The following is a 288,358-nucleotide window of genomic DNA, read 5'->3' as shown; positions in this document are numbered from 1 at the left end:
CAGAGAAGCATCTGGGCCTGTGTCATATTTCTCATTCTCAGGTTCAGAAATAGACGCTTTTATTTTGTTTTGTTTTTTCATTGATGCTTTCTGATAAAGCTCCGAATGCCACTCCAATTCTCAGAATTGTTAGCAGCTTTTACAGGCAAAGCTGAGTGTCCATCACTTTGAATTTTCATTGTTGCATCTGTTTCGCCATTTTAACTGCAGCAGGTTGTATTACAATGAGGCCATTAATAGGGAAATGGATACAAACATTTTTATTTCAAATAGCAGCTCTTGGAAAAGATCTGGAAAACAGAATCAAGCCATATGATTGTTAAAGAAAGGGGGGTAGTAGCTCAGTGCCAGCAGGCAGTGTGCCACTATTTGTGAACATCTTTTAAATACAAATACCTTATTAAGACAGGCATTGGGGAGAGAGGCAGGGGAACATGTACAGGCTCATTTTATGCCCTTTTCCATTTTCCCCCTCCTTTATTTATCTTTCTAAATAATTAATACGCCTTTTAGAAAGTTTGACATAAATGTCAAGCTGAAATAAAAAATATATCAATAAATATAATCATCTATCTTTAGACTGAACAAAAACCAAATACCGAGTTTTCATTCAGGAAAAATAACCAGCATGTAGCAACAGTAATGCTTATTAAGGCTTTCAGTTAATTCTTGTTCCATTCCATACGGTGCAATGGCCACAGACAGAATACATCAGTAATTATATTTACCTACACAACATCCTTTTAGCTTCTCAATTTCCTAGAGATGGAGAAGCAACAAAAGAATATGGGTAATGCACCATATGCTGGAAACCAAGAGAAAGCCTGAGTGCAATTTAAACACAAACAAACAAACAGTGTTCTGCATAGCCAATTCGGAAATGGACTTTGCAAAGAAATGCTTTTCTAAATGTTATCTTTAAAAAAAAATAAGATTTAACTTTAAGATTTAATTTTGTTTTAAAAAAGAATTAAACTATTGTACAGAACACAACTAAAAGAATTTGGACTGTTTTTATTTTAAAGACGGATAGCTTTTAAATTAGATTGTAACATACGTGTTTTCCTCTATGTAAAGCTAACTCGGTCAATTCTTATATGACGATTTTGATAATTAGGTTAATCAAAGCATTTCAAAACTTCCTTCCAATTAAAGTGGCAATCAATTTAAGATATTTAGTTTCTAATACCTAGAAAAATAGCAGGTGGCAAATGCCATTTTAAAAGGAGATATTATACATTCAGTTGCATACAGGTGAACAGCCTTTTACAAATTGATACTAGCTATAGTAGATGCAGGTATAGTCTTAAATAAGAAAAAAAGACTAAAATGCCTTTTGTTTCAGAAATACTTGGCACACTTGTAAATATATGCCAATTTAATCAGTTAATAAATTAAAACATATTTATAAGACTCCTTTAAACCAGTGATCATCATATTTAGATGTAATGAAACTGAACTCTTGTAATTCATAGAAACAAATCTGTTTTAAAATTCATGCTATTTGAATCATTTTGAAGGGTGGAATTATGAATTATTCCCAGAAGTATACATATTAAAATATTTTACTTTAACACATATTTCATACAATTCTTCCAAACTGAACTTCAAATAATACACTGTTATTTTGCTTCTAAATTGTTTGATGGCTTTGTAAAACAATCTTGCAGCTATATCCCAGAGCTATCTTTCCTAAAAGTGTTCCAAAGTACCCTGAAATTCAGGAAATGGAGTATTGATATTTAATTCCTTCAGATTTAAAAATAAAAACAGCAGGCACAAAAACAGAAATATTCCCTGGAAAACTGAACCATTTATTTTGTAAAGACTGCAAGTTGAAGGCTTTCTATGAACTGCTTCAGTGTGTTATCACGAGTCTTCCATGTAACAAATTGCACACTGGTTGTGCAATTTGCACACAAATTGTACATAATTTTTATACCACATTATCTGCAAGCATAAATCGCATTGATTTTTTTTAATCAATGCGATTGATTAAATGAAAAGATTTAAAAGTGGCATGAGAATCAAAGAAAAAAAACAGGAGGGAAGGAAGGAGGCAAACCTCACCTAGTTATTATTCGCTTGGGATCTCAGTTTTTAACTTTTCTTACCTTAACAGAAAACAATAAAAGCTTTTTATAAATTTACTGATCTTATGATTAATCCTAAATGCTATTAATTTATGTATTTGCATTGCAACTCTTTTATTGATTTTGTTTGGGAAAGTATTTTTGTTTTATGCATAGTTTTACTGGCACAGATTATAGCAATTTGAATATAATATTTAAGTGTGAAACTTTTAGAATTATACCTAGAGAATTACAGCCATAAGCTTTTATTAAATGTTACATTCCATGTGTTCTTGTCCTACTTATAGCTGTAGACTTCTTGCATCTTTTAGAACTAAGTGTTCCTACCTTCTTCTAGAAGGGGAGAGAAGGAAAAACAATTCCATTTGCAAATATCATTTATAATGTAGATTTATAATCTAGTACGACACTCAGATCAGAGAGCTGAGAATCAGCATATAGCAATCTGAAATTAGTCATCAGATTGTTTAGTTACCAATTTAGATATGAACGTGACCATGATACATCCATTTTAAATGTTGACCATGGTTAAATCTATGGATAAGATTTGATTTTTGCTTTGTTTGTTTAGTAATACTTCCAAAGAATAAATAAAATATTCCTAAATCAGGGTGATTGCAACATGTTCACTTACTTAAAAGTATTCCATATACAGTATGACAATATACAGTATTACAATATCCAATCTCCCTATAATTTTTGTTACCGATACCCCTAATAGTTATGAAGCTATTTTAGTTCTTTTAAATCTTTTCATAAAATTTTTTCAATATTATCAATATACAGGCCAACAAGGTTTGCTGAATATATTTGAAATTTCTCTCGAGGCAGAAAAGAGTTCTCCTTAATCAGAATTCACAACATGGCAAAATACAAACATGTTGGTTCATTATTAATCCCTCCCCCTTTTTAAAAATTCTGTTATGGCTATATTACATAACTTACAATTATTATTGGCATACAGGTGTTTTTGCATTTCCATTTAAAATATTACTAAAAAAAAGTTTTACAGTGGGGTTTTTTCCCTTTGTGTCAGAAAGTAGTTAAAAATGCTATCCAAGATGCTTTTTCATATTCTTGCCAAGAATCTTGATTCAACTGATTTCTCACACAGTGCATTTAAGCATGGTACCATTTACAAGAAAGAGAATCTTATTTTCCTGAAAAAGATCCTGAAATTCAATTTGCACTGAAATATATTAATTTTTATCCATTTATCCATCCAAAATAATCCAATTTTCATCCATGTATCCATAGTTATCAAACTATTTGTCAATATTGTTCTTAATTAGCTGGCAATTACAGTGTGATCTGTTAAAAGAGCCCCAAAATATAAATCTAAGACTCACTTAAGCATTCAGGAGGCTGCACTACTAAAGATTATGTATCTTGCTACACAATTTGCTGCATATTCTCACCTGATAGAAGGGTATCTGCTCAAGTTTCCTGCAGCCAACCATACCTCTTTCAGCAGTCCATTTCAGGATTTTCCTTCCTTCCCCCCCTAAGGTCTCCATTTTTCTTTTCCAAATTGTATTCAACATGCTGTAGTTACTGAGCACGCTCTGCTGTCCTCATAGCTTTCTTGGAAAAGGGAGTTTCCCTTATAATTTGGGTGGAGGGGTTAAGTTATTTTTCCCCCTCCAAAGTATCTTGGACCTTATTTCATTTCTCAGTTGTCCCATTAAGGATCTATTACATTACCTTAAAGAGTCTGATCACAACAAAACAATAGTATGCTGAAGAAGTTTTGGCTTTAGAAAAAACCTGCCCTATGTTGTTGTTTTTTTAAAATGAAGGAGCTGAAGACCAATTTTCTCCTTCTCCGCCTCCATCTTTCAGCTTTAGTACGTTCTTCAACTCAGGAAAACAACTTGGCAGGAGATTTCAAACTCTGTTCTGTCTCTTTGAAAGATCCCTACAATAGCTGGGTTGGATAGAGACCAATTGTTGGTGCATTACCATTTGCAAATGCTCAGAGAATCTACGTTGTGGGTTTTTTTGGTGGTTTTTTTTTTGGCAGCATCTCAGGTTGAAAAACGACAGTGACAAGGGTAAGGATGGGGAGAAAGTGGCCCTTATTTAACCATTAGCAATATGTCAGGTGTAGGCATACAGACAAAAATTGGATATAAACAGAACCCGCAAAACCTTTGACTTTCTATCATCTCATGCAGTCTTCATTCAAAATTAGATGCTTTGCAGATGAGGTTTCCATTCTACTGATCTGATGCCAAAATCACCACTTTCTTAAGAAACATTTGAATGACCTCCTTATGCCTCCCCTAAATAAACAAGAAGATCCTCTTTCCCCCCCCCCTTCTTTCTGCCAATTGAATGAGATCTTTCCATACTAGATTTGCAAATGGGCTTGCCAGAGCTTTTAAAATAAGAAAAGCTGTAAGTAAAACCTTGCTTTTCCTACCGATAAGGCAAGAACTTATACCTGAAAAAACTAAGTTCGTATTAAGAACCCAGCTTGGATTTATCTCCTGAAAAACTGATACACTGAGAGAATGCATTCATGAATATCCCTTTCTTTCCCCTGTCATTATTATTCCATTATTCTATGGAAACTGGTGACCTTTCATTGTCTCATCTCTTCCAACCATCTCTACCAGGGCTTGGTGTACTGGAAGAGCTGAAGCACGAATGCTAACATCTCGCTAGATGCAGCTGCTAGTACAATAGGATTAATTTGCCATCGACCAACTCTAATGCCCCTTCTGTTTCATCATCATTCCCCCACCAGGGGCAGTGGTGGAAGCATCTGTTCCGCTGCTATTTTACTGGTGCCATTCGTATGCCACAACAGTGAAGGTCTGTCAGCATTTCCATGACATGCAAGGCACCCATCTGCATTGCCAAACAGGAGGCATTGCTTTCTCAGTCTGTGAGGGAAAGAAAATCAAAAACTTGTGCTGAAATATGATGCACAAGTTGTATTGTATGGGCTGATATCAGCACTCTTTATACCTGTTGTTAGTCTTATTTGTTCGGAGTTGTATGTGTATGTGTGAGTTTGAAGTTGGGAAGATGTATATTGGGGATTGATGTTCAGTTTCTACCCCTTCTCCCAATTTCTTCTCTTTACAGTGCTGTTACCGTTGTTTATTTTTTAAATGTAATAGTTGTATGCAATGGTAAACAGTCATTTAGGTTTAAAGTTGCATCCATAATTAAAAAAAGAAAATGAAGCTGGCGCCAAAGCACAAGATTCAAGCCTGCCCCCTCCAAATAAAGCAGAATTAAGCTTCACTTAAAAAAATTAGTGACTTGCTATTACATTCAAGCCATGAACTATGCTTTACAATTATCATTTGCTAAGTCATTCAGAACTGGTTACATATTTTTTAAAAAACTAATTTTGATATTAAGCCTTTCAACAGTTCCCAAAAAGTTGCACACCCTTTTGCATTATTCAGGTGACCCTGAGGACTCGCATAAACCTCCAAGTGGCCTCAATGACTCTCAGAAAAAGCGCTAATGATTAGATCAGGGCTCTCCAGTCTTGGTGACTTTAAGCCTGGCGGACTTCAACTCCCAGAATTCTAAGAGTTGAAGTCCGCCAGGCTTAAAGTTGCCAAGGTTGGAAACTCCTGGACTAGATAACTGCAAGGATTATAAATCTTTCCATCCTTCATCATTCAGTCAGAACTGAAGAAGCTCCTTGGATGAGAAGCGAAATGTCTTCAAGGAAAAATATAGTTCAGTTGCCTTTTGAAAAAGAACCTTTGCAAGTAACCTGAAATCAGAAATCTGCTAAAACAGATTTTAACTGAATTTATTTTTTCCTTTATCACAGAAAAGGAAGGAAGGGCAGGGTAGGGAATATATTAACTCTATAGTATGGTTTTTTGTTATGAACCAACATGATCTGATAATACAACTTCAGATGTGTCAGTTATATTCAATAGACTACCGTAATAACCCCCAAGTGACTCCTTTTAATGGCCACTTGATTATTAAAAATAATACTTTCCTCTATAAACATAATGCCCATTTCTGGAATCAGTAAAATGCAGTGCTAGAACTGAAGCTACAAACAGGTGGTCCAAATCCTTTTTAAGTAATAATTTTAACAAAGGTGACAATTTAAAGATTAAAAAATAATACAAGCTAAAAAGAAAAGAGCAAAAAGAAAAATTACAAAGTGCAGAAAGAAGAATTACAGTGCAGAAAAAAAAGTATAGAAAAAAAATTGAAAAGAAATAAAAAGAAAAATAAATAACTTTCCCCTTTATTAACACAAGTACAATTTTAATAATTTATCATCTTTTCTTAATATACAACCAATAATCTCTTCTTCCCATATTTTACCTCTTACTATAAACAAAATCTTAAAAACTCATCATTCATTCCTGATCAGCAAAAGTTCATTAAGGATTGCCAGAGATAACTACATATCTATTTTAATCTTGATCAAATAAACCTACTTTATATTCATCCCCTGTAAATTTAACAATCTTGGTTTTTTATCCTTTCGAATAATCTCCCAGAAATTTATTTCTTTTCAAAATAAATTTGTCCCTTCTCAGGAAATCCTTCAAAATTTTAAGAGGTCTCTTTTGTAAATCTACTATAGAAAAGATATCCACTCTTCTTTGTCCCTTTTAATTATTAAATATCAACCAGCCTCATTTGCAGTATATCATCTCTTTCCATAACCTTCTTATAGTTTATCATGTTTAAACCCACATTCAAATCAATTTCAGTCTTGTCCAGAAGAGGTTGTCTTCTTCTGAATATCATTGCCACACCATTTATCTATGATGACATTTTTAAATTAACTTCATTCTTCATAAATATTCTTTGGCAAATCAAATGTTAAAGTATTTTGCTCCATTCGGTATTAAAAACTCAACTTTAAGTGTCCTGGTATTTTAGTTGTATCTTTAATTTCTTCTAGTTCCTTCTAGTGAAGAGGTCTCCAACCTTGGCAACTTTAAGACTTGTGGACTTCAACTCAAAGCTAACTGAGGAATTCTGGGAGCTGAAGTCCACAAGTCTTAAAATTGCCAAGGTTGGAAACTCCTGGACTAGATAACTGCAAGGATTATAAATCTTTCCATCCTTCATCATTCAGTCAGAACTGAAGAAGCTCCTTGGATGAGAAGCGAAATGTCTTCAAGGAAAAATATAGTTCAGTTGCCTTTTGAAAAAGAACCTTTGCAAGTAACCTGAAATCAGAAATCTGCTAAAACAGATTTTAACTGAAGTTTATTTTTTCCTTTATCACAGAAAAGGAAGGAAGGGCAGGGTAGGGAATATATTAACTCTATAGTATGGTTTTTTGTTATGAACCAACATGATCTGATAATACAGCTTCAGATGTGTCAGTTATATTCAATAGACTACTGTAATAACCCCCAAGTGACTCCTTTTAATGGCCACTTGATTATTAAAAATAATACTTTCCTCTATAAACATAATGCCCATTTCTGGAATCAGTAAAATGCAGTGCTAGAACTGAAGCAACAAACAGGTGGCCCAAATCCTTTTTAAGTAATAATTTTAACAAAGGTGACAATTTAAAGATTAAAAAATAATACAAGCTAAAAAGAAAAGAGCAAAAAGAAAAATTACAAAGTGCAGAAAGAAGAATTACAGTTCAGAAAAAAAAGTATAGAAAAAAAATTGAAAAGAAATAAAAAGAAAAATAAATAACTTTCCCCTTTATTAACACAAGTACAATTTTAATAATTTATCATCTTTTCTTAATATACAACCAATAATCTCTTCTTCCCATATCTTACCTCTTACTATAAACAAAATCTTAAAAACTCATCATTCATTCCTGATCAGCAAAAGTTCATTAAGGATTGCCAGAGATAACTACATATCTATTTTAATCTTGATCAAATAAACCTACTTTATATTCATCCCCTGTAAATTTAACAATCTTGGTTTTTTATCCTTTCGAATAATCTCCCAGAAATTTATTTCTTTTCAAAATAAATTTGTCCCTTCTCAGGAAATCCTTCAAAATTTTAAGAGGTCTCTTTTGTAAATCTACTATAGAAAAGATATCCACTCTTCTTTGTCCCTTTTAATTATTAAATATCAACCAGCCTCATTTGCAGTATATCATCTCTTTCCATAACCTTCTTATAGTTTATCATGTTTAAACCCACATTCAAATCAATTTCAGTCTTGTCCAGAAGAGGTTGTCTTCTTCTGAATATCATTGCCACACCATTTATCTATGATGACATTTTTAAATTAACTTCATTCTTCATAAATATTCTTTGGCAAATCAAATGTTAAAGTATTTTGCTCCATTCGGTATTAAAAACTCAACTTTAAGTGTCCTGGTATTTTAGTTGTATCTTTAATTTCTTCTAGTTCCTTCTAGTGAAGAGGTCTCCAACCTTGGCAACTTTAAGACTTGTGGACTTCAACTCAAAGCTAACTGAGGAATTCTGGGAGTTGAAGTCCACAAGTCTTAAAATTGCCAAGGTTGGAGACCCCTGATCTAGTATCCAATGTTCAATGTCCCATCCTATCATTTTGCCCTCTAAGGATTCCAAACAGCAGTATATTCCCAGGGAAGGATTCTTATCATTAAGTGTAAAGTCTTTTTTCAAAACCCTGTGGCTCTTAGTCTTTTTCTGACTTTCCAAAAACACTCTAAACACCCTTTTGCTCTTTATTCAAGAGTAAAAAAAAAGTTTAAATCCTTAAACATAAACTTAAAACTACTTTTGCTAAGGAGGAGGAGACTCACCCAGTGATGGCAATTTAAAAAATGCCATTCCAAAAGTTTTCAATATTTGAAAAGCAATAAAAAAAAAAGTAATGCACAATACAGGATCTAGACATTGATCTCCACTTTGGAGATAATTCCAGAAAATAAGAAACAAAAATAAAGTTTTCGTGAATGAGTTGATCTATAAAATGCTTACAGTTTACAGTTACATCTGGCGGCCGTCACCAGGAGGGCCTTTTACCAAGTTCGCTTGGTTCGCTAGTTGCGTCCCTTCCTTGACCGGGAGGCCTTATGCACAGTCACTCACGCTCTGGTTACGTCTCGGCTGGATTACTGCAATGCTCTCTACATGGGGCTGCCCTTGAGGTGCACCCGGAGGCTGCAGTTAGTCCAGAATGCAGCTGCGCGAGTGGTAATGGGAGCCGCTCGTGGCTCCCATGTAACACCACTGCTCCGTAGTCTGCACTGGCTTCCTGTAGTCTTTCGGGTGCGCTTCAAGATCCTGGTTACCACCTTTAAAGCGCTCCATGGCTTAGGACCCGGGTACTTACGAGACCGCCTGCTGTTACCTTATGCCTCCCATCGACCCGTATGCTCTCACAGAGAGGGCCTTCTCAGGGTGCCGTCCACCAAACAATGTCGGCTGGGCGCCCCCAGGAGTAGGGCCTTCTCTGTTGCCTGATCTTGGACCTTTCGTCAGCTAAAAACATATTTATTCATTCAAGCAGGACTGGCATAAATAGTTGATTTTAAATTGGGGTTTTAGTAATATTTTAAATTTTTAAATCTTTTAAATTACCAGCCGTTTAGTAATAGTTTATTTTAATTTTTTTTAATTGTATATATTTTGTATTTTATTCCGGCTGTACACCGCCCTGAGTCCTTCGGGAGAAGGGCGGTATAAAAATTTAATAAAATAAATAAATAAATAAATAAACAGTTTTACTGATACTCTTTTATAAAAAAATTAAGTATTCACAAGGTAAATATATTGTTCAGAAGCCATTCAAGGGATACAAAGCTTGCATGGCACTTTAGACCTGATATTACACATGCAAAAATTTAAAAAGTGCAGACAAAATTTGGCACAAACTCCAGTTGAAACTTACAGATGCAAAATTTTAATGTAATTTCAGAAATATAGATCATATATATTCTTTGGCAAATCAAATGTTAAAGTATTTTGCTCCATTCGGTATTAAAAACTCAACTTTAAGTGTCCTGGTATTTTAGTTGTATCTTTAATTTCTTCTAGTTCCTTCTAGTGAAGAGGTCTCCAACCTTGGCAACTTTAAGACTTGTGGACTTCAACTCAAAGCTAACTGAGGAATTCTGGGAGCTGAAGTCCACAAGTCTTAAAATTGCCAAGGTTGGAGACCCCTGATCTAGTATCCAATGTTCAATGTCCCATCCTATCATTTTGCCCTCTAAGGATTCCAAACAGCAGTATATTCCCAGGGAAGGATTCTTATCATTAAGTGTAAAGTCTTTTTTCAAAACCCTGTGGATCTTAGTCTTTTTCTGACTTTCCAAAAACACTCTAAACACCCTTTTGCTCTTTATTCAAGAGTAAAAAAAAAAGTTTAAATCCTTAAACATAAACTTAAAACTACTTTTGCTAAGGAGGAGGAGACTCACCCAGTGATGGCAATTTAAAAAATGCCATTCCAAAAGTTTTCAATATTTGAAAAGCAATAAAAAAAAAAGTAATGCACAATACAGGATCTAGACATTGATCTCCACTTTGGAGATAATTCCAGAAAATAAGAAACAAAAATAAAGTTTTCGTGAATGAGTTGCTCTATAAAATGCTTACAGTTTACAGTTACATCTGGCGGCCGTCACCAGGAGGGCCTTTTACCAAGTTCGCTTGGTTCGCTAGTTGCGTCCCTTCCTTGACCGGGAGGCCTTATGCACAGTCACTCACGCTCTGGATTATTGCAATGCTCTCTACATGGGGCTGCCCTTGAGGTGCACCGGAGGCTGCAGTTAGTCAGAATGCAGCTGCAGTGGTAATGGGAGCCGCCCGTGGCTCCCATGTAACACCACTGCTCCGTAGTCTGCACTGGCTTCCTGTAGTCTTTCGGGTGCGCTTCAAGATCCTGGTTACCACCTTTAAAGCGCTCCATGGCTTAGGACCCGGGTACTTACGAGACCGCCTGCTGTTACCTTATGCCTCCCATCGACCCGTATGCTCTCACAGAGAGGGCCTTCTCAGGGTGCCGTCCACCAAACAATGTCGGCTGGCGGCCCCCAGGAGTAGGGCCTTCTCTGTGGGAGCACCGACGCTCTGGAACGAACTCCCCCCTGGCTTACGTCAAGTGCCTGATCTTCGGACCTTTCGTCGTCAGCTAAAAACATATTTATTCATTCAAGCAGGACTGGCATAAATAGTTGATTTTAAATTGGGGTTTTAGTAATATTTTAAATTTTTAAATCTTTTAAATTACCAGCCGTTTAGTAATAGTTTATTTTAATTTTTTTTAATTGTATATATTTTGTATTTTATTCCGGCTGTACACCGCCCTGAGTCCTTCGGGAGAAGGGCGGTATAAAAATTTAATAAAATAAATAAATAAATAAATAAACAGTTTTACTGATACTCTTTTATAAAAAAATTAAGTATTCACAAGGTAAATATATTGTTCAGAAGCCATTCAAGGGATACAAAGCTTGCATGGCACTTTAGACCTGATATTACACATGCAAAAATTTAAAAAGTGCAGACAAAATTTGGCACAAACTCCAGTTGAAACTTACAGATGCAAATTTTAATGTAATTTCAGAAATATAGATCATATATACTTTTTACCGCTAAATGAAATTGTATGTAATATATCAGATGGTGCTAAATGTCTGATGGATGACCTAGGTTACACCTATTTTATAGGAAGCATTTGCACAAATTATGTTTAGGCCTTCTTTCAACTCCACCTCCACACACACCCGCCTAACTTTAATAAATGACTTTAGATGGCATACAAAAAAATTTAAAAATAGAAAAGAATAATAATACATACTCATAATGCAAACTAAAACAATTAAGTAATAGAATTAAAATATATTACAACTCACCAATTGAGAACTGTATTCATTTTGATCCAAGTGTCTGGCATAGAATCGGATTTTAACTGTCCCTCTACATGCTTGCACAGTCAGGACAACTTCCATGTTCATTTCAGCCATTGATGACCCTTCTTATTTTACAGAAACCCTGATGATGATTATTTAAAAAAAGGTTTTCTGAAGCAAGTCAGTCCTCATCATTAGTTCAGTACTCGTTGCACACTTAACAAAGTTGTAGGAATTCCTCACTATTTTTTCAAATCTGATCTAAATGTCAAACTAGACCAAAGCATGAAACAAAAACATTTCAGTTTGATTTCAAGTAACTTCAAATTAATTCATTTTCACATCATTGGCATACTAGATATATTTTAGTGAAAACAGTAAGAAAATGGCTATGTTAATCCAGAAGTTAGGAAAAGGGTGTTTTATTCACTTGAGATTTCCTAACCGAACTGTTTTGTGTGGTGGAAGGGATGAAATTATTAAGCATTACACTGGAAATTAATAATATTAATCTTAATTATATCTAAACATAAACTTAAACACACTTTCATCCTGGCCCCATCTCTTGTTTTTAGCATCCCTAGCATGCCTCACAAGAATGGGCCTTACCAGAACCTCGAGGTCTATATTCTTATTCCAAATAGTTTGGAATAAAACAAAATAGAATAGAATAGAATTTTTATTGGCCAAGTGTGATTGGACACACAAGGAATTTGTCTTGGTGCATATGCTCTCAGGCATCATATCAGGCAGGAGATAATTGGGGCTAAAAATTAAGAAATATTAACTTCTGAGTGGGGTGGGGTAGAAGGCTAAAACAAAAGTAACTTTCCCAAGAACCAAAATAAAGTGCAGAAGTAGGAATTTTGGTTTTATTTTTTTTTAATCTCCCTTTAATGGAAAAGCAAGTTTTGGAATTGACCAAGTGTTATTTTGATCACAATGGAATCAACTTCCTAATAAAGTGCTTGGAGTAATCAACCCTATTATCAACCCTGTTATTCAGGGGGAATTCTGCATGGTATAATCAATCAAATCCTAGAATCAATTTGGTTGGACAGAAACTACACTACTGTCTGTGGAAGGCAGCCCTAACAAAATTATCCATCCTGGGTGAGACTCCTGGGTGAGACTTCTCTCTCGTTTTATATGTCATGAGTGTGTGTATGGTGTTTATATATAAAATGTGGCATCATGAAATAATATATTGCGGTGTGAGTGTGTGTTTTTTCTGATTCTGTGTCAGATGTGGGTGTGATGGATGTAATATTAATGTGGAACACATGAGCTTAAATAGATATGTGTTGGGAAGAGATCTTTGGATGTAATAATTCAATATTAATTGCAGTTCAAACAAGGTGGTCTTATCCCACTAGGTTAGAGCACATATCCACACAGGTTGAATTAGACAAGGAAACAAAAGAATAGAAAATGTCTCCTAAAACACAACATTCATGAGGTAAATGAATTATTTAACAGACAGCTGAATAAGAAAAAACTCCACGGCAACTAAAATCCACAGCCAACCACCAAACCCAGGGTGGACTCTTTCCCCAAAGCTGCAGACAATGAAATAAATTTTGTATCTCTGATTCACTTGCCAGCAGACAAAGCAAGCTTATTGTTGCCCCCATCCCGAAACACAGCTCTCCCCCTTAAATAAAAAGAAAAAGCAAACGCCTGATGGGTATCGTTGCCCATTATCTCCCAAACCTTTGCCACCAGCATGCAGAGAGAAGCAGGGGGAAAAAAGAAAAGCAAGAAGTAAAGTGTGTATATTGTAAGCGTTGGTTAAACAATCCCACAGTAATTCTTATTTGCTGGAGGTTTTCGAGAGCAGATGTAGGATTGGCAGGGGCTAGGAGCTGGCTATATTGCACTTGTTCATTTGGAGCCAACATGGAAATAGCACAAAAAAGCCACTGTTTTTTTTTGTTGATGTTATTGTGCGCGTGTGTATATTTGCTGTTTTGTCATCCACTAGTCTAAGGTTTCTTGGATTCATATTGACCCATCCGAGGGAGGGAGGAAGGGGGAGGAAACATATTGGGACACAATCCAAAAGAAATATGACTTATATCAGCTGCTGCCTGAGACCGACTTTGCAAAGCTGAAGCTGCTTTTGCAGTAGCAAATGGCCGCATGATGCATTGCTTTGGGTGGCTTCAGTTTCTCAAACAAGAACAGGCAAATAGAGAGAGATCTCTGCCAGCCACAGCATCAAAGAAGTATCTTCAGCTGCCAAGCAATAACTTAGATAGTCATAGCTGCCGTCACCTAGTTCACACATGCTTTTTAAATATGTTTTGGCAGCACGCGTTGTGGCTGCACAAAAGGAAAGTTGGCACATCAGAGCACACTTTGTTTGATACGACAGTACCAGAGGTATTACCCAGCTGATATCTTCATCAGGGTGTCTGTCTTGGTTTTAAGGAGCAATTCGAGACACCGGAACAATAAAGTGACCCACATGCATCCCCCACAAGCATGAGAATACAAGTGCACATAAACACTAATTTCACCTGCATATGCAATTGTTCAATTGGAATATTGGAATCAAAGAGATGAATAGGGGATAATGTGTGTGAACTGTTATGTTTCTCAAAGTGGGGGTGCATCACCCAGGATTTGGTCCTCGATAATAGAGAAAACCAAATGGTCCTTAGATAATGTACCAAACATATCTCTGGCCAAAATGCTGCATTTCAGCCACATTCTCTCCAGTGCTCTGGTCAAAGGAGAAAAACGAAAGCTTTCAGGCAAAGGGCCGGCAATCAGGCAGCCTCCAAATCTTACTCTCTGCCTCTGCAAAAGCCCATTTTGTGTATATGTAAAAGAGCACAAAATAGACCAAAATCATGGATACACAAAATGCAAGAATAGTGCAGGTCACCTTGTTTCAGGAGACTGCTTGCTGTTTGTTTAATCACACAGCCATTCATTTTCATCTTGAATATGGGTAAATGGTTGAAAAATGTTATTAGAAACATAATTAATAATGCTTCAAATATTGCCCATCTTAATACAAGAGAGACTAAGCAGATAAAGACTTTGTAGGGTTTGCAAATATGTTGAAGAGTTTGTGAAGTTTGGCATCATAAATGCAGGTAAAGATCATCACTTCTGATGAGGTGTAATCTTTCACACAGAATGATCTGGTGAGTACATCAAAACCAAAAGGCTATTTGGAATGCAAATATCCAGAATGTGCTAACAAGTCCATCAATTTGTTTTCACAAATAAGGAAAAAGAACTGTCTTCTTAAAAAGAAGGAAAAGTGAAACTTTCATATGTGATTCCAGTGAAAGTGATTGGCTTCATATGGACTTTTCCAAACTGGCTGAGTAAGCTGATCTGCGTACCCTTGGCAAAAAAAATTAATACTTCCTGCCGTATTAATTCAATTATGCTTCTTTCATAAACTTTCCTCCCAGAAAACATTTTGCCAAGGAAACATTTTGAATTCACTGTTTTTATCAAAAATCCAATAAAGCACAGAATGAAGACATGGGGAGGGGGGGGAAGATTTTTAAAAAACCTCTCATATGAGTAGATGGAAACATTGATATAGAAGATTCATATAGTTAGTTAAGATGAGAAAGAGTCCATTCAAGACAAGGATGTCCACTAGCTAATTAAGTCAAGAAGGTGGCCATGACCCTAAGTTTAAAGCCCTGCCCTCTTTACATTGGCTATGCAATGCATGTAAAAAGGGGGTGGGGCTTTGATTGACCACCATCTTCACTTATCTTAAACACACACACCCTTGTGGAGTCTCCTGAATCAAGAAGAGTTTTTGTTTAATACATCGCTTCCAGGGACAGTCTTTCCTTCAATTGATGCCAATGTATTTAGACTAAGAATCCATTCACTGTGAACAATAAAAGCGAAGAAATATTAGTTTAAAGCAGGGGTGAAATCCAGCAGGTTCTGACAGGTTCTGGAGAACCGGTTGTGGAAATTTTGAGCAGTTTGGAGAACTGGCAAATACCACCTCTGGCTGGCCCCAGAGTGGGGTGGGAATGGAGATTTTGCAGTATCCTTCCCCTGCCAAACCCACCAAGCCACACCCATAGAACCGGTAGTAAAAAAAAATGGATTTCACCACTGGTTTACAGTGCATCCAAAGTGTGTTCATTAATTGCATTTGCTTGTGATCCAGCTTTTAAAAAATTTTAAGATTTTGATAAATTCTCCTTGATAGATTTTTCATTTAATTGTAGAAATGAATACTGACATTGATCTTGAAAAGCAGTGACATTCCTAATCCCTTTTTTCTTAACATATAAAAAGTGAAACTTTTCTTTCAGTATTAGTTTTACATAATGAACATTTGGCTACCGCAGAAATAGGAAGCAAGCCTATGTATATATGTCAGCCCTGAGATTTAATGCCAAATACTTTATTTATTTATGTTGCGTCGCCTGCAAGGTTATGGAATCCATCATCAACCAATCCATTACCTTACACTTAGAAATGCACAACCTTCTCTCAAATAAACAATTTGGCTTCAGGAAAAAATTATCATGCAATCTACAACTTCTCTACTGTAAAAACCTATGGACTACTAATCTTGATCTAGGTAAATCAATAGATGCAATATACATAGACTTCTGCAAAGCTTTTGACTCAGTAGTACATGATAAACTTCTCCTAAAATTAAAATCCTATGGCATTTCAGGACCCTTACACCACTGGATATCTGCTTTTTTGTCAAACAGACAACAAATAGTTAAAATTGGTAATGCTCTTTCAAATCCTGTTCCTGTCAAGAGTGGTGTTCCTCAAGGCAGCGTTCTTGGACCTACTCTCTTTATAATATATATAAATGATCTTTGTATTGATATTTCAAGTAACTGTGTTCTCTTTGCTGATGATGTCAAACTTTTCAACACCACTGACAATGCATCCACAATTCAAAAGGACCTTGATCATCTATCTGCCTGGTCTAAAATTTGGCAACTACAAATTTCAACCAGTAAATGCTCAGTCTTGCACATTGGAAGAAAGAACCCAATCACAAAGTACATGCTTGATGGACATTGCCTCGCAGATGACCCCACCCTGTCAAAGACCTTGGAGTTTTTACATCTAACGATTTAAGTTCCAAAGCCCACTGCAACTACATAGCTAAGAAGGCTCTAAGAGTTGTCAACTTAATTTTACGTAGCTTCTTTTCAAAAAACACCATGCTACTGACCAGAGCATATAAAACATTTGTTAGGCCAATTCTTGATTACTGCTCTCCTGTCTGGAACCCTTACCATATATCTGACATCAACACAGTTGAGCGTGTCCAAAGGTATTTTACGAGAAGAATTCTCCATTCCTCTGAAACTAATAAAATACCTTATTCCACCAGACTTGATATCTTGGGTCTAGAAAACTTGGAACTTCGTCGCCTTCGACTGGATCTGGGTTTAGCATATAAAATCATCCGTTGTAATGTCCTTCCTGTCAATGACTTTTTTAGTTTCAATAACAATATCACAAGAGCTACAAACAGATTCAAACTCAATGTCAACCGTTCCAGTTTAGATTGCAGAAAACACGATTTCTGTAACAGAATTGTATATACTTGGAATGCATTACCTGACTCTGTGGTTTCTTCTCATAACCCCAAAGGTTTCACTCAAAAACTGTCCACGGTTGACCTCACCACTTTCCTAAGAGGACTCTAAAGGGGCGTGCATAAGAGCACAAACGTGCCTACCGTTCCTGTCCTACTGTTTCTTTCCCTATGTATATACACGTTTTTAGTACCTCATTTCTCCTCATATATACGTTCATATATTTATAACCTTTTATGTAACGCTTGTATATATTGTTATGACAAATAAATAAATAAATAAATAAATAAATAAAATAAACTTTTCTTTTCTCCCTTTTGGCCATTCTCTTCCGAGTCTTGAAGATTCAAGACATCGATTTCATGCTTACAAAATACTTCTGTCCGGAGTTATCACTAAAACACCCATTTCTCCAGTTACTACCCTTACATCAGCTGTCCATCATGAAACTCTGAGCCTATATAGGACTTTGTGAGGAAACAAAGATATCCACAGCTGAAGTTTTCTAGGATAAATACTCTCCATGACACCTTGGTTGTAGCCTTTCTGAGGAGACATGCAAACAATTGAACTCTCCCAATGCCTTTCTGCCAGAAAGAACTTTATGCTTGCCATGCACTTTGTACGTTTTGTTTTTGTTTCAATAACCAAGATAAAAAAGAGCAGACCCTGTCAAATAATAGGTTCTAATAGGTTCTCAGAGCAAGGCATTGAGAATTAGCTGCAATGGTGGCCACCTGAGGATCCTGGGGACTGCCCCGTGCAAGGAACATGTTAGAGAAGTGGTGCTAATAAGCAGCTAGACTGGCAGGATTAGGAAAAGCCATGAAGGCAGGACAAAGAGAATAGTCCCTGAAAGGATGCGACATCGCAAGAATAGGCCTCTTCTCACAATCAATGCAACATTTCAAATTCCTCCTTAAAAAATCTCAATCTTCTCTGTAAGAAATTGCTATGCTCAGTAGGGAAGAAGCTCATTGAAAAGTGTTTCCACCTTGCTATAGGGTCTCCATGACTATGCTACTCCTAGGGGAAGGAATAAATTAACACAGTAAGGGGATAATGGAACAATCTAAGAGAGAGCTCCCTACAAAATTCCTTTTCCTGATATTTATTCCAAAAACATTTTTTTTAAAGAATGAAAGAATTGAACTGAGCTATGGACAATCCTACATGGCTGTTTTAGAAGAACATGAAGACTTGGCTCTTTCCCAAAGCTTAGGGGCCAGTCTGTTAGAGTTCCAGTGAGGAAGTACAGTGTTAGTACTTTGTATTTTTAAAGAGACAGTCTCAGCTTGTTTGTGTTTGTGTGTTTAATATTGTTGATGTTTCATATGGACTGTTGGCTACCCAGAATTTTGTCAGATAAGCAGACATCCTTAAGAAGGATTAAGAAAAAGAAAAAAGAAAGCTATTTATCACTATCTTAGAATCAGCATCTAAGAAAAGGGATTAATATAAAATTACCTTTTGTAGCTACTTAGGTTTAACATTTGTTTTACTCGTAGCTCCTCTAGTCAAGTACAGGAAGTTATTTAAGTGTGAGCCAAACAATACGTCTATGACTGCCCTTTGCACTCATTGTTAAAATTAAGCTCATTTTCAATTACTTTTTAAAAATCTATACAGTCATCCTATCTTCATCCAGCTGAAACTGCTAATATAACTTCCCCTTGTCTTACATGACAAATGGTCATCCTTCCAAAGTGGAAGTATGTTAGCCTCTTCTAATTCTAACTTCCTGCATGAGAAGCCTCCAGTTTCCCATAAACAAGAATTAGTCATTGCTCATACACAGAATAAAGCTGTTTCCTTCTTTCCAATAAAAGCCTACAGTTTTAACAAGTTCTTGTCTTAGAAAAGCATAAGAGGGTAGCAGGAAATTAAATAAATATGTATATTTTTGTTGAATGGACCAGTTCTTCAGTTTTCTTCTATCACCATCTCTTTCACAGCAGCTTCATGTGCAGATATTTCTTATTAATGATTTTGCCTAGTTCTTTCTGAATATTTGTGAAATGTTAAAGACATGAAATGGTTGGCATAGGTCAGGGGTGTCAAACTCAAGACCTAGGGGCCAGATCTGGCCCGGGGAGTTCTTAGATCTGGACTGCGGGACTACCCTGGAAACAGCAAAGGTGTTGCTTTGCTGAAACAGCAAAGCAACACCAAACACCCATGGTGCCTCTGCCAGCAAAAATGGAGCTCAGTTTTCGCTGGTTGAGGGTTGCAGGAAGTCATGGCAGATGAAAATGGAGCTAGGACTCCCATTTTCTCTGGCAGAGTGCTTGGGCCACCACAGACGCTCCCAACACAAGTAACATTGATCTGGCCATGCCCACCCTGGCCTCCTGAGGTCAAATATAACCCTGATGTGGCCGTCAATGAAATCGAGTTTGACACCCCTGGCGTAGGTGATCTGATGCATAACAGCAGTTGGTATGGAGCTGGTCACAGAACATCCACTAACCAGAAGGCAAATTATTAAGATTCATTTCTGCTACTTATAATTACATAATTTCATCTCCTCATCACCTGACAGTTCCAGTGAAAGACAATAGAGTTCTTAAAAATATGCTATGAAAATTAGAAGTAAGTCACATTTTTTAAAAAAATTGATGGGGAAAAATATTTATACCAGACATAATTTTGGCATTTAAAAGATATCTGCATTTCAAATGTACATCTTAAACAAGCGTTTTCATGAAGCCTCTAACAGCCAACAAGAGTCTACATATTGTTCATGCCATAATTATGGTATCTTAATATTTTCCTGTTTTCTCATGTCCTGATTCATTTATATTCTGGTTTTTTAAAAAAATATTTCTAACTCACTTTTCTTGTGACAAAAATAATGCCCAAACTTGTGGTATTTCAACTGCCCAGAATCAGATTGTTTTTAAGACTGCTTTCTAAAACCAAGTGTGTTTTACATTTTAATATTTTGTATGTCAAGTGATTTTATTGTTTATTGCTTTTATAATTCTTTAATGCATAGTTCTAAAATTCTGGAGGCTAAACCATATAAAGAATGGTTGCTGGAATTGGGCATGACTAGTTTAATGAAAAGAAGCACTAGAGATGACATGATAGCAGTGCTCCAATATCTAAGGGGCCACCACAAAGAAGAGCGGGGTTAATCTATTTGCCAGGGTTTCAAGTAACACACCCAACAAAAGAAGATTCTGAGGCCAGAAGTTCCTCAAAGTTCCATTTTATTAGAGATGTCATATTGGCATATCTGGGAAAACCCAGATCTGAAAGCTTCCAGGTTTTCCCCACCCAAAAGAAAGTCCAAGTCCCTTCCCCTGTAGCCACATGTCCATCACATGGTCCAATCAATGCACCATCCCAACTGGAGATGCCTCCCAGTCACGCCATTCCAGGTGCAGGCTGGATGTTCTTGACTCTCAGAGAAAAGGATGTTATTATAGCTAGATTTCCCTGGTACTCCATGCAGTCCCCCCTCCCAGTTTCCCACAGCATTAAATGTGGCAGCCCTGAAGATTCAAAGAAAAAGATGGCCTCCAGGGCTGACACTATTCTCCAAAGCACCTGAAGGCAGGACAAGAAGCAATGGATGGAAACTAATCAAGGAGAGACTCAACCTAGCACTAAGGAGACATTTCCTGACAGTTAGAACAATGAATCAGTGAAAGGAATTGCTTCCAGAAGTTGTGGATGCTGGAAGTTTTTAAGAAGAGATTGGACAGCCATTTGTCTGCAACATTATAGGGTTTCCTGGCTGAACAGGGAGTTGAACTGGATGATCTCCAAGATCCCTTCCAACTCTGCTATTCTGTATCCTTCAAGAAAGCAGAACAATCTAATAATAAAATGGTCACATGTTAAAAGACAATCTCAGTAAAAAATAAATTCAATTTTATTTGACTGAGTGCTTTGGGTATAATCACTGGGGCTTATTGCAAACCTCTGTGGACCCGTATTGTTAGTTGTCCTCATTTATGGGAGTTTTGCATAACAAGCAAGAGAAAAAAACCAGAACATCATTATTATAAAGCCACAATTTTTGGCAAGAGGACTCAGACAACTACAGAAACTGCATCAAATATAATCCTATCAGAAGTAGGGTTCTTCCATACTACTTCCAGTGGCATCCACAAGGAAAAGTTGGAACAGGGAAAGCAGTGGCCACAAAGCTGCAGTCCAAATTTACTCCTTCATACAAATAGTTCTTGATTTATGACCCTTTGTTTAAAAATGGTTCGGAATTATCACAGTAGTGAAAAAAGTTATTTATGACCCACCCTCAAAGGTAAAACTGTCATATTACCCCATGGTCATGTGATAATCATTTGGATTATAACCAGCTTGCATTTATAATGGTTGCAGCAGCCTACGGCCACATGATCACAATTTGCAACCTTCCCATCCAGTTTCCCACGAGACAAAACCAATGGGAAAAGGCAGATTCACTTAATGACCACATGATTTGTTTAACAACCATGGTGATTTGCTTAACAATCAAAGTAAAAGTGGTTGTAAAGTCAGGTCATTTGGTAACTTGCTAACTGCATAGCTTAACAATCAAAATTCCAGTCTCAATTGTGGTTCTAAATTGAGGACAAGCTACATGCATGTGGAGCGTTTGCACATGCATTACAGAAGTGGGGCTTATATTACAATGCCATGTCCATCATCTTGTCTGCAGATGCCACTGTCTACTTTCTTCTTTATATCAAACCTATGTGATAAATAGGAGAAATTGCTTTCCACTATGGAACAACAAAAGATTAAATTAAGTTCCTTCTCCTGTGCTCTGTCACGCCCTTCTTAAAAGTAAAACCAGCAAAACATAACCAAAAAAATCCCCCAAAATGTGTTTAGATTTCCTCCAAAAAACCACTAAAGAGTGAGAAGCATTCTGCTGAAGTACAATCTCATCACTTTGCAAAATTTATCTAATGTAAGTTAATCAAGAGATACCAATTTACCTTTGAAAAGAAAAGGCAGTTTTGCAAAAGACTCTTCTTAGATAGAAGGTGTCAAAACAAAATTGAAAGTCATCCAAACAAACAGAATAAACACATTTTTTGCTTGAACTGGACCTGAACCAAAACCATTAGCTGTTAACCTGAACTGGATTACCTGTTCGGGATAAGTGTTCAACTAAACCGCAAAACGTGGTTGATTAATCAGGATTAGAATTAAAGCAAACATATATACTATAATCAATAACTGGAAATATTCATACATTTTGTTTCTGTGCAGGCATCCATTAATAATGTTGGTCCAGTTAGCACCAGTGTTGGAATAGAAGTGAGATTCTCTTGTAAAACAATCCTTAGTTGGTTAATAAACATACAGTAGGTCTGCATAAAGTTCTTTTCTTTCTTTCCTTGCTTCTCCACCAATTGCATCTGTTTCTTTTTTACAATTAAATTAAACCTGACAAATAAAACAAGTATTTATTTGTTAAGTATGTAGAAATTATATTTTCCTTTCAATTATTTGTAATAATAATTACTGTCAATTGCAAGTTGTAGACGTGTTAGTTCATTCCCCTCCTTTCTTTGTTGAAATGATCATTAAAAATAGCAGTTTAACCACAATCACCCCTTACGAATATACAAGAAATGCAGTACATTTAATGAACAATGAATCAGCCTCATATAAAGTATTCAAGGTACAATCTATGAAGACATGCCATGCAGCAACGAAATAAAATTATGAAATATAGATAATCCCAGAAAAATGATCTTTCCTTCCTGATAGGGAAAATTAAGAAAATTAATTAAGAAAAGTTGGATCATTACAATATAAAAAGAAATGGTAGCAATCATCCTATTCTCCATTGGAAAAAGCAGCAGCCTGAATTTGGAACTGCCAAAAGCTTTATTGTGTGCATTTCTTTTAAAACTGTCAGAGAATATGCATAATTCTTGGTTGAGTTCTACCTGGCAAACCACCCGGGCCATTCCATACAATCACTGTCCAAGAAATCTGTCTGTAGACCTTTGAATGCATCACCAGCCAAAAAACGACCACAAAAACAGTATTAGAGATAATTCCTTTTCACTTGGCATCTTTTTCCTTGGCAGGTAATTTAGGACAAACCATTCTTTTTCATACTTTCTTGGCATTCATCTTTGATATGAAGACATACTGTAATGTATAGTTAACATTTTAGAGAGATACAATCAACTAGAATTTTTTCAGGTACCAGGAAGTGAGAAAATCTAACCTGCTTCATAGAAATTAAGGAAAGCTATAGATTACTCTTTTTTTTCCAGTGTTTGTAATACATTGCTACCTACAAAATAACTGGATCTGAAAAATATATTATGGAACTGTCACAAACTGTGTTGGATTTTCAGATGTATCAAAGCTAGAATTTATATCATTAAAGATTTCACAGTTCTGAAGGAAAATTCAGTACATCTATTCATACTAATGAAAAGCAGGACACGGTTTCTGTAAAACATAGAACGCTTATTTTCATCTGAATGTTGTTTACAGGTTTTATTTATTTATTACATTTAGCCTCTCAGCAGCGCTGGCCTTGAAGCTGATGCAGAACCCATAAACTGGCTGGACTGATTTCTGAAAGGGCAATGTTGCTGTCCTTGCCCAGCTAGATCTCAGTAACACTTGCCATATCCTCCTGCTCGTCTATCATTAGGTTATGAATAGATGCAATCTTGTTACAGAGAACTAGTTGGTTAAGGCATCAGGGTAAAAAATCAGGAGGCTATAGATTCTTGTTCCACCTTATGCATGGAAAAAGCTGGGATATCTTGGGCCAGGAAGGAGCCCTTCTTCAGAATTATCTCCTCATTCTTCTACATAAACAAACCTGGTGTTTAACATTAGCCTCTTAAGGCCAGGTGAATCAACATCCAATCACCAGGTCCCCTCAATAGGGCTGGTAAATCAGAAGAGGAGATTACCACTACGTTGGAGACCCCCTTCCTAAAACAGCCTAACACACACACACACACACACAATCTCTGTTGTGTCCTCGCACCTACGACCGGTTGCAGCCAGGATGACTCACGACCAATCAGAGTGTTTGAAGCGCCGGCAACCGAAAGAGCGGGAAACCGAGGGAGTTCCTATTGGCTGGCGTTTTGACAGCTAGCTAGCCAGGGTGCTGAAGTCTGTCAGCGGTTATTCAGTTCAGTTCAGTTCTGTGTATTATAGCTCCGTTAGAGCCGTGTATTTTTCCCTTCCTGTTGTTCGTGAATAAAGGAGAGGTCTGTTTGAACTGGCGGTCTGTAAGTCCTCTTAATATTTAATACTGGCGGCGAGGTTTGGGAGCCAACCCGAGTTTTTGCCACTCGAAATTGGTTTATTGTGCCATTCACGTTAGGATCTGTCACCTCACAGCTTCCTCATGGCGAACAATTTGCCGATTTTTCGCCATTCGTCCCGTCAGCTGAATTGTGGGGCGTGTATGTTGAACGTTTGGATGTTTTCTCCTTGCTAACAATTTATCTGACCTTCCCCGGCCAGGAAGCTTGGATATTTTTGAGTTCTTGCGGCAGCGACGTTTTCTCAACGGCACGCACTTGCTTTTCCACAACTGGTATCCGATCTCTCCTGGGACACTTTAATAGAGAAACTGCGGGCACATTACGCCCAGCGCGTGCCAAATTGCCCAGCGACATGCCTTTCGTCGCTGCGTGCAAACGGAGGGACAGACTGTCACCAACTTTGTCGCCGCTGCGAGCTGCCGCTCTCCACTGCGGTTTTGAGGCCCTCGAGAACATGTTACTGGATCAATTTGTATACGGCCTCAAGGACTTAAAGCTCCAGCGCCGTTTACTGGCGAAGGATTTAACCCTCAAGTCTGCTGTAGAAGAGGCAGAAGCAGCTGAGATGGCAGAGAGGTCTTCCGCTGAGCTCCAGCGTGCCCAAATGAGACCGGCAAGCAGTGGACAGCCACTGTTTGTGAATTATGGGGACTCCGTTCCAGACGGGTTCCCAGAGGATGACGAGGGCGTCCGTCGCCTTAACATGACACCTAGACGGCAGAGCGGCCCCATGACTTATTACCCGACCTCCCAATGCCTAGGTTGCGCGGCGACCATGCCAGGGATGACTGTAGGTTCAGGACGGCCGTTTGCCGTCGCTGCGGAGACGCGGTCACCTGGCCAGGGTCTGCAGGGCCACCATGCCAACCCAAGGACCTGCCCGCCAACCGCCAAGCCGCGGGAGGATTCCGCCACAAACTCCACGCCGAGGAATTCTTCCGCTGTGGCCCATTGTGAGGAGGAAGTCTTCGTTAACTACGCTTTTCCGTAGGTCCAGCTAATAAATTGTACATCTCCGTTCGTCTAGAGGAGCACCGTGCACCATGGAAGTGGATACAGGGTCATCCCGTTCGCTTATCTCCTGGACCACATTGAAACGCATTTTGCCAAATGTCTCCAAGACCGGGTTGCAACCCTGCTCTGTCATCTTACGTGACTATCAAGGGGGGGCAATTCCAACGATGGGAGTTGGTACCTTCAGGGTATCATATCGTAACTTTGATGGCCGACTGCCCCTTATTGTTGTTAAGAGTGACCTACCCTGCCTTTTGGGGTTAGATTGGTTTGCTGCCCTAGATCTGAATGTTACCGGGATCCACTACACCAGCCGGGAGGGGTCTTCCCAATTGGCTATAGAGTTCGCTGATGTTTTTGACGAACATCTGGGTAAATACAAAGGATCTCCTATTTCCCTAAGTTTAGACCCACAGGTTACACCCATTCGCCTCAAACCGAGGCGAGTTCCTTTGGCCTTGAGGCCCAAGGTGGATGAACAGCTGGATAAATTGATAGAGCAAGGGGTATTGGTTCCAATAGACCACTCAAAATGGGAAACACCTATCGTAATTCCCCTTAAGCCCGACGGATCCGTGAGGATCTGTGCGGACTATAAGGGAACGATCAACAAAGCTCTTCAGCATAATCCTTATCCACTGCCGGTGGTCCAACACCTCTTACACTCCCTGGGGCGGGGCCGTGTGTTTGCCAAATTAGATATGGCCCAAGCGTATCAACAGCTTCCGGTGGATGATGAGACTGCATTAGCGCAGACTATCGTCACGCACCGGGGTGCTTTCAAATGCACACGACTCCAATTCGGAGTTAGTGTCGCCCCAGGAATCTTCCAGAGTCTCATGGAACGCTTGCTCCAGGGGATTCCAGGGGTCGTCCCTTACTTTGATGACGTATTGATTTCGGCTATTGACATGCCCGAATTGGTCACCAAAGTAAGGGAAGTATTAGTCCGTTTCCGAAGAGCCGGATTAAAACTAAAAAAGGGCAAGTGCAAAATAGGAGTACCCCAAGTAGAATTCCTGGGGTTTTTAGTGGATGCTCAGGGCATCCACCCCACGGCCACCAAAATAGCAGCAATCCAGAATGCCCCTACGCCATCTAATAAGGCAGAACTCCAATCATTCTTGGGGCTTCTAAATTTCTACGCGATATTTTTGCCCCATAAGGCCACCATCGCAGAGCCACTCCACCGCCTGTTAGACGCTGAGGCACCTTGGGTCTGGGACCGAAATGCAGCAGCATCTTTTGCCGCTGTCAAACAGCTCCTCACTTCATCCGCCGTGTTAGTACAGTACGATGAGCGCCTACCTTTGTCGTTAACCTGTGACGCCTCGCCCTGCGGCGTCGGGGCTGTCCTTAGTCATATTCTTCCAAACGGAAGAGAAGCTCCTTTGGCATTTTACTCACGCACCCTTTCCTCAGCTGAACGCAACTACAGTCAGCTGGATAGAGAGGCGCTTGCAATAGTAGCGGGTATCAAGCGTTTCCATGATTACCTGTATGGTCGTTTTTTTTTGCTGATCACAGACCATAAGCCCCTTTTGGGGTTGCTGGCCGGTGACAGGCCATCTCCCCAAATTTTGTCCCCAGATGTCACGCTGGATTGAGTTCCTGGCAGCCTATTCGTATCGGCTATTACATAGACCAGGAAGGATATTAGCCATGCTGACGCACTGAGTCGTTGTCCCTTGCCCATCTCAATTTCTGACCCGGCCCGTCCTGGCCCGTTCTCCTGATAGAAGAGTCCGCTGCCCGCTCTCTGCACGAGATATCTGCAGGGAGTCGAGGAAGGACTCCGTGGTGGCGCAAGTCTTGGATTGGGTTCGCAGGGGTTGGCCGGATCGAGAGGTGCAACCAGAATACCTACCATACAGTCGCAGGCGGAACGAGCTGTCTACCCAAGCCGGTTGTTTATTATGGGGTAGCCGGGTCGTAGTTCCAGTGTCCCTAAGGCCACAAATACTAACGTGCCTACATGCAGCTCACCCGGGGATAGGACGCATGAAGGCCCTGGGACGAAGCTACGTGTGGTGGCCAAAATTAGACCGGGAAATAGAGACATGGGTAGGTCGATGTCACACTTGTCAGTTGTCCCGGGCGGCGCCCCCTGGGGCACCGGTCCAAGACTGGGAGACACCCAGAGGGCCATGGGCAAGGATCCACGTAGATCTCGCTGGCCCCTTCCAAGGACGGACGTTTATCATTATAGTGGATGCTTACTCTAAGTGGGTGGAGTTGTTCCTAATGACCTCCACCACGGCTGAGTCCGTTATTAGAATATTAGACAAACTGTTCACTACCCATGGGCTGCCAGATGTTATGGTAACGGATAATGGGCCCCAATTTTCTGCGGCAGCATTTCAAGTGTATTTAGCGAGTTTGGGCATCAGACATGCTCCCGTGGCGCCGTTCCACCCGGCCGGAAACGGCCTTGCAGAACGAGCCGTACGGTCAGCAAAGGAAGCGTTGGGACGATTGGGCACTTCTGATTGGCAGCAGAAAGTCAATCAGTATTTGCTGGCCCAACACACTACCCCATGCCAACTGACAAACCAGACTCCCGCAGAATTGCTGATGGGCCGCCGTCTTAGAACCATACTGGATAGGCTACACCCCTCTTATACGCCTGAACGGGTTCCAGGACTGGGGGGCCAGACTAGGCAGTTTACCCTGGGGGATCCAGTATATGCACAGTGTTTTGGGGGAACGGAGAAGTGGCTACCTGGGAACGTGGTTCACTTATCTGGGCCGTATTCTTATAGGGTCCAACTGGCAGACGGCCGCATCTGGAGACGCCACATTAATCAACTAAGGCGTCGCCTGGCCACCGATGGGAAAACCAATCAACAGTGAGGCCTCAACAAGACGTTTTTCCCCGGCCGACAGAGTTTTTGAGACAGACACCTGCAGACCTCGCAACTGACCCTTTTGTTCCCAGGGGTATCCCAGCCAATAGTGATGACCCGACGCCCAATTTGGCACCACAAGCAGAATATGCATCTCAAAGCACTTCACCGGAGCTCCCAGCAATCCAGAAAGACACAATATCGGAAGTCCTACCTGACGATACTTCCGGGCCGGCTGCAAATGGGCGCTGTCCATTGGCGGAGACGTCCGTTCAAGACAAGGACAGTCAAGTGCCTTCCTCTCCTCCGCCGCAGGTTGTACTCAGACGTTCCAATCGTAGCCGTCGTCAGCCAGCTTACTTAGCTGACTATGACTGCGCGATCCGAGGTGAGGGTGTTGTGTCCTCGCACCTACGACCGGTTGCAGCCAGGATGACTCACGACCAATCAGAGTGTTTGAAGCGCCGGCAACCGAAAGAGCGGGAAACCGAGGGAGTTCCTATTGGCTGGCGTTTTGACAGCTAGCTAGCCAGGGTGCTGAAGTCTGTCAGCGGTTATTCAGTTCAGTTCAGTTCTGTGTATTATAGCTCCGTTAGAGCCGTGTATTTTTCCCTTCCTGTTGTTCGTGAATAAAGGAGAGGTCTGTTTGAACTGGCGGTCTGTAAGTCCTCTTAATATTTAATAATCTCTGTCTGCCCATTGATATGCCACAACAAGCTGCACCCCCTATCTTCCAAGCTCTATGGTCCTTGAACATGTGGTTTTTTTGCTTTTTTTTTTAAGCATATGACTTATGCTTCGGTCATACCGCCTTCGGTATGACCAAAGCATAGCTCATAAAATCATCTGCTACAATGTCCTATCTGTCAATGACTACTTCAGCTTCAACCACAACAATACACGAGCACACAATAGATACAAACTTAAAGTAAACCGCAGCAAACTCAGTTGCAGAAAATATGACTTCAGCAACAGAGTGGTCAATGCCTGGAATGCACTACCTGCTGTTACCTTATGCCTCCCCCGACCTGTATGCTCACACAGAGAGGGTCTTCTCAGGGTGCCGTCCGCCAAGCAATGTCGGCTGGCGACCCCCAGGGGAAGGGCCTTCTCTGTAGGAGCTCCTACTCTTTGGAACGAACTTCCCCCTGGTTTGCGCCAATTACCCGACCTTCGGACCTTCCGCCGTGAGCTGAAAACGCATTTGTTTATTCAAGCGGGACTGGCTTAAATTTTTAATCCTAAATAATTTTAATCGGGGTTATTATTTATGAATTTTAAGGGTTTTAAATTTGATCGTTTTAAATTTCGGCCATTTATTGATTATGCTTGTTTTAAGTTTTTGTTTTAATTGTACATTGTGTTGTTTTTATAATTTGGCTGTACACCGCCCTGAGTCCTTCGGGAGAAGGGCGGTATAAAAATCTAAATAAATAAATAAATAAATACCTGACTCTGTGGTTTCATCCCCAAACCCCCAAAAGTTTAACCTTAGACTGGCTACTGTTGACCTCACCCCATTCCTAAGAGGTCTATAAGGGGCGTGCATAAGAGCACCAGCGTGCCTACCGTTCCTGTCCTAATGTTCCCTTTAATTGTATTCATTTTATATATTCAATTCATGCTTATAGTTATATATATTATCTAATATGTACTCGACAAATAAATAAATAAATAAAATTTATTTGATTGATGTCTATCCCACCTTTACTTTGTACAATAAGGGTAGTGTCCTGGGTGCTGAGAAAGGTCCACTGGCCCAATGTCAACCAGCCAGCTTCCATTTCTACAAGAGGACTACAGTTCAGGGTTTCCCAGTATCTAGTCTAGCTCCTAAAATTTTGGAGACACCACGGGAAGTGAACACTCCAAAAAATAAGTGTTCTTTTCAATTCAATTCACAATTCACTCTGTGAATTAAGCCACCATAATGAAAATGAGAAAAAAGTGAAACTCTCTTCCAATTCTGCTCAAAATCAGTATTTTTAAAGTTATATACAAAATATATTTTCCAATATAAAAATCATAAAGTGAAAGATCAACAAAAAATTAAATCAATGCATCTGTTTCAGTCAGCTACTTTATTAGAGCGGTCAGTGGAAAAACAACAAGCACCTATCTTACTTCAGTTAAAAACCAACTGTTAACAATGATATTTTAAGAGTCTGCCTAAAAGACACCAGAAGGGTGCGAATTATATCTTCCAAAGAGGATTTCCAAGGGTTCCACTTTGCCACCAAGAAGTTCCTGTCTTTCATCTCTGCCAGCTACCAGTGGGCACTTCATCAGGCCTCGACCCTTTATCTCTCAAAAATTCATATGCGCATATTTCAGCAGCTTGGTCCCATACCATATTGCACTTGAAGGATCATGATGTGTAATAAATGTTAAATGGCTCAAACATTTAATTATTTCTAAGCAATTAACATTGCTTTCAAAGGCAACTCCTAATCTGGTTGAAAATAAGGGTAAACTATGTGTTGTATCAATTCAGACTCATGTCTTAATGAGTAAAGATATCTGAGGAACCATGTCTTCACTTACACTGGCAGGATCTTCCAAACTATAAATTCAGTTTGAACTTATAATTCAGCTAGAGTACAAACCAAGGTATTCAGGGTTTGTGTGTCAAAAATCAGGCACCTTAAATTGTTCACCACAGATGCACAGACAGACCATGAAAATGCTAGAACATTCCTGAAATCAGCCACTAATCCATACCATCTGTTTTATCTGAAACAAGATACAAAATTTGAAGAAAGAAACCAGCATCAGAGCAATAGGTAAATATTTTCTAATATACTATATGCTTATGATATGAGAATATGTTCATTTCAGACAAGCAATTGGTAAAGTCATGGACTGAATCCAACACACGACTCTTCCATTCCCAGTATGGCCCTTGGTCTGAGTTCCAAGAAAAATTGTACAAAATCCCCTCAACTTCTTGGATAGTCTAGAACAGGGGTGTCCAAACTTGGTCCCTTTAAGACTTGTGGACTTCAACTCCCAGAGTTCCTCAGCCAGCTTTGCTGGCTGAGGGACTCTGGGAGTTGAAGTCCACAAGTCTTAAAGGGACCAAGTTTGGACACCCCTGGTCTAGAACATATTGGACACCCCTTAAAAACTGCAATAAAAACAATACTAACAACAATGATATGCTTTAGAAACCTAAATTCACAATTTGTTCTACAATCTAAATAACAAATAATCAAGATACCTCTATGTGCAGAGTTCAAGGATGTTAATATTTCAGGTGGCAACTCAATCCCCCATCTCCTTCCTACATAGCTTTATGGCAATTGTTCCATCAAATCATAAAAGGCCCAAGTTAGTCTTCTTTCAACTTGCTGACTAAACCTGATTTACTGTATTGTAAAAGCTACCGCAGAACATACAAGCACTACTGAATAATTTTATTGGCTGTCTATGTGCCTTTGCTCTTCTGCTTTCTTTATAACAACCCTGAACACTGTTAAGTATTGCCTATATATCATCATGAAGGGCACAACTATAATTTTTAAACATACCCAACCCTAGTTAAATCAAAAGCAACTTCCATTGAACTTAATGGAGTTATATCAATGTAAAATAGACAAGCACCTTGTGTCCTAGAAGCCCCAGCAATCTGGTATACACTTGGTAAATAGGCTGATATGGTGGAGTCTTTCTAACTGAGGTTGTTGGGTTTTTTTCTTTTTTTTAATGTATCAATTTGGAATTAGTTTCTCCCAACTTCGTGCCTCCATTCTATCTGGTCTTCAGTCCTTATATGTCCCAAATATACCTAATCAAGGAATATCCTCTAGAACCATTATACTATCATTTTAAAAGGGAGGAAAAGGTAAGTATAATTGTTTTAGGATTAAGAAGCGAAACTAAATGTATTCATTTTGTTTTAAGTTACTTAAAATATGAATATTTATTTATAGAGCTGGGACTTCAGGAAATTAAAGTTCTGCAATATAGATCTGGTCTTCTTTGCTTTGTGATTAGGTCACAGCATATCTCAATAGTTATTCATTATAATAATCTTATGCAATTTTCAAGATATGAGATATTGTATCTTGGAATGTCAACTGCTGGAGAAGAAAATAAGATGATGTTTGTTTGTTTGTTTGTTTGTTTATTTATTTATTTATTTTATTTGTCACAATAGTATATGTAAGCGTAAGCATGAAATAACTATACGATATATAAGCATATATATAAGCATAAGTATAAAAAAAGAAAAACTATATGAATTGGATATTATCAAAGGGAACATTAGGACAGGAACGGTAGGCACGTTTGTGCTCTTATGCACGCCCCTTACAGACCTCTTAGGAATGGGGTGAGGTCAATAGTAGATAGTTTTTGGTTAAAGTTTTGGGGATTTAGGGAAGAGACCACAGAGTCAGGTAGTGAATTCCAAGCATTAACAACTCTATTACTGAAGTCATATTTTCTGCAGTCAAGATTGGAGCGGTTCACATTAAGTTTAAATCTATTGTGTGCTCGTGTAATGTTGCGATTGAAGCTGAAGTAGTCTTCAACAGGAAGGATATTGTAACAGATTATTCTGAGTTAAACTCAGGTCATATCAAAGGCGGCGGAGTTCTAAATTTTCTAAATCCAGTATTTTTAGTCTGGTGTTATAAGGTATTTTACTGTATTCAGAGGAGTGGAGAACTCTTCTTGTAAAATATTTTTGGACTCGCTCAATTGTATTAATGTCCGAAATGAGGTATGGGTTTCAGACAGGCAAGCTGTATTCAAGAATTGGTCTAGCAAATGTTTTATATGCTTTGGTTAGTAGTGTAATGTTTCTGGAAAAGAAGCTACACAAGATTAAGTTTACAACTCTTAAAGCTTTTTTTGCGATGGAGTTGCAGTGGGCTTTGGCACTTAGATCATTTGATATGAAAACTGCAAGGTCTTTAACGGGTGGGGGTCATCTACAAGGTAATGTCCATCGAGTTTGTATTTAGTGTTCTGATTCTTTTTTTCCAATGTGTAAGACAGAGCATTTGCTGGTTGAGATTTGGAGTTGCCAAATTTTTGACCATTCCGACACAAAGTCAAGGTCTTTTTGGAGGGTAGCCATATTGTGGGTAATGTTAAATAGTTTAATATCATCAGTGAAGAGAACACAATTACTTATAATATGGTCACAGAGGTCATTAATGTATAATATGAAGAGTGTAGGTCCCAGAACACTACCTTGGGGGACGCCGCTATTGACAGGAGTGGGATTTGATAGGGCACTGCCTATTTTGACAACTTGTTGTCTGTTTGACAGGAACGTTGTTATCCAGTTATGGAGGGGTACAGAGATGCCGTAGGATTTTAATTTTAGGAGAAGTTTGTCATGTACCACTGAGTCAAAAGCTTTACAGAAGTCTATATAAATAGCCTCTATAGCTTTGCCTTGATCAAGATTTGTAGTCCATATGTTTTAGCAGTGTAGAAGTTGTAAATTACAGTATAAGTTTTTTCTGAAACCAGATTGTTTATTAGAGAGTAGGTTGTTTGTTTCTAGGTGGAGGGTAATGGATTGGTTGATGATTGATTCCATTACTTTGCAGGTGATGCAGCATAAAGAAATTGGTCTGTAATTTTCAACTAGGCTGGGGTCTCCTTTTTTGAAGACAGGGATGACCCTGGCTTGTGACCATAGTTTGGGAAGGGAGCTGGTCCTGAAAGATTTTTCAAAGATTATGCTTAGGGGTTCTGCTATATGAGTGGAAAGTTTTTTTAAGAAGTATGCACATAGACCATCAGGTCCAATAGATAGAGATGGTTTCAGTTTGCGAAGGGCCTTATTGTTATTGTACTCAGAGGCCTTTTCTGTGCTTACTAGAATTAGTTGACTACTAAGTAAAGCAAGAGGTTGGATCAGACTAGCTCTAAACAAGATGAAAGCTTTTAGGATTAATTATTATTAATTTTATTGCTTTTATTTTAACTTCTCTGTGAAGCCAGTCTACCCCTTCTTCAGATAAATATATTTATTCCGAGCAGGAAGGTGTTCACACTACAGGTGTTTTGAGTATCTTAGAGAAAAAAAGAAAATAAGAATAAAGTTCATTGTTTCCCTAACAATATGCAAGAATATTTGAAGCAGAAATTGAAGTTTTTGTCATATGCATGGCAAGGGGGAGACGGGGAAAGAGGAAGTATTGTTAGGTTTTGTAATGTAAAAACATAAGTATGCTGTTATTTATGTAATTAGTTATTGCTTTCATTATGGGTGCAGTCTTAATGGTTATAGTATTTATGTATAATTACCTTAATATTCACTGAAATTTCCAAGTAGCTCCCTAATTAACTGTCTCAAATATATAATTACATTGCATCTTTACGCAAGACTTGCCTAATTAATGTCGTTACACCACTTCTTTTGTGAATGTGCATTATTAAATGCTCTTTGCATCATTCTTTTGACTTCTTGTAATTCATGCTTTATAAAAAATTAAGGCCCTGAATTAGAAACCTTCCTGAGTAACCATCTCCAACCACAAGCACTGGATGACATCTTGCTTTGAACAAAGCAACAAACTTGGTGGGCCTCATTATCACTCTTGGGCACAAAATGTTCTCTCAGGGAAATAACAGGCATCCCAGGTGGCATTATCTTTCAACAAGAGATGGAAAACACAGGTACGGAGTGAGAAAGAGCTAGCTGATAACAGTGACATCAAACTTTCTCAGACTAAAACTCACATACCAAAAAAAAACTCACTTAGGGAATAATAAGATGGCTCCATTCTAGTCATAGACTGAGTTGGCCAGTCAACTACCCAGAAAAAGAACATTTGAAAATTCTTCACATGTGCCTCATTCAAGCAAGTGGATGCTAAAAAGTTTCCTACCTATTATGGCTTCTTCAGCTTATTACAGTTAAATAACCTGGCTTAGCACAATGTATTTATTCAGCCACTGAGTCACTGTCTGATCAAGCCCAATATAATCAACAATGACTAGCAACAGTTCTAGATTATACCTAATAGTAGTAATCAAAACCAAATCCTACAAGGCACAACATCAGGGTGTATCTTCTTCTAATCTAATTGTCTGTTTCCTTTCCACTATCATAAAATAGGGATAGGAAAACTACCATCCATTTATTTATTTACATATTTATTTGTTTATTAAATTTATAGGCCACCCATCTCACAGTTCAAGGCAACTCTGGGTGGCTATGCATATGTACTCTTTTAGATCCTCCTAAGTCCCTTGAAATCCCACCACTAACAGTCAGCAGCAAGCCATCAAAAGTAAGGTGATATTTCCCACTAATGTTCAGGCCTTGCCCTCCCCTCCCCCCACAAAAAAATAGATGTGTAAGCTATTGGAAGGGGGATTCAAAACTCTTATAAAACCATAAAGTGGGCGGGAGCCCAGCCCTATCCACTTGCATGTCAGGTGTGACTGCCCTTTCAAAAGTATTTTGTGTGGTCTCCAACTGACAGTCAATTGTTTTGCAATAAAGAGTAGCTTAGATTGAATGGATGTTGCTGGACTGAGAACTGAGGAAAAAGAGGCACTGGACGACTGTAGAAGCAAATGATGTGCTTTCTGTGGTCTATGGTTTTAAAAGACTTCTGCCATGGAACGTGAGGAAGGCAAGATCTTATTTTTTCAAATTTTGTGTAAGGTTTCTATCTTACTGTATATACTAACTTTGGATGTAGCTCTGAAAACCCTGATGCTCCTCTTTTTAACCTACTAGCTTCCCTAAACTCTTGCACAGCTGCACAGAATATGGGACAACATATCCCACAAAATATTCTTTCTTCTCTAGTTGTTATTGTTGTTGTTTTTTTGCATAATTCTAAGAAAAGAATGGGGAGCAAAACAAAAAGTGTGAAGAGAAATATTTAAAAATAAACTGAAACTACATCTTTCTGGAAACCATTTTTGTTCTTAGTCTGTGAAGTTTTCTTCCCATCACCTGTTTCTTCCTCTTTCCAATCATTTTATTTGCTCTCAGAACTTCATTAAATGTGAATAATTGTACATCACTACAACATTCTGGTGATGATATCATTTTTTATTGGATAGCAATAGCAATAGCACTTAAACTTATATACTGCTTCATAGTGCTTTTACAGCCCCCTCTTACAGAGTCAGCCTATTGCCCCCAACAATCTGGGTCCTCTTTTTACCCACCTTGGAAGGATGGAAGGCTGAGTCAACCTTGAGCCTGGTGAGATTTGAAGTGCTGAACTGCAGCTAGCAATCAGCTGAAGTAGCCTGCAGTACTGCACTCTAACCACTGTGCCGGATGTATATTTCTGGAGGAAATAGTAGCAGTAACTTGGGAGGAGGGCAAGAATGGAAAACCATTAATCCAAGAAAAACAAAACCATGAGACAGAGGGTTTTTTAGAAGACATTCACACAGTATTATGACAAATGGCTACACCAGCACCATTTAGCATTGTTTCTAACTTTAAAATAAAAATGGACTATGCCACACAGTGTCAAAAATATTCTCAAGGATCCCAAACAGTTCAATTCTCATATGCATGTGTTGGCAATCAGATAGGTCTCCCCAGTGGTGGGATTCAAGTAATTTAACAACCGGTTCTCTGCCCTAATGATTTCTTCCAACTACCAGTTTACCAAACTGCTCAGAAAGTTAACAACCGGTTCTCCCAAAGTGGTGCGAACTGGCTGAATCCCACCACTGGGTCTCCCTCAAACAATAAACTTGGGGGCATCTCTTCCCTAAGTACAAAATGTTATAGCACTTAAAACAAAACGTATCAACATAAACCAAATACGATTTATTGAGTCAAGTGCCATTTTCATAACTCTTTATAATTTTTTTTACTATGAATGCACCTGGGACTAATAATAACAACAGCAACAACTATTTCAAGTGCCAGTTCACAAGGCCTGGATAGTGGTTCTGTTTGGCTGGTAGGTTGCAAGTTGTATAGGTTTGGCCTAGAATAATAATGTCTATGATATCTTTAAGCACTTGTTTCATAAAATAACAACACACTGCCACCACTTTGACTAGATTGTACTGACAATCAGAGAAGTGGTGGAAACATCCATTTTATCATGATGACACTATCAGCAGCACCAGCGATTAATAAAGGGAGGTTTCCTAGAATTTGATAGGTGTGTCATGGAATATGTTTCATCCGAGGACTCCAAAACTATATTTTTATGATCGGATAAGCAATGCATCAAAATACAGCCTTTGGGCCTTCCCATGTTATTGCACTGGAAATCAATTGTTGATCAGTTCTGGTAGAAGGTTAGATAAATGGTGGAGGGCAATGAAATTCAGTAAAGGTAACATTGTTGTAATGATATCAAAGATCAGTTGAAATGTAATTTCAAAGTTCTTTTCATACTGGGAACTCTAACATGGTAGCCTGCCAAAAATAGCTGGAATGAAAACAGACAGGCCACCAAGGACCCTAGAAACAAAATGATTAGTGGGGTGATTCTTCCTGCATAATTATTTTATATCAAGAGAGTCTCTGCTCCTTATTTTCATGCTCCTGCTCCTTTATTTTAACAATCAAATATACATCATGAAAACTCTGTGGGTACTTAATACCTGACTCCAAGTGATGGCATAATAAAGACTAGCTCCCTCCATTGAATTTAATGGGGCTCCTTCCTTAGTAAAAATTAAATTTATTTTTTTTTAGAAAAAATCACAGTACTAATTCAAAACAAGATTCTATTCATTTCAAGCGTAAGGGGAAATCATATACTTGCCTTTAAACTCTTGGATTCACTTGACAAGCTGTATTCAAAGATAAGATATTATTAATCAGCCTAGCTGATGCATCAGTTCATTCAATAAACAGCAATCTATTTCATAATAATTGAGATAAAATAGATGAATTGTGGAACAAATATTCTTTGGCTGCATGTACACTAAGAGTTACCAAAATAGTCAACTGCTGGACATCTGGAAGATAAAACTTCGGCAGGAAAATACAGCCGAAGAGAAGATTCATGATAACAGGAAGCATTAACTATGTCAAAACAAAAGAGGTAATAGAACCAGCCGCAGTGAATAAATTCACCCAACAACATAAGTTCCTGAGGAATCTTCTGAGACTAGTGAGACAACGTCTACCGTCCACAACTAGCAGCATCCATATATAGGTTTTTAAAAAACCTTTTTAACTCTTTTCTTGTTACCTCATCATCATCATGTTTCCCATAATATAACTCTTCACTGATTTAACAGTGCGAAGAGAATTCGGGAACTCATTTTATGCTGGTAAGTTGGAAACCAGTTTGAAAATATGCAGTCCAATTTTAAAGAACTACATAATTGAGCCATATTCTGTGACCCTGAAAAACATAAACCTTCAGTATAATATATCAAAATGGTTCAGATTTGCTTGGTTTCTGAATACTCAAGCATAAATTTTACATTATTCATACGGCAACTTTACAATATTATTCCTTATGTGAACTTATTTACTATGTATTGGAATATCTTGTATTACATCTTCTATTCCAGTTTGGTCTTCTCTGACTAGCAGTTGACTTCCAGAGGTCTTTCTTATCACACGTTTGACAATCCTTTAAGTCAGGGGTCTGCAAACTTGGCTCTTTTAAGACTTGTGGACTTCAACTCCCAGCTGGCTGAGGAACTCTGGGAGTTTGAAGTCCACAAGTCTTAAAAGAGCCAAGTTTGCAGACCCCTGCTTTAAGCGAAGATCTCAACAAATACTGTATGGCCTTCAGCATGCAAAGTATTGTACCTCCTGTATGACTGAGCTAACATCCTTCTACTTGTTTTCATTCATATCTGTCACACAGTAGCTAAGGACTTGGAATATTACCACTGAATTCATATCTGGTTACATACCAACAACTTTCTTATTAAACGTGGGGACCCTAAACACTTAATGAACACTGGAGTCAGAGCCACATAACATTTTCAGCATGATGATAAAAGTAAAACTGCCTTGTGTTAAAGCCCACCTGCTATTCTTCAGCCTGGCAATCCCATCTGTGCCATTATACAAGTGTGAAAGGCGGGGAACATGGATATTCTCTTCTTGCAATGCAGTCACGCTCTTTGGTAGGAAAAACCCCAGGGACCAATCAACAGCCACTCAAACTTTTCCTGCCTAGATCCCTTGTAGATCATACAAAGAGACTCCTATATGACTCCAGGAAACACTGATAAAAACGTTTAGCCAATTAATACATTTAGAGTCAGCTGCAAGGTTTATTGACTGGAATAGAAAACTTTTTTTATTAAAAATATATAAATATATTTGGGCCAGTAGATCCATGGGGGACTGAATCTGTCCAGGATATTTTCCCTCAAAACTGAAGCATGTTCCTAAAAGGTAAAACAGAATACAAACATATTCCAGCTTTGAAAAACACCTCTGAAAGAAGACACAGTAAGTCTTTTTTAAAATGGTAGGATCATGGAAATGTACTATTAAATGGTTGTGATCCTTCTAAGCAACAAGATAAATTTCTATTATATATATATATATATATATATATATATATATATATATATATATATATATATATATATATATATATATATATATATATATATATATATATATATATATATATATATATATATATATATATAGGTCTTTGGTTGTTCGGGTTTTCTCCCGTGTAAAATTGGAAGTGTCTTGGCGACGTTTCGACGAAGTCTCATTGAAACCCAAGCACTAGAAAAATCTGATCACAAACCCAAACTCTGGCTCAGATACGTAGACGACACCTTCATAATCTGGCCACACGGGAAAGAAAAACTTGAAAACTTCCTCACACACCTCAATAGCCTACACCCCAAAATACAGTTCACCATGGAAACAGAAGTTAACAACCAACTTCCCTTCCTAGATGTCTTAGTCTACAAGAAACCCAATGGCTCCCTAGGACACACCATCTACCAGAAGAAAACACACACAAACCGCTATCTGCATGCACTCTCACACCACCACCCAGCACAGATCAACTCCGTAGCCAAGACACTCATCTCTAGAACAAAATGCTTAGCTGACGAACAACACCTAAAAACCGAACTACACACTCTCACAAACGTACTAACATCCAATGGATTCCAGAGAAATAAGATTACCAAACTAATCCAAAAGAACCCCCACTAAAACCCAAGACAGAGAGCAAGAAAATGGCACAGCCCTCCTCCCATATATAAAAGGCACCACAGACAGAATCAGCAAGATCCTCCACAAACATAACATCAAGACAGCATTCTGCACAAACCAAAAATATCCACCATCCTAAGAAACCCCAAAGACAAAATTGAGTTAGAAAATCAAGGAGTATATGAAATCCCATGCACCGCCTGCCCCACCACATACATTGGACAAACCAACAGAAGAATAAGTGCACGCATTGAAGAACACAAGAACTCATTCAAAAAAGAGGAACCAACTTCTTCCCTGGTCCAACACTTTAAAGTCACAGGACACGATATTGACTTTAAAACGACCAGAACTATCGCCAAAACTGAACACTTTAACAACAGAATAATCAGAGCAGCCATCGAGATAAACGCCCACACAGCATGAACAAACGAGATGATACCTCCGCCTACCAGCCATTTGGAAGGCTGCCCTTAGTGACAAGCGTGTCCCTAACACGAGGAATGACACCAGACCCACACTCACGAGGTCCACACAGGATGTCACCACCACACATCCACCCAGAAAGCACACCCAAACCCACACTGATCAGGAAGCACGACCAAGGACCAGAAGCCAGACCGCAGCTGCAACATTAGCCACTTCAAACCCCTCCAATCCATACATGCAGCAGACTGACACCCACTACGAAGATGTAGCACGACCACGAACACGAAGCCAAACAGCAGCAGTGCAGCTCACCAGCTCAAATCCCCCTGCAGCACAGATTAGACTGAGCACAACCAAGCCCCCACCAACACAGGACACACCCCCAGCCAATCAGAGCACAGAAAAACCCCCATCCAATCAGAGCACAGCCAAGCTCCCACCCAATCAGTTCAAACCCCCACTAGCAGTTAAAAGGAAGAAACAGCTGCGATCACACATTGCTCCCAGAAGCACGAAGCTGAAGCCTGAAGATGACGAATGAGACTTCGTCGAAACGTCGCCAAGACACTTCCAATTTTACATGGGAGAAAACCCGAACAACCAAAGACCTATATACAAACACCCGTGAAAACCTCAGAAAACAAATATATATATATATATATATAGGTCTTTGGTTGTTGTTTTCTCCGTGTAAATTGAGTGTCTTCGGACGATCATCTGGGAGCATTGCTCCCAGAAGCACTAAGCTGAAGCCTGAGGATGACGAATGAGACTTCGTCGAAACGTCGCCAAGACACTTCCAATTTTACATGGGAGAAAACCCGAACAACCAAAGATATATAGATATAGATATAGATATAGATAGATAGATAGATAGATAGATAGATAGATAGATAGATAGATAGATAGATAGATAGATAGATAGATAGATAGATAGATAGATAATATATATATATATACATATATACATATATATAAAATATATATCTATCTATCTATCTATATAGCCTGAGAACCAGTAGTTATTTTTTTAAAAAAAATCAAGCATTAATGTCCTGAGGAACTCTGGGATATGAAGTTTATACTTTCATAATAGAGAACATATTCCAGTACTGGATTAGAGCAGACTGTTTTTCTGATTGTAAGGAGAGAGCCAGAAGTTGGCATCACTGAGTACCAGCTGAGACCCATACTTCAGCAGGCTTCTCTGATGACTACCAGAAGGACTTAGCCATGTGGCTGCTTCTCTTGCCATTTTGCCATTTTTACCTTCTCATCTCTTCTGTCCCTCTATCCCAGTTGGGAAAGGAGTAGGCAGGCATTTGTTTTCCTTTTATCTCTAGTCATCAATGGAGATCTGTCCTATATGAAGAACAGGAGGGAAATTGGGGGGATTAATGGAGAGGCCTATGCATGACACTTTGCTCTAGAGCTCCCCAAATATTCCTCAAAAGGAATGTTTATTTTTGTCACAGAAGCTTCTAATTATAGCTTCAAATAAGTATATATAAGTTTGCCAATTTCAGGGTTCTTCTTACTATTTTAAATGTAATTGCATCAGTAAAGAGAGGGGAAACTACAGTTTTTCCTGCCATCAAATCCTAACCTTGGTCACATTGCTACATTCTACAATAACAATCAAAAGCAAATGTTCTTTTCAGATTTGTAGTAAAAGGTCAATTTTCTGTTGTTAAGAAATTGAAGTTTGTTGTTTTGTCTGTGATAATTGACAAAGTGAGGATTTCTGCTATTATACTTAATATTGGGTATCTTTTTTTAGTGAAGTCCTAGAAAATCTTTAAAAAAAAATAAAGAATGCTAAGAAATTGTATTTATAAATGAACTATAAAACTTGATTATTTCTAGTGGTAATTTCAAAGAGCAATATGCATTTGTACACACATATGTGTTAAAAAGATCTCAAGACCACCCACAGGGATCACACATGGCTTAGAACCTGAAAAGAATATTGGAGAAAGATCTTGTTAGAGGAAACCTGATTCTCAGAGGTGGATACAATTATTAATTTTCATAGGAGTCCTAGAAAATCTTTAAAAAAAAACAAAGAATGCTAAGAAATTGTATTTATAAATGAACTATAAAACTTGATTATTTCTAGTGGTAATTTCAAAGAGCAATATGCATTTGTACACACATATGTGTTAAAAAGATCTCAAGACCACCCACAGGGATCACACATGGCTTAGAACCTGAAAAGAATATTGGAGAAAGATCTTGTTAGAGGAAACCTGATTCTCAGAGGTGGATACAATTATTAATTTTCATAGGAGTCCTAGAAAATCTTTAAAAAAAAATAAAGAATGCTAAGAAATTGTATTTATAAATGAACTATAAAACTTGATTATTTCTAGTGGTAATTTCAAAGAGCAATATGCATTTGTACACACATATGTGTTAAAAAGATCTCAAGACCACCCACAGGGATCACACATGGCTTAGAACCTGAAAAGAATATTGGAGAAAGATCTTGTTAGAGGAAACCTGATTCTCAGAGGTGGATACAATTATTAATTTTCATAGGAGTCCTAGAAACATTTGTTGAATTTGTTTGGAGGAAGAAGAAAAGAAAGAGGAAGAGGAAGAAGTATACAAAAACATATGGGAAACTGTCTGCATGCATGGGCTGTGATAGTCACATTTTCCATCATTTTCTTTCTACTGCCATTCAGGAAGAAGACAACTAGGGCTTTGTTCAACTTGATCATCTCATCAAAAAACAAAAAGAGAGACAGATAAAGAATGAAAGTTGGGAGGCAGGAGTAAATGGGTATGATCTGAATGCATATTTGTGTTACATCTAATACAACCAGCTTCATAGACGAGCAAGATCAAATAAATGGTAAAACCTGACAAAGGGAAGAATAGATGGTATGTGGAGCCATCTGTTTTGGAGGACACCCAAGTCTGTCTGAATCTGCCGGGCCAAACTACCAGCTATTCTAAGATCCTCCATTCCAAGAGTAGTCTCATACACATCCATACAATCAGCTTCTCTCACCAACACTTTGGCTGCAACTTTTTTGTGCAATTAAGTAATTTATTCCTTTCTTCTTCCTCCTGATTCTAATGAATCCAAGCCACAAACAAGCCCCAGTTGCTCCTATTCAAGGAGTCTGATTGCATCTGGCAGTAATTGCTGAAAATCCTGAAGAGGAAACAGGGAAGGAAAGCATATTGTTTGTGGGGGTAATAGGTGAAGACCTGCCTCTCTTGACCTATAATACATTAGTGTCAGTGAACATTTGGCAGCCTTCAGATGATTAGCAATGAAGATGAATCAAGCAAAAAAAAAAAAAGAGGTAGAAATCTGCCTCATCTGAATCACCAGAACTGCATACATTTGCATGTTGATGAGCCGTTCCTTTGTCTGTGTTTCTAATTATTATGACACGTTATGTCTTCATCACACAAGATTCTGATCTGTCTTGTTCAAAATGCATGTAAAAAAATCCTGTTTATTGATTCAACATGTAACTTTAATTTTTATGTTTGCTTTAATTAAATACATATTTGCTTGCCTTTGACATGTCTCCAAAGGGTTTGTTTTTTCTTCTTGTACTATTCTTTATTTCATCCTGTTGACAAACAAACAGGTAACCTTTATTATGTTCCAATCGCTTACTAAGGAAAATCTGTTTCCTTTCCTGTAGCATTAGAATATAATTAGCCAAATACAGATAAAATACAGACACTTCCTACAATAACTAAAATATAACAGAACTCAAGCAGTTCTCATGACAAAAATTGATGTCTCTTTTAGGTTATATCAGGGACTTAAAATTCTCCTAATCCCAACCGTCAGGGTTTTTAAAGCTAATTTCATGAATGTCAGTAATCTAGATATCCTTCATTTTATAAATAAGGTATAGAAGCCAGCTGTGACACCCACTATATGGGGCTGTTTTTGAAGATGGCTCAGCAGCTTCAGTTGGTCCAGATATAAAAGCTGTGTGGTGCAGTGGTTAGAGTGCAGTACTGCAGACTACTTCTGCTGACTGGCTGCCTGCAATTTGGCAGTTCAAATCTCACCAGGCTCAAGGTTGGCTCAGCCTTTCATCCTTCTGAGGTGGGTAAAATGAGGACCCAAATTGTTGGGGGCAGTATGCTGACCATGTAAACCGTTTAGAGAGGGCTGTAAAGCACTGTAAAGCGGTATATAAGTCTAAGTGCTATTGCTATTGCTATACAGCTAAGTGGGAGTAGCATATTTAGTAGGGCCAAACCTCTGCTACAATCACTGCATTACCAGTTTGTGTCCAATTCAAAGTGCTGTTTATTACTTTAAAGTTCTGTTTACCTTACCACCTAGGTAACTACAGGACACTTTCTCACCCAGATCTCTGTGAGAAAGTTTGCTGAAATACCCATCTTTTGGAAATAAACTGGCTGGGCAATCAACAATATGATCTCTTGGTGGCTACGGTTGCTTTTGGGAATACCTGCTTCCTAATTTAAGGAATAGTCCCATCTTTCCAATACACCTTGAACATCTATGGGACATATGATGATACTAAGGACTGCCTTAGTTAAATTAGATTTTATGAAAATATTGCTCTTCTTGGCTTTGTTATTTTCTAATTATAAATTTCCTCAAGTCCTCCATGGAAATGGATAGTTTAAATTATTGCATGAATACATAAAATTTCCTAGGGATCTGCCTTACCGTAATGGATCAATCTATAGTTATTATTGTCCGCTTCTGTTAAATAGCTAATATTCAAGTGCAATTTCTCCTTACCATATTTAAATATTTTAAACCTAAAATATTTAAGGTGCCTTTCCACTAAGAGACTCAGTTTTGACTACAGCAAGCTCCACAGACATAGATTATTCAGTACCGTGATTTCTGTCAGTGTTGTCTTTGAAACAGACCTCCATGCTAAATCCTAGCAACCCTGGTACAGATAGAACCAGGAGACCATTATATCCAGAGGTGGGTTTCAGCAGGTTCTGACCAGTTCTGGAGAACCAATAGCAGAAATTTTGAGTAGTTCGGAGAACCAGTAGTAAAAATTCTGACTGGTCCCACCCCTATCTATTCTCTGCCTCCCAAGTCCCAGCTGATCGGGAGGAAATGGGGATTTTGCAGTAATCTTCCCCTGGATTGGAAAGGGAATGGAGATTTCACATTATCCTTCCCCTGCCACGCTCACCAAGCCACGGCCACCAAGCCATGCCATGCCCACCAAGCCACGCCCACAGAACCGTTAGTAAAAAAAATTGAAATCCACCACTGGTTATATCCCTAAGTGAACACAGATACGGTCCTTCAATTTGCCCTGGCCTGGAACTGGATACTTACATTGGCTACTTTCCCTCTACTAAATCCTATGGCACCCATTAAGTCACTGAGCCAACCTCCCATTTCATTCCACTACACATGGAGCTCACATGCTGAGGAAGGAGTGGATCTACTGTAAAACAATATTCATGGTTTCCTATCACAAAAAAATTTCCTAGGTAAAGTTTATATTCTTTTATTTCATGTAAGCACTGAGTCTTCAACCTTCCTTCTAGAAATATACTATAATCTTCTAATTATATTTTTTCTCTCTTCATTTTGCAATTAGGTAAAGCTACTACTTGTTAACATCACTCGCTGTAGCTTCTAAATTACCTTTAAAAGCAGCCCTGTTGTAATCATCAATATAAAAAGCTTACCAACAATAACCAAACTACTATAGTTTGTTCAGAAACAAGTTGTTCAATCTGAGCAATTACGGTCACTTTAACTTCCAAGACTATTTCCAATAGACCACCTAAAGAGGGTACAATTTTCTTTAGGATAGATTGTCCACCCAGTTCTCAGATCTGTGAAAAACTAAGCCACAGAAATCTCCACATTCATTTTACTGACAGTATCCAAATAGCAGTTCAGCAAATGCAGTATGATAAGGAAGAAATAGAGCTGAATATTATCAATTCCAAATTCCTTAATTATCTCATTCAGTGCAGTGGTGGCTTTCAAAAAATGTTACTACCGGTTCTGTGGGCGTGGCTTGGTGGGCATGGCATGGCTTGGTGGGCATGGCAAGAGAAGGATACTGTAAAATCTCTATTCCCTCCCCAATCCAGGGGAAGGTTACTGCAAAATCCACATTTCCTCTGATCAGCTGGGACTTGGGAGGCAGAGAATAGATGGGGGCGGGGCCAGTCACAATTTTTACTACCAGTTCTCTGAACTACTCAAAATTTCCGCTACCGGTTCTCCAGAACTAGTCAGAACCTGCTGAAACCCACCTCTGATTCAGTGGCTTTGTAGAAATAAATAGGGACAGATTGAAACCCCACAGAAGTCCATAACTCAATAACTGTAGGGTAAAACAGAATATTTTCAGTGGAGTCCTTGAATGAGAATTCTGGAACTAGTATAACATCATTATTCCAACTCGAATTCAGCGAAGCTAGACCAGTAAGATAATATACAATAATGAATGGTATCAAAGCAATTGTATGGATATTTTGATACAGGAATTCTGTCCAGGAAAAACTGCTTGGCTGCCTCTTTCCTGATATCAGTAATCGTTGCTTGACATAAAGAAGTATTTACCACTCTTATAATCTTACCAATTAAGTCTACTTCCCACTAAAAATACTTAACATGTTTTTGCTGGGTTAATAATAATAAACACCTGTCTTCATGGGCACACACATATCGTATTATCACACACATATTATTAGTAATTGTATTTTACATGCCAAGTTGCAGAAGTGCATATAACATCTGATACACGTGGGTTTTGATTCAAATGTCTGTGGTGGGTGCAGGAGGTAAAGTTAGCACTGCAATGTGCTCTCCCCTACACAGTGTTCTGTTGTTGCCTGTGTAGTCCATGCTTAAGTACCATGAAAAATATCACCAAAAAACCCGTATCACATAATAATATTAAAAGTGTCAGGGTTTCAAGTAATGCCCCCAACGAGAGAAGACTCTGGGACTTGAAGTTCCTCAGTTCCATTTTATTAAAGATGTCATATTGGCACATCTGGGAAAACCCGAATCAGAAAGCTTCCAGGTTTTCCCCACCCAAAAGAAAGTCCATTTCCCTGCCCAACACCCACATGCCTATCACATCTGGAGATGCCTCCCAGTCACCCTTTAAGGTACAGGGCAAGATGTCCTTGACTCTCTGAGAAAGAAATGCTATTATGATTACATATCACCCATGCTCCATACAATCCCTCCTCCCAGTTTCCCACAGCAGTAAATGTGGCAGGCCTGAAGTCCCAAGGCAAAAGATGGCTTCCAGGCTTGACAAAAAGTTTACAGTCATGGGGCCGCATTACTAGCTGTCCAAGGCCACATGCAGGTAGGGTTGGACATGCCCATTGTAGACTATGATACCAGAAGGTAAAAGGCCTGTAGGCCTTTATCAGAGAAGTATTTAAGCAAGTGAAGGTAGGAATCATCCTAGCCAACACTGAAATTAGACCTGAAATTAATACTAGCAGAATCTCATGACACAAAAGCATTCTTTGCGCCTTATTCAACACTGCTTGTATAGAGATGTCATTTCTACCTTCTTTTATACACAGTCAGTAATTAATTTTTTTTTCTTGTTATCCAAGTTATTTTAAGTGAAAATTATGGGCCCTGTAATGTCCAATAAAAGTACTGTGAGGAGAAATTAATTTGGTTCACATTATATGTCATGCATCCTGTAATTTTCAGTTTCAAACCAAACCATGGTCGAATTTTGACACATTGACTTCTCCAGTGCCATGCACTATTATGAGAAATGCTATATACTAATTTATTTCAAGTTATTAAACCTAATATATAAAAGCATGTTATAATAGAGGAAATATCCTGTTGAAAAAAATTATCCAATAATCTGAGTAGTGCCTCTGAAGAGTGCTAGATTGGGGGAAAACTGCAAATACGTTGCTATAGCACTTTTGAGATCAGTTTGCAAGATGAATATGAGATTGAATTCCACAGCAACCAGAGTTTGTCTGCTTTGCCCTCATTTTTGGACCTGGAATAAGGTTGTTAGCAATGAATAAAATGCAGGACAATATTTTTCCATAAAGTCTAGTCCAGATTTTTCCAGGTGATGCTCTTTGTTATGTATTCATGTTTGTACCTTTAAATATTTGAGCGGGAAATCAGCACGTTGCTGATTGGACGAAGCCTCCAGCAGAACTGTATAAAAGGAGAGGTTTTTCCCCAGCCTGTTGCTGGGTTCACCCTATATTAAAGAGCTGTTGTCACTACCCTGGTCTCCAGCCTCGTTACTTCCAGAACTTAACATTGGCGACGAGGGTGGGATCTCGAGGCTAAGGAGAACCAGAACCGAGCTGAAGCACGATAGACCTGAACCCAGCAAATCCAGGGCAGAAAAGCGGAGATGGCCAGTTACACTCCGCCCGCACCGTTCGACCCGGCTAAGGAGAAATGGGAGCGTATATGACCCGTTTGAAAGCTTTCTAAAGCCAACGAACTGCAAGGAGTTCCAGATAACCGAAAAGGGCTTATTTCTTAAGCCACTGCGGTCGGAGGTCATCGACATCGCGGAAGCCCTGGCAGAGCCAACGCCGTTGCAGTCGGTGTCGTGGCCAACTTTACAGACTTTACTAAGAAACCGCCGCACGCCGTCCAAATCGTGCGGCGGTTTGAATTCGGAGGCGAAGGCAGATGGAGGCGAATCCATCGGTGACTACATGGCCGCCCTAAGAAGGCGTCCAAGGACTGCGGATACCGTGACCTGGGCGAGGTGCTCCTCGAGCAACTCATCCGAGGTCAAAGACATCCGTTTGCGGCGGCGGCTGCTAGCAAAACAACCTAACGCTGGCCAGCGCTCTGGGCGAAGCCAGAGCACATGAAATGTCCTCCCAAGCGGCAGAGACACTGCAGAAGCCGGTCCCACAAAAGGCGGCGAAGGCAACTCCGGTGCACCAGGAGGAGGTTCAGACCGAATCCGGCGGTGAAGATGAGGAAGGGTCTGCCGCACCGAGAAACGCGACAAAGGGACCGAGATGAATGCGGAAGCTGCGGGGTCAACACCAGCGCCAACGCTGCAAGTTTAAAGACGCGACATGTCGGCGGTGTGGGAAGAAAGGGCACCTAGCTCAAGTTTGTCGGCGGCCCAACCTTCCGCCGAAAATTCAAATCGGCCAATCAGGCGGAATCGGCAAGGCGACCCGCGATTGGCTCAAACAAAAAGCGCAGTTCAACCAAACAACTGTGGTCATAGGCGCGCCTCGACCAAAGTGGAGAAGAAGATCTTCACCAAGCCAAAAATAGAGGAGTACGGTGCCGGCTTGAAGTAGACACGGGATCAGCGATCACCATCATGTCCTGGGACACTTTGGCGAAGTCGCTGCCGTCCGTCGCGAGCGCCACCTGCAAGCACAACGGCTACGAGTCCACGACTACCAGGGAATCGCATCCCTGTTCGAGGACCACCTCCGTCCGAGTCGAGTACGGTCCACACAAGAAGACCCTGCCCATCACGATCGTCGAAGGAACTCTGCCCAGTCTGTTGGGACTAGACTGGTTTCGTGCCCTGGGCATGGGGTGACTGGCATCTACAGAAGTGACTGCAACCTGAAAGACATTCTCTTTAACGAGTTCGAAGATGTCTTCAAGGACTGCCTGGGCAAGTACAAGGGACCCCTATTTCCTTCAACTTAGACCCCAGGTAGCCCCCATTAGGCTTAAGGCGAGGAGAGTCCTTTGCCCTAAAACCAAAAATCGATAAGGAGCTGGACAAGCTCATAAATCAGGGATTTTGGTGCCAGTCGATCACGCAAAGTGGGAGGCATGTCGTCACCCAATAAAGTCGGACGGGTCAATTAGAATTTGCGCTGACTACAAGGCGGCGCTTAACAAAGCCTTACAGAAAAGCGCTTACCGGTTCCGTGGTGCAACACTTATTGCACTCTTTGGGGCAAGGGCAAGTCTTTGCAAAGTTAGACTTGGCCCAAGCCTACCAACAACTGCCAGTGAGCGCCCGCTGGCGAAGCCCAAACGATTGTAACGCACAGGGGGCCTTCAAGTGCACCGATTGCAATTTGGGGTCAGTGTGGCACCAGGGCTGTTCAAAACCTAATGGAACGACTACTGCAGGGGCTCCCAGGGTAGTTCCCTACTTGATGATGTCCTAATTTCAGGGAAAACATGGAGGAATTGGGGAGGCGTTTAAGAAAGGTTTTGGGCATTTTCCGGACAGCGGATTAAAAGTCAAGGCAAACAAATGCCAGATAGGGGTGAATCCGTCGATTTCTTGGGCTACGGATAGACAAGAAAGGAATTCACCCTACTGAGAGCAAGGTCAAGGCAATTAGGAAGGCTCCAGCGCCCAAAAACAAAGCAGAGCTGCAGGCATTCCTGGGTTGGTGAATTTTACGCGGTCTTTTAAAGAACAAAGCAACCGTTGGAACCGCTGCATAGGCTCTTAGGAAAAAATACTGTTTGGTCTTGGGGAAAGATAGAAAATAGGGCTTTCGAAGCAGTAAAGAACCTGCTCTCAAGTGATAGCCTGCTCATCCAATATCACAACTCACTACCCCTAGTGTTGGTTTGCGATGCCTCCCCTTATGGGGTGGGGGCTGTGCTCAGCCATAGACTTCCAAACGGCACAGAAGCCCCTATAGCTTTTTATTCTAGAACGATGTCCTCCCCAGAGAGAAACTACAGCCAATTAGACAAAGAAGCACTAGCCATTGTGTCAGGGGTTAAAAAATTCCACGAGTATGTCTTTGGGCGGAATTTTGAAATCGTGACTGACCACAGACCGCTACTAGGGATACTGGCTGGCGACCGCCCAACGCCTGTGGCACTTTCGCCACGCTTGACCCGATGGACCATATTCTTAACCGCTTACTCGTACAAGCTGCAGCATCGACCAGGAAAAGAAGTGGGGCATGCAGACGCGTTAAGCCGATGCCCACTACCAGGGGCGACCGAAGACCCCACTCCGGGGACGCCCATCCTACTTATTGACTCTTTGGACTCTGGCCCAGTCACATCTAAGGAAGTGGCTCGGGCATCATACCGGGACATTGTGTTAAGGACTGTACTCGGTTGGGTACAGAGAGGGTGGCCAGCCGGGGCGACAGTTCAAAGAATTTGTAAAAAAGGGAGATGAGCTCTCGGCTCAGGGGGGGGGCCTGTTATGGGGTGATCGTGTAATAATTCCTGATAAATTAAGGGGAAAGGTATTGGACCTCCTCCACGAGGGTCACCCAGGGATCGTAAGGATGAAGGGGTTAGCTAGAAGCTATGTGTGGTGGCCACTCATGGGCGCAGAGATTGCTGAGAGGGTAGGGAAATGCCAGGCTTGCCAAGAGTCCAGACCTCTACCCCAACGGCCCCAGTCAGAGAATGGGAAAAGCCCCAAGGGCCCTGGTCAAGAATCCACATTGATTTTGCTGGCCCTTTCCACGGCCAAACGTTCCTAGTGGTGGTTGATGCATTCTCTAAATGGTTGGAGATCATACTCATGAAATCCACTACGGCGAAGCAGTAATCGCAACCCTCGCCACCTATTCGCAACTCACGGGTTGCGGACACTCTGGTGTCCGACAATGAGCCTCAATTCACGGCAGCCCAGTTTGAAGAATACCTGGCAGAGGAGGGCATCCGACATGCCCTCTCTGCGCCTTTCCACCCTCGTCGAATGGCCTTGCAGGCGTTCCGTCCGGGCGCTAAGGAGGCATTGTCCAGGCTCAAGCCAGGTGACTGGCAAACAAAGATAGACTTTTTCCTAGCCGTCCAGCACAGAACCCCAAGCACGGCCACCGGGAAAAGCCCAGCCGAATTACTAATGGGACGGAAACTCCGGTGCCCACTTGACCGTTTGAATCCCCATTACACGCCAGAGGGTTACAAGGGGGAACTAGAAAAGACAAGGGAAATGAGCATAGGCGACCGGGTGTGGGCCCGTAACTATGGGGACGGCCCTAGCTGGTTCGCAGGCCAAATAATAAAGATAACCGGGCCAAAATCGTACGTGGTAGAGCTACCAGACAACCGAGTGTGGAGGCGCCACATAGATCAGTTAAGGAAACGAATAACTGATCAAACCGAACCAAATGAAACAAATCATGACCAACACCAATTTGAATTCACAGCTGACAATGACCCGGGGGAGGCGCAAGACTTAACTGAGGTCCCAGAGTTCCAGCGACGCCATCAGGTTCCCGAGGGAAACAGCTGGGAAAGTTTCAGAAGTAATCCAAGGCCGGATGGCCAAGAAAAAGAGTCAGCCCATAATCCAGAGCCCGTTGGCTCAGAGAAAGAGCTGGGAGGAGAAAACAGCCCCTCCGACCAGCTCAAAACACCACCCAGAACTGAACCGCGCAGGTCAGAAAGAACTAGGAGACGCCCAGGTTATTTGCGTGACTACGTCGAAAAATAACATGTAAATAAATATGTAAATAGAGGCAAAGTGTTTTCTGGGAGAGGAGGTGTTATGTATTCATGTTTGTACCTTTAAATATTTGAGCGGAAATCAGCACGTTGCTGATTGGAAACCTCAACAGAACTGTATAAAAGGAGAGGTTTTTCCCCAGCCTGTTGCTGGGTTCACCCTATATTAAAGAGCTGTTGTCACTACCCTGGTCTCCAGCCTCGTTACTTCCAGAACTTAACATTCTTGTTCATTGAGAATTCTGGAAATTCTGGCTAAGATGCTGAGCTTGTCGATAGAAAGGTCGGCAGTTCAAATCCCTAGTGCCACCTGACGGAGTGTGCTCCCGTTACTTGTCCCAGCTTCTGCCAACCTAGCAGTTTGAAAGCACATAAAATATGCAAGTAGAAAAATAGGGACCACCTTTGGTGGGAAGGTAACAGTGTTCCATGCACCTTTGGCATTTAGTCATGCCGGCCACATGACCACAGAAACATCTTCAGACAGCACTGGCTCTTCAGCTTTGAAATGGAGATGGGCACTGCCTGCTAGAGTTGGGAATGACTAGCACATATGTGCAAGGGGAACCTTTACCTTTACCTTTATATCTAGAAACCCAAGAACCGTGTGATGAGGTGAGTTCCCAATCTTGTCTCAGACAGTGCTGGCTTTCTCGGTTAGAAAACAGAGATGAGCACTGACCCCTAGAATCAGACATGACTGGACATGAGAAACCTTTATTTTTATATATATCTAGAGGACACCAGATTGCAGACAGCTGGGGTAAATTAATTGCTGCCTGTAAATTAAGCACCCTACCTCTATCTTCCCCAGACTAGGGACTCTCAAGATTGTTGGTTATGGAAGTCTAGTCCTTACAATATGTTTACTTCTGCCCTGCAAGGAGAGCATCAGTTATTTGCAGAATAGTTGCATCTGTTTCTTTTCCACTGGACCTCTTAAAGGTCTTAGAGAATGTTTTTCATGTCTGCAGAGCAGCATAATAACTCTGCCCTTTAGTGACACTCTTATTTTCCCCCCTTCCTGAGATATATTTAAATGTTCTTTCAAAATCTTGTGATAATATAATAACAAGTTGCTGCCACCAGACATACCATACCACATGCAATTCCTGGATGATATACCAGCACATATTGGGGAGTAACAGGGGTCACACAAAAGAGACTAGAAAATAATTATATTTTACCAGAATTATCCGACAGTCTTCTCTGCTACCCACACGATGCATTTATTTACACTGCAATTGACTGTCCTACACTGACTTTTGAAGTAGCTAATCGTAATAGCTGCCTTTAAAAAAACACTCAAGAATGCATAATGGAATGTCTAAACTTACAACAAATTTAATACTGCTTAAGATAGAAGCAATAGATCTGTAATTCAAACACATCAAGCAACTTATGGATATGTAATTCCTTATTTCTCTCCAGCTTGCCACTATCTGGGTTTTTTCAGCATTCTTATGGGACTCTCAAAAAACCACAAGGTTCCTCTGGACAAACAAAGATTTTGCTTCCTGAACACTTTTGTATCTTATAGATCTTTGGCTTTTGTATCTTATAGATTTTTGGCTGTAAATCACAAAAATAATCTATAGGTTTATCACATACCATTTTATAGAACTCTTCTGTTTTTACATAATGGTAAAGCACATCTTTCAGTACCTGTTGACTATGCTTCAGACATAAAAGAAACATATGAAAACATGGAATAGTTGTTGAAGGACATCCAGCATATCAAGTACCAAGATCTAAAAGTAATGGCTCTGCTGCTTGGAATGTAGCCTGGTTATACCAAGTACTTTTAATACATATGAAAATGGGATAGCCATGCAAGAGAGTCACATTAATTAAAAAGAAATGGCCAAAAGAATTTGGTTCCAGGATAGAAAAACACAGCATATGAACCACTTGTTAACCCAACAAAAATATTTTTGCCTCCATGTCACATAAAACTCAGATAAAGAAAATTGTGAAAATTATGAACAAGGAAGGTGAAGTTTTTGTTATTTGAGACAGATGTTTCCAAGAATAACTGCTGCCAAGATTTAGGGATTCATGTTTGATGGTCCACAGATCAGATATTCCATCAATGACAAATAATTTGAAGATCTGTTAGTAAAGCCAGAGAAAATAGACTGGAAAGCATTCAAGGATGTTATTGAATAGAATAGAATAGAATTTTATTGGCCAAGTGTGATTGGACACACAAGGAATTTGTCTTGGTGCATATGCTCTTAGTGTACATAAAAGAAAAGATACGTTCATCAAGGTACAACATTTACAACACAATTGATGGTCAATATATCAATATAAATCATAAGGATTGCCAGCAACAAGTTATAGTCATACAGTCATAAGTGGAAAGAGATTGGTGATGGGAACTATGAAACAATTAATAGTAGTGCAGATTCAGTAAATAGTCTGACAGTGTTGAGGGAATTATTTGTTTAGCAGAGTGATGGCCTTCGGGAAAAAACTGTTCTTGTGTCTAGTTGTTCTGGTGTGCAGTGCTCTATAGCGTCATTTTGAGGGTAGGAATTGAAACAGTTTATGTCCAGGATGCGAGGGATCTGCAAATATTTTCACGGCCCTCTTCTTGATTCGTGCAGTATACAGGTCCTCAATGGAAGGCAGGTTGGTAGCAATTATTTTTTCTGCAGTTCTAATTATCCTCTGAAGTCTGTGTTTTTCTGGTTGGGTTGCAGAACTGAACCAGACAGTTATAGAGGTGCAAATGACAGACTCAATAATTCCTCTGTAGAACTGGATCAGCAGCTCCTTGGGCAGTTTGAGCTTACTGAGTTGGCGCAGAAAGAACATTCTTTGTTGTCCTTTTTTAATGATGTTTTTGATGTTAGCTGTCCATTTGAGATCTTGCGATATGATAGAACCCAGAAATTTGAAGGTTTCTACTGTTGATACTGTGTTGTCAAGTATTGTGAGAGGTGGAAGTATGGAAGGGTTTCTCCTAAAGTCTACCACCATTTCTACGGTTTTGAGTGTGTTCAGTTCCAGATTGTTTTGGTTGCACCACAAGGCTAGTCGTTCGACCTCTTGTCTATATGCGGATTCGTCATTGTCTCGAATGAGACCAATCACTGTTGTGTCATCTGCGAACTTCAGTAGCTTAACAGATGGATCATTGGAGATGCAGTCATTGGTATACAGAGAGAAGAGAAGTGGGGAGAGCACACAGGGGGCACCTGTGCTAATTGTACAGGTATTTGATGTGATCTTGCTTAGCTTCACCTGCTGCTTCCTGTTTGTTAGGAAGCTTGTGATCCACTTACAAGTCTGTTCCGGTACCTGTAGCTGGTTTAGCTTAGTTAGAAGAATGTCTGGAATGATGGTATTGAATGCTGAACTAAAGTCTACAAAAAGGACCCTTGCATAGGTCTTTGGAGACTCAAGATGTTGTAGGATGTAGTGCAGAGCCATATTAACAGCATCATCTGTTGATCTCTATGATACCTTGAAGCATAGTGGTCCCACCTAATTTCATTCCCACAATGACAATCCTATGAGGTATAGGTTAGGTTGAGAGAGAGTGATTGGCCCAAAGTCATCCAGCCAATTTTCATGCCTAATGGAGGCCTTGAACTTACTGTCTCCTGATTCTTTCGGACCTGCGGTTCAGTCCTGGGTGGTGTTTGAGCTGGTCGGAGGGCTGTTTCTCCTCCCAGCTCTTTCTCTAGGCCATCCGGCCTTGGATTACTGCAGACTCTTTTCTTGGCCATCCGGCCCTGGATTACTTGCAGACCCTTTTTCTTGGCCATCCGGCCTTGGATTACTTTCAGAGTTTTCCCTGCTGTTTCCATCGGGAACCTGATGGCGTCGCTGGACCTCCGGGACCTCAGCTAAGTCTTGCGCCTCCCCCGGGTTATGGTCAGCTGTGGGTTCAAATAATGAGTGGTCATGATCTGTCTCATTTAGCTCGGGTTGTTCAGCTATTCGTTTCCTTATCTGATCTATGTGGCGCCTCCATACTCGGTTGTCTTTTAACTCGACTAAGTATGATTTTGGACCGGTTGCTTTTATGATTTGCCCTGCTAGCCAACTTGGGCCGTCCCCATAGTTGCGGGCCCACACTCGGTCGCCTATGCCCATTTCTCTCATTTTTTCCAGTTCCCCTTGTAACCCTCTGGTGTGTAATGGGGATTCAAGCAGTCAAGTGGGCACGGGCTTCCGTCCCATCAATAATTCGGCTGGGCTTCTGCCTGTAGCAGTGCTGGGGTTCTGTGCTGAGCGGCCAGAAAGAAATCTATCTTTGTTTGCCAGTCGCCTGGCTTGAGCCTGGACAATGCCTCCTTAGCGCTCCGGACGGAGCGCTCTGCAAGGCCATTCGGCGCGGGGTGGAAAGGCGCAGAGGGCATGTCGGATGCCCTCCTCTGCCAAGTATTCCTCAAACTGGGCTGCCGTGGAATTGCGGGCCGTTGGGGTAGAGGTCTGGACTCTTGGCAAGCCTGGCATTTCCTACCCTCTCAGCAATTTCTGAGTCCATGAGTGGCCACCACACATAGCTTCTTGCTAGCCCCTTCATCCTTGATCCCTGGGTGACCCTCGTGGAGGTCCAATACCTTTCCTCAATTTCTCCGGGATCACCACTCGATCGCCTATGCCCATTTCTCTAGTTTTTCCAGTTCCCCTTGTAACCCTCTGGTGTGTAATGGGGATTCAAGCGGTCAAGTGGGCACGGGCTTCCGTCCCATCAATAATTCGGCTGGGCTTCTGCCTGTAGCAGTGCTGGGGTTCTGTGCTGAGCGGCCAGAAAGAAATCTATCTTTGTTTGCCAGTCACCTGGCTTGAGTCTGGACAATGCCTCCTTAGCGCTCCGGACGGAGCGCTCTGCAAGGCCATTCGGCGCAGGGTGGAAAGGCGCAGAGGGCATGTCGGATGCCCTCCTCTGCCAAGTATTCCTCAAACTGGGCTGCCGTGGAATTGCGGGCCCACACTCGATCGCCTATGCCCATTTCTCTAGTTTTTCCAGTTCCCCTTGTAACCCTCTGGTGTGTAATGGGGATTCAAGCAGTCAAGTGGGCACCGGAGCTTCCGTCCCATCAATAATTCGGCTGGGCTTCTGCCTGTAGCAGTGCTTGGGGTTCTGTGCTGAGCGGCCAGAAAGAAATCTATCTTTGTTTGCCAGTCACCTGGCTTGAGCCTGGACAATGCCTCCTTAGCGCTCCGGACGGGCGCTCTGCAAGGCCATTCGGCGCGGGGTGGAAAGGCGCAGAGAGGGCATGTCGGATGCCCTCCTCTGCCAAGTATTCCTCAAACTGGGCTGCCGTGAATTGCGGGCGTTGTCGGACACCAGCGTGTCAGGCAACCCGTGGGTTGCGAATAGGTGGCGCAGGGCTGCGATTACTGCCTCGGCTGTCATGGATTTCATGAGAATGATCTCCAACCATTTAGAGAAGCGTCGACAACCACTAGGAAGGTTTGGCCGTGGAAAGGGCCAGCAAAATCAATGTGGATTCTTGACCAGGGCCCTTGGGGTTTTCCCATTCCTGACTGGGGCCGTTGGGGTAGAGGTCTGGACTCTTGGCAAGCCTGGCATTTCCTACCCTCTCAGCAATCTCTGAGTCCATGAGTGGCCACCAAACATAGCTTCTGCTAGCCCCTTCATCCTTGATCCCTGGGTGACCCTCGTGGAGGAGGTCCAATACCTTTCCTCAATTTCTCCGGGATCACCACTCGATCACCCCATAGCAGGCACCCCTTGAGCCGAGAGTTCCCACGTTTTTACAAATTCCTTAAACGTTCGCCCGGCGCAGCGGCCACCCTCTTGTACCCAACCGGTACAGTCCTTAACATAATGTCGGTATGATGCCGAGCCACTTCCTTAGATGTGACTGGGCCAGAGTCAAGAGTCAATAAGCAGGATGGGCGTCCCGGGTGGGGTCTTGATCGCCCTGGTAGTGGGCATCTGCTTAGCGTCCGCATGCCCCACTTCTTTTCCTGGTCGATGCTGCAGCTTGTAGGAATAGCGGCTAAGAAGATAGTCCATCGGGTCAATCGTGGCGAAAGTGCCACAGGCGTTGGTGATCGCCAGCCAGTATCCTAACAGCGGTCTGTGGTCAGTCACAATTTCAAAGTCTCTACCAAAACATATTCGTGAAACTTTTTACCCTGACACAATTGCTAGCGCTTCCTTATCTAACTGGCTATAGTTCCTCTCTGGAGGACATCGTTCTGGAGTAGAAGGCTATAGGGGCTTCTGTGCCGTTTGGAAGTCTGTGGCTGAGCACAGCCCCACCCGTAAGGAGGCATAAACCAGCACTAATGGCAATGAGCTATGATACTGGATGAGCAGGCTATCGCTCGAGAGCAGGTTTTTTACTGCTTCGAAAGCCCTACTTTCCGACTTTCCCCAAGACCAAACAGTATTTTTCCCTAGAAGCTTATGCAGCGGTTCAGCAACGGTCGCTTTGTTTTTTAAAAAGACCGCGTAAAAATTCACTAGCCCCAGGAATGCCTGTAGCTCTGTTTTGTTTTGGGCGCTGGAGCCTTTCTGATTGCCTTGACCTTGCTCTCAGTGGGGTGAATTCCTTTCTTGTCTATTCGGTAGCCCAAGAATTCGTGATTCTACCCCTATCTGGCATTTGTTCACTTTAACCTTTAGTCCGGCTGACGGAAAATGCCCAGAACTTTTCTCAACGCTCCCCAATTCCTCTAAATTTTGCTGATATCAATACATCATCAGTAGGGAACTACCCTGGGAGCCCTTGCAGAAGTCGTTCCATTAAATTTTGGAACAGCCCTGGTGCCACACTCACCCCAAATTGTAATCGGGTACACTTGAAAGCACCCTGTGAGTTACAATCGTTTGGGCTTGGCTGTGTTGGCGTCTACGGGCAGTTGTTGATAGGCTTGAGCCAAGTCTAACTTTGCAAAGACTTGCCCTTGCCCCAGAGTGCAGCAAGTGTTGCACCACGGGAACCGGGTGGCGCTTTTCTGTAAGGCTTTGTTTAAGCGTCGCCTTGTAGTCAGCGCAGATTCTAATTGACCCATCTGGTTTTACTGGGGTGACGATTGGCGTCTCCCACTTTGCGTGATCGACTGGCACCAGAATCCCTGATTTATGAGCTTATCTAGCTCCTTGTCAATCTTAGGTTTAAGGGCAAAGGACTCTCCTTGCCTTTAACCTAATGGGGCTACCTGGGGTCTAAGTTGAAGGAAATAGGGGTCCCCTTGTTCTTGCCCAGGCAGTCCTTGAAGACATCTTCGAACTCGTTCATGAGTGTGTCTTTTAGGTTACAGTCACTTCTGTAGATGCCCGTCACTCCCATGCCCAGTGCACGAAACCAGTCTAGTCCCAACAAACTAGGCAGGGTCCCTTCGACGATCGTGATGGGCAGGGTCTTCTTGTGTGGTCCGTACTCGACCCGGACAGAGGTGGTCCCTCGAGCAGGGATGCGATTCCCTTGGTAGTCGTGGACTCGTAGCCGTTGTGTTTGCAGGTGGCGCTTTGCGACTGATGGCAGTGACTTGCCAAAGTGTCCCAGGACATGATGGTGATCGCTGACCGGTGTCCACTTCTAGTCGGCACGGCACTCCTTCTATTTTGGGCTTGGTGAAGATTTTCTTCTCCACCGGGTTGTGGCGCGACCTATGATCACAGTCGTTTGATTGAATCGCGCCTTTTTGTTTGAGCCAATCACGGGTCGCCTTGCCGATCCAGCGCTCTGCTTGGCCGATTTGAATTTTCGGCGGGAAGGTTGGGGAGCTCGACAGACTTGAGCTAGGTGCCCCTTCTTCTCGCACCGCCGACATGTAGCGTCCTTGAACTTGCAGTGTTGGCGCTGGTGTTGACCTCCGCAACTTCCGCATTCGTCCGGTCTTCTTTGCGCGTTTCTCGGTTCGACAAACCCTTCCTCATCCTCACCGTCGGATTCGGTCTGGATCTCTTCTTGGTGCACGGGGTTGACTTTGTGCTCGCCTTCGGTGTGAGTGGCTTTTGCAGGGTCTCCGCCGCTTGGGTGGACATTTCATGCGCTCTGGCTTCGTCCAGGGCGTTTGCCAGCGTTAGATTGCTTTTGATAGCAGCCGCCTCCATAAGCGCATGTCTCTGACCCCCGGATGAGTTGCTCCAGCAGCACCTCGTCCAGGTCTCGGTACCCACAGTCTTTGGAGGCTTTCCAGGCGGCCATGTAGTCGCCGATGGATTCGCCCTCTGCTGTCTCGCTCTCCAAATTCAAAGCGCCCGCGTATTTGGGCGGCGTTGGCGAAATGGTTTTAGCAGGGTTTGCAGAGTTTGCCACGATACCGATTGTACGGCGTTGGCTCTGCCAGGGCTTCGCGATGTCGATGACCTCGGGACCGCAGTGGCTCAAAAAGTATGCCCTTTTGCGGTTGTCTGGAACTCCTTGCAGTTCGTTTGCTTCTAGAAAGCTTTCGAAACGGGTCATGTACGTTCCCCATTTCTCTCTAGCTGGGTCAAACGGCGCGGGCGGAGTGTAACTGGCCATCTCCGCGTTTCTGCCCTGTGTTTGCTGGGTTCGGTTCTTCCGTGCTTCAGCTCGGTTCTGGTGCTCCTTAGCCTCGAGATCCCACCTTCGTCGCCAGTGTTAAGTTCGGGAAGTAACGAGGCTGGAGACCAGGGTAGTGACAACAGCTCTTTAATATAGGGTGAACCCAGCAACCTGGCTGGGGAAAAACCTCTCCTTATATACTGTTTAACCGGCGGCTTCAACCAATCAGCAACGTGCTTGTTTCCCGCCAAAATATTTAAAGATACATAACACTTTTCTTCCAACAAAAAGTTTTTACCTGTGAGCATGCAGCCAGAGGATCTCTGCCAGCAGAGAGAGGAAATTCCACATTTAACACCTAGTCCAATCCCTTTTGTTTTCAGCTGTAATCTCTGCAGTTATTTTGGCTGGTAAACAAACAGAGGGAAAGATGCGATGAAGTGTAAGGAGAGATTTGCACAGGGCAGACAAGTGAACATTTAATTTATTTACCGCTCCTAACAGATACCTGGGGTGACATTTATTAATAAACGACATTATCAGATGTCTGATATGTCGCTCACAGAAATTAATTACCCAGCTCGTGGTAAAACCATAACAAGCCTGCAGTGCTATAACATTTATGCTAATTGAAAATGAGATAAGTGCTGTGGGTGCAATTTGCATTCAATGCAGTGTATTAATTATCTTCCGTTCTCTTCATGATAAATACACCTGACTGAATCACTCTGCTAATTTGCCAGGTAATAGAGTTATAAGTGGATTCCCTCAGGTGAAAGCATCAGCCCTATTGGAACATCAAGGCATCGGTTTCAGCAAGGGATTCAGTGGGTTAGCAAAAACAAAAGAAAAAACACTCAACCTTTCTCGCTTTTCCATGTGTATTGAGTTCAAAAGCACAGCAGCAAAACCTTTTCATTGCCCCTTTTTGTAGAATTTTTGAAATACAGTTTAAGCACTTTTAAATAAGAGAGGGGGGAGTCATTTCATTTAATGGATTGGGCACTGGGTTCATACCTCAGAAATCTGAGTTTGATGTTCTTGAAATCAGCATGGCCTTTCTCTTAATTTACAATATTGCATTTGAATAAACCCCCTCCTGTGGTGAGATCTAGTATTTAGCAATGATGAACTTTTGCTTTCAGTGAATTTCCCTTCTAAAAAAGATTTCATAGGAAGATGAACATGGCAGAAAGTCATACCTAGCCAGTCTTTCTGTATCATTAGATTCTCAGTATCTGGGACCAAGGCACTTATTCAGTCTTGTTTATGTTATTATTTATAACATTCAGAATGGTGGGTATTATTTCTCCCATCCTCATTTCACCATAAAAGAAATGTTCTAAGGCAAATAAGACTTCAGTGTGTTTTTTTCAAACTTGGCAACTTTAAGATATATGGACTTCAACTCCTAGAATTCCCCAGCCAGAATGGACTTCAACTCTCAGAATTTGGGAAGTTGAAGTCCACCCATCTTAAAGTTGCCAAGTTTGAAAAATACTACTTTAAAATAAAATTTTAAAAAAATCTGGGAGTTCCTGTCTTAATACTGCATACACTTACTAAAAGTAAGAGAGACAGTTTTAATACCACCTTTTACAACGTTTAGACTGTGGTCTTTCATTCTTAAACATGAACCCTTTAAAGTTCAACCCAATGTAGTACTGTTTTTAATTTATTTTTGTCTTTTATTTTTTATTTTTTGTCTTGTCCTCATAATAATTCTGTGAGGCAGGTTAGACCGTAATGATTCTATACATTTCTACAACGATCACTTTATTCGCAACATAGCAAAAAAATGGTATGTAAGGATAAATGGATAATATAAAATATGAACCAGGAATAATAGATTCTGTGAGTATCCAAGCCTTCAAGTATTTATTCTAATAAAAAATGGACAAAAGAATAGTCATTTGTACAAGCAATTTTAAAGCACTTTTCCCAGAATAAAAAATATGTAGGAAAAAAAGGAAATGCTTATTGCTACCTGCAAATTTCCCTTTTCCTAATAAAATTGTAAAACATAGGTTTATGTATGGTTGCCATCCTCATATCAGAAACATCTTCTGTTGTGATAAATGTGGATTTAATTTTTAAAAAGTGATCAGTAAAATTCAGGAATACAGAAATATTGACTAGGCACAATTTTTTTCCTCTTCACAAAAACATTTGTTTAGAAAGCAATATCCACATAAATCACACAGTTAAATACTAAATAACAAACGATTGATGATGATATCTCCAATCAGATCTATAGTAAAGTACATTCTGGTATTTATTAAGCTCAACTAAACACTGCAATTTACTGATGTATGTATACCTCAGTTTGCCATATAGTACTGCTTTTATCAAGCAATTCAAACAGTCAAAGGAATTTAACAAGTTTTTTTAGTTACATACCTTATGAGTAAAGTAAGCCAATGGTATTATTATTGCTATTAAACATATAGCAATATCAATAGCACTTAAACTTATATACCATTTCACAGTGTTTTACTGCCCTCTCTAAGCAGTTGACAGAATCAGCATCTGGGTCCTCATTTTACCGACCTCGGAAGAATGGAAGGCTGAGTCAACCTCGAGCCAGTGAGATTCAAACTGCTGGCAGCCAGCAGTCAGCAGAAGTAGCCTACAGTACTGCAGCTACCACTGCACCACCATGGCTCATTACAGTACTGTACTGTACTGTACTGTACTGTACTGTGCTGTGCTGTGCTATGCTATGCTATGCTATGCTATGCTATGCTATGCTATGCTATGCTATGCTATGCTATACTATACTATACTATACTATACTATACTATACTATACTATACTATACATAAATATGTGTTATTTGTGTATACTGGAATATGAACAATTTATTTATTGTTTATTGTTAGAGTATGCTTGCATTGGCCCCAGGCTGCTTCGATGGCCAATTCCATTACTCCAGAAGCTTGACTGTTTTTGCATCCCATCTAAACTTGCTCAGATTTTAAAATGGATTGGAATGGTTCCTCATCAAAGGCTTCTCATAAGTTTAACCGTGGTATAAAAGAGCAAGTTCTCTTGTGGGTAAGCAACTGATTAAATAATAGAAAACAAAGAGTGTGAATCATAAATGGATATTTTCAGCAACGGTGGAATGTAAGTAGTTGAGTTCCATAGGGTTCTTTCTGAGATCTGTTGCTTTTTAACATATGTATAAATGATCTGGAATTGGATGTGACTAGTGGAAGAGCCAATTTCCGGGTTACTTACGGGACCGCCTGCTGCTACCGAATACCTCTCACCGACCCGTGCGCTCTCACAGAGAGGGACTCCTCAGGGTGCCGTTGGCGCGACAGTGTCGTCTGGCGACACCCAGGGGAAGGGCCTTCTCTGTGGGGGCTCCCGCCCTCTGGAACGAACTCCCCCCAGGTCTTCGTCAACTTCCGGACCTCCGAACCTTTCGCCGCGAGCTTAAAACCCACTTATTCATCTGCGCTGGACTGGGTTAGTGTTTTAAGTTTATGGGTTTTAATGGGTTTTAGTCCTAAATTTTAATTGTGGCCAATTTAATAAGTTTTTTAACTGTATTTTAATTGTATCTATAGTGTATTGTGTATTTTTACTTGGCTGTGAACCGCCCTGAGTCCTTCGGGAGAAGGGCGGTATACAAATTTAAATAATAAATAAATAAATAAATAAAAATTTTGCTGATGACATTAAATTGTTCAGAGCAGTAAAAAATATTGATGGATTGAGAAGAGTTCAAATGGATCTCTGCATATTACGGGAGTGGACATCAAAATTGTAGATGTCATTCAATATGAACAACTATAAAATGGTGCACATTAGTGCCAAACAAAATCCTAACTACCCATACAAAATAATGGGATCAGAATTTAGCAAAGTCTAATGAGAAAAGAGATCTTGGAATAACGATAAACAGTTCAGTGACAATATTGACATAATGTATATCTGCTGTAAGAAAAAAAGCCAACAGAATGTTTATTTATTTGTATTATTTTACTTTAGTTATTTATATCCCACCTTTATTATTATTATAAATAATTCAAGGAAGCAAAAGCATTTTTTAGGGATAATAAAGGTAAAAGTTTTCCCTGTTCAGTCACGTCCAACTCTTGGAGGCGGTGCTCATCTCCGTTTCTTAGCCAAGGGAGCCAGCATTCTACAAAGATAGTTCCTTGGTCATGTAGCCAGCATGACTATACACCAAGGCATGGAACACTGGTACTTTCCCACCAAAGTGGTACTTATTTGTCTACTTACATTTGCATGGTTTTGAACTGCTAAGTGGCCAGGAGCTGAGGCAAGTAACGGGAGCTCACCCCATTGTGCAGCACTCGGATCTCAAACCTGGGTTATCAGCTTTCCAGCTGACAAGCTCAGCATCTTTGAGGGCTGAGCCATCATGCCCCCCCAATTAGGGATAATAAGAAATTACATTGAAAACAGACATGCCGATATCATAATGCCTTTATATACATCAATGATTTCATCACATCTGACCTATTAATTATGTGTGATTCTGCTAAAAAAAACCTCAAAAAGTATATAGTGGTGCTAGAGAGGCAGCAACTAACATGATGAAGAGGCTGGAAAGCTGTGGTATTTGGGGCCATTTAATTTAGAAAGGAAGCAAATGAGAGGAAACATGATTGAAATGGACAGAATTATACATGGTGTGGATACAGTGAACAAGGAGAAGCTGTTTTCCTCTTCCCCAAAAACAAAAACCAGATGTGACTCCTGAAATTGAATCCTGGAATAATCAGGAAAAACAAAAGTATTTTTTTGAACACAGTGCCTTTTTCATTTGCAACAAGAAGATGCGATGCTGGTTTGAACCAATTCATGAAAATCATGAAGATCAATGGCTATCAACTTTGATGGCCATGTGACTGGCTTTGAATGCCATCTGCTAGGAAACTAGGTAGTGGACAATTGGAAGAGGATTTTTGTTGTTCTGAAGTTTCTTTTAGTAACTTTGGAATTTTAAGCTGGCTGTGATGTTTAAATCAACTGCTATTTTGGGAGTACCCCAAATGGTTCCTACAAGTATTAATCAGTGGTGGGTTGCTACTGGTTCTCCCCGGTTCAGGAGAGCCAGTATATGGAAATCTTGATATGAGAGAGAACCGGTTCGCTCCTGACATCAGCTAAGCCCTCCCACCCACCCAGCACTATAACTATTCCTTTATTTTTAGCTCAGCTGTAAGGCGCGGCAGAGCGGATTGCCATGCCTCAGCTGCTTTTTTACTCAATGTGTAAATAATTGCGGAGCACGTGTGCAATGCAAACCGGTGGTAAAACTGGTTAGAACCCACCACTGATATTAACGTATCCATAGAAATCTTCTTTGGAATTCCTCAGGCTTTTTGTTTAAGCTTTAAAAACTTTAGGTTTTTTTCTTTTTCTTTTTCTTTTCTTTTCTTTTTTTTTAATGTAAAGCTGTTACTCAGCAAAACAGAGCCAGCTTCTAACATTTTGGAACTGGTAAATACTACTGCCCTGAGTTAGGAGTTCTGTGAATGGATAAACCTTTCATGGCAAATATTTGCTGCTGGTAAAATACTCTCTAAATTCTAGTTTGCACACTAGTGACCTGTATACTCTGCTGTCTCTGCTCTCTGGGCTTTCAATTACTTAACTACTGTTTTGTTGTTCCTTAATAGCTTATGCTGGTAAATCCAAATATGGGATATAAATTATTGGAATCAATCAATGTAATCAGTTACTAATCATGTCGACTAAGGTGTGCATGATCACCAGTATTACACTACCAGATGTGATTACAATTAGTATGAATGTTGTATCAAAAAGGATTAAATGTGTTAATAGAGGATAAGTTTAATAAAACTGCACATCCTACTAACTATAAGGAAACTCAGTGGTGGGATATACCTGCTAGAGACTGATTAAAGGATGACCACTTACATCATTGCCAAAGAATATTAAACTATCAAAAGAGAGGATAAAGAGGTACATGACCATTGCATATGAAGTAATGCAAATTTAAGAATATAGGAATAGTTACTGTAATTTAAATTAAATATATAATGCTGCTCACATTAAAAAGGCTTTAATGAAGTAACCTGTGTGCCTGCTCATGCTGACGCTAAATGTAAGAAATGCCAAGGGCCTTTGGCTCTTTCTTCTTATATTTTGTCATTGCTTAATCAGATGAAGTTGGACAGTTTTCAAATAGAAAATGCCTTCAAATGGACCATTTGCCCTTTGGATGGACAACTGTAAAGTAGAATTAATGGCCATTCTGTATTCTACTTCTGTTGTAGATCTTCCAAGAAGCACCTGGGAAGGACAGCAAACCATATAGATTTGGGGAGTAATCTAACAATAGTCATATTTTTATGGCCATGTCATTAGTGAGGATAAGTTGAATTCAGTATCTAGTAGGAGATGCCTCATTTCTTAGTGCAGTTTAAGTAAACCAGTTTTGCCATTTAGGATGAAACTCACATGAGCATCTAACATGTACGTTCAGTTTCTCCCATTTTAAATAAAATATCTTTTCTCCTGCTTAATAATGCAGTTTCAAATAATAATCAAATGCCCTTTGGGTGGGCATGCAATTTTGTCCAAAAAGAAACAAATAAGAAAAAAAAAACCATATCTCAATCTGTAAACTTTGCTTTTTGAAAGAAAAACCTAGCCATTGTAAAACAACGTGGTAAGGTGATAGGGCAGGGGCAGAGAGTTGTTAACAAAATTCTTAACTTTGACTCTGAAACACATTTGTTCAATAGGCATCCTAATGACATTATTGCAGCTAAAAACAGAGACTTGAAAATGCTGTATACATTATGACTCTCATTATCCACCAACTGCAAGAATGCCACACTAAAACTAACTCAAAACACCTCAGGGAAGGTAATTGCTACTAATGGATCTGAAGTGTGTAAAATTGGGCATTATTACCCAGTCATCATATCCTTGAATCGCCAGAGCTGTGGGATATTGTAGTTACTAGGCTTGTCATCTCTCAATCACAGGAGAAATTTGAGAAAAGTGGCCAACTCTCCTTCATTTTGCATTAGAAGGAAAATTCAACAACAGCTAAATATTACGACAGCCTGTTTGTGCCTAAGAGGGTGTCAAAGGGTCAGTGTTTTGCTTTTCTAAACCACTATTTCCCTGTTTTGAGAAAAACCTGCAGCTGCTGCCCCAGTCTAGAATAGTTCTCCAGTGGAATATCTTATTCTGAATGCCTACACATAATGTTTTGCACATTCACCTGCATCAGTTTTTGTAACCTCGGCTTTCTACCCCAGATATGTGGAACTGGAACTGTCATAGCTTTTAGTTGGTGGAGTGTCTGAAAAAGAAATTCATTTATTTCCCACACTATTGGTTTTTGTTCTACAATTTTTTTCAAGGTCTGGATATGGTCTGACTGACTGCCATCATGATTGTACCGTACTTCACTGACAATAACATGTGGTGAATACAGTGAAATCTATCTTTTGTGCTTAATAAGTGTACTATTTTCTTCAAGTAAAGCAAGTGTTAAAATTGTTTTGGGGGATATAAGTATGGAACTATCCACTGGTTCTTCGGTGTGATATAATTACAGAGCAGCAGTAATGGTCTATTCAAAACCACACTGAGCCAATATAAAGCAAATTTAAGGAAGCTGAAAATACAGTTGCAAAGAGGCCTGGCTCAATAAAAAGAGAAGAATGATGCAGACTCAAAAATAATAATTTCAAATTTAAGAAGGGTAGAAAATACGAGTGGATGAGGGGCAAAATAAAAATGCCAAGCATATTGTCAATGTGGCCATTTGGGGTATCAAGGAATGCTGCAATAGATCTGGCACTTCTTGATCTTCAGAACACAAATTTGAATACGAAATAAAAAATAAGGACAATCTAGATCAATGCCATCTTTATATTTCAGAAGTATTTTTAAGGAGCTCTTACAGAATTTCTAAAAACAAAAACTATACATGGAATCACATGCACTAATATGGGTGAATTCTGGTAAGAGATATACCAGCAGATCTCTCTATTGCATATATTGCAATGGAATTTTTTTGGTGTGGTTTGTGAAATCAGGTATTGATGGCATACATTCAAACATAATCTGTACAGAAAATAGAATAACAGGCTGAGCTCTAAGCAAATTCTGCATCCAGATTCTTGCTACTGCAAGAAGTATGCAGTATGCTAGGCAGTATGCAGTATGCTAGGCAAAGGGCTGTAATCCAAGGTTTTGGGTCAAAAAGAGTTCCTGTGACATTAAAGTTACCTTGCTCACAGAAAATTTTCATACACACCTTCAGTCCTTGTCCTGAATGGTGTCAGTCTAGGATAATGACAAGATGTAAAACTGGGAGAAGACAAACAAGGTAGCCCCAGGCAGGCCAAGGTGACCGTTGACTTAACATATTCCATTATTAATGCAGACTTCAGTCGTATGTAATAGACACTGACATATTTTGGTGAACAAGAGCAGTTGTGAATCAAGGTATGGATATTGATTTATACATGGTTACTTCTCTTAGCCAAGCACTTTGCAGAATTGCACAATGAATGCACAGATTTATGTCCATCAGAATAGAAAAAGCAAATCCCTCCATATAGGCTGCCGGTGAGATATAGTGATGAGTCTAACATTGACGGAAACACAATCCAACCTTCTAGGAAGCAATTGTGATAGGAAACGAAAGAGAAATAAATAAATAAATGAAATACTGACTGTAGAGGTCATAGTGTCAACTGATAAACTAAAGACCACAGAAAGCTAAGGACTACTTCCTGCATGAAAAATATTCCTACTTCCAGGATGCCTCTTATATGAAGGCATCCTTGGAAAAAAGATCAGAGAAGGATTCATATTACATCAGACTTGATGGTAGAGAAAAATGAACCACCAAGTCACATGGGCAAAGTACTCAAGCAGCTACATTCAGTCTTCAAAGAGACCTGTGGTGCAATAATCTATCTGCATGGTAAGGCTAATACTGTTTTCTTTACATAGAATCAAGTGTATCAACCCAAGATGTTAAAAAAGTCTAGGATGCAGATGATGGAGATATTTATTCTTGTGAACCTTAATATTACCTGGTCTATATCTCTCAGACCAAGAGAGAGAGTGAAATAAATATATCTAACCATTTCTAGAAGTTGTAATATACTTTCTGGCTTAAAAAAATAAATCAGAATGTATTTTAAACATTGTGTTTCAAAATGTGTCTTTTATATCTATAACATATAAAGGCCTAAACTAAAATAGTACCATAGATAAAGATAATAGTACCGGCATATGATACCAGCATGGTTGTATAAAGAGCAATCTGACCAACTGAGGGAGAAGAAGTAATAGTATAAAAAATGGAAACAGGCATATATAACTACCAGCAAATAGCCAGAATCTGCAGGGATGGAGTCAGGATGGCTAAAACTAAGAATGAACTAATACTTGCAACAACTAACGAAGATAATAATAATAATAAATCTTTCAATATGTAAGGAACAAGAAAAAAGTCAACAAAAAGGGCAAAGAACCTGAGCTTTAACAAAGTCTGACATAGCTTTTTGCAAACCAGTTATGGTAGTTCTAGGTAGCAAGTTCTCATTCTGATCATTTTACATAAATTCAATTTAAGGTAACCCAGTAGAAATCAGATACCCTGCTGCATGGATTTAGAGTTACCTGATCTCTCTCTCCCTTGCTGCAAAAGACTTCCAAATAAAGTAGATGATGATGATGATGGTGGTGGTGGTGGTGATGGTGGTGGTGGTGGTGGTGGTGATGATGATGATAATAATAATAATAATAATAATAATAATAATAATAATAATAATAATAATAATAATAATAATAATTCGCCGATACATCACACAGTCCTAAATGCTTGGGAAGTGTTTGACTAATGATCTGTGATACGAAATCCAGCATAGTTATCTCGTTTGCTGTGTATACTGCCATTTTGTGTAAATAAAATAATAATAACGACAACAACAACAACAACAACGAGTTGGAAGGGATCTTGGAGGTCTTCTAGTCCAACCCCCTGCCCAGGCAGTAAACCCTACACCACTTCAGACAAACACTTCATCCAACATCTTCTTAAAAATTTCCAGTGTTGGAGCATTCACAACTTCTGCAGGCAAGTTGTTCCACTGATTAATTGTTCTAACTGTCAGAAAATTTATCCTTAGTTCTAAATTGCTTCTCTCCTTGATTAGTTTCCACCCATTGCTTCTTGTTCTACCCTCAGGTGCTTGAGGGTAGAACAAGTTTGACTCCCTCTTCTTTGTGGCAACCCCTGAGATATTGGAACACTGCTATCATGTCTCCCCTAGTCCTTCTTTTCATTAAACTAGACATACCTAGTTCCTGCCACCGTTCTTCATATGTTTTAGCCTCCAGTCCCCTAATCAACTTTGCTGCTCTTCTCTTCACTCTTTCTAGAGTCTCAACATCTTTTTTACATCGTGGCGACCAAAACTGAATGCAATATTCTAAGTGTGGCCTTACCAAGGCATTATAAAGTGGTATTAACATTTCATGTGATCTTGATTCTATCCCTCTGTTTATGCAGCCCAGAACTGTGTTGGCTTTTTTGGCAGCTGCTGCACATTGCTGGCTCACATCTGAATGGTTGTCCACTAGGACTCCAAGATCCCTCTCACAGTTACTACGGTACCTGTGAATTTTGGGGTTTTTTGCCTAAATGTAGAAACTTATTTTTTTCACTGTTGAATTTCATTTTGTTAGATAGCACCCAATGTTCAAGTCTGTCAAAATCCTCTCTTCAGCTTATCTTCTGGAGTGTTGGCTATTTCTTCCAGCTTGGTGTCATCTGCAAATTTGATGAGTTCCCCATCTATCCCTTTGTCCAAGTCATTGATGAAGATGTTGAAGAGTACTGGGCCTAAAACAGAGCCTTGGGGTACTCCACTGCATACTTCCTTCCATGTAGATGCAGTTCCATTGAGGACTACACATTGAGTGCGGTTAGTCAGCCAATTATGAATCCATCTGGTGGTGATGCTGTCTAACGCACATTTTCTTACTTTATCTAGTAGTAGGTTATGGTCTACTTTATCAAATGCTTTACTGAAGTCCAAGTAAGTTATATCGACAGCATTCCTCTGGCCCACTAACTTCGACACTTTGTCAAAGAATGCAATAAGATTAGTCTGGCATGATCTGTTTTTGATAAACCCATGTTGGCTTTTGGTTATTACTTTGTTTGCTTCTAAGGGTTCGGTGATTTGTTTCTTGATTATCTTTTCCAGAATCTTCCCTGGTATTGAATTCAGGCTGATAGGTCTGTAGTTTCCTGGATCTGTTTTTTTTTGTTGTTGTTTTGGTTTGTTTTTTTGAAAATGGGAACTACATCAGCTCTTTTCCAGTCCTCTGGCAGCTCCCCTGTGCTCCAGGATCTTTGAAAGATATAGTTCAGTGGTTCTGAGATCTCGTCTGCCAGTTCCTTCAGAACTTTGGGATGTAATCCATCCGGTCCTGGTGATTTGAACTCATCTAGGGTAGACAGGGGTTCACTTATCATTTTCTTCCCTATTTTAACTTGTGTTCCTAATCTGTTTTTTGTGGTGCTGTTTTTGATAGGTTGGATTGTTTTTTCCTTTTGTGTAAAGACAGATGATGTCGTAAGATAAGATGTTGAACTAGCATTAAGGAGAGTCAATTGAAGTCCTTCCTCAGTCCTTCCTGAATGACAGTTGATCATTTTAAGTCAGCCATGCTCTCTCAGCCAAGCTTTCCTCATAGGCTATTTTGCTTTTGGAAGAAAGCAGGGGTGAAATGTAAAATTTGTTACTACCAGTTCTGTAGGTGTGATTTGGTGGGGGAGGTGGGTAATGTGACTGGGTGGGCATGGCCAACTTTTTTTTTTTACTTTTAAAAACATTTCTTCTACAACCTCTTTGGCCGAAGAGGTTGTAAAAAATGCTTTTAAGAGCCTGCAATGATCAGGCAACTCAGCTGGGATCGCCAGAGGAAAAAATGCTTTTAAAGGGTTCTGACGATCCCAGCTGAGCCGCGCAATCATCAGAGACTTTATTTTTACTTTTAAAAGCATTTTTTCAGCCAAAGAGAAAAAAATTTTTAAAAGTAAAAAAAAAACACCTCTGATGATGGCGCGGCTCAGCTGGGGGGGTGGGGCAGGGATTTTTGCTACTGGTTCTCGGCCATTGCTACTGGATTGCACGATCCAGTCTGAACCTGGAGCATTTCACCCCTGGAAGAAAGGAAAGTTATAATGCTAAAGATTTTATTAATATTATGCATATGCATCTGAAAGGAAACAATCTGGAATTTAAGACCCAATCCCTCAAAAGGACAATAGATAAAAAATGGTGACAGGGAGAGAAAACAAGAGAGGCAATTACAATTAAAAATTGTAAAAAAAAAATTAAAATTCTTCAAAGGCATCCATAGAAATGTCTTTAGGCCTTTGCACTTCAACAGTGTCTTTTCTTGTCATCCAACTGAGTACAGAAATGAATGAGCATCTGAACACATGACAATACAAATGAAATAACTAATTAGCTTAATGGAATCTCTGTCTAGCCCAACAATACATGAACCTAAGCTTTTGAATATAAGCTTATTGAGCAGGTAACATAAATCATCATAAAATTCCTAGTGAATATTTTTATGTCCAATTGATTGCATACCACTAAGTATTTTAATTTAAACATAATGTTCATTTGTTTATTTAGTCAATTTATAGCTTACTTCTCTTGTATTATGGAGCTGAAGACTTTACAATAGACTAAAGCTTTTTAATTTCAACAAATGTTATCACATCGTGTGCCCTCAGTTCAGTGATAGGCAAGAATTTGGGGTAGTGGGCACATATGGAACCATCAGTTCGTTATTGGGGGACTCTAACTGGGACAACTTAAGGAAAGCATTTGATGAATTCCCCAATGAGATTTCCTGTCTCACCATATGTTACCAGTCGGAAAGGCGCACATCCTTTGATCTTCTGGAGTTATCTGGGACTTCAATAGTTTCAATAGACTGGTAGATAGTCTTCTGTGAAACACAGTATCTAAATAGTTGATCTGTGGAATGAATTAGGTTTGTTGGGAAAGCAGGAGACCTCCTGGCCATTTTGGAGATTCTCTTGCCAACCCACCTAACAGAGTTACGGGGGGTGGGCAGGAGAAGTGGAAACTTAACCACTGACAGGTGCTGTCAGGGTGGCATAGTAAAGAACATGAAAGATCCTGCTCACACACAGCCCTTCCAGATCCGATCAGATATTTTCAAGTGTTTTCTAAACGTAGATTTACTGCTGTTTCTGAAGACCACTAAACATGTATCTAAAATAATTTTTAAAATAAGAGAAAAAACATGGAAATGAGGTATAGTGGGAGAGCTCCTTCCTACTTCATCTCAGTATTGATGACACCACTACACCTATCAGCTCTTTTTAACGTAAACTAGTCTGCTACTCCTGTCTTTTTGCCAATGTTGAATCAATATTGAACTACTGATCCAGTTTTGTTCTAGATCAGAAATGGACAATTCGGAGCTCTAGGAAACCTTGCCCATTTTTCTCATGAGCCACTGCAATGCTGCAAAATAGGTTGCTGTTTCCCACTGCCATTAGAAACCAGCTATTTGGTCCAGACAGACAATGATCAAGCTAATATTACTGATTTTATTGTCTTGCGAGTAATGTACCCTTGTAGCCCTGATCTCCAGTTTGGCAACTTCTCAAACCAAAGGGCGCAAATGGTGCATACTCAGAGGACCCATATGGAAAACCAAAGCAAAAAAATCATTTAAATTAACATACATTTAATAGAAAGAGCATCAGAATCTCAAGGCTTTTCCCAGCTTGTGCAAATGTAGCTAAATGACTTTGTGAACAATCCCAGGGCAAATCTGCTCTATGCTTGAGCAACCTGGAAAAGCCTACAAAGTAGCCATGGCAAGTTCATGCCCATATTCTTTGCAAAGTACAACCTAACACCCTTTGCATCTTATTGGATTCATTAAAAATAAATTACATGTTTATTCAGTGGAAGGGTTCAAATATTATGTTAAGCTGTGTCTTACTAGGTTTTGGGTTAGGCATTATGTGAACCCAGCTATTGGGCTAGTTGATCATGGTTTATTCTGGGGTTAATTCTGGGGTGTAGCTTACTCCATACATGGTGGTTAACGTAACTATGACTTACTGCCACAAATAAAGTCATGTCTTATGAGTGTAAAAGTTTCCCCATCTATCAAATTAACCATTATCTTTTGTCAGCAATGTCTTGACAGGGGCTCATCAAAGTTCATCTTCATCTTCTGGGGAGCCATTTCCTCTTCACCTCAATTTCTGTTTCCCAGAGTTGTCTAGGACAGGGGTCTCCAACCTTGGCAACTTTAAGCCTGGTGGACTTCAACTCCCAGAATCCCCCAGCCAGCAAAGCTGGCTGGGGAATTCTGGGAGTTGAAGTCCACCAGGCTTAAAGTTGCCAAGGTTGGAGACCCATGGTCTAGGAACGCTTTACATCAGTGGCTTAACGTTGTTAGCTTCTGATTCCTGGTGCCGTAATTCAAACGTGCAACCATTTTATGCTTTGAAATTTGGAGGTCTCCTTTCCAAAGCATGATGTGGCAGGTGTTACCTATACAGAGGCCGCATGTGATCCAGTAATGTTTCGCATAGCATTGGCAAAATGCTCCATGCTAACCTCCCAAATGGCATTTGATCCTAACCAAGTTGGGATGCGTTTTCTGCTTCTGCAGTTTTTCTTGAAGTGGCCCAATCTGGGAGGGAGGGGAGGCAGTTTTCAATGTTTGTCATTATTATAGGTTATATATACAGAAAGAAAAGTTAATTAAGCTTTAAAAAAATCCATCACACATCAATGGCTGCATTTTAATGAGTACAAAAAGTTGAGGTGTTTACTGCCAATTAAAGTGGCTTTTTAAAATAAGCATTAATTAACACTGAAATTCAGAAGAAAGTTATGCCTTGTCAAAGAAAGGCCACTGTGCTGGCAGTGCCCACTTCTGCACCCATTCATATTCAGATAGTAATTACTGCCAACCCTATATTTTCCATAATAATGAGGACAGGCTGTCATGTCTGTCAAACAAGGGGAAAAAAGTGGTGGGTTCAAAACACCTCAACCTGAAGCAAACTTGGAAAAAAAGAAAGAAAGAAAGGAATCTCAGGGGAGGGAACCCCTCTCACCTAATTGGAACTTAGGAAGCAGATTACAAGGCACCGATGAAACCACAGGGATCAGCAATTGCTTCCCCTGCTTGATCTTGGCTACTCAAACTCGGGGTCAAGTGAGGGTTTCTTCCACAGGAGCCACTTCTATCAATGCTACTTCCAAACTTCTTAAAGTAGAGTTTCCAGGGGTTGAAACAACCATGCTTCACATCGCCAAGCCGCAGTTATATTCCTTAGACTAGCATGGAATAAAGATAAAATAAATAATGACAGTCCATTAGACAGTCACTAATCACTTACACCCTAATCTCCTTGCAGGTTGACTCCTGCAACACAGTCTATATGGGGTTGTCCCTGAAGATCCTCCAGAAGCTTCAACTGATTAAGAATGCAGGGAGGTTTTGGAGCCCATGTGGCTCCCCAGCCTTGTGAACAGCCTTGTACCTGTTGTCAGTTTGCTTCCAGGTAAGATTCAAGGTGCTCATTGTGACCTATAAAACTCTGCCTGGCTCTACCTGGCCTTGAGGGACTGCCTGTCTCCTTCCCTCCTTTTAATAGCTGCCCAGCCAATCAGATCTAGCAGGGTTGGCATGCTCCAGAACAGGGGTGAAATGCTACCGGTTCAGACCGGTTCGGCTGAACTGATAGCGATGGCAGTGGGTGGTTCAGAGAACCGGTAGCGATGGCAGCACGAGGCTCCACCCACCCGCCCAGTCATCATTACTTCCTGGATTGAACCAGGAAGTAACCTTTTTTTACCCTCTGGCACTTCCGAACCGGTAGGAAAAGTAAGTAGATTTCACCCCTACTCCAGAATCCTTCAATTAAATACTGCCATCTATTCAAAAGCAGAAAACTCTGCTTTTTCCTCATTTTTTACCCTCTGAAATGAGGTTGCCCTCATGATGTGAGTGATTCCCACCCTGCTGGTTTTTTAGAGGGTTTTGAAGGCTTGGTTTGTTTTTTTTTCCAATCAAACCTTTGGCAAGGACAACTGAATCCCACCTCCTTTCTGGATAGTGTAGACCTATTTTTCATTGTTGGTGGTGTCTGTCATCTTTTTCCTTGTGTTTACTATTGCATTATTTTACTCTCTCTTTTTTTTTCTGTGGGGCTTGTTTGCTTGTTTTGCTTATAAACTGTCCAGGATCTCTGAGAATTAGGCAGTGCACAAATTCAATAAATAAATAAAGCCACAAAAAAGGCCACCATTATTCTTAGGGGTGGTGATGGGGAAGATAATCAGGTATTTTTCCTACCAATCAGCCAATCAGCATGATTTGCTGGCCCTCTGGAAATAGACTGCTGATTGTTATCATTGCGACTGGGAGACAGTGATCTCGTCATACTGGTCAGCTGATCAGGTTGAGCAAGTTGATAGGTGAGGAAAGGACCCTGATATTTTTCTTGACTGGATCACTAACATTCTGCTGCTAACAGCAATGATAATTCAACTGTCTATGCTGGATTACTGGGAGAATGGTAGACACTTCGTTATTTTGTTGTTGTTTTCTGCATTGCTTCAAGTCAATTTTTTTTTTTTTTTTTTGTTTACATTTATACCCCGCCCTTCTCCGAAGACTCAGGGCGGCTTACAATGTATAGGGCAATAGTCTCATTCTATTTGTATATATTTACAAAGTCAACTTATTGCCCCCCCAACAATCTGGGTCCTCATTTTACCTACCTTATAAAGGATGGAAGGCTGAGTCAACCTTGGGCCGGGCTCGAACCTGCAGTAATTGCAGGCTTTGTGTTCTTAATAACAGGCCTTACCAGGCAGAGCTAAACCGGCCCTAATGACTCCTTCATAACAGAAAACCTGTAAACTTTAGAGACATCAGAAGGAAAGCAAAAGCATTTATCACCCAGCAGGAAGGGAAGGAAAGGAAAGGAAAGGAAAGGAAAGGAAAGGAAAGGAAAGGAAAGGAAAGGAAAGGAAAGGGGAGAGGGGTACCCAATTTAACATTCAGCCTGGGAACATATGAGTGCCCAGATAATTCATGGTAATTGGGCCCTTTTAATTTTAGAAAATAAAGATGGTGTCAGCAGTCCAGTCATGCCTGGGATTGAATACACCTGCCTAGAAAAGGGGCAAAGACAACCCGGGATAAACTGGAACATCCTCCAGAAGAAGGAGAGGCTCATATTTACCATATTTTTCAGGTATAAGACGCACTGGACTATAAGACGCACCTACCTTTTTTGGTGAGGAAAACAAGAAAAAGAAATCTGCCTCTGGCTCTGGCTCCCAGCAATTTTGCCTCATTGCAGCAAACAGCAAACAGCTTGCTTTACTTTCATTTTCAGCATAGCTTGATTAGCACAAGAAAAACAAATCTGTTCCCAGCAATTTATCTCCTTGAGGCAAGCAGCAGAGGCTCGCACAGCAATAGGCAATGGCAATCCTTGCAGCCTGAAACAGCTGCAAATCGGGGACAATGGACTTGTGCTAATTAGGTTGTGCTGAAGCTGAAATGGGCTGTTTCTTCTTGCTGCTTGCTGCAAGGAGGTAAATTGCTGGGAGGCAGAGGCCAAAAGGTGGGGGCCAGAGGGTGGGAAGAGATATTTATTTATTTTTATTTTTATTTATTTATTTGATTTTTATACCGCCCTTCTCCCGAAGGACTCAGGGCGGTGTACAGGCAAATACATTTGGTGTATAAGATGCACCCAAATTTTCACCCCCTTTTAGGTGGGAAAAAGGTGCGTCTTATACTCTGAAAAATACAGAATAGAAGAGTTCAACTTTAAAGATAGGAGACAAAACATTCTATTAGAAAGTGTAAGTTGGATCTGAAATAATTATTTTATGTTAATTATTTTGTAATGATTATTTTAAGGATTTCTCTTGACTTAATTCACAAAGTTGGCAATATTGTTCACTGAAGCAAGACCATGTGCTTTAACTGCCTCAGAGAAACCTGAGATGCTTTTTCTTCTGATGGTGCACATTTCTGAAGCCAAAACAATTTATATCAACATTTAAAACATTTTTAAAGTTACACTTACTTATTTTTATGATCCATGGATTGAAGAACTGGAATGTCTAACAGTGAGATGACAACGGTTGCAAGGCTTAAAAAATGTTAAACTGATTTTATCAGACTTATGATTGAAACTGTTTCATCAAAAGATTCTATTTCAAGTTTCTTAGATAATCCAAATAATGCAAATTGAAAGTTGGATATCAGATTTTCTCTGTTAGCAATGTAACAAAATGTAAGGGCTCATTGACAGGTTTGCTTTTGTGAATGATTGGCAGTCTTTTGGAACAATGTTTTAATGTATATAAATAGATTTAAGGGGAAAACATATTGTTAAATATTATGCTGAATTACATTTTAAAAATGCAGAATTTGATCGTTTTGGAGGAACTCTAGATATATTGGATGTGGTCAATTTTTAGGAATTATTTTGGTAGTCCTCAATTTACAACCACAAGTGAGCCCAAAATTTCTGTTGCTAAATGAGGCATTTGTTAAGTGAGTTTTGCCCCATTTTACAACCTTACTGTTTTGACCTGGGCTTCCTGATACAGTAAAAGCACACAATGAGTCCCAAAAACCCTCTTTTTATTTCAACGGCTGTGAATTCTGCTCATTCAGAGCCTGTTCTTTCTCAATCTGTTCATTCACAGATGATTCCTAAATAGTTGTAAAGAGTCCAACAGAAGTCTGCCACAGTTCTTCATAATAGAGCTGATAAACACCCACCTTTATCTCCCTTGACACACTGCCAAGACCTAATTGGCAATTAACTTTGCAAGGCCACATGGAACACACCATCAACATGGAGCTGCAATCTTGAAACCGGCCAGCACGAACAACAGTTGCTTCCTGCAAAGGCCCACGTGCCTTTTCTCCTCCTTTATGTCTCATGGGAGGGGCCAATCATCTCCAAGCCCTACTCCCAAGTCTTCCCTTTTGTTTTAACTGTTCTTGCCTTCTGGCAGCTCTGCGCATGCCGCACTGGGAACAGGCTTCCCCTGTTCCTCTGCCTCGCTGATGTCTGACTCTGGAGGGTCCAGAGTCCACACATAACTCCCAGATGGCCCTTGCCATCTCTGCCTCTGACGCAGAACCCTCGTCCGAGCGTTCCCCAGACTCCAGGATTGGCCCATGTTCCTCCCCAGCCTCCTCACTGTCCAACTCTGCTGCCAGCTCCACAGGCCACCGGCAGACCACAGCACTTTCTTGCTACAGTTGTTAAGTGAATCAATGTGGTTGCTAAATTACTAACACAGTTGTTAAGTGAATCTGGTTTCCTCATTAACTTTACTTGTCTCAAGGTTACAAAATGTGATATTGCATCCATCATAAATATCAGTCAGTTGCCAAGCATCTAAATTTTTATGATTGGGAAGATCGCAAGTATGAAAAACGGTCACAAATCTCTTTTTTCAGTGCTGTTCTAAATTTCAATGGTCAGTAAATGAACTGTTGTAAATCAAGGACTATTTGTAATTGGAAAAATATTGTTCTGGCTTTTAAGGATTGAATTCAAATCACATGCTTATCCACTTATGAAAAGGTAATCTTTTTTACTAATCTAATCTTAATCCTATTAAAATTAATCTAATTTACTAATCATAAATGATGTCGTGGCTCCCATGTGACACCTCTCCTGCGCAGACTGCACTGGCTACCTGTGGTCTTCCGGGTGCGCTTCAAGGTTTTGGTGACTATCATCAAAGCGCTCCATGGCATAGGGCCGGGATATTTACGGGACCGCCTGTAAATTTACGGGACCGCCTGCTGCTACCGGATACCTCTCACCGACCCGTGCGCTCTCACAGAGAGGGACTCCTCAGGGTGCCGTCGGCCAAACAGTGCCGGCTGGCGACACCCAGGGGAAGGGCCTTCTCTGTGGGGGCTCCCACCCTCTGGAACGAGCTTCCCCCAGGACTTCGCCAACTTCCTGACCTCCGAACCTTTCGCCGCGAGCTTAAGACACATCTATTTATTTGCGCAGGACTGGACTAGATTTTAAATTCGAATTGGTTTTAATGGGGATTTTATTATTTTTATTATCATCATTTTAATTATTCAGCCAATTATAATAAGTTTTTTAATGGATGTTTTTATTTGTATTTATATGTATATTTTTATCTGGTTGTTAACCGCCCTGAGTCCCTAGGGAGATAGGGCGGTATAAAAATACAAAAAATAAATAAATAAAATAAATAAATAAATGTCATAAATTTTTGCACAGATTTCATGATTATAGCTTATAGATTATAGCTTTTTATTATAGCTTTTCTAAACACTTTTTGATCAGAGGCAATAGCAGAACAGAGTTGTCTACTTGGACTAGCAAAGTATCTCAGCACTATGACTATCCTTAACCAGGTTCATTAGCACCAAAATGACAACAATGATTTCAATCACAGTCTCATGATGCATTTATCAGTAGTTCCATGCTTGCTCCCCCAATCCCTACCCTTCCTCCAAAGATGCCCATGCTGAGATCAAAGTTGTTCTTGAGCCTTGGGACAGAACTAAATACTTTCGGCATGCAACTTAAGCTTCTGGCTTCATGTGATGCATGACCTAATTATTAACTTAAAAAGAATCCCACAACATTTCCGGCTTTGGGGACTGGTGTGGAGAAGACGGATGGTTCCATGCAAGTGGCCGGCAAGTGCACACGCAGCTCCATTTGCACGTGCTCGGCCGCTGCTTGCATAAGTGAGGATGTGCATCACCAGCCGTTTCCATGGCCCAGTTCTGTGGCAAACCCTTCAAGGCCTACAGGTTGGGGACCCCTGACATAAAAGTCATTGTGGGGGTCTTTGTGTTTATTTCAAATTCAGGTAAAATCTCTGTTGTGGTCCGCCAGCAGCCTGCGGAGCTGGCAATGGAGTCAGACAGTGATGAGGCTGAGGAAGAGCATGGGTAGTCCTGGAGGCTGGGGAAGGCCCGGATGAGGGCTCTGTGTTGGAGTCTGAGGTGGGGCCAGGGCCATCAGGGAGTGGGGTGCGGACTCCGGAGCCTCCAGAGACTAACAGCGGTGGGGCAAAGGAACAGGAGGAGCCTGTTTCTAATGCACGCATGAGAAAAGCTGCCAGAAGGCAAGAGCAGATCAAGCAAAGAGGACTACTCAGGAGTAGGGCCAAGAGATGATTGGCCCCTCCCATAACACTTAAAATGAAGTAATTCTCAGCTGTTCGAATAAAGTTTATTTGTTTTTTCACTGACTGAGTTTCCTACTACCTACCTGGGCCTGGGTCACAACAATCTCAGTTTAACAAATCATTTGTTGGAAAATGTGTCCATTATTCCTGAAAATCCATTAAATCCTAAAATCTACCCACCACACAAATTTGCACACACACAAACCCACTTCTTTCTTTCCTTTCTTGGAGGTCAGCTACCGAGAAAATACTCCTCCTTTCTTTGAGGAAAACAGGCACTCACAAAGTCAGCCTCCTAAGGCTTCAGGATTGCTCTTCTTTCTTTACCTGCTCTGACTGTCAGTCAGAATGTGCTAGGAATCTGGATGGGAGAAAGGATCACCATTGCTATCACTAACCCAGCCTATTTCCTGCAACCCACCTACCAACCTTGTTGGCTCAATCAACTTATCTTCCCAGAACTTTCCTTTTCCCTTTCCCCAACCTTAAATTCAAATATGAAGTACGCACGCATCGCTTTTTGGGGGGGAATGGACAGGTCTATTATTTCAGGATGCCATCTAAATGTAAATGTTTTCATTATATCTGAAGGCCATTACTCTGAGATCCACTGAGGCAAGAATTTACTGTAACTTGATCTAGATCACCTACAGTAGCTGCCTTGAAGGCATCAGACTGATAGAAAGTTGCATTGTCCTTTCTTTTTTTAAAAAAAAAATCAAATTCTAACACAAAATGTTATGGACTTTGTTTCCAATACAGATGCTATGATACACATTGGCCTTATTTCAAAAACGTTGATCTGGCACTTGTAACTACAATATCCAAACCCTCTCCACTGCTGCTCCGTTCCTGGAAAGTTACAGTATTCCTCAGTAACTGGAACCCAGCCAGCAGCAGTGAATGAGAGGCAGGAATTTCCTGTTTCATCTTGCCTGAGACCCACCCACACCACCTTCATCTTACTGGAGCAAAGATAACAATAAATTCTAAATGAAATGCGTAGTAAATGGTTGTGCAGTGTATTTTATGACCATAAGCTTCCCTTTTGAATCTGATTGACATAAATATGTTTGTGTTTCTAAAACAGAAAAAAAAATCACAAGCAAAAAAGATTGGATAAAGTATAATGTAATTTTGGATTTGGGAGAATGAGACCCATGAAAAGCTGATGTCCACTTCAGCACTATGTCTTGCAGAATATTAGGGTCATCTTTCCATTATCTCTCTCATGGCAATCAGATCATTATATACCAGGACTACCATATTGGGTCAGCAAAATACAAATGTGCACTAGATGGCAGCATGTAGCACAGATGACTCACTCTTTACTGCTATTTAGTGGTATTTGGAATTTTTGCAACCTTCTCTGGTAACCTAACCTTGACTTTTAATATTTTAAAATTGAATGCATAATATTAATATTCTGCCTTTCCACTATTCCACAACTAGGACAGTAATCTGCCCTTCCACTAGCAATCAAGCCAATTTACATAATATTTAAAAAAAGAAACAGAGGTGACATGATAAACTCTGCTAGAATCATTGAAAGAAGAATTATTCCAGCAAGGTAAGCAAGAAAGTTTCAATTTCCCAACACTGTTTCATATCTGTTTTATTTAGCATCTTTCTATCAATCACACCTGTTGAAAACAAGTATAAATGCATATATTTGATTGGCACAATACGCAAAAATAGTATTTCAGAACTAAAAAGCTGCTAAAGGGACAGCTAAAATGATCAGGACATTGTGAGCAATTTCCATGCAAGTAAGAGTCATTTAATTTTTTTAAAAAACAAGCAAAACTAGGAAGACAATGGAGGTTTATAATACTGGGCCTGCTATGACTTACACTTAGAATAACTTTATTGTCACTTTAAATGTACACTAATTGGCATACATTAAAATGAAATTTCATTGCATATAGCTCTCAAAAGGTCACCATCTCCAAAACATGGACATTTTTCTTCTCCTCACTTATAGAAGATCTCTACATTAACAATTTAAAACATCACCCAGACATCACTGAGTTGATCTATCACTGATGTAGACATATTTAGGGTATGAATTTTTATGGGGCTACTGTTTTGACCTGTCCAGCAAGGCTTTCTTGTCTTTCATTTCTTCTCTCATGCTGAACTATCTCAGAAAACCACATTAAGGATGAGTTTCTTCTGTGTTGCCCTGGACTTGGAAGAAAATCAAGATCAGTAAATACTTGATCGATAAATAGCTGGTTTCAAGATTTTAGAACCTTAACTTGCATTCTGAAAAAGACTACCATGTAAGACCACCAGTACTGCCTGCTCCAAATTGTATTTTTCCTAATTGCTCTGATCTGAGCCAAGTCTTTCCTCATCACCACCCTCTCTTCATTTAAGTGAGAAAGGTCAGTTTGATTTTTCCAAACCGGATACAAATCTTTAATTTTAGATACTACATTTCCAAGGACTGAGCCAACAATGTGACAGAGGGGGAGAGGGGGTCTGCTTGCATTGCAGCTAATGCTGCTCTGAAATGGTAGGGAAGGTCACCAAGCCAGTCCTGGAATTATGGCCACGAGACAGTCCAGAGATTCCATGCACTGTGCCAAAAAAACCCTAAACCAAAACAGACAAAAGGCTCACGTGGACCCCTCCACTGTAGTGGGTGAAGCTCCTGAAAGGGTCATTTGCTACTCTGGCAAGCTTATCTCACATGGGCAGCACAGAACCTGCCAAGTGTTAAAGTTGATTTGTGTTTTGAAAACTCCAAAGAAAGTTTGCTAATGTTCAATCTCTTTCTCTTTTACACAGAGCCTATACACACAGAGACACATACACAAGCATAAACAATTAAGTACTGAGGTTAAATACCATAAGAACTTTGCATAATTAGGTGAATCCTTTCCCATTATTTCCCAATATCAATGAGCTAAATTATGTTCAGCAGAGGCATTGATTCATCTAGTCCAGTGTCTCCTGCAGAATATTTTTCTGCCCTTTCTCCCACAAATCCTTGTAACATCAGTTCCATATTACTACCTCAGATAAATTAACACTTAATTCCCACAGCACTGTCTCATTTCTCATCTTTTCTCATTGTCTATCGAGATTCTCGGTCATCCAGGACATGGTTGTCTCAAAGGTATTTTTTCAAGTGGATCAGCTGGACTTTTTGGTTTTTCTTTGAAAACATTTCACTTCTCATGGATGAGAGCTTCTCATCCAAGAAGCTCTGAAGAAGCTTCTTGGATGAGAGCAAAATGTCTTCAAAGAAAAAGAAACTTCTTGGATGAGAAGCAAAACATCTTCAAAGAAAAACAAGAAAGTCCAGTTGCCTCTTTGGGACATCTTTTCTCATCTTTCCTACTATCTTCTCTTATTGATTTCTTATGATTTATCAATTATTGTTTGTAACTTATGATTAATGATTGTCACTATAATTATGACCTATGATCTATTACTTGCTGTTTATATGCACACTGTGAGCTTATGCACCAGAGACAAATTTCTTGTGTGTCCGATCACACTTGGCCAGTAAAGAATATCTATTCTATTCTATTCTATTCTGTTCTATTCTATTCTATTCTATTCATACCATACATAAATAAATACATAAAACCATTGTCCAAGGATTTATTTGGAGATTAATTTATGCCAACTAATTTTCATATGGTCTCTGAACAATTAAGTTTAATGTATTTTGTATAACATAGACAAGAGGTGCACCTCAAAATTTGTGCTTGTTGCTTTTTTGCTTTTATAACGTTTAAATCCAATTTCCTTGCTTTCTCATGCCAAACTTTGAAAGCCACTAGCCAGAGATCCTAATCCAACTTTCTTAACTTTATGCTCTGCAGAAATGTCGGCACCACTACAGCTCTTAGTGAGGTTGATTGTGGATTCCGCACTATATTAAAATGGGAGGAAGTGATTGATATGGCAGACAAGAATATTATTTTAACATAAAAGAACAGATTCAGAAAATCTTTACTATCATTCAACTAAAATTAAGCCAGGTGCACTCTTGTGATTTCATTTATAGTGACATTATCCACTCAGTAATATGATATTGTGGGGCAACTTAACCAGGCAGCCCCCGTTCTACTTCTGAAGAATTTTGTGTGTGTGTGGATTAATAATGGTAGAATATGTCTGAAAAAAGTGCACTGATTTTTTTAATCTATTTATTGATACCGCACTACTTAATATAATCCGGAGTAGCTGTAATCTTCAGGAATAAAGAGTAAAAATGTTTTTATTCTGTGAACTAATATCCAACACTTGGTAGTAATAGAGTAAGATCTCCCTCTCCCTCTCAAAAATCTGTTAAATAAATTCATTTTCTCTTTTCAAATAACCTTAAAAGTGTCCCTCAGTAGTCCTTGCTATGTTATTGTTCAGAGCAGCTCTTTAAGCAGCCAAGACTTGAACAAAGCAAAGGAAAAGTACCCCCCCTTCCATCAGAAAGCCCCTAAAGCTATGGCATTTCTGATTTGTGCCATAAAACCCCGTCCCCAATTTTCATAAGTACCTTCTTTGGATCCAGCTGGGTCATAGAAATTTAAATGCCACTGTTTCAAGGGAAAAGTGTATGTCATCCAACAAAAGATTTATCTCTGTTACTACAGTCTCATCCCTCTCTGAATATATGAACAAGCTGCTTTTAAGTCTGTATCATCATCATCATTATTATCATCATCATCTTGTTGCTGCTGCTGCTATTGTTCTTCAATGGATTTTTCTCATTCCTAAAGCAACTTGGTAGAAGCCACACACACACATATATATATATATATGTCCCCTAAGGAAATAATTCTATTCCTGACTTTTAAAACATCTGTATTTTTCTTTCAAGGAGTTCCATCCCTTAAGGCGCCCGAAAACTGTAATTGCACAATAAGAGAAGGTTGCAAAAGAAACATCCAGATGAAACATCCAGAAGAGCAAATACAGGTAAAGCATTCGACAACAATCACCTGAGTTTGTAACTTGCATCTTTAATACATGCATTCCCTCCCCCGCTTCCTTCCTTTCTTTGTTCCCTCAGTCAGGGACCACAGTCTCAGAGAATCAGTGTGCCTAACAGCAAAATAAACCACATGACAGGCTCAAAAGCAGCCAGCACAACTGTCTGTGATGCCTGCCAATGAACCAGATGCCGCCACATATTGGCATCTGGGATCTGGAATATCAAGCCTGTTCTCCCTGGTTTGGCCGAGTATTCTGATCCAGACTGCTGAAGGAGACAAAAGACAAAAGAAAGAAAATAGAAAGGGTGAGAAGGAGAAATCACCTAAAGATTTCTTGGGACTGACTTATATGTGCTCCTGTTTCTTCTTTATTCATCTATAACAACTAACAGTGTTCGTGAAAAATAAACAGAGGGCCAAATTGGCAACTCTTCAGAAATCAGAAGAATTCGTTTACCACAGTTGATCTTCATAAACTGCATGTCTTCAAAGTTGAGGCCATGTTAATTCTCTTCTAGTATTGATCTGTCAAGAAGAGAGGACCAGGCATCAGGGCCTGTTATGTGAACTTGATGAAAACCTAAACATACAGTGAAGGATGTAAACACTGTGGAGTTTGGGGAACATATAGCACATCTAAATAAATATAACTGCCTGTTTCAAGGAAAAAGTATTACTTTCTAATGGCCATCACATTTGTACTTCCTGGCAATGGATAACAATTCCCTTAGCGTTGGCTTCTAAAGTAAAGTTGATTATGTGGCTTTTCTCTGTTATTTTTAACTAGGCCAGATATGGTGACCTCAGCCCAGTGTTTGTCGAATGTCAACCATTTTGCATGATAGAGGAGTGACATTAGTGCTCCTCCAGTCCCTAATATGGCTAAAATAGGAAAATATAAGTGCTCCAGGCAGAGTCTTGTATAACCATCAATGCAGCTTTTAAAAAAAATAACACAAACCTTATTTATTTATCCAAGTTTTTTTTTAAATGAACCCAGATGACCGTAGGCCAATTACCTTTTAGCCTCAATTCCCTTGCCAGGTCATTTTGAGGATAAAATAGAAAGGGGGATAATTATTGTCTTCACAAATTAAAATAGGCCTCTGCTGATTAAAAATCTGAAATGAATAACTCAGTTCTTCAGTTTAGCCCATGGAGAGCCACTTTTTGTAAGCATTCAGAAATCTCATTGGTCTCTTATTTTACTATTTCAGAGATAGCATGGAATATAAAATGACTTCCTCTGAGCAGATAGAAGTTCTAGGGGTGAAGTATTTCCCTGTATTTGGCCAATAATGGAAATATTTGCATTTATAGATAGGTTAAGCAGAAGTCAATTGTCCCCTGTCTGACTCCTAGGGAAGTGGCCACACACTTATGATCCTAGGGAACCAATTTCTGCATAAGTTCCTGCCCCAATACTTTAAACCTCAAGCATTCTGATAGTTCCATGTACAGAAGTAGAAAAATGAAAAATTCATCTATCTTAGCACCTTCCTTCTAAGTGATGTTTTAGTGGGGGGGAGTGTGTTTGTTGCTTACATGAGCATCAACCCAATTATTGTGGCTTGTTCAACTACCATGGTTAAGCTAACCACAGTAATACAGTATAAAATCCAATCTGTTAGCATTATGGCTTCATTCTGGGCTGGAATAAAAGGACAACTGATCCAGTGCCACATCTTATAAAGAGAACACATGGCAATCAAAACGCAGAGGAAATAGGCAAATAAATCTCAATCCTTTTTTCTTATCATTGACTGTAATTTGGGGGCTCTGCAGAAAGTTTCATGATGATGTCTTTTCCTCCCAAGAGAGACAGCAATATTTTTTACAGATTTGTAATATAATATGAAGTCATAATATGTCATAATATGATCAGGAATGTACTGGTAAGAAGTATAAAGTGATGGATAAAATAATTCACAAGTGCAATATAAATGAGAAACAGAAATAGCTGATGTTCAGAAGGGCAGCTTTTTGCCCTTACTCTGTGAAACCTTGCTGGACAAAATGATGAGCTAAACAGTTTCCTGCATATTAGCGCCTATAATTCAATTAATTTGCTTTTCCATCATATTTGGGGAAGAAAATTGCTCAGAATTTTGCATAGTGCCAAGGCAAGACTATTCAGAAATACGCCGCTTATTAACCCCCAGTCAAATTAGAAAGAGGTTTTGCATTGCCGGTTTTTTGAAAGAGCCTCTGACCATCACGACATCTGTTGTTTTCTTGGCCAGCCCTCCCCTAATTCAGTTTTCAGCTTCCCTAGCCAGATCATTTGCCAGCTGGCCAATGTGGTTTATTTCCCCCAGAAGGGCTTTTCCCAGATCAGCCAAACCCAGGATCTGGGGTTTACAGCTGCAAAAGAATCAGGGTGATTGTCCCTCCTCTGCATCTTTCAATTGATGCCCAATATAAGGCTATATCATCTCACGAGCAGAAACGCTTTAATTCTCACTGGGCATTATGCTTGCCAAGAAGACAGAGGTACAGCTGTCATTGGAGAATTTTTGCCTGTGGTCCCCAACAGCTGGAGCATTGCCTTAAGTGTCACCCGGTAGCAGAACCTGGTCCTCTAAAACAAGTTTCTGTCTCTTCTGTTTTGCATCAGCACTTGCTTGTCCAGCAGCAAGGACACAGGGGCACAATTCGTCTTGCACTGCACAAAATAACGCAACGCTTCTCGACCTCACTTTAACCTCCTGCCTTTCAGAGAAGCGTCTCTGGTTATATTTGTCTTGTATCAAAACTTATTCCTGTTTTTGTGAGTTCTCACCCACAGCTACCCTGAGAGCTGTGGTTGCAGGTGCTTATCTTTTTACCAAAATGTTTGTCAGAGAGCTGGCTTTGGCCTCTTTCCCAATTCCGGCACTCTTGGGTATATTGGGGTACAAAAGAAAAGGCTCCCTCAAAATGAGTTTAGTTTAGTTTAGTTTAGTTTTATTAAATTTTTATACCGCCCTTCTCCCGAAGGACTCAGGGCGGTGTACAGCCAAAATAAAATACAGAGTATAAACAATTAAAAGAAATTAAAAGAAACTATTAATAAATGGCCGATAATTTAAAAATTTTAAAAATTTACAAATGTTTAAAATCTCTAAAACCCCAATTTAAAATCACTATTTATGCCAGTCCTGCTTGAATAAATAAGTATGTTTTTAGCTCACGACGGAAGGTCCGAAGATCAGGAACTTGACGTAAGCCAGGGGGGAGTTCGTTCCAGAGCGTCGGTGCTCCCACAGAGAAGGCCCTACCCCTGGGAGCCGCCAGCCGACATTGTTTGGCGGACGGCACCCTGAGAAGGCCCTCTCTGTGAGAGCGTACGGGTCGATGGGAGGCATATGGTAACAGCAGGCGGTCTCGTAAGTACCCGGGTCCTAAGCCATGGAGCGCTTTAAAGGTGGTAACCAGGATCTTGAAGCGCACCCGAAAGACCACAGGAAGCCAGTGCAAGCTACGGAGCAGAGGTGTTACGTGGGAGCCTCGAGCGGCTCCCATTACCACTCGCGCAGCTGCATTCTGGACTAACTGCAGCCTCCGGGTGCACCTCAAGGGCAGCCCCATGTAGAGAGCATTGCAATAATCCAGCCGAGACGTAACCAGAGCGTGAGTGACCGTGCATAAGGCATCCCGGTCAAGGAAGGGACGCAACTGGCGAACCAAGCGAACTTGGTAAAAAGCCCTCCTGGTGACAGCTGCCAGATGTTCCTCAAAGGACAGCCGGCCATCCAGGAGGACGCCCAAGTTGCGAACCACCTCCTTTGGGGCCACTAACTCGCCCCCAACAGTCAGCTACCAGTGGCCATATGGATGGTTTGTTCATAACAATGGTGCAGAAATGGTTTGTCATTGCCTTTCTCTGAAATGTATTATTGAATTCTCGGTCTAGCTTATAGTTCTTAAAGTCTTAGGAGTGCCTACTGGTCTCCCATTCAAATGTTAACCAGAAATTAGATAAGATTAACTAGGGACTGTCCATGAAGGGCTAACTGTTCCCATAATTTCCAAGCAGTGTGGCCATTGCCTGGCATGGATATTTAAAAGATGGAACTATGGGGAAAGATACTATTCTGTTTTTCTCTGCAAATGTACATATACTCAGCACTGAGGTTTGGCTAAGCTTTTAGCCTAGTTACATTTGCTTTAGTGCATCCAGTTGAGTCTATGTACCAAGTTGATATAAAGTGTCATCAAGAAAGATTTCACTAAAATTAAAAGATCATGTGTCCTGATTGCTTATTTGTATCCTAGGACTACCATTAAGTGTTGTGCCTTATGATTCTTGATGAACGTATTTTTTCTTTTATGTACACTGAGAGCATATGCACCAAGGCAAATTCCTTGTGTGTCCAATCACACTTGGCCAATAAAAAAATTCTATTCTATTCTATTCTATTCTATTCTATTCTATTCTATTTTGAACTTCTCCCACCGTTTCTATCTGTTGCCAAGCAGCAAAGAAGGTGGTTATCTTGGGCATTTGTAGGAAGTGGAAGAAAAGCTGCTTTTCTGGGAAGCAGAGTTGTTTTTTTCTTTACAACCCCCCCCCCATCATAGGATTTAGGGTGTTAAGTATTAGTGTACTTCAGACTCTGAGGCTGATAGGTTGTATTGGATTTTTTGTTGCTTCCTTTCTCCTCTTGGAAATGTACATATTTCAGAATTGTGAGAAAATGAACCTAAAATGTTTCTCACTTAGATTACAAGCATTTCCTGATTAAATATTCTCCACCACCTCCATCTAAACAGCAGGATTCAACTGATATTTGAACTTCTTCTCACAAGGCATTGAGGGCTTTGAAAGCAAATAAGTGCTCATTTTATTACTTAAATCACTATCATAAATCTTATCAAAGAGGAAGTTGCTGTTTCTTCAGCTTCCCCTTCAGTGTCCTTGAGAAAACAAATGACACGACAATTACAAGAATTTGTAATTGGTAATACTTCCCATGCCTTTGGCTCTTGTTTAGTCTGCATCACTTCTTTGCACATGAATTTGATGGTCAGGTCCACTTTGTTACAGTAGTTGCCCTCCAGATTTTCTTTGCCCGGGATTCTGAAATGCTTTATCATGTGTTTGGAGAATTATTTGCAAATATGCCTTGCCTAGTTCTAATTCCATTCACTTAGGCAGAGGATCCTGGAGCACACGCCGCCCTTCTTGGGAAAATCACATAGTCAAATGAGGGCCTCGAGTTTTTCAGCCTGATCCAAGGGTTGGGACACCAGAGGCTCAGTTGTGAGCACAGACTCACAGGATTTTAACTTTCTATAATTGACAATATTGTTTTCTTAGTATAAAATCAGCCACAGGTTACATTTGATTTAGATTCAAAGTGGAGTCTTGGGAAGGAAGGAGCTGCCTCACCTTAGAATTGCCAGGTGGGAGATATCTATTGATTGCCTACAGACTGCTATTATGCTCTATTTGTATCATATGCTGGATCGAAATCCCTTCTTTAATGGGGGTGGGATTTTAATCCAGCATGATGCAAATAGAAAAGATTAGAATCCCCTTCCAGTAAATAATTAACTATACCTACAATGATAGAACTGGCTGGCTTCCTTCTTTCCTCTTTTCTTTCAACAGTGGGTGGGAATAAATATTATTTGCTGACATCAAAAACAACAGCCCTTAATTGATTAAAATTTATTTTTCTTCCTGATTGGAGTATTCACTAGATTAAATCTTCACTTCTAGTAGGATTACTCTATAGAGCAGGGGTCTCCAATCTTGGCCACTTTAAGCCTGGCAGACTTCAAGTCCTTTGCTGGCTGGAGAATTCTGGGAGTTGAAGTCCGCCAGGCTTAAAGTGGCCAAGGTTGGAGACCCCTGCTATAGAGATTGCAAAACAGTGCACACTGGATAGCAGTTACAACAGATAGAAAACATCTTTGCTGCCATGTATGAGTTGTCTGGATTTTTGTAGCCCAAATATTTTAACCCTTGTTTTAAAGAACTATTTTCAGTTCCTTTTTCACTATATAATAATGGGATGAGGTATGATAAAAAGATAAATATATCTACTATCAGATGGTGAAACAGTGATTCAGAATATTTGTTCTTATGAAAAGTTGAAGTTCACCTTGACACGTTGGGGCATTGCATAAGTCTTTCAGGTTCCTTTTTCCTCTCTCAGAATTCTCATTTTCTTCAGGCTTCCCAACAAGTCTTCCACTGCCACCAGCCCTTCTCCCCTTGCACCCTACCTTCTTGGGAGAGGAAATTATAAAGAAGATGTAAGTTGGGAGTGCATAACATTCGGTGCTAGTATTCAAAGATCCTATCCAAGCCCCTTTTTGTAAGATACTGTACCCTTCTGTCTTCCTCACACCATGCATTTTTCCATTCCCTCCTTCCAAATGCTAATGGCAGATTCCTACTCAATCTTGTCTTTTACTTGATTGTGTCCTTAGGTTTCCTTCCAAAAGATTTTGAGTAGTTATGCAAGAAAGTAAGCCACCCAGAGGCATTGACTGAGCTGGGTGGCTACAGCAATTGAATGAATGAATGAGTGAATGAATGAATGAATGAATGAATGAATGAATGAATGAATGAATGAATAAATAAATAAATAAATAAATAAATAAATAAATAAATAAATAAATAAATAAATAAATAAATAAGGTTAGGGATGGGGGCATCTCTCAACTGAGTCCTGAAACTCAAATGTGCATTTTTTTAGATCATTGAAATTTTATTTTGACCAATATGAGTGATCTTACTTAATTATTTGGTGTTATGCTTAGCTCTTACCGAAAATCATTGGGAAAGATTCCTCTACTATAGGGGTTCTGCGAACCTATGGCTCTCTCCCTGTTGCGCATGATTTCTGCTTTATTTTCACTTGTTTTCATTTTCATTTATTTAATTTAAATCATTTATTTATTTATATCATTTATTTATTTATAAGTTTTCATTTATTTTCACTTGTGAAAATAAGTGCACTGTTAACATTGTCCTTTTGATATATATGGGAGATAAGTTGGATCATCACAATATTCCTACTTCAGTGAAATAAATATGAAAATTAGTTTTTTTTTCACAGTGAAAGAAAGGAATGATGCAGTGTCATTTTGAGTGGAGGAGTATAAATCTCTGTTTTTGTGCATTTCCAGTCTACTTTTTCACACAGAAAGAAGGCTTCAATATAGACATTCTATGAAAGAAGAATGAGACTACCCCTGTTCCACTGCCAATACCAAAGTAGAAAAGTCATGGAAGATTTCTTGCTTCCTTCTGAAGACAAGGAAAGTTGAGGAGGCTATAAAGGGAGAATGCTGGTCTTTTAGAATGCCCTTCTTTGATCTACACTCTATAGTAGATTGGCTGCATGAACTCCAAAGGCCTACATTTCCCCATCCTTGTAAGCCACTTTAGTAAATTGCTTCTGACAAAGATTTTTAAGATTTTATTCCAAACCAAATTGAAGCTACCAATTCCAGATGATTGTGGAATAAACTTTATGGGCCCATTTCACATTAACACTTCCTCAGATTGGACATTGGTCCTACCTGAATGTCCGTTCTCAGTTGGCGGGACCAGCAGCCAGGCATGGGAGTGACTCGGTCTGTATCCAATGGGATCGAGTCTGCTAGTTGAAAAGCACCTCCTCCTCCTGGTGCCTTCCAGCTTTCGGACGAGGATGATGCGGCAGACCGACGCACTGAGCTGTAAAACAAGAAACTGCAAGAGACATATTATGTCCCCCCCCCCGGCAGATGACCATGAGTGTCCCTGTGTCCCTCTAGAAAACAGGAACCGGGCGGCCAGGGTGGGGCTGGCTGCTGGTCCCGCCAACTGAGAAAGGACATTCAGGTAGGACCAATGTCCATTCTCCAGCAGGGCGGGACCAGCAGCCAGGCATGGGACATACCAAAGCTAAGTCCTATCGGGAGGGATCCGCCCGGTCTGGGTTTGAACCCCCCTCCAGGACCCTCTGGAGAACCCTGCGACCGAACGCCGCATCCGCAGACGCATAGGAGTCGAGCTTGTAATGGCGTATGAAGGGATTCGGGGATGACCATGTGGCTGCTCTGCAGATTTCCTCTAATGGAGCCTGAGTGGCCCAAGCGGCTGAGGTAGCCGCACTTCTTGTTGAATGAGCAGTAATGCGACTTGGAATAGGAATTCCCTGAATCTGGTATGCCCTGGCAATGCACGCCTTAAGCCATCTACCGATGGTAGATGAAGACACCTTGAGACCGATGGTGGCTGGTTGAAAGGACATGAAGAGAGCCTCCGTCCTCCTGAGAGAGGCGGTTCGTTTAATATAAATTCGGAGGGCTCTCCGGACATCTAGGGTATGCCAGGACCGTTCCAGCTGGTGTACCGGATCTGGAGAAAAGTTGGGAAGAATTAGCTCTTGTGATCTATGGAACAGTGAGTTAACCTTTGGCAGGAAGGTGGGATCTAGCCGTAGGACCACCCTATCTGAGTGGAACACGCAAAGATCCGCCCTGGTGGAAAGGGCAGCAAGCTCAGATATTCTGCGAGCAGAAGTGATGGCAACTAGAAAGGCCACTTTGTACGATAAATGTTGTAAGCCACACTCCCTCAAAGGTTCGAAGGGGCTCTTGGTGAGGGAGGTCAGAACCCTCGTGAGGTCCCAAGATGGGTACCTGTGGACTACTGGAGGGCAAAGGTTGGTTGCTCCCCTCAGAAATTGGCGAATGAGGGGCCGGTGGGCTAGGGAGCGTTTTGCACCGCAAGTCAAAATAGAAGAGAGAGCAGCTACCTGTCGTCGAAGCGTGTTCACTGCCAGTCCTTGCTCCAATCCGTGTTGAAGGAATATCAGGATAGTGACCATAGAGGTGGTTGTAGGGTCTATGTTCTTGGCTGAACACCAGGTGCAGAAGGTGCGCCAGGTCGATCCGTAGATGCAAATGGTGGAACTACGACGGGACGCCTGGATGTGTTGACGACGTTGGCAGGTAGGTGTCTTTTCCTCAGGAGGCTCCGCTCAAGCGCCAAGCGGTCAGCTTGAACCACTGAGGGTCTGGATGGGCCAGATGTCCTTGGTTGAGTGACAACCTGATCTGAGGAAGTTTCCAGGGGGGAGCCACTGAGAGAGCCACCAAGTCCGCAAACCACGGGCGCCATGGCCAGTGTGGAGCCAGCAAGTTGAGTTCCGCCTGTTGCCTCAGCCTCTTCCCGATAACCTTGGGTATTATCGGAATGGGAGGGAAGGCATAAAGAAGGCCGGGGGGGCCAAGGGCTGTGCAGAGCGTCTATGCCCTCCGCCCCCGGGACTGGGTACCTGGAGAAGAACCGATCCAGTTGACGATTGTCTCGAGTGGCAAAGAGATCTACCAACGGGCTCCCGAAGCGGCGTGTGATTTGGAGGAACAGGTCCGGATTCAGCTGCCACTCCCCGTGGTCAACTGAGATTCTGCTGAGCCAGTCGGCTTGTGTATTCGCCACCCCTGATATATGAGAGGCCCGTATGAACCTCAGGTGAGCCTCCGCCCAGAGGCCCAGTTGTACTGCCTCCTGCAACAGAGGCTGAGAGTGGGTTCCCCCTAGGCGGTTCACATGAGCCTTTGCGGCCACATTGTCCGTTAAGATTAGAATGTCCTGATTGAGAACAATGTCCCAGAATGATAGTAGAGCCAGATGAATGGCCCTTAGTTCTTCCCAGTTTATGTTGTGGGTCAGGTCCTTTGGGGACCACTGACCCTGAGCCATGTTCGATCCCAGATGGGCGCCCCAGCCGTGAAGACTGGCGTCTGTTGTCAAGACTAGGCGTTGGGGTTCCCTGCACTCTCTGCCTTTTGACAGGGCTGGGGAGATCCACCATAGAAGGGAATGTCTGACCTGTTCTGGAAGTTGGACAAGTATTGGTGATGTAGCCGTGTGTGCTTTTTGATACGGGAGTAGAAACCACTGCAATATCCTGCAGTGGAGACGTGCCCAAGGTACAATGCCAATGCAGGAGACCAGTTTCCCCAAGAGTTGGGAAAGGATCTTTAAGGGAATTAGACGTCTTTTGATCACCCCCATGACTAGATTCTGTAAGTTGGAGTGACGCTCCTGTGACAGATAAACTCCTTACTTGCTTTCTGTAGAAACTGAAAGGGAAGCAGCTCAGAAAAGTGCGTCTGTCCCAGTCAGATCAAGTCTGAAAGCTGGAAGGCACCAGGAGGAGGAGGTGCTTTTCAACTAGCAGACTCGATTCCATTGGATACAGACCGAGTCACTCCCATGCCTGGCTGCTGGTCCCGCCCTGCTGGAGAATATCCCACTAAAATTATCACACTACAAGTATTTTACATTGTAATTAAAATTTACCAAAATTTTACCCTCTCCATCAACTTTTCCCAACAAATCATTCTCTTCATTTTTAGTTTCTAGAAATTTTGTTGGCTAGCAGAGAGGCGTTTTTTTAAGTCCCACCAAAGCAGAGAAACCTTATTTTTCCTTGGAAGACATGTATATGTTTACAGACACTTTGTAAGGTGCAGTAAGGTTTGACAATGTAGTTAGATCACTTGTAAATCCTACTGGTGAATTACCAGTTGAGACGACTATGAAGGCAGACATTGGCTAATATCTGAGGCTAAGAAATGGGGCTCTGACTATGCAATGAAGCTTCTATGCCTTCCCACCCTGCTACATTCCTCTCCGTTTGTTCCAGGGGTAGCCCATCTTCTAGAGCAGGTTTCAAGAGTGAGCAAAGAGGCATCAATTTCTCCAGCACATAGCACATCTTTGGATATGGTGCTATTCTCCCCTCTGCTGTCTTGGTCATTTGTTTTCATTCATTTATTCTTTTTTTTTACAGGGAGGAAAATATGGTTAATTATCTGCTTCAGAACTGACACATAAAGTAATCTTAAAAATCTCTGCTAGAAGGACATATACACCAATAGCCTACTCCTTCTACTTGCTTTGGGACTGCAATTCCTGCTGGAGAGAAGACTGTCCTAGAAAGACTCAGAAACCCAAACAATAAAGAATGGTTAAAGGTTCATGGTCACAACTGGAAGTTTTCTTCTCTTCCAAAACCATCACACGGCCACTGCTGGAAGGAAGCTCTGCATTTCTCTGAGCTTCAGAAATTTCCTCACCTCTCAGCACAGGAAGTTGTTGTCGCAGCTCACCTGAGGGAGTTCCTGTTATGTAGCAGTGGAAGAGTTTTGTTCAAATGAAGTTTTGGAGAATGATGTAATATCAGATAGCCCTCCATAATAGTAATTCTTTTGGTGACCTGGTTACAGCCTACAGTGTTGTTACAGTCCCGTGGTTTGTGTTTTTATCACAAGGGGTGGAGGGTGGGGGAAAACAGGAGCAGGATAATTTCAAAAGGAACAAAACAGAGCTTCCAGATTTCCTTTGGATCAATGAAGTCTTTTCCTTTTTCCACTTTATAGTAGCACCAGTTCTAGCTTCCAACAGATGTAGCCTGTCAGATGCACATAGGGAATGGCCTGTAAAAATCTTAGCTTCCAGCATGAACTAGGAAGAATAGCAGGAACTACTAAAAAAAAAAAACCTAAATATTTCTTTACCGAAGAAATTTACCCTTTGGTCTCCAGATAAAACTAAGGGAAACAAACAGGCCAGAGACTGTACTACACAATAGTGTATAGGCACCCTATAACTGACCAGATTATGTACATTTGCACAGATAAAAGAATACTGCTGTTTATAACTTTCAGATCATCTGATTCTTTTTGCTATATGTCCCATTAGGAAATTGCCAACTTAATCAATATTCCTGGAAATGGCTTAACTCTTCTTAAACTTTGGGGACTTTGCCTTCATTTTAAATAAAAAGTTCTTCATTTCTACAGTTGCAGATAAAAATTTTACTCCTTCTCCTGTAATGAAACAGCAGTCCTCCTTAAATTTCTTGGGAGATAACCCATGTTAAGCTCCCTGGGAAGTATTTCAGAGCCATGTTGACTGTTCACAAGCGATAACAAGTGGGAAAGGCAGTGTCAGGTGCAAATAGAGGGAAGAGCTGCCAGTGTTAGGATGAATTTAAGGAAGTAACAAGGCACATGTTTGTATGGTATTTTAATATATGCTTTTAGAGCATAATATCTTAATGAGTCATCCTAAAATAGTTATTACAGAAGATTTTTACATGTACTAACACAATGATCTTTTAAAAGAGCAAGCCTTTATTTTAAGTACATATTAACTTTAGGCTGTCTTATTCTCAATTTTTGGAGTCTGTGTTTCCATTTGACAAAATTATCAACAGATTAAGGACCAACATCCAAATCACCATTATTCCAACTGTATCAGAAGTCAGCAGTCTTCTGAAACAGCTTCTTGGCAAATATATATTAAGAAAACAATATTCATGAAAAGCACAAGCAATCCATTGTAGACATCTCATCCATCCCTTTTCAGTTGGGCCTGTTCATGGCACGTACAATGGAATTCCATTTGTGAAGCACCATTGCTTGTGAAAGGTTTCCAAATATCCTTTCTGATAGAGCACTTTAATATAAAACTCCCAAATTTTCTCAGAACAGTTGTTTGAAGACTCTCCTCCTTAGGAGGGATTCACAATGATAAAACACATAAAATAATGTTTCTAAACAAAGAAACAAATGTAACAAAATTGAGAATCTAAAACATTTTCAGAATTCACATGGGCAAATAAAAATACATGTACATGTAAGTGGAATTCTGCAAACTTGACCATTTTCCACGTAAGCAAAAACTAAAACAAAAACCTGCCTATCATAAAAATATTAGAGTTATATATGAAAGCTTGATTTTCCATACAATAAATGCTAGCTTTGCATATATCCATATACTCATACATCCATACATTTTTCTGCATTTTATTTTCTTGATCCATTTCAATTACTAATCATTAGTAATTGATTATCTGGATGAGAGATATTTGATCTTGTAGTGATTTAAAACTTGAGGTTAAAATTAGTGCTTTAAAACAAACATTGCATTGCAACCAATAAGCGCAAAATAGCAATAGCTAGATTACATTTTTCCATCCTTTAAGAAATGACACTTAACCATTTTGGAATTACATTGCTTAATACTAGCTTTCATTCTCCTGCCATCCCCCATCTCCAAATTAGACATATTAAATGTCAAGTTTTGCAGAAGCACCTTAATATTTTATTTAGCATATGTTATTGATAAGTTATTTTTCTTTCTGTTCTCCAGTCTACTTAAATTCAACTGTGACAAGGTTTCCGAAGTATTAAAAAAGGAGCTCTATTCAACTGGCATAGACAATAGACATTGGAATGTACAACAGAAATTCCACATCATCAATTAAAATAAAACAAAATCCATTCTTATTTGCATAATTCCCACCAACACCAGAGCAAGATGTGACTTCAGTCACAGGGCTACTGCCAAAAATGATGCCAAATCTTTTTCATCCAGATTCCCATGATTTAAAATGGGGGGTAAGGAAATACATGTCATGCAATGGCAACCGCTTGTAATACCCTGCAATTAGCGCTGCACATGATTCCAACACAAAAGAAGAATTGAAGTCAATCGCTAGCAGTATGAACCACACCTTTCTTTTGTCCAATCGAGCTTAAGCACTTCATATGGTGTTTGGATTCCAATTTCCAATTTATTCATCCTAGTCTGGAAACATCTAAAATCTTCAAAATGACAGCAAGCCAAGAGTATTGTCTGTTGGAAGTCTGCAGCCTAAGCATAGACAACTTGTACAGTTTTTCACTTAGCTAATTCGGTCCAATCAATGGTGGCAAAAAAAGGGTGTGCTTTGATGTCTTCAACTCCAGCGATTCCAGCGCCAAGACGTTCCACACAATTGAACTGCAAAAGCTGAAAAGAAAAGAACACACCAATCAACCCAAGCTTTTCTGGTTATAGCTCATTGGCATAGAGGATTGCATCCTCTGAAGGTAATGCCTACATTTCAATAATATTTATAATAAACTCAACTTTTTTTTCCATATGGCTATTAAAAAACACCAGCACATTAACAAATGGGAAAAATTCAGAATAGTGGCCTCTTATAGTTACAGCCCTCGTTTTATCATATAGTTGGCCATCCTCTTTTCTCTAAGAAATTTATCATTACTACATTATTATTGCAATATAACAGCCTGTTTGTTGGAACCTGTTTTTACATATAAGTTACTTTGGAAATGTGGATTAGGGGGATGATTTTGGTATATTTTAGAACATGTTCTCTTCCATCTTCCACAGCAATTCTACAATTATTAATCCTGGAGTTAATTACATCACCTGACATTATGTGGAGAACATGTAGACTGAACACAGCAGCATCTGATCAACCATATTGAAATGGTTTCCATGCTACTGGTCAACTTAAATATCTATGTTAAATATCTGAAACTGAAAGACAGAAACACAAAGAAATGTTGAATTGCTAACTTCTATTTCTTCAAAACTGGTTCTCTTTAGAGCTTTTATAAATAAGTATCAAATGTAGCCTGATATTATAATTGATTTCCTTTGCTTACGTGAGGGTAAGCAATGCCTATGCTATAGGAGAGTGTAAATTATCGGAATTGTACAACAAACATGAATAACAGTCTTTGAAACATCTGGCAGAGGTCAAGACAGTAAACTGAAACAACTGACTCTATTATTGAAATGTAATTGGGTTTATTTATTTCACTCTCTGAGCAATCTTCTCCTAAAGAACTCAACAAAGCCTAGGTATTGCTTTGTATTACAAATGCCCTCACCTAGGAAACATAGTTTAAGGCAATTACCTCCCTGATAGCTACTATATATAGGAACTAATGAAGATGTCTGCATAAATTTTATAGGAAGGTAAATGCTCTTTTCTGTAGAGAAATCCACACAAATTCTATTCTCTTCTTCTATCACAGGTTATTATTCCCTTTATATTAAAAAAAATCCGTAATGCTTTAAAATATCACTATCCAATCACCAATTTTCTTTTGTCAATATCATATTCATCCAAAACACCATCAGTTATTCTATTCTGTCAGGGTTACTTTTTACTGAACCCTTTCCTAACCTGTCAAGATGGATATGTTGATGTAAGAAAGTTCCAGATTCATAAAGCATATCTTCTGAAGAATCATCTACCCTAAGTATAATCTGATCAGCCTCAATCTTCAAATTCATAAAGTCTGAACCTCAGCCTGCAACAAGAATTAGCTGATGAGAACAACCCTAAATCAGCAGATTAAGAATATAGTCGAAGTCCCAAGCCCAGCAACATGTTGCAAATTAACAGAGGCAGTCAAGTGTTCTGCTTGAGAGAAAGAAACATTGACTATTAGTCAAACTGAGAGAAAGTTTCTAGAGATGGCTATTTGAGGCAAACTTATCTCCTACCTGTGACTCTGTCTGTATGTTGTTGTTGGATTAATCATTATTTTAAACCAGAAAAAGACTATACTTGAATCTTCCTGAACTTCAGATATCTCTCTGGACTCTTTTGTAAACTCTTGTGAATATTTTCTACACAGAAACCTCTGAGTTTACAATATGCTTCATGTTACTTTGGTGAAAGATTTACAATTGCAACTTATCTTGAATTTGTTATCTGAAGCTGGGTGTATGTTTAATTGGCAATAAAGAATATTCCATAGACTTCTCTAAACAGTACAACAAATCTGCAAGATGATTTGACAAGAAAGGACTGGCCATATCCTTGCTATTTTTCATGTTCCCTAAGCAACTGCCAAGGTTGCAAATTGTGATCATGTGACTGGAGGATGCTGTAACCAATCATAATTGTGAGCCAATTGCCAAGCACCCAAATTGTGATGACTATGGAGCTGGCGCAATCACCATAAGTAGAAGTACAGGTCAAAAGTCCTTTTCCCCAAGGCCATCATAATTTTGTCATTAAACCAATGGTTATAAATCAAGGACTACCTAAACTGACTGACATTAATTTTACAATATCTGTATGTTATCCCGATCTCTAAACATAATTATATTTAGTCACCTATTATACAGTATATTTAAGTAGACCTGTAAGTAACTTTATTCTTGTGGCTTTCCTGTCGTATTTAGATTTGTTTAGACTAAACCTGATTACATGTGAAACTTAAGCTGTACTGGATCTTTGCACTTTGCTTGTAAGGCCTAGACTACTGAAATATAATGTTTTTAAGTTAATGGAGAATACACGAGTTTTTAATTAGAACCCTAGAAATTTATCTGAGTAAATATGTAATAAAAATGAAATATGAAAACTTTACTTGTCACAGCTCATTAAAGCAGGCAGAATTAAAGTATTTCAGATAAAATATTGGCTGTTATGTAAATGTAGTGAGGAAGGCAGAGCATGGCTTCTGGAATTCTTTTCTTTATCAAAAATAGACATAGGGGGCATCTGTATTTAATTTTATAAGTAACATGTTGCATCTATTTAAGTGTAGGTTTATCCTCTTCTTCGTGTTCCATCTCTGCGTATGTGCAGAGTGAACTGCATAGGTTCTGCTCTGAATCAAGTGATGAAGGAGGAGGAAGGTGGAGTGAGAAAAGCAGGATTTCAAGCTGTTGTCCATGACCTCTCCCATATGGATATATATCCGAGAGTTTCTTCTGCTTTTTTTTCCCTTCTACTGCTTCTCAGATGAATCTAGCCTGTTTCAAACTTGGTCTTCTTTTGCCAGCTTCTCCCATAACACTAAATTTTATCCTATTCTGTTCTGTTTCCAGAGGATTATCTTGCTGATAGAGGAACACCTTTTCAGAATTGTCCAATATGGGGGTGGGGGGAGCTAGGGAAGACAAAACCAGTGCTTGAGTATATATGTATATTTGTCTGAATGGTTATCTGCAACAAGAACCTGTTACATTATATGTGAGACTTATTAATGGAAGTTAACTGCCAGTAATTTTGTTTCAAGCTATCAAATATCGGCTCCTTTAAACCTTAGTTGTTTCAGAAATAACCTGAACATTCCATTTATTGGTTCATAACTACAGATTAAGAGGAAGAAAAAGAGTACATCAGTAATACCTGTTGTATTTTAGAGCATTATCTTTTATACTGCCCCTTATATTTATCAGCCTACAAGAAATACAAGGAGAAAAGATGGACTGTCTCCACTTAATTTGGATGAAAACTCAATTTCCTTTTACCTGATTTTAATGAAGGTGTGTGAGACATCCATGCTTTAAGACATCAGGCTAGAAACCAGGTAAGTTTTAGGCTCAAAGCCATCTAGGTGTCCTTGGGCCAGTCATTCTCTCTCAGCCCTAGGAAGGAGGCAATGGCAAAGCACTTCTGAAATCTTGCCAAGACAATTGAGGGACTCAGTCCAGGCAGTTGCTAGGAGTCTCAAAGATACACAGATGCACAATGAAGGTATGTCACAGAATGTATCCCTATTTGCACTACATGCAAAAAGTATTTGTTTAAATCATATGGAAAAAAATAAAAATACTGCTTGATGGGTAACCCCAGCACGGGGTTTCAGTGGAAACCAATGTGATCAGATCAGACAGAGTTAACTAAGAGGAACTGATGCTTTTCAGACAATTAAAATATTTATCTAAAAAAGTCTTCAAAGAGGCCCAAGGAGCTTTGGCAGCTAAAGACTCACAAATGAAATGTAAAGAAATGGTACGATTGGTTGCTAGTACTAATAATACTAAGTAGTTTTTAAAAAAAAAAATCCACAATAAAGTCAAAAGGGAAATGAATATATACATAGAAAGTGAAGGGAACTCTTCTTATCTGCAACTTCTGATGGAAAATGTTTGAAAGGAAGTAACCAGCAAAGCATAAAAATATTTACAAAGGATAAAGGAACTGAAGTTTACATTTCTTCCTTCTTATGAGTCTGTCACATTTTAAATAAGCAGTTCAAAAGAATAATTTCATTTCTAAGTTTCCTTTAAAGGGAACTATAGCATAATGCAGTTGTCTTTGGTATTATTTGGGGCGCATGCCTTCATATGCATACATCTAATAATCAAAGTGAGAAATTTACCCATAAAATGTATTCATTTGCACATCTTAAGTTGGCTCTGCCACTTAAAACTGCTCTAACCTCACTTAGTAAAATAACTCAGATAACAAAACAAGCCTTCTTTTTGAATATACATGAGTTAGTAGATAAGCAGTCAGAAAACAGCCACTCGGCCGTCTTCTGGAAAATATAACAGCTGATACCAGGTGGAAAAGTTAAGTACAAAGACATTTATGTTCTGAAGGCTTTCCCTGTTACAAGGAAAAAAAACTTTTAATATGAGAAAGGAAATGCAAAATAAACTGCATTAAAGCCACATCGTTCAAAAAGAGACTGGTTATTATGCTAACTGGGACAGCTTTCGAGAAATCTGATGTCAATTAAGAGAGCCTTAAGAATTTCATCTGCATCTTCAGGTAATCAAAATAAGGAATAATGCCTCTGAAGTACGTAGCTTCTAGCTGGCTAGATCGGGGTGGGGTGTTATTTTTTCAGTGAGGTCACGGATTTTGAAATCCATGTCATGGGACACATTTGGCATGTATCTGCACACTGTTCCTCTCCTAGACATTCTGTGATGGGCTGACCCAAGCAACCTGTGAGGGGGGGTGGAAGAGGAAAATCATAATGACAAATGACTAGCTATGCCAAGAGTCCCTTTTTCCTTTTCCTGACAAAGCTTCCTCAAAAATGAATGGTAGTTTCCTTAGAAAGACACACAAAAGAAAGTTGATTTACTAGCCAATGGAGCAGACTCTTCAACTGTAAAGTCAGCCACATGCAGCCCAGAGATGAAACACTTCCTTTTGGACAAGGGTAACCTTGAACATGGGGGAGGAGGGAAAATAACAAAGGGTCTGGCATAAAGTGCTAGATGTTGCTATGTATTGCTTTAATAAACTCCCAAAGATGCCAGTGTAAAATTCCATTCATTTTCAGTCTCCTTTCTGGGGTGGAGTATAAAATATCCTCTATTCTATGAGTCTAAAAACTAGATTAAGTCATTGATCTTAATAGCACATGTATACTTTTATTCTTATTTACTTATTTTAGGAGACTTTTCTACTACTCCCGCCGAATACTGACTATAAAGGCTTATAATCCTGTCCTACATAAGTAGATTAAAACAATTAAAATAACCACCATTTTAACAATGTTAAGAACTAAATCTGATAGAAACATAAGAACCATAACATTCATATAACAGGACAGATCTAAATCAGCTTGGCTCCATCGTCAAAGTTTTAACCAAGTTTTAACATGTTTCTAATTCCTTAGATTGTGCTCACTTTAATATTAAAAATATACCTTTACTCCCAAAACAACTATGTCAGGAGAAATAATTAAAGATAAATCAATGGTTTTTTGCAGCAATTTTGTGCCCAAGCTGTATTTGGTGACAATCGGTAAATAGGTCTTTTATACTTCTCTATGATTCCTTTCCTCCTTTCCAAAATGAAATAATTAAGATCAGTGTTCATTCATGTTTTCCTGACAAAAATGGCTATTTTTTAGAATGGTATAACTGTATGACTTTTCTAGCCTGCACATTAATAGTTTAGTTTCTTTATAGTACACAGAATTTTACTGCTAAGAAGATGTAGCTACTGGGGACACTAAGATAAACCACAATCCTATTAGTACATTTTCAGACGTTGAATTAAACATTACTCCCAAATCTTTTATAAAAGCTTCTAAAGATAAATAGGAAAGATAGGAAACGCTTTACAACATCAAGTATGAAAAGAACAAAGCTAATTTTATTAACACTGTAAGGTGATAAGAGGCTGTCATTTCCACTGTGTGAAAAAAAAATCCATTTATTACATTTTGGTAATATAATAAACGGAACATTTTTGATATGTTCAGTAAAATAAATGGCATACTTTAGTTTGATTTTAACCGTAGCAAGGAGTACAACATTTATACACATTCATCAAGAATTTACCTGTTGAAGGAGTGATCTGGCTTCTTCTGAAATGTGATCTGGCAAGTTTAAACAGGTATGAGTATTTATTCCTGCTGGATGGCACTCCAAGAGAGTCTATGGCAAACCAACAATAAATGCATCATATTAAAGTTCATGTTATGATAAAGAATGGCAATGCATGTTATTATATTCACAAACTTAAAGTAATCTTCCTCAATTTATGCTAATATTTCCATAATTCTAAACCAGAAAGTGATTGATATTCTGACTGGAAATGAAGGAACTTGTAGTTCAACTAGTTGAGCTAGTTAATCAGGTGTAATAGAACTGATTATCAGCAGAACAGAACAGTGCAGGCTTGCATTGTTTTGGGAGCTTCGCTTTTTGAATATTCATTATGCATGCCTAAAATCTCATTGCTGTAGTGAGATGGGGGGAAATGGAGGTACAAGCTAAGGTATATGGATTCAGACAGGTAATTATGACCTCTGTGAAAAAGCCTAACAATAATGGAACAAAAAAAATCTCATTAAAACACAAAGCAATTACAGTGGGTATCTCCTCACCAAAAATTGTAAGTAGAGTTATTTTGCATTGTGCATACACATACTATCCATTTCCACTGCAAAAAAATCTGGAAAACAAGCTGATAGGTTGTTCCTAAAGGTGTTCTGAAAATGTGAAGGGGGGGGGCATGAGGATCAAGGAGGTACGAACCTCCGCTCCATTTCTCAGGCAGGTTACCCAGCCTAATTATAACATAACATAACATAACATCAGAGTTGGAAGGGACCTTGGAGGCCTTCTAGTCCAACCCCCTGCCCAGGCAGGAAACCCTACACCATCTCAGTCAGATGGTTATCCAACATTTTCTTAAAAATTTCCAGTGTTGGAGCATTCACAACTTCTGAAAGCAAGTCGTTCCACTTATTAATTGTTCTAACTGTCAGGAAATTTCTCCTTAGTTCTAAGTTGCTTCTTTCTTTGACCAGTTTCCACCCATTGCTTCTTGTTCTACCCTCAGGTGCTTTGGTGAACAGCCTGACTCCCTCTTCTTTGTGGCAGCCCCTAAGATATTGGAACACAGCTATCATGTCTCCCTAGTCCTTCTTTTGTTAAACTAGACATACCCAGTTCCTGCAACCGTTCTTCATATGTTTTATCCTCCAGTCCCTAATCATCTTTGTTGCTCTTCTCTGCACTCTTTCTAGAGTCTCAACATCTTTTTACATCGTGGCACCAAAACTGGATGCAATATTCCAAGTGTGGCCTTACCAAGGCATTATAAAGTGGTACTAACACTTCACGTGATCTTGATTCTATCCTCTGTTTATGCAGCCCAGAACTGTGTTGGCTTTTTAACAGCTGCTGCACACTGCTGGCTCATATCTAAATGGTTATCCACTAGGACTCCAAGATCCCTCTCACAGGTACTACTATTGAGCAAGGTACCACATATACGGTACTGGTGCATTTTGTTTTTGGCCTAAATGTAGAACCTTACTTTTTCACTGTTGAATTTCATTTTGTTAGATAGCGCCCAATGTTCAAGTCTGTCAAGATCTTTCTGTAACTTGAGCCTATCTTCTGGAGTGTTGGCTATTCCTGCCAGCTTGGTGTCATCTGCAAATTTGATGAGTTCCCCATCTATCCCTCGTCCAAGTCATTGATGAAGATGTTGAAGAGTACTGGGCCTAAAACAGAGCCTTGGGGTACTCCACTGCATACTTCCTCCATGTGGATGTAGTTCCGTTGAGGACTACACGTTGAGTGCGGTTGGTCAGCCAGTTACGAATCCATCTGGTGGTGGTGCTGTCTAACCCACATTTTCTACTTTATCTAGTAGTAGGTTATGGTCTACTTTATCAAATGCTTTACTGAAGTCCAAGTAAATTATATCAACAGCATTCCTCTGGTCTACTAATTTTGTCATTTTGTCAAAGAATGCGATAAGATTAGTCTGGCATGATCTGTTTTGACAAACCCATGTTGGCTTTTGGTTATTACTTTGTTTGCTTCTAGGTGTTCGGTGATTCGTTGCTTGATTATCTTTTCCAGAATCTTCCCGGTATTGAGGTCAGACTGATAGGTCTGTAGTTTCCTGGATCTGTTTTTCCTTTTTGAAGATGGGAACTACATCAGCTCTTTTCCAGTCCTCTGGCAGCTCCCCTGTGCTCCAGGATCTTTGAAAGATATAGTTCAGTGGTTCTGAGATCACGTCTGCCAGTTCCTTCAGAACCTTGGGGTGTAATCCATCCGGTCCTGGTGATTTGAACTCGTCTAGGGTAGACAGGTGTTCACTTACCATTTTCTTCCCTATTTTAACTTGTGTTTCTAATCTGTTTTTTGTAGTGCTGTTTTTGATAGGTTGGATTGTTTTTTCCTTTTGTGTAAAGACAGATGCAAAATATGAGTTAAGTAGATCTGCTTTCTCCCTGTTGCTTGTCATCTTCATGCCACTTTCTCCCAGCAATGGGCCAATTGTTTCCTTGACTTTTTTCTTGTTTTTAACATGTTGGAAGAAGCTTTTTTTGTTATTTTTTACTTTTGTCGCTAGCCTTTGTTCATTGTGAGCCTTAGCTTTTAATTATGCTCTTTTATACAGCATAACCCACCCTAATTCTCATCAACTTCAGGGATAGTGGAAATTGTATTTCAACATTCACCAAGGCTAGCAATAGGAAATAATTCAGAAACACGTTAGGACAGGGGTATCCAACCTTGGCACCTTTAAGATTTGTGGACTTCAACTCCCATGGCCGGCTGGGGAATTCTGGGAGTTGAAGAATTCAACCTAGGACCACATTTTTTTGTTCAACAAATCAATCTTTCTCCCCAATTTCACCTCCCTTCCTCCAGCCAGGTGAAAGGGTTAAATTATGTAGGAAAAAGGCATGTCTTTTTGTTGGAAGGAGGGGCTTATTGGCTTCTTCCTCTTTGCTTCTTCTGATAGAAAATGATGTTCTCTAAAGCAGGGTTCCCCAACCTCTGGGCCGTAGCATACTAGTGGTAGGCTAATTAATTGTTGTTAAAAAAAATTCCCTTTGCATCTTAGTTTATCTTCCTGAAGAGCTATAAAGATGGGCCAAATACAAAACGTTAAATATCTGTTCTATTCAAATAAGGAACAGTGAAATAAGATACATCTTTTTCATAAATTCATTTCCACAGGGTACCCCAGCAACTTGCATTCGTTGTTAATTACTTCTTGTTCCTCAATGTTACATTTCAAAGGGAATACTTCTTTAACATCTATTATTGTTACACATTATGTACTCTAAATCCCAACAGCATGCCCTATTGATAGCTTTAGTTTTTTTCCTTGTAAGAAAAATACATATTCAGTGTCTGGGTTAATCACCATGCTAAGTCATAAGATGTTCAGTTTCAGTTTGAAACACTGAGTGGGAACTAGTAATGTAGTATAGGCTATTGTTTATGGCTTAGCATATTGTAAGTACCTGGCCATCTGTGGTTTATTCAACAAATGATGTATGCTGTTGAGTGCCAGTTTGGTCTAGTAGTTAAGGCACCAAAACGTGGGAGACCATGAATTCAAGTCCCGTCTTAGCCATGAAAGCTAGCTGGGTAACTTTGGGTCAATCGCTCTCTCTCAGCCCAACTCACCTCATAGAATTGCTATTGTGAGCCAAATAGGAGGAGAAAGGTGTTTTATGAATAACTCATTATCTTTAGTTATTTGTAAAAATAATAAAGGTGGGCAATAAATACACAAATAAAAAGTAGTATCTTCAATTGTTCTGAAGTTTTTTCTTACAATATGAAAGTTTCTATCTTATATTTTTGTTACTCTATAGTATGACATTACTAAGCTCTCTAGGCTGCAAAACTCCTGATGTCTACTAGATGGGAGCAAAATTACTTTTTCTGTATCTCTTAGCTGCCTTTGGCTATTTACAATTTAGAACCAATTCCCTAACTTTCTGTAGGATTCAGGACATGGCATATTTTTTTCTTTAGAGGTACACCCTACCGTTCCAGTAAGGAGTTCAAAGAGAAGGGCACCCAAACTCCACCAGTCGCAGGCCTCCGTTTCTTCAAAAACAACACCAACTTCTGAATGAAAGGTGAACGCAGTTAAAATTTAAACATCAAATACCCTTTCAAACTTACATTTGCGAGAAGGCTCAGACCATAACAGAACATCTTTCCCCAATTATCTAGACATCACTAGGCAATCAGGACTGTCAAATGTTTATCCTCTATCTAAACACAATACAACTGCTGAGTTCACCCATCATGCTAAACTATAAATAGTTTGAGCTTAACATTTGCATGAATCAACCATTGTGGTTTCTAAAACCTGTAGCCAATGATTGTGGCTTTTTCAACAAATTGTTGATAAAAAAGCCATAGCTAAGTATGCATGCTTCCAGTCACTATCACCACCCTCACTTGGCTGAAGGAGCAATCTAATTGGCTAAATTAAAACAATTCCTAATAATCCCAAAGAAAAATAAAACACGCTAACAACAGCATACAAAATGACAAAACTTAAAACAAGTCACAATGGTGACAATGGAAACACCGTTAACAGGCACAGCAATTTCAGTCAAAGCACACAGGTTGGTATTTCTCATTCACTTTGGTGTATTCAGGGAAGGAATTCCAGAGTCAGGACCTGCCATTTTCCTTCTTAAAGGAGATAGGTCTCCTTTTCATGTAGGAAACAGGAATCTGCTTCTAGAGCAATTGTCCCCAAACTGGTGCCCTCCAGGGCAAGGAATTATGCAAGCTGTTTTTCTGGGCATTTATATCTGGAGGTCTGGAGATCAAAAAAGGTAGCCATACCTCCTATTTTAGTGAAAGGACAGGATTATAGAATTCACTGAGTAGCCTTGAGAAAGTAATTATCTCTCAGCAATGTAGCATGTAGTGCATCTAGTACTATAATGAGAGCCTTTTATCTTTAAGTGCTGTTGTTTTTAGGGTGGGGTAGACTATAAATTAAAAGAAAAAACATGGCTATTGTAATGGATTTCTGGCAAATTTTGCCTGAAGTGGAATCAGAAAGAGATGAGGAATGGAATTTCTTTGAGCATTGAACCTTTGGGTGCTGATACAGCACAGGGGCTGAACTGTAGAAGCTTCCATGATGAGATTGAGCTTTCTCTATGATGCACCTATGATTCAAGGAAGCAGGATAGGCTTTGCAAGCAACACTATATTCGTAATGTTGCAAAGCTTTAAAGGATTTGGCAGCTCATGGTCATGCCAAAGTATATAACAATGGTATATAAAGGTGTATAAAGATGATATAACTTCTACACTCCCAAGACCCAATGGTAACAAATATACAATATTCCTTCTCTGATATTAGTCCTCAAACCAACAAATGTAGCACTTGTTTTATCGCTAGAACTTTTTATACATTTAGATCTTATTAACAAGGCCTGTCCAGAATCAAAGTAGGGGGAGGCTGGACTAGAGTAGGGGGTTGAACTAGAAGATCTCCAAGGTCCCTTCCAACTCTGTTATTCTATTACTCTGTTAAAGTAACGTATTGATTTAATAAAAAGCATTATAAAATATTGAGGTTCAAAGAGAACCTCAAACCCACTTTTTTGCTCAATACCTTGTTGAAGGCATATCTGTCCATGGCAAGTACTTATAGTTTATTGCATGAGTTGGATAAACCACTAGATTGTACCCACAGAATTAATTAAAATGCAAAGCAATTTAACATTTGTTAATTTTGTCAAAATTTCAGCCACTTGATTAAAATTTAAGTAAGTTGTAAATAAAATTTAAAGAAGTGATTTTTTATAAAATTGAATGAAATTCAATTTTCAGTATAGGAATAGGAAGTATTCCAGTATAGGAAGCCAGTAATAAGAATACCTCTTGTCAACCATGCAGAACACCTTCAAAGACAAGGAAGCTGCTAAAAATGTTTCCACCATCCCCACCAAGATGACAGGTGTCATATAACTTTGATTACTAGGCACAAATTGCAAATCCATTTTAAACCATGATTTTTTTTTATTATTTTTTTTTGTTTACATTTATACCCCGCCCTTCTCCGAAGACTCAGGACGGCTTACAATGTATAAGGCAATAGTCTCATTCTATTTGTATATTTTTTTACAAAGTCAACTTATTGTCCCCCCAACAATCTGGGTCCTCATTTTACCTACCTTATAAAGGGTGGAAGGCTGAGTCAACCTTGGGCCGGGCTCGAACCTGCAGTAATTGCAGGCTCTGTGTTTTTAATAACAGGCTTCTCTATTGCCTGAGCTATCCCGGCATCTCTTCACCATACTTTGTGATGAATGTTAATATTAGGTGGGTCTAGGCAGCCTAAGATTTTACTGCATAGTTATGAGGAACACCTCTGAACTTGCAGTGATCATTCATCCAGATACATTCCATTATTTAAAAAGCTGTTTTAAAAATTAGGAAGTTCTTGTTTACCTAAGTTGCATGTGTTTGTAACCCTAAAGGCTAATGTCCAAACACCTAATTAGATAGCATTTTGCTTTTTTAAAAAAAAAGAATAAGATCTTTTAAACAGCCACTTTGGTGTAGTGGTTAAAGGGGCTAGGCTAGAAGCCAGGAGACCATGAATTCTAATATTGCCTTAGTGCTGAACTCGGATGAATACTTTGTACCAGTTACTCTCTCTCAATCCTAGGAAAGATGCAAGGCAAACCACTTTTGAAATCTTTTCAAGAAAACTGGAAGGACTTCTCCAGATATCTCCATGAGTCAACACTGGCTTGAAGGCACTCTCCCGCCTAAGATATTCTAGAATTCTGTTTTATCAAAATTCCTGACTATATATTACAAAAGCAGATGTATTCAAATAAAAGGAAGCATTTAAATCTGTGCTACTTGTGTTGTAATGTATGTGTCAACTCGCAAAGCACCCCTTGCCTGCTCTTGAGTTGCCATAGGCAAGGGGGATGGGAAAACAAACTCTGCAGCTGCGGCGAGGCAGCACATCAGTCAAATCAAAAGCACATTCCAGCCATATCTCTGTCAAGACCATCTCCACAGTTACCCACAATGGCCGGAGGGGAGTGATTTCTACAACCCGTGAAATTGCTTCGTTGGAGAATGTGACTGATGACAGACCTTGGGGGGAGGGAGAAAACCAGGTCAGAGCTGGAACGTAAATTATGTGGGATCAGAGTTGGCTTCACTTGGAATGTGCCAAGATGAAGCTCCTAATAAATAATTAGATTTCTTTTGAAGCTTGGCTCAAGGCTCATGGTTTAATTAGGGCATCGGCCGGAACCCTGACAGCATGCAGGGAAAACATATTTAAACATAAGTGTCCTTATACTATTTACATTACTACTGTACATACTTTATTGGGTTTTATTAAAGTCTAATCACAATAAATTACAAGCCATTCAAACTTATACCACTTATACCATAGCAGACTAATCCTTTAAGTTAAGGATAATGTTGAAAGTTAGTGTCAGGCCTGGAAACCATACTAGACTTTAGGTTTTCTTTATGCAGAAGAGGTTTTTCTGGAACCTTGACAGTTAGTTGATTATTCCCTTAGACAATTGTTGTTTTGATGTTTTGTTTTGTTTTTGTTGGCTTTTAATAAAATGTGAATCCATACAATATCATTGTGAAGTTGGCTAGTCTAGAGAACTGATAAATTCGCTCATACACAACCACATTCTACCTATCTATCAAGAGTAAGTAATGTGTAATGATTAAAGGATTAGTATAGGATCTAGATAGAACTACTTTTGAATCATGAACTGACTGAGGTGCAGCCTTTCTCTCAGAGAGACAAACATGTAAAAAGTTAAGGATACTCTGGTAACAATATGAACATATCCATAAATTTTTTTGGCTATAACCTTTTTCCACGATTTTTAATTTTAAAAAACTTTATAGGGCATAGCACTAGAATTCTCTGGTGGTGTGGGCCCCATTCTAGTTTCCAAACCCAGCAAGGTTGAGCAGATGCTGCCACTGGCTGAGGACTAAGAATGCCACCTTAAATTCCTGGAGGAAAGAAAAGCCAGAACCAAACAAATAAGTTCAGTTAGAGTAAAATACAGAACCAATTTAGCTAAAGTACACACAATGTCTTTATGCTACTTGAAAAGAAACTCAAAATGTTCAGTTACTTTTCCTTTGTTTTTACAATAAGGAAACATATTTTCTTTAATCAAGAATAGTTGCTAAATTTAGTATGAAGGTCCTTTTCCAAAAATGATGTCAGTTTCTGTGAGAGATAATTGCCCCCTTGCCCAGCTTTGGAATGGCAAATCGTAAAGCAAAATAGCATTTGATAAGATAGGAATTCAGAAAGGCACAATTAGTCCCCATAAATTGCAAATATTGATGCCATCCATCATTGCCTCCCATTTTTTTAACAATGCTGGATGGATTATCTCCATTGTATAAACAAGATCTTAATGAAATGTCCAGCACACCAATATCTATGGTAATCGAGCCAGGGCACTATAATATTGGGATATGCAAGAGCTAGCTATGGGGGTGGGATCCTATTGGAGGGTTAATTTTTACTGTGAACTATTTCTACAGGCCACTTATGTGAACACTACCACCCTCACCTCCAGCCAAAGGATGCTTCACCTCAGATAGAAGAGCTACATTGCCTTACAAAGTGTAGGATATAACTAGGGGGAGCCCGAAGGCAGGGTCAAATGCATCATTAGTTTAGAATCTTTATGTTCAGAGACTTAAATCCAGTGAACTGAAGTTCTTTTGCCAATTTGACTTGACAGTGAGTAGATCAAATTCTTGGGTATAGGTAGCATATAATTTTTATATATTTTAATTTATAGCTTATGTTCCAGTTCTTCAGCCAAAATTGACTTCTGGTGGTCGTGGAAGCTGGCAAACCCTTGGCTGAGAATGGACACTATTCAGACTATCATTAATCACAAAAGTGACATGTTGGCTACTTTGTCCCCATCTATTTGAATTCTCTGTGCTGTGGAAGCATGAGATGAGATACCTGTTTGGTGGAAAGGATTGACAAAGACTGAAGTATCCAGGAAGCCCTTTGTGACTAGAAAAATATCACTTTGCCTGCTCTGCATTTGGGGATTTCCATTTTGTACTCCTTTGGATGTTTGGGAGTATTGACTGATCCTGTGTCTACTATGGGTTCCAATGCCAATGTTACCATGGCATCTTCAATTGTGAACAGGTCTAGGAATTCCTGAGGAAAAGTACAGTAAGCAGTAAACCCACCAGTTTGCTTCCAGTCATACTGGGGCTCTGATGTTGCCTCCAGGTCTCTTTAGATGGAGGTTTTATGAATACAGAGTGTCACTGCCATCAGAGAATCAACAGCTATGGGTGATTCTGGATCTGGTATGGTTGACTTTCCTAAATAATTGTGGAAATTCTACTTTTTAAATGGTCTGGTAGATTTGAAGTTTGGATGGTGGTCCTCTCCCTCACCCAGGAACAATTTTTCCTCTTCCTTTTGTGGCTAGTCTGAAAGAAGGCATCTGAGTCCAATGTGCACAAAGTTAGTTTGCTGGCCATTGGTACTGCTGAGGTGAATGGCTGAAGAAAAACAAACAGCCATCGCAATGTTTTTAGTAGTGAGTGGGATGGAGATACCCACTTCAGAATACCATGGCACCACTTATTGGGAAAAGCTTCAGATAAATTTTTCCTCTGCACTCTCCTTCGCTTGCATTTTCTCTGCAACATATTGATATAATAACCTTTGTATATCACATCAATAAAGCAACCTTTACTCTCAGTAATACATCACAGAGAGAAAAATAAGAAAAAGATAGATTGCAAAATACATTTAAAGCCCAACTAGCTAATGTAATTCTACATAGCGAAAAAGCTCTTCCCGTTCCAACCATCAAAAAGTTTTAATATTGCAATAAATCTTACCCAAATGCCAATTCTCAATAATGAAGCCATTTCACTCATATCAGCTAAGACATTTATATAATAAAAAGTGGTAGCCTATAAATGTAAGAAACCATTTTCTTTGCTATTAGAACTGTATTTCTAACAGTTCTCTGCTTTACTTATGTAGGGATCATTCAGAAGAGAATTTTATTTATATATATATATATATATATATATATATATATATATATATATATATATATATATATATATATATATATATATATATATATATATATATATATGAGTCTTTGGTTATTCGGGTTTTCTCGCGTAAAATTGGAAGTGTCTTGGCGGCGTTTGGGCGAAGTCTCATTCGTCATCTTCAGGCTTCAACCGTGCTTCTGGGAGCAATGTATGATTGCAGCTGTTTCTTCCTTTTTAACTGCTAGTTAAAAAGGAAGCAGTTTTTAACTAGCAGTTAAAAAGGAAGAAACAGCTGCAATCACACATTGCTCCCAGAAGCACGAAGCTGAAGCCTGAAGATGACGAATGAGACTTCGTCCAAACGTCGCCAAGACACTTCCAATTTTACGCGGGAGAAAACCCGAATAACCAAAGACCTACATACAAACACTCGCGAAAACCTCAGAAAACAAATATATATATAGGAAACCCCAAAGACAAAATTGAGTTAGAAAATCAAGGAGTATATGAAATCCCATGCACCGCCTGCCCCACCACATACATTGGACAAACCAACAGAAGAATAAGTGCACGCATTGAAGAACACAAGAACTCAGTCAAAAAAGAGGAACCAACTTCTTCCCTGGTCCAACACCTTAAAGCCACAGGACACGATATTGACTTTAAAAAGACCAGAACTATCGCCAAAACTGAACACTTTAACAACAGAATAATCAGAGAAGCCATCGAGATAGAAAAACGCCCACACAGCATGAACAAACGAGATGATACCTCCCGCCTACCAGCCATTTGGAAACCTGCCCTTATTGACAAATGTGTCCCTAACACGAGGAATGACACCAGACCCACACTCACGAGGTCCACACAGGATGTCACCACCACACATCCACCCAGAAAGCAGACCCAAACCCACACTGATCATGAAGCACGATTAAGGACCAGAAGCCAGACCACAGCTGCAACATTGGCCATTTCAAACCCCTCCAATCCATACATGCAGCAGACTGACACCCACTGTGAAGATGTGGCACGACCGCGAACACGAAGCCGGACAACAGCTGTGCAGCTCACCAGCTCAAATCCCCCTGCAGCTCAGACTAATCTGAGCACAACCAAGCCCCCACCCAAAGAGGACACACCCCCATCCAATCAGAGCACAGCCAAGCTCCCACCCAATCAGTTCAAACCCCCACTAGCAGTTAAAAAGGAAGAAACAGCTGCAGTCACACATTGCTCCCAGAAGCACGAAGCTGAAGCCTGAAGATGAAGCTTGCTGGGTGACTTTGGGTCCGCCATTTAATTTTACCCAACCCTCTTCACAGAGATGTTGTTATAAGGAAAATAGGAAGGAGTATTATATATACTCATCATCCTGAGTTACGTATAAAGTAATAAAGGTGGGATAAAAATCTAATAAATAAATAAAATATCAAGTCAGAAGAATAGACTGTCCTGCTCAATATTGTCCACTAACTGACAGTGTCAACTTTGGAAACCATATTACGCCAGAAGCTTCCATGCTTCTCATGTAAGCTTCTCATGTATGGGAAAGTAGGAGAGGGGATGTAATAGAGGGATTGTTTTAAGACATAATAGCTTTCTTCTTGTCGGTCAAGGTCAGGCCGATCCTGCATCTGGAGAAGGAGTAGTCAGAGTGCTGTCTTGGGATGGGACGGATGGTGATCGGAGCATGTGATCGACTGAGGAGTGAGGGGATGGTTTGGGGGGTTTTGATTTACTGAGGGAAAACCAAGACCTCTCAGATTCGAGTTTTCCCAGATGTGCCAATTTACCTATTCTAGTAAATAAAACTTTGAAAAATGCTTGCTTCAGTACTTTTACTTGGAGTTGGGGTTTTTTCTGGAATTCTGACAAGCAGTACATCTTAAGTATTCCAAGCAGGAATTTTTCCCAGCCGTTCTAGAAATATCAGAAGCTCAACTCCCAGAATATGCATTTAGCCACTGAGCAATAATTCTTTCTTAACTAATTCTCAATCTTCTCTTTATGAAAGAATCCTATTTATACAATATATCAGTTCATATACTCTGATGATATATTTATGGCATAATCAATTTACCCTTTACAAGAGAGTTTCACTGAGAAAAGGCTACATGCAAATGTGTAGCTGCACAAATCTATACAAAATATGTACCAACTCAAACAAATCTTTCATCACATCTAGAACAATCTCCCTGTTAATTTACATCTTCCAGGATTTACATCTTCCCTAACTTTTTTGTCAGAAAAGATGGACACTTATGCATTAATATAAATGTTAAAACTAAGGAAAGGCATTCTTCTTCAGAATTCCTGCTAACAAAAAATGGTTTCTGCCTGTCAATCTAATCTCTTTATTAAAATGATATTTCTATTCTAATATTTTTGTGGAGAAGCATGTATATGTGCACGAATCCTAATTCAAACAACATCTAAGTTTGTGTACTTCCAACTTTCTCCTCTTTTCGTCAAAACCAAAGTTATAATAACAGAGGCAACACTTTTCATGCTATTGTGAAATCTTCATTGTCACAAAACTATCTGCAGTTTGAGATATCAGAAAGCTGTTCTGGCTCTTTAAAAAAAGCCTTGAGAATGAAACTGGATAGTAAGATAAATTAGCACAAACTTTTATGGATCCCATTATTAGGATTTCCGCTTTTTCTCTGTCTACAATCCTAATACTTAAGCTTATTTTACTGTCCTATCATACTAAAATTGTCCTAAGGCATTTATTACAACACTGATTAAACTGTCGCAACAAACCATGTTTCTTAAAGCTTCTTTTTCTTTCTGAATTGGACAAAATATGTGGCACAAAAAAGCCATGGAAAGATATATACTCGGCATTACAAGACAAGATAGAAAGATCTGCACATGGATTAGAGAACAAATGAACATGTATGATATCATCAAGAGAGTAAAAGAATTGAAATGGAAACGGACTGGTCACATACCAAGAAGAACCAATGGATTCCACTTAAGTGGAAGTGGAACCAATGGATTCCACTTAATAAAAAGTGTCCGAAAAAGACCTAAAACAAGATGGATCTACCACACCAGCAAGTATTGCGGGCCCAATTAGCAAAAGAAAGCTCAGGACTGTATTGGTTGGAAACATTCAGAACAGGCTTTCATCCTGCAGTGGATAGACAAAGGCTAAAATGATGGTGATAATGATTCTTTTTAACAGCTAGTTCTAACCATTAAAAGATTTATAGTAACCTCCATATTGGGTTTTCTTTAAAGAATTAAGGCAATATTTATACATTTCATTTAAAATAATATAAGCTTTAAGAAAATGGAAATGTGTTGTTTTTTTCTTGTAGCTACCTCCAAGACAAAGTTTAATCTTAAACCTTCTCTAAGCCATCTACTAATAAAGAGTGGACAAGTTTTTTAGTTCCATCGAGTGTGGTAAACAATCACGCTTAGTCTCACTTCTTTCTTAATTATATGGACAAGGAACTAATTTTCTCCCATACACACCCAATATGTACACAGAATGATGTTTAGATCTCATGGTCTAATGGAAGAGATTCCTTTGAGAATTATGGGTGTCACTGACAAGTATAAGCTGAACTTTACTCTTGTTATCTTGGAGATAACCATAAGGGGTGTTCTGTTGATCATATTGTTTTCAAACTTTTTCAAACAAAATCATTTGCTTATTCATTGAGAACATAAGGTAGATTAGAACTCTGCATTCACAATTGATCTTTGGGGACTCCCAAGTATCACAGAAAGCTTCAGTGCTTCACCAAGCTTCCTTATTCGTTATGATTATTTTTTTCTATAATGCCCTTTCCTCAGAAATATTCAAATGCACAAGCTGAAATAATGTGTGATAATGAGACAGTTGAGTGTTGCTCAACAGCAACAAGTCCTAAATATTTTTATCAAAATGTTCTTCAAGAGCTTTCAGAAAGCCAGAGACTGATATTAGCAAGATGGATCAGTTTATAAACATAAGGAGTGAAAAATCATCTGATCTGACAAAAAAAAAACAACTATTCCACCATTCTGCATTTGTGGAAGCAAACTGCAGATATTCAAATTTTCTTCAGTCAAATGGCAGGGAAGCGGGAAATCAGGTAGAACTGGAAATGGAAGACTCATTGGAAGACTCTCAGTTAATTCATGCAGTTGTTTTTGCAGGCAGATCTCAGGTATCATGCAATCTGAAATGATTACATTGGAGATCCTAATCTAAAAGGATTAGCTGGCAGATACAAAAGGCTTAAAACCCTGGACCATTCTGCCAACCAAAATAAACCAGAATTGCATAACTGGTATCTTCCATGATCAATAGCACTGTATGGTGCAAGTTATATTTTAAAACATTTATAGAGCACTCATGTAACCTAATCTTTGAACAGAAAACATGGAATTAAATGGGTCAGAACGTTGTATGTTCATACATTACTGACAGTAAACTCTACATTGAATGAAATTGTTCTATTAATCAGTTCCTATATTCCGTATGTGATTCTTACCTTTTGCAGTTTAAAAAGACATTATGGCTAATTTTTACACATTCCCTTTAATGCCTACTTTATACTTTGTGAACTACCATGTACTACTTACATTTTCCTCATTTCAGCAGCAGTTATTCTTTAAAATCTAAGATCATAAATTTGGCAAGGGAAAAAAATGTCCCTAACAGAAGGTGATCATTTGAATTTCAAACTGAATCTTTCTTGCTTTCTCCTCAATTAGACAAAAACATGTTGATTTAAAAGGTTTGTGTCTGTATGTTTCTTTTTTCAAACTTATTTTTAGACAGAATAATGGCCCCCCTGCTAGCTTGGCATTTGCTCAAAATTTTTGTCCCTGCAAATCAAATCTGTTGCTGGAATTTTTCCCTCTGCTTTCCCTGCTCCCCCTCCTCCCCCTTTCAAAATACCAAGGCACATTAACCAAAAGATAAAAAGGTTGGTTGCTGATATTACAAAGCGCAGGGCAGGTGGCTAATGTTTTTTTTAGCACAAATATCTGATAAGGTTCCCAGGGGACGCTAGAAGCAAAAGGATGTTTCAACAGAAGTGAAACATTTGCATCATGAGTTGGGGATAACCTTATTTTTAATCTTTACCCTAAGATTTGTCTAGTAATAAAAAAAGAAAAGAAAATGTTTTTAATGACAAATGACAAACATTGAGAAATCTGGACATCTAATGGGCTATGAAATATTGTGAACTGGTAAGAAATTTACTATTTAGGAAGTGCTTATAGCAAATCAGAGCATCTATCCGTCTATAATACTGACTCTAACTTTCAGATAGCAGTATCTTTCCTAACTCTACTTGAAGTAGTTGGGAATTAAAATGTCCACGTGCAAAAGATGTGCTTCCCAATTTTACATTTCTGATAGTGGTTATTCTTCTACACTCTACAACCTCCAGTGGCATCCATCTCTAATTATTTGAGCATAACTAGAGCTTCTGCCTCCTTTCTTTTTCCTCATTTCCTTTGTGCATTTGATTATTAATGGAAGAAAATGGCAGCCCCAATTGCACTTCATCCTTCCTGCTTTCTATTCCATATTTTGACCACTATTGCAAAGAATAAGAAAAGCACCAAGAAGTAAGAGCAGCACGAGATTCCATGTTTTAACAATTGCCCTCTTAACAGATTCACCCAACTACATTATTCCTTAGACATTCTGCTTCATTGGAACAGGTGTGTTTTGTTTTTATTATATTGTACAGACTTTTTATATTTATTATTATTAGGGATTTTAATTATTATTATCACCATTCTCTGAATTCATGAATTCTGACTTTTGGGTGGGTAAGAGCATTATGTTTTGGAAATAGCATGATAGTCGTTTATATTTTCAAACCATGTCCACAGAACCTTTGGATTCTCCAAGAACTTGTTTGGATTCTTTGACAACCTTTTTTCTTTACATTTCATTTAAAGACAGACAATTTTCTATTACAAGAATATTGTCTCTTCATCAGAAATTCTGGGAACTTTTCTTTTTTGAAACCTGGAAAAGCCCGATTTGTATCATCTTAAAGTTTATGAAGTCACCTTCATTAGGAATCAAGGGAATAGCCTGATAAATGGTAATACTAAAACACTCAGCAACTTGCACTGCTGAAAAAGCAGTTGAGTACAATTATAATTAATTATAACACAGCTTCTTCTTTATCTAGGGTTCTCTCATAATATAAGGAACTGCTAGGTGAGTCTGATTGTAAACAGTTAATGGTAGGTTGCCACCTACTGGCCAACTTTGAGAAATCTCCCTTGGCAAAAAGTTCCTTCAAAAAGGAACAATTGGGCAAATGTATGGTGGTGGTTGTGATGGAGGTTTTCTAATCCAAGCACTAGCTTTCAACTTCAGGGGTTTAATTCTTTCCAGGAATCCTGATCCATTTTTAATTGCTCCTGCTATTATCACCAGGCAGAATTTCAGGAATACAGGTCTCAACATCCATTGGAGGTGGCAATTTACAAGTGGAAAATAGCAGGGTCAGAAAAGATTAAACGGGGTGCCCTTCAGATTCAAATCATCTTAAGGAGATTCTGAGCAGCACGTGGCTCTATTTTGACAATGGGAGAATTTGTTCTATTTGCCAGAAAGTGTGTTCCAAAGGTGTGTTTTTAGGATATATATTTAAAATGAATTAGACTACAAGACTAAAAAACTATGTTAGTTTTCCCACTGCAGTTAGAAAAATAACATACTTTCTTCAGAGTGTCATATTTAAAAAAATACCATTAGGTACATGATAAGACAGAGCATCTAAGCATCGCACTCCAACACACAGATTTTAGGGGTGGGGGGGGACCATTAGCCGCTAAGGAAAAAACTGCTTTGCTCAGGTCTTTTAAGACTTTTAAGATCTCATTCCTTCTAATTTTTTTTTTGTCTCCAATAATCTTTGGCCAGGTGTTTTGAATGTTCTTAAGATGACCCTGGAGGGGATGACCTTCCCAAATTTGGCAAGATCTGATATTGGAAGATATACCTTATCTTGACAGATTTTAACTACATTTTACTTATAATCATTCGTTTAGTGACCGTTCAAAGTTACAACAGTACTGAAAAGAGTGACTTATGACCGTTTCCACACTTATGACCGTTGCAACATCCCCATGGTCACATGATCAAAATTTGGATCCTCGGCAACTGATTCATATTCATGACAGCTGCCGTGTCCCAGGGTCATGTGACTTTCTGAGAAGAAAAGTCAATGAGGCGGCCAGTTTCACTTACCAACTGTGGCAAGAAAAATCAAAAGGTGGGGGGGGAAACCTACTTAACAACTGTCTCGTTTAGCAACATAAATTTGGGGCTCAATTGTGGTCATAAATCAAGGACTATCTATATTGTATCTAAAAGGAACAAATCAAGCTGTGCTTTGTAAATGTCTGGTCTTTTTAAAAGATTCAAAAGATCTTTTCAATTAAAAGATGCATTTAAAATCCTGAAAAATTACTGGTACTTTTCTGCCTAATTGTTTATCAAAAACAAAAGCAGAAGCAGTTGTTGTGAAGAGGGTTATAACTGGGTTGGTATGTTTTCTGTTAATGTAACTAGGGGCAAGGTCTTTCCTAACAACCTTTCCATTCTGTATAGTCTTGACAGTGATAAGAGAAGCATATAGATCTGGCCTCTTTTCGTATATTCTAATCAATGTATCATGGAAAATTGCGTGTCTTTGCAAAACAATACTTGGTTCCAATAGAAAGGTTCCTTGCTTGTTACAAATGAAAAATAACAGAAGCATCATTCTTTTTTGGTGACCTTACTGGCTGCTTCATGCTCTTCTTTTTTTTTTACTTGAAATTATCTGTCAGACCTGGATTCCCGCAAACACCACGGAAGATCCAGTACAATGGAGATCCTGATATAATCCAATCTTCCTCTAACTGCTGACCTTCAGGTACGCTGAGGAATACCAGACTGGGGAAAGCTGGAGCAGAATCACTCCCCAAATTTGATCATTGCATCCCAGCATCATCATCCCAGCATCATCATTTTTCTTGGTTTTCTACTTACATATTTGGATGTATAACTGCAATTAACCCCAGAAACTTATTTTATATACCTATCTCTTCTTTAGTAAAACTTATGAGTTTCCTATTCATATTTTGGACAATTGTTGTTTGGGAGGGGGACAATATGCAGGGTGACAAATATCATGTCATACATTTTCCATTCCTATACATTTAACGTAAGAAAATGAATATACGTTTTCTTATTCCTATCACATATGGAGAGGGTGGTTGATCAGGTGATAGCACCAAGCCAACCTTGGCTGAAAGCACTTAAAAGGGTCTGGCTTGAGTAGTACCTGGAGACCACCAGGAAATTGCTGGGCTATAGAAAACTAGCCTGAAAATTCAAAAAGGAATACCAATCCCTGCATTGGTGTCAGGAAAATAACATTTTATTTGTTTGGTTTCTATAGCCGCCTATCTCAGCAAGTATTACTATACAACCTTCCTTGTCAGGAATTCAAATAATGGTTCTCTAATCCAGCACAGGATTCTACCTTTTAAAGAGGATCTGTAGAGAGACATTACTATTAGATTACGCCAGGGCAATAGAGACTAGCACTAGATAGACTAGCAACAGGACTGCATCTTGTGCCACAACTATGAATAATCAGACTAAATATTATTAGTCTTCTCCCTTACTTATTTACATTCCTCCTGTCTGACTTCTTTAATTTATGGGATTTTAAGGTTCTCGGAGTCTTAATTGTTCCAATATTGATTCATTTCTATTGAATATTTTTCATCTTAAACAAATTACCTAAACTTAAGAATTTAGTGGCCTCACTCACCCAGAAACATACACACTGTTTTTTCATGCGTTCAGGCATACTTTGAGTTATATGCAGTAACTTTTTTTTTTAATGGCTAATGAGCTATAATTACATTTTATAGATTTTTAAATAAAGTACTGCATTGCAAATTTATAAAATTTAAAAATCAACTGTTTACAGACAAATTCAAACAATTTAATAAAAAATAAAAGCAAATGAATTTTACTTATTCTTTTAATTTTACTTATTACTTGATAAAATTTCACCAGAATTTTGTTAAGTCAATTAAGCTTCCCAGGGGAGCCAAGGCCAACATCCTGATCTAGATCATCCAAACATCAACAAGAGAAAGTAGTCCTTCAGTCCATATAGACTCAAGACACTTAAGATTTCAAAATTATTTTGTCTTAGTCTTGGAAGTGAACAAGGAGCCAATAGAGAATATGACTCCAGCAAAATTATTTAGTGAGGGTATGTCAACAGAGGATTTGGGGACAACAATCTCAAGATGACCTCTAAAAATGTTCCTGCTTGAAGTAATTATAAAAAATATAAAGAAGAATTCACAGATCTTACTCATAATTTTTTTCAGAAACAAGCATTTAAACGTTATGACACTGGCAAATAAACACCCCACTTAACTCTTCAAAGACTTGTTACAGTATCAGCCAAGAAGCTTCCGAAGGTAGGTTTGTCTTCAGACAGAATATAGACTGTTCCACAACTGGGCACCTGTACCCCTCCCAGGAAAAAGATCTTTTCTCAGTAAAATCGGGGCTTTGAGGACACCTTATGAATAAAAATTTTCTCTGTGCAAAGAAAAATAGCCTTTCAGGTAGCTTTTTATAAAAAGACAGTTTTTTGTAAAGGTAAAGGTTCCCCTCACACATATGTGCTAGTCTTTCCCGACTCTAGGGGGGTGGTGCTCATCTCCTTTTCAAAGCCGAAGAGCCAGTGCTGTCCGAAGATGTCTCCGTGGTCATGTGGCTAGCATGACTAAACGCCAAAGGCGCACGGAATGCTGTTACCTTCCCACCAAAGGTGGTCCCTATTTTTCTACTGCATTTTTTACATGCTTTCGAACTGCTAGGTTGGCAGAAGCTGGCACAAGTAACGAGAGCTCCCCCCATTATGCGGCACTAGGGATTCGAACTGCTGAACTGCCAACCTTTCGATCAACAAGCTCAGCATCTTAGCCACTGAGCTAATTAGCAGTGTGAGATTTTTCCAGTCTTCTACAATCTAAAACAATGCAAGAGACAGATTAACAATCTTAATCAAAACTCAGACTTTGATACTACAGGAGGCTCCTCCATAATATCTTCATAAATAAAAAAATACTTTAAGAAACAGCACTCGTCCTCTGAAGTCTAAATGATTTATAGTTATATTCTCTTTATCTTGGGTTTGGTCCAGGCTAAACAGTTGCACCTCATTTCTTCAAAATCTTTATAAGTGAAATCACTATATGTGATTAGTTCTTTTGAGTCAAAGCAAGTGGCAGCATCTCAGTTGGCTTAACTAAACTCAAAAACAAGATAATTGGATCTAAACTGTATTAGATGGTGACCACAAAGGAATCATAGGGCTGTAGATTAAACTAGAAAGCTTTTTTTTTTAATGATCAACCACTTTGGCCTTGTTACCAAGAAACATGAATATGTCAATATAGTCTCCATGTATCACATTCAATCTGAGGGATACATTATCTACTTTTTCTTGTAATCAGTTTTGGTCAGACACTTTTACTTAATATAATCTTAATTCCTGTTACTAACATTAAAGCTAATCAAAATATGTTACATATGCATCGCTTGCTGGGACGCCCATTTTATTTGTCCATATTCAGTATTTATATCCATAGTAGTTTTATAGCCACAGCTAGATTAAAATTTACTGAATTATTTTCCTGAGAAACATACCATAATACATACATGCAAAGGAAAACTTGTTCAAAATGTGATACATTTAACTCCTCTTCATTTCACCAATAAAAAGTTTCAAGAACTCTTTATTTTAAGCAGATTTCATAAATCTTTAGGCATATCTAATACATCTAACTTCATTCATTTTGTCAAATTTAAACTTTTGATAGTGAGTTCTTTTAAACCAGTGTTTCTCAACCTTAGCAACTTTAAGAAGTCAACATTGCAACTCTCAGAATTATCCCGCTAGCATGGCTGGCTGGAGAATTCAGAATAATAGAGTTGGGAAGGGACCTTGGAGGTCTTCTAGTCTAATCCCCTGCTCAAGCAGGAAACCCTACACCATTTCAGGCAAATAGTTGTCCAATGTTTTCTTTAAAATCATCAGTGTTGGAGCACCCACAACTTCTGGAGGGAACTTGTTTCACTGATTAATTGCTCTGTCAGGAAATTTCTCCTTAGTTCTAGGTTAGTTCTCTCCTTATTAGTTTCCATCCACTGCTGCTTCTCCTGCCTTAGGTACTTTGGAGAATAGATTGACCTCCTCTTTATGCCACTCCTAGTCCTTCTTTTCATTAAACTAGACATACCCAATTCCTGCAACCGTTTTTCATATGTTTAGAATATCATATTCCAAAATTGTGTGTGTATATACATATTCATATTCATATTCATGTACATATACATGTACATATACATATACATATAGATAGATAGATATACATATATAAATAAAGTGTTAGTAGATACTGAACAGTTTGTATTCCCAAGAACGAAAGTTCCATGAGAAAATGAAAGCTGCTAATCTGTTTTCCAAGTGAAACATTTGAGGTGATTGCTCTAACCTGGGGCACAGTACATTCTCTCTATGGCATCGTTGTCACAGGAATCTTCAACCTCACTCCACCTGCTAAAATACGTTAGCTGAATGTGTCCTAAAAACAAAACGACAGGAGAAATCAAAACATTTTTCCCTTCCATTTTATGCAGAAGTGAACTGTAATTACTCCTTTTGTAGCTAAAAACAGTATCATTAAGAATAATGGCATCATTAAGTACTAGAAGCTATTACTGGGGGTGAATTTGCTGCACTGATAATGAAGCTCTAGACAGGAAATGAAGATACTAATTACAAGATAAAACGCCTTCTCAGTTAATTGGGAGCAACAGCGAATAAAAAGAAATGCATTTGCAAAAGTTCCTGACCTCGATCATTCAATAAGATGTTGTTTGGGTTCAAATCACGGCACACAATTCCTTCTCGATGCAAGGCATCAAGGGCTACCACCATTTCAGCTGCCCATCTTTGAACACAGCCTTCAGGGAGGTAAAATCTGGAGGTTAGTGCTAATCTCTCATCCAAGTCCTGAAAAAAATGGTGTATTTCATTCTCTCCTCTGCTCTTCACATCCAACTCTTTGCTTTCAGCTTTGTGTGACAAAGAAGGGGCTGTTCCCTCTTTACAGTTTTCTTCAGTATGGTCAGAAAACAGCAACACAGCTTCACTGTCCACTTCTAAGCTGTCTTCTGTAACAACTACTTGTGCACTGGCAACCATGACATTGTCCTTTATGCTGAAAATATCTAATGATGATGATGATGATGCTTCTCCGAGTCCTTGAAAGGCCATCCTGTCCCCAAAACCAACTGAGTCACTAGCAGCTGTATGGAATGTCCTAGCTGTTTCCTGATTGTCTTTGCATAGCCCTTGTGATTTTGCTTCCTTCAGATGCTCTACCTTTTGCTCAAGCACTCTGCTTTGTTCTGCACTGTTATTCAATTGCAAGACATCGGGGGTTTCCAAAAGTTTGCTTTCCAAAATGTCTCCATTCTGTTCCATCAGTTTTGTTGGTCTATCCACTGGAGCTTCTTTCATTTGCTCCATAATGCCTGGCAAGTTGACCAAAAGGTCAGGTCTTCCTTCATCAATACTACCAACCTCATCAAAGGCTACATCCTTAAATGATATCACAGGCACAGAGTCATTAGAACCCCTGCTGATAGTATCCTGAGATGCAAAGCCTAATTTGTTTTCAATGACTTCAAGGCTCTCATCCTGATCTAATGTAGGAAAAAATGGCTTGAAAGATTCTGATTTTAAGTTATGAAGTTTATCTCCAAAATCAAGACCAAGAAGTTCACTGGTGCTATCTTTACTATCAATTCTGAAAAATTCCATGGGGCTGTTCTTGGATTTATGTAATGATTCTGATATCATAGTAGGATTGGCAGTTTCTGGATCTACATCATCAGCAAACTCTTTTATTTCCTGACATGTGAATGCAGATTCCAAGTTCCCAGTGACAACTTCACCTTGAGCTTGGAGGCCTCTTTGCTCTTTGCTAATGACAACATTATCATCTGCTTTTAGGACAGATTCCTCATTTAATGAACCAGGGTCAATTTTTTCTTGACTATACTCATTGCATAACGTTAGATAACTTGTGGTACATTCCTCTTCTGAGCTAGACCCAGAGTCAATCCACTTAGGAGAACCTTCCTGATCTTCTTGGTTATTACTACCATCTTGAGAACTTGGAGTGAGACTGGTCAGCAGTGGTAAAACCTTTAATACATTGTCCCCATTACTTCTTCTGGAACCAAGACTACTGCTGATATCCTGAGGACTAGGACTTGCCTGATGCAAATGTATTTTGGTACAGCTGGATTTTCTGGATTTAGAGGCTTCAAAGCTTTCTTCAGGACTCCTGTTCAAGAATTTACTAATGTAAGACCAAAGTTTGCCTCCTGTAAGAAAAAACAAAATAACCAAAATTAATTGTATTTCATTAATGCCTAACTATGGCAGAAGGTGAAATTATATGTAAGTATTAACATTAGTAGAAGATGCTATCCACTCGTATCCTCTAACGGAGTATAATTAGGTGCTAGCATTACAACAGCACTGATCGGATATTTCTGCATTTTTAGACCATCCATCGTCTGCAACAGCAGAGTGATATTTAAACATTCTAAATGGTTTGCAATGAAAGTAACAAAAGAACTTCAAAGGGAAAAAGTCAGGAAATAACACAAAGCATGCATTTCACATCTACCAAGTTGAAAATTGTTCAGAATGCCCAAATCAAGATCTGAAAATCAAAGTTGAAAGATTATGGCATAATCTAGTCATGGTGGTTCCAGTGGTTATCATTTTGCCATACCAAAAAGACTTGGGCAATGGGCATTTAGAAAATCTGCCCCTTGACAAAATGTCCATCTAACATATATTATTATGCTGATCAGTTACAACCATCTAAGTTCTTAGGAAGAACTCGACACATGTCTGCCAACATCTGCTAAAGAATAGGCAGCTCTTATTTCAGATTCTTGTTTATATTGTAATGCTATAGCAATAGAAAATGAAGAAGGTAAAATGATCTAAGATTTTGGAATTCAAAAAAAAAAAAAGCATCTGCCACATAACATCCCAGACTTAACAACTTTTGATAAGACAAAAAGGTCTGAATAGTGGATGTGGCAGTACCTGAAGGCAGCACAGTAGAAGATTTTAAAAAATGAAGAAAATCACAAAATATAAACCCTGCAAATAGACATAGAAGACTATGGCAAAAAAAAAAAAAGTAAAGATACATGCCTTGGGTGCAATCTCAAAACCACTGGAATATCATTGAACATCATCAGCATTGACAAAATCACCATCAGTCAATTGCAAAAGGCAGCTTTACTTGGAACAGCTTATATCCTGCAGTGATACCTTTAACACCTTCAGACAACAGCATCTGCCTATCTCAGGTTCTTGGGAAGGACTGAATACTGTAGGTGGATAAAAATGCCAATACAGTCTGAAATCTGGCTGACTGTGCAACGAACCATAATAATAGTTTTGTGGGGATCTTGCTCTTTTTTTCTCTCTCCAGCCCACCCCCAGTTATAAAAAGAAAAATAAACCTCCATTGTGATACTAATTTTAATCCCTTCATCTCTGTATCACATTCACATATACACTCCATGGCAGGAGGGACATCCATAGCCAATAAAGTTCACTAAATATAGTTTATCAATCACATTGCTGCAAATACCTGTCAATATCCTTAGGCCATAGGTCAGCTGACTATCATCTCAATTTAGATCTACCATATATTTTAAGTAAACTATGAGCTTGAAGTGGAACTCAAAATGGAAGCCAATGGGAGCCTTGTTTGTTGCTAATAAATTACTGAAATTAAAAATGTGACATTTATTTAAATTTATTGGCCACCCAACTTTAATGTATTCTGGACAGCATAAAAAACTTTTTTTAAAACCCCATAGAAATGGCTAAAAGCATTAAACTAGACATGAACTCCATTTCATGTTTCCCCAAAATAAGACAGGGTCTTTTGACCCCCAAAATATGGCCTTGGCCTTATTATTGGTGGGTCAGGCAGAGAGAGGCTCCCTCCATGCGCCATCAAGCCCCATCCCTCCTACGAGGGGGGGGGAAACGAGCGACCCAAAGGCGTGGCATGACCTCCCCATGCGGGGCTGCAGCTCCCTTCGCCCTTCACTGCCTCTCTGCCCCGGCTCCCGGAAGACTTGGCAGCAGGCGGCTGGCCTGACCGGCATCTTCTCCGTTTCCAGCAGCTTCCAGCCGGGGTTTGGAAGCCGCAGGGGAAACCATCCTCAATGCTGGGTGGGCACCACATGGCAAGAAGTGCCAAGCAGCTGCTTTCTTGCGAGCGGGTCAGGAGTTTGCAGGTGAGGGGGATGGATGGATGAATGGATGGGAGGCGGGCAAGCACCAAGAATGCTGGGGGAAAAGAGAATGAGAGGCAGCTCCTGATCAGCTCAGCTGATCCACGGGTCACAATTAAGGGGCCCAGCAGCCATTAGCTGACCAGGGAAGGGAATGGCTGCCTCCTGTGCTGACCACACCAACCCCTTCACTAGGGCTTAATTTCAGGGGAGGGCATATATTTATGCCCACCCCAAAAATCAGGCTTGGCCTTATTTTTGAGACATGTCCTATTTTTGGGAAAACACAGTTTCAGCTCACAGATGCAGACACACATATTTATCAAATAGATTTTAAGCAGCTAAGACATAAGCAGAGCTGACTGGATACCACTGAAGGTCCATAAAATCTAGCACTGTGCTTTTACATACAGAATGAGCCTAAAATGGTGGTGGTTGCATTTAAAACCCCGCTCTTCTGGAATTCTTATGGTACAATAATAAAAGAGCCTTAAAATCACCATAATTGTCATGTAGCTCAGTGTTATCTATTATAGCTGGCTTTGGCTCGCTAGCTTTTCAAAACAGATTTTTCTTATTACCTGATAGTTTTTACTGGAAATGTTAAAGCTTTTCATCGGAAATGCTAGGGCTTAAAGCTAGAGCCATCTGAATGTAAAATGTGTTTTTAACTGAGCTATGAGACTTACGCCAATAGATAACAAAGTTCTACCTGCAGTTACATCTGTTTTTATCCAGCTGTTGTTTATTCTGGCCTTTTCTTTCCATATTCCCTCTTTTAAAATAGCAACCTTTTTTACTGTCCCACCCAACCTAAAATTAGGTTTTAAGTTCCCGGAAGGTAAGGGAATTATTTTTAGTTCCATAAAGTGATTGTGCTTGATAAATTATTACCATTATAAATGTATTTCTACTGAGAATTACTTTGGTGTAGTGGTTAAGGTAACAGGCTAGAAACCATAATACCATGAATTCTAATCCCACCTTAGGTGTGAAGTCATCTGGGTGATCTTGGGCCAGTCTCACACACACACACACACACACACACACACATACCCTCCCTCCCTCCCTCCCTCCCTCTCTCTCAGCTCTAGAAAGGTGGCTATAGCAAACCACTTTTAAAAATGCTGCCAGGAAAACTGCAGGGACTAGACTAGGCAGTTGCCACAACTAGTCAGTCAACACTGACTAGAAACCACAAATATGTATATGTACTGCCTATGTGTATGTGTATAAAGAAATAGACCATCTTCTATTTCTATTTCTAAGCTCCAAGTTTGAGATGGTTTCTGAAGCCTGCCATTATTTTATCAGCATCTTCCAAAGTTTGAGAAGGTGCTCAGACAACTATTTGCAAACATTAACGTTGTAACTCAGGCCTGTCAAACTGGTGGACCATGGGCCCAATACGTCACATGCAGGCCACGCCCACCCCAGTTCCGCAAAGGCAAAAAACATCACGATACATCATGATCAGCCTGTGACCCGATCGAGTTTGACACCCGTGTTTAACTAAAAGAAACATTCACTGGTATATTGTACATAGCTTGATGTAAACCAGGGATCCACAATTCCCAGTCCGCAGCCCGCTGCCGGTCCACAGTCTGTTGGGAACCAGGCCATGCAAGTGAGATTGCAAAATGAGAGCGTGAGATTGCAAAATTGCATTTGCGAAAGCAGCACACGCACAAAACAATTCCCTCTCCTCCCCGCTACCGCCACCACCAGTCCACAGAGCTGGAAAAGTTGGGGACCGCTGATGTAAACCATGAATAATCATTTGAATAATCATTCAAGTATTCTTTCATGTATGTATGCACAGAATAGCAATAAAATGCAAATATGCAAAGAATTGTTTTTTAATTGTTGTACATATCGAAAGGGGGAAATCAACAATGCTATTCTTTTTTTTCCAAATGTCCAATTTAGGTCACAGAGGACCAATATTTCCATCTGAGTATATCATTAAGTCTTTATAAATGACACACTAATAATCTTTTTCATCTTATACTGCTGTAGCTAAGACTGAGTAAATGCATTAGCCAATGTATTTGATTATTGGCCATCCATTACCATGTAAAATTACCCATAATTTTATTATGGTAATAAAGGGGGAAATCAATTGATTCAAAAAAGTTTCCATAAATCTTACCTTTCAAATATTTGTATTTTTTTACAGTAAAATTTCTAACAAGAATCCGTTTGAGGCATGCTTCTTTCCATGTGGTTCTCAAGCTTCCATTGTTTAATTTCAATATCACAACCCATCTGTGAATATTACCAATTTGATTTCTATTTACAAATGAAAAACTGAGGCTTCTTGGCACTTTCATCCTCCAAACCTCGGATCTTAATCTAGTATTGTTTGGCAACGTACATGAGGTCCCATCAGCGGTGGGTTTCAAAAGTTTTTACTACCAGTTCTGTGGCTGTGGCTTGGTGGGTGTGACATGGCTTGGTGGGCGTGGCAGAAGGATACTGTAAAATCTCATTCCCACCCCACTCCAGGGGAAGGATATTGCAAAATCCCCATTTCCTCCCAATCAGCTGGGACTTGGGAGGCAGAGAATAGATGGGAGTGGGGCCAGTCAGAATTTTTACTACTGGTTCTCTGAACTACTCAAAATTTCCACTACCAGTTCTCCAGAACTGATCAGAACCTGCTGAAACCCACCTCTGGTCCCATGTATGCAAAGCATTGGATATTCCAACCCATGAGTAAGATAGGTGGGTGAGTTGGTGGGTGGGTGGATAACTAATTGCTAGGGTTGAGCCTCAGTCAAACTGCCAAGGTGATGGACAGGACCAAAGGGTAGGGGTATGGAATTCTGGGAAAAAGCAGCAGCCTATCAGCAGTTTCCCAGCTGGTGGTCCTTTGCCTATAGAGCAGCCAGTTGCGTCCAGAGAGATGGGGCAGGATCTGGTTCTTTACAAAAAGTTTGCCAACACCTGATCTAAAGTATTAGCTGTCCCTCCCAGTGTTATGTCATCTTCATCTGGATCCCTGGTTTTCTAAGCATCCCAACTCTTTCATCCAAATCATTGATAAAAACATGGAATGGCCATATGTCCAACATCATGCATAAAGAGAAATTTGACTGGCACACAGAGCTTGGCACACCAAAACAAAAGTTGGAAAAATTCTGATGGAGGTAAACCATTGCTACAATTCTGGAGTTGGGAAAGTGGGCAAACTTTTTTAGGTTGTAAGAATAGGGGAACGACAAAGCACTTTTTAATGGCTGTGAGGAAATTTGAGGTTAGTACTATTGATGGCAGCTTTTTGATAGAACAGCTGTGTGAAGCCTATGTGGAGGTTTAACATACTTACTGTACTGTTTATGTTTAAATGACCTTGCTGCCAAGTTTTAGTGACATAATCTGGGGGGCCTTCTGGGAGCCACAGAAAAGAAGTTGGGCTACCTTTCCTGACTCAGAATTTGACTCAGAATTTAAATACTAAAGAATTATAGCATTGACAAAATTAGAATAGGGAATAGTTCTGTTTCCTGCTCTTAGGGCAACATATGATCATTAAGGCTCAGGGAGGAGCGATACTAAACATTGCCTGCTATAGAATTAGTGTTCATTAACAGGAAACATCATCATTTCGAAGTTTCTTGTGCGCTTTCCAGATGAATATGAATTCCAACACATTTATGCTGAAAAAGATTTGACACTTCCCAGCAGCCACTCAAATTTAAGTTTGATCTCCATCAAAATCTTCCTTCAATGTCCCTGAAGACTCTCTTTGAAGCATCTGTTTTTACCATTTCTGGCACTGATGCCACTAAGTAGTAGTGAAGCTTCAACATGTCTTGCCAAGTGCTTTGTGACAAAACTAACAGATGCTTTATGAATGTTCTCACCTTTAACAAACCATTTACTACATTGTAATGTGGAGGAGGCTTTTACTGGATTCAGTGCTAATGCTTGGAAAAAAGAGAAAAACTTTTCATTACTGACCCTTATTTTCAATGGAGGTGTTAACTTTTTAGATCCTATAAATCCAACTTAATATTTAGACTGAACAGATACTTTCTACAATTGTGGAAAGACTGAGGGATGGATGAAAGTAGAAGGAATCAATCTACAGTTGTTTGTCATGTAATTGGAGCTTCTCCACCTCCTACCCATATACAATTTTTTTTCCAGATGGTAATTCTGTAAAGAAGTGTGGAGGTAAAGCTCACCATGGTAAATTGGCATCTTAAAATTTTAAATATTGGCTTTAGTTGTAGTGGCATAAGTAACATCACTTTACTGGCATGCTAGTGCCAAAGAACAGGCAAATTCCAATGCCCACCCTAATTGGGCCACTATGAATTTTAAACAAATGCATTTTTTTAAAATAAAAGGTAGCAGGAAGCAACAGCCTCTCAAAAACTTCTGAGGTACTGGAGGCCTATCAAATTCTGAGAATCTGCCACCAACTCACCACTGTATCTACATTAGGTGTCTACTGAGTGAGTCAACTGTATCGTGTAAACTGTATCCCAAAATTAGAAATAGCACTGAAGATCACTTCAGAAGCTATTACTAGCCAAAACTAGGCTTAATTCCATTCTTGGTGATTTTTTTTAACATCTGACTGTACACAGGCAAAGGAATTGGGATTTTTTGTAAATCATGTTTATATGACCCAGGCCAAGGAATTTGTCTCAATGTTCCCACTGAGCCCAAATAGCCCAAATTATGCTTACAAAATAATTTATTGTTTTGTTAAAAAAGTAAACCAGCAACATCCGCACGGAGCCATTGAAAAGAAATTGATGACAATGAATATGCTTCTCTCTTCAATTCATATTGTTTACTTCAGTGCAAGCAAAGCCCTTTTGGAGTGTTTCTCATTTTTTCTTGAGAAACGATTTGGTGAGTCTGAAACTCCACAATCGAAGTTCCACCTCTTTGAACATGTTTGCCATGTAGATGTGTCACCCATAGGTCTCACTGAAGAAAACAGTACCTTAGTAGACCATTTCTGCCCCTCATGTACAGACTGGATCTATGGATTTGGCAATATGCATTCACAAACACCAGTGACGTTTCTGTTTGACACATACAGAAGCCATACTGTAAGGATCTTTCACCATCTGGATCAGGACCACTGCAGCAACAACCAAGCCAGATAGGCTCCTTTTTAAAGACAATTTCCCTACAGTTATCACTTGTTCTAGGAGCATCATATGGAATAATGATTTGAAGCAGAAAGGATTTGCAAACAGAATAAGCAGACCAGCCTATCATTGCACGGGGTAAATATTTACTTCACTGTTTTTCTCAAAAAGCACCTTTAGGAAGCATTTGGCCTGTGTAACCTAAAGCTTTAGATCCAAAGGAGAAGGCAGCTGTTTTACTGAACGGTGGAGCCGTTTATAGGATATAAACTGTAAAAAGCAACAATGTAGCATAACAAAGAGCACATATGCCTTAACACCCTTTGAACACACCCAGTGTTCAAGACAATCCCCAAAATTTTGATTCAGAAGATAAACTTCTAACATCTGGATGGTATCACCTGAAGAAGCTGAGGTTTTCTTTCTCCCCCTACCATCTCCCTTGCCTCCCCTCCCCTTCCCACAGCTCATCTGAATCCACAGACCAACCTTCTGCGTGATGCAGCACAAGGAAGACTGATTCCTCTGAGATGATGTACTTGTGCAAAGCCACCATGTTGGGCACACTGCGGGGGATGATGGTCTTTCTCTTCCTGCTGCATTCGCTACTTTTTCTTAGACCCTGACAGAGAACAGAAAGGTCAGTTGTACCCTCAGTTGCCTTTGGAGCATGCTGTGCTCTGTGCTTATCAACCAAACTAATCTATCCAAGTTACTCCAGGCTTCAGAGAAACCACTCATCTGCTGTTCTGTGCCCCTCAGTCCCCTGAGGCCCTGCTGATGGCATCTGGCGCACATCCAGAGAACAGAAGATGGCACAAAGCTGCCATTAAAATCAATTACATGGGTCAATGTTTTCATTAGAATCTCTCACAAACCAAGTCATCAGAATGACACTCAGTTATTTCTCTATGACCTTTTTCCCCCAGATATCTCTTGTGGGGAGGGGCAGGGAGGGCAGGGGCCGTGCTTTAAGGATCAAAGCAAACTGCTAAATCCATTCACATTCCAAAGGCAAGTCTTGCCCCACCTTCTATTTGATGGACTCGAGTCTGCACACATTTCCATTGGGTCGAAGGGAAGATAGACTGGTAATGTGATTTGTTTCCTGAAGGTGTTATAGATTTTTAAAGATGGCACACATAAAAAAAAAACTTATGAAAAAAGCACTGCGGATAAATAAAGTGTGGCTGAATTACTGAAGATCACAATTAGTGTTCACATGAACCTCCAGCTATTGCTGGGATGGGGGGGGGGGGAACCCAGCCCTGATTCTCTTCATCTCTTGTCAATGTCAAGAGGAGGAATGTAATAAAACAATGCAATAAAATAAAAATATGCATTACTACTATGCAAATGTTCCAGCTAACCCTCTGCTTTGTTTAGTGACCTAACCGTGCTCATTCAGCTTTATTAGATGATATTAGGAAATGGAGAAAGAAATGCGGGATTGTCATTCTCGCATCTCATACATTGTTTATGGCTGGCCTTGTCATCTTCATGCCGCTTCCAAATTTGCAAATGAAACAAAGGCTTCTTCAAGTGGAAAAGTATTAGATGAATAGGAATAGAAAACTCTAAAGCAGTGGAGGCCCCAACGTATTGGCAAAGGCATCAGGAAGGGGGAGAGCTTTGTGATATATCCTATAATATAGATGGGGAGTGATCTCTCAATATTGTAGTACCACAACTTGTAGCAGTCTCAGCCAACATGGCCAACAGTGAGGAATACTAAGAAAACAAAATAAGGTGGACTGGGGAAACAAAGGAAAACAACAGCTGTGTACAAAACCCATAAATGTGTACAATAATGGCCCCTGAATTAACCTCTCCTCTTCATTGTAAACATGAACCATGGCAAACTAAGCCCAACAAGTGTTGGGAGAGAGTGGAAGAATTACTTTAATGTCAGTATTTACTACTTCCACTATTGAACTGACCTAGATATTTCAGTAAAGAAAATGTAAACTATGCCATGGGACACTGACTGTAACAACTCCCTTTCCTTTGATGGTCAAAGCAGAAATAAGTGTTGCCAATAGCAGAAACCATTTATTAGTTCTGTAGCCTGCCACTGAAGATTAACAAATAAAGCACAGACTCCATAAACCTGACTGATGACATTCTGCGTTCTGGATTTTGTGGACTGAACTGTAAGCAGTGGGAAACCGGTCGCCATTGGCAAAGTGAATAATAATGACTTACCTTCAATATATATGTCTGTTGTGTCCTAGTATCCATTACAAGCAAAACCTAAATGGAAAAAATAAGTGAAATTAATCCAATCTGTCGGAACTTTAAGTTATCGGTATTAATATTTCCTAATGATTAGAAACATAACTCTCTAAAATGGACTTGACAGAAGGAATATAGATAACAATTAATTTCTTTTTTATAAGATATGATAGCTGCAATATTTAATCAATGAATCAATTAGACTGATTATTTAAAAGTAAAACAGTAATACTGTCAATTAAATAATCTATCTCTAATTAGCAGAAGCATATTTTAAGCAGTTAATTATTTTTAATGAAATACTTACAGGCATTAAAAATGGCAGGCAGAAAAGGCATGGCCATCCTTGTAATCGTATACAATAACACATTTGCTACATGATTTAAAAACAAAAGGATGACATGAAAATAAGAGGTTTTTTACCTTCAAAATTATTTTCACCTGCAAATGTATGTAGTTCCAAATCTCGGAAGCTTCGTCAATTTAGAAAAAAATGCATGAAACCCCTCACTGTTTGCTATCTATTCCTATTTTTTGGATCCAGCTTATATACCGCACCAGAATCAAAGTGGTATGTACTGTTCTGTAAGGCACAGCAAGCAGCACTGAAGTTTCTTATACTGACCCACTTCATGTAGAACTTTTAAATGTAAACAAGACCCAGTGAGAACTGTCAACTTACTTTTCTCTAGATCAGCTTGGATTAATTCATGGTCAAGATCTAACCATGCTTGCTAGTCAAAATCCTGTCCCAGTGTCTGGAGTCTAATGGAGTCTGGCTGAGGTGGAATAGGCTTAGATTCATACTTAGAAAGACAATGATGTTGTGTCTCGTCCAATCTCACAGCAGCCGGGGCCTTCTTATCTGCTTCCGAACACGGAGGAATGTCCTAGTATGCCTCCCGGCCCCAGCCCTGGCCCATGCCCAGACAGGCTGAAGAGGAGGAAGTATCTCCAGCCCCCAGCTCTGGCTCCATGCCCAGGCAAACGGAGCAACTAGACCCCTCCCCCTCCTCCACAGCATGTGAGCCTGAGGGAGGTCAATTGCAAACAGCTGCAGACTGGAGTGACCCTCGCGTCAGAAGACTTGATAGACGGAGGAAACAGAAGGAAGGGAGGGGCAGGCCTGGATAAGTGCTGAGTCATAGAGCCATACCCCATGGCCTATATAAAGGACCTGCTTTCTGGCATTCTCTGAGTCAGGCAAAGTCTAAACATATCTTGCTGAAGTCACTTTCTGGTCTCCTGCCTGCCTTGAGGACTTTGCTAGGACTTTGGCAGAGCTGCAGAGGCACGCCTGATTCGGATTTCCCTGACCCGGCCGTCAGCGGAGGAGTGGGACACGACAAATGAGCAAGTGGCAGGCTCCGAGGTTTTTTACATGATCTGGTGCATTTATGCCCATTTATCGGTTGGGAAGACCTATTCATAGTCAATCATACTTTAGATAGCTCTCATTTGAGCTATTACATGCAATATACTCGACATGGGGCTTCCCTTTAAAACCATGCGGAAGCTTCAATTCATGGGTGTCCAACTTTTGGCTGCACTGAGTGAAGAGGAATTGTTTTGAGCTGTATATAAAATATATAATATAGTTAATGCACTGTATATAAATCACGAGGGACGCGGTGGCTCAGGGGCTAGGACATTGAGCTTGTCAATCGAAAGATCGGCAGCTCAGTGGTTCGAATCCCTAGTGCTGCCGTGTAATGGGGTGAGCTCCCGTTACTTGTCCCAGCTTCTGCCAACCTAGCAGTTTCGAAAGCATGTAAAAATGCAAGTAGAAAAAATAGGGACCACCTTTGGTGGGAAGGTAACAGTGTTCCGTGCGCCCTTGGCGTTGAGTCATGCCGACCACATGACCACGGAGACGTCTTCGGACAACGCTGGCTCTTCGGCTTTGAAATGGAGATGAGCACCGCCCCCTAGATTCGGCAACGACTAGCACGTATGTGCGAGGGGAACCTTTACCTTTACCTTATATAAATCACACAATAGTGTTAAAAGTTACAATCTTGTGGGGCCGCATTACTAGCTGTCCAGGGCCGCATGCAGGCCATGGGCCATGGGTTGCACACGCCTGCTTTAAATGGTCCTGTTCTGTTTCCCTTCCCCAAATACTCCCAGCAAAGAGTCCGTCAGAGGCCTTCCTTTTTTCCTTTTATTTACATAGATACATGTCCTGGCCACGTCTACCCACGGGCCTGCCAAGTTTCTGGAGATAACGAGGAAATTATAGATAAGGCCAGAATTACTCACGAATATATTCTTCCCTCCATTGAAACAGTTAGCTCGCGCCAATTCATTAGCTCGCGCCAACTCATTACTTTGTCCAAGACAAAAAACCAGGAAGTCCCGCCTCCTATTTATAGTCTCTGCAGATGTCACTGCATGACAATTATGACTTGGCTTTGTCCCAACTCTTCCGCTGCTGCGCACGGCGATCACGTCTACGTAATCTTGCATCACTCCAAAACTGTTCTTGGGGCGTTGCCAAATCAGCAGGAGGCTCCATGGAATCAGGCTGTGCCGGCCCCTCCTCCTCCCTTTGAGTGGGTGCCAGGGAGGGAAAGGGCTCAAGAGAAGCAGGGCTGGCCAGGTCTTCTCCCTCACTTTCTGAATCATCTGAGTCCAGGAGTCCGGGTCCAGGAACCTGGGTCACAACAGGTCCTGAACGCAATAAGCAAGTACTTACACAGGTATATCTCATTTCATCCACCTGATACCTTTACTGCGTGAGCTGTATTAGTTACTAGTTGGGTTTCAGATGTAATGCAGTGTGTTGGTTGTCTTGTAAAGCAGGAGTCTCCAACCTTGGCAACTTTAAGCCTTGGTGGACTTCAACTTCCAGAATCTGGGAGTTGAAGTCCACCAGGCTTAAAGTTGCCAAGGTTGGAGACCCCTGTCCTAGAGCAGTATTTTTCAACCTTGAAAACTTTCAGATGTGTGAACTTCACTCCAAGAATTGCTGACTGGGAGTTATCCGAGTTGAGTTCCATGTATCTGAATGTTGCTAAGGTTGAGAAATGCTGTCCTAAAGAACTCTTCCCTTCTTGGGGCCTAGACACTAGCAGGACTATGATTGCTTCTGCCTGTCCACTGAGATCTGGCAGGATCAGCATGCTCCAGTCACATGAACAAAACAATGCCATCTTGCAGGACCTTGGAAATGGGCTTTCCCTGAGGCTATGCTTGCTTGCCCTCTGGAACAACATTTCCTCCAAGGCCCTGATGATTCTGACCGTGTGGACATTTAGGAAAGTTATTAAGATCTAGCTTTTATCAACAATCTCCATAAGAAGACGATTTATAACTCTGCTTCCCAATGTGGATGGTTTTTGTTTGCTATTTTAAACTGTTATTTTATCTTTACAAATCACCTAGAGTTTCTCTGACAATTAAGCCAGCATTGTTTTTCTTTTTAGCATTTGCCCTGCTTGCAGTTGTAGGCTCCACTTTGCCTAGTTCGCACAGTGAAGCCATCAATGCACAATGCAAAAGGGTTTGTTCTGCAACTGCCTTATATATTATCTCCTGAAGGACATACCGTATTGGGAACACTCTTAACCCCGTATTTCTCCTCACACAGCAATTGTATCAGGCTTGGAACTGGGCTGTAGAAACAGCAGTTCTTACCTCAAATCAACCCAGCCAACGTATTTCTCATTTCTAATGAGATTTAATTTAACACACACTGGGATAATGATAAGTGATCGATACTGCTCCCACAATATATTTTATTGGATCAATGACAAGGGTTGCTCATGTGTTGCTGGAACACCAAAAAGGGATATATTAACCCATTCAATTACTTCCAAGGGACTGTAGAGATTCTCAGTCATCCACGTTATGGTTGTCCCAGAGGCGCTTTTTCAGGAGGCAACTAGACTTTCTGGTTTTTCTTTGAAGACATTTCACTTCTCATCCAAGAAGCTTTTTCAGCTTTGACTGGATGGTGGGGAATGGAAGAGTTTATACTCCTTGCAGACAGCTGGTCATTTCCATCCTTTGGTTGTTGAAGCACTTGCAGGTTTATCTGTATCCTCAGGGTCTTCAAAGAAAAAGAAAAAAAAAAGTCCAGTTGCCTCCTGAAAAAGCACCTTTGGACAAAGATGAACTGGATGTCTGAGAATCTCTACAGACTTTTTTAGCTATGCAATTTGGTATGAACACCCTTTGAGTGGTGTGGGAATAGGAATGGATTTCCAGAGAAAAATTGCAGACTACAGGAACCATTAGCACTAGTCAGGTGACCCTGAGGACACAGATAAACCTGCAAGGGCTTTAACAATCCTCTAAATGACCAGTTGTCTGCAAGGAATATAAACCCTTCTATTCCCCACCATCCAGTCAAAGCTGAAGAAGCTTCTTGGATGAGAAGTGAACCGTCTTGAAAGAAAAACTAGAAATCCAGTTGCCTCTGAAAAAGAACCTTTGGTACTTCCAAGGGATTAAATATAACCCAAACCAGAGCTAGCTACTTTATTACAGAATTCCCTCTGATGCCTGACAGCCCAGAATTAATCTCTAAGGTTAATATATGTGGTCGGCAAAAATCCATTCAACCACTAGGTGGCAGCAAAAAAAAATCAGTACAGTAAATAGTGGATTGAAGTTTTGCAACATAGATCTTGTATGCCTTTCAAAACATTGATTGGCTACAATGACCAAGCTGCTCCTAGTGCTGCCTGTATGTAAGCAATAGAGAAGAGCCTACTACGCTGCTCCAGGAAGTACAGTACCCCTAACAGTGGTTTCTGATCTGATTACAATGTGTTGCCAGAACATTGCTAAGGATATCTGACTAGATCAGAGGTGAAGCATACTGTGGAATAGGACCAAAGAGTGATAAAATCTAACCTAGGCTTCTATTTTCTAAATACCTGTAATATAAACTCATCTCAGGAAAAAAAAATCACAATTTGCTCTGAACATGAGTTTCTTTAATTCACTTATTTATTTATCAAATTTGTAAACCGCCCATCTCACTTACAGAGCAGGTCTTGTGTGTTCAAACTTAGCAGAATGACAAAGGTTTATCTGATCTTCAAACCAATATATGTATATTACACACCCAGGTGCAGAATTGCACACACACGTGTGGCTACACCAGTGGTGGGATCCTGCCGGTTTAACAACCAGTTCGGTGATTGTGTGTTTCGCTAAACCCACCCCTGAAGCAAGCTGCACGCATATGCAGTTTTGACAAAACTAAACTTCCGCGTTACTTCTGGGGACTAACACAGCTGAGGCGCGGCACTCCACCCTGCCACGTGAATCAGCTGAGAGGATAAAGGTAAGTAAAGCACACGGGGTGGGCAGGCGGGCCCACTTGTTCGTTGGAGCGAACCGGTTGGCTCCCAGCTGATTGTCAGAGCTACCGGTACGCCCGAACCAGTCCAAACCAGCTGAATTCCACCCCTGGGCTGCACACATATTTAGAATTAAGAAATATTTCTGTAATAATGTTGCCTATTATAAATATGAATTTACGCATGCCCAAGGAAAAAAAGCATGTTTTAAACATGTGTTTCTGTCATAAGTTGAGAAATTTTCATCAAGATAGTAAATAAAGGCAATTTAAAAATGGACTAGGAACTGATGATAAATCATAAGAAGACAACTGAGTTGTAGTTTCCCTCTTTAGTCACAAGAAATGGGGTGGAAGACATGCCAAATTAAAACAGATAAAAATGGTTTAAAATGATGCGTCAATTTTCCTAGGGACTTTGTCTTTTCAACCAAGTTTATTTGCAGCTAGCTAACATTCACATTGAGGTAGTAAATACAAGAACATATGTGATTTTTTTTTAATGTGCCCTTTGACTGTCAATTTTTCCCAAACAGGTGTTGGTTAAATGATTATAAATTGGCCCCTGGATACACCTCTTCAACTGAGCCGTACAGGACTGGAGATAATATAATTAGAGTAAAAACATCAGGCTGGTGAATGCTTTCCATCTGTTTGGCAATAATATTTAGTTAACAATAGTCTTTAAAAAGAAGCACCTTCAACTTCCCTTCTTAAAGTTATTTATAGAGCCATTCTTAATATCCCAGCACTCTTGCTAACAAGAGCTTTACCCACTTGGAAATTATTAGCCATACGGCTAATAGCATGAAGAAACGTCTGTACACAGCATCTGCAGCTCTCCAAATTTACACGAAGCAACCTCATTTTAGAGTCATTTCTTAATGAATGGGCTTACGACTCTGCATTAATATTATCATTGCATACACAAAAGATCATAAGGAGCCAAGCATTTAAACAAAACAAAAAAAAAACCAACACTAGGCTAATCTGTAGTGAAGCCATCAGCATAAAGGACAGAATAATCACTTCTTTAACCCTCAAGAGGGCTGGATCATTTATAGGGTAGAACACACAATTTAATAACACTGCTCATGGCTTTGCTCACCTTTCTAAAGACAAAAATCTAATTTGAACTAATTTGATATGACCGTCTTCCCAATCAAAAGCACCCAACACAGACTTTCATTTCAGGATAAAACAATGGCTATAACCAAGCCATCATGAGATAATTACCTTTGATAGGCATATCATTATTGGGATGGTTACAATTAAAAGAAATCTTCTTTTAATTCCACATATTTGTTTATCTACATTTACCTACTATGCAGCTAAGCTTTAATTGAATACGTTGTCTAAGCAGGAGTCACTCACAAACAGATCATAAACTATATCAGGGTAATTTTTCTTAGCTGCTTCAGAATCCCAGTGAATAACCTTGAGTGTAGCTCGCACATCCTATTCTTGTCAAATGTGGAGTTACATTTACAGTATGGTTTGATACAACTTCTCTGTGACGGTGGATGCCATAGTGTTTTAAAAAATAGGATGCCAACAGGATGCCCTTGCCAGAGACAGCAAATGAGAAAAAGTGAACTGAGTAGATTGCTCATCTTTTCCTTATTTCATTTTTTTTTAATGAATGAAAATACTGTTTATTAAAGAAGTGTGGAAACATACTGTTACATGCATTATTAGGTGTATTCACATATTCTGGTACAGTGGAGAACTTGTAGCCCTTCTCCCCTCCCCCCCCAAAAAATTTGCACTCTTGAATTCCATCCACCTAACCAGCACAACCAAAATAACTGTAGACTTACAACGTTCGGATGGCAGAGATTCTTTACCTATTGTAGTGCTACATGTAACAAAATAATGACAGAGGAAGTTTCCTTACATCAGGGCAAACAATTTGTCCATCTGTTCTATTAATGCCTACTCCTACTATCAGCAACTCTCCATAATCTTGGGCAAACATCTTGCGCATCAGGGGTGGGTTTCAAAGCCTGTTGCTATCAGTTCACTCATGGTTGCACATGTGCTCGCGCTCGCGCACAATGTTTCTGTGCGGCTGGTGGGCAGAACCTGCCGCTGCCGCTACCAGTTCGCCTGAACCGGGGCGAACCGGTAGCAACCCACCACTGTTGCGCATCATAAAACAACTGATTCTTTTAAGTGAAGATGCTACAATTTATCTAAGTTTTTTTTTTAATACGAAGCAGATAACATATAATTCACCTCTAGTCCCTTTCTGCAATTAGCCCCCACTGGAACACATCTCTCTGAACAAACTTCCATAACCACTACTACTCCTTATCCTGAAACAGATAACAATTTACTGGAAGGTCTGGAAAAGAAAACCCCACCTAATGCCATGCTCTTGCATTGTTTTATTGATATTAAATTACTGGGAATCATGCAACAAGACTGACTTGCAAATCAGCAAGAGCTAACTTTTGCTCAACCTGCTTAAAGTCAGTTAATGTTTTCCTGAGTTAACCAAGGGGAAAAGACTAGACAAGAACTTCAGATTACCAGATTACTTTCTTAATAAATAAAGGATCGGGCAGTGCTCTTTAGGAGACAAACCTGGCCCAAGTGGCTCCATTTTCCCTAGCTTATTTTAAATAATATTACAGCCAAAGTAGTACCTGTCTACTATTTTTCAAAATAATGACAGCAAACGCCCTAGAAATGCATTAAAGACAAATATGCAGATCATGTTTTTTTAAACAACAACTAGAGAAACCACATCAGCCCCTTCAAAGGAGTCTTTGTGCTTTGACAGTACTTTCAGTCTCCAAGAGCAGTATTAGAGGTACAAAAATGTATGTAAATTAGGACAAATTGCTATATATGGAACAGAATATATGATAGCACTGAGTAAGTTTAGAAGATGGGAGGACTCCAAAAGATTACGAGTTCTTTAGCTTCTGGATTTCAAAAGTTAAACATACTGTGATTCTAGTCTTATTGAGCAAAGATACATGCTGATAGAAAGCACAAATATATAGTAGTTTACGCCACAAGTTATTCCCACTGAATTTAATGGGCTTGTTGTCAGTTAAGTATTACACAGATTGCAACCTTGTTTCCCTACAAAGGGCTTATGTGGGGAGAGGTGAAGTCAACATTACTTTTATCCCACTTCACAAAATTACACATAAAATTCTGAGTGTTTTGATTGGGATCCAGCAGTTCAGTCTGCTATAAAGGGGAAAAAAAGGGTTTACAAATAAATGCACTGGAAAAGGAAAAAGAAAAAAATAGGAGCAAAATGCTGGTAAATAATCACTCTTTAGCCTAAAGAAAATAGTTGATTTTAGATGCCTTTAAACACATAGACATTAGCAACTGTTTCAGTATGCTAATTTTTTTAATTAAAAGATACTTCTGCAGCAAGAGCTCTTTCATATGCACTGCTGACTCTTCATCAAAAGCAAAGTTTCCAACTTAACACCCGCATAGCTGGTGGCAGCCTGAAGGGTTACCATCTGCTGCCACCCCAAGTCATGGTGGCCACCTTCAGAACATATGCATCAAAGTGCCAAGATTAGAGGCCGAAGGAATACAGAAGTTGGCAGAAGGGAGCCGTAGGCCCAGAGGCAGGCAACAGGCAAACTACCAGAAGCAAAGAATATGGCGAGCCATTAGTCACCTTATTCAACTCCTTGCCAAGGTCACAAAGACATAACTGGATGAATTAAGAGTCTAGAATAAAACCTTCCATCTCCACAGGCTGTTAAAGTAAATTGAGCTGGCCTACCAGTTGGGACAACTGCTTTACCACCCCACTACACTACCCATGTTGGTTCCTTGGGTTTTTTTTCCCCAGAAGATAACTTTTTCCGATTCCTCTTTCAAATTATGGAAAGGCTCTTTTTAGTTTTAAATAATTAGTTTTGCATTTGACCAGGAAGAACAAGGTCCTGGCTAGGAAAGAAAAGTTGCTGCTTGAACAAGAGACCTGGGGGGGGGGGGATGCCACAACATTAATGACTTCTCTTTCTTTCCACAGGATATGAGGAACTTGAAGAGTTTTGGACTTGCATGGAAAAAATGGCAAACTGAAGATGGACCCAATGATTACGGCAGAATGAAGAGCCAACAAATAACTCTCTCTGTAAAGCCTCTTCAGATGAGGAGAGAACCTGAGATCATCCATAAGTGCTCCATATACTTAATTATTGTGAGGAGACTACAATACAGTGGTGTCTAGTAGGTTTAACACTCTGGAAGATGAGAGATTAAAATTCTTGCTCAAACTACAGTTGGTACCTTCAAAAGGACACGGAGTTTGCATACTTCCTTTTCTAATCATTTTGGAAGGTACTTGTAAATTGCTTTTCAGCTATTATATTGACAACCTTTTGGGTGAGTTTTCTCCAATTCTTGGAAAGAAATTATAAATACAAGTTTAAGCACCTGTGTTGTGGTCCACCAGCAGCCTGTGAAGCTGGCAGTGGAGTCAGACAGTGAGGAGGCTGGGGAGGAGAATGAGCCAGTCCTGGAGTCAGGGGAAGGTCCGGACAAGGGCTCTGCGTCAGAGGCAGAGATGGGACCAGGGCCATCTGGGAGTGATGCGCGGATTCTGGAGCCTCCAGAGGCAGACAGCAGAGAGGCAGAGGAACAGGAGGAGCCTGTTCCTAGTGCACACATGAGAAGAGCTGCCAGAAGGCAAGAGCAGCTAAAGCAAAACGGATGATGAGAGTAAGGCCAGGAGATGATTGGCTCCTCCCGTAAGGCTTAAAAAAGCAGCAAGGACTCTTGAGCTCTTTGTAGGAAAGCAATGTTGCTCCATTTGTTTCTAGTCGGCATCTCTTTGTTTCTGAACTTCGTGGGGCTTTGCCAAGAAAAGCCTTTGGCAGAGTGCCAAAGAAGACAAAGGTTTGTGACAAGGCCAAAGGACTTTTTCTGAAGGATTTGTTTTGGAATTAATTTGGACTAAGCTGAGAATTAAGTAATTCTCAGCTGTTCTAATAAAATATGTTTGTTTAGGACTGATTATGTCTGGTAATAACTTAATTGTTTATAACCGCTTCAGCTATTTTAATTGTTTAAACAGTCTAGATCCTGTAGTTCTAAACCACCTGTAACAAAGGTGCATACCTAGTGCAACTCCAGACCAGCATTTCTCAACCTTGGCCGCTTGAAGATGTGTGGCCTTCAACTCCCAGAAATCCCTAGTCAGTCTTTGAATTGCTAAGGTTCACACATCTTCACGTTCCCATGGTTGAGAAAGACTGATCCAAAGATTTCTACCAAATTGTAATATGAATGTAGGAGCAGAAAGGGGAAATTGTTATATTGATAACAAGTGATCATACTGAACATATTTCATATACAATATTTAAATCAAACTTCATTTTCCTCCTGCTTCCACCAACCGTCGCGATGCCAGTTTTGGACTAATAGACCTTGCATGCTATTTAGTGGTCAGGTACAATCCAAGGCCCCCCAAAAGATTGTGTACTACTGGCCTATAGACAATGATTTATTAATATGATAATTAATCACAAGGATAACAGTGCAGAGATGTAATATAAAACAATAGTAGAGGTATGTATCCATTTATTCTGAGGGACATCTTATTCCCCCAGACACTTGGCTAGATATAAATTGTTGCCACACAAATCATTCTATTCATGGACATTATGGTCACTGTCATAAATCTAAAGCCAGTTTTAACATAAAAGGCAGTCTTACTCTCTCAGATGCACATACATACCCAAATTGGAATCCCCTTCCTATTTGTTACATGTAGATTATAATATAATAAGTTTGCTAGGATTTAGATTAAACTGGTTCACCTTCAGCAACCAATTGGCCATTCCTGATTTGATTAGCCCATTTGCTACAAGAATTACCTTGACTCAGCCAAAATCCCACAAGCTGGCTGCATTTTTATTTTTTCATTTTATTAACAAAAAACAAATATACTGTAAAGTGGCTGGCTCTATCCTAGTCACTCTAATCCATTCAGTTCCCTTCTCACTTCTAGCAAATGTGTACCAAGTTCAGCTTCCACTAGAACTTAGTCTCTGATACTAGTTCATTGCATAATGGCATTGCATAATATTTTTAAGAAGACTAAGAATGTTTCGTATCCAACTGAAATATATTTTTCTACAACTATCTTGAAAAGGCATTTTAACTCTCTTAAGGAACTTATGGAAGATCATAGCAACACATAAACACTGTATAGGTATTCCTTGGCTTTCTATACATTAATATTTCTATAGTTTCTGCCATATTTGTCCTAGGAATTTTGCAAACCTATTTCAAAAATTCAATCAATCCTAAAATCTGATTGTCAATCAATAACTAATCAAAGTTATGAATGAATTGGCACTGGAACCAAGGATTTTCAACTTTCAGCTCAAAAAGCTGGCTAAGCTATACCAACTATTTGCCACCAGTATCTTTCTCTATAACCTATTATTAACCCAGTTTCGTTTGATAATACAATATATAGCACTGCTAAACATCAACAACCATTTTTAGACTTTTATATCCTGCCTTTATTATTTTTATAAATAATAGATGATGACCGTGGTGGTTGTTTCATGGGTTGAAAGAAAATGACTGGCCCAAAGTCGCCTAGCTGGTTTTCATGGCTTTCATGCCAAAGGCAAATCTAGAACTCAGTCTCCTGGTTTCTAGCCTTGTGCCGTAACCACTAGACCAAACTCATAGCAGTTGCATTTTAGGTATTTCAGTTATCCAAATCTCATTCATTATTTGTATCACCTGGAGATTTGAGGAAAGAAGACCCAGCAGACCTAAAAAAAGATTAAATAATTGGCCCTACCAAAAAATGTAGTAAACAATACTGAAGAAATTCTATGTTGGTATTTGACCTTAGTTTTTGAGTTAGGGCTGCCAGCTTTTCAGTGGCTGTCGAATTTTCCAACTTGCATTCTTTCAAAGTTGTTTGTCCCCTGGTACCATCTTGGCAACTTTCTGAAAGTGCGCAGAGCAATTCTTTTTAAAATCAAGGCCCTTCTCACAGAATGGAACCAAACATAATTCTTTTACTCAAATATATTTTGCATGACCTTACATGAATTGCTTAGATAAAAGCCTTTCTTTTCCTTCTACTTTTGTTATTTTAAAGTGCAGATGCATTTGAGTCATTTTCCTCCTTTGTTTCATATCCTTAAGAACCACAGCTTCAAAGACAGAATGTCAGCATGCAGTCGATTTATGACTGAACTCTTGAAGAGACACTGAAGAATTACCTTGTCAATCACCCCAAGGACTCGAAAGGCCTTCAGTTCCTCGGCAGGGCTCCTTAGGTTCCAAGAGGGCCTTGAACTTAGTGATCCTGGAGGCTAATGGAAGATATCAAAGATTACAACATCAATCAGGGTGGTACTTGAAGGAAGGTTGCCTGCTGAAGCAAATGCCAGGCTGAAGGAAACTAAATTTATCATAAATCAGAGGGAAGGCAGATGAAAGAAGTTTTCTGTTTGTCCTTAATGCAAAGGGGGGAAAATAAGTTGATAGTAAATAATTTGCAAAAGATGAAAATGGATATAGGGCAAAAAGGAATATTAATATTTTTAAAATATTCACAATTCATACAGTTCCTAGTTCTTTGTGCAAGTAGGAAAACTCGGGTACAATGCTGGAGAAGTTATTCATACATTATTATTACTCAAATTCTAAAGGAACAGAAACAGGTTCATAAAATAAAGCATATCCATAAATAATATTGTATGGGATGCCTTAACTTGGAAGAAAGTTTGAGGAGAAGTATGTTTGTTACTAAATGAATAAATTTATTTTTAAGTTTTCAACCTTGATGACATCTACTACAGAATTCCAAGGAATGTATAACACTACGAATACAACACATGACCCATAAACAAAGCATATGTGAATATTAATCTTCCTCATTACAGACTGTCATTTTTCTCATCTAAATGGAAGCATTCTTTCTCCTTGTCACCTTCAGTTGCCTATCATCTTTATAATCACCAATCCGATGGCAATACATGCCACTCAAAACTACAATCTGAAATAGACTAGGCCACTTTACACTTCCGGGCATTACCACCTCAGTCCTCTACATAAGTTGCCCAGTTTCCAGAATTAAGGGCTAACTTCTGTAGACAAGAATTTGAAGACTCTCATTAAGTCATAAGAGCTTATTATTGTCCTAAATCAAGATATAGTATTGAGGGAACACACTAGGGAACTTCTCCAGTGAAATCACAGAAAGACTTGTCTTATTTTATTTTATGTTGTATGCAGAACCACTGTTATTAATTTGCAAAAGAAAGACCACAAGTACACTTGGTACTGCTAATGCAAATTAGCCATTCCAAATGACTAACCCTCATGAACAATTTTCTTTCCCGGGTTTTCTTACAAAAGTGCACTTACGGCATAAACATTATTTAGCAATAATAATAATAAATAACAACAACAGAGTTGGAAGGGACCTTGGTGGCCTTCTAGTCCAACCCCCTGCCCAGGCAGGAAACCCTACACCATCTCAGACAGATGGTTATCCAACATTTTCTTAAAAATTTCCAGTGTTAGAGCATTCACAACTTCTGCAGGCAAGTCGTTCCACTTATTAATTGTTCTAACTGTCAGGAAATTTCTCGTTAGTTCTAAGTTGCTTCTTTCCTTGATCAGTTTCCACCCATTGCTTCTTGTTCTACCCTCAGGTGCTTTGGAGAACAGCCCGACTCCCACTTCTCTGTGGCAGCCCACAGAGATATTCAATATCATTCAAAATAACATCAATATTCAAAACCATTTAAAATACAGAGGAGAAGACTGAAAACTCACATATTCATATTCATATTCTTGTCCAAATACAGTTCATTAGATAATACAAAAGTATTATAACTGTTAAAGTTATGTTTAAGGCAGATAATATGCTTTACAAATATTTTCTAACTCATATTCAGGGCCATTATCAGAGAAAACCCTGGTTTGATTTTTTTTCACATATTTAAATTACTCTATTTTTGTTCTACTATCACAAGCCACTCTGTACATAATATTTCATGAGAAAGTGAAGTAAAATCTGGATGATGAAAACTAATATTTATTTATTTATTTATTTTATTTATTTTGTCACAACAATATATGTAAGTATCATACAGAAAGGTTATATAGTATATAAACATATATATGAGTAAATATTAGGAGGTATAAGCATATATATATATATATATATATATATATATATATATATAGGAAGAAGAAAAGAAAAACAATAGGACAGGAACGGTAGGCACTTATGCGCTTATGCACACCCCTTATGGTCCTCTTAGGAATGGCGTGAGGTCAATAGTAGAAAGTTTTAGGATAAAGCTTTTAGGATTATGGGAAGAGACCACAGAGTCAGGTAAAGTATTCCAAACACTGATGATTCTGTTACAGAAGTCATATTTTCTGCAATCTAGATTAAAGCGGTTGACATTAAGTTTAAATCTATTGGTTGCTCTTGTATTATTGCAATTAAAGCTGAAGTAGTCTTTAACAGGAAGGACATTACAATAGATGATTCTATGAGTTAAACTTAGGTCTTGTCGAAGGCGACGGAGTTCCAAATTTTCTAAGCCTAGGATTTCAAGTCTAGTGGGATAAGGTATTTTGTTGTTTACAGAGGAATGGAGAACTCTTCTTGTAAAATATTTCTGGACACGTTCAATTGTATTGATGTCAGAGATATGGTGAGGGTTCCAAACAGGTGAGCTATATTCTAGAATTGGTCTAGCAAATGTTTTATATGCTCTGGTTAGTAGTGTAGTGTTTTTGGAAAAGAAGCTACACAAGATTAGGTTTACAACTCTTAGAGCCTTTTTTGCTATGTAGTTGCAGTGGGCTTTGGCACTTAGATCATTTGACATGAAAACTCCAAGGTCTTTAACGGGATGGGGGTCATCTGTAAGGTAATGTCTATCAAGTATTTAAATTTAATTTAAATTAAATTAAAATTTTAAAATTTAAATTTTAAATTTTAAAATTTTAAAATTTAAAATTGGTTTTAAAATTTTAAAATTTTAAAATTTAAAATTTAAAGTGGTGTTAAATAGTGTTAAATAATTTAAATAAATTATCAGTGGTGTTAAATATAAATTAAGGCTGCCTGTAAATATGAAATTAATTACAGTAGCAACATTCCTTCTGATATGGCAGCTTAGAAGTGAAGTATGGGTTCTTCTTATATGGAGGCCAATCTAAAGGCTGATTAGTCTGTGAATTAAACGAAGAAGAAATAGCTTGATGAAGTCTTAACATTTTCCCAAATCTTCAAGAGCAACTTCAAGGGGAGGAGGGGTGAGAATGAAATGAAATGAAATGAAATGAAATGAAATGGGATGGGATGGGATGGGATGGGATGGGATGGGATGGGATGGGATGGGATGGGATGGGATGGGATGGGATGGGATGGGATGGGATGGGATGAAAGAAAGAAAGAAAGAAAGAAAGAAAGAAAGAAAGAAAGAAAGAAAGAAAGAAAGAAAGAAAGAAAGAAAGAAAGAAAGAAAGAAATTATAGGCCTTTTGCCTATTTTATTACCTAGGTAGAATTACTGAAAGAATTGGGACAAAAGGTTACTTCTCCACTTTCAAGGAAGTTTTCCCCATTCCAACCAGTTACAGAGCAGTAATGGCTAGGACTTGGAATGTTTTAAAAGACAGAAAACACTGCTATAATTTTCTGTTTTCCCTAAACTTTTCACTTGATAAATACTGATAAGCACTGCAAGAAGCTTATTCCAATCTGCCTGGATTATCAAAAATAACATACGTATTGAGAATAAGAGTGCCTCAAATTTGCTGTGGGTTGCTTTTGGTAAATTTCAAACATATACATTTTCCATTTTATTCCAGCTTGCACCCAGTTAAATTTATCCCAGAGAATGTAAAAAGGAATACTGGGAAAACTGGATTTTGAAAATGCAAGGCTAAGGCTAGGTTCTACACCAAAACTTATTTATTTATATTTATTTATAATTTAATTTCTATACCGCCCTTCTCCCAAAGGACTCAGGGCGGTTTACAGCCATATTAAAACACAAAATACAAATAACAAATTTAAAGCAAAGTTAAAAACAAATATTTAGTAGGCCGAATTAATTAAAACGGTCATCGACCGACATAAAACCCATATTAAAATTACAATTTAAAAAATTTCACTTAGGCTAGTCCCGCACGATGAAATAATAAGGTCTTCAGTTCACGTTTGAAGGTCCGGAGGTCGGGGAGTTGGCGTAATCCCGGAGGCAGCTCATTCCAAAGGGCCGATGCTGCCACAGAGAAGGCTCTCCCTCTGGGGGCCGCCATCCGACATTGTTTGGTCGACGGCACCCTGAGGAGACCCACTCTGTCGGAACGCACAGGTCGTTGGGAGGCTATCGGTGGCAGAAGGCGGTCTTGTAAATACCCCGGTCCTAAGCCATGGAGCGCTTTAAAGGTGGTAACCAACACCTTGAATTGCACCCGGAAGGCTACCGGCAGCTAGTGCAGGCTGCGCAGGATAAGTGTTATATGGGAGCAACGCGGTGCTCCCTCTATCACCCGCGCAGCTGCATTCTGGACTAGCTGGAGCCTCCTGGTGCTCTTCAAGGGGAGCCCCATGTAGAGAGCATTGCAATAGTCCAGGTGGGAAGTAACGAGGGTGTGAGTGACCGTGCGTAAGGAGTCCCGCTCAAGGAAGGGGCACAACTGGCGAACCAGGCGAACCTGATAAAATGCTCCCCTGGCGACGGCCGTCAAATGTTCCTCTAAGGACAGCCAATCTTCCAGGATAACGCCCAAGTTGCGCACCCTCCCCCTGGGGGCCAATACTTCACCCCCAACAGTCAGCGATGGCGTAAGCTGACTGTACCGGGACGCCAGAACCCACAGCCACTCTGTCTTGGAGGGGTTGAGCTGGAGCCTGTTCCTCCCCATCCAGACCCGCACGGCTTCAAGACACCGGACCATCACCTCGACGGCTTCGTTGGGGTGGTTCGGGGTGGAAATGTATAGCTGAGTAAACTGTTATTTGAGCCTGGGCCTCTCACATCCATTCTTTTACATCCTGGATTCTTTTGCTATACCATTCTGCATAAATAGGTGGAGTCTCCTTCAACTCACACTAGTGACAAAATAGTGATAAAACAGTACTAGTGACAAAATAGACAGATTACCTCTTGTAATTACGCAAATTTGCACATAGAATTCACTGTTGTGTAAGGAAATTGGTCTTTCATTAAGCAGATCAGTATTATAAGGCTGGAAAGAACCCTAAGGGAATTTTAACTTTAGTCTACAAATTAAGTTAAAATTAAGCAGTCCACAGGAGTAGGGGGAACCGAGGAATCCTTCGACGACTTCTATTGCAGGAAGAGATTTCCCCCAGTTTTTTCTCTCTCTATGAAAACAGGCTTAAAAAGCAGATTAATTGCTGTTCAGTTCAATAGATTATTCTTCTGTATGTTCACCCTGCACCATTCCCCTATCTCCACTGAAGAGCTTGAGCTATTATCAGGATTGTTTAAAGTAAAGCCAAAGACTCTATAGTCATTTTGTGATCCAAACGGGAACCTGAAATTTTAGCATTTCTTCACCAGTGCAATCATCAACAATCACACAAGAGCTGTAGAAAAGATTCCAAGAGTAAGAACAAAAAGATCCCAGGGAGGTTCATTTTATTATTTCATTATATTGTTGATGTTACTGAGGTAGAGTAAAGTCAAGATTTGTCAAAGGTTCTTGGGCTTGGAATTTAAGAAAAAAATACAGCAATACTACAATACTTTCAATACTACAAATTCCATACTAATTCTATCTCTTTTGTTAAAAAAAAATCCATGTAAAAAAAATCACAGAATCAGAAAGTTTCAGTATTCAGAGATGACCATCAAGACATCCTTTATCACATCCACCCAGATACCTTCTCTTCTTCAGTGTTCCCAATCTGCTTTCTCCAAATCTGATCTCGTGATCATTTCACTTTATCTCAAATTATGTCTTTCTTCACTGTTTGCATTCTGAGTGCAGCATTTTTTGTTTTGATAAACTAACTTCATGGAAAGCTCAATCTGATCAGGACCAAAGCATTGTTTTGACCCTTTCTCTCCTCCTCCTCCCAGTAAGAGAGGAGTTTAATAAGTCCTCACTGGTATCAGTAAATCAGACTGCAGAGAAGAGCCATAGAGTTGATATGGGGACTGGAGGCTAAAACATACGAAGAATAGTTGCTGGAATTGGGTATGTTTACTTTAATGAAAAGAAAGACAAGGGGAGACATGATAGCAGTGTTCCAATATCTCAGGGGCTGCCACATAGAAGAGGGAGTCAAGCTATTCTCCAAAAAACCTTGAAGGCAGGACAAGAAGCAATGGATAGAAACTACCTAGAAGCAACCTAGAACTAAGGAGAACTTTCCTGAGAGAACAATTAATCAGTGGAACAACTTGCCTCCAAAAGTTGTGGATGTTCCAACACTGGAAGTTTTTAAGAAGAGATTGGACAACAATTTTCTGAAATGATATAGGTTTACTGCCTGATCAGGGGGTGGGACTAGAAGACCTCCAAGTTCCCTTCCAATTTGGTTATTCTGTTAATCTTTAGTTTAGCAATGTTAATTTCAGGAACACAGAACACGTTCCAGATTGGACTGCAGCAAGAGAAGAATTAACACTCCGTGCTTACCACACCAAGATCCCAATCTGAGACAATCCCGTCCCTAATTATTTCTCTAATACACACACAATCTGTAGTCAAGATAACAGATTGCCTGATCCTCACAAATAAGATCTAAGGATTACAGCCATCTTCTCTAAATTCAGGGTTACAAAAATCTCTAGCAATTTACTTGTTCTTATCTCACTAACAAGGAAAAAATTAAAAAGTGTTTTCCTTAGCTATGTATTATGATGCTAATGCTGATCTTGGCTTTGATATTCTTTCTTAACTAGTAATGGATAAATATATAACATTTCTGAAGAATCAACTAGGTCCAGAAGACTGAGGGATATTTTCCTTCATTATGTTTTTAGCTCTTTATTCCATATATGCATGTATTTATTTATCTAGCATAAACCATATTTATTTATTTATTTATCTATCACATTTATATTTTTGATACTGTTAACCATAAAGAAATTCAATCAGTTGTGAAGGAGACACAACATATGTCCATATGTGTACAGCAACACAAGAAAATTAAATTATTTTAGAAATAAAAAGAACCTACACCAAATATTGAGCCATCTTCTGATGAGGGTCTACAGTAAAGGCTGGAAATTTTTTCTGCTCTCATCAGATATTCTGAAGTCTTCCTCTTCACTGCTTCACGACGAGTTGGACTTGATTCTCCTGTGTACCATAAAGGAATATATTTATAAGCCTGAAACCTCTGCAACAATTTCTTTTTCAGTTACGGTCTGATAAAAGTGGTCACAATAGACATTTTAATGCCTTCTAGCTGATCCTATCACCAAATGGCTACCACAGGATGTTCATCAAAATTTGGCTACTGTAGTAAGAAATTACATCACTAGACAAACGTCTGTGACAACATCTGAACACCAAAAACACAAAATAATGCTCCTGAATCCATTTTTTTTCTGTAATAGCATCCTATTTCACAGAAAGTTTATGGAAACACTTTCACCCTTCACTCCAATCATGCAAGATCTACTTATCCCAGCCTTCACTTTTTTCTATACAACTGTTCTACAGATTCCCTAATATGATCCATATAGTCATATATAATATAATATAATATAATATAATATAATATAATATAATATAATATAATATATTATAATATAATATAATATAATATAATATAATATAATATAATATAATATAATATAATAATATAATATAATATAATAATATAATATAATATAATATAATATAATATAATATAATATAATATAATATAATATAATATAATATGACTATAATATGACTATAACGTGTAGCCCTTCCAATCCTAGACCCTGTTTAATTGTTTTCTCTTCCCACCTTATTTTTATTTGTTTATACATCAAATTTAGTTAGTTTAGTTTAGTTTATTCGTATTTGTATACCGCCCTATCTCCCAAAGGACTCAGGGCGGTTCACAGGCAGATAAAAACATTTATGTACAAATTAAAATAACCATTAAAAAACTTATTCTAAAAGCCAAAATTCTTAAAAAATAATATAAATATTAAAACCAATTTAAAACCCCTATAAATTTAAAATCTAGTCCAGTCCTGCACAGATAAAAAGATGTGTTTTAAGCTCGCGACGGAAGGTTCGGAGGTCCGGAAGTTGACGGAGTCCTGGGGGGAGTTCGTTCCAGAGGGTGGGAGCCCCCACAGAGAAGGCCCTTCCCCTGGGCGTCGCCAGACGACACTGCCTGGCTGACGGCACCCTGAGGAGTCCCTCTCTGTGAGAGCGCACGGGTCGGTGAGAGGCATTCGGTAGCAGTAGGCGGTCCCGTAAGTAACCCGGCCCTATGCCATGGAGCGCTTTAAAGGTGGTTACCAAAATCTTGAAGCGCACCCGGAAGGCCACAGGTAGCCAGTGCAGCCTGCGCAGGATAGGTGTCATACGGGAGCCATGAGGGGCTCCCTCTATAACCCGCGCAGCCGCATTCTGAACTAACTGCAGTCTCCGGATGCCCTTCAAGGGAAGCCCCATGTAGAGAGCATTGCAGTAATCCAGGCGAGACGTCACGAGGGTGTGAGTGACCGTGCATAGGGCATCCCGGTCTAGAAAGGGGCGCAACTGGCGCACCAGGCGAACCTGGTAAAAAGCTCTCCTGGAGACGGCCGTCAAATGATCTTCAAAGGACAGCCGTTCATCCAGGAGGACGCCCAAGTTGCGTACCCTCTCCATCGGGGCCAGTGACTCGCCCCCAACAGTCAGCCGTGGACTCAGCTGACTGTACCGGGATGCTGGCATCCACAGCCACTCTGTCTTGGAGGGATTGAGCTTGAGCCTGTTTCTCCCCATCCAGACCCGTACGGCTTCCAAGCACCGGGACAGCACTTCGATAGCTTCGTTGGGGTGGCCCGGTGTGGAAAAGTACAGCTGGGTGTCATCAGCGTACAGCTGGTACCTCACACCGAAGCCCCTGATGATCTCACCCAGCGGCTTCATATAGATGTTGAACAGAAGGGGCGAGAGAATCGACCCCTGCGGCACCCCACAAGTGAGGCGCCTCGGAGCCGACCTCTGCCCCCCTGTCAACACCGTCTGCGACCGATCGGAGAGATAGGAGGAGAACCACCGATAAACGGTACCTCCCACTCCCAATCCCCCCAACCGGCGCAGCAGGATACCATGGTCGATGGTATCGAAAGCCACTGAGAGGTCTAATAGGACCAGGGCAGAGGAACAACCCCTATCCCTGGCCCTCCAGAGATCATCCACCAACGTGACCAAAGCCGTCTCAGTGCTGTAACCGGGCCGGAAACCGGACTGGAACGGGTCTAGATAGACAGTTTCATCCAGGTGTAAGGGAAACTGATATGCCACCATACTCTCTACAACCTTCGCCGCGAAGCGAAGGTTGGAGACCGGACGATAGTTACCTAAAACAGCCGGGTCCAGGGAAGGCTTCTTGAGGAGGGGTCTCACCACCGCCTCTTTCAAGGCGGCCGGGAAGACTCCCTCCACCAAGGAAGCACTCGTAATTGCCTGGAGCCAGCCTCGTGTCACCTCCTGAGTGGCCAGCACCAACCAGGAGGGGCACGGGTCCAGTAAACACGTGGTGGCATTCAGCCTACCCAACAACCTGTCCATGTCCTCGGGAGCCACAGGGTCAAACCATTTAGAAACCACCCATCTCACTCAGATCTGTAAGATCACTCATATCTCACAGAGATGTGAATTTGATATATGTCTCTAAATTCTATAGAAAAAAACATATTAAAATCTGATACAGGTAGTCCTCGACTTACAACAGTTCATTTAATGGCCGTTCATAGTTACAACAGCACTGAAAAAAGTGACTTTTGACCTTTTTTCACATTTATGACTCTTGCAGCATCCCCAGGATCACATGATCAAAATTCAGATGCTTGCAAATTGACTCACATTTATGATTGTTATAGTGTCCCGGGGTCATGTGATCCCCTTTCGCAATCTTCTGACAAGCGAAGTCAATGGAAAAACCAGATTCACTGAACAACCGCGATACTAATTTAACAAATGCAGGCATTCACTTCACAAGTGTGGCAAGAAAGGTCGTAAAAATGGAACAAAATTCACTTAACAAATGTCTCACTTAGCAACAAAAATTTGGGCTCAATTGTGGTCATAAGTCGAGGACAACCTGTATTTCAATAAAAGGAGGCCATTAAAACAAGGCTAGAATAATCCAATTTAAAAGGGGAGGGGGAGGGTTCTCCAAGTGTTAACCAATCCCAGGGTTGCGTGATCCTCTGAGATCCCCATGCAAGTCAACAGAGCCAAATCTTCAGACTCTTCCGAAAGGACAGTGGGCTCTTGCCTTGAGCTATTGACATTTATTTTCCTCTCCATTCCAATGTTAGTACAAATATATCCGCATGAGATAAATGAGAAATGTTTTGTTTTTGTAAAATCTTGCCTATAATATAAAAAACCAATCAATCTTCAAACTCACACTCCTATACAAGAACCAATTTTCACAAAATTTAGCCGTCTAGCATGGAGGGGTGGGGAGAGGGGAGAAGCACCTTCACATAGATATAACAAAAAAAAAGTGTTTTCATTTTTTTAGGATTTTATGATGTTCTAATGGGTGGCTTAAGCCTTCAGATTCCCTTTAATCTTAAAAGATTAAAAATAGGCACTCGTATACCCAGAAAGAAACAAATAGACATTACAAAATCTAGGGATTAGCTATATAATGTTTAATAGGTTATGATAGCACCAAATTCAATGAGTGAATTCTATCCTCTTTTGTTCCTCCTTTCTACTTTTCTCAGATACTCACTCACTGGACTAGGAAGTGTTGCCAAATTTTAGATTTTCATTTTACTATCTCTTACATGCGTTGAATGTTATACATAATGAATCAGTTAATATCTCACAATGTAAATATTTTTAATGTGCTATTTTCAGTTATTTCTTGTTTCTCCTTAAATGAAAGAACTATAATATCAATTCTTTATAACAATTAATTTTTGTCCCTATAATAATAAGATCCCTGCTAAAAAAATGCCTCTAATTATATTGCTAGAAACATTAAAAGCCAAAATTAATGATTTTCAAATATTCAAGTTCACATTGCCTTCATGTGTCCTGAGATTTTCAACAGAATTTGAAGTCACATTACTTCTGAATAATCCTTGAGATTTTTATGCTTTGAGATTTTTTTAAAAATATTAAAAAAAACACATCAGGAATATGTTAGGTATATTAAAGCTTTTAATTAGTCTTTATAGCACAATCAAGCAAGGTCATCTTTCCTCAAACAAAATATTCATTTCCTATTTAGATGTCTTCCTTGATACCAGCAGATATTTGTGTTTCATTTGATGAAGATCAGAGGGTTTTTTACCTGAATCAGACTTTTATAAATAAGGCAATGTTGGTTTATTTTTTAAAAAAGATCGTCCTCTGAAGAAAGATATAAAAAGTGTGATAATGCTGATGACAGAGACCTTCAAATAAAAACCCTTCGAGATTCCTCAGTTTCTCTCTCCCTCTCTCTCTCCCTCTCTCTCTCTCTCTGCCCATTTGCTATACTGCAGCTGTGCCTCGCACAAATTCACATGAATGAAAATATTTAGGCGAGAAACCACCCCCTTAGCTTGTTTTCCATATGACTTTCCTGTAATTATTTTGTAATCTGTTCGCACAACAATATATAAAAACATCTGCAAAAACAGGTAATTAATGTGTCAAGCTAAACTAATGCATTTTTATGGTGGCCATGCTTCGTCAACTGTAATTATAACTCTTTTTAAGCAAATGATGATGTGTTTGTTGCAATGTGAAAGTGGTTATTTTAGATGCTCTGTTCGCCATTCCTGCAAACAGAATATTAAAAAAGAAAAGATGAAAAATAACTATACTGCTACCAAGCAACACATATAGGCTTCTAGCCATTTTTAGTTATTTGCTGTTTCCATTGCAAATCATCCTGTATGTTAAAAAAAAAGAAGAAGGAGGAGAATTTTCCTTTATTTGCATCAGCAGCTGAGTAGGTTTATATTTGCTGCAACTATGCTAGCATAACACTTGGGTTCGCGCATCGTGGAAAGGATAAATATAGGCTCCTAGCCTGGCACCTGAGCCAGCTTCAAGTGTGAAAAGGCTCCACAATCTTCTCAGTGAATATTGGTGAATATATGCGATGTTGATGACAGAAGTATTCTGAACATCTGGGGCTAATTGCCATTTCTAAAAATGTAAGAAGGGCCTTGTGAATTAAGCCAAATCTAATCCAGAATGGACCCAGAATGGACCCAACCAGGGGTATCTGAGAAACTTACCAAGAGATACAGAAAAGTTATAATCCTCTTCCATGTTTTTTTTCCAGCAGCTGGTTTCCCAGGCTTTCTGCCTAGGATTCTAAAATCAGTCATTAAGCCTAGTAGCCACTGTTAATCTGATCCTCTGTTCCAATTCACTTTTAAAACTGTCTAAATGGATGACCATCATCACGCCTGAAGTTAACAAATACCAGTCTAACTGTCATGAAAAACAAAAAAAAATTGAATTGATATCAATTTCGAACCTCCCTCCGTCTTCTTTTACATTGTGAATACTTTGTCTCATGTGGCTCAGAAGGGATTAATGAAGTTTGCTGTGTTTTTAAATTATCTCTAGTTTAGCTTGTTGTCCAAACTGTAAACTATGTTTGATTGTAATTATGGTTAATCAAAATAAAACAAAGTCATAAACTCTTAAATGAAGTTGGCTTCTTTCCATTTATCCAAGTTAAGAGTTATATCATTCCTCCAAGGTCAGACAGCACAGCAAGCTGCAGTTAATCTGAAATGTAAAATGAAGGTTATGGGTTTGTTTGGCTGGTTGCTGTGTTGAAGAAGGTGAGGAGACCATCAAGGATAAAGCTTGTCTAGATTTGTTCTGCTGACTTTTACTAGGGATTAAACATTATTATCATTAAATAAATTATGACTAGTAACAAAATAATATCATTAATAAAAATATTATCTGTACTGTCCACCAATGAAAAAGAAGGGAAGAATTAAATTAAGACATAGCATGTCTTAAATTCCCATTGTTTGTTTATAAAGATACATTGCTTTTTAATCAAATTGAACTTGGCATACAATAAGCATTACTGAAAATTAATAGCAATGCGTAAAATTAGTTCGACTGGTTAACTATTTCGAGCAACTAAATTAAAATATAGAATAAAAATTATGTCACTAAACTCCAAATTGATGGTACTCAATTTGTCACTAAACTCCAAATTTTGCTGCTGAGGTCATGCTTATTAAAATCAGGCTATTAAAAGTGCTATCGGCAGCAAAGGCAAGAGTTCATTGGGCTCACTGGGTGAGGGATAAAATGTGTAGCCCATCTGATGAAAGGGTAAATTTATGGAGCAAACAAGGAATTAATTCATTTATTTGCATTTTATTTTAGCAAAACATAGGGGGGGGGGAAACTGTACCACCAAACATGGGCATTTTTGCTCCTAAAATTAAGCCACCCAAATTGAGAATACTTTAAAGGTTGCAAGACGAGGTTAAGTGGGGTTCTTGCAGGTGCAGATCGCCCACCCTGATATAGTGTGATATTCATACAACTCAGAAAAATAATAATCTAATACATGGACATGCTCACCATGTATGAAGCTCAACAAGTTTAGAGAAGTTCTGCTTTTAGAGAAGCTAATGAATATCCATTATGATGATATTTTATCTGGCAATATAGCTTTAAATTGTCAGACAGTATATGTCAACAATGCATTCTTATCACATTCATATACTTGGTCCATAATATATTATTTATGGAGTAGCTTAAAAAATTTAAGAGATGTGTAAACCTAAATATGAAATGCTCACTTATTTAGAATTGTTAATATATATTTTACAACCACTGTCAATTTAATGCTTTGCACCTTCATTCTACCAATGGAACTAAGAGATATTAATTTTTAAAATTATTATACAGCCAGCAAAAAAGTGACAAGACAATTGAAACCTAAATGAGATTTTTTTTTTTTTTGTATGTATGTGTCAAATGACTTTCCTGAGTAGGCTTCAAAGCCAATGGAAAATCGGAAAAACTGTTTGTTTTATCAGTGAAGGTCTCTTGCTTGTTAATTTCACAGCAGAAGCTTCAGGGCTCAACAATGGCAAGTGGGACCAGGAATCCTCAGTGCAGAAGTTCATTAATTCAGGAGGGACCAAGGTTAATTTGCTCATCAATAAGTGTCAATGACATAATAAAATGTTGGGGGTTGTTGTTTCTCTAAGCAGATGACACAAAATATTTAACTTGGGTTTTTTATTATTATTATTTTTACCTTGCCTTTATACCACTCCAATCTAAAAGATTTTGGGCCATGGACAGGATTATAATATAATTTATGATAATATGATTTATCTATAATAACATCATAATATAACATTATAAACTAAAAACAGAAACAAATATTAGACAAACACCCGTAATTCTTCACAAATGGCCAAATATCACTGAAATAAATGTCTTTGTGCTTTTTGAAATGTCAGGAGAATAACAGCAAAGTATATCCCCATTAGGTAGAGGCTACTACTGAAAAGGCCTGTTGAGTCCCGATCTGGGGCTCGCTATACCTAGGGGTGGTAGAGGTGGGGAGGGCACAAAGCAGCACAAATCAGGGATGGCGATCTAAACGACCTGGCCAGGACAGCAGTCATTGACAAGTGTCCCGTCGCAGCAGCAGCAGCAGAGGAAGGTGGCCAAAACCCATAAGGCCCAGGCTAACAAAAAACGGGCGTCCCACAAGCCGTTTTGGGTGGGGGACCGGGTGTACCTCTCCACTAAGTATCTCAAATTAAAAGTACTGTGCAAGAAACTAGGCCCAAAGTTCTGAGGGCCTTCCCCAATTGTGCAGGTGATCAATCCTATAACCATGGAACTGAAACTTTCACCCTTGCTGGGGAAGGTGCACCCTGTGTTCCACAGAAGCCTCCTGAAACTTGTAGAGGAGGCCAGCATCTGGCCCCTTCCCCAGCCGCCAGGGCCTGTAGGGGAGGATAGATTAATCCAACTATCTCCTATCTTCCAGTTGTGGTCCTGGTAGGGGGGAGCCGCCTATCGAGTCCTGATCCGGGGCTCGCCATACCTGGGGGTGGTGGAGATGGGGAGGGCACGGAGCAGCACACATCGAGGATGGCGATCTCAACAGGTGAGGCTGTGGTGGGACACATCAGGCAAGCGCTGACCAGCCGCTTGTCAGTGGGCTACTCTCCTGGCCAAGTCTCCGCAAGTGACACTGACAACGAGACACGTGGGTGGCATGAGGAGCAGTGAGGCAGAGGAGGCGATGGGACTTCTGGTGGCAGCGCTACATAGCTGCTCGCCAGCTGATCGCCCTTGCAACTGTGCATGCGCCTCCAGCTGGGGTTCCCAGGAACAAGAAGCACGTTGCCAACCCAGGTGGCTGGATGCTGGGCAACTGGCAGGTGTGTCAGGCAGGCCAAAGGGCATGGCCCTGGATTATAAAGTGCACTGGGAGGCATGAGCTCCCAGTGCACGGAACTGGGTGTTATACTCAACATGTACCAAGGCTCCGGCTTATGGTTGAGGATTAAAGTCTGGGTTACTGAGCTGCTTGGTTTCCTGTGTGTTTGCTTTGATCCTCCCTAGTCCGGGCCTGGACCTTTGAGAAGGCCTTTCTTCTGGTCCGTATCCTTGCTCTAGGGGTGGGACTTCGAGCAAGCCTTTTTTGCTTGGTAGGACTGGAGGGACAGAATCATATTTAGCAAATTAGTCCTTGATACAACCTGGCATCCTGCCCTATACTATGGCAAATCTAGACAGCATATTAGAAAGCAGAGACATGATCTTGCCAACAAAGGTCTGTATAATTTTTTCAGTAGTAATGTATGGCCCTGAGAGTTGGACCATAAGAAAGCCTGAGGGCCAAATAATTGATGCTTTTGAATTGTGGTGCTGGAGAAGACTCTTGAGAGTCTCTTGGACTGCAAGAAGATCAAATGAGTCAATCCTAAAGAAAATCAATCATGACTGGGTTTTTTTTAGAAGGATAGATACTGAAGCTGAAGCTCAAATATTAGCCACCTATTGAGAAGAAAGGACTCCTTGAAAAATACCCTGACACTGGGAAAGATTGAAGGAGAAGGGACTGCAGAGGATGAGATGGTTAGATAGTGTCATCCATGCAATGAACATGAATTTGGACAAAGTCCAAAAGAAAAGTGGAGGGCAAGGGAGATTGGCATGCTATGGTCCAAGGGTTCAGACACAAATTAGCAACTGAACAACAACCATACTTTATACAGCTTTATAGAAGATAGCCAGCATGTTGAACTGGGCTCAGAGGTCAAGTAGAAACCAATGGTAGTTTTGACTTCTTTGACATTCTCCTGTAGAGACTGTTTCAAGAGTCTTAAAGCCTGCCCACTCTTTGAGTTATCCTGAATCCAGACTTGATGGCTTCTGTCACTCTAACTCAGGGTTTCTCCTTCCTTGGGGAGGTGCAAATAAGAGACCCAGGAAGAACCTCTGAGTTCCACTATTATACAGAATACAGAACAACAGAGTTGGAAGGAGCCTTGGAGGTCTTCTAGTTCAACTCCCTGCCTAACCAGGACACGCTAAACCATTCCAGACAAATTGTTGTCCAATATCTTCTTTAAAATCTCCAGGGTTGGAGCACCCACAACTTTTGAGGGCAAGCTATTCTGATGAATTGTTCTAGCTGTTAGGAAATTTCTCCTTAGCTGTAGGTTGGATCTTTCCTTGATAAGCTTCCATCTGTTACTTTTTATCCTGCCCTCAGGTGCTTTTGAGAATAAGGCAACCCTCTATACTTTGTGACAGCATCTCAAATATTGAAAGACTGCTATCATGTCGCCCTGGGTCCTTCTATTTGGTAGACTAGACATACCCAGTTCCTGCAATCCACCTTCCCCAAAACTTCTTTGTATTGTTTTCATTGTTCATTTTGGTGTTGGGTTTTTAGGGGAAGCGTTTACTTACAAGAGGAGTAATGGCAAAAAGGTTAAGAACCCCTGCCTTAATTAGTGCTTGGCAGCTTGGTTGGGAAGGATTTAGGTAAGCAGGGATATATCTCCCTCTCCCTCTCCCTCTCCCTCTTCCTCTCCTTCTGTGTGGGTGTGGGGGGGGGGGTTAAAGAGCAAATGTTCACTGTGACCAGTAATGTTTTGCTGCTACTTGAAATTAATTGGGTCTCCATGTATTCCACAAGAACCTAATGTGCTTCCATGTTTGATTGAAAGTGATTTCAGTGTTTGCCTAATTGGTGAGTTGCCATAAACCAGATCAGGAAATGTATGTCACAGGGGCTTCTTCCTTTCGTTTAGAATCTCTCAAGACACAAGTAAAATTAGCTTTCTGAAAAGATAAGGCATTCTTATTTGACTGTTGTTTAACAAATAGAGTTAAACTGGCACGAGATAACTTTGTAAAGGCTGCCTGCAGTTTTTGTTGAATTTCAGTCCCTGGGATTTTAATCAACCGGGTGGGGGGGGGCAGCAGGTGTCCTCAGAAATAGCTTCTCTATTTTGCTAAGGAAATAAATATGTGTCAAACCTCTTCTTCTTCCAGAGTAAGTTCTGGAGTAAACAGGAGGAGGTTATTTTCAAATCCATGTTCCAAGGTAGCTCAGCTAGACCCCAATCACAGCAGCAGAGAACAAATGAGAAGAGTGAAAAGGATTCCAGTCTCCTTTGCATTCTGTTCTGGAAGAAGCGCTTTAAGCCCAGCACAGAAAAAGTAGCCAAGAAACAGAGTAGCATAAGAGGAACTTGTTAGGCAACAAAGAGGAACCCAGCAGACGCCTGATCCTGGGGAACCAGCTTGAACAGGGAATGCACGTTCAATAAGGGACTGCAGGAAAAATATCTGCATTACATATTTCCTGGAAGATATTGCAGTGCCTGATTTATTTATTTATTCTTGTATCTGCAAAGCCGATAGTTTGTCCTCCTCTTCTACAACCGCTTTAAATAATTATCATTTCAATCTAGGTACAACTTGATGCAAAGCACTTCTATATAAGTAATCAAAGGAAACCTGCTGCAAGAAAATCACATGTGTGCTTCACAAGCCATAACTGTAATCTGTAGAGAGTGGGTATACGCCAGAATGCTCTGTGAGAAGCAAGGGTCTTCTGATCTTTAATAAAAACATTTGCCTTCCAGTTTTGCGTGATGTCCCACAAGGCAATTGATTTTTTAAAAAAACAACAACAACATCCATACAGAAAGTAATAATAAGAAAATACCAACAGTGAATATCCTTTCATTGGAAAGAATTTTCAAAGTCTGCTTCTGGCCTCCTTTCCAACCCATCTATAAACGTAGGGAAGGGATTGATGTGATGCACAGTTCATTTGAGGACTTACTAGAAAGAATCAATTAACAAAGAGTATTCGCTAAATCAGAAGGCAATAAATGGGCCTGGAGGGGAATACCAACCTTAGGTTGCTCTTCATATTAATAAGCTCCAGCATCGGCTTTACAGATGGTCTAGATCATGTTCTTCTCTAAAACTGGTGTAGCAAATTTCAGTCAGAATCCAGGAGGATTTATAGCAATCTTCCCTATTCTGATGCCTTCTGGATGTGCTGAGATTTTAATACTCAGATTTCTTAGCGAGACATAAAGGGGCAGGTGACATCCAAATACCGTACATAGAAGGCATCAAGTTGGTGACGGCTGATTCAGGGCATCAGTTTGAAGGAGGCATGCAGGCAGCTAGAAAGCCATTCTGTAGAAACACAGGGGCCTGAATCAGATTTGATGCTAAAAATTATTTTAGCTAATATCTTTGCATACTGTACACCAGAATTTCACCTACCTGCTAGATGGGGAGGGAGAGTTTGGGGGGAGGAGACATCACATTTCCTTTTTAATAGCATGCTAGGGACTGTACTCCTGGTGAAATATTGAATTTAAGCTTAATTAAAATTAAATTATTTAAATACAATTCACATAATTACTCTCCACTTGGTTCTGAAAACAAAAAACAAACCCCAAAACACAACACTGCTGAAAATTTTGTCATCTTGCTGCCAAATCTGAGTGGAGCCAGGAAAGATACATGCGGCACGTACATGTAACACATAGGCTCTGCCACTCCTCTTACAGAATCAAAAAAAGAGGGCCAGAAGTAGGCTAATGGAAGCAGCATAGATTCTGGGAACAACAAAACTAGGTTCTTTCATTAGCCTGAAGGATTATTGTGTGTCCTTGATTAAACCTTAACCTTGCTGTCAGCAAAAATCAAAAGTCCAGATGAATAGCTAGGCCTTTCCAAACCAACACTTTGATTTCTGAGCAGGGAGAATATTTCATAATGGGGTGCTACAGCCAAGAAATCCTGCTGTATCTCCATATAATGTACTATTCCCAATGGGAAGATGCAGAGAATAATTCTTTGGTAGATCTTAACATTCTGAAATTATGAAGAAAAGGGTGTTTTGATATTGAAATTTTAAGCAGCAGAAGTATTTTGAAAATAATCATTAACTTCTATTGATATAGGTATATACAAATTCTTTCCATCCTTCCATCCATGTATATTAATTAGATTCTTTTCTCTGCTTCTTTCAAGATAACCTCATGAATCTCCCAGGACAGTCCTTCTCTAAGTGTGTTTATTTCTAAAATTCATTAACATCAATCTTGTGAAGGTTGAAGCATTTCTGGCAACCTTGGGAGCATTCCAAAGACATCTATATGCTCATCGAAGACGACAAAATAAACTTAGCTTGAAAACTTTTTTTATGCATTTAACATTGCAGCAGGCGTAACTTTCTACTAAAATACAGAATACAGAATAACAGATTTGGAAGGGACCTTAGAGACCTTCTAGCATAAACCGTGCTCAGGTAGGAAGCCTTATTCTATTCCAGATAAATGGCTGTCCAATCTCTTCTTAAAAACCTCCAGTGATGGAATACCCACAACTTCTGGAGGCAAGCCATTCTACTAATTGATTGATCTAACTGACAGGAAATTTCTCCTTAGTTCTAGGTTGGATTTATCGTATTTATTGATTGATTGATTGATTGATTTTATTTTCTGCCTATCATGCTGTGAGAATATTCTAGACAGCTTTTTTTTTTCTTTCTCGTTGTTAAGTTTCCATCAGTGACTTCTTGTGTTGCCTTCAGATGCTTTGGAAAATAAGTTGACATTCTCCTCTCTGTGAAGCCCCCCAAATATTGGAAAACTGCTCTCATGTCATTCCTAATCCTTCTCTTCAGACACACAAACACACATACACACACATATCCTATAATTTAAAATTAGGACGCATTTAATATATTAAAGGAACAATTATTGTCATGACAAAACAAACAGAAATTAATCAGACTAATCCTACTTCTAACTTATTTTACTGATACATAGAGGCTCCTTTTTTCTACCGTATCCCTAATGAGAAGAATTTGGGTGAAGAGGTTAACATTCAGAAAGCAGTTTCTCAGTCCTCAACCAAAGCTTAATATATGATGCATTTCACCCTATAGTGACAGGCTGATCACTTTTCTTGGAAACACTTCTAAGTGAAAAAGTGACAAGGGAGAGTAAGCAACATCTACAAAACAACAGCTATGGTTTTCAAATAACTCAAGAGTAAATTTCTTGAGTCCTGAGAGCCAGTTCTGGCAATATTCAGTTAGCTAACTTCATGACCAACATTCCACAGCCCCTGTTAAAAGGTTACAACGCAAGGAAATACCATATTTCTTTGCTTTTCGGTTTCTCTTATTGGACTAGGTGCACATTTTTGTTGAAAAAATGTTTTATGCAAAGAGAGGAAAATAAAAACACAGGAGTCTGTCAACAGGCAGTGCTGTTATGTGATGAGGAAATTCTGATCACAGCTGGCCTCCTTTAATAAATGTGCATGCAGCACATTTACTTTTGCCACAGATGTGCATTGTTTTGTTTCATCAAATCATTCTCCTTCATGAAAAGTATTACCTGTATCCATTCTTGTTTTTTTCTTTTTTCTAATAAAATTTTATTAGAAAATACGATATTTGGACTTCAAATTCTGTTAATTTCAATCAGAGACTGATTTTACTCAGAACACTCCCAAATAAATCTGGCATTTTTTACCAGAAACTCTATAAAGCGTGGTCTTTAAAGAAAGGGGTGGTGAGGACATATTTATCCCCTGAATTTGGAGTAGTAAAGGCACTTCTGTTTGTATCTGGCTGCCACAAACATCCAATATATTCCTTACAAAGAAACTACTAACAAGCTCTTCTGTTCAGGAGATGAAAGAATGAAGGGCCCAGAAGCATCCCCTTGAGTTAATATTTCCTTAACTCAAATACATAATTTCCTGGGACTGATGTAATGGTATGTGGGAATGACTGCAGGAGACAAGAGGGAGAGCTGCAGACTGGCCTACCAGTGTATAAAAGATATTTTAGGCCATAGAAGGAGGGACTGTGGGGAAAATGTTTCAAAAGGATCATCCCTAGTTTTCTGGAGAGTAAAAGGAAAAGATTAGACATCTTAGATTAGATAATTAGACAGCTAACATGTGGACCTAAGAAAAGAAGTGGCTTCTTTAAGGACCTGTCAACAGATATAGTGAATGTGGCCATAAAACTGGCTCAAACTGTGCTTCCCATTTCAAATACACTTTATCTTTTTGCCTTAAGGAACAAAAAGTACTACAATGGTCTGGCAAGAGCCTCCTTGAACAACATCTTGCTCACTGCTACCAACTTACTTCTGTCACACGAAGGCACAGAGAACTGTTAATCAGCAGAGGATGGAGCGCAAATAGGCTTGGTGAAGGTACTATTAAATTATTGGCAAAGCTGATCAGGAATTTGGGACCTGTAAGCTTAACGTATCTGAAGGGTGTCAGCTCGGAGAAATCTTCCTTAATGGATCAGAGCTTATTGGGATATAAATTACTACAAGGAAGATCCTCGGAAGATAAAATGTCTGAAAATCACTTCCACCATCCTGAATGGGAATTAAAGAATATCAAAAATGTTGTTGTTTTTCTAAAAACACTGTTAACTAATGTTATCTTCAGGAAGACAAGAATGATTATAGAATACTTTTATGCTGGAAGCAACTGCAATTCAAGTATTCCAAATCAGACTGGCACTGGACAGCAGTTTTTTCTTTTATTAAAAAAACAAATATTTCTATCTCTGAAAGCAAGTTCAATACACATATGTCCAAGAATCAGTCCAAGATAAATGTCTATGAAGAAGAAAAACTGTAGCTCTTTAGTAGGACACATACGTGGGACACCACCATCACCAAGGACAAGATTCAATTTCTAGCTAGTGTAGACCATATACCAAGAAAAGTGAAACAACATGACTTGTTAAAATATGACAAATTGTAAAACAAAACAAAAAGAGGGAGAGGAGGGATTATCTATGTTCAGATATAGATATCAGATAAAGTTTGGGATATACCTATTCTACGTGCTTGATGCCACCATGTGGCAATAGCTTGTATTTATGCCTTTAGTAGAAACTGTAACCCTGTTTCTTTTTCAAGAAAGCACACAATCCTATGTAATGTTTGTGATTCCCAAATTAGACTCAGCTGTAAAATAGCATCCTGGTCAGAAGTTAAACGAAGAGACTGGAAAGAAGGATTCAAAAAAGATCAAGGACAGAGGTACCAGAAGATAGTTTTCTCACAACAAAAGGCAACAAGAATGGAGAAAGTCATTTGAAGTCTCAGCCTTTCTTCCAGTTTTTAACACAACTCTGGGGGAAAAGCTGAAATAAGAGAGTTACTGACTCTAAGTCACCTAGTGAGATTTCTCAGCTGACAGTGCACTTCAACCAGGGAATCTCCAATCCAAATACACACTATAACTAACACACACTGTTAGCTCTCATTATTAAGTCAGCATTACCGATATTAATTGTAGTTATATTATAATAATAATAATAATAATAATAATAATAATAATAATAATAATAATAATAATAATAATAATAATAATAATAATAATAATAATAATGTTTTAATTTGTATACCGCCCTTCTCCCGAAGGACTCAGGGCGGTGAACAGGCAAATAAAATACAAACAGAAACATACACCATAATTAAAACAACCCTTAAAAAACTGATTCAAATTTGCCAGAAAATTTAAAATAACATTACACCCCATAAAATTACAGAAATTTAAAACCCATCAAAGTTCAATTAAAATTTAAATTTAGAATTTAAAATCAGGCCAGTCCAGCCATACGAAATAAATAGGTTTTAAGTTCGCGGCGAAAGGTCCTAAGGTCAGGTAGTTGTCGAAGCCCGAGGGGAAGCTCGTTCCACAGGGTAGGAGCCCCCACAGAGAAGGCCCTCCCCCTGGGGGCCACCAGTCGACACTGTTTGGCTGACGGCACCCTGAGGAGTCCCTCTCTGTGGGAACGTACCGGATGCTGGGAAATAGAGGCCGGCAGTAGACGGTCCCGTAAGTAGCCCGGTCACATTACATATTGCTATGTAATGTTACAGAAAGCTAGAATGGCTTAGGTGCTGGAGTAGGACTGGAAAGATTCAAGTTCTAGTACCCCCTTAGGCATGGAAGCAAGCTGTGGAATCAAGTTGACCGTGGTCCAGCCATTTCTTCTCAGCTTAAATCAATGCCAAGCTCTGCAATAAGCAGCTGATAAACAAACCCTTGTCACTGTTTCATGGATTAATAGTTTCACTGTAAAAACTAGGTGAGTACAATCTTAAAAAAGTAATCCCTGCAATCATGCAGTGCAAACAGGTAAGACAACTATTAGTACAACATAGTATTTCTCTGGTAGTATCAACAAACTCAATATACCAGTGATGAAATCTGAACCAGTCTGCCACCAGTTCACTGGCTGCGCATGCGTGCTGCGTGCCAAGCTGTGCTGCGTGTGCGTGCATGTGCACTGCACACCAAGCACATGGTACACATGCATGCACACTGCCCACTAAATGCATACTGCGCGCATGCGCATGCACAGTACGCACCAAAAGGAAGCTTAGGAAGGTAAGTACAACAGCGAGGGAGGGATCAGCTGTGCCGCACAATTTAGATTCACTAGAAAGTAGGATTTCCTGCTTTCTAGCAATTTTAAATTGCATGGCACAGCTGATCGTCAGAAATACTGGTAGCTTTTTTTTACTACTAGTTTGCCCGAACTGGTAGTTTTTATCACTACCGGTTTGCCTGAACCAGTGCAAACTAGTAGCATTTCACCACTGCAATATACCATTACTATACACTTCCAGAATATGAACAAATACTGGCTGTAAATCTGTCCTCTGAAATAATACTCCTCTAGATATCTCTATGATGTCTACCTTACCAGTCTTTAAAGAAAGCATTAAAGCATCTTCTATAACTTTTATTATACTGGTTCATAACTTAGTGTAGTTGGATAGAGGAGAGAGTTTGGTTACTTCTTTGTGTGATACTATCTATTGGGTTTTATTGTTTATAGCATTGTTTTGTATATGTTAAACTGCCCAGAAGATAGGGTAGGGTAGGGTAGGGTAGGATTGGGTAGAGTAGGGGAAGGGAGGGTAGGAGGTAGGTAGGTAGGTAGGTAGGTAGGTAGGTAGGTAGGTAGGTAGGTAGATAGATAGATAGATAGATAGATAGATAGATAGATAGATAGATAGATAGATAGATAGATAGATAGATAGATAGATAGATAGATCCATATTTGATAGTACATAAGTCTCCAATTTTATTTGTGAAAGCATACTAGTTTCACTCTTTAATTAATGTAAAAGCCTGGTGCAGAGGATGGGAACTATTTTGGCACAATTAGCTTGTTAAGAAACTTGGGACATCCAAAAATACTACCTTTCAGTTATCAATTCATATTCAGTGGAAAGGATTCTCTTAGCCCCTAGAGAAAAATAGAAGACTTTGCCTTGAGCACCCCCCTGTGGGCTCAGATTAGAACTTCAAGAAAGGGTTCTTTACATTGTGTCATAATAAATCTTTATATGCTGGGAACAATGTAGGGTCCCTCTAGAAGTTGTGCACTTCTCATCTTAAGCTTTACTTCTATTTCTGATTATTCATACTGGAGATTTTTTCTAAATCGTGTGAAATAATCATGATATGAAATAAAGTAACTTCAATTTATGGTTTATAAGGTGGTTTGTTTCTGCAAACCAAAAAGATAAATAATACTATAGGCTCTGAACTATTGCTAAATTGTGGTTAAATAAAATTGGAAATGAAAGCTTTGAAACTCTCATTGTAATGTATATGTCAAAAACAGAGCTAGAATTTTACCTATTGAAGTTATGGAAGTAAACTTGTTGGTCAAAAGTTCCTTGATCCTAGCAAAAGCCACTGAACTGATTTGGGGAAAAAAAATCTACCAAAAACCTCATCTGCTAAACCTGCCTCAGAGGAATAGATCAGATAGCAAACAGCAATCGGGGATTATTTCACCCTAAGTAGAAACCACCTTTTCCCCTTATCAGCTGGTACTGCCAAACTTATCAGAGGGAGAAGTCCTTCTATTATAGTGCTGTCAAACTCGCAGCCCATGGACTGGATGCGTCACACACTGGCCACACCCACGCCCGGTTTAGCGAAGGGGGGGAAAGTCCCGATACGTCATGTGATGTCACCGTGATAATATGAGTTTGACACCCGTTCTATTGCATCTGATCTTCAATCTGCTAACTTTTGTAACTAAGTAACCTCCTTTTAATGCATTGGATGGCTAGCTTACTTGCTTTCTCTTTTCTTTCTGCATGCTGACTTTTAGCCTGTAAGCCTATAAGTAAAGTATCATTTCTGGTTTTTTTATAAGCTTTTCTATTTCAACAAAGAAAGAAAGAAATGTAAAGTGACCTAGGATGACTTTTCTTTTTCCTTTAATAGCCAATTATTTAACTACAATTCAAACTTTTTGCATAGAGGATAAAGGCTTAAGTCAATTAAAACAAAGTGTTAAAATAAATGAGGTCATACCTTGAACTCCTTCTAAAAGCAGATCAACTCCTTTTCTATAAAAGCCAAATGCAGCTTCATAATCTTCCTCTTCCTCCTTCTTCAAGGCCAGCTTTATCAGTTCTCCAGCTTTGTCCAAGTAATCTCTTCTGCCAAGCTTGGCCTTCAAACTCCCAGTGAATAAACCCCGGCTCTCCCTCTCACTTTCAGATTTGCTCCATTCATGATCTAAAACGGCAGATGCCAATACTGGAGGTTCAGCAGCAAAGCTGAGACCAAGTGATGTGCTGGGGGAATCCCGGTTAGATGCCATTCCATCATCTAACTCAACGAGAGAATCTGCATCAATGGTCAAGGAAATCAAGTCACTGTCACTGGATAAACCTGTAGTGCAACAAAAGAATGGCAAGGGAAGGAATTAATGGTCTTCTCCCTTTATCCTCTAAAGAAGCTCTACTAGCAAGTCTTGATTTAGAAGGTGAGCACAAGAAGTATTCATGAAAGATATTAACTATTTTAGCCTTAGATCACTGCCTCTAAAAAAGATAGTGGTCTTTCTTTTATACGGTGATTAGGATAATAGATGTGATGTACTTTGAGCACCCAATAAACTATATCCTAAACTCTAATGATGATGAAAATTCTTTGATGAAGATCATATAATTTATCATTTATTTTTGTTCAACCTAAATTATATAATTTATAATCATCACTCTAATGATGATGAAAATTCTTTGATGAAGATCATATAATTTATCATTTATTTTTGTTCAACCTAAATTATATAACCAATTCCACTGGTGAGTAAAAAACAAATGCTCTGCCAGGTGAAACTAAATCCCCATCTAGTTGAGTATTTAATTCATACTATGGCTCAAGAAAAGCCCACTGGAGACCATCACTCAAGCTGCCCAGCAATTAATTTTGAAAAACCTATGGCTACAGAGGTAGAAGTACTACCATGTATAGGCAATATGTCTTGCAATCGGGGACAATTTTTCCGGTCTGAATTTATTTAATTTTCATCCAAATCATTCTACATCAGTGATTATTATCAAAAAAAACTTGGGATGCCACTTCTATAGGTCCATTTGAAGAAATGCTCCTTTTTATCTCTCCCAAACCTCCTAACATTGGATTTATTGGATGAATCCAAGTTCCAATTCAATGGGAAATGAATACAATCTTCTTTGTCCATTTCCATTATTGTTTATATTATGCAGAGCATACATTCGCTAATGAATCCTTGTTTTTTAACCTAATCTAATAAGTCTGTGTAAATGTCTATGAGGTTTCTCAATCATCCAGGTCATGGTTGTCCCAAAGGAGATGTTCAAAAGGCAACTGGAATTTTTGGGTTTTTTTCCCCCTTGAAAACATTCCACTTCTGATCCAAGAAGCTTCTTCAGTTCTTCAGAATGGAAGAAGCTTCTTGGAGGAGAAGTGACATGTACGCAAGGGAAAGCAAACCAAGGAAGTACAGTTGCCTTTTGAACAGCACTTTTGGGACAAGTCTCAGTGCAATATTCCCTCATAAAGGAGTGATAGATTTGTTTTATTACAATTTCTGTCTGAACAATTAAAACGCAGTTGGTAGAAATATACTTGCTCTATCTATATTAGCTGTCCAAGTTGTTCTGATAGTATTTCAGAGTGCTGAACCTACCCATAGCTCATATTTCTTCTTCTTTAGTGTTTCTCCAAGAGATTTGGCTCCTAGGTTATTGAGTAACATAATTTTGTCAAAGTACCGGTACATAATGACATTTAATAATCACTCATCTTTCTTTTAACAAGTAAATAAAATGCAGTAAGCAGATGAATAACACTAAATTAGTCCCCATTGCTTGGAGATTTATAATCTTTATTCCTGTATCTATTTAGAGAGCTTTTGTGAAAATCGATAGAACAGTCAAAAAGTCACTGAGGATTTGAATAAGATGCTGATTTGTACACCAATTCCTATTCAGTGGACAACTTATTTTATTGCTGTAGAATAGAACTGGTGTAAAATTAGAGCATTCCAAAAGTTCTCATACTGAAAGTGTAAACCAGATGAGCGTTATGCAAAACACAGATTAAAAAAACCAGTGAAGTTTGAGATTGAAGTCAAAACTGGTAACCCTCCAGTTCAAGTCTTACTTCTGCCAAACGTGCATTTGGTGATCTTAAGCTGGAGGAGATGAGCAATAGTTTAACAGAAAGGCCAATTATTTTGCACACAGAATGTCTCAGATTTTAGCAGCTTGGTCTCCCCTACCCCCACCCTCTCTCTCTCTCTCCCTCCCTCCCTCCCTCCCTTCCTCCCTCTCACACTCTCTCTCACAACAACAAATCAGGATGAATTATTTATGGTCATTCATGCCCTTGTACTTCTCATCTCTATTGCTACAGTTTGTATTACAAGGGGCTGCCCTTCAGGACTATTCAGAAATTATTAGCCTGCATGTTAATGGGTTCTGCCTTGTGTTCCTTATGTGATATTGTTACTGTGGAAGCTGCCTTGATTGCCAATAAGATCCAAATGCAATCCATTGTGTTGGTGTTCCTTAAAAAGTACCATTTAGCTTGGAATCTGGTAACGTTCAAAACTGTATGCTGCAAGGGGAGTCCACCTTAAAGTGGCCAGTACATTATGGGTAACCTCTTTTTTTCCAATTAAATAATGAATTAACCAAACACCGCTCAATTTACTCCATTCTTTCTTACCTCCATATTCTGACTGGCTAAGTGTCACTTCATCAAGGACATCTTTCCGAGCTGTAGAAACAAAAATAAAATGGAGCCAACATTAATTTCACATAGGTTTGAAATAGGAAAGGCTCACTGTAGCCAGGAAATTCTAAAAAAATAACGGGGTGAGAAACAGAGTTTGTTGGGTATATGCACTCTAGAAAAATACAAACCGTTTTATTCTAAAAGCATAAACCAGCTTCTCTCCACCATTCACCCTTTGGACATGTAGGATTCCCAACTAACCTGACCAAGAACCTATATTGAAGATGCACAACAAGTCCGTAAGTGTTCAGATACCTGACCTATATTTCTCCTGGTGTTCTTGTTTTCATCCGGTCTCTATTTCTTTTTAGATTTTACATTATGTTCTATCGCATTTTTGAATTTTATACCTGATACCTAATAAACCTCATTTGGTGAATCCCCCTAAAGAGCACTGGCTATTGGATGATCTAGAAATGCACCAAAAAGCCAATCATAAAGTTTACAGTCAGAACATTAGATTAAAAATTATCTGAACAATTATTGCTACAATAGGTATTATTCCATCATAGTTTCTGCATAACAGAGAAAACCAACAATCAAGAAAATTAGAACTGAAATATAATGCTGCCATCTACAGGAGATGAAGATTAAGAGACCACAAGAAGTTGTTACCAAATGTAATTTACATGTGACAGAAAGATGGGAAATGTTAAGGCATGTCTGAAAAGTATTGACATATTTTATTGCTTTCTTCTTACAGATCCCTTCTTTCTGCCCACTGGTCACTTGGGGAAACAAATAAAGAAACGATATATCAAAATAGTTAAAATTCCAATTTAGATTTAATTCTATTTTGGAGAAATAGGTGTCCAGCATGCCATTCAAAAGCCAAGGAAACAATTGCATAATGTACTAAATCAGGATTGTTTCAATCTCAGCGCACCATGGAGATCAAGTGGCCCAAATATGCTGTATAAAATTCCTCAACTGCCTTTCCCAAAAGAAACTGCAGTTATAAAAAAACTGGGACTAGATTACAAAAAGGAAGTAGAGAGAGCCAACCTTCAGAACTGCAGGTAGATAAGCTGTCTGTCAGAGAGTCCACCAGAGGTTCTGCAGGCCCAATCAATTCAGATCCATCATGCACCTCTCCATCCTTAAAATAGACAGAAACAATATATATTTTTCACTATGGATTAATGTAACTTTCACCGGGGGTGGGGGGAGTTATGATCTAATACACTGTTCCCCAGCTGGGCCAGCACAAGCATTATTGAGAATTCTGGAAGTTGAAATACATATTCCAAGTTGGTAAAGATTAGTTTTACATTCTTTCCAGATTCAGTCTAAGTATATACATTGAAAGAAAAACTATCAATAAATATCAAAAGTATTCCTAAATCAAATTAACTGATTTGCAACATCTTGCAGCTGACACATATTCCCATCCTAGAAAAATGATATTGAAGAGTGCCATCTGTTTTCAACAAGATATTATTTTAAAACAGCAATATTACCTTTTAGGATAAAATAGATTTTTAAACCTGAGAGGCATTCTGGCTATACACAAAATTCCTCAAAGAGGCTTAGAACTTTCTCATTAAACAATATGCATGGATACATCAAAGATTTAATAACCCATCAGATCCCCTGCCCCATCTGCTAGAAAAGAAAGAAAGCTGTCTTATCTTAAATTAACTTTCGACCATGTTTTAGTTTGATACCTCTCAAACTAGAATGGTTCTCCTCTAGAAAATAACTTTGCTGCTTTTTGTATCAGTTTAGCAGCCTTATTCCTGTTGTACCAATTTAATTGTTACACCATAATTATAAATCATAATAAACCCCTTTGTAAACCTGCCACAAACCATAATGTTTACCAGTCACACAAAGGTTGTGGTTTCTCAGTCAGCTTCACAGAAAACATATTTTGGCTTCCCAGAACAGTTGGAATCAGGAGTGAAATCTACTTGCCTTCCTTACTGTTTCGGAAGTGCGCACGTGCATCACATGCATGTGCAGACCTTCTGCGCATGCGCTAAACCTTCTGCGCATGAGCAGAAGGTAAAAAACACATTACTTCCTGGTTAAAACCAGAAAGTAATGACAGCCGGGCGGGTGGGCGGAGCTTTGCTCCACCATCGCTACCGGATCGCTGAACCAGCGGCCACGATCGCTATCGGATCGCGCGATCCGGTCAGGAGTATTTCACCCTTGGTTGGAATGTATATGATACAGTTGAGCTTAAGCACATCTGGATCTGCTTGGTGCCTAGGCAAAGCCTGGGTTCTCCATGCTTGTCTCCCTAAACCCTCATAGAAGAAATACTGGATATACATAAACAAGCTTCCCTGACCACAGTTTGGTATGATGTGTGAAGTTAGCCAAAGCCAAAAGGATCAGATCTGGGCTGCAAAAATCTGCATGGCTATAAATAGTAGCAAAGACGTACAGAATACTTATATGTTTTGCTGCCATTTTAGTGATGCCTGGATATTTGCAGCCCTATCTGGCAGTACTATATGCCTATTATGTAGAAGTTTGGGTGTCTGCAGGGTAGATCAAGGAGGAACAAATGACATGTGCTTAATGCTACAGAATATCTAATGCAAAGTATATTTTTACATTATCTTGACATAATCACTTTATTGCATGTGCATTGCCACACTGACATCATCTCCGTTTGCTGAAAAGATCACTTAATAGAATATCAGCAATGTGTAGTTATTAATCTAACTGCTAACTATTAGACACTCTCTTTCCTTCCACTGTGCATCAATAATATATTTAAGGGATAAAATAGTAGCAAAATAGAAGTTGTTTGTCTATCTAATATAATCTATATGGTACTTTTATTCTTGTTTTGCAACATTTGTATACTGTCCCAATCCAAAATTCTCTTGAGTGTTCTTCATTCTAATAAAATGCCTTTCTGTTTTATATCATATAGAGCAGGGCTGTCAAACTCACAGTCTGCAGGCCAGATGCATCATGCGCTGGCCACACCTATGCCCAGTTTAGAAAAGGGGCGGGAAGTCCCAATACATCACATGATGACGCTGTGACATGAGTTTGACACCCTGATATAGCGAATGATTTGTAATAGTAACTATCAGTTTAGCTTACTTACTTCACCCAGAACTCTATTTATAAACAGGCATAATTTCCTGAGTAAGTGATTGTATATGGGGGTATGAGAGAATGGAGATTTTACACTTGTTTGTTGGTTGGTTGGTTGGTTGGTTTGCATACTATAGAGAATCTGTTTCAGCCTTAAGCCAATCCTGAGAACCTATCATTTGCAACTGTTTAGGTGGGAAATTGAGGCTATGGATTGCTTGATCAAATACACAGAGATTGCTTATGTTTTCGTGAGATTTATAGTAAACTGCATTTGTACTAATTTTTACAAAGCAATAGCACTATGAACAAGTACTTCACTCACACAGTGAAATGAAATAATCTATTAGACAGGCTATCTGAAAAAGATTAACCTTAAAGAAATCTTCAAGCTGCTTGCTAGTGTAGAGCATGGGGATGTTGGCAGAAAACTGAAGCAAATCTTCTGCGCACTGTCTTCTCTCTTCAATCACACCTTCTTCAAATCGCCCTGAAACATGAACAAAATCAACATTCTGAGAAACAAGTCATTTTTTTCTGACAAAAATCCTTTATGGGGGGGGGGGGAGAGCCTTGCATCTACAACTGCTTCAGGAGACAGGGTCAAACATCTGGGTTCAAATGTCCCAGAATGCTTTACCATCTATTGAAGATACATATAATTTGGCAGCCCTAATGGAATGTAAAGCTCCATCTTTTATGAGAATACATGGATTGGCCAATAAAATATTAAATATATACCCTCAATATCAAAAAGAGAAAGAGAGAGAGAGACAGAGTTAGACACATTATAGATATCTATTCTATACTATGCCTACTTCAGCCCTAATCCCTTATGGTTGCAGACTTCAGCCATTTGGTTTACGCTAAAAACAAAGACTTGGATTCTGAATTTCTCTTCACTGAACACCATGCACAGAACAGTCTTGCTACTGGAAGAAAAAGAAGGCAAGTTTTCTTCCTTCCTCCCAAAGGTCTTTTCTATTTAGGTTCAGTGGGAAGGGATAGTGAAGGAGGTTTACAACTTTAATGAGAAAAAGACTATTCCAGAAAAAGACTGTATTATCAATGGGAGGGGCCTTCTACTCCCCAAAAGGACTCTTGGCATCCAGGAAGCCACAGTAAGATAAAACATGATACAGACTGGCTCCAGGTTGGCAAAGGAGTGCAGCAAGGCTGCATACTCTCACGTTATTTATTCAGCCTATCTGCAGATTAACAGCAAATAATTATTTTTATTATATTAATATAGAGAGTTAAGGGAAGGTGGATTGGAAGAAGATGGAAGGTTTTAAAATTGGAGGAAGTAGCAGCAATAATCTCCATTACACTGATGGCATTACCTTGGTATCAGATTATTATTATTATTTTTTATTATTTATTAAATTTTTATACCGCCCTTCTCCCGAAGGACTCAGGGCTGTGTACAGCCAGAAATAAAATACAAGATATGTACAATTAAAACAAATTAAAACATAGCAAAATTACAAAAACGGCTAATAATTAAAATTTAAATTTAAAATATTTAAGAATATTAATAAAACCCCAATTTAAAATCAAACTATTATGCCAGTCCCGCTTGAGTAAATAAGTATGTTTTTAGCTCACGACGGAAGGTCCGAAGATCAGGCACTTGACGTAGGCCAGGGGGGAGTTCATTCTAGAGCGTCGATGCTCCCACAGAGAAGGCCCTACCCCTGGAGGCCGCCAGCCGACACTGTTTGGCGGACAGCACCCTGAGGAGACCCTCTCTATGAGAGCGTACGGGTTGGTAGGAGGCATAGGGTAACAGCAGGCGGTCTCGTAAGTACCCGGGTCCTAAGCCATGGAGCGCTTTAAAGGTGGTAACCAAAATCTTGAAGCGCACCCGAAAGACCACAGGAAGCCAGTGCAGAGTACGGAGCAGTGGTGTTACGTGGGAGCCACGAGCGGCTCCCATTACTACTCGCGCAGCCGCATTCTGAACTAACTGCAGCCTCCGGGTGCACCTCAAGGGCAGCCCCATGTAGAGAGCATTGCAGTAATCCAACCGAGACGTAACCAGAGCGTGAGTGACTGTGCATAAGGCATCCCGGTCAAGGAAGGGACGCAACTGGCGGACCAAGCGGACTTGGTAAAAGGCCCTCCTGGAGACGGCCGCCAGATGTTCATCAAAGGACAGCTGTCCATCCAGGAGGACGCCCAAGTTGCGAATCACCTCCTTTGGGGCCACTAACTCGCCCCCAACAGTCAGCTGCAGATGCAGCTGACTGTACCGGGGTGCCGGCATCCACAGCCACTCCGTCTTGGAGGGATTGAGCTTGAGTCTGTTTCTCCCCATCCAGACCCGTACAGCTTCCAGGCACCGGGACAGCACTTCGACCGCTTCGTTGGGGTGGTCCGGGGTGGAAAAGTACAGCTGAGTATCATCAGCGTACAGATGATAACTCACCCCGAAACCACTGATGACCTCACCCAGCAGCTTCATATAGATGTTGAACAGGGTAGGCGAAGATATCGAGAGATATCTTTTTTTATTATTAATTTTATTAAATATACAATTTAAAAACATTAGATATGGTGCGACTTGTCTGGTATATACTTTTTTAACACTTTTTCTTTCCGACGGTATCGGATATCTTGACTACTAAAACAGTACAGCGTGGTACTATGAAGCTATGATACTTACTTCTCTGTCTCTTACATACTTGCATGTCATATCGCAAACCAAATGCAAAAGGGCAAAGTTTATGTTGCAATGTACAATTTATTATTTGAATGTCATCACGGTTAGAAATAGATGATGGTGAAGCGATTCCAAGGTAGGGTTTCCAGAGGTATTAAGCACATCTTTTATCAACCTTAAGTCACAAGTCTAAGGATGAAGAAGACCATCCACTATATCAGGAGGTCAAGAGCATGGGGAAAATTTGCTAAAGCAACTGTGAATTAAAAGAACTGTGCACTGGCCCAGAATATATGGTCATTTTATTTTCTTCAATTAGCAAAGTGGCTAAAATGCGCGTTTTGTAAGAAGGCTTTTAGCACAGGGAGAGAGGCATGGACTCTACTTCATTACAAATGACTTACGGCAGGGGCTGCAGCCTATTTGAAACCAGGCTGCGCAGGCAGTGGGCGAGCATGTGCATGCACCCGAAGCTCCGCTCGCATGAGCGGAGGCTGCATGTGCTCGCACTTACCCCAGCTATCATTCAAGGAAATATTCCCTCTACCCCGCCCCACTGGGCCACCAAGCCAGAAAGATTGGGGATCACTGACTTAGGGGCTTTAAGTGTTAACAGTACTTGGTGCTTTAACTGTTCTTGAATATTGGCTTAGGTGCTTACAATCAGTATGCAGTCTTTTTTGAGATGCTTTTTATTTCTAAGCACTTAAGAGGGATTTATTACAAAGTGTTAAAAAGAAGAACTAGCACTATTAATGTTTATCTAAGAATACTTTCATTAAACCTTTAGGCTTACTTCTAAGTAACAAGAGCAAGACTAGACACTTAACAGACTCCACAGTCAAGTCTCATGTTTTCTGGCAATGTTTTTATTTGAGAAGAGAGAGGATGCCATTTCAGCTGGGTACCGATAAATGCCAATTCACCCAGCTGCATTAGCCAATGAGTGAAGCAAAAGAGAAAAGCAGGTTGCCCTTCAGCAGTCTACTGGCAGCTGATCTGTTTCTCTCCTATAATGACCCTCAAAAAGGGAAGATCAGCTAGCCTGGCAAATGCAATTTTCATTTAAAAAGAGGAAGGAAGGAAGAGTCCAATTACATTGTTGTAGCTATCCCTTGTTTTTTGGGTTGTTTTTTTTTACTCTATCTTTGCAAATTCTGATTCTAAGACACTATCCAGAGGAAATTGTCTCGTCTTTCTCATTTTGCAGGTTGTTAAAATATGTTTTCACAGGAAGTCTTTGAGACTAAAAATCCTTTTTAGTCTTACATAGATCAAGCTAAGACACATAAGCCACAATTGGTTGGGTTCACACATCTATCTTTATCCTTTACATCTCTTCTTCCAAGGAGCTTAGAGTAGTGTGTGCATAAACATCTCTTGAAAAACATGCAAAATATGCATACACATATATACACACTTTACCTCACAACAGTCCCAAGAGGCAAGATAAGTTGAAAGCCAATGACAGGCAAAACCTCAACTAGTCAGCTTCTTGATCAAATTGAGATTTCATTCAGAGTCTCCCTAATCCCAATTAACCGTTCTCAGCACTGCCCTGTAATAATTTACAATTTGTATTCGCTCAATGTTTCCAGTACCAGAAAAAACAACAGCACTTGAGCATCTCAGAAGAAACCTTGTCCAAAGTTGTATCAGGTATGTATTTTAGAGACGCTTTCCGATGTCAACATGCCTATAAATTCAGAAAATTCAAGAACAAAAAAGTTTCTATCCAAATAATAAAAATATGCTATTGGGGCATCCAACAGTTTACTTGTGAGGCTGCCTATGAAAACAAAAATTAGCTAGAGGGAGAACAAAACAAAAGAATACAACCTCTGCTTAGGCAATATAGTTGAACAAGTCAATTTAACTAGCCAAGCAGTCCTCAGATGATGACTAATCTTCAGGCTTATCTTCAGAGGCAGTGAACTGAAACTGTTTGTTTTCAACAGTTCCTTCTATTTATGTCAGGAATGCAAGACAAATTATGATTTGGAACTGTTCATGGCTAACAAAATGGTTTATGTATAAATTAACACTGGCCCACAATTAGATCCAGAATCAGGAGTGGAATCTGTACAAGTGAGGTTTACACAGTAACAAGTTATCATGATATTCTAATTGCAATTAGAATCCATAATGAGATGTACAATGGATATGTAATACATATAGGATACATTATTACTTTGTGCCCAAGTCAGTCTGACTCTTGATTCTTGGCGATAATGTGGACAAGTCCCTGCAATTTTCTTGGGAACATTTTTCAGAAGTGGATTGCCATTGCTTGGCAACCCAATTGTTCTATTTCACGATGAACAAAAATATATTCCCAAATTATTTAATTATTTGAAAAAGATGCTTACCAAATACTATTGCTTTAGCAAAAGGAGGAAACAATTCTGTATGCCTGAATAAGTGCTTATGAATCTGCCAGAGTTCTTTGTGCAATTTCTTAAAGTCACTGTATCTCTTCCAAACGACTATCTGAAGCAAAACAAAATAAAACAAAACAGAAAACAAACATACCCATGAGGCAATTAGTCCTTCTAATAAAGCATTTATAAAAAAAAATAGCAGAAACCAATACAGTCACCAAAAATATTAGCTAACAGTAAAAACCTAGATTTTGCTGTGATACCGTTTTTCCTTCCCTCCTTTTTTCTCCCTTTTCCTTCCCTCCCTTTTTCTAGAACAGATCTACTAAGATAAGTCAAGTAAGAATTTTAATCTAGGAAATCACTTAATACTTAATTTTGTTCATAAACTAATGGAGAGAATTCTAATTGAATTCTTCCCTAATAATGTATTTACATTCAGTTTAGTCATATAAGATATATTTCTAATGTACTGTTTCAGCCCAGTTTAAATCTGTAAATAAATGCACAGAAATAGTTAAAATAAATAAATAAATAAAGGTTTCCCCTGTCCAGTCGTATCTGACTTAAGGGAGCAATGCTCAGCACTGTCTTCCTAGCCGAGGGAGCCAGCATTGTCTGAAGACACTTCTATGGTCTTGTGGCTAGCATGATTATATGTCGAGGCACACAGAATGCAGTTACTGTCCCACTGAAGTGGTACCTTTTTATCTACTTGCATTTGCATGCTTTTGAACATCTAGGTTGGCAGGAGCTGGGGCAAGAATGGGAGCTCACCCATCACGCAGTAAGTACAAATTTATATTTGCAAAAAGATATTGTGTAACTTCCTACCTAGAGGTTGGCCAGCTTTTGTTTATTTAGGTATTCATTAAAGCATACCATACCTAAACATTTGGATGCTACTATAAAGCTTCACTGCTACAAAACTGAGGACTATAGCTCCTTTGATTAATTTTTTTTCTAAAATATGATTAATATAGCCATTAAATCTTTACCAATTGCCCAAATGGGGAAAGCAATGAAGAGGGCTTAAATAATTATTAAATATACCAGGATAATCTAAACTATTAATATTTACAACCCAGTTTAGACAATCTAAGACAAACTTTAATTAATCTAGACAAACTTTTTTTTATAAAAAATAGATAATCACAAAATAAGGCAATGGCTTTGTGATCTGTTCTTACAAATAGCAATAGCACTTAGATTTATATACGGCTTCACAGTGCTTTACAGCCCTCTCTAAGCGGTTTACAGAATCAGCATATTGCCCCCAACAATTTGGGTCCTCATTTTACCCACTTCAGAAGAATGGAAGTCTGTGTCAACTTTGAGCCTGGTGGGATTTGAACTGCCAAATTGCAGTCAGTCAACAGAAGTAGCCTGTAGTACTGCACTCTAACCACTGCGCTACCATGGCTCAGATAAAGAAAGATACAAAGGTATTTTCATGTATTAGCAAATCCCCTGTCTCTCTCCCTCCCTCCTTCCTTCCCTCCCTCCCTCCCCCCCCTTTCTCTTTCTCTCTTTAGCAAAGCTACTCACATAACCCTATTCCTTTTCTGCAACCTATCCTTGTTTTCCAATGGATTTATTTGTTGTCAAAATCCAGTGCCTGCCTGGAATTCTTAACTGTTTCTTGAGAATTGCTTTTTCTTTTTAGAGGCATCAAGATTCCATATACCCCATAATGTACACGTACATTTGCACAAACACAAGTTATTAAAAAGATAACATTATTCAGAATTTATATAAGTTCACAGGCATATTTAGCCATCCCACCTTTCCCTTTTGGAATAAGTAACACAGAATTCAGAAAAGAAGTAGGAAATAGGAAACCAAAGAAATTAAGAGTTGTGAAATAAGAAAAAGGTATCATAGTTAAAATTAGTATTCAGCAACACCATTCTCTCATTATACTTTTGCATTCCTTTTTAGCCTTGCCAATCATCCTTATGTCCATCACTTCACACACTGCATTTTGTCCCACAAATTTCTCCTCCCTCTATTCTTGGACATCTCATCAACTCCATTCAACCCTTACTTTCTTGGTCTTTCCCTTCGTCCTGCCCAAGTCACTTTTCTTTTATACCTGTCTTGTAATTCAACCCCTTCCCATTTTTTCCCCCATACAGATAGTCCCGTTTAATAACCATGCTCAGCTACTGTGGTGATAAACATAACATTTCAACCAATCCTTCCATTTACGACTCTTGCAGGTTTGTAAAGCAAAAGAAAGCTGAAATAAGATCACAAGCACTGTCACAATTTCACTTAATGACTGCTTAGCTTAATGACTAAGTTCCAATTGTGGCCATTAAATGAGGACTACCTGTATATGACCAAAGCAACTCTGTGTATTTCTTTCATTCTGGTCAATTACTTTTCCATTCAATCCACATTCATTCAGCACTCATGTTATTATTTACATGTTCTGTTGTTAAGTCCCCAGTTCTCATTGCCTTCAATCTACTTTTTTCCTTGATGTACTTAAGTCTCTCTTCTCTATAGCAGAATGGACAGAAGTATACTCTTCGACCCTTTTCATTTCTTTTGACAAACATTTATTCCTACCAGCAGACCACAACTACCTATTATCTTTCTACCAGCATTATGCATATTTTAATGTCCTTCTGTCTTAACCTAGTGCTCTTACTGTCCACTACTCGGTATTGAACTATTTTTAATATTTCTGTAGCATGTGTAAGAATTAAACATGATTCCAGATATTGGTGCTCAAATATTTTATTCAGTACAGATTTAGAAGTGACAGTCCTAATTTGCATCTTCCAGATAAAAATTCAGATCAGAAAGAATAAGAAACACTCTTGGCAATTCTGCCTTTCTTCTATTTCTCTGATGTTGTTTCTGACTCCAAGAAATGTTAAAATGCTAAAAGAGCATGATTGTATATTATGTATTTTCCTAGCCTTAGAACTTTTTATACATAGTTATATTTAGTGTACAGCTAGGAGAAAGGCCTACATAATTCAACAGAAACATCTATGACTATTTTCTCAAAAGAAAGACAAAAAACGGTAAACAAATTGTTTAGAAATATATATATTTTATTCAGCTAAAATTGAAACAGATCATTTAAAGCTTTTTAGCTAGGCTATATTTTTTTATAATAACACCAAAGCGCTGTTTACAGTTGTAAACATTAAACTTGTTTTTAAAAAGTTAAAATAAATAAGTAGCCAGCAGTCATAAGTTTCCAGTTTCGGCCTTACACAGAATCTACAAGTTATCTGTTTGCCAATATCAGGTGATATTAATCAATTGTCATATTTGCCAAGCTAAATGAAATGTCTCCACTGAATAACAAGCCTATAAGTTGTTTTAAGTGTTTTTAAATATGTTTTTTTTTAAAAAAACACTACTAAATTCAACATGAATATATGGACTAACTAGATCTAACAAGGCAAATCATTCTAAAAATCTAGATGAAGTAGCATTATATAATACAGATAAATAATATTAATTATCTTACATTAAGTCATATGAATTTGAGAGGCTATAGTTTGTGGCATTGATATATTTTTGATATTATTGTACATATTTTTAGAATTGGAAGTACTGAATCTATAAAAGCACTTTAAATAAGTAAATAAGCAAGCAAGCAGGAGGATAGTTGGGGAAATACAGTATGTTGCAGGTAATCCTTGCAATGGTCCATGGTCAATTTCTCCTCTCGAGCTCTCTTCGGGATGGGGTGAGTATATGACTTTCCTTATACACCATCCCATTATCTCGCTCAGGAAGTGGACCATATGCCTCTTCAATATTCCTCCCTTCTTCCACCTAATCACCTCCTCATATCCTCCTTCCATTTCTTATCCAATCACAAACCCATGCAATTTTTCCATATATTCCAAGCAATCTTTCCTGTTCCTCTTTCTCCACCCCAACTCCAATCTATAACACTCTTTCCATCTTCATCTTCCCCACTCTTGTCTCCAATAGTTTTTAGTCTAATTTTCTCCCAAGACTCCTCCAACTCTAATCTGCACCACAGTCCTTTAGTTGAATTTTCTTCTAGTTCCTTCTCTTTCTGTATATGGAATTTTAATTCTTCCCTTCTAAGTTCTGATTCTGAGGAAGATTCTGTCCATCAGGATAGCATTTATCATTGGAGTTGGTAAATACCCTCTCTGCAAGAAGATTTATTTGAACTCTTTGAATGTTGGGATGGTTGCTGATGAAATTCACTTAGACTGCAATGGAGGAAAAATGTGTCCTCAACTGCATCCTGTTTTAACAGACTGGCCTTCTCTGAGATTAGAAGCTAAACTGGTTGGACAAGGAATACCAAGGCTGTACTTTAAAATGAGAAGTTGAAAAGTCATCCTAAAAATACATGCTATATCCATAGTACTGTCAAGTAAACTACATATACAGTATATCGGTGGTGAAATCTGAACCGCTTTGCTACTGGTTCGCTGGCCGCGCATGTGCACTGTGTGCCAAGCATGCTGTGCACGGATGCACAGTACACACCAAAAGGAAGCTTGGGAAGTTAAGTAGAACAGCAGAGGGGAATTGACTGTGGCGCACAATCTTGGGAACATTTTAAAAAACTTTTTAAAAGCATTTTTTACTACCGGTTTGGGTGAATAGGTACTACCGGTTTGGGTGCTTTAAAAAAGAAAAAAAAGGTTCTAACGATCACAGCTGTGCCAAGCGATCGTCGAAACCTTTTTTTTTTTCATTTTTTTAAAGCATTTTTTTACTAGGTATTCACTTGAACCGGTAGTAAAAAAATGCTTTTTAAAAGTTTTTAAAAAGCTTCCCAAGATCGCATGCCACCATTTTTTTTATTAACAGTTCTCCGGAACCGGTAGTTAAAAATGCTTTAAAAAGTTAAAAAAAAAAGTTCCAATGATCAAGCATCGCTCACTGATCATCAGAACTTTTTTTTTTACTTTTTAAGCATTTTTCTACTACCGGCTCGGGCAAATAGGTAGTAAAAAATATGGTTTAAAAAAGTAAAAAAAAAAGGCTCAGTCAATTTTGCTTTTAAAAAGACAAACTAACATAAATGTAAACAAAAGAGCCTTCATTACCTCTTGGACATCTTCTGGATTTTTTCGTGAAACAATCTGAAAAACAAAAGCAAAAGTCTTTTTAGTGCTCAAGGCTTTTAAAAGGATAAAAAATAACAAATGAAATAATACAATTTACACAGACTGAACTAGGAAATCTGTTTTATTGTGGAATCCTTGGTGCTCTGTGAGTTTAGTTGTGTGTTTGCAGATGTTTCATTAACCAATTAGATAACATCATCAATGTGAGAGAGGGTATTACATGCACTTTATGGTCACTCATTCACACATTTACAGCCTTGGTGGTCAATAACCAGAAAATAATTAAACAATTACCTCAGATCATTTTCAACCAAACACTGAGGCATGACATGTTCTTTAGAATTCATAAATAATCCAGTGAATCTAAAATAACAGCAAAACTTTACTGGTTACAATGTACATTTGCTCTTTCCCATATGCACATAAACACACACCCTCCAGGTCCAGGTCAACTAGACTACCAGACACTAAATAAAGAGATGGAAGGCGTCAAGTCTGGATCGAAAGCAACTCAAAGATTTTAGGGCAGACTTTAAAATCCCTTTAATCCCTCAAAGTCTTTGCTTTACTGATTCACAAAACTCGCAACTACTCTGTCCTTGTTCATTTATAAGGAGGAGGAGGAAGGAAGAGGAAGAGGGAGGAGATGGGGGAATGGATTCCATGTGCTCAAGGCCAATTTCTTTTGTCTTGTCTTTTGTTTATCAAGGACTTGATTCCTGCTTAACTACCTCACCGAAGAAACCTTTAGACACTTCAACTGTAGATATGGCAATTTCAGCCTAGCCTCACACATTCCTCCCTTTGGCATTGAGTTAAACAGGAGATGCCACCAAATGGGGCTCACTCATCACCCAGAGCATTACAGGTTTTTTTTTAATGTATTCTTGACAGTAGGTTTGCTATCCAATTGGCATATATTATTTCAGGAAAAAAAGATTTAACACACTGAAAAATTGAGGAAATTAATATAAAGGAAAACAATACAAATGGCAAGATTACGATAGTTCTCATTTAAGTTGGGGTAATCGGCTTATCCTGTGTGGGAGACAGGGCATATAGAAACACCCAATGGCAGAATCCCTCCCTCATCCCATGCTCACATAACAAAAAGAAATATTTAGCTAAAAATTAAGGGGTAGAGTCATAGCAGAGCCCCATAGATTAAAAAAACAGGCGATTTGTAGGGCAGTGGATATTTATGATTCCCAAAGTTAGTGAAATATCGACTCCTACTGGTTGCACCTGAAAGATGTAAGGTAACTCTCTTGTGGTTTGCCCATAGTTTTGGTTCTGGAAGTGGTCCAAAGTGAAAAAAGCATTCCCTCCTATGAGTCATTAGTAAAATCTTTTAAAGCAGTAATAACTTTTAAACCTGAGGGTGTACCAAACCATGCGCAATAGGGGGAGGATGGGGACAAAAGAGGGAGTGGAAGAGAAAAGTAATCAAGCATTTATATAGACATAAATTTGAGAGTGGTATTACTATCCATTTATGTCCAGGTACACTAAGTAGGGTGAAATTACGTCAACTGTGTGTGGTTCCTTCCATGGTGATCTCAGGGCTGCCAAACCCATTTCCCCCTCAAGATTATCTAGCAGAGCTGTCACCTGGGATTATCTAGCAGAGCTGTCACCTCATCCATTTGTTGGTCATCTCCAGACTTCCTCAAGGAATAACTAATCACTTGAATAAAACATTCAGAGGGTCAAATCCATGCATCCCATTTCAATACCAATAAAAATGCTACACATGCTCCCAGGTTCAGTTTATGATCACAAACTCACAGCCCTGTTCAACAGCCAGGAAACAATTAGGGACATGTTCAAAACACTTTCAACCAAGCACTTGAAGCACAACAGGTTCTTTGGACTACACAAGAGACTCAGTGAATTTAAAGTAACAGCAAAACTTTACTGATTTCAATGTACATTTGCTCTTTCTTAAACACAAACACTCGTGCACAAACACCCACATACACACATTCATATACATTCACCCACATTGTTTTCAGTTAGGGAAAACCATCAGTCTAGATCCAAAAACTAGGAAAACTTCTCCTCCTTTTTTTTCTTAATGACTTGGTTCCTTCTTAAATACCTCCCAATCTTTTAGACAACATTTAGGGCACTGATTTCTCTTTGATTGTTTGCCTGGTGTTAAATCTCTGCTTATCAGGATGTTGGCTGGTAGACAGGATATGTTCCAGTTGTTTCGTTTCCTTCTTAGTTTTTTCATTGTCTCTTTTTAATGATGTGTAAATATGATTTACTTCTATGTGTCTATTGTTGGCTGATTTGTCTGAGTGTCAAGCTTCCAGGAATTCCATAGTATTTTTAGATTTAGCCAAATTAACTCTGAGCATCTAGGTCATATATTACCAAAAATAGGGCCACAGATAAGGGAAGAGTATCATATGGCTTATCATATACTATATTCTACACATAGTTTATATGTGAATCTGTATATTTGATTGGAAGCTGCCCAGAGTTAGTTATAAGATGGGCAGCTCTATACATGTTTTAAATAAATAAACAAACTTGCCATTCATTCTTTCTCCTTTTCTGTCTACATTGAAAATAGTGGAATTTAAATTTAACCTCTGACTTCTAAATATACACAGGATGATGACTTTTCAAGGACAGCTTCTGTTGATGGAAGCTATTTTGAAAGAAATCATACTAATGATACCTGGCTGCTGAATGAAGGCAACCAAAGAATTACGAATAGAAAAGAAGATGAACTACTCTATTCCTATTTGTCCAAGAAGAGGATATGTTTTCCACCAGACAGTTTGTGAGTTTCTATCAAACACAATAAAGATTATCTTCTGACCTTGAATGAGTTAGATCTCCATGGCCAGAGAGAGTGCACTGATGGTCTAACTGAATTTCTATTCAAAAACTAGGCAAAATTTTATAGAACAGGCAATATTGACCACATTTTAAAAGGTAGAAAAAGAAGGATTCAGGCAATCTAGTGCCAATATCCAGGAAAATTCTACAGCATAATATAAAATCAATATATAAACATCTCAAAAATACAGAGGGTTAGCTTAGCAATAGTACATGTAAAACAATCGTTGAATTGCAATAGATCAGAATCTGAATGCCAATCAGAAGTGAGAGTTGGCTGCCAATAAAGCAAATGTATTGATAATACTGAACTTCAAATAAGTGGATTATGTCAACCAGCAACTCCATGTAGATATTAAGTAGGATAGAAAAGACAGACAAGCCCCATGGCACCCCACAAAGAGGTGGTCTCAGGGAATGACTTCTCTTCTCTAACCAGAGCCACCTTAAGGAAGGAATAGAACCACCATAAAAAGATGCCCCCAATTTCTAACCCCTGGAACCAGTGCATCACATCTATCCAAACTAGACCACAGGTCATCTACATATGTAAGCAAGACTATCCCCAAGCTAAATCCCAGACTGGTACTCCATTGAAACAAGTCTAAATAATCCATTTCCTCAAGGATTTATGCAGCTGCAAACCAATCCCCTTCTAAATAACCTTCCTCCAAAAGGAAAGGTTGATGACAGGGATATGAGTTATGCAAAGAATAAAAACGGGCAGTTCTTGCAATGGATGGATCTAAATGGTGAGGATCCAGAGTTCTATACTGGAACTAGGACATTTCATAATGTTCATTAAAAATTGAGCAAAAGAGGCAGGGGTGACCAATGAGCTATCAATTTTTGTAACAACATCAAATGGTTTTACTTAGTTAAAATAAAATTTGAAAGATGTCCAAAAGGAGTCTATAAACTAGCAGAATAAGCTTTAAAATGGTCAATGTTGCTCGAAATAATAGAGAAAATGTATCGTGTAATCTTTCTGTCACAGAGGCTTCAAAACCAAAATGTAATCCCATTAACTCTGGAATTAAAAATATTAATTGGTTTATTCCGTTAATCAAACCCTTTATGATTTGAACACTCACCCATCTCTCTGAGATAATGGGATTTCATGGAATATGGGGAAGCTGTAAAATAGTATACCCATTTTAAAAACATTTAAACAAGCCAGGGGCTAGTTTTTTACTACTTACCTATTGGCTGTCAAGTCTTTTTCCCCAGGACTAAATGTATACTTATAAATTTGTCACTGTGACAGATTGAAATCGCCCTAGGGCTAGGACTCCAAGCTTCCCTCAGACCCATTCTTCCACCCATGACCTTCTATATCTCTCTCTACTCATTTCTCATTCCCTCCTGAATATATACTTGCAGAAGGCACCCCACATTAACATTCTTTGCATGTCAATTCTCATATCTAATCATCACAATGAGATGCATAGAAGGGAAAATCCTGGCTTCAAACAGCCACTTAAAAGATCTCAGCTAGCAGTGACTGAAAACAGAAATAGGTCTTACGTTTGTGATGGATTAGTAATATGAGAACTGAAGTGGCTACACTGAAAAAGATAAAATTTCACATTGGAGATGACTAGGGAAGAAATCAGAAATAAAATTGGAATTATCCTAATGTTCTTCTGTAATCTTATGGGATAACCACACTTGCATTTTTGTGCAGGAAATCACACACACACACACGAAATAATATATTATTGTTGTTGTTGTTGTTGTTGTTGTTGTTGTTGTGGCTGCAGAAGGCCACTTTACTGGGATCTGCTCGCATAATTTGCCGATACATCACGCAGTCCTAAACGCTTGGGAAGTGTTCGACTAGTGATCTGTGATCACTGTGATCTGTGATCTGTGGCTCAGACTGCTAAGACTGCTAAGACAGTCTGTTATTAACAGCAGCTGCTTGCAATTAATGCAGGTTCAAGTCCCACCAGGCCCAAGATTGACTCAGCCTTCCATCCTTTATAAGGTAGGTAAAATGAGGACCCAGATTGTTGGGGGCAATAAGTTGAATTTGTATATAATATACAAATGGATGAAGACTATTGCTTGACATAGTGTAAGCCGCCCTGAGTCTTCGGAGAAGGGCGGGATATAAATGCAAATAAAAAAAAAATCCAGCATAGTTATCTCGTTTGCTGTGTATACTGTCATTTTGTGTAAATAATAATAATAATAATAATAATAATAATAATAATAATAAGAAGAAGAAGAAGAAGAAGAAGAAGAAGAAGAAGAAGAAGAAGAAGAAGAAGAAGAAGAAGAAGAAGAAGAAGAAGAAGAAGAAGAAGAAGAAGAAGAAGAAGAAGAAGAAGAAGAAGAAGTTAATAAATTTTATTATAATAAATTATACCGTGTTTCTCCAAAACGACGACCCACCTTAAAAAGAAGCCTTTTCACATTTTTGACCACATGTGATCAAATTAAGCCCTAACCACAAAATTAGCCCTAATTAAGACCCCAATCACCCCAGGGTGCAGGGGATGGGGCAAGGCACACAGATAAAAAATAAGCTAGAGTGGGGAGGGGGGTGGAGCTGCCCTATTTCCCAGGCCTCACACACCTGCCTCACCTTTTTCTGCGGCCGCTTGTCACTACTCGCATGCATCGCCCTGGCCTCCATTTCACCTTCAGATGCCTGCTGGAAGGCATCTGCAGCCAATAACAGAGCTCTGGATCAATGCCTTTTGGAAGGCAACTGAAGACAAAACGGAGGCCGGGGCAATGCGTGCAAGTGTTGGCAAGTGGTCACAGGAGAAGTGGGCCAGTAGTGGGCTCCTGCTGGGCAGGGCTGTCGGTGTCACCGCCGTGAGATGAGTCAATAATTAGAATCCTCGAAAAAGAAGGCCTAGCCATTTTTTCAGGGGTCAAAAGAAAATAAGATCCAGAGAAACACGGAGTGTGTGTGTGTGTGTGTATGTATATGTGTGTGTGTGTGTGTGTGTGTGTGTGTGTGTGTAATTCATTAACTTAACTATTCATTAATGATTGATTGATTGATTGATTTGATTTATATCATTAGAATGACTCTGCCAATAATGATTCCCATTTACCGCTGAACATAACAGCTAACAGGGTGCAAACATCTTATGGAAACTCAATTTCCTTCTTGGTAGAAGTGTTATTAAATGCATGCTAAATTGATGGTTATAAATTCACAAGGTTGAGCATCAAATGCACTTACAGTAGCTCTGCTCTGAAGAGTGAAATGTATGTAGATAACATTGTTACATCATTCCTGTAACACCTATTTTCCCTAAGGCATTGCAAGCTTTAGGTGTTAATTACATAGGAGCCATGTAATGCCCAGAGAACATGATGCAATGTGCATTAGATTCTGCAAGTCGGGGGGAAAAAATCCAACCATGCGCTTCATAACTGGTAAGGTTATGTGCACATTCTATATGCCTTCTACCGTACTGTATGTTTATAAGAATTTAACTTTCAACTCCAAAATAGTTTCACTTCACTGGTTTATGACACAGGACTTGCACTATCTCTATGTTAATATATATCTACCCCATTTTCTTGTTTTCTCCCCTTCTATCTCTTCAAATTACTTTGTAACGTCTGAAGAACTCATGAGAAAGATCACACCAAGTTAAGCCAACTTTGTAATTCTCGGAGATAAAATTATTGCAATTTGTTGTTCTACATATTGCAATTACCCAACTTTGGTCAGGAATAGAGAACATTTTCAACCTCAGAGACATATATTACTAGTTATTTAGACATACTATTGTAACACACATTTTTTCACACACAGATTATCAACAGAACTATGCAATCTTGGGCACAATCACTGGGAGGAACTAGAAGTTTTCATTGCTTTCTCTTTCCTCTCAGTTATTTTAATGCAGATTTCTCACTTGCCACCTAGCAGCAGTCTTCAATGAATCATCTTTCCACATGTAACGACCATGTTCACAGCAATATAGTTAGATTTTAAGTTAGCATTACTAGAACAGGAATGCAAACAACGGCAGGGTTTTTCAAACCAGGTTCTACAGAACCTGAGGTTCCATGAGCACTTGATGGAATTCCACAAGAGACTAAGCCCAAAAAATATTAAATAACTATAATATGTGTGTAAATAAAGTATTATATGTGCTTGTTCATTTTTTTCAGTTTTTTATCCCTAAAGTTTTGCCACTTGATAAAGATTTTTTTTTAACTTAACAGGCTTTACAATTGTTGAATGTCCACACTTTTTCAAAAAAAAGGAGAAATGAAGTGATTATACGAAATAAAAGCAAAGATCTTTATTTACAGAACTTTCCTCCAGCAGTACAGTTGGTCTGAGGGTCCAAAATACTAAATAGTTGCAATATTTAAGTAAGGTCTCTTAATTATGGACAGAGCTTGGAAATTCAAAGAGGACCTACTACCTGAAATAAGATCCCCTTGTAATGTTCAGTGCATTTCTACCAATGTTCAAAATAACCATGTAATGATTAACATAGCAATTTGGGGGGGGGGGTTAATCCAGACTGGGAATGAGCTTCCAAAAAATGTCTTCTATTTGAAGTATGAATGGGACTGGTTTGATTTGTGCACAGAACAAAACCTTCCTCCACTTAGATTATTTTTTAATATGATTCTTACACTGAACTCCAGGGAACATGGGGCTTACAATTTAATCACCTTTTGCCCTTCAAGGTAGACACCCAGAACACTCCATAACCTTCTGCTGCCCTTTGCAAGCAGAAAGCAAGTATACACTGCCTGTTGTTCAGGTTCTTCCATCTTATTTGGAGGTATGATGACAGCTGCTCCTTCCAACTAGCCTTACACCCTGCAAATTTTGACTGCTCTTCTCCCAGAACATTTTTACCGGGGCGGGAGGGGAGAGAACACCTGCCATACACAATTCTGACAATCCTTTGTGCCTTTCCTCGAAAGTAAGACCTCTTATATGCAATGTGGTTTACCTGAGACAAGCAATATCATTTCTGCACATATTCTCTCCTCTCCCCTCCCCACTCAACAAAGGAAGGGTGGATGGATGTGGGACTTTTTCTTCCATTTTCTACCATAGGGAGATGGGAGGGGCCGCATCACAGTCTTTCATAATCAAGGGAGTTGTTTGAGAATACAAGCAATAAATACATTTTATAGAAAGAGATGGAGATTCAGTGCTGTTTCTCCCCTCCCCGCCCCCGCACCCCGGTTCACGCTGTAAAAAGACTTGGGTGAGGGATGCTAAAAATCTGCCGAGAGGAAGAAGGGAAACGTCTTAGCTCAGTGGTCAAAAGCATATGCACTGGCTGCAAAGAACTCTGCTGCCTTCGGCTTTCAAAGACTGCGGATAACAGAACCAGGGGAAAGATGCCGGAGGAGGGACCAGCTACGCGCGTAAGACGTCTTGGGCGAAAGAAACAGCCTCGCGTTCCCTTGGATGTGCCGCACGGGACTCAGAGACGCCTAGTGCAGACGGAGGCTTGCTCCCGCCCTGCTACCGGAGATCTAACCCGCCGCTTCACGGAAACCCAGAACCAGCTTCGGGTCGGGGGGTGAATCGGCAGCTACGATCGGTGCGCGACCCTCGACTCTCGGCCACTGAAAATCATCGGGGAGGCGAGAGCACCCTGGCTCGCTTTCCTGACCACCCCAAAGGCAACTCACCCTCGCGGTGACCTTATATACCGTGTATCCCCGAGGGTGGCGCTTGGGCTCGGTGACCGTGTAGAATCGGGCCACCTCCCCGCCTCGATTCCGCGGGGAGATCATCCTTGCCGCCGCGGCTGATGGTGCAGCGGCCCTGTCGGAGATGCCCAGGCTGCCGCTTCCCCGGCGCCGGCTGGGCGCCGCCTCTCAGAGCTGTCAGTCAATCGATCCACTCCCGGGTCAGGCCCGGACTCGAGGCGGAAGCAGCCGCGGAAGTAGTGCGGCTGTACCGTTTCTCTCTCGTGGTAGTTCAGCCAGCGGTAATTTTTCCCGCTAGCAGGTCGATCCGTATCCCCCCACCCACCGTTAACGGCTGGAGACAAGAAAGAAAAGGACCGGGAGGATCCTCGCAACGATGTTAAAATCGAGCCAATAATGTCTGGGCATAAACAACTGTGGCGCTTTTTTGGTATCGGGAAAAAAATAATGGAAAAAGCGCTCGGCTTTGCCTGACATTCCTATTCTGGCAGGGAATTCAAGAGTTGAATTCAGTGAGGTTTAGACTCGTTAAAATTTATTTTCATCGTAGGCCTCGGTGTGCAATGTAAATGCATGTTTGTGGCATTTTTCTAACGTTGCTTTCTGTATGGGAAGGATGTAAGACAGAATTAAGAGAGAGAAAGAGGTTTGTTTTTTTCTAAATCCACTTAGTAATTTCCAGACAGATGTTACCTTACTTCAAATGTTGAACCAAAAAACAATAGTATTGCAATTTAACTGATTATGCGAAATTGGGTGCTTGTTTCAGTGACCTGTGAGTTTCAGTTATACAAAACACTTGAAGTAAGGTAATATAAAAATAAGAAATGAGTCCTTATTAGGGAATTTTGGTGAACAGTGGACTATTGTAGAAATAATGCCAGAATGTCAGTTTATTTATTTATTTATTTATTTATTATTCATATTTATATACCGCCCTATCTCCCAAAGGACTCAGGGCGGTTTACAGGCATTTAAAAACAGATAAATACAGTCTAAAAACAATTAAAAAACTTATTCTAAAAGCCTAATAATTAAAAATATAAGAATAAAACCCAATTTAAAACCCATAAATTAAAATCTAGCTCAGTCCTGCGCAATTAAATAAGTATGTTTTAAGCTCGCGGCGGAAGGTCCGAAGGTCCGGAAGCTGACGAAGTCCTGGGGGCAGTTCGTTCCAGAGGGTGGGAGCCCCCACAGAGAAGGCCCTTCTCCTGGGCGTCGCCAGACGACATTGCCTCGCTGACGGCACCCTGAGGAGTCCCTCTCTATGAGAGCGCACGGGTCGGTGAGTCGGTTTAACCAACTACATTCACCAAAGTACAATGAGATGCAAAATAATCTAAAATTTTCCCCAGGAACCATGTTCCACTACCAATTCAGCCATCTAAATTCCTGACATTACTAGGGGATCCTGATTTTTAAAAAAATCAACTTTCCAAAGTAACCAAGTTTTGACTTTTGCGGGTTTATGTTCAACACAACTGATAAATTTGGATAATGGGGAAGTGGACTTTCCATACCATGTTGACTATACAGAAAACAACCAGAATTCTGGGTAGGAAAGGACCTCTTGTTCATTTTGTTTATTTTTCTTCAGGGTTTTCTAATTAAGTATAGAATGATGAAGTTGGTTGGCAGTAAAGCAAACATTCCAGACAATAAATATTTTTGCACACAATAGTGAAATATTCACAAGGAAATATTGGTTCTTTTTGTATCAAGGTCTTAAATTAGCTAGAGAACTAGAATTCTAAGAAGTTCTGCTTTGGTTTAAAAGTGGCTTTTCTTAAAATAGTTATTTCTTCCTAACATATCCCACTATTTAAATAATTTCATTTTAAATGGATTCCTACTACCATTCTTCTGGAGTTTACAGGAGCTTGTTAAAATCTATTTTTATTTCCTAATTCCTGTATGACAGGATTGTCCTGCAATTGATAAGTAATATCAAGTCCTGTGAACATTATATAGGTTTAATAAGATTGAAGAAAATAGAGCAAGTGGAAAATACAGGATAGGATCAAATCATGAACATCCCTATAAAGTCTTTGGAAGAACTGGGGACTGTTGCCATTTAGGTTAAAATGTTTAGAATTTTTTCATACAATCATCAGAGAGCAAGAAGAATTTGATGACAACTAGTTAGCTATATCACTATAGAAAGAAAGTTAAAGCATAGTTCCACTGAATGTTGAATATGTCATTTATACATTATATATACTACTACTACTGAAATATATAAGAACAGTATTTTCATACACAAATATTGAATTAATCAGGATTTGGAAAATATGTTTCAATATAAAAGGATGTGAACACTTTAATACAAGTCTTTTCCTAGATCACATGTTCACTTTATCACATCTCAACACATTTTTCTATTAAATTAGAAGCACTGCAATAATTTGTGGTGTGTTTTCTGTATATTTGGGAGATTACAGTCTGAAGATCAACCTTCTGTTCAGATTTTTTAAGAAACCAATTTTTAGAAGATATAACTCATGATAAAAAATGAAAAGACTTTAGACCTTCTGACTCTTGTTTAGTCTTGATTCTGTGGTGTTATACTAGCTAACTATATATCATGTGTGTGCATGCACACACATATACATTATATGTAGTCTTCAAACATTTCCTTTATTTTTTGGGCCAGGGCAGAGGAGAGGAAAATACAGATACAAAACATAGGGAATAAATACTCCACCAGGCAGAATATTTAAAGGGCAAATGTCTGCAGAGTAAGTCTTCATCCCTGGAAAAGAATGCACAAAAGCCCCATCCCCACCTTTGCAGAAATCAGTGCCAAGCAGGGTGGAGTTGATTTAAATCAACTTGATTTAAATCATAATTTTTAAAGAGAAACTGTCATCTCTGTCCCACAGCAGCTCCTCCTCTGACCCGTTGTTATTGCCAACAGTCCCATTCACTTTAATGGGACGGCTGGTGATGCAGCAGTGACACAATAAGGTAAGGGACATGGTAGGCTGCAGGTGAGGGGATGCCTGCTAACAGGCACTGCCTTGATGGATCTGAAATGACAGGTGCTTTTTAAATGTAAGGACTCATTCTTGCTGGTAGTTAGAAGCTTTGTTATTATTTACAAACAAAATGAGTTTCCTATTTAGAGTGCCTATTATCTCAGCTTGCAGAAGTTGGATTCATTGAATGAGTTTACCAAAAATGTAATTATTGAAAAATATACAGCCTCATGTTACATAACTAAGTTCCATTTCATGCTGAATAAACTAAGCTATTAATGTATCTTAAATAGAAAACTACCTTTAGATAGATTTTTACTCCAAAAGCATTTTATTAAAATAAATATGATAAAAATAAAAACAATCTGATTTCAATAAAAAATCTGATTTTTTTATTTATTTATAAATAAATTCTTATCCACCCTGGTGCAAAGTACTATATAAGTACTATGTAGACCATGCAATTGGGCAAACTTTAGTGCCTTTACTCTCACATTCCCTTGTCAAGGTATGTTTTGGAAGCAGATTAAAATATTTATAGTAATAATAATAGCAGCAAAAGCAATAAAACCTGGTCACAAATTTAATATAAAATTTCTAAGTTCCTCCTGGATCCTGACTCAGTGTTTTTTGCTTTGAATCAATTTCACAATGAAGATCAATAATCAAGGTGTTTTGTGTGTGGATTTTCTACAACATGTTGCAGAATCCTACACAATGTGCAGATAAGTCATTATAAAATTAGTGCAATTAAGATAACCTCTGTCTGTAATTTACTGACAGATCTGTGAAAATGGTTACATTATTATACCCTTTGAAGGGTACCCGGAGACTCCAACTGGTCCAGAATGCAGCTGCGCGGGTGATAGAGGGAGCACCTTGTGGCTCCCGTGTAACACCCCTCCTGCGTAATCTGCACTGGCTCCCGGTGGTCTTCCGGGTTCACTTCAAGGTACTTGTTATCACCTTTAAAACGCTCCATGGCTTAGGGCCGGGATATTTACGGGACCGCCTACTGCCACCATTACCCTCTCACCGACCAGTGTGCTCTCACAGAGAGGGCCTCCTCCGGATACCGTCAGCTAAACAATGTCGGCTGGCGACCTCCAGGGGGAGGGCCTTCTCTGTGGGGGCCCCTACCCTCTGGAACGAGCTCCCTCTGGGACTTCGTCAACTCCCCGATCTCAGGTCCTTCCGCCGCGAGCTGAAGACGTTGCTGTTTCGAAGAGCAGGACTAGCTTGAACATAGTTTAAATTGGGGTTTTTTAATCAGGGGTTTAAATGGGGTTTTAAATTTGTATTTAAAGTTTTAAGGCATCAACTGAATTTAATTGTCTATTCTTTTTGCTGTTTTATATGTATTATATGTTTTCTGTTGTTTTATTGGCTGTGAACCACCCTGAGTCCTTCGGGAGATGGGCGGTATACAAATATAATAATAAATAATAATGGCAAAATAAATAAAAAATAGAAATGTAGGACTGTAAAAGCTAACAAATTTGTTACATTAGCTTCTGTGTGTTTTGCTTTTAGGGCCAAATACAGACCAAAACAGGCCAAATACAGACTTTCTTCATTAATGTGTTGTCATGCTGTAACCTGCAGTTAAAATCTATAAATTTGACCAGGATATATTCTCTACAACTTATAAATAAATATAAATAAACTACTACCGCAGATGTATTTTTGAAAAGAAAACAGGCAAGATCTTTTGTTTGAAAATGTTGCCACAATGTATTGCTGCCAAATGTAATACAGAATATACATCTGATGATTTTCTCCAAAGACTGCTTGTATATAACACTTGGGATTTTTCTACTATATTCAACTGCACAACTTGAGATTCTCATTTTAGATTGTGAGATCATGACAATGCTTCTAAGTTCTAGGTATAGTAGCCAGTATTCCCATGACAACTTCACTACAGTACTGTATAGATTTTCATGAGCATTCTTACTGTATTTGGTTTTTAAAGGGTAGAATCTATTTTGATTGTGACTTCTGCTTCATACTGTTAAAACTAGATGAAGAATGGCATCATGACAATAAGGTTTGTAATACATGAATTTGTTAGATATTTAGCTGTCATTTAATGCCATGTATCAAAGCACCCATTCTCTTTACTGAGAAGTGAACATTAAAATACCGGTAGTTGTTTTGCTTAATCATACCCAGCTCCACACATTTAACACAATAGCTTGAGTAAGATTATGCTAAAACTTAGAACTAAATCCCAAGTTAGTGACAATACTGAAGCTATGTAGCAGTATACGCACACAGATATAATTCTGTAAAAAGTTTTAAAAGGGAAGAAAAAAATATAAATAAATATTAAGTAAAAAAAGAAATCAAAGAAAACTAAAATGTTTAGAAAAGAAAAAGAAAAAATACAAAGAAATACAAAGACTCTTTATAATCTATCAAATCATCAAAACATAATCTAGTCAACAGTAAACAACTAAACTTGAAGGAATAGCCAACCATTTAGAAATAAGATCCAGAAGGATCTTGACAGACTTCAATACTGGACCTTATCCAGTAAAATGCAACACATGGATGAGCTTTGTGTGTGCCTTCTCAGTCAAGATCAATCCAAACTTGCAGCTCTTCAATGTTTGTTTGTTTTTATTTGCATTTATATCCCGCCCTTCTCCGAAGACTCAGGGCGGCTTACACTATTGTCAAGCAATAGTCTTCATCCATTTGTATATTATATACAAAGTTAACTTATTGCCCCCAACAATCTGGGTCCTCATTTTACCTACCTTATAAAGGATGGAAGGCTGGGTCAACCTTGGGCCTGGTGGGACTTGAACCTGCAATAATTGCAAGCAGCTGCTGTTAATAACAGGCTGCATTAGCCTGTTGAGCCACCAGAGGCCCTTTTGTTAATGTTAATCATACAGAGAGACAAATATTATAAGCACAATGTAATATTCTTTATGTAAACTTTTTTTAGTCTTATCAAGTCCAAATGATAAACACATTTTTCAGGATTGCACCAAATCTTTGATTAGAAAGCTGAATTTATGAATTTCAATTCAGTCACTATTTCTGCCAATTCACCTCATGGGAATCACTATGAATGTTGAAATCTACCAATGAACTTCTTTAAACAAGGCAAGGTATAAAAATAATGACAGTTGCAATTCAAATATAAATAGATGTATACTGAAAAACATTATTTTAAACATGTCTCCATCGGTCTTCATCAAATAGTTTCGAAAGCAGTCTATAAATTCGGCAAGTTACAGAATTCCTGTCCAAAATTAAATAGCAAAAAGTATCTCAATGAAGCGTCCTGCCCAAGTGCATCCTCCAGGGCCAGCAACTGCTACTCGGAGGAACCTGCTGAGCTCACTGCAGGTTTTGACTCAGGTACTGAAGAAACATGCCGCCCAGCTGGGGTAGATTTTGTTCGCCTTCTCCCGGGTGCATCTTCGCATAACTGAGGAACTGTCTTCGCAGGCGGCTCAGCTCAGCCAAGCTGACCGGCCTGTTAAGCATCAAGCCTGGAGGCTCTCGGCCGCCTCCTGCTAGCCCATCCACCGCCACCGGAATGAACTGTCCGGCCTGGGCGCCGTCCCTCTGGGCAGCCATGACGGCGGCCAGCACCTCTTGGGTCAGGCGGTCGAGTTGGTGAAGGAAGCCGGCGGCTTGGAGCGGCTGGGAGCGCGTGGACTGGTTGGGAGGAGGCGGGCGGCGCTCCAAGAGGGCGGCGCGGATCTCGGGCAGCGGCAGGGGCTCGGCCGGGTCCTCGGGCGCCAAAAAGAGAGGCCAGTCCCAGCGGTTCTGCGAGTCCGGCGGCTCCAAAGGAGGGCGGTCGGGGAGCGCGCCCCCTCCCGGGCAGAGCACCAGGCAGTGCGGGGTCCCCGCGTGCTTGCTGAGGCAGTAGAGCTCGTAACGGAAGCTCTTCAGCTCGCTGCCCGCGTCGACGATTACTACGTCCCGCTGGTTGAGCAGCCGCTCGGCCGCCGCCCGCAAGGCAGCCCGGCCTCCGGCCACGTCCGCCTCGGACACAACGAAGGCGCGCCGTTCGCCTTCAGAGACCAAAGCGACGCGCAGCTCTTCGGCGCGCCGGCTCTTGCCGCTGCCCGGCAGCCCGCAGAGCAACACCAACGGCATCTCGCCGCCTTCGCTCAATCTCCCGAGGAAACCGCTCGGTCTATCATTCCTGCTTCCGCCCAACGCTGTGATGGCGGCAGCGACGTTTCCGTTAGTTAACCAAGAGGGTTTTTCGAGCGCGCTTTCTTCTTCCGGTTCCCTCCTCACCCGTCCAATCACTTCTTCGAGATTTGGACATCGGAAAGACCAAAGAGAGAAAATAATGAAGAGAAGTTTCCAGTTCGAACTTCCTGGCTCGCAGCAAACTCTTAAAATGAACTAATCCGCCCGCCACGAAATGCTCAAGAGCTAAAAGAACTCAAGAGTTAAACTGTAGCCACCTCTCGCGATCCTTCAGCACAACTGAAGGATTCCCAAGCAGTTTCCTAACCGGGGGAAATAGGAGGGGTTTAAAAGAACCCAAAGAGAGTTTCTCAGCCGCTTCTTTTTCGTGAGTCTACGGAAACGCGAGCGAAAGTCACGCCCGTGGGGAAAAAATAAAACCACAAGTCCCATGCGCCGAAGCGAAAGGAGAGGTGGTGAGAAAGGGGGTCGGAGAAACAGGTGGGCTTTGTTCTGACGGGAGGAGTGGCTGGTTTGGAGCACGCGCGGGGCTGAATCCTGATCGCGCGCGGTGAATGAAAGAGGCGGCGGCCTGAGATGACCCGTCGGGCGAGTGACGGTGGAGAGCAGAGGTCTGGCCGGGAGAGCGGAAGCGGCCCTCTCGGAGGTAAAGATACGGACCTCCCTCGTGGCCTAGGGCAGACTCCCCAAAGCCTAGTGCCATCGGATATGTTGGACTACAACTCACATCACTCCCTCCCTTGATATGTATGGTCACTGTAGTCAAGCATCACCGTGGAACGCTGGCCAGAAGGATCAGAACTGCTGGTTTAACCTGCTCGGGATAGGATGTGGAGGATGGTGTTTTCTTGCAGACGTTTCATAACCCAAACTAGGTAACATCATCAGTGCTAGCGTGTTACTTAGTTTGGGTAATGAAATGTCTGGAGGGAAACAAGCGCAAAGAGCACCAAGGACCCCTCATTTCACCCCTGATCTACAAATACTCTCCTTTATCGATAGTGAAACAGACAATCATTAACCAAGCAGCATTTCTCTATATACAGGCAGGGTTAAAAGTCTGTAAAGATTCTCAGTCATCCAGGTCATGGTTGTCCCAAAGGTGTTTTTTTCAGGAGGCAACTGGACTTTCTTGTGTTTTCTTTGAGGACGTTTTGCTTCTCATCTAAGAAGCTTCTTCAGCTTCTTAGCGAAGCTGGAAGATAGTGGGGAATGGAAAGATTTATATTTGTCAGGTTCCAGATATTTCTACAGGAACGCTGGCATTTTTGTGGGAGGAAGTGGGGGAGGAATGGAGTGGTCTGTGTATGAAGTTTCTGTTTCTGTTTCTGTTTCCAGTTTCTGTTTCCTGCACTACTGTGCTAATTTCTATATGAAGTTTCTGTTTCTGTTTTTGCATTACTGTGTTAATCTATATATGAAGTATCTGTTTCTGTTTCCTTGCAATGATGTAGTGTGGGAGGGGCTTGGTTAGCATTGCTTTAAAAACTAGTTGTAAGTGAGAAGCTTCAGTTCTTGCCTAGATCAGTGGTCACCAACCGGTGATCCACGAGAAAATTTTGGTGGTCCGTGGAGAAATCTCCATGGTGGAGGAGCTGCTCTGGGATAACCAATGTGCCAGTCCTGTGAGTGTGATTACTACAGCTCTGGAAAATGGGACTGGCCGTGGCGGGGCTGGACATCTCTGCCCTGGGGTGGCACATGTAATACAGAAAAAAGGAGTGCAACCCTCTTCGTCTGGAATGAAATAATGGTGCTGTTGCCATGATGGGGGAGGGGTGGCGCAAGTGGGCCGGAGCAGCGATTGCGATGGCTGGAAGCTGTGGGAGCAAAGCATTACTTGCACTTGTGCAGCATCAGCATTCCACTTCGGTATATTTGCCCAGCCAGTGGCGCAAAGCAGCCCTCGTGTCCTGATGTTTGGGAGTCGGAGCGGTAAATGGCGACTGGTCCAGGGAGCAGCCGGAATTTGCTGTCCATTGCGGATGCCAGATCAGCCCCCTGCAAGCTCTCATCTCTTGAAGAGCACTCGCTGAAGCAGTATGGGAAACTCACTCGCTGAAGCAGCATGGGAAACTTCGCCCAGGCTCCTCAAGAGACGAGAGCTTGCAGGGGGCTGATCTGGTGTCTGCGATGCAGAGCAAAATTCAGCTGCTCTCCAGACCAGATGCTGTTTACCACTCCGAGTCCCAAGCAGCAGGAGATGAGGGCTGCTTTGCACCACCAGCTGGGCAAATATACCGAGGCGGAATGCTGATGCCACGTAAAATGAAATAGAGAAAAAGAGACAGAATGAAAGAGAGAAAAAGAGAATGAGAGAGAGAGAGAGAGACAGACAGAGAATCAGAATGAGAGAGAATGAGAGACAAAGAGACAGAGAATGAAAGAGAGAGAATCAGAGAGACAGAATGAAAGAGAATCAGAGAGAGAATCAGAATGAGAATGCTACGTGACAGCTGCCCTGCCCGAGCTCCTGGAGGTGCTGGCCGGGGTGGCAGTTGAGACCCCCAGACTTTTAGTCATGGGGGACTTTAACTTGCCATCTTCCGGCCCGTCATCGACAGCGGCTCGGGAGTTCACGGCTTCCATGACGGCCTTGGACCTGACCCAGGTAATTGATGGCCCTACTCACATTGGGGGTGGCACTCTGGACCTGATTTTTCTCTCTGGTCAGTGGTTGAGAGATCTGGACTTAAAGGAAATAGTCACTGAACCTTTGTCATGGTCAGATCACTCTCTTCTTCGCCTGGACTTTCTGACCGCCATTCACCACCGCAGGGAGACGGAGCCGATACGTTGGTTCCGTCCCAGGCGCCTGATGGACCCGGATGGGTTCCGGACGGAGCTTGGGCCATTTCCTGAGGGTCTGGCTCACGGCCCGGCCGAGGAACTTGTGGCGGCCTGGGAGCGGGCGGCGGGGCCTTAGACCGAGTCGTGCCTTTGCGGCCTCTGACCCGGCGCAGGGCCCAACCGGCTCCTTGGTTCTCCGAGGAGCTGAGGGGATGAAGCGCGGAGAAGACGCCTAGAGAGTTCCTGGAGGTCTAGCCGTTCGGAAGCTGATCGGACACTAGTGAAGTCCTATACTAGGACTTACCTAGTGGCACTGAGGGAAGCGAGGCGTAGCTACGCCTCCTCCCTCATTGCATCGGCAGATAACCGCCCGCCGCCCTGTTTGGTGACTCGCTCCTCCTTCATCAGGGGAGCGGGATGACCCGTTGCAGGGACGGGCTGAGGAGTTTAACGGTTATCTATACGATAAAATCGCTCAGCTTCGGGATGGTCTGGACCAAGATTGCGTGATGCGGTGAGACGCTCGAGGGTGGTCTTGGCGACATTATTTGGGATGAGTTTGACCCTGTGGCTCCCGAGGACATGGACAGGTTGCTGGGTAGGCTGAATGCCACCACGTGTTTACTGGACCCGTGCCCCTCCTGGCTGGTGCTGGCCACTCGGGAGGTGACACGAGGCTGGCTCCAGGCGATTACGATCGCTTCTTTGGTGGAGGGTGTCTTCCCGGCCGCCTTGAAAGAGGCGGTGGTGAGGCCCCTCCTTAAGAAGCCTTCCCTGGACCCGGCTGTTTTAGGTAATTATCGTCCGGTCTCCAACCTTCGCTTTGCGGCGAAGGTTGTAGAGAGTATGGTGGCATATCAGCTTCCCTTGCACCTGGATGAAACTGTCTATCTAGACCCGTTCCAGTCCGGTTTCCGACCCGGTTACAGCACGGAGACGGCTTTGGTCGCGTTGGTAGATGATCTCTGGAGGGCCAGGGATAGGGGTTGTTCCTCTGCCCTGGTCCTATTAGACCTCTCAGCGGCTTTCGATACCATCGACCATGGTATCCTGCTGCGCCGGTTGGGGGGATTGGGAGTGGGAGGCACCGCCATCGGTGGTTCTCCTCCTATCTCTCCGACCGTCGCAGTCGGTGTTGACAGGGGCAGAGGTCGCCCCGAGGCGCCTCACTTGTGGGGTGCCGCAGGGGTCGATTCTCGCCTTCTGTTTAACATCTACATGAAACCGCTGGGTGAGATCATCAGTGGTTTCGTGTGAAGTATCAGCTGTATGCGGATGATACTCAGCTGTACTTTTCTACACCGAACCACCCCAACGGTTATCAAGTGCTGTCCCGTGTCTGGAGGCCGACGGGTCTGGATGGGGAGAAACAGGCTCAAGCTCAATCCCGCCAAGACAGAGTGGCTGTGGATGCGGCATCCCGGTACAGTCAGCTAAATCCAGCGGCTGAACATCGGTGGCAAGTCATTGGCCCCGATGGAGAGGGTCCGCAACTTAGGCGCCCTCCTGGATGAACGGCTGTCTCTAGAAGAGCATTTGACGGCCGTCTCCAGGAGAGCGTTCTACCAGGTTCGCCTGGTACGCCAGTTGCGCCTTTCTGGACCGGGATGCCCTATCCACGGTTACTCACGCACTCGTGACGTCTCGCCTGGATTACTGCAATGCTCTCTACATGGGGCTCCCCTTGAGGGGCATCCGGAGGCTACAGTTAGTCCAGAATGCAGCTGCGCGGGTGATAGATGGAGCCCCTCGTGGCTCCCATATGACACCTATCCTGCGCAGACTGCACTGGCTTCCTGTGGCCTTCCGGGTGCGCTTCAAGGTTTTGGTGACCACCTTTAAAGCGCTCCATGGCATTGGGCCGGGTTATTTACGGGACCGCCTACTGCGACCGAATACCTCCCACCGTCCCGTGCGCTCTCACAGAGAGGGTCTCCTCAGGGTGCCGTCAGCGAGGCAATGTCGGCTGGCGACGCCCAGGGGAAGGGCCTTCTCTGTGGGGGCTCCCACCCTCTGGAACGATCTACCCCCCGGACTTCGTCAGCTTTCGGACCTTCGGACCTTCCGCCGCGGGCTTAAAACATACTTATTTAATTGTGCAGGACTGAGCTAGATTTTAAATTTTGGGTTTTAAATTGGGTTTTATTTCTATTTTTAATTGGACGGGTTTTAGAATAAGTTTTTTTAAATGTTTTATATTGTATTTATATTCTATTTATCTGTTTTTAGTGCCTGTAAACCGCCCTGAGTCCCTTGGGAGATAGGGCGGTATATAAATACGATTAAATAAATAAATAATAAATAAATAAACGAGAGGGAGAGAGACAGAGAGAGAATGTGAGAATGAGTGGGAGAAAGAGAGGGGGAGAGAGAGAGAGAGAATGAGAGAGAAAGAGAGAAGAGAGAGGGTACCTGAAGGACCCCATCCAGTCACTTGGAGTCCAGGTGCTTCAGAAAGCGGTGCTCTGGATTTGTATTAGTGGTCTGCGGGATTTAAAATTATGAACTTGGTGGTCCCTGAGATCCAAAAGGTTGGGGACCCCTGGCCTAGATCTCTTGTTATCACAAACCTTCCAATAAAAGCTCCTTTTGGAACAACTGTAGTTTTAAGAGTCCTTCTTTCTTGGGAAGATTGGAGAGGCAAGACCTTACATTAGGCAAGAACTGCAAGCTGGTCAACCCGGAGAGGTAACAGCCCTACTGTGGGGACCATGCACACCATGCCTGCCCAGTACAGTGACCACAAAGAGGCTGAAGACTGAGGGAGAACCCCATCCCCTAAAATCTCAATTGAGGCCCTCAATGCTTGGGTCGAGGAGAACATTGCCTCAAGCAACGCTGCCAAGCTGAGGTGGTCCATCAATGTTGGGAAGATGGAAGGTTGGGAGGGCAGAATCAAAGATGTCACCCTCACCCATGGGAGGCAATGACCTGGTTGGAAGCAGGAGTTGGGAGTCCTTTACAACAATGATGAACTAAAGGAGCCCCAGACCGGCCCAACCAACTCCTGAGGGAAGCCATGAACCTCATGACGGAGGCCATTCATGGCATGCGGATCCAGGACACCCAGGCTTGTGCTGCAGGCCAATTAGGAGTACAAAAGGAGACTACTGATAAACGAAAGGGATCCTCAACCCCAGGGGCATTGACTGAAACTGGGGGGTCTACTGATGAACCCATTTTCACCATGGAAGATTCGGCCAAGAGACATCTCAACGCAAAACAAGGCTTGCAACTCGACGAGAGATGGCTTCCACCCTTAAAACGGAAGGTGGCCCCTCTTGGCATCAAATTCGATGGGAATCCCCAGCAACTGGGATTTTTCTTTGCACACATACTGTGCAAATGCAGGAGTATGGGAGAGATCTTCCTACAGAAGGCGCCAAAGTCAGAGTTGTCACCCTGGCTCTAGAAGGATCAGCTGCACCTTGGATGGTGAGCCTCCATAATGCAGATGCACCAGAACTCCACTACTTCAACCATTTCATGACAGCTCTGAGACGGAGATTTGAGAACCCCCTAGCTGACTGCAAGGCTAGAGATCGCATAAGGCACATCAGACAGGGATGCCGTCCAGTCACTGAGTACATCAAAGAGTTTCGTGATCTGACTTGCCACGTAGATTGGCCAGAGAAAATACTTGTGAGTTGGTTCAAAGGTGGCTTAAATGATGACCTGTACAATGCCTAAGTTGCCCTTGGAGCCCCAGTCTGCTTGCATAATTGGTGTGTCTTGGCTGAGGAAGCGGAAGTCGACCAAGCTCAAAACCAGTATCCCTCCTGGAAGAGATCCCCGCCAGAAGGAAGAAGGGAGAAAACCAAACCTAACTCTGCCCTGCCACACTCAGTTGCCTACTTCCATTGTGGGAAGGAAGGTCACTGCGCAAATGAGTGCCATGTGAGAATATCCACCCAAAAGGGAAAAAAGCAGGTCAGAGGGAAACCCTCAAAGCCACCACCAAAGATATCTCCCTGAAGAGCTATGCGGTCATGGAGTTCCCGCAGGAATCAATTATAGTGCAAGGAATTCTAACCCCTCCAGTGGAGGAACCCAGTCAGTTGGAGAGCGACTACAAAGAGCCTTTGGTGAGCCTTTGAACACTTTACAACCCCTATAGAACTGTTAATTCCAGTAACAGGGGGAAAAGTGAGGCTTGAAGCATTGCTAGATTCTGGGTGCACAAGAAACCTAATAAGCCTGACTCTGATCGGGGAACTGGGCATTCAGCTAAGGCCACTAAAAACTCCAGTCTCATTCTGCCAACTTGATGGGTCTGTTGCAGGGGGAGCCCCAGCCACATTTGCCACTGAACCACTCTAACTAACAATGGTAAATCACTCTGAAACCATTACTTTCATTGTGACACCAGGGATGGACTGGGCCCTAGTTCTGGGGCTAACCTGGTTAAAGAAGTGGAACACAAGGGTGGACTGGACAGAGGGGACCCTCCAATTCCCTAATGATGAATTAATTTGGAACAAGGAACCCCACCAGCCTGAAATACCGCAGAGTTAGGAGGTAGCTACGGCTGTGGCGAATGGACCCTTACTGGATGTCCGCAATATGATGGATATTGATGGATATTTTCAACAAAGAGGCCTCAGATGAACTTCCCCCCCATAGGGATATTCTTTTCTATACTAGACTTGCAGGAGGCTTATTACCAGATCAGGATCTGAGAAGGGGATGAATAGAAAACAGTGTTTAATTGTCCGCTAGGATATTTTCAGTTCAAGGTTTTGCCATTGGGACTCCTTCTATTTTCATGCAGCTAATTAATGAAATGCTGCATGAGCACTTGTATAAGGGAGTTTTGGTTGATCTTGATGATATAATGATTTATACTGAAACTAGGACACAACATGTTAAATTGGTGCAGGAGGTTTTGAAGAAATTAAGGGCAGCTAAATTGTTTGCCAAATTTTCCAAATGTGATTTTTACCAAGATAAGATAGATTTCCTAGGGTATAGAATCTCTCACCAGGGGATGGAAATGGACCCCGCAAAAGTCAGAGCAGTCCTCGAGTGGGAAACCCCCCCCCTACTCACAAACAATTGCAGAGCTTCCTGGGGTTCACTAACTTTTATAGGCAGTTTATCCTTTTTGCCCAAATAGCATTACTGATTACAAATCTGTTAAAAACCAAGGAGGTAGACAAACCGAAACCTAGTCAATCACTGACTTGGACTATGGACTGCCAAGCGGCATTTGAAAAACTGAAAAAACTTTTTTCATCTGAATCTGTATTAAAACACCCAGACCCAGAGAAACCATTTGTAATCCAGGCCGATGCCAGCGATGTGGCAGTCGGTGCTGTTTTACTCCAAGAGAATGAAGAAGGCAAATTGCAACCATGTGCATACATCTCTAGGAAGTTAAATGAAACTGAACAGAGATGGGCAATTTCGGAAAAGGAGGCTTTTGCAGTTAGGTGGGCACTCCTAACTTGGAGACATTTGTTGGAAGGAAGTAAAATACTTTTCCAAGTATGGACCGACCACAAGAACTTGGAAGCACTCAAAACCCCACAGAAAATGTCACCAAAACAAATCCGGTGGGTACAGTATTTCCAATGCTTTAATTTAATTTAATAGGGCCTCTGTGGCTCAGACTGGTAAGACAGTCTGTTATTAACAGCAGCTGCCTGCAATTACTGCAGGTTCAAGTCCCACCAGGCCCAAGGTTGACTCAGCCTTCCATCCTTTATAAGGTAGGTAAAATGAGGACCGAGATTGTTGGGGGCAATAAGTTGACTTTATATATAAATATACAAATAGGATGAAGACTATTGCTTAACATAGTGTAAGCCGAGTCTTCGGAGAAGGGCGGGATATAAATGCAAATTAAAAAAAAATTAATTTGAAGTATTTCCTGGGAGGGAAAAACTTTTTGGCACATGCCTTGTCCAGACTACTGCAATACAACAAGGCGGAAGTAATTAAGCCTATGATCCCAAACTCCCAATTAGCAGCTAAGTTTGTCACATGCTTAGACAATGGCACCACCACAGATTTCAAAAAAGCCTTAGAAAGGGATGAGTGATTTAGTGCCAATAAAGCTACTTGCATAATAAAAGAGGGATTAACTTGGGTGGGAAATATATGTCCGAGCTACGGAAAAGCTGAGAACTATGCAAGGTTGTCATGACTCCAAATTAACTGGTTACTTTGGTTTTGAAAAACATTACATTTACTGAAGTGGCAATTCTTGTGGCCCTCATTAAAAAAGGACATAGAAAGTTATGTAGCAAGCTGCCCCATTTGCGCTGCCACTAAACGCAAGCAGGGGAAAAAGCCCAGTCTACTGCAGCCGATAGATGACCCTTCAGCACCATGGAGAGAGATCTCCATGGATTTCATTGTTGAATTGCCTGAGAGTTCTGGAAACACAGTGATCTGGATTGTCACAGATCTTTTGTCCCATGCCAAAAGATCCCTACAACTAAAACCTTGGCTAAACTGTTTTTGGTCCACATTTACCTCTTGCATGGTGCCCTACAATGTATTATTTCGGACAGGGGGGGTCCAATTCACATCCAAGTTCTGGAAAACTTTTTTGAATCTACTGGGACCGATTAGGGACTTCGTTCTAGTCATCATCTGCAGACAAACGGAGCCACGGAACGAATGAACTCAGTTCTGGAACAGCATCTGTGCTGTTTTATTAATCACCAGCAGGACAACTGGACTGAACTACCGCTTTCTGCAGAAATAGCCTATAATAATGCAGTTCATGCCACCACAGGTTTTACTCTTTTCAGGGGCAAGAATTTAATGCTATGCCCGAGTTATCCTCCCATGAACCAGATATGACCCTTAAAGCAGTGGATCAGTCATTTGCAAGTCATTTGGCCGGTGGTCCGCAAAGCCTTGAATGAACCCAAGGCTGCAACCATCATAAATATATGCCAGTTGCCAAATGCCTGGATTTTGATTGCATGACTGTAAATATCCTGCAATGGTTGTAAGTGCGAGAACTGGTAGTTTTTTGTGTGTGTGTGTGTTTTTTTTGTTTACATTTATATCCCGCCCTTCTCCGAAGACTCAGGGCGGCTTACAGTGTATAAGGCAATAGTCTCATTCTATTTGTATATTTTTTACAAAGTCAACTTATTGCCCCCCCAACAATCTGGGTCCTCATTTTACCTACCTTATAAAGGATGGAAGGCTGAGTCAACCTTGGGCCGGGCTTGAACCTGCAGTAATTGCAGGCTACTGTGTTCTAATAACAGGCTTCTTAACAGCCTGAGCTATTCTGGCCCCTGGTAGTACCGGTAAGTCACTTTTTTCAGTGCTATTGTAATTTTGAACAATTCCTATACAAATAATTGTCAATCAAGTAGTACCTGTACCACAAAATGTATGTGAAAGCAGAAATATCCTCCCACTCATGACCCAGCAACTGTCTTTTACCTACACTTTCCCATACTGAAATATTGATGCCAGTAAGTGATGTTTATGCACAGCTGTCTTAAACATTATGCAAATCTAAATTTTTAGATTATTGTAACCTTTTTCCTCTTTTCCTTCTCCATTTATTCTTCCTCCTTTCCATCTTAAATTTTATATTACAGAAATCTAACTACTGTTGCTTTTTTTCTAGATATCCCATGCTGTCCCGCCACGTTCACAGGCTGGTTAGAGATTGGGTCTTTTACCGGAATCATCTTCAAAGATATCTCCAGAATGCTCAAGCTTTTCAGTGCCTAAAGTGTGTGGAGTACTATTCCTGGGCTTGCTACCCACATTTGAATCTTCAGAATTTTGGAGAGAATTGGAGACTTCCCCTTTTCTGGAACTTGCAACTTTCTCCCAATCTCTGGCAAAACTATTCCATTCATTTTTGTACTGCAAAAATGAAATCCGAGGACTGTGAACCAGTTTTTAAAAAAAGAAGAGAGAGCGAAGTACAGGACATTAGTTGCAGTGTTGAAAAAAAGATAAACGTATCTTCTTTAAATGAAAAATCATCATCTCCGCTTAAAGAAGAAAACACTCCAAAACTAAAAAGTAATATGGCATTTTATTATATTGATTTATTATATTTATTATATTGGAGTGTAGATAGATTTGGATAGTCTAATTTTTATGATTGCCCAACTCTGGATGATGAACAGAATAAAAATATAATCAACCAAGAATGCCCCCAAAAGAACCCCCGCCCCAACAAAGAAAAGAACCCCCATGAAAATGTCAGATCATATACAATGCACGTACACATATATCAGAGCCCCCATAAGTAACATTCCTGAGCAAAGAACCACTACAGGCCAATTGGGTTGGGTCTTCTGCAATTTTGGACGGCAGCTTGCTTCATAGAGCAGGTGCAGGTGCCTATGGGAGGAAAGGTATACTTCCTGGAATCCATCAGGTGACATTGCTTCATCAGAAGATCCAGAACATTCCCACTGCCAGATCAAATGGGATGGGCAGAGATCAGTGGATCGGCAGTCCCATAAGTAACCTAAGTAAACAGGTCCCCTAATCCAACACATTGAGCGAGACTTTGAAAAAGATATATTGTTGCCCAATGCCTGCTGTAAGTTCTTCGGAGGAACAACAGGATATCATCTGATTTTAGTTCCTCTCTTCTTCAAGTACATTGACTGGCATTTATTCAGATACTTAAAACTATTCATAATTACTTCATTAATGTGTATATTTTTATTACCTCTCTTTCAAAGAACCTTAATTACTAGAATCATATAGATATCCCAGAGCACATTTTGGGGGATCTAAGTATATGAAATTATTTCTTAAAGATACCTTGAGGAATCTTTTACGTAATCTTGCTATGCTATGAATAAACAATTCTGACAATAAAGATGCCCCCACCTTTTTAATGGGAGTCAGTATTAATGGAAAATAGCAATATTATACAATAAGAAAAAAATAACTTTGCATCTTCTAGATTTCTTCTTGGTTATTGTTTATGCACTGTTCCTGCTCTGCATCTGATAAATAGATCCAAATTTGAGTAGATTTATATTAACTTCCTAGACCTATAATTAATTTAAATTCAAATATATAAATTAATTTAAACCTTATTTCCATCCCTTGATTTATTGTGTTTTGCCAGGATTGATCAAGAGACATTGGGAATACTTTTGCCATCAAAGTAAAAAAACAATTATTGGAGACAAGATGCAGCTCAGCCAAGATGATAAAGACCCACAGGCCACATTTGATTTTACTGTAATGTCATATAACATTCTTTCCCAGGATTTATTAGAATACAATCCCCACCTCTACAAACACTGCCAGCAGCAAATACTAGCTTGGAATTATCGCTTTCCCAACATTCTTGCAGATATCAAACAACTTGATGCAGATGTAAGTAGAAAGCTGCCAGTAAGAAAACTGGTCATTGATACATGGTATTGTTTTTACTGATAATAAACGTACACAGGTGCATTTTGCATATTACAAGTTTAAATAAAATTGAACATATATGTGATATAATTTATTTACAATTTTTATTCATTTAATTAGATTTATATGGCCCCTACCTTGCCCTAGTGACTTGGTGGCTATCAAAAGGTAAAAACACCGTATAAAATAACAATATATAAAATGTACAATAACTGCTAGAATAAAAATAAATGCAATCAATAAGAATACCCGGTGTGCTCCAACTGATCTCCTAACTCCCATGTCTAGGAACAATTCCAGGCCTTCAAAGTTTTTCAAAAAGCTAGCAGGGTCAGGGCTAATATAATCTCAGGAGATATAGTGTTTCAAAATACACTATACCTTATCTCTGACAAATCTGATATCAAAATGAAGAATTTTCTTCCTGAATCTTGACTTATTTTCTTGCAGCACACTGTTACTTATGTTTACTTAGAAGTGGATTCCTTTCAAGTGGAAGAACATTGAAAAATCCAATACTTTTGCAGAAAATGTGTTTCTTTTAGCACTGTATGCTACCCTGAGCCTAGTAGTAGTTACATAAATGTGCACAGCATTATAACCATCTAAATGTCCCATTGCTTTTGCTGGAAAAGCTATATGTATATTAACTCTGTCTCTTTGAAATCAGTAAGACTTGGAAATTCTTAACTTTGCTTGGACTGTATACAGTCCTTTTCATCAATCCTTTTATTTAGTGTTGAATTATCTGCATTAATTTTTATTACAGTGTTAATTAGAATTCAAATCACTTCTAAAATTGTCATAATAGTAATGTTAGGTGATGACATGGATCTTTCACTGTTGATAACCTGTTTCCCCACACAGGTACTTTGTTTGCAGGAAGTCCAAGAAGACCAATATGGAGTAGAAATCAAGCCAAGCTTGGAAGCCCTAGGTACTGTACTTCAATTATATGTAACCAAAAAAATCCTGCATAGTAAAACAGTTAACTTATTTACTTAATTATAAAACTATATGGAGTGCTCTTCCTCAGTTTATACCCCTGAGGTACCTACCCCCAGCACAGTTTCTGTACTGAAAAGTAAGCAATTTGTAAGAAAGCAGCAATACCTAATAGGTTTGCTCTCTTCCCTAACCCACTCTAATATAAACCTAATAAATAATCCTATTAGCAAGCCAACAAATGCTTTTAAATATGTGAAAGTATATAATAAATTCTTTTATGTGCCATTAATTCTTCAGAATTTGCTCATTGTGAAACATGTATTCTGCCCAATCATTTCTGCCTAACCATGATGCTAAATTGTTTTGCTTAACTATTTTTATTAAATCATAAATGTTGAATTGTCACATTGTGCTAACCCCTGACTTCTTTATCCATGCTTTGTTAAATCTCCTGTAATGAAACAGGTTCACCTGGTGCCGTAAATCAAAAGTAAACTGCATTACAGCTTAGCGTGAGGCATAATTCTTGCTCATATTCTATGCTGTAGTTCTTGGAAATCATGAAACTTGTCCTTTTCTGGTTTTTTCTAGGCTATCACTGTGAATACAAAATGAGGACAGGACAAAAGCCTGATGGCTGTGCCATATGCTTCAAGACCTCCAAATTCAGTCTTCTTTGCTCCAATCCTGTGGAATTCTTCCGTCACAATATCCCACTTTTGGATAGAGATAATGTGGGGCTAGTTCTGCTCCTGCAGCCTCGGTTTTCCTATAAAGCCCCCACAGCCATCTGTGTGGCCAATACACATCTTCTGTATAATCCAAGGCGGGGAGACATTAAGCTAACCCAGCTAGCCATGCTCCTGGCAGAAATTACCAGTGTTGCCATTCGTGAAGACGGGTGTTTTTATCCCCTTGTCATCTGTGGTGATTTCAATTCTGTCCCTCATTCTCCTCTGTACAATTTTTTGACAGAAGGAAAGCTGAATTATGAAGGTCTGGCAATAGGAAAAGTAAGTACCTGTTTGTGAAGCTGCTGTGAAAACAAAGGTAGACAAACAAGTGTCCCTGAAAATTAGTCAGCAACAATTATTAATTTCTTCCAATAAGCAATTGTAGGAGTGGGGATTGCACTAAGGCCTGTGTGAATTGAAAGGCTTGAGATGAGGAAATGGAAAAATTCAGAGGAGGGGGATGGGGAATCTCTCCTCTCCCCACCCATCCTCATGCACAGTATATGATTAAAAAGCCCCGGAATTTGTTTCTTCCAATGTTTCTGGACTTTTCACCCCCTTCTCCCCTAGTTCTTCCCCCCTCTAATGGAGAATAAGCAGGCATACACTTTAAAGTTTGTATACCATGCCTCAGCTTATCCTGATCTGTGACATTAGGATTGCCACAGTCAAGAGGGTGATATGTACAAAAGGTCATTTGAAAGCAGAAATGAGAATGACAACAGTGCATTAAAGGTTGGTTCAGTAACACCTGCAGATCTTAGTCGTATGGATGCTATTATGAGTTCTTGGAGGAAAGCTGTGTTACACAAGGTTAAGACTCTACACGTTATACTTTGAAACAGACAGTGCATTTTTACATTCCAAATTCTTGAAATAATAGTCAGGAATGAATATTAGAATAGCTAAGTTTATATGTGACACTAGTTATTCTGGTGGGTGGAAAACAAAGCTATGAAGGATTGTTTTGAGAGAGCAGATTTACATTATAATTTCTAAGAATATATCTACATCTTGTTTTGTTTGTGTTTTGCTTTTAAGGTGTCTGGCCAGGAACAGTCCCCAAGGGGCAATAGGATACTTAAGATTCCCATTTGGCCTCAAAGCCTTGGTATTTCTCAGGATTGTATGTACGAGGAACATCAGAAACGCCTAGTAAAAGAAAGAGGTAGATTTTTATTTTGTTTTTTGAGACTAGGGAGTGGCTTTGTGAACATTCTTTTTCTCTCAAAGACAATTATTAAGTGTTAAGAGACTGGATGTTTGTACAGGCGCCTAGAAAGCAAATTGAATAGAACCAGGATTGTTGTTTTTGATAGTTATTCCAAGTGCTCAGCTGTAGGTATGGACAACTTTTGGACAGAGTGGAAGTGAAGGAGCCATAATATTGTATTAGTCTATCTGAACATGTACACAATATTTGTAGCTTCACGATAAGAGTGTCTGCTTTATTTACTGAAGGTCATTATATGAATTTTTGATTTATTCTTTTTTTTAATATTAGAATCAGATGAAATTAGGGGGGGGGGCGAATCTACCTGAGACTCTAGAGAGCCACTGCCACAGAAGCAAAATATTGGATTGATCAGAGTTAGATAGAGTTTGAGAGACAGGACTTAATATTTTGAGGGGGTCTGAGGGCCACAGAGTTGGTGGGCAAGACTGGATTTTTGTGACAAATTTTGGGGATTTTTTTTTTTAACTGTAATAATGCTTGGCGAAACATTTAAGTAAGATATGTGATTTATACCAGAGGTGAAATCCAGCAGGTTCTGACAGGTTCTGGAGAACCAGTAGTGGAAATTTTGAGCAGTTTGGAGAACTGGCAAATACCACTTCTGGCTGGCCTCAGAGTGGGGTGGGAATGAAGATTTTGTAATATCCTTTCCCCAGGAGTGGAGAGGAAATGGGGATTTTGCAGTATCCTTCCCCTGGAGTGGGGAGGGAATGGAGATTTTGCAGTATCCTTCCCCTGCCACACCCACCAAGCCACACCCACAGAACAGGTAGTAAAAAAAATTGAATTTCACTACTGATTTACACAGTCTCACTCATATGCTTTCCTGTAGTCTTGTAATGGGGTTTACATCTATTTCTACATTAAAATTTCATCTACGTTTCATCTCATTGATTATATTTATAAGGCTAGTGACATGCAACTTTAAAACAATTATAAATACAAAAAAAAAAAAACCAGGCATCCAGAAGAAAACTGCCAGTCTCTAAAAAGAGCCATAGCCTGACACACACTCCAGCCCAAGACCAGGAAGAAGATCCAGATTTCAAGGGCCCTTTTAAACCAGGACTCTCTAATCTTGGCAACTTTAAGACTTGTGGACTTCAACTCCCAGAATTCCTCAGCCAGCAAAGCCGGAAGTTTTGGAATTCTGGAAGTTGAAGTTCACAAGTCTTAAAGTTGCTAAGGTTGGAGATCCCTGTTTTAAACAATGTGAAGTGGGCGGGGGGTGGCAAACAAGCCTCTGAGGCAATTTTGTCCCGGAGAGCAGGGAAGGCATTTCAGGAAACTTCACTTTTAGTGTTAAGCAATCATGATTAGAGATGGCTTCTGCTGCAATGGGGCCACAGATGACTCACCCTTGGGGCAGCTAGTTTTGTAGAAACTGACCTTTCCAATTAAAATAATCAAACAGCAAGTTTTGGGGGGGGAAATCTACCTGAGGCTCTGAAAATGTGAATATTCAACCAAATAGATATACTAAACTATCTGCTTCTAGTGTCACTTGTATATTCCTATCACCAGCATCTCTTTTTTTCTAGAAAGCAAAGACACTAAAGATGCAAATTTAGAACAGTCAGAAGAGATCCTAATATTAGCAAAAAGGTAATTTTTGTCAATTTTTATTAATTTGCTTTTCAATTGTCATTAATTTAAGCACCCAGATTTAGCTGGATTTTTATAAATGCAAGTTTAAACTAAAGCAAAATTAATTCTAGAGAAATCATTGAACACAGACCAGGATTTGTGGGAAAGGAAAGTAGCATATTCATTCACCTTAATCATCAAGGGTAATTTAAGACCTTATGTAATTGGGGTCAATATTATCACACTAAAATTGCAATGAAGGAAAGAATAAAAAGATAGGCTTTCTCTGTTTCAAGTTTATTAAATCCTGATTAAAAAGTATGGGGAAGGTTTTCACTTAAAAGTGTTTCAGCTTTCTACCCAGGGATGTATAAAATCTTATATATCTTATAAAACAAAACCTTGGTTAGTTTATTCTGTGGCAACTTGATAGCCAAAAAAAGGAAGATCAGCAGACGATCCTTTAAATGCTGGAATAGAGGGAGATAGTCATGTTCCTGACTGTCTGCATAGGTAGCTTTATATGTTGATAACTTAGATTTAGAAAGATAGGTTTGTTTTAATTGTGTACTACAGGGAATATTCAGGTTTCTGATCACACCTCTTCCATTTTAGATTGCCCACAGATTTACATCACCGCTTTCAATTGTCTTCAGTCTATTCTCATTATCTGCCTGACAGTGGAGTTCCAGAAGTAACAACCTGCCACTCCAGAAGTGCAGTGACTGTAGATTACATCTTCTATTCTGCAGCAAGGGATGATGTTACTCAGGAACCTGGTAACCAAATCTTGTACCAAACCTGTGGCCAATTTGATACATTTTTATCCATGGTGGACTAAGTAGAAAGTAGTATCTTTAGTTCCCTGCAGCTTACAGCAGGGCTATCAAACTCGCGGCCCATGAGCCAGATGCGTCATACACTGGCCACGCCCACACCTGATTTAGCAAAGGGGGGGAAAGTCCCAATACATCACATGACGCCACCATGACGATGCAGGTTTGACACCCCTGACTTACAGTATCCTATAGACATAGAAGAGAGTTGATTTATACACAAGACTGTATTTGAATTTTTGTATTGACTGAACAGATGGATTGGTCCACATACTAGCCTTGCATGAATGCTTTCCATTTGCCAGCATTTTTTTTCTTATCTTTATTGTAGTGAATTCTTTCTTTGCATAAATACTATCCTCAGAACAATAGTGATCAAAAGTAAATCTAGCTGGCTCATCCATATTTATTTTGCTTAAATTTAAGCTGCAGATGTGAACACATAAAATTATTATGGCTTGAAAAAAATTGCACCCATGTTCTATTTTAATCCTGATAGTGTTTTTGTCTGGAAATAATGTTAGGACTCCTGCATGCTCTTGCATGCTTATATCTTTTAACAAATAATATATCCCATAAAATATGGTCTGGTTTTTCTACTTCAGAAAATTTATATATATTGTATATTATAATCCAGCACACACACACACACATATATATCTGACAATGATTCACTAGATGGTGCTAAAATGTTACCAGTCATTTGACCATCTTTTGGCAAGTAAGCATGCTAAAACTCTTGACTGTTGTTTGTGCATATTCCAACTGGTGCATCACATCTTCATTGGAAAGTCTTTTCTCACGTTATCATATGAGGCCCACATATCTGGATGCCCATATTGGAGAAAAGTATCCATGATAGTAAATGCAATTCTTACTCATGTCGGACTCAGTGATAGCACTATAATATATCCAGATTTGGCCAGAGCTGTGGCAGAAATGGAATTGCCTGCCAAGCCGTATCTATGTGTTCACACTATATATATCTAAAAAGACTTTTTTTTTCCTGACAGGAGCTGAACTTCTTTTCAGTGGAGGACTGAGTCTTCTGGGTAGACTGTCATTGGTAACTGAGGAAGATCTGTGGGGAGTCAATGGACTTCCTAATGAAAGCAATTCCTCTGACCATCTCCCTCTCCTGGCTAAGTTTAGGCTGGAAGCATAACTTTTGGATGAAAATAATTGGTGTCTTCTCTCTCCTTCTCCCATCTTAATTTTTATCAAAACCAGCAAAAATGACTGAAGATATTTTTTAAAGATCTTCTGTAAATTATCGATATCATTCACATAAAAAAAGCAAGCTACTTTTACAGAAGGATTTCTTTTTTAATAAATGAAAATATTTGTGTTGTATTTAAAAATGTATATGTAAATGTATATGTTTTCACAGAAGTGGTATAAATTACTTTTTAAAATAAAAAATATTATTGCTATGCTGGGATTTTATTAGCATAATTTTCTTAATTTTCAAGGTGAATAATATAAGAACACATATATTCTGCTATGGAAACAGAGCTCAGGGTATCTATGAGGAAGCCATAGATCGTGCAGGTAGAAACAGAAATGGTACTGCTTCCCTTGACAAGGAAAGGCAGCAAACAACAAAACCACCATTTGTGTGGATAGTTAGCATTACAAATAAGTCAGGGACTACTTTTACTGCCAACCCACCACTACTATAATAGCATCTCATCCCAGCCTTGTTTCATAGATCCAATTGTTGGTCAAATCACTTGAGGGATGGTTTACAAACCTGGCATGTGAGACAGCTGTTGGACACATACCACCTGTCTTAGAAAGTAGGAAGGCAACTGTGGATGCTCCGTTCATTTAAAAGACATTATAATTATATACAAATAAAATATTGCTAAGTACTGGAGATCTTAGACAAAATCTTTATCAAAAAACCTGTTATCCTGAAATATTCTCTGATAAAGATATTCTTTTGGATGCCAAGATTCAGTATTTCTGCTCAACAAGAGTCCAGCAGATGATGATGATACGCACATATTTTCTTTTACAAAGAGCAGAGCTAACTAACTGCATTTGAATACTTACAGCAATGAGAAGGATGTAGCTAATATATTTGTTATGAAGGTTGCTAAGTTAAAAATAAAATCCAGACTCGGTTCTTCCCTATAGAGAATTGGTTGAGCAGATGGAAATGCAATTCATTAGTTTAATCATCCAAATATAATTATCGCTCTGCACTCTGAATGCACCTTGGGGGAAGATACTTGCTAGCAGCTTAATATGACACATGTAACATATGCAAATACGCTTTGGATTGTGTAGCTCATTGATAAAAGGCAGCATGTTTTCAGCACAACCTATTTGTACTGAATGTACCCTCGTGCTGTTTCTGTTTCGGGTTGTAACCTAAACTTTACTCCCTACCCTTATGGTAGAATTTTTGACTTGCTGCTTTGATTGCTGAAGCAATCCTATGAACATGTTGGTGTGGAATGGCAATAGCGCAGCAGTTAAGCATATGCTTAGCAGACCCAATTTCCATTTTTTAAGTATCCCTGAGAGATACCAATTGGAACTGTTGCTTGTCGGTATAAACATTGCTGATTTAGATTTGTATTTACAAGTGCAGATCATATATTCTAAACACTCATGAAAGACACACACATGGACAGGCAATAAAGTAGCATTTTGCAAAAGTGCTTTTTCCCCTCAATCTTTCCCAGCATTAGGCTCTTCTCTAGTGAGTCCTTCCTTCTCATTAAGTGGCCAAAGTATTGTTGGAAGAAATATCCATCTGGGTTCAGTTCCAAGTGGGGACAAAGACACTGGAAACATGGAGGCTGCTTGGAAAGATGGTTTAATGGTGGTCAGGATCACATGGCTTGAGTTCCTGAACAGAAAAGGGATGAGATCCTGTGCGCTCCCTGGCTTTATGCTTTCTCTGAGCTTTGAACTTTCTGGGGCACAGGAAGAGTACCCTGATTGGCTGTCAGACTCCCAGGGGGTGGGGGTCTTAGCTAGCCTTGCTGGTTGATATAATCTTCCCAGGTGTCATGTGGTGAGTTTCAGTTGCTAGATAGGTCCTATTGTGTTGCAGATGATGGCCCATTGACAAAGGTGGGGAGAATAAGTTTCTACCTTTGACCCATTGACAAAGGTGGGGGGAGTCAGGAAGCTGCTTTGTCTTTAAAACATGTTTCTCCATTTCTCATCCAGGGAAATGTATTCTGCCTTTTAAATATTTTCTAAAATATTTCATTCTTCTAGGAGGGGGGGGGTGCTAAATTCCTACAGTATTTCAGTTTCATCTTCAGGATCTGACCTTCTAAGGAGCAGTCAGGGTTGATCTCCTCTAGGACTGACTTGTTTGTTCACCTTGCAGTCCCTGGGACTCTTAGGAGTCTTCTACAGTACCATAGTTCAAAGGCCTCAATTCTTTGGCGCTCAGCCTTTCTTATGGTCCAATTTTCACAGCCATACATTGCAACTGAGAAAACCATAGCCTTGACTAGACGCACTTTTGTTTTCAGGGTGACGTCTCTGCTTTTTAGTACACTGTCTAGATTTGCCATAGCTTTCCTCCCCAGGAGCAAGTGTCTTTTAATTTCTTGGCTGCAGTCCCCAACTGCGGTGATCTTGGAGCCCAGGAAAATAAAATCTGTCACTATCTCCATTTCTTTCCCATCTATCTGCCAGGAATTGATTTTGTAAATTAGTAAATCTTAAAATGAGAGTCAGTTTGATATAGTGGTTAAGGCACTAGATTAGAAACTAGGAGTCTGCGAATTCTAGCTTTACCTTTAGGCAAAAAGCTAACTGGGTGATTTGGAACTATATAGCTTCCTATATGTCAAGGAGAACCAATATTTTTCCATGAGGGGCTAAACTTTTTTGTAAAATTACTAATAAATAAGCTGTAATATGTAGTCTTGTTTTGAAGGAAGTTTTAAAATTTTAGTACATGAAATTGGTGTTCTAAGGCAATTTTCGTGTGCCTTCAGCTCAGTTTTGAATGCCTGATGACTCCCTGGACTAGTTCTTGCAGTTTTCTTAGCTTAGTTTTCTTTCTGCTGTTGCCTTCTCCTTAGGATTGAGAAAGAATAACTGGCCCCAAATCACCCAGTTAACTTTTTGCCTAAGGTGAGGCTAGAATATGCAGACTCCTAGTTTCTAATTTAGTGCCTTAACCACTATATCAAACTGGGTCTCATTTTAAGATTTACTATTTTATAAAAAACACTTGCAAAATGCTACTTTATTGCCCATCCATGTTCCCTGTGGGTATGTTTCATGAATGGCCAGAATATATGATCTGCCCTTGTAAGTACAACAGTATTAACTGAACTGTTCTAAATTTTTTTTAAAAATCCCTCAGCTATTTTACTGAAACATATGATGGATGATGGATAAAGCAGGGAGTTAAGTGATAACATACTTGAGTTCTTCTGAATGTGCTTAGTGAACCTGCAGAAAAGAGATATGCTGAGCACAACAACCTTTGTTTAGCAGGTACAGTATAATGGTCCTCACTTGTTCTTTACATTTTGCTATGGCTAGCAGAAAGAAAATTAATGATGCAAAGTAAGCATATACGATACATTCAAATGGCATAAATAGTGATTTTACTGGCCCATAAAAACTTACCTGGAAATATTTGTCCTAGATTTTTGGGTGAGACGATGGCAAACTAAGATGTCTCCAGAGGAGCAAAGACCATAGTATGGCCAGAACCACTTGCTGGAAGCAAGATCAGGAGCTACTTCTTTAAATATCCTTTTTTTCCCCCTATTTTTTTCCTTTTCCTTGTTTCTGAACTTTGTATTTCTTTAAATTTCCTTTTTTCTTTCTGATTCCAGTTTGTAATAACTTTTAGTATTGTTAAACTCTTTAATAAAAAGTATTTTTTTTAAAAAAACCTCCTTGTTAAATAAGAGTTTATTGCTCTATCTTTTCGTACTTAAGAAACCCAGAGTCACTGATGCTTTACGCCGAATCCTATTCCCACTTTCCTGGGAGAAAGTCCTATTAAATTCTTGATCCTTTGTACAGAATTATAAGTAGAATCAAACTGTTAATCTGCTAACTCCTGTTCATTTATTTCCTGTTCCGTGAATATTCATCACCTTTAGGATTTTTTTTTACATGACTTTCCAAATAAATTTCATGATAGTGTAATGGATCTTATTAATATATAAAGGAAAAACAATTAACATTAAGGCTTGAGCTTGTTTTATTTCTTTCATAAGTCAACTCTTCCACTATGTGATTTGTAAACGTGAAAAAGAAATTGCACCCGTTTTTTAAAAAAAAAATTAACTAAAACGATTACTAAGGATAGTTGTTTAAACCAATAAAATCATGGATTATTTGAGCCAGCTGTGTTTTAGCTACCCACAAAGTCTGGCTCCTCTCATATTGAAGTTTCCTGCAGAGATACTAGAGAAATGTCATGTCCCACTGAAGTTTCTGAAGACCTCTGAGAAAAGTCATTGATGCCATCAGTTTAGGAAAAAAAATGTGAAGTCATTTCTAATGCTTTGCGGATCAACTGTGCTAGAGGTGCAGTCTTGAAATGGAGGTTTGGGACTTCTGGGGAAGATATTACCAACTGAAGATGGGCCTGTGAAAGACCTATGGCTGCAGCAAAGACCAACCAGTGAGTGGACTAGTTCCTTGGAATCTCTCCAGAAAGAAAGAGGGAGATCACTCACGTGTCCTGGATTGACGACTCAAGAGGAGACTGCATTGACTTTGCTTGTCAGAAGGGCACAAAAGGTGATCACATGATCTGAGACACTGCAACCATCATAAATATGAGCCAGTTGCCAAGTGTCCAAATTTTGATCACATGCCCATAGAGATGCTGCGCTGGTCATAAATGTGAAAAACTGCCATAAGTCACTTTTTTCAGTGTCATAACTTCAAACAGTCATTAAACCATTGTAAGTGGAGGACTACCTGTATTTTAAAAATATAGAAGTGGAGAAGATTTGGAGAAATGGTGGATCTTCCCAAGAGTTGTTATTCTGCCAAAATTGCTCTAAGAATGCACAGTAAAATCAACCAGGATGTCTCAAAGAACCTTAGAACATCCAAAGTGCCTCAGGCTAAAATCAATATCTATGACTCCATTATCAAAAACTACTGGGTGAAAATAAGATTTGAAGAAATGTTAACCAGCCACTTCCTCACTAAGGAGGGTATTGATGCTCAAGTTTGCAAAAAAGACCCAGTTTAACAAGGTCTTTCTTTCTCCCAGAATGTATACAAATACATGATGTATAAAACATTTCAAAACAAAGTAGATAGGATTGTATACTATAAATTGTAAATGGAAGCAGCTCAAAATGTAATAAGAGCAGGGATCACTCTAAAATCTTTATGGATAACATAATTCAAAACTGAGAAAAGTACAAAATTTGGACCCTTTTATGGACAATGCTGATCTTCAATCTTTTGCTCAAGATCTCAGCGGATTTGAATTTTAAGCCTTATCCTCTCCAAATATTCTATCATCTTTGAAAAAAGTCATTTGTGTCTAATTCAACTCAGTGCAATTAAGTGGCAATATGTGTACCATTACTTGTTTGGAGAAGTCTTGAATTGAGATGACAAATGGAAGGTATAGATTTCAAATAAAGTATTTTTGCTGGAGACTTTCCAAATAGCTTTGAATATTATTAATTCTTATTTGAGTGGAACAAAATGGAATAACAAAGATAAGGCAATGCTGTTGAAAGAATTAGGAGGCTGTCCTGTGCACACAGATTATATAAAGATGGGTCGTGTTTCTTGGCAACTGTTACTTAGACTGCAACACTTCCTCCCCTAATTCTGAATAATCCCCAGTTTCCAGGAACAAATGAGGGGCATGGAGAATTTGTTGAGAATGAAGGAGAAGATGGGAAAGCCTTAATCTCTGATTCATAAGTGAAGAAGCATTAGATTCTAAGTTTTACCTTTAAGTCTGTTGTTCTGTACCTTCTAATAAACTACATGGAATTCTTCACATGAAGCTCTAGTTTACATACACACACACACACACACACTATTGAATTGTTTTGCATCACAAACAGGTTATATAAACTTTAGAGTTACATTTACCTTAAAACATTTGCAAAGACTTTGTTTTTAAGAAAGAGTCTTCTAAGACATTTTATTAAAGTTTCATGCTGCACAAAACATACATGTGATAAGAAAAAATCATGCATGCTTCGTATTTGAAACAGAATCCCATTTGACAAAGTAATGACAATACAAGCTTAGTCACCAAATTCACACTTTTTAAGATTAAAAAAAAAAGATAGATACATGTTGCTCTAGAATGTATGTGTACAGAAGGAAAACCATGGTCTTGGATACAAAGGATGAAACGGGTTTGGAAAGATAGCTAAAATCTGGTCATCTTTTTCTGCATCATTCCTATTAATCTTAAAAGAACTGGTGCAAGCGAATTCCATAAAGGTTTATGCCTCAAACACTTCAAATATATAAGAAACATCAATTTAAAAAAACAAAATCACCTTTTAGGGATTTCATAATAGATAGGCATTGATTACAAAAAAATGCTATTTTTTAAATTAGCATTTTTTCTTCAATTGATTCAAAACACTTACATTAAAAATTGCTTTAGGTTATCAGTAAGTTAAAACTTACCACGAACTCAATTTCAAAGCTGAAATATGAGATCCAGTTTTTCTACTACATGAGAACTATTCTTTTGCTCCATTCACTTTTATCAGGGTAGTTATCATGTGCTGGATATGGCTTTGTCTATGAATATGAAGTCCCTCTATTCTCACCCAGACCTAACTATTTTCATGCTAGTTGCTCTTCGCTTGTCTTCATAGCAACCAGCACAGAAATAATAGAAAGTCTTGTCCTTATTGCTGTTAATTTGGCACAAGGGATGGCCAATTCTAGAAGACATTATGAGTTGCTAGTTGAGAAATGCACTCACATACCACTCTGATCTCTTGTACTTATGGTTAGGAGTAGATAGGAAGTTATATTTTGAGGGAACCTGGTTGCATTAAATTAAAATTGCTTTGGGATATTTGTAGCAAAACTAGTGGGTTACGTTGAGCTACTATGCTCCTGCCTACTTGTCTCTTTACTTATTTACCAGATTACAATAAGAATAAGTGAAGGGGATAAGATTATCATATCTGGGTTACAGAAATCTAGATGACCATTAGATGGCATCAAACAACATCAGTTTGAAGCCATCTGATGGCCATCCAGATTTTGCAATCCAGATGTGGTAACTAGTGTTAGATCTGCATCAATTCACAGTTATCCAGCAGCTTCCCCCCATTCCCAATGAACAAGCTAGTGTTATTTATCTTTTATCCAAAATAACATATCCTTGTTGCATTGTGAAGATACTTCCTTGGATTTATTTATTCATTTTGATGTGAATGCAATGTCTATAGATGGTTGTTTTCTCCAAGCACATTGACTGTAAATTCAAGTGGAATATTTGATTATGATAAAAGATGTCAAGACATCTGCACTACATAAAGAATAGTGCATTATTAAGATTCTGGTATTGTTTTAAAGGATTAAACACACAAATTGACTTTTACGACATCTGTACAAAACAATAAAAACTAGTCTTCAGTATGATCCAAAAGTTTCCTTCTTTTCTACTCTGGAGAATGCTCTCAAAGCAGAATGGAGAATGCCTATTATACATGTGAAGCACTGGTAACATAAAGAGAACAGAATTAGTACTGGCAGACTCTGGGCTTGTTTTATACAAAAGACCACATGGATTCACACCAGAACCACTTGTGCTTTGATCATGGAGGTTAAGACTATGTGACAAAATACTGCAAAAGGTTAGCTATTTGCTTCTTTTGAAATCATTATTGAATCTGGGTTTTTTTTAAGGTAGACAATTAACTTCAACAGTTTGTTCAATCCTTAACAGAAGGCTTCAGTGCTTTTAAAGAGACACCTCCTTATCATAATACTTGAAATTCCTTCACTGTACACATGCACATAAGGCAGAAGGGGTGGGCTCTGCTACCAGAAAAACTGGGAACATAGTACAAATCCATTACAAAATCAAAATACTGTTAGTTTTGCATATTTGTAGTAAAGATTCTTGAGGTAATGTTGATATTTTGAAGAAGGAAGGAAAAAAAGAAACCCCAATCACATAAACACTTGCTATTTTATTGCTGAATGTCACATTAAATGAGGTCCGGCAGCAATTTCTGTTATGTCAAGCTCCACTGAAAGGGATCGTAGAGTTGCAAACTTCATTCTTTTCAATGGGACTCGGACAACCAAAGTTGATGCCAGGCCATGCTTTTTCTGACTGCAGCTTACCACCCCCCTTGCCCAGCAATTTTAAATACCATGGAGAAAAATACTTCCAGCATTGTCTTTCCTAATTCCTACAACACCACACAATGCTCCAAGCCAACAGAAAAGAGAGCCACCACAGAAACAGTAATTTCCATCCAAAATAAAACCAAGCCACACTAGTGTCACCCCCCACACACACATTTTTCAACTTGATGGAGAGTAACAGTATTATCACAGCTGAAAACGGTTTCTAATTTCTCTTTTCCTTGATTCCACTTCCTGAATTGAAAAATAAAACAAAAACAAAAGCAAAAATACCACCATAGTCACTTCTAGGATTCCTACTTTCCTGGTGAAATCATAAATAAAAACCTTACATGTTCATAATAAATAGTCATAGCTCCCCACCCCCACCCCCCACGTATCACAGGGTAAAGTGCGGCAAGAAACGCTCCAGAAGCCACGTGGTTTGGCCTCTGGTTTTCTCAGATGCGTAGCTGGTAACCGACTTCATTCAACGTAGAAAGGTCACCCACGTTTTTATCCAAAACAGCTGGCCTAAAATCAAGAGAGAGAAATCGAAGTTAAAGCTTAGAACTAAACAACATGAAACATCAGAACAGGACCACTATCAACAATTGCATCTGTATTAGTGATTGGCCTGTAATGCAGCATTCATGTTAATGTTTGCTAAGCCATACAGTTTTTTTCAAAACTGACGACTTTAAGAAGTGTGGAGTTCAATCCCAGAATTTCCCAGCCAGAAATAGCATCTTAAAGTTGCCATGTTTTAAGCATTGGTCTAAACCAGGGGTTTGCAAACTTGGCTCTTTTAAGACTTGTGGACTACAACTCCCAGAGTTCCTCAGCCAACTTTGCTGGCTGAGGAACTCTGGGAGTTGAAGTCCACAAGTCTTAAAAGAGCCAAGTTTGCAGACCCCTGGTCTAAACCAATGTAAATCACTTTCAGGGGCATCCAGGTAGGAGTGAAAAAGTGAAGATAATGGCCTCAATAAATGGAGGCCCTAGCCCTTGTTTATTATGTGCCACATGCATGTAAGAAGGGGCAGGACTTTGATTGGACAGTCTCACTATCATCTTGACTCCCACTGTGGATGTCCTCAAGGGTGAAATCTACTTACCTTCCATACGGGTTCGGAAGTGCATGCACAGACCTTCTGCGCATGCACAAAACCTTCTGCGTATGTGCAGAAGGTAAAAACCACATTACTTCCTGGTTAAAACCAATAAGTAATGACACTCGGGCAGGTGGGTGGAGCTCAGCTCCACTATCACTACTGGATCGCTGAACCACCAGCCACGATCGCTACCGGATCAAATGATCCGGTCCGATCCGGGAGCATTTCACCCCTGGATGTCCTGTTTTTGTCATAAAAACTGTTCAAAAACTACTCTAAGAAAATTAAGAAATACTCTAAAATTAAATATCAAAGTAGATATCCTTACAGCCTGTGATTATCCAACATGATTGGGATTTTTAAACACAAGATACTCTGCATGAAGAGATAATTTCACCATGACTGGTTTAACCTTTCCCTCCCTCACGCAACACATAGCAATTAGTTCCCACTGATATGTATGACTATTGACATTGGCAACCTCAGCAACTTTACAAAATGAAGATGAACTGTTTCCACTAATACCACATTTTACCATTTGAGGGCTTAGACCAGGGGTCTCTAACCTTGGCAACTTTAAGACTTGTGGACTTCAACTCTCAGAATTCCTCAGCCAGCAAAGCTGGCTGAGGAATTCTGGGAGTTGAAGTCCACAAGTCTTAAAGTTGTCAAGGTTGGAGACCCCTGGCTTAGACTACAGGTAGTCCTTGACTTACAACCATTCATTTAGTGACCATCTGAAGTTACAACAGCACTCAAAAAAAGTGACTTATGACCATTTTTCACACAACCATTGCAGCATCCCCATGGTCACATAATCAAAATTTGGACACTTGGCAACTGAGTCATATTTATGATGGTTACAGTCTCCTGGGGGTCAAAGCAAAGTCAATGGGGAAGCCAGATTCACTTTACAACCGTGTTACTAACTCAACAACTACAATGATTCACTTAGCAACTGTGGCAAGAAAGATCATAAAATGGGGGGAAACTCATTTAACTGTTTTGCTTAGCTACAAGCAATTTTGGGTTCAATTGTGGTTGTATATCAAAGACTCCTTTTATAACTTTTGTCCTTTCCAACTAGCTTTAATCACAGCTTTAATGACTGAAAGATCTTTGAGACATTTCCTTTGGACAATCTCACAATACAAGGGAAAGGCTGTAATTTTAATTTCAAATCTTCAGCAAATGGCACCAGATAAGACTTCCCAAGGATTTTAGGATTGGTAAAATCTTCCACAAGGAGAGTTCATCTCCTGATGTCTTCATGTATCAGCCCTATAATTTTATTAAAATAACTCAGAAGAAGTTTGGTGTTGCCTTCTTCCTGGATATTTCTCAGACTTTTCAATCCAAGCCGCAATTTGAGATTTCCTGACGATCTCCTGGTCAAGTAAATAACTAAGTCCAACCCTGTTTAATTTGTCAAGGTCAGCTACTGCTTCCTAGTTATCTGCAGTTACAGCTGTTTCCCACCACAATGGGAAAAACATCTTTTTTTTTTAATTTGAATTTATATCCCGCCCTTCTCCGAAGACTCAGGGCAGCTTACATTGTGTAAGGCAATTTGACATCCCACCTCTGAATAAAGCTATTTAAGGCCTTTGGTTCTGGCACACACAAAGTTGTCATTTTAAAACAAATTGGGAAATGTGGTGATACTGATTTGTGACATTTTTGAAGCAATGTTTGATATTGCAAGTTACTATTATTTTTAGCTACTTCTCAAGTCTCAGAATATAATTTTTTAAAATTGCTTGATTTAAAATCAGGAAGTGAAGCCAGAATATCAGCCAGACTCTGCAGTGCAGCCAACAAATCCCAGCTAGTTTGTTCAACACGTTTTTGTACTGAAACATCCTATACTTTTTTTTAACATCTCAAATTCAGGAAGGACAGCTCCATGATGCTTTGGAAACATCTGCTATTGCTGCTCTGTCAGCATAAAGAAACTTTCTGCAAGTATACCTACCCTTCCTCTGCTGGGTTTCACAGAGGCCACTAAAACAGGCTGGGGAGATTAGAAATATTGTGAGTTGCTCCCTCCTGTAATTTGGAGTTTAAACTACAGTGTTATTTATCTCTGGCACTATATTTTATATTATACAGGTAGTCTTTCACTTACGACCACAATTGAACCCAAAATTTCTGTTGTTAAGTGAGACATTTGTTAAGTGAGTTTTGCCCTGTTTTATGACTTTTCTTGCCACAGTTGTTAAGTGAATCACTACAGCTGATAAGTTAGTAATCTGATTGTTAAGTATGAGTCAGTTACCAAGAATCTGAATAAATAAATTGTCAAGTCTGAATCATGTGAACATGGAGATGCTAAAGTGGTCATAAGTGTGAAAAATGGTCATAAGTCACTTTTTTCAGTGCCGTTGTAACTTTGAATGGTCACTAAATGAGCTGTTGTAAGTTGAGCAGTATGTGTATAGTTATTTGTGATTTACTGTGTATACTTTTTAATCACATTTATGTAAACAGGGTATGCAAGCCACTCAGAGATAAATTCAAGTGCGGTAGCAGGTAAGTCCTGTAAATAAGTAAACAAATAGATATTAAATAAGTAAAATGCATTAAATGCTGCCATTAACAGTGTTATTTTGCTTATTTTAGATTTCGGTTTCAAATTTCAATGTCTGGCTACCAAATTTGAATGGCAAAATTCAAATTCCAAGAGCTAGGATGGGGGGTCACATGAGACTTTTAGAATGAGGATTGATCTTCTCTACATCACTGGCAAAAACAGCCAAGGGTGGGGTGCCAGATAGCCTGTGCTTGTTACATATGCATACACATACAGCCCTGAGCATTTTGAGAATAGCTTGTAATGCTGTATTTGGATAAAAGGAAATCTAATGTGAACTTTGGGGCTGGAAGAAACTTACTGAAACTCATGGCTAGTTGACACAAAACTGATCATAGTTTGCTATGGAGGAGGTGAAGTTTCCCCTACTGTGTATGCCAAGTTGTTTAGTCAGACCTTGCCAGACCAACCATGCAACCCAGGGGCAGGCTAAGTGAGAACCTGTTTCATACCCTGCCACTTCAGCAACTACCTTTACCTTGCTCAAATAAAAAATGCACAAAAATGTACAAGTCGAAGCACTTGGCAGAAGCTATTTCATCAAGCAGAGGAGGAGGCTGGAGGAAATGCTCAGGAAGAGAAGTTGCAACCCTCTACTTACTTTCCTAAAATAATCTTATTGCATAAGGGATTTATTCTGAATTTTAGTTGAAAAATGATAATCAATTTCAGTGCCTTTAGGTGACCTTTTGTCTCCTAAAAACTGTTTGAAAATTGCTGGGCTCAGAAGAAGAATTAAGAAACTTTTTTGTGCTATAAATCGAAGCACACACGTAACTAATGTTTTAAGAACATTTTTTTTCTTCAGCATCAGCACATTAATCAAAAGTAGCATCATATTTTAAGAATCATAATATGTAAGTATATTTAAGTACATTTAAAAAAACATGGTTTAAGGATGGGGAAACTGCAGCTTCCAACCATCACTGAACTGGAACTCTTTACCTATCCCTGAGATGAAAATCCAGGGTCCTATAGATTAGGGGTCTCCAACCTTAGCAACTTTAAGGTTTGTGGACTTCAACTCCCAGAGTTCCTCAGCCAGCAAAGTCCACAAGCCTTAAAGTTACTAAGGTTGGAGACCCCTGCTATAGCTCAGCAATATGTAGAGGGCCATTGTTCTGCATCTCTACTAAAAGATAGCATTACCATATTATGAAAATCACATACTTTGTAATAGTATGTGGGAAAGACCTCTGGAGACGAGGTATAGAGATGTTACTAGGGAACAGTCAGATAAGAGACAGCATAGCCCACATATGGATAGTGCTCAGAGCAAAAGGCTCCGAATAGATCCTTCCAAGTTTCTTGGGCTGTAAAGGAAAAATGGGAAGAATTGTACTTTCAGTCGTGCATGGTTCGGTCAACATACCTTTAGAATAAAGTAAAATTAGCTCATCTGGCTGGGATTCCTATCTGGTTAACCCCAATGAAGTCACTATCAAGGCGGCCACACAGAATAATCCATTTCTCTAAAAGAAATCATCCTGGAAGACTTTTCTAAAGGAGATGAGAAGGGATTGTAATTGCATACTTGCAAGATGTAGCCTCAGCCTCATAGGCTAAACCAGATAGGAATCCGTACAGTACCGTACTGTTCTCACCCACCTACCCTATTTTCTTTATAGCCTGACAAACTAGGGATGGTCCCTTCTGAACCATTTGTCCCATCCACTATCAATCTATGGGCTACACTGTCTCTTCTCTGATCTTTCCTTTGGCAGTGTCTCTTTGCCAAATCCATCAAAGTCTTTCTCATAGACCTGTGATGGTGAACCTGTGGCACGCAGAGCCCTCTCTGTGAGCATGTGTGCCGTCACCAGCTTTTTTCCTGATTACGGCACTCCAGTGCGCACATGCACACTCCAGTTTTGGCACTCGGTGTCAAAAAGGTTAACCATCACTGTCATAGACCATTACACACTTTAAGCTAGTACCTTATGGCATTCAGTCCTGATAGAGAAACTCAAATCTCTTCCTTTCAAATCTTGCGCTAAAAAATTAAAGGATCAAATCTGCAGAACCTCCTGGGTTTGGAAGAGATTCAAGACACCAACCTCTAGGCAGCCTTGACAATTCCAAACAACAGGGAAGGCGCAGTTAGCATTCCAAAAGAGGCTCCTTGTTCAGCTGACATCTTAGTCAGAGATACACACACACACACACACACACACACACACACACACACACACACACACACCAGGCATATGTGTCATCCTAGCACCTGTGAAACAGCCCCAGATACATGAGGCTGAAAATATTCCCTAAAAAGGCAGGAAGGAGATTGAACAGAGATTTGTAACCTCTGATAACTATAATTATCAAGACACTAAACATGGAGAATTCCAACCAAGAGGCTCCCAAGACTGTTACACTATGAATCCATGTGCAAAATAGCAACCTGCAGTTAACTGAGCAGCTGCTATGAATGCCAAATTATATTTAGAGAGGGAGCTTAGAGAAATGTTTGGCTGTTTAAGGAACAAATAAAAAGCCTTCAGAGTAGTTCAGCTAAAGGAAGATGTATCTATCATTAAGTTGCATGGAGTTCTTGTGGATGCTGTCACTAACTTTTCACTGATGTTTTTATTCCGGAAACTGGCCACTCTATTTGATTTGGTGGACAGATTTGGAATTCAGGAAATGTCTTCTGGATATTCACACAAAATGGCTGCCATTCAAGGGCTTGTCTACTGACAACATGGCTGCCAATGGTGAATGATGCCCCTGCTCTGCTCTCAGTTACACTAGTTTACTCGTCTTGTCTTTTTTTCCTGGACAGATGGGTCTATTTCCAAAGGGACCAATCCACCATTAATGTTTTTTAAAGAATGCCTTGTGATCCTAGGCATTCCTATAATGGTAGGGAATGGCATTCTGCTTTTCTTTTATTTGAAAAAGGTTTTACTTGAAAAAGTTTGGCAGCAGAAATATTGGCAGGCCTAAGGCCCGTAAGTATGGTACTTTACTTTTGCCAACTCCAGCTGCAATTTTTAACAATCTACATGCAACCTTATTCAATACATTCAATGATATCTGTATAGCTACTTATGTATACTACAGTGATGATGCTTCAAGAAATTTTTGACAGATGTTTCTAGCCAAACATAAATTTCCCATAATGTCTGAGGAGGAGTTCATGGGAGAAAAAAAAATCCCTAAATGAAATTATTGTCATAAATACTATCCAAACCAGCACTGCAATTCCTGACACGTCTAGCACTTTTCATTTAGAAATAAAGTTTGGTCAATTAATTTATAATTTATTTTCCAAACTTCAGAATACTCTCACTATGAAAGAATATTCAACTGATACCTGAAGACTCCTGATAGCCGAATAGGACTCAGTTTCTGCCTAAAAAGATTGAGAAAGCAAAATCTGCTAAAATATATACTTTAAAATATTGACTACATTTCAACAATTCTCTTCTTCAGTTTTCCTTCTTTTGCATGTTCCATTAAAGTTACTTAGCATTACAGTACTAAGGTCAACTTATTTAGGGAATTTAACTACATTTTCCATTTGCAAATATATTAAACAATAAGCATAAGTCTAATCTTCACTTTCTACATTTCTATCTTCAAGGACTACTTTCCTTATTCATCAGTTTGCTGATGAAGCCAAAGGTGGACTTCCCCACTTAGGGAAAAGGTTATGCTATCTGAGGATAATGGGAATTTTAGCTGGAGGGTTGCAGGTAGCTTTCATAAATAATTTGTCCTGAAATCACTGGGTCTCTAGACCAGTTTTTTCTCAGCCCCATCAACTTTAAGATGTGTGGACTTCAACTCCCAAAAATTCTCTAGCTAGGACAGGGAATTCTGGGAATTGAAGCTACACATCTTACAGTTGAAGAGGCTGAAAAATGCAGCTCTGGCAAATCTGACCGAAATCCAGAGCATTCCTTTCATTTCCACTGGAGCTTGCTTGGTCTCTCAGATTTTTATCTACTCACTAACTGTGCATCTTAGAACAAGTATGGCCAGATTTCTGTTTGTAGATTTAACTATTTTACTGGAAGCCTGAGACCCACCAACACATGGTTGGTATAAGTACCAGCTCTTGGAACTTGCAAGAGCATGCTCTTAAAATTAGAGGAGCAGATCTCTTGAGCTCATGAGTGGCTTGTTTTCAGCACCAGAACCAAATACACAATTCTTTCATACAAAAGTCCATCTCAGTCTTGGCCCAGCCTTTCCTAATTCCAGCAGCCTGTTTTATAGAGCGGGGGAAACTCTCATGATCTGTGTTCTAAACCAGGGGTCTCCAACCTTGCCAACTTTAAGCCTGCAGACTTCAATTCCCAGAATTCCCCAGCCAGCAAAACTGGGAGTTGAAGTCTGCCAGTTTTAAAGTTGCCAAGGTTGGAAACCCCTGTTCTAGACAGACAGCTTGTACTCTTCTGGATACTACGCACCATTCTTTATTCCCAACAGACTCTGATTATTCTGTTCATTCTCCCAACTTTTTGCTTTAAGATTCATCAATATGTAGCTCCATTTTATTGCCATCAGAGAATAATATATGTTTCATGTTACAAGATGGAGATCTGGATTTAACATAACATAATAACAGAGTTGGAAGGGACCTTGGAGGTCTTGTAGTCCAACCCCCTGCCGAGGCAGGAAAACCTACACCATTTCAGACAAATGGCTATCCAACATTTTCTTAAAAAATTCCAGTGTTGGTGCATTCACAACTTCTGCAGGCAAGTTGTTCCACTTATTGATTGTTCTAACTGTCAGGAAATTTCTCCTTAGTTCTAAGTTGCTTCTCTCCTTGATTAGTTTCCACCCATTGCTTCTTGTTCTACCCTCAGGTGCATTGGGATCCCATTCCATTCCATGCCTCCACAGTGGGTTTTCCTTTTCCTCTCCAACCATTTGTCAGCATTCCATGGCCGTTGACACCCTTAGTTTTCACTGGGCAACTTAATTCCTTTCCACAAAGATGCTTTTCTACATAGACTAGCGAACTCTGAAATAACCCCCAGCCTGTTTACACAACCTTCTTTTAAGTAAATGGAGCCATTTTACTGATTCATAGTTTCAACACTGGAAGCAGTAGGAAATTATGTCTGGGAGCCAGAAACCTCTCCTGGTTTGCAGCAAACTGCCCAAACATCAACCAGGAAGTGCAAAGTTACCTCCCACCCAGTTTTCCACTCTAACAGTTGTAGATTATAGAGAGATTTGGTATCCGAAAGCTTGATTGAAAAGGCACACCATAGTAGCTTACTTAAACTGTTTCATACCAAACATCTGGAACTATCTCTTCTATTTCTATCCTCTCGATGAAATACATATACTAATTATGCATGCACACACACAAATATTTGGGAAATCTATGTAGCATGAATTCCATCATGGGAGATTACAAAAATAAAAGCAAGAAATAAAATTAATTATGGTAAATGTGCTGTTCTCCAAGGAAGGTACCATTCTTTTGGGAGTATAAAACACACTTCCCCCCCCCAAAAAAGAAGGTGGACACATGTTGGTATGTCTTATACACCGAATACAGCCATTTTTGCCCTCCTGAAGCCCTGCCCTGCGCATTCCATTTTTGGGAAAAATGGGCCTCTTTTCTGCAAAAACAGAGTGTGCAGAGGTTTTGGGAGGCCTGCAGAGTGCTCCTGTGGGCTAGGAAGGGCAAAAATGCCCCCATTTTGCAAAAAATGGGCTTGTTTTTCACAAAAATGGGGTGCCCAGAGGCTTTGGGAGGCCTGCAGAGTGTTCCTGGGGGCTGGAAAGGGTAAAACCGCCCATTTTTGCAAAAAACGGGCCCGTTTTTGGCCCCCCCAAACCCCCCACACATCACGATTTTGCCCTCCCCAGTCCCCAGGACCACTCTGCAGGCCTCCCAAAGCCTCTGAGTGCCGAAAGTTTGGGAGGCCTGCAGAGTGCTCCAAGCAGCCGGGGAGGGCAAAAACTTTTCTTTTCTTGCTTACCTCTTCAAAATCTTGGTGCATTTTATACACCAGTGCATCTTATAGTCCAAAAAATACAGTAGTTCCAAACATTGCTGATCTTGGTTATTTTAAAAAATGCAAATTTCCAAAGTACTCAGATATTTCCTAGTACAAACACCGACTCTGAAGTCTCATCATGTCACAGAATCACTCAGAATAGCAACACTCACGATTTGTCTCTTCGACAGGTCCGCCTCTGAGGGCTGGCTTGTCTTCGTCGAGGAGACAAGGACTTTCCTCGGGATCTCTGCTTGACTGGAGAATGGGCACTTGCAGGCTTCAAAATCTTCAAAGAGAAAAATTATTTTATTTCCGGATGTATTTATTCATAATAGCTGGCTTTCACAATGTTTTTGTATTTTAATAAGTCATAAAAGGTATATCATGATTTCTCTGCTACAAATATGTAGAATTTGTGTTATGCTTTTCACTTTTTTATTACAGATAAATGGAGAACAATCTTAGACCAGGATTTTTCAACCATAGTAATTTTAAGACATGTGGACACCCAGAATTCCTGGCCAGCATGCTGGGGAATTCTGGAGATAGAAGTCACACATCTAAAAGTAGCCAAGGTTGAAAAACACTGCCTTTAGTCATGTCCAATGGATGATCCAGCTGGTTTAGAATGTTGGATGCAAAGCTCCCCTTCAAATCTTTTTTATTTCTTTATTTGTTTGCTTTTCGAAATAAACTCCCACATTCTCATGCTGATGAACCTTTTGGCTCCAGACTGACACAAATTGATGGACATAACATTTGAGGACACCAAATTGCCAGTCTCTAATCCACATTGACTTGTTACAGTTCTCTAGGGCTTCTGAGCCTGGTGTTTTCCTGTCTAGCCTGAAGTATCAGAGAATTGTTTCATTCTTGAGATCTTTCATGTTCAAAGCATTGACTGGAAAGCAAATAGAAAAGGAATAGAAACCCAGTACCTGTGAGCTATCAAAAATTTATTTTTACTACCTCCTAAAAATGTTAGGAAATGTGCCAGTAAAATATATTTTTCTCTGGAAACTGTTTCTAAAATAATCTCCCAGTAATCCATCATTACTGAGAAAAAAAATCATCATTTTTCTCACACAATTTTTTATTCCAAATTATTACATAAGTAAGTCCATGACATGACCACAACCAGAACTTGTTGTTAAGCACATGGTTTTTAAGTGAGATGTGTCCAATTTTATGGCTTATTTTGTCATGGTTGTTAAGCAAATCACTGCAATTGTTAAATTAATCAGATGATCGTTAAGCAAATGCAGATTCTTCATTGACTGCTTGCCAGAAGATAGCTGGGAAGACTGTAAATGGCAATCACATGACCCTGGGAAACAAATATTCTTAAAGAGAATATACATACACACACCTACACATCCCAAAACCCAGTGGATTTGCAAGTTGTCTATAAAGAGTGGGAATGTGCTCTGCTGAGTCATCGTCAATTGCTATGGCCTGCATTCAACGGGCTGGAAGACAGGGCCATGGGTTGGAAATTAAACCCCAAACAGAGACAAAGGATGGAGACATGCAAAGAAGTGCATGATTTTTCTAAGCATATACATGTAAATGAGAAGAAACCTCATTCCTGCAAATCTCATTACTGCAAATACATCTAAGAAATAATACCACTGCTTTGTTGTCAAAGATGTAAAATATTAGGGGAATCAACCTGCACAGGAAAATCTTCTCCATCAATAGATTTAGATACATGTCTATACACAAGCATGACTAATAATGAAACTATTCTCTGAAGCACCATCAATACCATAAAGTAAAGCCTTAGAGTACTCTTAAATTGAAGAAATCAAGCACCAATAAAAAGGAAAAGTGAAAATAGCTCAACAAGAGTTAAGCAAATCCAGGGGAGACTGCTTGCTAAACATCACAGAACTCACACATGAAAACTTCCATTGGAAACAATAGTTATAAGGTCAAAATATCTGGCATTATTTCCTCCAGAAAGCTGGAGCTTTCAAACTAACAGGTCATGCTTGGCTTAATGCATGCAATTGAAAGTGTTGCCCACAGATAACCCTGGTTTCAAAATCCAGCGGTGCAGCAGTTAGTTATCCGCTGGCTGCATCCTAATTGTATAAATCTGGACAACTTTTAAGGGGGCAGCCAACAGGTTAAAAAAAAAAGCCCTTTGCTGCTACTGTTGGTCAATTAATAGTTTCAAGTGCTAAAAAATAAAAAGAATCAATGGAAGTGGAGAAAAAAGTGTAGGTTATGGAATAACCAGAGGGTGTTATGCCAGCTGTAGAGTTTTTCCCCACCTACATACTGGATGACAATGCTCAGGGCTGGAATTTCAGCAAAGAAATTTGCCTAACCTTCTTTGAACATTGTGCATGAGTGCTGAATGGAAAGCAGAACAGCACCGATCTATTCCAGGCATACAATAAGATACTGCTAGCTCCGGGATGGGATAGGAGAATGGCAAAGTAACCAGGTAGATCAGGTCATATTCATTGATCGTTGATGAAATCAGCCGAATGACACAGGAGTTTCCTTATTTACAACCTTCCCAAGCAAAATAGTTTCCCATGCTCACCCTACTGAGAACCATTTGTGAGAACTAAGCTTCTGCTACTTTCCAAATGTCACATAAACAGTACATACCTTCATCCTCATGTCCCTGGCATATTTCTCCAACTCCTTCCTTATCTCTGTCCGCATCATCTTTGACATATTAAGCACCAACTGCTTCCATTCGATGGGCTGAAAACTATGAGGCTCATGAGGGACATACAATCCAATCTTCACTTTTTTAACAGAGTGTAAGTACTTTTTATAGGAGTCTTCAAATTCAAAGATGAGGTCACTCAGAGTTCGGTAGATTAAGGGCTTGTCCATCAACTCCGACCTTCGGCTCATGCCCATTGATCCATATCGGCCATTGAAATAAATTCCAAGCACCACGTGATGAAAATTGCTCCCTGAGAAGTGGGATTTAAAGCTGATTGGGAATCGTTCCACAGAAGACTGCCCATTGGTTAAGTATCTGGTAAGGGCCATGTCAAGGCAATAACAAAGCAAAGACTCCAAATAAGAGAAAATGTTTTCCAGGTCACTACCTCCGATCTGATGCTCTTTTCTACTGATTCTCATTGTTCCTCCATGTACCCCTCTGTTTACTGTCCAACCAAGGCAGATAAAAGGTCTTTCTAGTGTAGCCCTGTGTTTAAACCCCTTGAAGATATATTTCAATCCAAGTCCAGTTCAAAAATAAAGAATGAATATTTGGGACTTCAGGCTGCTGAAGGCCCTGATATTTAAGCCAAGCAGTGTCTGTGGACTTTGTGTGTGTCTAAATCAGCAAAGATCACAAAGAGAGTGTTGCGATGCAAGCCTTATTCCCTTTGTTCATATTGAAATCACAATCCATGTTCAAAAAGGCAGTTTTATCATCACAATGCTCCATCTGACAGCAGGTCTAGACACACACATAACCCACAGGCATCACTGTATGGCTTTTTATGAGACATTCCAATCTTGCAAATTTTCCAATCAAACGGTTCTCTCCATTTCACTGGATAATATAAATTCCCTTAGTGTAAAGGAAAAGTATATCCAGCCTCTGTTTAACTATTTTCCTCATCCCAAGATGCAAACAATGGTAAAACCTGAAAGCTTCATTATTGTTTCATTCATTGTCGAAGCAAGAGGATACAGCCACTGTTCTGATAGATCAGTCCCCTGTTTCTGCTTTGAAGGAAACTTCTGATTTAATTCTCCTAATCTCCACACTTCAGTCTCAAGATTCCTCTTCTCCTCCCAAAGTAATTGGTCTTATGTAATTGAAAGATTAAGAAATCCATCTCAAAGTATTTCTAGCCACTCCATTTTCAAAAAAAGCCAAGCAATTCTTCTTTCTACACTCTTCAAATGCCCCAATGCTGCTTAGGAAAGGTATTGTTTGATATTTACATGAAGGATAAGCATGACACAAGCAGGCATAAAAATGCTATTTTAAAATAAGTTGGTGAGAGGTATTTGCTCACAGCCTTATAAGTTTCTGGCTTCTACAGCATTTGCAGTTATTTCCTTGCTCTTCCTACTTCATTCTCCTTAAAAACTAAGATCACATCCCACAAAGACACTAACAGGACAAGCCATTTCAACATCTACACCATCTATCAGCATCATTTGTCACTTAGCCTTCCACCAGATTTGAACCTGGTCAAAGCTCCAACTTTAATTGGAAGCAAATGACAGAGTTTTCCAGGATTAAGGATATTTCTAGTATTTCCCTATTTGTCTTTCTTTCATTCCAAAATTTCACTATTAATTTTTCTGGAAAATTAAAATAGCTCCTTTTAAGCTTACACTTTAAATAGGATATACAGAACTCTAGACGTACGTTAAGATATATTGCCAATATAGAAGTTGAATTTTAAAGCTTGTATTTTTCTTTTACGCAATGGAGTTCTAGATTGCTCTGCCTTATGTTAGTGTCTATCAAATTCTGGGAGTATTGAACTGATCTACTTTATATTCTGCCTTCAATACAAAGCCAGAGGAGCTTTTTACCAGGTCCGCCTGATACGCCAGTTGCATCCCTTCTTGCACCGGGATTCCTTGTGCACAGTCACTCACGCCCTCGTCACTTCTCGTCTGGACTATTGCAATGCTCTCTACATGGGGCTTCCCTTGAAGAGCACCTGAAGACTCCAATTAGTTCAGAATGCGGCCGCGCGGGTGATAGAGGGAGCGACTCGTTGCTCCCATATAACACCTCTCCTGCGCAGGCTGCACTGGCTTCCGGTGGTCTTTCGGGTGCAATTCAAGGTGTTAGTTACCACCTTCAAAGCGCTCCATGGCATAGGACCGGGTTACTTACGGGACTGCCTGCTGCTACCGGCGACCTCCCATCGACCAGTGCGCTCCCATAGGGAGGTTCTCCTCAGGGTGCCGTCGGCCAGTCAATGTCGGCTGGTGGCACCCAGGGGGAGGGCCTTCTCTGTGGGGGCACCAACCCTCTGGAACAAGTTACCACCAGATATCCGTCAACTCCCTGATCTTCGGACCTTTCAACGCGAGCTGAAAACATTTTTGTTTCACCGTGCAAGACTGGCCTAGTGGGGTTTTAATAAGGGGTTTTATTGGTTTTAAGTTCTTCAACCAACTCTAAATTTTCCTTTTAAACTGGTCCTAAAAATTGTACTAACTGTCTTTACTTTGGCTGTAAACTGCCCTGAGTCCTTTGGGAGAAGGGCGGTATAGAAATTGAAACAATAAATAAATAAATTAAATAAATAAAGCAGTTGAAATGATTCAAAGCACCAGGCTTTTTGTATATCTGAAATTATTTCATTTATATGATCTTTTGCATAACCAAGTTCATCAGAGAATTTTTCCTATTATCCAGTGGTGAAATCCAAATTTTTTTACTACCAGTTCTGGGAACGTAGCTTGGTGGGCATGGTGTGGCTTGGTGGGCTGGCTTGGAGGGCGTGGCAGGGAAAGGATACTGCAAAATCTCCATTCCCACCCCACTCCTGGGCGAAGGCTATTGCAAAATCTCCATTCCCACCCCACTCTGGGGCCAGCCAGAGGTGGTATTTACCGGTTCTCCGAACTACTCAAAATTTCCACTACTGGTTCTCCAGAATCTGTCAGAACCTGCTGGATTTCACTCCTGCTATTATCTCCAAACTGCAATGCCTCTGAAACAGAATACTAACTGCAGCTGGTCCACCATCTGGAATGCCTTGCCTAAAGCTTCATCTCCCTTTGCAGAGTAAGAAAAGCTCACTTTGGCCAACAGGCTTTTTAGCTGCTTGATTTCAGTGCAGTAATTTAAAGCATAGCAATCTTTCAAAGGAAGGAAGAATGATCTAAAAGCTCTGTTCATTTCTGAGTCAATTTAAAAATGCTGCATATTATCAATACAGGTAGTCCTCGACTTACAACCGTTCATTTAGTGACAATTCAAAGTTTCAACAGCACTGTAAAAATCGACTTATGACCATTTTTCACACTTACAACTGTTGCAGCATCCTTATGCTCACATGATCAAAATTCAGACACTTGGCAACTGACTCATCTTTATGATGGTTGCAGTTTCCCGGGGTCATGTGATCCCCTTTTGCAACCTCCTGACAAGCAAAGTCAATGGGGGAGCAAATCTGCACTACTATTAATCTTCTCATCGTTCCCATCACCAATCTCTTTCCACTTATGACTGTATGACTGTAACTTTATTGCTGGTAATCCTTATGATTTATATTGATGATGATTGTTCCTGATTGCTTATTTGTACCCTATGCTTATCATTAAGTGTTAAATTGTACCCTTTGACCATCATTTGTGTTGTAAATGTTGTACCTTGATGAAGGTATCTTTTCTTTTATGTACACTGAGAGCATATGCACCAAGACAAATTCCTGTGTGTCCAATCACACTTGGCCAATAAAAATTCTATTCTATTCTATTCTATTCACTTAACAACTGTATTACTAACTTAACAACTACAGTGATTTACTTAACTTGGGTAAGAAACCTCGTAAAATGGAGCAAAATTCACTTAACAAATGTTTCACTTAACAATAGAAATTTTGGGCTCAAATGAGGACATAAGTCAAGGGCTACCTATATAGGCAAAAGACATCTTAAAATCATGTTTAAACTTTCTTTATCAGGTTTCTCTTATTATTTCCAATTATATTATATGCCTCTGCACAAAGGGTCTCCAACCTTGGCAACTTTAAGCCTGGAGGACTTCAACTCCCAGAATTCCCCAGCCAACAAAGCTGGTTGGGGAATTCTGGGAGTTGAAGTCCGCCAGGCTTAAAGTTGCCAAGGTTGGAGACCCCTGCTCTACACAAAAGGGAGTTTTAGCAGGAGAGCTAAATTATAATTGTAATTATAATAAAGAACTGCCAACATAATGTACCTTGTCCTGACTCTTCAGTCCTCTTATTTTTTGTAGTTGCTAAAGTTTTGCTAAGGCTGATACAACCATAGAACCCTGGAAATAAACTAAGGGTTCCTCAGGGGGCAGATTAACATTGGGATTGCCAGGACATCGAGGTGACAATGTAAACTGCTTTTTTCAAGACTCTTCATACCATCTTGTACATTTGCCATAAAGAAAGCATAAAGAAACTTACATACATCAAAAAGAAGTTCATCAATCTTTTTGAATCCAACACCATACAATTGTTTTTAATACGATGCAGAGAATCTCTAACTGTAAGGATTTAAGAAATCATATTCAGATGTTGAAAAGTTGGGGGGGCACAAAAAACTTTGCATGAAAACTTATTGGAACCTTCTGCAAGTCTTTGTCACAGGAGGCAACTTATATATTTTCCTCTGCTTTATTCATAAATATTTGCAGATCCCTTGCATCCTGGACATAAACTGTTTCAACTCCTACCCTCAAAACGACGCTATAGAGCACTGCACACCAGAACAACTAGACACAAGAACAGTTTTTTCCCGAAGGCCATCACTCTGCTAAACAAATAATTCCCTCAACACTGTCAGACTATTTACTGAATCTGCACTACTATTAATCGTTTCATAGTTCCCATCACCAATCTCTTTCCACTTATGACTGTATGACTATAACTTGTTGCTGGCAATCCTTATGATTTATATTGATATATTGATCATCAATTGTGTTGTAAATGTTGTACCTTGATGAATGTATCTTTTCCTTTATGTACACTGAGAGCATATGCACCAAGACAAATTCCTTGTGTGTCCAATCACACTTGGCCAATAAAATTCTATTCTATTCTATTCTATTAATATGCATCTAAATGAGCAAAACATAAGCAGTCAACAGCTGTTCCTTCAGCCAACAGGCTGATCTTGTTTATGAACTGCTCACCACATAAGATGATTTCAAAAGATAGAATACAGGAAAGAAGTGCCGGAAAGACTACAGAGAATCCTTATTTACCTTCCATTGATTTGTTGTTGTTTCATATAAATCACAGCAGATTTAGTAGTATGTTGACTCCACTCACTAATTCTGCCAAAATTGTGAAAATGGATCTGGAGGTGATTCCAAACTGCCACAAATATCCCATATGAAAGTGACCAAATTTGGAAACATATTTGTAATAGCAATGTGCAAAACCTTCCCTTGTATTCTCTATTGAGGAAGACCAAATGTTTTTCTTTACTTGTTTAAAAGCATAACTGTGGGGCAAAAACTCCTACCCAAAATAATTTTAAGTGTTTGTTCAATTCTGCTTCTTCAAGTTTGTTCAGAAAATGTATCAAATATCTGATTTCTTTTACAATTTGAGCAGGTAATTTTTTGCAAATGAAAATATATATTTTTGCCATGTAATCACATTCCCCGAATTAGTCTAGAATATCTCCAAGAATATATTTTACCCTTTCCTTTATTTTTTTTTATTTATCCAATATAACCAGCACTTAAGTCCAATATTATTTGTTTGCATCGGATATCCTGCAAGGAATCTCAAATGTCCTACAACTCATGCCTGTATAAAGGAGGAAAGAGTGACTCACCTAATGTTGATGTTGACGCAGCAGCCAAGCAAGCCAATAATTCTATTGCTTCTCTAATTTTAAAAGAAGGTCAAACAAACAAATTAAAAATAAAAGGATACATCCCTAGGATAACTGCTTCAAGGCATTTGATTGGCAAAGACTCCCTGGTCATTTCTTTTGCTGATTCCATTAGCCTAAAATGTGATAAAAGGAAGAGAAAACAAGCTAAATTTTTGGAAATAAAATATGACTTAAACAAACAATTGTTGTATCTGAAAACAGTTTTCATATTCTGTAGCCTTGTTTACATATAGAAATTGAATTTTCTCCCCCCACCTTCATTTATTTAGGAAGAAAGCTCCCTTTCCTATGTTCTGTCCTTATTTCAGGAATGGATGATATTGGAGCAACATTCGAAGTTCATTGGAATGTTCCGTTCATTGGAATGACTAGAACAGCTTCCAAAGGCAGCAGGGCCAATTTATCACATTTTACAGGAAATGAAGTAATATATTTTGCCACCGAAAATTTACGCAACCTTAAACTCCAGAGTCTAAACTCACTTAAGTTACCGTTATGAGGCCCAGCACAAAAGAACCTTTCAGTGGACAATTCTGTTCAGACCGTTTCCTCTCTCCATTCTTTGTTGTAACTTCCCAAATCCTAGAACGTTTCCAGATGAAGCTTTGATTATGCAGTTGCCAAACTGGTTGACAGCATGGCCGGGTACAGTGCATCATACCAGATTCCAGATTCCTCATGCTGAAATAGTATGGTGTTATGCAAATACATTGGCCTTTTAGGGTTTTTTTTCTTGATTGCCAGATTTTGTGCAAATAGGAAATTTTTGCTTACAAAATATATGTAAATAAACCTCGTGACAGCAGCAGCAAAAGGAGCAGCTGCTTTGGAATATGCCCATTCGTTCTGTTAACCAGTTAGCCAAGAGTTTAGATTACTATCTAAATTTTTGGAATAGCCACTGCCTTCTACAGTATTTGGAACTCCCCTATTTTCTCTATGATTCTCTTTTTCTTTTTATTAATTAATTCTACCTGCCTTGCAGCAGGAATCATTTGCCTGAGAGTATCTTCATTCAAGGAACTGAGATCATAAATTAGTCTGGCTGCTGCAGCTGCTTAATCTTGAAGATGCCCTTCCATTAAAAAAGCTTTCATTATACATTCCCTTTTTTCCAGAAGTACATGAAAACTCCAAGAGATAAATACAGATCACCCTTTTCTAAATTAAAAGGGAAATGGTAACACTAAAAATAGCGCCAACATTTTTTCTCCGTACCTTGAAGACCGCATGTCAAGGGACATAGCAAATAGTCTACCAAAATATATATACTTCAATGAATAGCGAAATCCAGAGTTCTGGGAGAGTTCCAGAATAAACTGACATTACTGTGCTTAATTACATCTCTCTAATGTATATTTGAAGTCTACTTGTTATCTACTAAGACAATAGCTTCCCTAGTGCTAATAATCACTGCTTATTTGCTGCAGGTTAAAAAGGGAACTGCAACTGCCTTTACACAATAACAGATATTGAAGATTTATTGTGTTCATCCCACTGACTCATCTAAGTGATCACTAAAAAATAATCCATATACTTCTTTAAAAGAATTTTTAGTATTAAACCTATATTATTTACACTGATTGCCAATTACTGCTCATGAAATAACAAAAATCAAAACAACTGAGATCCAAAAGGTAAACTGAAACCTTTTAATTGGAATAAAATGTGTTCTTATAGCAACAATGATTTGAAAGGCTTTAGGTTTCTATTCTTTTTTTTTTTAATTAACATTTTTTAAAACACTTTTAACATTAAATGAAATGTTATAAAAATATGATCCAGTAACATTTTAAAAAACTGGGAAAAGCATTTTTTAAAAATTGGCATATTGGTTTTTCTAAACATTAATGGACTAGAAAGATAGTCATGATTGAGAATATCTTTGCAATTGCTATTGAAATAAATGCTACAAATATATTACTGTATTTTTTCAGAGAGATCTCTAGACTCAAAATACATGATATAATAACTATGTAGCATGTGCAGACTTTAATTTTTAACCTTCCTTTAAATTGTTTTAAAATCCTTGTTTTCCTTCACATTTTTGATTCAAGTTGTTCATGTACATAACTCATTGCAGCTAAAGTTAAGCATATTAAATGTTATCATGCTGGTTTTCTATTCCATCCTGCCTTCTCTATCTCTGATGTTATTTATGGGATGCACTTTAAATTGTAAGCTTCACCACCATTCTAATTCTCACTAAAAAAAATACAACTGTAAAAATACACACACAGGCTGCTGTGCTAAAAATTGCTGCCCCAGCCAGATCTCTCAAACACTGTATATATTACCTTCAAAGTCAAACATCATTCTGCCTGGGATCACTAAATGGTTCAAGATAAACCATGAGCTGAACCACGGCATCCAAATGATCTGAAATATGTGTGGTAATAAAAGGTCCACTCTGTGTATGTGCACACACACAAACCTCCAAATACAATCACTTCAGGTCTATGTCTCCTTATGATGGATGGTTGTTTATATAGGTATGTGAATACACATATTTGTATCAGTAGTTCTGTGTCTATATATAAATACGATTAATATCTATATCTCTGTATGTATGTATACACATCAGAGGTGGGATTCAAATAATTTAACAACCAGTTCTCTGCCCTAATGACTAAATGGGTCGGTGTGGCTGAGTAGTCATGTGACTGGGTGGGTGTGGCCAGGATGGGCGTGACATGGGACTTGTGTGGTGCTAAGGCAGAGCTTCCCTGAGATCCTCCCTCACTCTCATATAGGTAATCGTCACCAGATAGGAAGGTAGCTGGGCCACGTGGGTGGCCGGGGTGAAGGCAGGCAAGTGGGCTGGGCTATGGGGGCCACATGGTTGAGGCAAGCAAGCTAGCGAGTGAGGGAGCCAGAGAACAGCAGCTGCTATGCCATGGCCAAGGCGGACGAGGCAAGATAAGGAGTGACTGGGAGGGGGCGAGCAGAGCAGGCAGGGCCAGCCAGTGGTGCGATTAGCCAGTTCTCCGAAAAAACAAAAATTTAACAACTGGTTCATCTGAACCAGTTGAAGCCCACCTCTGATACACATATATAAACACGCATACCCTCACAGAATTCACAGGGGGCTGGACTTAGGTCTATTGCAGCAACACAATGACTACAAACTGATGACACATTTAACCCCATCTCCCAATTCAGCTTGTTCTTCTCCTGCAGGTTCCATAGAACATTTTCATAGCCTTCCTGAGCTGTATCAGATGAGTATCAAATAAATCTCTGGAGGAGGAAAGAGTATTCCAAAAGGAAGAAGCTGCCACTAAGAAACTTGATTTCTAGGCCCTCTCCCTAGGAGGAGATATTTAACCATCCTTGTTAGAAGAAATATGCCAAGAATGAGCCACTCTTCCTTGGAGGAGATTGTCTTGATGATATCTGGAATTAAGCCATGTAGGGGTTTATAAGCTAAACCTAGCACTTTAAATTGTATGTGGAAACTTACCAGAAACCTACCAGAAATCAATGAATAAACTAAAGTCTTATTCGTCTCCCTTATACAAGTATATATGCTTCTCTTGGTGTACCTCTGTGGTATTCTACTTGGGGGCAGAGACAGGTCATCTTATACTATATTATTAAAAATATAGGGCTGCATTAAGAGGACCCTTTCATATTCGCAAACACATCTTACAGGCTGCAAGTACTGGAACTCAGAATCCTTTTAATTATTTCCTTGGGCAAGAAAGTAGCATGAGTTCTCTTGGGTACATTTTAGGAAATGTTCAGAGTGTATATTCACATTCAAATGTGACCTCAGCAAATTTATATTCTTTTCTACTTACAATAACCCTACACCACACTTGTTAAAGTTAAGCATTATTTAGTTTTACAATTGTCATTTGTGGGATAAATGAAGGAAAAATTCTTCCTGCTAAATACTGAAAGACTGAAAAGAAACTAGCTATCTTTGTTCCATGTCATTAGATGTTGCTGGTTCTTCCATATGTAAATTGTAATATAACAAACAATTTAATTATGTATGATTCATTATATGTGAAATAATTTCATTATGTGTGGTTTATTTTGAAGGAGGGGAGGGCACTTTAACTACTATACAAAGTTTTTTTTTAAATAATATCACAAAATAACTGGAGTACCACCTGATCATCATCAGCACTGAAAAAAGTACTATGGTCAATTACAAAAGGCAGCTTTACTTGGAACAACTATGTACTATCCTGCAATGATACTTTTAACATCATCAAACAACATTATCTGCCAATCCCACATACTTGAGAAAGACACAGTAAGTGGATAAAAATGCCAACTCCAGTCTAAACATCTGGCTGACTCTGTGACCAAACATAATAATGACTTGATAGGTAAGTAAAAATGCCAAATCCAGTTTAACCATCTGGCCGACTATGCAACAAACCTTAATAAAAAGCTTTTTGAGCAAGTTAGATGGTTTGTACCAGGGCCACTTTCATTGTCAATAGAAAAACCAGCATGTAAACTTTAATATGCATCTCATCACAGATGGGTAAGCAAAGCATTCAGTAACAATGGGTACATTTTTCAGCGAAGACAACTGTGAAGTTCTGTGCAAACGTTGCTTGTACAAATCATCTTTGTTTTCTTTCCCTTTGTTTTTAGAATGAATACACACAAACATACACATACGCACCTACTGTGGACAAAGGTCCTAATCCAGTGTTTCTCAAACCTGGCAACTTCAAGATGTGTGGACTTCAATTCCCAGAATTCCCCAGACAACCATACTGGCCAGTTTGAGAAACACTGTCCTAGCCCAATCTTCACAGCTCTAAGTGAGACAAACAATTTATTCAAGATGTTGGGAAGCTACCACCACAGCCAATGAGGCAAGCAAATAGCAGGACTCCATATCAATTGTTTTTTTACGTCTCTAGTACAAATGCTTGTGCCTTTGGTGTTGATAAACATGATGGCTAAGTATTATAGGAGTTAGTCTAAACATATGAAAGGTTGAGAAAGGCTACCTAGGTTCATGACTTTTCCTCTAGATCAAAAGAAAACCTTTTTCAGACATGCTGCAGTTCCCCCTTCAGTCTCGCCTTAGAGACATAGGAGCATGCTCAGTGTCACTGTTACATCACCAGAGAATGAGAGGAAGTAACATTTTCAGAATCATTTCCCCCATTTTGGGGACTTTGAAGGTGTTTTAAGAAGTCCCAAGGTTTAAGGCATTCATTCTTAGCCTTTTCACACTTTCCTACCACCACTAGAAATAGAAAAGGGGATCTAAAATTTGAGATTTGTGCTTTCTGGGGCCACATTTGGGGCCACAGGTTAACTTCTTTTATATTAGATGGATTCTTCTTTAGTTCTTGTGCAGCAGAAGGAAAACCACAGACAATACATGCAACAAAAGACGTATAGACTGTTGACTTTGTGGTGATGCATCATTGAAGACTGAGAATAGAGATGGGTTGGATGTGTAATTTGAGAGATGATGAAATATTCAAGGAGAGTCTGTGATACATGCTGTCAAAAAGCATTGCACTGTTTTATCTGTTGGGGCCATTTATTGGGTTTGCAAGCCCGTGTATAAAAATCACAAGTCAGTTAGAAAATCATTCTTTCTGCTCAGTGTTACATACCCACTTAGAGGTCTTGTTTTCCTAATTTCAAAGAATTGAGTTCCCGTATGGTTATATCTAGATTTCATTTGTTAAGACAAAGTGATTGCAAAAATGAAGGAAGCAATTGTATATGTGTAAGATTCTAATAAACAAACTTATCATAATCTCTTCAAGAAATACAAAGAAATACAATATATACACTGAAATATAACTAAGAAAAATAATTTAATTCACTTGAACCACTAGACACCAGCAGATCATCCTTTGTTCATACCTTCATAGCACAATCTTCAGTACTAAATGCAACTCTACATAGAACAATACACACATACTTACACATACACCAGTGGTGGGTTTCAAAACTTTTTACTACTGGTTCTGTGGATGTGGCTTGGTGGGCATGGCTTGGTGGGCGTGGCAGAGGAAGGATACTGTAAAATCTCCATTCCCACCCCACTTCAGGGGAAGGATACTGTAAAATCCCCATTCCCTCCCCAATCCAGGGGAAGGTTACTGCACAGTCCCCATTTCCTCCCAATCAGCTGGGACTTGAGAGGAGGAGAATAGATGGGGGCAGGCCAGTCGGAATTTTTACTACCGGTTCTCCGAACTACTCAAAATTTCCACTACTGGTTCTCCAGAACTGGTCAGAACCTGCTGAAACCCACCTCTGACACACACAGTTTAGGGCTAGGTCTTTGCTTCAGTAGTATTGTCTTCCTTGATAAGATATGATTTTTTTCTTTCACCATGGTTCTTGACTTAGCCTTTTGACAACTTTCTTCCTGATGGGTCTAAGAAATAATCTAATAGGCTATAAAATCATTCCCTTCCAATGAATAATGTTATAAGCAAAGAATTACTCCTCCAAATACTGAAAAGCCTACATCTTTCAGAAGGCATTGTGAAACTACTTTGAGAGTTACTCAGATTGTCTCTGCATGCTTGTTCACATATAGATGCTTTTCTAACAGCCTGTTTGGAAGTGCTACCCAAATTGCTACAATTATTGAAAATCAGGATTTCTCTCCAGTCTAAATCCAAAGTGGATATCAGAAGAGGCTATTTAGACCATTAAGTTCAACTTTCTGCTCAGAGCAAGAATCCAAATCTAAGCATCTTAGCCAGATGGCTGCCTAGCCTCCCCTTGATTATATCTAATGAAGGAGAACCTACAATCTGAGTCAATTGGATTGTGGTTTGACCTGTTCAGAATTTTCTTGTAATATTCAGAATCTATCTTTCTAAAACTTAAATTCACTATTTTGTATCCTGCACTTTGCGATGAGAACAAACAGGTCTAGACCTTTTTCTATATTAACATACTTTCCAAGTCTTTGCTGCCCTTTCTGAATCTCCTCCGATTTCTTAGAATCCTTCTTAAATTATGGTGTTGAGAATTTAAGTAGTATTTGAGCAGAGTTCTGATGAAAATAAATTTGAGCAGATTACTCTTCTGTGATTTGGAAACTTGAATTTATGCAGCCTAAAATTGCCTATGCCTTAGCCAAATTATGTTGCTGACTTATATTTAATTTGTAAATTAATCATTATTCTAAAACCTTTTCTGCAAGAATTATTACTGTAACAGTGCAGTAAACATAAAATAAGCAGTATTGTGCTGATCGTATGTATGGCCCATCCAGTCCAGCAGCCTGTTTTCACAATGGCCAATCATTTGCCCAAGGAAATCTCCAGGGATATGACCTTCAGAGATAGAAACACTGGCATCAAGGCTAATAGCCATTGATCCTCATGGCTCTCATGAATTGGTCCAATCCTTTTTTTTAGGCCACCAACCACAACTCATGCCATAAGAATGCATATCACCTATTTCTGCTGCCACAATATATTGCCCTAGATGCCGCTGCATTGTTATTCCAATGAGCCCGTCAGGGTTGAAGCTAGTAAGATTGGAACAAGTTCAGTTTAGGCCAGATAGAGAGCAGGAGCATTCTAATCTCAAGTATGGGAAAACCATGGCTATAGTCCATTGACTGAATAGGGTAGAAGAACAAAGCTTAAAATTTAAAACCTTTATTTTGTATATATAAAGGCTTCACTTGTATGTTCTGTAGTAGTCAGATTATCTTCATACACACAAATTCTTTCTTGTCTGCAATAAGGCAACTTATCTTGCAGCACTGAGTCCTTGGCACTGGTGCTATCTAGTTCCTGAAGGAAAGGTTGGGTTCCAAAGGTAGATATTCCCTGTCTGAGCTTAAACACTCTACAGTATGTGTCATGATCACACAAAAAAGTCTGATAGCTGTTCAATCTCCTTCATCAATTACAATCTCTTACGCGCTTTTAAAACAACAATGGCATTCCAAAGGCCAAGGGCAATACCTCACGCTTAAGTAATCTCATAAAGCTACATAAATACTGGAAAATACAGCAACAGCCCTTTTCATTTCTTATTCTTCCTCAGGCCATCTTGGTTCTCTACTAAATTATCCATTCCCTTCCATTTTCCTCAACAAATAAGCTTAATAGAAGAAGCTCTTTAAAAAAACAAAAATAAAGGATACTGCAGCATCTTCATGTAATTCTGTATTGCCTGAAGCCAGTCTGGGATCGTCATGGAAGCCTTGTAATTTGGCACCGACGGCACAGAAGGCTGCATAAAATGAGACAGAGACAAGTTGGGAGAGGTCATTATTTGAGGTAGATAGCCAAAACTGTTTTAGTGGAGCAGAGAAGAAAGGCTGGACTGCAATGTGAGAAAACTGAAATGACCGTCTGCTATTGCAAATCCTGTCCCTGTATTTTATCAGATTAAGACCCATTGAGAAAATGGGATTTATTCCCAGGTAGGTGTGTAATGTGTAGCCGGAGCATTCATTGTCTGAAAGAAGACCTGACTTGCTATGGTTTGTCTTCCATTAATTTCAAGCCAACTTTGCCAAATTAAGGTATAATCCACATAAGACCATTTGCCTCCTCTCAACATCCTCCCTGCTCCAAACCTCAAAATATTCATACAGCTGTTCATGCAAATGGAGAAAGAAGTGCCTTCTGAGATTCATATGTCACAATTCCATGCTGGCAATTGACAAGTGAACAGAAACAAAGGGACAGTGTCTATTAACAAGTACTACGCTGAGCATGTAAAGCTGAACTGTCCAATTTCTTTGGCATAAAATATTAAGAAAGAATGAAGAGTAAATCTTTAAAGAGCAACTTAGAAACAATTATTGTACCTGAAAAACATAATAACTAAGACTGTATATGTGCAGACTCATAATCTGATATAGGTACACAAAGTGCAATAGTTTTATCTTTCTGGAGAAAGCCTATTCCTTTAAATGTGATGCTAACCTCCAAATATTTATAATGTATTTTAGATTCTTGGATGCATTATCTGTCTATGTCTGGTTATCCAATCCTGTTCTCCCAATGCACAAGGCTTTGTTCAGGAGGTAAGGCTTTCCTGCTCATATTTCTCATTTTCAAACATAATATTTTGGGCTCAATGGTGAGTCCTAGTCATTCAGTGATTATCAGTGTAACTATAAAGCAAGCATTTGTTCTATTCAATGTACAGTTCTCATTGTCATGCATGCCATGATCCTTCAGATATGTTATAGTACAATTCTCATCATTCCTAGGTATCTGGCCACCAATGACCATATTGGCTGGGGGTGATGAGAATAGTACAAATATACTAGGAGATTATCAGGTTGGCAAGAAAGGCAATTATCCAGAGTCTAGTTTATACTGATAAAAGTTGCTGGTCACTTTTTTAGTAGTCACATAGTCACAGTCAGTGTAAATGACGTAGATGCACCTGTCGGTTGCCAGTCATTACTGCAGCAGCATGGTTGATAAGTAGACCAGCATTTAATTCAAGGGTGGATAATTTCTGCCCTGTGACTCTATAATTCCCCTCATGCCCCTTTTTGCAGACCCCAACTATATCACAGGAGTGGGGATGGAGGAGAGGATCTGCCAAAAATCTGTAATTGTTGCAAGCAGCACAATAAATCACTCAGATGCACCTTCATACATTTAAAAATGAAGTATCAGATAAACAGAACAAAAGCAGACTGTCTTCACTAACTTAGGACAAGTTACCAGCTCAAGGTTGACTCAGCCTCCCATCCTTCCAGGATCAGTAAAATGAGGACCCAAGTTGTTGGGGGCTAATACATGCTGACTCCTAAACAGTTTAGAGAGGGCTGTAAAGCACTGTGAAGCGGTATATAAGTGCTATTGCTGTAAGCATTAAAGAGCTGATACTGAAGTGAATTACTGATGTCAATGGATCTCTCCCCAGAATCCCTCTCCCACCTGCTTTAATTGGGTTTAGAACATTTTAATTATATAATGTGAACCATCCTGTCTTATTGTCTTCATTTTCAAGAGTGTCTCTGGAACTCATTGGCTGCAGACTTGTGGCCTGTTCCCATTACCTAGGAAAGAAAACAAGCTAAACTGGCATGGTAGAGTATCCTGGGAAGCTGAAAAGGAGGCTAAGAAACAACTCCACCAGTTTGCCTTACATTAAATTGGTATTGTGAAACTGGCTGTGACCATCATGACACTCATTTTATGAACAAGCCCACCGACTGTCATGCAACCATATTGTGAGGCCTTATTGTCCGATCCACTGACTCACAAAGATCGTTTTGTCTTGCCTGAGATCGCCATGTAGCAGATGGATTGCAACTAGAAAATTAGTAGTGTTGTGCTGCAACATCATTCTGTTTCAATTCTGTATTTTTTTTTATCACAGTTCTTGTGCTTGCTGCTTACAATAGGGACTTTGTTATAAGAAAAGGATGACATGCCATCCATAATTTTCCCTTTAATTTGCTCCTATTAGTAAAGCAGAGAAAAGTATGCTTCTATTGCACAAATTTAAAAATGAATTTTTAAAATGCCAAGGTCCTGATCTGGCCACTTGTTAGTTTCTCCATTGGTATAATATATGCTTCCTATAACACAGCAAGATTTTCCCAAGTCTGGTTCCCATCACCAGAGCAATTCTCCAGGAGGAAAACAAATCCAGCAGGCTGTTCTCAGCAATGCCTCCCTTGCCTATAAGCTGCTAGGACACAAGAGGAAAGAATGAAGAACTCCACCCAAGACTCTCTTCAGCATTTGGGCTTACAGACAGGACAGGTGGCTGGAAAGGCTGCTGTCTCTGAAGAGTATCCATTGCAAGTGTTTCCATCCTTTGATTGCCAGCTGTTTTATCAATCATCAGAGCTCTCCAGTCACAGGTCACGTGGCGCAGAATTAGGGTGGCAAATGAAAGGAGATGACACATAAAGGCACCACCTGCCTGGATAGCTTTCACTTACTTCAGCCCAGATTCTTATCCCTCCATAGCCAAAGGAAAACCTAGCCACAGGAACCTTGACCCATAATACTCTAATTAAAAAATGTCACTAACAACTATTTCTTTCAGATGACATATACCAGAGACACTATATTTTGGTACATGTTTTACCATTCAGAGCTGGGAACAGCATAGTAATCAGCTGACTTGGATTGGAAAGAGTAGGTTCAACCACAGCAGCATCCACAGGCTCTCACTGCCTTTGCCAGAATGATGAAAATGGTGTCATGTCATAATCTCCACCACTTTGGAGATCATGAGACATATAGAAGAGGGGCAGGACTGGCCCCATAACTCTGCATTTGTCACTCTGCCACACTTTTCTTGCCCTCATGCACAGTCAATAGGACTCTAGTTCATCCTAGAGATCAAGAACTAAGTCAAAAAACTTCAGTAGGCTAGGGATAGATAGATTGTCATGGAGAAACTCTATTCGAAAGGAACTTGATGACATATAGGACTCTGAAGATCCCGCAGAAATAAACAGTCCTTCTAGAGGTGAGCAACCTGTTCCCTGCTAGATACTGCTAAGCCAAATTTCCATTAAACTTGCCCATGTGTCCAATGGCAAGAGATGTTGTGAACTGTACTTCAGCCAATTCTAAAGTGCCAAAATTGTTCATCCCTAGTCTAGACAAAGTTAATCTGCCGTGATATGCAACTAGTGTGACAGACAAGTAATGCAGATGTTCAGAGTGAGACAGGGGAGTATGAAAACCAACTATTTGTAGATTAGTGCAAGCTTCTAATTCCATCCTGTTAAATCCAACATCTTGGCACCTCTCAGCAAAGTGGTGTTTTTCCTGCCAAATTCAGCTGCTGTGCTACTTGCGATTTCTTCCCATCTTTCTTATCACAGAGCTGCAAACTTTCACAAACGTTTCTGGCGATAAGGAACTAGACTGCACATTTTCAAATGTGAGGAAAGCAAATAGCTGCTCAAAATAAGCCCTTGGTATAGAAAGGCCCAGGTGACAATTAACTGTTAGCACTTTTGGTTGCAAATACAAATATTTCCTCCAAGGAAAAGAATGAGCAGCTGTTGAACTATATTCATACATGTCTCAAGGGTTTATGAAAGCAAGTAAAACCAAGGCTGAGAGACAATTAGCCCTCCACAAATAAAAGGATTCTGAATTTTGAATGAGTAGGGCTCAATTATTTTTCAAACGATTTTCTAACCTTTGAGGGTGAACAGAAAAATCTGAAACATGTCAACAGCTCTCAGAATCCAGAACAAGATTTTAGTAGTTACTAGACACCTTTTTATTTCTATTTAGTTCCATTTCTAGAGGTAGCACCCCCCTCCCAGCCTGGTTGAGTTCACTACTGGTAAACTCCACATATACTTTTTTATGTACCATGTTTTTCCAAAAAGAAGGCCGGGTCTTAATTTCTTTTGACCCCTGAAAAACAACTAGGCCTTCTTTTTGGAGGGATTCAATTATTGATTCACCTTGTGGCAATGGCACCAACAGCCCCGCCCAGCAGGAGCCCACTGCTGGCCCACTTCTTCTGCGGCCACTTGCTGCCACTCACACTTATCGCCCTGGCCTCCGTTTTGCCTTCAGATGCCTTCCGGAAGGCATCTGCAGCCGATAACAGAGCTCTGAATCAATCCAGAATTCTGTTATCGGCTGCAGATTCTGGCAGGCATCTGAAGGCAAAACGGAGGCCAGGACAATGCGTGCAAGTGACGGCAAGCAGCCATAGAAGGTGGCGAGGCAGGTGCTGGGGTGTGCAAGGCCTGGCAAATAGGATAGCTCCACCCCCCCATTCCCACCCTAGCTTATTTTTTACTTGCGTCCTCGTCCCACCTCCTGCACCCCGGGGTGGGCGGGGTCTTAATTAAGGCTAATTTCATGGGTGAGGCTTAATTTAATCGCACACACTCAAAACCGTGATAGGGCTTCTTTTCAAGGTGGGTCATCTTTTTGGAGAAACACAATAATTTCACAGTAGCAGTATTTCCCCCCCCCACAATTATCTTCTGGGATAATTTTTGACTTCACAGTCTTCTTTCCAAGTGGTATCCTATTCAAATGCCAACCAGGTGTGACTATTTCTGCCTTTTTCCAAGTTTCACCAAAGTTAACCAATTGCTAATAAAATTCCAAGGGTGCACCATTATTTCTTTTCTTGCAAAAAGAAACAAGGAAGATAAGTTCTTGCAATAATACTTATCACACCCCCAGGGGAAAGCAGAAACAGTAGAAAGTAGAAAAGTAAAAATAGCCACATAAACAAGTACACATAAACAAGCAAAGAAACCTTCACATATTCTGGTCAGATTGTTAAGTAGAAAACAAGGACTCCGGAGGAGGGAGCCATAACTTACTTTTGTAAGCAAAGTAGCACTCCTTATAGTTTCCACCATCTCTCTGCCCGAAGGGTGGACCTTCGCCACATGCCCCCACATTCTCTCCCAGGTCTGCCCATCAATTGGAAAACCACTTTTGTTGACAAGGAATACTGCTCCTCCATCTTTGTCCTCCTCTTCTGAGCCTCCGTTGTTGGCAGTACTGAGCGTCCGAGTGTGGGAGCTTCTGGAACGGCCTCCTTTGTCTCCCTTGGGGTGGGAATTGTGGGAAGCTTTGGAGCCAGAGCCAGTCATTGTGAGCTCTCAAGCAACCAGTAGTCCGACAGAAGACAGACCCTGGTCAGTGTCCCGTCAAGCAAGCCTCCTCCATTCTGTTCCCTGCTCCCGCCAAATGAATGAGGCTGACATGAAATCGCTTGTTAGCAGCCACCAAGCAGGTGGTGGAGGGCTTGTTTCTTATAGAAGCAGAATCTACAAAGACATAAGGAATGGAGAACATGGTATCAAGCAGCATCAAGCAGCCAAGCTCAACTTCCCACCAAGTGCCTTCCAGCCATGTCAAACTACAGCTTCTATTATCCCCAGTGTAGTGGTACAATCCAGGGTGGCTGGGGATGATGAGCACTGCAATCAAAGACATATGGAGAGCATCAGATTGGAGAAGACAGGGTTAGAGAAAACAATCCATTTTCTGAGACTTTGCAGGGACGGTCACATTCCTTCCTTAGTTAGCATGGTTTTTATTTTTATTCATCAAAATTCTAAAACCACCCATCTCCCTCACAACCCTGGCTTGGTTCGAACGGAATCCTCTACTAACCAAATGAGCAAAACAAAACAGGGCAAGCCTCGCCCCCTCAGCCACCCCCGCCCAAATTCCCAGCAAGGTTAATAGTAGCCAAGCTTAGGATGGCTACATGCTGTGTACATGCAGAGGAGGTCTTTGACCCGATTAAGCGGGTGGTGTGAAGACAGCCACCGGGTATCCTTGTTATCAGCTGGAAATAGCAAACGAGGGAAGGGCCTTTCTTCAAAAGCCCGATTTTACTCTATTCACTTGTCAAACAAAAGGACACTAGAAAAGCTCGCTCTGCTACAGCAATCCTCAGGCTGCCACTCGGCAGGGGGCGGCAGCAGCCAGCCAAAAAGCCTTCTTTTCAGTCTGAGAAACGTTTCACAAAAGGAACGGGACGCCTCGCCATTGCGGGCTGTAAGCACCTAGATTTCGAAGCCCAGATCCTCGGTTAAATGAAAATCTGCAAGAGAGGACGGATGGCGCCGCATTCCGGCGCAGTTTTTGCTTGGGACCCACAAAGGGAAACACACACACACACACACACACAATCGCGCGCGCACAAGGGGAGATTCCAGCGGCTCGCCGTGCGCATTCCCACGTTCACCACCTTATTGTTCAGAGATTGGAAAGCTCAAGTGCGCGCAGCAAGCAGGGTCAGGCTGCTGTAAAGGAAAACGCACGCACGCTTCCACATCGTTTTGGCAACCTCCAGGCGGGATGTGGTTTTAAGTTTCTGGAATACGTGCGTGTGAAACGAAGCCCAAGGGGGGCGGGGGGCTTTTTGCCTGGCTGGCTGGCCCGACCACCGCAAGCCTTTTCTTTTTCTCAAGGACAGGGTTCCCCCCCTTTCTTTCTTTCTTTCTTTCTTTCCATCGCTCGCTCAGCTACGAGGACCCCACCCATTCTCCCGTTCCTGCTGCGCCGCCGTTAGTCTTACCCGATCGCGAGAGGATTCATTGCACCGGAGCCTCTCCAGGCGGCTGCGGCTGATGCTGCTCCTGCAGCTGACTCGGACGCCTTCTCCTTAGTCCATGTTCCATGATCAAGTGTTACTCTCTGACATGTAACCATGTTACCCGGCAGCTGCCGACATTCGGAGCGTCCCCATTGGGCGCCGCAACAAAGAGAGGCGGACTTAAGAGAGTCGGGAAGCAGCTCATAGAGGCGTCGCACACTTCTGATTGGTCGGAAGCTCGGCAGGCTAACAAGGCCAGCCCGGGAAATCTAATCGGTTAGCATCTCAAGCCCCTCAGTCGTATCAATACTAGCTCGGACAGGAGGGCTTTCCTGAGGAAGTAAGAATTTATAGGTGACATTGCACCCCACGAGGTACATCAATAATTAAGTAAACTATTTGATTATTTGTATCCCGCTTTATTGTTTTGCAATTAATTCATCTGAATTCTCTAGTATACAGAGACCGAGCCACAGAGGAGCAGGCACTCATGGCGCTTGAAGGTTCTTCCTGCCTGTTTAATTTTTAATTATTCTATTCTTGTTTCAAATGCCTCCTATTATAGCATTTATATATAGCTTTTATGTTTTAATGTCTTGTACACCGCCCAGAGTAGCTGTGAGATGAGTGGTTTCTAAATGTGATACACACATACACACACATGCAGCGGATATAAAAAAATCTATATACCCCAGTTAAAATGCCAGGTTTTTGAGATGTAAAAGAATCAGTGCAAAAAAAATTACTTCTGATTTTTTCCACCTTTAATATAACATAAGCTGTGCAATTTAATTGAAAAAGAAACTGAAATATTTAAGGGAGGGAATTAAAAAAAACAGAATAATATGACTGCATGAATGTGTGCACACCCTCTTATAAGTAGGGATATGGCTGTGTTCAGAATTAACCAATCGCATCCAAACTTGTATTAAATAGTAGTATTCAACTGCTATCAATTAAAAGTGACTGATCAAGCTCACATAAAGTTCAGCTATTTTAGTAGGATTTTTCTGACATTTATTCAGTTGCCTCTTACAGCAAAAGCCATTGTTTGCAAAGGGCATCGAAGGCATGGTCTTTTAGAATAGAATAAAATAGAATTTTTTATTGGCCAATTGTGATTCGAATTTGTCTTGGTGCATATGCTCTTATTGTACATAAAAGATACCTTCATCAAGGTACAACACTTACAACATTTAATGATAGTCATAGGGTACAAATTTAACATTTAATGATACAACACTTAATGATAGTCATAGGCTACAATTAAGCAATCAGGAAACAATCAATTACAGTATAAATCGTAAGGATACAAGCAACAAAGTTACAGTCATAAGTGGAAGGAGATGTGTGAGAGGAACGATGAGAAAATTAATAGTAGTGCAGATTTAGTAAATAGTTTGACAGTGTTGAGGGAATTATTTGTTTAGCAGAGTGATGGCATTCAGGAAAAAACTGTTGTGTCTAGTTGTTTTTGTGTGCAGTGTTCTATAGCGTCGTTTTGAGGGTAGGAGTTGAAACAGTTTATGTCCAGGATGTGAGGTATCTGTAAGTATTTTCACAGCCCTCTTTTTGATTCGTGCAGTATACAGGTCCTCAATGGAATGCAGGTTGGTAGCATAATAATTTTATTCAGTTGCCTCTTATAGCAAAACCCATAGTTTGCAAAGGGCATCGAAGGCATGGTCTTACAAAGCATCAAAGGAATGTCATTGTTGGAAGGTATTGGTCAGAAAAAAAAGTACAAAAAAAATTCCAAGGCATTGGATCAGGGATGGGTTCTACTTACTTTTACTACCAATTTGCATCGTGCCCGCGCACGAAGATCTACTTTGAAGACATACAGGTCAGTGGGCAGAGCCTTCCGCCGGTTTTCTTGCGAACCATTCCGAACTGGGGGCAACCCACCAATGCATTGGATATACCCTTGAAACAGTGAATACAGTCATCAACAAGCAGGGAAGATATGGCACAACAGTGACATTATGAAGAACTGGATGTCCATCCAAAATTAATGAAAAAACAAGAACAAAACTGGTCTGAGAGGCTACCAAGGGTTCTATAGCAACGTTAAAGGAGAGCTACATGAATACATCTGGACTGCAGGGCAGGATGGCAAGACAGAAGTCTTTTCTTACAAAGAAGAACATCCAAGGCCAGCTCCATTTTGTAAGAGCCTACATCAAGTCTGACAAATTCATGTTGGAAAATGTCTTATAGTCTGATGAGACCCAAGGTTGAACTTTTTGGCCATAAAAGTATATTTGGCACAGATACAACAGTGCACATCACCAAAAGTACACCATACCCACAACGAAGCATACTTTAACTAGAACTGGGGCTTTTTAGTCAAGGTGGAGGGAATTAGGAATATTTCCAAATATCAGTCAATTTTGGCTCAAAATTTTCTCCTAAAATGCAAAAGATTAAGAGGAATTTCACCTTTCAACAACAATGGCCCAATAACAATGACCCTAAACAAACATTTTCAGTTTGTTTTTCAATTTAATCGTGCAGCTTATATGTTATATTAAAGGAGGGAAAAATCTGAAGTGATTTATCTTAGTCTGATTTTTTTTTTACGTCTCAAAAACCTGGCATGTTAACAGGTTGTATAGGCTTTTTATCCACAGTGTGCATGTGTGTATAGAGTTAGAAAGAATTATATACGGTAGTTGTAGCTCTATTTTTATTGTACAGTATTTTCTTTTGCTTCTGTTTTCTAACCATGTTAAATCCGTAAGAAGGAAAGATGGAATAGCAGGGTGGGGATATTAGAACTTATTCTTTTTAAAGCACCCTGAGACTAAATCCTGTCATGCTCAGCTTTTTTAGGAGGCATATTTTTGGTAATGTTAAGTGCACTAATCCTTTCACCTGTAGCTCACAGAAGTCCTAACATTCCAAGCATAACTTGAACTGGTGTTCTTTTTCACACACAAAAATCTTTTCAGTGTTACGTTTCAGTCCCAGAATATGTTCAGCTTTAACAAAGGGAAGACATCTGTGTATGAAGATAAAATTGATTAGTAGCAAGTGTGTAGCCCAACCTCTAAATACACTTAATTTCCCATAATGGGGTTTATGTACGGCTGTAACTACGATACCAATTTGTTGGCAGGAACGATCTAGACATTCAGCTATTTACATGTTTGCAATTCACCATGGTCTCCATGCACAAATGTGCTTTGTGCCAGAGGCTTCACACTAAGAAAAAGGGGAAGATATTGCTAGATGTAAATGAATGTGGAATTCATATTATTACAGAAAGAACAGGAAAAGCCAGCCATTAAAAAGTTAAACTCTGCCTTTACTCCAGCTCATGGAATAGCTGGCAACATTCCCACTGGGAAACATCAACTGAGTTGAAAGATTGACCTCTTCTCACTATATGAAGCTTATCTACTCCTACTAGCACTCTGAGACATCTCTAACAAGAAACTCTCTTCTTTAGGGGAAGAAAACTTTTAAGCAATTGTAAGCAGATTTCAGCACAGCAGTACTTAGATGCCATTTCTTGCAATAAGTGCAAAAGAAATTTTTAGATGTCAATATATATTATAAAGTGAAAACTATGGAATTAAAATTACATATAAAGATCATCAAATTAATGACAGTGAATAGAACTATCAGCCTTAGAATTGCAATGAAAATATCAAAGTGGTTGTGTTGCTTCAGATTTTAGACTTCATTGTTAGCATTTTCAAAGGTGATATTAGTACTTTTAGCATGGCAATCTAGGCTGCTTCTTTTTTTTGAAACTTGAAGAAAACATGTTCTTAGCAAAGGCCATTTCTTTGGTATGTGAGAACTTGTATTTTCAGCAACTACACAATAGACAGCATATTCTGAAAGTCCTTGAATACACTTGCAAGCTTTAACAAAGATACAAACCCAGCTGGGAAAGAGTAATGTAAGCCATAAATCTGTCACCTATGGAATGTCTTATAGAATCAATGTTTTCTATTTTTCGAGACTCACATGTAATCAATGTCTTTTGTTTGGTCACTTGCTCTCTAACATATCACATATACCAAACGTATCTGTTTCTGTACCCTAAAAAATGATTTGATTCACCCCTTAATGATTTTTGCTTTGCCCAAATTGCTTGGCGATTCATATTTTTAGGAAGCCCTTTTGCAAAGATGAAATTGTCTCTCAAATCAGGGATCAAGTTCTTATCAGCTCCATGCCAAACTCAGGGTGCCTGAGTTTGGAGACAATGGATAGCTTCTTCCTTTTGGGATTAAACAGCAACATAAAGGAACAAGCAGTCAAATAATTGGAGACTAGTACTTGGTAGAGAAGCCATGAAGGCTTTAAAAAAACATTCAAATGCCATAATGTCTCCATATCTTCAGGTATTTAAAATTGTGCTGTAATACTTCCTGTGACACTCTATGGGTATGAAAGTTAGATTTTGAAGCAGGATAGGAAGAGAGCCAGTTTGGTGTAGTTGTTAAGATGCTGGCCTACAAACCAGGATTCTATGGTTCATGTTTTGCCTTGGGCATGAAAGCTGACTAGATGATATTGGGCCAGTCACTCCTTTTCAGTACAACCTACCTCAGAAGGTTGCTGTGGAAAGATCAGAGGAGAAAAGAATATTATTTTTTTATTTTTTTATAATTGCATTTGTATACCGCCCTTCTCCCAAAAGACTCAGGGCGGTTCACAGCCAGTTAAAAGTACAATAAATACAAAATTAAAACAGACTAAAATTTATATAAATAGTGGCCAAAATATTAAAAACTAACAGTATAAAAAACTAAAACCCCATTTAAAATTACTTATTCAGGCTAGCCCAGCACGATGGAATAAAAAAGTCTTCAGCTCACGGCGGAAGGTCCGGAGGTCGGGGAGTTGGCGAAGCCCCGGAGGCAGCTCATTCCAGAGGGCAGGAGCTCCCACAGAGAAGGCCCTCCCCCTGGGGGTCGCCAGTCGACATTGTTTCACCGACGGCACCCCAAGGAGGCCCTCCCTGTGGGAGCGCACAGGTCGGTGGGAGGCTGTTTGTGGCAGTAGGCGGTCCCTTAAATAGCCCGGTCCTAAGCCATGGAGCGCTTTAAAGGTGGTAACCAACACCTTGAATTGCACCCGAAAGACCACCAGGAACCAGTGCAGTCCGTGCAGGAGAGGTGTTATATGGGAGCCACGAGGTGCTCCCTCTACCACCCGTGCAGCCGCATTCTGGACCAGTTGGAGGTTCCGGGTGCTCTTCAAGGGGAGCCCCATGTAGAGAGCATTGCAGTAGTCCAGGCGAGATGTAACAAGGGCATGGGTGACTGTGCGCAGGGAAACCCGGTCTAGAAAGGGATGCAACTGGCGAATCAGGCGAACCTGATAAAAGCCCCCCTGGCGACGGCCTTCAAATGGTCTTCTAGAGACAGCCGTGCATCCAGGAGGACGCCTAAGTTGCGAACCCCCTCCATGGGGGCCAACGACTCGCCCCCAACAGTCAGCAACGGAGTAAGCTGGCTGTACCGGGAAGCCGGCATCCACAGCCACTCGGTCTTCGAGGGGTTGAGCTGAAGCCTGTTCCTCCCCATCCAGACCCGTACGGCTTCCAGACACCGGGACATGACGTCAATGGCCTCGTTGCGGTGGTCTAGGGTGGATATGTACAGCTGAGTGACATCGCACCCCAAAACCACGAATGATCTCACCCAGCGGCTTCATATAGATGTTGAACAGAAGAGGCGAGAGGACTGACCCCTGTGGCAACCCACATAGGAGGCGCCTCGGAGTTGACCTCTGCCCTCCTGCCAACACTGTCTGCAACCGGTCGGAGAGATAGGAGAACCACCGATAAACGGTGCCCCCCCACTCCCAGCCTCCCGAGCCGCCGCAGCAGGATACCATGGTCGATGGTATCGAAAGCCGCTGAGACATCTAATAGGACTAGGACAGAGGAACAACCCCTGTCCCGAGCCCTCCAGAGATCATCAACCAACGCGACCAAGGCCGTCTCTGTGCTGTAACCGGGCCGGAAGCCGGACTGGAACGGGTCTAGATAGACAGTTTCATCCAGGTACTGAGGGAACTGTCGTGCGACCACACTCTCAACAACCTTCGCCGTAAAGCGAAGGTTGGAGACAGGACGATAATTAGACAAAATGGCTGGATCCAGGGAAGGCTTCTTGAGGAGGGGCCTCACCACCGCTTCTTTTAAGGCGGAAGGAAAACACCCTCTGTCAAAGAAGCATTAACAATTCCCCGAAGCCAGCCACGTGTAACCAACCAGGAGGGACACGGGTCCAATAAACATGTGAACATTATGTATGTTTGCCACCTTGAGTAACTTATAAAGTAATAAAAATGGGATTTTAAAAATCTTACTAATAAGGAGTATTGATGCTTTTGAACATTGGTATTGTAGGTTTCTGTGAATTATGGAGACTGCCAAAAAACCAAATTAATGGTCCATCAAACAAATCAAGCCCAAGTTCTCAGTCAAGGCAAAAATGACCAGAATCAAATTATTCTACCTCAAACCCATTATATAAAGACAAAGAAAGAGATGACCAGGTGCACATGATAGGACTTCGTGACAATAACAGTATTGAAAATCAGATTATGGACAGATCATCATGAACAATTATCTGTGGTTGCTAAGAGTTGAAAATAGCTTGATGGTTATTCAAGGAATCCACTGATTGGGGTTAGTACTGACGTTTTATTTGAGAATTGTGCTTTGTAGCACCTGAATCATTAACACTGTCAAATTATGTTCATGTCAGTCTACCTCAGTGCTTCTCAATTATTTTCTGTCATGCCCCCCTAGGAAGAAGAAAACATTTTTCGCGCCCCCCCCCGCGCGACTTTCTTTCAGGCGTTTTTCTCCTTGAAAGGGAGGAGCATGCGCAGTCACATGTACTGGCAGTCCCACACTAAAGATGGCTCCCACAGGCTCGTGTCACAAGGGTTTTGGACAGCCAATCAGATGCTCCCGTTGTTCTCTGATTGGATACAGAGACATAAACACGGGGCTTAGCTTGTTTGCCGAGGTCAAACGCGCCCCCATTTACGGAGCCTCGCGCCCCCCCTGGGGGGGGCGCCCCACTATTTGAGAAGCACTGGTCTACCTATAGTCCCCAATGCGAACTGCCAGCATACAATTTCTAATCAACAAACATATTTGCTATAATTCCTCTTGAGCTGAATTGCTGAACCATGTCATTGGCATGTGTCAGCCAGACCATGACAATCTTACTGGAGGCAGTCAGTTCCATCAGCTCTGTGGACTTTTAAATGCACTGTGAAGCCACCTAGATGAGGCAAAGCAGGACAGATGTATTGCTCATCAACTCTTACTTAGCATAGCACAGCAGTTTTAACAATATTAGCCCTTGAGTGTGTTTTACTGTGTTAAAAACATGGCATTTTTCCTACGCCTTGGGTTACGATGATTTTGAGGGCCATCTCTGCTGATGGAGAAAGTTGCTTGATATTGCCTCCAAATGATGCTATCTTCACAGTTTTGTTTTATTTTGCTGTTTGTGTATATTAAGCTGTCCAGCTGAGTGACTGGAGTTCACATCACAGAAATGTGATTACAAATAAGTAAGCAAGCAAGCTAGTTAGCCACCAGATAACCACTGAACTGTTCTAATAAATTATATAAATGTACTCTTCAAACAATTCATTTGTTCAATACCTAAAATAAGATTATCTTTAAATACAACATTCAACAAGATAAAAAAAGCACATTGTTGTGTTGGAAGAAATATCCATCTGGGTTCAGTTCCAAGTGGGGACAAAGACACTGGAAACATGGAGGCTGCTTGGAAAGATGGTTTAATGGTGGTCAGGATCACATGGCTTGAGTTCCTGAACAGAAAAGGGCTGAGATCCTGTGTGCTCCCTGGCTTTATGCTTTTTCTGAGCTTTGAACTTTCTGGGGCACAGGAAGAGTACCCTGATTGGCTGTCAGACTCACAGGGGGTGGGGGTCTTAGCTAGCCTTGCTGGCTGTCTCTCAAGCTTGCTTGAGCCTTGCCATGTGGTGAGTTTCAGTTGCTAGATGGGTTCTATTATGTTGCAGATGATGGCCCATTGACAAAGGTGGGGGAGTCAGGAAGTTGCAGGAGCTCCTTTGACTTTAAAACATGTTTCTCCATTTCTCATCCAGGGAAATATATTCTGCCTTTTTAAATATTTTCTAAAATATTCCATTCTACTAGGAGGGGGGTGGGTGCTAAATTCCTACAATCCCTACTTCTTCTTTTTTTTTCAAAACAGAGTTTTGAAACATGCTCTTGGCAAAAATTAAAATTGATCAAATCAGGGAGGCTTGATGAGTGCTTTTAATTTTTCTGATAAAAAGGAAGCCATTGATAGAGACAACAGAAAAAAGATTCCTTCAGTGGCTCCCAAAAGCTTTCAACCATGAAGGTCTAGCAGCCAGGGGAAAAGTTCTGGTAAGAATTTTACAGTATCCAATTTTCTATGCCAATTAATTTCAGCTGTTAGATATCACTTTCTGTGAGCTTCCAGTCAGGTTTCAAGCAAGCACACATCCCAAAATTTTCACAGCCATGGTTTTCCTTTAAATTACAGGCTGCCCATTTCCAAGGGTTGGTTACTGAACCTGCCCTAGCTCTTACTTTAGTGCATCCAAGATTTTTTTTTTAGTCCAAATTGAGGTTAATCAGTGTGCAATCCAGACTTTTTCCTTTCTTTTTTTTTTTAAAAAATTACACACAATGAGCCCTGGGACTTCTACTCATGAGACTACCAGTGCAACATATCTTGCTTTACTGGGCAACTGGGCAGCATCATTTGTGAGTCATAGTCAGGGCTTGGGTTTTGGATATCACTTTTTCTGCTATCTCTTCAAGAGAGGAATTGTCTGAGGGGGATGCCCCTCCCCCATGGAATTAGCAGGGAGATCTGACTCCTTGGGCTTTTAGTGCCACAGAGCAAAAATCAACCTAGAAGTCTTGTGTGGAGATAAGTGAAGGGAATAGACTAATTCTGAATAGTGTGTCTCTGTGTGTGCCTGTGTATGCAGCTACCTTTACAATTCAGGCAATACAAACATTTTGGACATATTTCCCTCCCACCAGACAAAAATCTAAGGTGTTCAGAACTTGCTGTGGTAGCTGGCTTACCTGATACGCCCCTTCTAGGAGAGGGGGAAACGGCGGTCAGATTGGGGAAAATCCTCTGGCTTGCCGTAGGACCGAGTCTGCAGAATTCTTATTTAGCTCCGCCTCCTATAGCCTCTTCCAGCTTTTCGACTTGGTCCTTGCCAGGACCACTAGTGTCGTGCTTTTCTCCATTCAACTACATCTAGGAATAAAGTTAAGATAGCTATAATTTCCTGCCTTTTTAACAGCGAGACTTTCTGGATTCTGCTGAGGACCGGCTCTATCCACTAATCAGTTGCCGGTAGTTCCTGGGTAAGCGACCACGGGCTCGCCCCGACGCGCTCCCAGAGGGCTCACTGAATTAGATTTCAGCGAGCGGGCAGCTGCTCTTCAAAGCGGCTTGCCGGGGCGTGGAGATCCTCAAGACAGATTATTTCAGCCGATCGCTCTAGCAGCCCTTTGGCAAGCGATTTGGACGCCCCTGCTCTCTCTCTCTCTCTCTTTCCCGCCCCTATCCAACAAAGGGCCTCAGCGAGAGAGGATTAAGAGCAGCCGCATTGGCAAAGCGGCCGATTATGACGCCGGGGATCTCCGAGCCGAGCGATATCGCGCTAGCAGCCTCAGAGGCGAGCGATCCTGCTTTGGGCTCAAGCTATTCTGTTAGCGGTTCCAGGAGACTCAAGGAACCTCGGAAGGAGTCATTGAAGCCAATAAGGTCGTGAGTACTCCTTTTAAGATATTTGCCCTTCAACTTCGGCAGTTTATTTTGGCAGGAAGCCCTCAGCTTCGGCAGGTATTTTTGGCGGGAAACCCTTAAAATGGCGGACGAAAATGGCGCGGCAGCTAATAAAGGCCCTAGGGACATGGGATGAAACCGCCATCTTAGCGACCCGGGAGAGGGCCCCTCAGGGGTCTCTCCTACTACACTGCTAGCCACCAACAAAAACGCCAAAATTCAAAAGCCTAGTTCCCGAGCGGAGGAACGCTGGCACAAGGCCTTAGAGAAGGCTATATCCAAGTCCCTAAAGAAGACCACCAAGTCTGTGAGGCCTATTTCGGAAGTAGTCGCTCCCACAGGAGACGCAGTGGATATCACTTCTCCAACTTCCTTACCTGCTCCTCTCTCAAATACAGGGGCCTGGTCCCCTGACCGCACGGAGTCCATGAGGTTTCCTTCCACCTCCCAAGTGGAGACCTTATTCCAATCTCAGGCTGAGGCTTTTCCTGTTTTTCCGGTGGCCCCTTGCTCTGATCATCAGCCCTCAGGACACCTAGTTACTACTGCCCCTCTGCCTCAGGAATTTCAGGGCCCTTCTGGGGCAGCGTCAACCCTTTTTCAAGCTCTACCCTCTTCATCCCAGCAAAGTACTAGTATTAATACTTCGACTAATATTCTACCCATGATGGCACAACCTATACTAGCAAATGCTCCTCACATGTCACAACAACCAATATTGCAGTTGCCAGATTCATTCGGAATGTATATCTCAGAGGCCATCAAACAAGGGATGGCTCAGTGTCTCCATCAGGGTGCTGCAGGTAGTCAACCAAATTATCATTCCGGAAAACATTCATCCCTGAGGTCAGGTCTTCCGGCGGAGGCGGCCAATAGAGGGCAGACCCAGGAGCATTCACTGGATTCATACAGTCAAGAATCTTTTTCTGATGAGGAGGGTGAACTGGCCCTCTCTGACGATGAGGGTTTAGCCCCAGATCAACCTTCCTTTGTGGGGTTGTTTAAGCCACATCTTTTTAGATCATTACTATATAAAGCACAAACCTCTACCGGACTAGGAGTCTCTACTTCTGCCACTACGGCCCAATCCCCACAAGACCCTTCGGGTCATCTGTTTGCCCAACCCACGGTGGCTTCAGAAATCATCCCTGCACCTAAACTCTTTCTCGATGTCGTCGAACGCCAGCTGCAGACTCCAGGTTCTGGCTCTAATCCAAGTTCCATGGACAAGAGATTTTACAATGTGGCTCAGGATCTGGACAAGTTGTTGCAAGTGCCCTCAGTGGACGCACCTGTGGTTGTTTTGACAACCTCCTCCCATCTTGCGGGCCAGGCAGATGAATCCCTTCGTCCGGAGGAGAAACGTGCAGCCCGTATGATTGTTAATTGTCATCAATCTTCAGCCTGGGCCGTCAGAGCTTCCACTGCATCCTCATTTTTCAGCAGATCTGCTCTTTTATGGATCAAACAGCTTCAGAGCAGGATCCCTTCATCAGATCTCAGATCCCATCAGGACATAAATAAAATAGTGGCCGCTTTAGAATTTTCAGCAGATGCCTCACTTAATGCAATTAAATTTTCGGCAAAAGCCATTGGCTCCGCCGTCTCCTCACGTCGACTGCTTTGGCTCAGGCACTGGCAAGCGGACACCAGAAGCAAATGGCATCTAGCATCCTCTCCCTTCTCAGGGACCAGTCTCTTTGGAGCCTCCCTGGATCCTATCGTGATAGAGACCAAGGATAAGCGGAAGATACTTCCATCGTTATCTAGAAGAGGAAAAATTCGCCAACAGCCTTACTTTCGGCCTCAGCCCTTTCGTTCACTTGATTCAGGAAGTTTTCCCTCCCGATCTCAACGTTACCTGCCATCTAGAGGGTCTCAGGCTCGAGATGGGCAGGTCAGACAGGGGTTTAGATACTCTAACAGGAAGCCATTTCGGGGGGGAAGGGGGAGGGGATTCAGACGTACCAAATGAGTCTTCTTTTAATCCCCCCATTGGCGCCCGCCTTAAACTTTTTTCGGCTCAATGGGATAACTCAACTTCTGACAATTGGGTCAAGAACTCCATAAAATTTTTCAAAGACCTACCTAGTGGCACTGAGGGTGGCGAGGCGTTCCTACGCCTCCTCCCTCATTGCGTCGGCAGATAACTGCCCGGCCGCCCTGTTTCGGGTGACCCGTTCCGTCCTTCACCAGGGGGGACGGGATGACCCCTTACAGGGACGTGCCGAGGAGTTTAGCGGTTATCTATACGATAAAATCACTCAGCTTCGGGATAGCTTGGACCAAGATTGCGATGATCCAGATGAGATGACTGAGGCTCGTCTTGTTGATGTGGTTTGGGATGAGTTTGATTCTGTGGCTCCCGAGGACATGGACAGGTTGCTGGGGAGGCTGCATGCCACTACATGTTTACTGGACCCGTGCCCCTCCTGGCTGGTGCTGGCCACTCAGGATGTGACACGAGGCTGGCTCCGGGGTATTATAAATGCTTCTTTGATGGAGGGGGTCTTTCCCGCTGCCTTGAAAGAGGCGGTGGTGAGACCCCTCCTCAAGAAGCCTTCCCTGGACCCAGCTATTTTGGGTAATTATCGTCCAGTCTCCAACCTTCGCTTTGTGGCGAAGGTTGTAGAGAGTGTGGTGGCACGGCAGTTCCCTCAGTACCTGGAGGAAGCTGTCTATCTAGACCCGTTCCAGTCCGGCTTCCGGCCCGGGTATAGCATGGAGACAGCTTTGGTCGCGTTGGTGAATGACCTCTGGAGGGCCAGGGATAGCGGTTGTTCCTCTGCCCTGGTCCTGTTGGATCTCTCATCGGCTTTTGATACCATCGACCATGGTATCCTGCTGTGCCGGTTGGAGGGGTTGGGAGTGGGAGGCACCGTTTATCGGTGGTTCTCCTCCTACCTCTCTGACCGGTCGCAGACGGTGTTGACAGGGGGGCAGAGATCGGCCGCAAGGCGCCTCACTTGTGGGGTGCCGCAGGGGTCGATTCTCTCGCCTCTCCTGTTCAACATCTACATGAAGCCGCTAACAGGTCATCAGTGGCTTTGGGGTGAGTTATCATCTGTACGCTGATGATACTCAGCTGTACTTTTCCACCCCAGGCCACCCCAGCGAAGCTGTCAAGTGCTGTCCCGTTGTTTGGAGGCCGACGGGTCTGGATGGGGAGAAACAGACTCAGACTCAATCCATCCAAGACGGAGTGGCTGTGGATGCCGGCATCCCGGTACAGTCAGCTGCAACCGCTGCTGACTGTTGGGGCGAGTCACTGGCCCCAACGGAAAGGGTGCGCAACTTGGGCGTTCTCCTGGATGAACGGCTGTCGCTTGAAGATCACTTGACGGCCGCTCCAGGAGAGCTTTTACCAGGTCCGCCTGGTCCGCCAGTTGCGCCTTTCTTGACCGGGATGCCTTATGCACGGTCACTCATGCTCTCGTCACTTCTCGACTGGATTATTGCAATGCTCTCACATGGGGCTACCCTGAAGTGTACCCGAGACTGCAGTTAGTCCAGAATGCAGCTGCGCTGGTGATTGAGGGAGCACCGCTGCTCCCGGTAACACCACTCCTGCGCAGTCTGCACTGGCTACCTGTGGTCTTCCGGTGCGCTTCAAGGTTTTGGTTACCACCTTCAAAGCGCCCATGGCTTAGGGCCCGGTACTTACGGGACCGCCTGCTGTTTCCACATGCCTCCCACCGACCCGCACGCCTCACAGAGAGGGTCTTCTCAGGTGCCGTCCGCCAAGCAGTGTCGGCTGGCGGCCCCAGGAAGGTCCTCCTCTGTGGGAGCACCTACTCTCTGGAACGAACTTCCCCCCCGGTTTACGCCAATTGCCTGACCTTCGGACCTTCCGCCGGGAACTGAAAACTTATTTATTTATACAAGCGGGACTGGCCTGATTTTTTAAATTCTAAATTTAAATTTTAAACTTTTAATGGTAATTTTATTGGGTATTTTAGATGGTCAATTGACGGTTTTAATTTGGCCTTTTATTGAATAAGCTTTTTAATTGTTATTTTAATATGTATATTAACTGTTTTAAATGAAGGCTGTACACCGCCCTGAGTCCTTCGGGAGAAGGGCGGTATAGAAGTTTGATAAATAAATAAAAAAAATAAAAAATTTGGTCTCTCTCTTGAATTTCAATCCATTCCCCCGAACACCTTTTTACGTTGCCCTGTATCTCGCAATTCTATCTCCAGGTCTCTGGTAGCAGAGGCCATCAACCACCTGGTTTCCATAAGGGCTATTCAACCCGTACCTCTTGATCAAAGAGGTCAGGGATTTTATTCTCGTCTATTCGTAGTCAGTAAGGCTTCGGGGGGATGGAGGGCGATTCTTGATTTGAAGGCCCTTAATCGTTACATTATTTACCACAAATTCAAAATGCATTCACTTCGGACTATTTTAGAATGTATCCGTCCGGGTGACCTCCTATCCTCGATTGACTTAACTGAGGCATACCTCCACATCCCTATACTTTCTTCCCACCATCGATTCCTTCGGTTTTGTTATCGAGGGCAGCACTATCAATACAGGGCATTGCCTTTCGGGCTGCCCTCTGCCCCTCGAGCTTTCACAAAAATTTTATCGGCCCTCCTTGCCCACATCCGCTCCACCCCCATTAGGCTTCAGGCCTACCTTGATGATATCTTGATCATGTCATCTTCAATATCATCAGCAGAGAGAGATGTGGCCACTACTGTCCAGATCTTACAAGATCACGGTTTCTCCATAAATTGGAATAAGAGCCACCTTTCACCATCCTCCCGCATTGTTCATTTGGGGGCGGTAATTGACACGGAAAATTCTATGGTTTTTCTCTCTGAGGACAGGCGTAACAGCCTATCCAACCTAGCAACCCATTGTCAGTGGGTAGGTCCTACCCCCTTGATTCAGTTATCTCAGCTGCTGGGAAAAATGGTATCCACCTATGACATTATTCCGTGGTCTCGTCTCCATAGCAGGCCTCTGCAGTGGATGCTCCTTCCGCACCAGCGAAATCACGTCAGCTCTTCCTCCAGGACAGTGATCCTTCCCAAGGACGTTCGGGAATCTTTGGAATGGTGGACTTCACCGGCCATTCTCCGGGGAACCTGCTTCAGGGAACCGCCCCGGTTGACCATCACCACGGATGCCAGCCTCTTTGGCTGGGGAGCACATTTGGAATCACACCTGGCTCAGGGCCAATGGTCGGAACTCGAAGCTCAACGCAGCATCAATTTCCTGGAGCTACGAGCTATTTTCCTAGCACTCCAAGCATTCTCGACACTCATCACCGGTCAACACATTCTGATTTTAACGGACAACACTACGGCCAAGGCCCACGTGAATCGTATGGGCGGCACGCATTCTCGTTCTCTTCTTCAGGAGGCTTTCCGACTAGACCTTTGGGCGGAGGCCCATCTTGCCTCACTGAAGGCCGACCACATTTCGGGGGTTACCAACATCATGGCAGATTCTCTGAGTCGGAATACCATCGATCAATCGGAATGGGCTCTTGTACCTTCGTTGTTCAACGATCTGTCGGCAAGGTTTGGCCTCCCTCAAGTAGACCTATTCTCTTCCACCTACAACCATCAACTTCCGCAGTACTTCACACGGTTCCCATCCCGTGGAGTGGAAGCGGTGGATGCCTTACGCAGCCCTTGGCCTCAGGGCCTTCTCTATGCCTTCCCTCCTCTCCCCGATTCCCAGGGTAATCCGCAGGTTACTGGAGCAGAGATCCGAGCTGATACTTGTCGCCCCCTATTGGCCCAGGAGACCGTGGTTCGCAGATCTCCTGGCACTGTCGGTTCAGGATCCATGGAGGATACCAGACTGCAAAGTGGCGCTTCACCAGGGTCCCATTCAACATCCAGATCCACAATGGCTCTGCCTAACCGTCTGGAGGTTGAGCGGATCATCTTAAAGAAGGCTCAGGTTCCTACCAGCATCATCCCAACCATTCAAGCGGCCCGTCGCGATTCCACTTCTCGCATCTATCAGGCCACCTGGCGGGCATTCGTGACCTGGTGTGAGGCACGGTCCAGATCTGCTACTTCTGCATCAGTAGTACATGTACTGGAATTCCTCCACGATGGTTTCAAGGCTGGACTATCACCAAACACCTTGAGGCGACAATTGGCAGCTATATCTTCGATACTTACCTGTGGATCTCATCATTCCCTATCTAGAGAACCTCTCCTGCGGGATTTTCTCCGGGGGGCCACCAACTTGAGACCACCTGTGGTTCATAGATTCCCTTCCTGGAGTTTACACAAGATTCTCTCTTCTCTGACCAGGAGTCCATTTGAACCATTGAGAGAGGCACCAATTCGATACTTACCTGTGGATCTCATCATTCCCTATCTAGAGAACCTCTCCTGCGGGATTTTCTCCGGGGGGCCACCAACTTGAGACCACCTGTGGTTCATAGATTCCCTTCCTGGAGTTTACACAAGATTCTCTCTTCTCTGACCAGGAGTCCATTCGAACCATTGAGAGAGGCACCAATTCGATTCTTATCCTTCAAGGTTTCTTTTCTGGTGGCCATCACTTCGGCCGGTCGGGTATCTGAACTCTCTGCACTATCCATCCAAAAAGACTTGTGTATTTTTCACAAGGACAGGGTTGTTCTGCGGCTCGATCCTACGTTCCTTACTAAAGTCAATACGATTTTCCATCGGTCACAAGAGCTCGTCCTGCCTAACTTCTGCCCGAATCCTCAACGTCCTCAGGAATTCATCTGGCATACCCTTGACGTTCGCCGGGCCTTGAAAATCTACATCAGTCGTACAGAATCAATTAGGAGAACTGAATCACTCTTCGTGTTGTTCCAACCATCTTCCATGGGATTGAGAGTAACCAAGTCGGTTTTGTCCAGATGGATCAGGGCGACTATCATCAAAGCATATGAGGGACAGTCTGCTCAGACTCCTCATAATATATCTGCACACTCCACCAGGAATGCATCTACCTCGGCGGCTTGGGCTACTCACGCTTCCCTTGATGAGATCTGTCGAGCTGCAGCCTGGTCCAATCCAACGGCCTTTATCCGTCATTATCGACTTGACTCCTACGCAGCTTCGGACGCATCATTCGGTCGACGGGTACTCCAGGCAATTCACGAGGATTCGGCATGATTCAGCATGATTCAGTCGGCCTTCTCCCACCCGTATGGTCTTCTAGCTTGGGTATGTCCCCAATCTGACCGCCGTTTCCCCCGACATTGAGAATGGGCGTTGGCTTACCTGATACGCCCCTTCTAGGAGAGAAGCGTGATCAATCCTGTGATCGGCCGACTGGGGATCGGAACCGTTGGGGTGGGGGAGCACTAATTCTTTGTCATTTCAGCACGACACTCCAGTCTGCAACAGTTCTCGCCGAAAAGCTGGAAGAGGCTATAGGAGGCGGAGCTAAATAAGAATTCTGCAGACTCGGTCCTACGGCAAGCCAGAGGATTTTCCCCAATCTGACCGCCGTTTCCCCCTCTCCTAGAAGGGGCGTATC

The 288,358-nt window shown here is 40.1% G+C and overlaps 5 protein-coding genes across 13 annotated transcripts; 2 read left to right on the top strand and 3 right to left on the bottom strand.

Annotated features, from left to right (window-relative positions):
* Window positions 1-100,270: 100,270 nt before the first annotated feature.
* Window positions 100,271-203,971, bottom strand: RPS6KC1 (ribosomal protein S6 kinase C1). 7 transcript variants are annotated; one of them, XM_058165375.1, is made up of 16 exons: window positions 203,787-203,971; window positions 195,264-195,299; window positions 190,183-190,303; window positions 185,523-185,638; window positions 183,091-183,184; window positions 182,017-182,067; window positions 179,329-179,691; window positions 160,442-160,563; window positions 153,469-153,561; window positions 140,884-140,931; window positions 139,168-139,300; window positions 130,070-131,611; window positions 129,709-129,798; window positions 112,094-112,176; window positions 108,118-108,213; window positions 100,271-102,057 (listed from the first exon to the last, which is right to left on the bottom strand). In XM_058165375.1, exons 1-16 carry the CDS (start codon window positions 203,889-203,891, stop codon window positions 101,947-101,949), a joined length of 3,204 nt encoding a protein of 1,067 aa, XP_058021358.1. In that variant the 5' UTR covers window positions 203,892-203,971; the 3' UTR covers window positions 100,271-101,946. The 7 variants fall into 7 exon arrangements, with proteins under 7 accessions (XP_058021358.1, XP_058021359.1, XP_058021362.1 ...); XM_058165376.1 differs by having other exon boundaries at window positions 203,808-203,971; XM_058165379.1 differs by having other exon boundaries at window positions 190,183-190,299; window positions 203,787-203,890.
* A 727-nt stretch (window positions 203,972-204,698) lies between these two features.
* On the bottom strand, window positions 204,699-211,048 carry KTI12 (KTI12 chromatin associated homolog). Its single transcript, XM_058165374.1, has one exon. The coding sequence runs from the start codon at window positions 210,911-210,913 to the stop codon at window positions 210,146-210,148; it is 768 nt and encodes a 255-aa protein (XP_058021357.1). The 5' UTR covers window positions 210,914-211,048; the 3' UTR covers window positions 204,699-210,145.
* Window positions 211,049-211,271: 223 nt separating this feature from the next.
* Window positions 211,272-232,632, top strand: ANGEL2 (angel homolog 2). Of its 3 annotated transcripts, none has more exons than XM_058165370.1 (9): window positions 211,272-211,456; window positions 221,370-221,776; window positions 222,846-223,099; window positions 224,006-224,075; window positions 224,678-225,099; window positions 225,862-225,988; window positions 227,599-227,662; window positions 228,260-228,423; window positions 229,494-232,632. In XM_058165370.1, exons 1-9 carry the CDS (start codon window positions 211,407-211,409, stop codon window positions 229,643-229,645), a joined length of 1,710 nt encoding a protein of 569 aa, XP_058021353.1. In that variant the 5' UTR covers window positions 211,272-211,406; the 3' UTR covers window positions 229,646-232,632. The 3 variants fall into 3 exon arrangements, with proteins under 3 accessions (XP_058021353.1, XP_058021356.1, XP_058021355.1); XM_058165372.1 differs by having other exon boundaries at window positions 211,329-211,622; XM_058165373.1 differs by lacking the exons at window positions 227,599-227,662; window positions 228,260-228,423.
* Window positions 232,633-235,604: 2,972 nt separating this feature from the next.
* On the bottom strand, window positions 235,605-271,193 carry VASH2 (vasohibin 2). The gene is made up of 8 exons (XM_058165369.1): window positions 271,023-271,193; window positions 269,308-269,760; window positions 264,154-264,242; window positions 261,641-261,697; window positions 256,076-256,150; window positions 250,101-250,482; window positions 247,646-247,761; window positions 235,605-238,329 (listed from the first exon to the last, which is right to left on the bottom strand). The coding sequence occupies exons 2-8, from the start codon at window positions 269,581-269,583 to the stop codon at window positions 238,257-238,259; spliced, it is 1,068 nt and encodes a 355-aa protein (XP_058021352.1). The 5' UTR covers window positions 269,584-269,760; window positions 271,023-271,193; the 3' UTR covers window positions 235,605-238,256.
* A 159-nt stretch (window positions 271,194-271,352) lies between these two features.
* On the top strand, window positions 271,353-287,266 carry LOC131191375 (uncharacterized). The gene is made up of 2 exons (XM_058169479.1): window positions 271,353-271,414; window positions 285,832-287,266. The coding sequence occupies exon 2, from the start codon at window positions 285,848-285,850 to the stop codon at window positions 287,264-287,266; it is 1,419 nt and encodes a 472-aa protein (XP_058025462.1). The 5' UTR covers window positions 271,353-271,414; window positions 285,832-285,847.
* Window positions 287,267-288,358: the final 1,092 nt, after the last annotated feature.

Source organism: Ahaetulla prasina, chromosome 1, assembly GCF_028640845.1.
Source record: "Ahaetulla prasina isolate Xishuangbanna chromosome 1, ASM2864084v1, whole genome shotgun sequence".
NCBI lineage: Eukaryota > Metazoa > Chordata > Lepidosauria > Squamata > Colubridae > Ahaetulla > Ahaetulla prasina.
Note: the sequence above shows the minus strand (reverse complement) of the source record. Positions and strands in the feature narration are given on the sequence as shown.

Coding starts and splice junctions, on each gene's coding strand:
- RPS6KC1 (XM_058165375.1), bottom strand. CDS start 203,891: ATGATCTCCCCGCGGAATCGAGGCGGGGAGGTGGCCCGATTCTACACG. Junction 195,300..203,786: donor TATATAAGGTCACCGCGAGG/GTGAGTTGCCTT, acceptor TTTGTTTTTCAG/ATTGTTTCACGAAAAAATCC. Junction 108,214..112,093: donor TTGAACTCCTTACTGGAACG/GTAGGGTGTACC, acceptor GGTTTGCCATAG/ACTCTCTTGGAGTGCCATCC.
- KTI12 (XM_058165374.1), bottom strand. CDS start 210,913: ATGCCGTTGGTGTTGCTCTGCGGGCTGCCGGGCAGCGGCAAGAGCCGG.
- ANGEL2 (XM_058165370.1), top strand. CDS start 211,407: ATGCGCCGAAGCGAAAGGAGAGGTGGTGAGAAAGGGGGTCGGAGAAAC. Junction 221,777..222,845: donor AAACACTCCAAAACTAAAAA/GTAATATGGCAT, acceptor GTGTTTTGCCAG/GATTGATCAAGAGACATTGG. Junction 227,663..228,259: donor ATCCTAATATTAGCAAAAAG/GTAATTTTTGTC, acceptor CTTCCATTTTAG/ATTGCCCACAGATTTACATC.
- VASH2 (XM_058165369.1), bottom strand. CDS start 269,583: ATGACTGGCTCTGGCTCCAAAGCTTCCCACAATTCCCACCCCAAGGGA. Junction 264,243..269,307: donor GTGCTACTTTGCTTACAAAA/GTAAGTTATGGC, acceptor CATTTTATGCAG/CCTTCTGTGCCGTCGGTGCC. Junction 238,330..247,645: donor ACCTGTCGAAGAGACAAATC/GTGAGTGTTGCT, acceptor TCTTGATTTTAG/GCCAGCTGTTTTGGATAAAA.
- LOC131191375 (XM_058169479.1), top strand. CDS start 285,848: ATGCTCCTTCCGCACCAGCGAAATCACGTCAGCTCTTCCTCCAGGACA.